The sequence below is a fragment of the Melozone crissalis genome, unplaced genomic scaffold (assembly GCF_028551555.1).
Source record: "Melozone crissalis strain CALT ecotype California unplaced genomic scaffold, PUWL_Pcris_2 ptg000027l_1, whole genome shotgun sequence".
Lineage (NCBI taxonomy): Eukaryota > Metazoa > Chordata > Aves > Passeriformes > Passerellidae > Melozone > Melozone crissalis.
In genome coordinates this window covers 34,471,360-34,715,245 of record NW_026535805.1, presented here as the reverse complement: position 1 = coordinate 34,715,245, position 243,886 = coordinate 34,471,360, and the positions used below count along the sequence as shown (strand labels likewise).

Genomic DNA, 243,886 nt, shown 5'->3' with positions numbered 1-243,886 from the left:
GCCAGGGCTGCCCTTCTGTGTCCGTACCCTTCTTGTGTCCGTACCCTTCGTGTGTCCGTACCCTTCGTGTGTCCCCACAGCGGCCCCGCCGCGCAATGCATTTGTTTGGCCCTCGTTCCTGAGGAACCTTCAGGTTTCTGCTCATCCACAGACTTTTGCTAGGAGTGGGCTCTCCAGTGCCTACAAGCCTGGGAGATGGGAGCCTCCTGGTCCCTGGGTTGAAATGAAGTACCAGCATTGTAAGGCATGATGCCCTGGGACATCATACCAATGTTGAGCATGTCTTACAAGGAAAGGCTCGGGGAGCTGGGCCTGTTCAGCCTCGAGAAGTGATGTCTGAGAGGGAACCTCATCAATGTCTGGGAGTATCTTAAGGGAGTGTGTCAAGGGGATGTATTCAGGCTCTGCTCAGTGGTGCCCAGCAGTAAGAAAAGAGGCAACAGACAGAAACTGACGCACAGGAAGTTCCACCTGAATATGAGGAAGGATTTCTTTACTGTGTGAGTGACTGTGCACTGGAACACATTGCCCAGAGATGCTGTGGAGTCTCCCTGACTGGAGATGTTTGAGAACCATCTGAACACAATGCTTTGTGCCGTGTGCTCTAGGATGATCCTGCTTGAGCAGGGTGATCCACTGTGGTCCCTTCTAACCTGACGCATTCTGTGATTCTGTCCTGTCAGCAGAGGTTTGATCACCACAGGGATCCTTGATACTAGGAGAAATCAAGGGGGGGGCTCATGTTTTGGACTCCTACACCTTAATAAAGAAAGCTCTTAAGATGCTTGATTGCAGAGTAAGTATTAAATTGCTTCACTATCTGGAAAAGTTATTTTAAAGGGGAAAAAACCCATGAGCAGTGATGTCTGGGCTTGGATAGACAAATCACTTCTATAAAGTACCATCTCCATACATCTGTCTTATGAAATAAATATTTGAACAATAAGGTGCTTTATCATAGTTAAGCTGCGGGCAGGTAAAAAGAATCAGTGATTGTGCAATGCATTCCCTGTTTCTATTCCACTAAGTCAAAGCCCTTTCATCTGATACCAACTGTGCTCAAGTTCTGCAAAAATGAAGGGTTTTTAGGAGAACACATGCTAGCAGCTATCCTCAATGAATTTAGCACTGTTCAAGGTCTCTGCTTATGCAGAGGAGTTGTATGTCATATGTATGAATGTATAAAGAATCCTCTAGGAGCACAAAGCATGAACGTAGCACCAGATGCTTTAGATAATCTTATCCATCAGTTCACAGACCCAGCAAGCACATTGGGCAATCATACCCTTGTTTGTGGCATGTGTTTTAGTCTTGCAGGCTGAAAGTCTTGCAGTCTCCCTGAAGCCTCAAGGTGCAGTGTAAGAGTCACCTGAGTGTAATGTAGTGGTCTGGAGTATACAACAGGAGACCAGACTAGTGACAATTTCAGTGTGACCCAACAGAAGGGAGTCTGTGAAGCAGCATAGTTGCTGGTGGGGACCTGATGTCTGTTCTGTATGCATGCAGGAGGTTTCACTTCTCTGGACCTGTGAATATTCATTAGTGGCTCAGGTGCAGTAAGTGAAATCCTGGAGCACGCCTTCTGTTTTGGTTTTATTCAAAAGCAGTCCAGCTTGCTTTCTGAAACTGTGTCAAGTTGCAAAAGCTCTCAAAGGAAAGTTACTCTGTGCAGAACTCTACAGTGTTGTGATCAGCCTCTTGACAGCAAGAGTTTGGGGCTGTATGAGCCTTAGGCAGCCTATCCCCTAGTGTTCTTCTCCACCACCTCCTACAATGTACAGGAACTCACTCCTTTGGTCATCTCTGTCAATAATAAGGCACTAACACTCACTGAACATTACATGATTTAGTTGTGTTTGGGTTAAACAGTCTCCAAGATTACAGCACCCTCAAAACTTTTTTAAAACTGAAAAACCACCCAGGCATTTTGGAGCCCCGTTTGAACATTCTTCAGTTTTACTCCCCACTCTTCAATAGACATTTCAGCAAGACTCACCGAAAATCTTAGCCTCATTAGAAAAACTTTCACTAAACCTTGTAAGTCAAGGTGAAAGTCTAAATGAAGCAGAATGTTGTACATTATAACACTCTTGTTCCCCATTTTTTTTTTTCTTTAAGTGAAGAAAATCTCAAGGCAGGCTAACTATCATGCCAGGCTCAGCCAAAAACTCTTCTTATTAGTCTTTAGTCAAAAACTCTTCTTTATTATGCATTTTTAGTTTCTACCTTTGAAAGGAAGCATAAGTGGGTGGGTTCTTTGAGCCTGTGTCCTTTCTAGAGGAGTATCTGTTGACTCTCTGTACAGTATTCTTATAAGGACTAGATTAGACTGGAGGCTGCCATTAGTCTGTATGTGCTGCTGTGGATTTCATACTCTTTTTATTGAGAGACAAGCAGAAAAGTCTTTTGTGACTGTTGTTGAAGTTAGTCTGCAAAGGATTTTATTTTCCTTTGGATTTGGTCTTAAATATTTCCCAGCAAAGTAAAATTTAGAAGTTTACTGCTTTGAACTTTACATTGCTGTATGAACGAAACTTTTTTGTACTTTGGTAAAATGTTTACATTTCAGGTTTTGGATTAAATGCTTAATCATTGTTAGGTAGATTTTAACCATATAAAGTCAGATATCCAGGGCTACCCTGTCATTTTTCAGATTCCAATGATTAAATACTTGTTTGTATGTAAATTGTGAAAAGACTCAATTTTCATAACCCACATACTGTAAATTTACTTGAAAGTGGGATTTTGACACAGGTCATAGTTGTCATTCAGTTGAGATGAGAGATGGCATTAGAAAGGAGAAAGAGTTCAAAGCTCTGGTGTGTCTGGGATGGGAGATGTTAGTAAGGGCTGTCTACTACAGGGGAGGAAGCAAGATGCCTAAAAATCTGTCAGAGAACTGAGTGGGAAAAAAAAGGCTGGGGGCAGGGGATTCCCATCCAGTTATATAAAATGAGTAGCATGGTGTTCTTTCTACTTGGCACCTTGACAGAATAAAGCATAACATCTTGGAGTCCAAGTTTTGATCTTTTCTGGGCAGGCTAGCAAATAAGAATGTTGAAGGAATATTTGGTGGATTTTTATTTTCTTTTTTTTTTTTTTTGGAGGGAGGGGTTTGTTTTGTTCTGATTTTTGTTTTACTTGAATTTTTTTTTTGTCTTTGGGTTTTGTTTGTTTTCCATTTTTTTAAACAAATGACATTTGAATTTCTGAACAGCATTTTTTTTTATTTTGTGAATATCAAAAAATATTGGTGAATTATCTGTGTGAGAGATTTTGAGACCCACAATAGGCCTTTCTTTAATTGCTTTAAATCCAGATTAGTCATCTACACGGAATTATGCCACAAGCACTTCCCTCCACAGCAATAATAATAATAATAATAATAATAATAATAATAATAATAGGAAGTTGGTAATACTGCCTGAACACAATGTGGTCATGATGATGCCCCTGATACTGCAATTTCTAATATCTGAGGCATAGAGTACAAACTGTGCCAAGGGAAGTAGGTAAGTACTTGGATGTGTGGCAGTGTGACTCTCACATAAGGAGACATGCAAAAAATTAAATTTCTTGTGAGGAACATAAGTGAAATTACTGGAACAATGCAAGTTAAAAATCAACAGGAAGTTGTTGAAAAACCTTCTCAGTGTCTAAGAGAAGAGTTTTTAGAAATGTTCTCACTTAATGTGTATGTGTTTAATATGTAGCTCTTCAGTTGAATAAAGTACCACTTGGAAATGGCCTCTAGTATCAGGGGAGTATTCAACTCAAAATGTTTGGTAAAGACAGATGCTGTAACTAGGCCTGTTATTAAAAATACTAGTAAAGTTTAGGCAATTTGTTATTTCTTCATTTACTTTGAATAAGTATGTATTTCCTATATAATAAGATTGAAGGATGGAGGAAAAAAGGTAATAAAATTATAAAACTGCATTCATACCTGGTATAAAGAGCAAAATGTCTAGATTTATGGAACTACTTCATTTTCCAATGACTGCTTATTGCCAATTTACCTTCACATTTAGGTTTAAGAATTACAGTGAAGTTACTAATTTGGCATATTTTGTACTGCATATTGTACTGTATATCTATCTATATGTATTTAAAAATGAGGAAAAAAGCTGGAGCAGAGATGACCAGGAGATTAGTGGAACAAAGTTTGGGGAAGATGGAAATTGAGTTATCCTCTCTGTAAGTTAAACTTGGCTTTATCCTAAAAAAGCATGAACTTTCTTGCATAAAGATGAAATGAGTGAAAAAACGCACTATGTTCATCTTCCCTCTTAAATTATAATGCCCCAAAGGGATGATGTTTATAAAGAAAAAGCCTTATTGTACAGATCGGGAGTTTTGAATGTGTAAGTGATGCAGAGACTCTGTAAGCAGATTAGCTTCTCTTCACATTTGGATCAGATAGTTTGTGTGTAACAAAGCTGTTTCTTGGTCAGGATTTAATATCTCAGTTTCATATACTTTCTGTTGAGTACATCAGACAGTGTTAGGGCAGAAAGGGAAGGCAGGTACCAGGCCCTGAGGCACAGAAGTGTGCTGCTGACTGGGAGTATTCCACCTGCCCACAGATCATATGGCCCTCTGTAAACCAGAGCAAATATTCCTCTGCTTGAGCTGCAGTCTCACAGAAGGATGTGGCTTTTGGGAAACGGCTTAGGAACATGCACAGTGCACAGTTATAAATTATCTGCTGTCATGGTTTAAGAGCTTATCCCTTACACTGCATCTAGCTATTGTCAAGTTCTTGGAATGAGCTGGATATTAGCACCATGCTCTAACCAGCTGAGCTGATCTTGGAGTCAAAAGATTCACAGAATATTCTGAGTTGGAGGGGACCCACAAGGATCATCAAGTCCAGCTCTTAAGTAAATGGCCCATACAGGGGTTGAACCCACAACCTTGGTGTTAATTAACTTTGGTGGATATGCATTGTTGTTTAGGAATATCAGTGAACAGTAAAAAAGCAGAACTGTTTGCCATGGGGAAATATGAGTCAGCTTCTTATTCATTAAAAATGTACAAATGAAGACACACCAATTTTCCACAAATAATTGTAAAGCCAGAAAAATTAACCCTGTGTGGAACTGCACACTAAGGACCTGCCTTCTCTTCTTATGGTAGAAGACAATCCTGGCAAAAGAATTTTTACTGTTGAAACACATGAAATCCCATCTGAATGTAAGAAAATGCTCTTTACTCTCAGATTGGTTGCACATGGGAACAGGTTGTGTGGGAAGACTGTGGACTCTCTACATCTGTGGCAGTATTCAAAACCCATCCAGGTATAGTCCTGGGTAAACTGCTGTACTTGACCCCACCTGAGCAGGGGGATTCAACAATATGTTCCCTTCCAACCTCAACAGGTTGATGTGATGTGTTGGTGTATATGCAGATACATTTGCATTTATACTTAGTGACTAATGCATGGCTCACCGAGTCTGCCTGAACTTTCTAGATTAAAAGTTGTTAATTTGTAATTTTAACAACTAATCTAAATTGCTAACTTTAATTATTAATTTAAATTCTTAGATTTAACAATTAACAATAGATTAAATTGTTGATTGTTAAAATAATTTCTCTGATGGCTTAAATCCCCTAAGTTCATCGCCATACTACCTCCTCTGAGCACCTCCTCAAAGGAGTTAGTAGGATAAGAAGGAATGGGAGTGGTGCTCCACACCGCTTTTATAGCAGTGCTTGCATAAAAAAAGTTATATAATTGAGTTGTGCTGGAGACTTCACAAGTGTATTTTATTAATTGAATTCCAACAAATATCTACCCTGAAATTGCCCATCAGAAGTTGTAGACTTATTTGTTTACACTGTGTCTGTACCCCAAATTCTTGTTCATAATTCTGGACTAGTAAAACTTTATGTCTTTGTTTTGACTGAAAGTTCATTTCGGCAAGAGCTATTTCTTAATTTATTTTGAAATTATAAATATGGAACTGTATTTCACTCAGTTACATCCTGGACCTATGAGGAAACATTAAATACTAAAAAATACAGAATTTTCTTAAACAAACAGTGTTATTTTTTCTGTGATAACCAACTCATAGGCAGTACTGGGAAATAGAGTAAATATAAAATATCTTGTATTATGAATGACAAAATTGTCTGGTTCAGCTGCAGTAAGATTTAGCTGATCAAGGGAGAGCAGTAATACACATCTAACACAACAGCCAGGACAGAGAGAGCATGTTTCATTCAGTAGCAGAGAGACAGCAGTGTCTAGCAAGGACAGGAGTGACTGAATACCCATCTCAAAGATTTGGCATGGCCAGTTTTTTCAACTAGTTCTGCTTTGATGCTTTTGCAGAAGCTTGTATTGTGTTTGGGCTGCCAAGCAAACCTGTAGGTGCCTCCCATCATCTGCTAGCCCCCGTGCAGGGAATGCTGATCCTTGCCAATTCCTCCTCTCTTGGTAGGAATGACTCTCAGCAGAATGCCACACTTCTGGCTTTTTGCTGTCTGCCAGACAATACAGCAGCAACCAAGCTCTTTCTGTCACCAGCTGGAAGCTCTTTTTCTATCTAATTTTTTATTCTAGTGCTCATCCTCAAAATGTCTTTCACACAACTTGTGGAAACTCTGTCATTTTTCAGTGTGTGTCCTTCCCATTGATACAATCTGCTGCTGAAGGCTCACATTTCTCTGGGCTAACAATGGCAGGGGGTCTCCATCTCACTGAGATGATATTGCACCACAGATGGTTCCGTAGGATGGTTTTCCTGGATACTGATGCTTTTTTTGTTTTGTTTTGTTTTATTTTTCTTGTCTGTGTATCAAAAATTATTCAGATTCTGGAAAAGAAGAACATGATCAAGAACTCTTTGAGTAAGGTATCTTCATGCCTCTGGAGCATCCTTTTTTTCCCTGCCTTTTTAGTTCAGTCCATGGCAATGCTGATGGATTAAACTCCTTCCCCATTCACCGATTTACACTCTTCCAGCCTTCTTTCAAATCTTGCTCTTAGATGCACGAAGCCAGTGTGGAAATGGTAGACAGAAAACTATTCCTGTAATTTCCTCACTTATTAATCTGCCATGTGTCTGCACCTCCATAACTAAAAGCCTCTCTTAAAATGAGCTTAAAAAAAAATCCACAATAGAAACCTCAAAATGGAAGGAAAAAGGGAAGGAAACACACATATTGATGTGACACAAAAAGTAAATTGCAAACTGGCTTAAGGGAACAACCATGAATAACTTTCTCCACTGTTTGTTCAGCTTTGTATGTTTTTATAGTCTGATGGTCATTTGAGATTAATTGCAGAGGATGGAAAGATAATGTGTGTTAAAGGAGAAAATAAAGGGAGAAGCAGGAGGTTGAGACCAACCTGCATAAAGAAGCCAGTAATTGCATATTTGAGCTCTTAGGTAAATCACCACAAATGCAAATGGGAATAAATGAACACACTGAAATTACTTCAGACTTTCTTACAAATACCTTTTTTCATGTTATGATTATTGCTACTCACTTGCTAAAACGAAAATAAAAATTAGAACAGTTTAAAACTATTCCAGCAAAATCATGGGAATTTCTCTATAAGTGAATGAGATAATCATAATCCTTGTTTTCCTGGATGACAACAGTGTTGCACAATATTCATAACCACTGCAGAGGACACACTGGAAAAATGGGTGTTTGCAAAGAAAACCTAGTACTTAATATCCATGGGGAATGTTTGGCTGCCAGAGCTCCCACCCATGAATCTCATACTTACTAACTGAACGGACTAGCCACAAGTCACTTTGCCTTTTTTTTCTGTTCACAGAAGGAACACAATTGTGTCCATTTCACATATGCATCATGAAGAGACAGCAGTTCAAGCAGATGTGGAGCAGCATTACTATAGGTCTTAGCAGAATAGTTACTAGCTAATAAAATGCAATTGAATGAACCAGGAGAGGTTGTATTAGGATGTCTTTGCTGGAAGTAACCCTGGAGACTGTAAATATGATAATTAAGGTACCTTTGAAAGCCTTTAGGTGCCTTTTTGGAGTATATTAACTGGTAAATCTGACTAGTTATGCTAGTAATATACAACTGCCAGAGATAATTGAAAATGCACAGGACCGCAAATTTTTCACCAAAATATTCGTGAGCATGAGGGTGGAAGAAATCCTGTTTATGAACATTTTGCAAAAAATATTATCTATTCTCAAGCATCTTCAAGCCTTGCATGAACTTATGCAGCCACTGACCTAGCAGCTTTATAATTTATGAGCAGCCCAGATGGCACACTATGATTCAGAACACAATCTAAATCTTTGTAAGACTCCATTTAATTTTGGCTGATTTAGATTAATCACAAAACTGTCCTCTATGTTTTCTTAACCTAGGCAATTCAAGGTTTGAGAGAGTTTTTTATTTTGGTTTTGTTTGTTTGTTTGTTGGCATGTTAGTATAACATATATCCTTCTTATCAGAGCAAATTATATCATGGATAGTTCCAGAAATGATTTGAGATAGAGATTTTAAAATTTTCAGACATTCCCAATGGCAGCTGAGGAAATTTTATGTTTTTCACTTTGTCATGGAAAACATATCCATTTTCCTCGTAATGGATTCACTGCAGGACAACAGTTTGGTGCTTATGAAAAAACTGACCAGCTATGATGGATTCACATGGAAGAAGTACACAGGTTTCTTTCAGGGCCAGCATACCTAGATAAAAACCTGATCAACTGCAAGATATAATGATTTGTCTCTTGGGAATTCCTGGTCTGTGGTGAGGATGGAGTGTAATGTGGATGAATGCAAATAACTAACATTTAGCATTAGTATAAATTTTAAATGGTTACCTATGTCTCTAGGAACAAAATTCTCTTAATGTAGAAGTCATCTTTTTAAGATATTTAATATAGTGGAAACACTTAGGGGCTTCTTTTTCACTTATTTGATATCATTCTTCTATCCCTCATTAACAAATTAGCATGCCTAAAAAACCTTGTGCTACTTTTATTAGAATTAATCTCTAAAGGTTCCTGATTCAACCAAGCATCTAAAATTTTTGTTCAATTTTAACACCCTCAGTGGGTCTCAGGTGAAAATTTGATGCTTCTTCTTCTGAATGTAATAATGCAGCTTGCACTGATAATGATACATGATCAAGCCTGAGCTCATGTAACTGACTTACTCAAGGCTGGTGTTCTGGTATCATTAAAACATTAAAAATAATGCAGAGAGTGTGGTTTCCATGCCACAACTGGAACACGGTACATGGTGAGTAACAGAATTCTTTTCTCAGTGTGAGATATTCTTAGTTTTCACTAATGAACCACTAAGTTTAAAGGGAAAATAAATGAGTATAATATTAAAGCAAAACAAAAAGCATCTCAGAATGAAAAGTATGCATGAAATGAAAGTATGTGATAGTGGCAGGAAGTGATTGCATCCTAAGTCCTCTACCTTTTTTCCAGATTTTGCATTATTCTTCAAACTCAAAAATTATAGTAATGGATCAAATAATTTTCATAAAACCAAAACAAAACCCACTGTTATTAGTTTGAGCAGATATACCATGTGGAGTTTGTTACCATTTGCTAATTTTCAATTCACTTATTAAGATCATCTCTCATTTTTTAATTTTCAGTAATCAGTGTCATTCTAGTTATGAAAGCACCTCTGCAGTCTAGACAGTACATACTCATTTATGTGATAAATAATGGATAAATACTGAGTGTGCCATTAGCCCTTAATGCAGTAGATTGATTCCCTGCAGCATACACTCTCCATCCTTGTTTTAGCACTTATGCCACCTGTCTCTTGCACTTACTGTATGATGCTTCAATAATGTGAATGGGGTTCCCTGATCGTTCTTAATTTAGCTCATTTTATCATCTCATAAGTAGGCTGGCATTGCTCTGACAGATGTGCAAATCACAAGGTGCCTCACTGCTGCCTTTGTGATCGTTGTCATTACCCTGCCCAGTGTTTTTAGCACAATGCAGATTGCATGAGGGTGACTGGATAGAATCACTAGACCTGTTTTCTTTCCACAGATTTCCATTTTAACATATCACTACTGCTTTGGCAGTGTGGCTGAGACAAAGACAGTTTGCTTCAAATCCCTGCTCCCATCTCCTTCAGCTATAGAAGCATGGATCCAAATGGAGTTAAATTAAATAGACAGATATCCATAAGTCACCAGGGCAGGTTGGCATTCAACCAAGATTTTGAAGGAACTCAAATGTGAAATTGCAGAACTGCTGGCCAAGTTGTCTCACAAATCTATAGAAACAGCTACTATACCAGACTGCCAGTGAAACTTCCACTTACAGGTAGAAATTTGTGATTGTAATTCATCAGTACGTAAGGAAGATTATGTACTGATCAACAGGTTACATATAGATTTGTTTTCAAATATGTGTCTATAGTTTACATTTAGATTTGTTACAAATATATGTGTATAGTTCAATGAAATAAAATTCTTCCGTTGTAGGTTCTATCAATCTAATTAATAATTTATTTGTCCTTACATAATGCCTTTGTTTTTACTTTGATGCTCCTAAGAGCCTTCTTACTTTTGATAGGCCATTGCATTTAATCTTTATATGGGTAATACAATATTCAAGTGCTGCTATCCTGTTTTGCATGGTTCCCTCAGTTCCTGGTGTTCAAAGTGAGAGGTCTGTGGCTGCAAGTGGGTAGCAAATTGCCATCAAGCTGTTAGTCTGTAAGGGCATATGCAAATAACTTAAATGTGGAAAACCTTTTTTATGTGACCTGAAATGAAAGATGGGTGAGAGAGAGCAGAGAAGGAACAGATACAAGAAACTGAAAGGGTAACATTTTCCCCCAAATAATCCAGGAGTTAAAGAAATCATGAAGTATGTGAGAAAGTTTGTTTTAGTTCTGCCACGTAGCAGAACAAACTATAATCTGCAACTTCCACTTCTTGTTCTGTCGTACTTTTTAGAGGATATGCTTGGGTGGGGAAGGATTCTAATTATTTTTGATGACTATATATTTTGCATAGACAATAAAATACTTTATTTTGAAGTTTAATGTTCAGGTTTCATCTCTGAAGCAGGACTGAGGATTTATTGTGACCTTTGCTGCTGACAGCTTGTTTTATGCAAAGGAAAAAGTGTCATCTGTAGAAAATTTGACTGTTCTATAGCTTAGCCTTTAAGGTGCACATGTGATGATAGTGAGGGAGCAAGTCTGACTCTACTCTCTGCCACATGTCATGTTAGTCATGCTCATCACTTGTATTAAGCCAGGGAGCAAAGATTTGGGTTCTCATTAATAATAATTTTCTTCCTTTGTTAAGAGGAATCCCCAGACATGGCCAGGGAAATTGATAGGTGACCACTATCTCCTCCCTCAGTAACAAAAACCTCCTTGTCCAGAGAAAGTTTCTCTTCTCATGAAAATATAGACTGGATAAACAGGAAAATATAAGCAAAATTTCTGTCTATTCAGATGGGCCAGAAAGTCCCTGGTCTGATTGCAGCAAAGTTCTGCAAAAGATGTTTCCTCACCATCAGGTCATGCCTGTGTCCAGCTGTCCAGAATGAGATTTGCTCCCTCCCTGTGTCTGCCCCAGCCTGGAGTGCTTCTCCCTCCGCTGTGGTCCTGCATGCCTGGCTGAAAGCCTGGCTTCCCCAGAGCAGCTCCTCTTCCATGGGAGTCTGGGCTTGAAGTGAACCTCAGAGTAAGTCACAGGGGCCAAGATCCTGCCTGCAGTAAATCAGGGGAAAGCCAGTGGTCCCACTGTCCCCTGAGCTTTCTCCCTTTCAGGAGGGAGGAGGTGCAGGACCACACTGTGAGCCACAGCTTACAGGATTCCTGCTTGGCCTCACAGAAACCTCACTGAAGGAAACCAGCGAGCATAGTGAGCTTTGCTGCATAGATCATAAAGCATATTTAAATAATGTAATTCAGTTGCTCACTGAATATGCTTTTGCTTTAAAAGAAGACTAAAAGAGGAACAGTAAATGAAGTAGGCATGTCTCTGTATTTATAGATGCATAAATTGCTTTGACTGTAGTGAAAACAGCCAAAAAAGATCAGAGTGCAAGCCCGTTCAGTTTTACCAACAAAAAATTTCTTCGAAGGACTGTCAGAAAAGGTTTCATTTCTGTGTAATCTATTAATTTTGTGGGAGAAAGCTACATCTCTTACTCTCAAATTAAATTTATTTACCCATGCATAAGGGAGAAACAGTGAGCCTGAGAGATGGCCTGTGATTTAAAATTCAGTAGATTTTGTTTCTGATTCCATTAGGTTATTTCCTTCTTGAGTTTCAAAGGCTTTTAAGCAACTGAATTATGCTACACTGGAAAATCCCACAAAACAATCTGACTTTTAGAAGAATGATTATTATGGCTGAACCTTGGAAAAAGGAGTAAGAGGCCAGTTTAAAATACTAGGCGTATCTTATTGTCAGCTTTATGACACTGAGCTACGTTCACTCTACTTTTCTTGGCAGGTTTTTGCATTCAGGAGAGCAAAGTTGTTTCAGGCTGAAAAATAACAACAACTATTCATGTCCTTCAAATAACACATCCCATGTATCTTTACTGTCAACTAATCTGATTCGTGTACATAAGTTATTGCCCTGTCAGTTTGTCAGAAGAGACCCAGTCATATATTTTCTTACTTCAGAGGAAAATCACAACAGCCTCAAGAAAAATCTTGTGCTGAGTACCAAGATGTGTCAGATCACAGAAAAATGGAAGCAACAGGAAAACAAAGGCAACACAGCCCCCTTCTTTCCGTGCCAGCCCATCAGTGCTGCAACTTATTTTACCCCAGTTGGCTCCTGATATCCTGTGAACTTGGGTATTTGTTCTGGTTCCTTGCCCACAATCCCACCAATGGAATAAGTTACTGGACTGAGACTGGGGACCAGTTAAACTTGATGCTGATCCTACCACATTCATTACCAATGGCATTAAAAAAGTTCAAAGCAGTGATAAAAATCTCCCGTCAGAGGGATTCAAACAGCTTATCCCACATTTGTCCCTGTGAAAGCATAGCTCTACTGCATGAGGGAGAGCACTGGGAAATAATTTTTTTTAATCTGTATATCTCAAAATATATATGGGATGCAATCGCTGACAATGACAGCAATTGCTTAACATCTGACTTCTGATAAATAGAATCAAGTTCATGATTCTACTTGCTGTCCTATATACCAACCCCATCAAACTGTTTGGTGGAAACGCCCCAAAAGGAATGACATTGTATCCACTTTATAAAAAAGGTCACAGAAAGCACCAGGGAGGTCTGCTCTTGCTGATTTTCTTGCCTACCAGTGCAGAGTGAAGTAATCTTTTACTTTCAGCTTCCCATCTATAAAAGAGATCTATTTTCTTCCTTATACAGGAGACTGGGAAGAATAAAAGTTTTAGAAGCAGTCGCATGCTACAGCAGGAGTAACTGCAATAAAGAGTCAGCCTCCATTGGCAAAGCCTTTGGGGAAGCCTAGAGTTCCTTTTAAATGACCCCTACATTTTACTATGCATTACATATACGTATACACAATATTTAGCATTTACAAGAAGTAGCAGGTCTTTAAAATATTTGGACAAATAATTTAAAATTAATAGAAAAAAACCCCCATACCCATGTCCTTAGCAAAAACTTACATGTTTCTATTAAATAGTTTAAAAATAGTTAAAACTCTCTACCTCTCTTCTTAAAATTCTTCTTAGTAAATCTGTGACTTTATTCTGTCACTTCTAAATAGCTAAAGTATTTTTTGAGGGGCAGTCTCAATCCCAGTCTGTCCCAACAAACTATCACATCCAGTGTGCTGTGCTCAGCCAGTGCTAGCAGGGCTCCAGCTCCGTGGGAACAATGAGAACACGTTAGTCTTGTCATCTGGAATATCCATTTAGCATCCTGGGTTTTTTTCAAGTATTTTAAGTTTTGTCTTCATTGCTGTTTCCTTTAACATAAGTCCTGTAAAATCTGAAGGAAAAAATACATAGACAGGTTTCATATTGATCAGGGATTATCTAACTGATGGAACTGTGATATGGTAGAAAATGCCTTTTACCCTCTAAAGAGAGAAAAAAATATTGATCACAGAGCCTATGAAACCATTCTAACTATTTTAAAATGTTCAGCAGTTCTACATGTTATGAAAGTCAGTTTATCAGAGTTATAAATAACAGAACAGCCCACTAAAAGTCAGATTAATGCATAGCAATCCCAAAAGCATTCCATCAAGTAGTACAGTCATTTGGGGAGATAGCTTTAGTCAGTTTATTACTAACCTGATTGGACACTCAAGATACTTATAATGGATTTAATTTGGTAATAATAAATTATTGCTTATGCTAATGGTGCTATCCAGATTAATAGGTTTTAAATGGTTAGAATTGTTTTATTGTCTCATCCTGACTAATGAGCTAGTCTATATCTGCACTGTACATTGAATGATGGAGACCAATAACTTGAACAGTATCATACAGTGGTATCAGTATGGGACATCAGAATATTTTTTTCCTTATACATTGAAAGGTAAAGTTGAATTTTTTGAAAGATTATGAATGATGAATGTGTGCAACAGAAACTGTAAATAGCTGACAGAACATTGGGAAATTGGTTTAAGTGCCTCGCCACTCCTCACTCAAACCATCTGTCAGGCACTTCTCCAGTAAAAAAAAAAGAAAAACAAACACAATTTTTAGAAATGTTTGTTCTGCAAATGCAAATTAATACTTTTAAATTTCTTTCAAATCATGTAGAAGTTTATGTATCTTAAAACATGTCTGCATGGAGATATGATGGCTATTTAACCACTTCAGAAGAAGGTTGTGAAGGCCCAGACAGGCCATCCAAGATGAGTTTGAATTCTCTGTTAGCTTTGCTAAAAGAGGAATAGAGAGGCTGAGGACACACAGGGTATGGTTTGACAAGTGTCTTCAGCTTGTGTGCAGTTCACCTGCATGTGCAGAAGAAGCCAGCCTTGCCCTCTCCCTACCTGCTCTTTTCCTCCACCCCCATTGCAATTGCATTGTGATGCTGCTGGCAGTGCAGCTCCCACAAGTTCTAGTGCCAGGAGAGGAGAGGTGGTGGAACAACAGGGCTGGGGACATCAGGAAGGGGAGGTTCACATCTCTCAGTGACACCACAGACTTATGTCACTTTAAGCAGCTCATGAAACTTCACTGCAGAGCCCCAGCTCAGCAAGATGCTCAAATATGTGCCTAACTTGAGGCACACAGGCTATTGATAAGAAGATACTGAAGCATATGCTTTATTTTTAAACATATTATTAAGAGCTTCCTGAATTGAGATAATTTCCTTCTCAGTATTTCTCTTCCCATCCAGCATAACTTTATTTTTTCACTTCCTGCCAATATGTACTTCATTTCCCTCTGCACATTGCCAGCCAGCCCTCAACTTGCTGGTTGGCATCATTTCATTCTCTTAGGTGGAGTGTGTGTGTGGTGCCACACTATTTTGGGAAAGCATTAAAGATACAGGGCAATAAAGATACAAATCCTCAGGGATGGGCCCTGGCTCATTGACTACTATAACAATAGCTTTGTTGTCTTCTGTGTTGTATGAGTCCTGTAGAAAATTAAAGAGAACCTAATTAAAAAGCCTAAATATCTTTAAATAAATTTGGATTCAGATTTCCATACCAACCTCTTCTGTTAGCAGAACTAGGGTATGGAGGAAAAATCTAATTCTGCACCATTTCTCATTGCTGTCCTGTCTCCTGTGGCCTTGGAGAGGTAGATAAGGGATGTAAAAAAGCTTGTGACTACTGCACTGTAAGTCAGCTAGTGGGTCTGAGACAGTGTAAGTGAAGATCCCAAACTGTAGACAAATTGAGTTCACCAGATACCTGATTTGTTGGCTCCAAATATTTCTTTAACCAGAAGATTTTATTCATAATTTCACTAACAGCATTTCACTGAAGCAAAACTTGAAACTCTTTGTTTTCTCAGTACTTACAAGTTTGTCAGGCATTCCACAAACCTTCTTCAGTTGTGGGCTCTTGAACGGTACAGAATATGTAGGCAATAACTTGTTATATTAATGTAAATGGCTAATACCTACCAATCTCTGAAGTTCTGCTGGGATGATAATAGATGATTGGTACTGAAGAGGAGTGGCCAATCTGTTCTGTTGGTTTCAGAGATTTTTTTCCCCCCGCCATGAGATATCCTACTTGTTGTATCTGGCTGCTAGAATATTTTTTACATTGTATCTTTTGACCAAAATCAGAGTTAAATTACGCTTTAAATCTGTTGCCTACAGTCATCAACTATCTTTAGTCATATTTTGGTTTGTGCACAGAAGCTGAAGATGCAATTTTGATCTTTTGAAAGAAAAGAATTTCACCTAAAATATTTAACAGACCTTTACACCTACCTGCAGCAGAGAGGTTTGTTTTTAATTTATTATATGGCTGTGAGTGCCTATTGCTCATAGCACACAGGGTTATCTACTGCCAATTTTTCTGCAGTTTCAAAAGTTCCTGGATTGTTGAAATATAATTACAGTTTAAGTGACGGTTAGAACAGAACTTTGAATTTGCTGTTTTAGTAATTTCTACAGTCCACAGACCTTGAGCCAGGAGCACTGCTGTTGGTATCCATGAACATACTTTTCCCAGGCTTCATGCTAGTTCCTTGCCAAAACACTGTAATTGTGCTGGCAATTTCCATTCTTAGTTTTTGGGCAAATATGCTTCTTAAACAGTCTGACAATGTCCTTATTGACCAAGAACACAATTCGACTCTTTGCCTCCCCTCTCTCCCCTGCCCCCAGCAGTGATGCAGTGGCGACACATACTGAGATTACAACTGAAATTGTTAACAGAAAACCTCCAATGAATGTAGCCTCTTTGAATTAATAGTGTCCACCTGCTTGAAAAATCCAAAAATGTTCAAAAAGTAGGAAAATCATGTACTTGCATACTCATAGTCAACTAGAGATGGGGCCAAACTGTCTAGGGTCTTCTCCTAGAGGTGTGCAAGAAATGTCAATGTCTGTGAGTAAGGATGGAGGGCATAGAACTGTGAAATCTAGGACACTTAAACATTTGTTTAACTTTAAGCCCAGGAAAACATCACTGAAATCACTAAGGTTATTCCTGCACTTCACAGTAATTATGCCTTTACACACCAGCTTGACTTCAGACTTGTCTGTACTGTACTGACTGTGCAATTTTACCCAGCTCCCATTGATCAGAATTATTGTGCAGCCCTTGGTGGGTCTTAAGTGATCTTAGACATTCCATTAGAGAAACATTGTTTCCATTACCATTTACAATTTGAACATTTTAAAACTAACATTAAAATATGTAGCTTTAGAACATACTTTTTTTCATATATGTAGCAGATGGTTACTTACTGGCAACTGGTCATGTATTAATTTTTAGAAACCTGTTTCCTGAATATGATCAATGACTCACATCCCCTTCATATTTCTTTACTCCAGATGAATGGTGTATGGATTCTGAAATGCAAGACATATGCTGAACACCTAATTGGGCTGCCAATGGCTCAAAAATATTATAAATTTAAAAACTCAGGTAATACAAAGTTTGCTGCCTGGGTATTTCCCATTTACAAATCTGTGGTATTCAGGAAATAGAGTTAATACTGATATTTTAGCTATTAGAATTGGTTACATTATGACAAATCAGTAATTTGTTGGAGATCTTTAATGCATTTTGGATTTTAAACCAGAAAATACAACATGCTCTGCAATGTCTCTTCCATTATGAAGAAGAAAACTAATTCAAAGATGAACTGAAATTTTCATTGAATGCTTCTCCATACAGTCTTTGAAACTTAAAATAATTTTAAAAGCCCAAAAGTTGTCAGACATTTGCAGAAAGAAAGGCCAGTTGTGACTGGAAAAAGTCCCCTGAAACAACCCACCATAAATTAGTAGGAAGATAAGAGCTGCCATTATTTCAGCCAGATGAGAACTCCATGTAATTTGTTGTCCTCAAAGTGTGGCCAGTTACACTACTTAGGGAAAGAATTTCCTCTTTTAATCTCCTATAGTTTTTCCATGATACACCCACTTCTGCCAGTCAGTGAGTGGTTTGGGGACTGACCCCTAAGCATCTGCACATATATGAGCTTTTTTTATAGCCAGTAAGGGATTGTCTCACAGCTAATGAGGCCAATCTTGTTTTCAGGCATTCATAGTCAGGCACCCCACAGCATTCTTCTGCCTCAGGTCTACACTTCTGCCATGTGTTGTGTTAAGTAAGTGGGGGTTTTTTGCCTGTTAAATCTGCTGAACCTCGTCATTTTCTTGATGGAAAAGAAGAAAGATGGGAAAGATGGCACCATGTTATTTTTCAGATTGTGCCTGAGCAGAAGAGTATTTGGCGTGTGCCACCTGCATCTATACAGGTGTAACACTTTTTTATCCCTTTTGTTTCTGAATTAGTCTGATAACGGTGCTTGCATTGGTTACTGGGCTGATAGTTTTGCTGGACTGTCTGCAGTGACTTGCAGAACTTTTTTAACTGATAGGAGGTATAGACATGATGGTGAGTCTAGAGTTAAATTTCTCCCTGTTTTGTTCTTGCTGACAATGAATTTTATTTTTCTTCTATGTCTTACACATGTGAAACCTTGAATGGTCAGTTTCAAGTATTACAGAGATTTTGATGTACCGTATGACAAGTTGGTTAAGACTAACAAAACTGGTAGAAACACTTCAAATTTTATTTTACACATCCTCAAACTGTTAATCCTTTAAGATATTTACTCTAAACTGCATTATTTTATTTCTTACATTCCAGCAGAAGTTTTGATGACATTCTTACTGAGAATTATTGAGAACAATACTTCTGAGGAATAAGTCAGTTCAATACAGAAGTGTGAGAAACTTAAAAAGCATATATTATCTGTTAATTTCAGTGAATCACAGTTTTAGAAGTTTTGATCATCTATTGTAGTGCATATAACAGAATTTATATTGCTGACTCAAAAATGAAAGGCTCTGATGAACCTCGACACTGAAAATTTTTCAGTTGAGTGGTTTCATAGATATTAATAAAATCAATTGGTCTTAAATTATTTTTTTTATGATGATCCACTATTACAACACTTGAAACAACACTGACATCTGTTCCAACATTTTTGGTAGCCAAAATAATGCATTGCTGTGCATGAATAACTCAGTGGTGTTAGGCTCAGGTAACCAAAGGACACTCTCTAGGTGTGTCAAACAGCAAGTTATGACAGCAGCTGTGTAAAGTTTGCTTTGAGCTTGTTCAACCAAATGATTACTTGAACAAAGTGCACCCACCATCAGAGGCAGCTACTGCCTGGTGGTGAAGCTCTTCACTCATTTGTTAAAAATGCCTAACTAACACCTAAACTGCGAATACAATGTATGTCAGTACTGCCACCTCATCTGTGTGTTTTACTAATTATCTACAAATCGAGTATTTTCTTACATTTGTAGAGATAATTCTTGATATTTATCTCATTTCTGGCAAAAAGTGGCAGTGTAGGAGTAACTGCTTTCAGATGATTTATCAAATTATGCTGCTTACACACGAATTAGATGGAATCAGCCTGGATTACATTTGCTCATGTCCATATTCATGACCTTCCAGTTGCTGAGTTTACAAACTTTCATAAACTAAAGACTAATTTCTAATTCAAATCAGTAGTGTGAAGGCCTGGAAAGTTCAGAAATGGGAAAGAACTTAAGAAAGTCCAAGACACACAGAAAGTGGCTGAGGTCCTTCAGTAGGTGGCACACTTCCCTCTCAATCAGTTGAGAAGGAAAGTATTTGCAGGATGCTTGGGGCACTTGCCTGTGGGAAGATTCCAGGGATGCAAAACCAGGAAGGTAACCAATGTGGTTAGGAAGGTTCCCATGACATGTGCCAGAGGAGTTAGGGAGATAGGATAATGTGGTGAAATTCTAGATAGCTGCAACTTAGTAAATGCAATTTTTCTTATCCAAAGTGCCCCCGCCATTTTGAGATCTCTTCTTTACTCTGTTTTCAAGTTGTCACTACTCACTGTTAAGAGTGGCCTGCCCCTCTGCTCTCTCAGCCCATACATTAAATTCTCTATGCATGAAGCACTGGAGGTTTCTTTGAATTGGAAGATGATGCAAAAGAGTTGCCTGTTTGAGAAGAATGCTAAATGAAAGGCTATCAGGGCTAATGGGAATAAAAATAGGTAAGCTTTTAGAAAATTAAGTCACTTAATAGTTCAGGTTATATATAACTCAGAAGTTGCTAAATCATGTCATGCTTTTGGCAGGCTCTTACTTCAGTTGTTCCTATAAAAAATGGGGCAGGGTGAGGGGGAGAACTGAGTCCAATATAGAAAATTGCAGGAGTTAATACTTTATATTTAAAGATAAATAACCAGTGCTTGGTAACATGTTCCACTTGTCAGCAAGGCAAAATATTTTTTTCAAATGCCTAAAAGTCTTTCAAAAACTTAATTGGATTGTGATGTTAAAAAGGACAAGCAAATAAACCTGGCTATAGAACTTACAAGCTTTATTTATCTCACATGAGAAGTGCACATAATCCCTTGCCTGAGTTTTGAGTCAGCAGTGTAGATTTTCCTATTCAGCTAGTCAATTAGCTATGAAAAAAAAAATTAAAATTACTAAAAGTAATCAAATTTTATTTAAAAAACAGTTTCCCAGGATTCACGGGCTTTAAAAAGTGTTCCCATGAAAGGGCATAATTTCAGAAAATTCTGCCTTTTTCATTTTTTCACCCTCTTCCAAGGTCAAGTGATGACATGTTATTATCAAGTTGTTGATGCACACAGCATGTTAGTTCTGCATCTGGAAATACTTTATGTGGAGAAAATCACTTTTTTTTTTTTTTTAAGGGAATCTCAAGATAGCAGAAAAATATTTTTCCTTCAGGAAATACAGCCATTTGTTCATTAGCAGGCAAACAGGACTCCTCTTCCTTTGGGGCCTCTGCCAGAATTATTTACACACAGGCTTGTTCAAGCTCACCACCTTGGCTTCGTGCTCCTTCACACCATTTGATACTTATGAGATTGGAGCTGTTGTGCATAAAGGAGTGCTTCACTGTGACTCCTTTGTGTTCTGTGGAGGAGTCATGGGCACACTCCCCTATGAGGAAAGATTACCCTTGTTTACGTAGGAGAGTAGACAAACAAGATACAGCAGCCTGGATTCAAGGAACACATAGGAAGAGGTGTTGAGAGGGTGAAATGGCAGTGTCTTTTCCTCTTTTCTAATATGATAAGATGGCACTTGAGCAAAAGGAAAACAATATGTACAAATGAGAAGGTGGAATGCTGTGGCAGGAAATGCATTTTTATCGTATTAAATGATATGTGAAACTTATAGCTTCTAGTTATCTCTGAGAAGAGCCTGAGATGGTCAGTAGAAGGCAGGTGTCCCTTAAAGTAAAAAATCAGTTACCTGAATTAGTACTGCTCTTAAAATGGATTTTGTGATGTATTTGACACCCTAAGTAAAGTCAGAGGCAAATGCAGCCCTTTCAGTACTCTTGCCAACTCTTCTGATCCATCTGGGTCTCCCTTGTCGCCCTCCTTGCTGACCCCAGAGCCGCTGGGTGTGCCCTCTTGGGATCTCCATGTGTCCCTGGGAGGGACTGGTGGCTGGGACCCTCACTCTTGCAGGCTGTTCATCGCCCAGCACCCAGCTCAGGGCCCTTCTCTCTCTGATGAGCAGAGAAACAGCAGGTCAGAAAAATGGGAGAAGGAATACTGGAGGAAACTCCTGTGTAAACAAGGACAATGTGTTTTAAACATTACTGGTAGAAAACTCCTCGCATTTATTGATGAGGAAAGCCATTCACATAGATTCCCATAGATTTCCTATACATTTTCTAATTTAATAAAACTTTAAGAAAGAGGATCTAAACAGCAAAATAACACCACTAATTTTGTTTTGCACTCCGACCCTAAGGGACTTTCAGAAAATTGCATACATTTGTTCAATTTTGCTTTGCACTGCTCACAGTGGAATCAGTTAAGAGGTATCAATGCCTTATATAAAGGAATTGTCCCTTTTCTGCAGTTCTATCTGTAGCAACTTTGTGAAGAATAGTAATGAGCTTGTGGATACAGGTTTGGGGACAAAGTAATTTTTTCTTAAGAAAGGATTAATTCTTTTTAAATCATTAGGTATTTTAGGAATGAATGGTTGTTTAACATTTCAATTCAACTGCACTATTATAGAAAAAATTATGTAATGCTTTCTATTATCTACTTTGAGAGCAGCACAGTTTACAAAACTGATGGATTCTGTGTGCTCTGAGATCAAACCAAATTTTCAGAATAATTTATAGCATTTAATAATCTGTGAACATCATTGCTGAATATTATCATTGCATGTTGTGTTTGCTGTGAGCTGAAGCTGTGATGGCCAAGGTGCTTTCCAGGCATCCAGATTGACTTATTTTTTGATGAATCTGCAAAATCTATATTTAAATATCAGCTGTAAATCTTACATCTGAGACCTCCCTTAGTTATCCTCTTTGTTAGAGTGATAGTTTTATTAAATGCTGGGTGTAAACATAGAAAAAAAATCTAGAGGGAAATGACAGGATGGTATGAAGCAAGGACATCATCATTAAGTTATGCTGTTGCCACGAGTAGGCGAGAGAAAGTGATTCAGATGTCTGATGCCTCTCTGCGGAGTCAGTAGCAGGAGTCTGGGAGGAAAACTATCCCAGCATCCCAGCTGCAGGCCCCTGAGGGACAGTGCTCCTGCCTCCTGCTCCCCGGGGATGGGAAAGGGGCAGCGGTTGGGATGAAGGTCAGTCTGTGCTCACTTACACCCACTCCCCTATAACCGTGCACAAAGAGGGACAGGGCTGAAGGAACCCTGTGAGGATTCCGTGCCTCTCTGCCTGGGGAGGTCTCCTCCAAGCCAAGGACCCTTGCAGCTGCAAGTTGTGCAGCTTGTCAAAACCTGCTCTGGGGCTGGAGCCAAACAAATTTTGTGGAACAGTGAGGGTCTCTCTCTGAGCACAGGTATAGCTTCACTCTCTCTGCTGGAAGCACCAAAGTGCCAAAGAGTTGTAGCTCCAGCACATATCTTGTAGAGCCACAGTGAAGGAAATGGCTTTGGCTCAGATGACACATGTGGGAAATGTGGGAATGCACACACAGTATAGCTTCTTGAGGTAACCAATGTAATTGGAAAAAGACCCTTATTTTGAAAGGCATTACGGAGAAGCATTTTTTTACTTTGCTTTGAGACTGATTGTAAATAAACTCCTATTCTGAACACTGAACATTCTGTGGCCTGGTCTCTGTGACAATAAAAATGAACTTCTGAAGTCTTGCAAGAGGAGGAGAGGGGATGACAACGCTGGGCATACGCAAAGAAGTCAAAGGTGCTTGTCAGGAGTCTGCAGCCTCCCAGAGGGGAAGATACTGGCAACCATCATTTGGGGTCAGAGATAAATTATAAATGCTGCTGTTGTAGAAAACAGCAGGATGGGAAAACCTCAATTTGAAACAAATCCTAAGCACTCCCATTTCCCATTGACTTATTTTAACACGACATCAAATAAAGATCACAAGCCCAAAGTCAATATGTTTGCTCAGACAGAATAATTCCAGTCAAACAATACTCAGTGTCAGAAATGACAGTATCACTTACACCAAAATCAGGAAACAAAGACAGACATGCTCACGGACATAACAAGGAGCCAAACCCTCTTTGTTCAGCCCTCTCAGTATTGAACATGTTTGTAGGAGCAAGCCTTATTTGTAAAAGAAGTCATAATTTATCATGAAATTATGGTCACATGATCCTGTGCCTATATAACTTGAGGGAAACCCCAAGAAATCCCAAGAGTTTCCTGCACCTCCTGGATTGAGCAAAATGAAGCACTATGAACATGACTCAGAGGTCACCAAAATTAACAGGGGCCAAAGACCACAGTAGCATGAGATTTTTATTAATGGATTCTATGCCCTTTTATGACCCTGTATTGCCAGCTCTGAGCACTGAGTTGTTATTAGTCCCTAAAAGATGCATGAACAACTTAAAATTCTTAGCTACTAAAATTATGAAATAATGGTTTTATTTATGCTGGCATCTACCACAAGAACCATTGTTTTCAGGATTTATGCATAAACTTTTTCCTTTTCATCCACGAGACAGATTTTTTTTCTTGCTTTCAGTCAAAAGTATAATCTCAGATGCCAAGTATGACTTTCGATGTCACTGTGATGGTGCTGCGAGTTGGCTACACTTCAAATCGACTTCCAGTAATCTGTAAACGCGGCTGAATGGATTCCCCAAAAGAAAATTTACTCTGAACAATAAGTGAAGACCTGCTGTCAAAACTCCAGCGGGCGCCGGTGCCACGGCAAAGCCAAAGCAGACGAGGCCAGGCAAGGGACCCCCGCACTGCCGGAGCGGCCGGGAGAGGGAACCAGCCGGTTAGGCTTCGCTCTCCGAGCAGCCGTGGCAAATCTCAGGAATACAAACGCTGTTCCCCGGATCCCGCTCAGGTTTAACTAACTAGAGATAGTGTGAGCGGCAGGACCCGGGGCGTGTGTCGGTGCGGGACCAGGGCCGGGTCCTGCTTCGGCGAAGGCTCCGAAAACCCATGCTGGGTTCCCGACCACCGCGGAAGGGCGGTGGGATGTCTCAAGGAAGCACGGGCACCGCCTCGCCCGGCCGGGAGGGAATTTCCCCTGCAGCGCCTCTCCGCCCCGGGGCCGGGGGCTGCTGCGGGAGAGCGACCCCACCGCCGGCCCCGGCCCGGCTGAGCCCCTCCCGCCGCCCCGGGCGCTGCGGGCCCCCGTGAGCGGCGGCGGGGGCTGCGAGCCCCGTTACCCGCGGCCGCCCGCGTCCCGCGTCCCCCCTCCCTCCCGGCGGCGCGGGTCGCTCCCGGGGCCGGCGCTCCGCTCCGCTCGGCCGCGGCGCTGGCGGCGAGCGGGTGTTGCAATAAATGCCTATGGCTGCGGCACAGCCCGGGGCGGCGCGGCGGGCTGCCTGCCCTCCGGGGCGGCGGCGAGCCCCGCCGGGCCGGCCCGATGCGCGCCTCTCCTGCGGGCCCACGTGGTGAGGGTGAGCGAGGGTCGCGGTGGTCCCTGCCCGGGGGAGACCCAGGCTCGGCTGCGCAGCCGGGCCGGCGGCCGGCACGGGGAGCCCCGGCGGTGCATTGTTCTCCTTGACAGATAACGCGATCTCGGCCGGGCGAGAGCGAGGGGGTGGAGGGGCCGGGGGAGGGAGAGAAAGGAAGCGGAGGGAGGGGAGGGGGCAGGAGGATCCCGCGTCCTCGGAGGAAATTCTCAGGCCGGGAGGACGCGCGGCTTGCGCACGGCAAGTCGGGACTGGCTCTCCTGGGAGTTCCCCCGGCGGGGAGGGGGAGGGGAGCGGCGATCTCCGCCGGCGGGGAGAGGCCGCGGCTTCGCCCTGCGAGGCCCTGCCTCCTCGGTGCGCGCCCTCCCCGGCGCGGAGCTCCCGCGGCTCCCGCCCCGCGCAGCTCCCAGGGCGGGCAGCGCCCAGCACCGCGCCCGGGAGCGCTCCCGCCGCCGCGCGGGGGGACCCGGTGACGTCACGGGCGGCGCGCTCCCCGCGCTCGCTCCGCGCTCGCCGCCCCGTAACTTCTGTTCTGGGAAGTGGTGCCAGGAATAGCCCGGCGGAGCCGCCTGCAGCGCGGAGCGCTCCCTCCCGCCGCGGCCAGGGCGGGCTGCGGCTCCCGGGCCTCCGCCTCTCCCCCGTGCAACACCAGCCCCTCCGCCACTGTCAGGGAGATGGTGATGAGCCTTTCCAAAAAGAGGGAGAGGAATGACCTGCCTTAAGATAAACGCGTGAAGCGGGCGCCCCTTGGCCGCTGGAATATCTCTGTCTGTCTTTATATATAAAGAAGCACCGCGAGCCGCCTCACTCCGGGCGAGCCCTTAGCAAAGGAGCAACACGAGCGCCCGGCGGGATCAGCAGCAGCAGCAACAACAACAACAAGGGCACCGGGAGGGCTTCCCTCCTTCCTCCTCGGTGATTTCCCAGGTGAGCAGCACCGGCTGCTGCGGGCAGCCCCCTCCTCCCTGCCCGCCGCTCATTCCCTGTCACCGGCACCAGCTGACAGCCGCGCCGGGCGGCGGGGCTCGGCTGCGGGGCGCCGCGGGGCCGGGGTCGGGCCGCGGCAGGCAGGAGCGGGGGATCGTGGCCGGCGCTCCGAGTGCCGCCCGGGGCTGCGGGGGTAAATGGAGGGCAAGGCGGCGGGAGGGCGCCTGCGGGGGAAGCCGGCGGGGCTGTAAAACCGCCGGACCGGTAAGTCACCTCTGTGGCGGCCGCTCCGGGCGCTGGCAGGCACCGCCACCGTCCCCGGGGCACCACGGCCGGCGGCCCTTCCCGCTGAGGCGGCGCAGGAGGGGGACACGGCGGGGACAGGCCTTTGTCGGTGACACGCCGTTAGGAAATGTGGGGAATACCCGGCTTGTAAGTGTATGCAGATGAGGAGAAGGCTGCCTTGCGTAATCCCCTCCTGCGGCGGGGAATGGGCATGGTCACCGCCGGGGAGAGGCGCCCGCGGGGGGGCCGACCCGACGGGGCACTCAGCGCGGCCTCCGGCGCCCCGGGAGCGGATGGGGGGGCACCGAGGCAGGGGGGCCGCCCGGGGCCGCCCGGCGCGGCGGAGGGCAGGGCGCCGGAGGGAGCGGAGCGAGGGGACGTGCCCCGGCCGCCAGCGCGTCCCCGAGGGGGTGCCGGACACGGGGGAAGTGCGTGTGTGTGCGGGGACACCCGGCACCGCGCCGGGGTGCGTGTGCGAGAGTGCGTGTGCGCGCTCCGCCGCGGTGACTATTCCCTGAAGTGGGTGGGACGTTGGCCCGTTCCGGGAATGTTCCATGACGTGTAAACGCCACAGGAAGGGGGTTAACGAGGGGCTCGGCCGGGGCCGCCGCCGGGTCCCTCCCTTTCTCCCTCCCTCTGTCCCCCCGCCCGCCGGCGGGGCTGCCGCGGGGGCCGGCGGGGGCACGATCCCTTATGTAATGCGGGGTACGTGTGCGGCCGGCGGGGATTATGTAAGCGGCACATCCGCGCCTGTCGCATAGGATATCGCATAGGAGACACCACCGCACGCCGGCTCCGCACCGGGAGGCGGGCAGGGGCGGCGAGCTGCCCCGCCGCGTCCCCGCCGTGTCCCCGCCGTCGGGGTCAAGCGGCGGGGGGGGGAGGCGGGGGAAAGCCCCGGGTTATCCCGGGTCATGCCCCGCAGCCCGCCCCGACCTTCCTGCCGGGGGCTGGCGCGGCGCACGGCCTTCCCCTCGTGAGAGGGAGCCCGAGGCCGAGGGCACGGACGGACGGACGGACGGACGGACGGAGGGAGGCTGGGTGGTGGTGTCCGGGCTCCCGGTGCTGGGTGTCCCCAAGAGCCCCGGCCCGCGGGTGGGGAAGCCGGGGGAGGCCCCGCCACCCCAGCGCGCCTGGCCCGGGGTCCCGGCCGCCGGCCAGCACATCTTGTCTCCGTGGGCAGGCGGCCGGGGCTCGCCCCGGGACAACGATAAACCTCCTCAGAGCTTAATTTCCCGGAAAAGGGTTCTGTTTTTCTTATTAGTTGGCACTAATGGTCAAACTTTTTTTTTTTTTTTAATTTTTTTTTTAATATCATAGTTGCAGAAATGAAACTTCTGCAACTATCATATTAAAATAGAGATACTGAGATACTAAAGAGTTGGGGTTTTTTAGGCAATCGTTCTTAAATACCTTTTTAAACTAAAGTAATCGAAATACTAATGAGTTTCAGCAGAAACATTTAGCTAAATAGTTTCTCTTGTCTCAATTAAAAGTGAAGCCTACTTTAGTATTAAATCTGTCTGGGTTTGTACATTATTAAATAATAGAGGGGGCACTAAACGTTTTATGCTGACTTAGTCAAGGGTGACACTTTTTCTTTATTTTTTTTCTTCTAATGAATTTGTACTGAGAGCTCTTACGAAAGAAGTAAACAAAGTGGTCAGGGTGGCAGAGGAGAAGCATTGCTGGCTAGGTCTGTATTCCTCTGCTTCCCGGAGCTGCGTGTGCGGCCGAGTGTTCCTGCAGCTCCCAGCGCAAGGGGGCTCCGGTCATCATCGTCAGCAGTTCTGGGGACACCGGGTAATTGGAGTCATTAATAGATTAAAGGAACTTCTGGTCTAACGAGGTACAAATTCATTGGGCCCAGTTTTAAGTTCTGTTGTTGTTGTGGATTACCACTGACTACCAGAGGAATTTGATCCCCAGATTATTGAGGACACGGTGTGGAATCCTCAATATTTTTGATAGTGAAGATGATATACAGACATGCTGAAAAAGTGCATCTGTTTTTCAAAGATAGGAGAGTCTCTGCCTGTTGGATTTGCAGCACGTGAATGTATTTAGATAGATGCAGTATATCCTGGGGTTTATATTTATTTACACTTAGATGTTAAATCTTTCCTGATCCTTCCACTCAGGAGATTTTTCTGAAACTTCAGGTATGGATTATCTGAAACTTTCTTCAATATTTGTTTTGCTTTGTCTCATTTCTCAGAAAGTCAAGTGTTGTAGAATAGGCTGAGAGGGTTTTTTCTTGTGAGTTTTAAGAAGTATTACTGTCTTCTGCAAACGCATTGAAGATTGCTGTGGTTTTCAGCTATGCAAAGGCAGCAGTAATACAGTACAAAATCAGTGTGTCATTACTTTTGTTGATCGAACAATCCGCATTTTTAATGTTTTGTATCTGTTGTGTTGATGTTATTTTCCAGTGGCTGTTGGGCATGGCAGTTCTGTACGTCCTGGCTGAGGTGACTTCTTAAAACCTCACTGCTGTGGATTAGGATAGAATCGAGCAGCACTTGTCCCAAAGCACAGATGTAGAGGACTTTTAATTGTGTATCTGAGTCCCCTTGTGTGGCAACAGTGCAGAATGCTTCTTTATAAAGGCAGATTATTAGATTCTCAAGTGACTAGATTGCCTCATATGCGAGATCTGTTTACAAACCTTCTTGTTACTATGAGGACAAAACAGAGAGCCATATGCATTCATGTGGTCCTTGCTGAATAATGGTACATGTGTCTACTTGAGTGTTTGGCAGTATATCATGTTTAGTTTATGTGGTGGCACCCTACAAGGCTATTCTTTTTTGACTTTTAACTATTTCTAATACCATTGGCTGTACTTAGTTGTGTGAACAAATTTATGACCCTGGTCTGCATGTTTGTAACTAAGCTGAACATTTTTAAAGCAGGACATTTATTGTTGAGCATTTTGCCAAACTTCTTTGCTTATTCATTTACTTAGGTGCTTTTAAAAAAAGAATAAAGGTGAATTGGATTTAAACAGAAGTGAAAGAAATGAGTACCATTTTGTATATCCCTCTGCTCATCATTTTTGGTCAACAGCAGGGGTAGTTACTGTTACTGCTTTTGTAGTTTAACCATATTGGGTAAGGTAGTGGGAATATAGGAGCTGTGTGCCTGGCAGAAGTGGTTTTCGTAGTGAAACACTGCAATACTTGCCCATCAAAGAGAAAAATGCTTGCTATTTAACAGTATTCCTGTATGCAAGTCATAGTAATGTATAAGTCACAGTAATATGACTTGGGTTATGAAATATGGCTTGCCATCCTTCAAATTTGAGTGTGGTGGGGTTTATAATAAGCTGTGGTTGGTTATATTGATAGTTATCTGTACAACTCAGCAAGTACTACCTGCTTATAGTTCATTCTGCCTAAGGATTGCAGGTAAATTGCCAGAGCTAAGTATTGGCTTCCTGTGTCCCATCATGAATCAGGCCCATGAAAAGTTGGTTCTTCATGTCAGTGGTCTTCACACAGGGTAAAGAGAAAATGTTTTATCCGTTTTACCTCAGACTGTTAGTATGTGGCTTTAAATTATTGGTCCTCCAAGCAGGAGGAATGCATAATTATTATTATTCTTGCGGGTTAAAGGCTTCAGGAAGAGTTAATTGTTAATACTTTTGGGAGTTGAACAGCAGTGTTGAGTGCAGAGGCTGCATACCTTTGTTATTTGAAAAAGGTCCGATAAGTTACAAGGAAACTGCTTTAAAAATTCTTTTTTTTTTTAAGAGGCAGGTTAATTTTCTCAAGATTTCTTAAACAGCATCTCTGAAGTAGCAAGCTACAGATTAAATATTTTTTAAGTTATTTGGCTTTCTTCTGTAGTTTAACCATTTGTTTGTTGGAGATTTTTTTGTTTGGTTGGGTGTTTTGGTTTTTTGTTTTTTCTTTTCTTTTTTTCTCCTTCAATAGAATATCTAGCAGTTGCTGCAAAAGTGAAGAAACAGCAAGAGGAGGTGTAAGCTAGATGGAAAATATAGAATGATATTTTTCACACATTCAGTCAGTAATTTGGGATGCTACATTTAAATAAAGCAGCACAGGATTATGATAGAACAATGAAAGTTTCAAGCTGGTTGTGCCATTCTGATGTGAAATAGCAGCTTTGCACAGCCTTGTTTCTCTTCTGGGTGCTTAAAATTTTTTGTAAGACTTTGCAACGATTCCCCTATTTCAGCAGGAAATATTAAAAAGCAGTTCATTGCAGCCATAATTTTAATTCTCAAGTGAAATTAGGACTTGTGAAAATGCTGGGCTGACAGCCTGAAAGAAAAAATCCACTGTGACTAGAAATATTAGAAGTTTTTCCATGACAACCAAGTAGCAAGCCCCTGTTTAGCCTTCAAGAAATCATTAGTGAAATTAAAGACTATATGAATGTCTGGAAACATCTAGGGTTTTAAAAATTTTTTTCTTTTTACTAAAATAGCAAGTGGGAGGTACCATGGACATCTTATTTCACCATTCTGCTTTGTTCATAGATTAAACAATTGGCTTTGCCCTCCTTACTCACTCCTAGTGAGTAAGGAGGGTAAAGCCAATTTAATGTCTTATTCTACATTGGGTTGTCCCCAGTAAGCTTTGTCCCTGAGAACTCTCTTTCCCAAAGCTATGAGCCTGGTAAAGGTGCAGGAGGATATAGGTAGGGGGACAATGTTTCATACAGTGTTTCAAAAGCCCCAGCGTAGAGTAAGACATTAAAGTGCCATATGCAATTTTGTCTGTCAGGAATCACTTGCCTTTTTCTATTGTCTTGTGATTAAATTCTTGCCATCATTGATACGGTCTAAACATAAAAGCTTCTTCTTGCTCTGAGGAGGTATTGGGAATTTTGGGTGCTTGTTTTCATTTGTCTTTCAGGCACATTCTTTACATCTGCAAAATGGTCACTGTGTTCCCTGTACGCCAGGGTAACAGCCGTGGGGTGTGGACCACTCTGGTTTTGGTTACAGTATTGCTTATGTTTCTGTATTTCCTTGTTCTGCCCTGGATGTGTCTCTTTTACTGTTTTTTGAACCTGGATATTGCCTTTTACTTGAATAAGAAAAAACCTGTGCCTGCTTTTTCCCCCCTTCACTTTCTCTGGATGGGAGCCTCAGGGCAAGCCTACCCAACAGTGTACCACTTGAGTGCTTTTCTGAAAGTGATACAGTGCATAAATATGGATTTAATTATCTGATGTGAATTCCCCTGGTACATGGTGATACTGATATGACCAGTTTGTATAGTGATAATATCCCCTTTTTCTGAGTTTGTTTATGCACATTCTATCGCTGTCAGTGTAAACTTGGTCTCAGCAAAAAAGTTCCTTCTAAGTATGACATGGTAACCACAAGTCATGTAATAATGTAGTAGGTAATGAGTTTATGGCCACTTGATGTACACATGAGTTTGTTTTGTTGCACCTCAATTTGTGTTTTACATAAAATTATTTTCTTGTTTTTCTGGTTTTTTGTTTTGTTTTTTTTTCCTGTTAGTTGATAGTTCTGCCCTAAAACACTTACCGAGCCTGAAAAATGCAATTAATGTACAAGAAATTTGATCCCGCACACCCCAAAAAAGAATAGTAAAGAATACATCTGTTCTTAAATGTGGAAGTTCACTTAATTGCAACTAAAGTAACTCGTAATGAACTGCTGCAACTCTGACTAAAATCTTAGATTTATGTAAGTTGCAAAAAAGGTGGGGAAAAGAATGTACAGTATTTTTTGAAAGGCTTAGCTTAATTGCTGTTGTGTCGTACAGGAGAAGCTCAAGGTTTGACTGCTACAGAAAGTTTCTCTTTCAGGTAGTAGTTTATTGGAAATTTCATACAAAGAAAAGCAGTTAGGTAATTTGCATGTATAGTTCAGTTTAATAGAACAGTAAAAACTAGAGGAGGGAACGGGAATTGAAATTACAGTGTCAGGTGACATTTTAAAAGTAATTCAATAAAGTAGAGTTTGGCCCTCTTCATAAGAAAATACTCAAAAAAAAAAAAAAGCAGAAAAGTTCCAAGTTGTTTTCTGTAATTTATGGTGAAGTTTAGACTTTTGTGGGTACAGAGAGTAGTATTGCTAAAGAAATGTAAAAAGCTGAAAGAAAGTTCTAACTGCGCAGTGTAAGATATAAAACATCAGAGAATGTTGTTGAAATAATCTTATTTATTGAGCAGGTTTTCCATAGACCAACATCTGTGCTTAGGCAGAAAGGAGCTCTAAGTTTAAAAAATCTAATGACACAGGATCAGGGTTATCAAAATTAGTCTTATTAGACAGTGGGGTTTTGTTACATGTTGGTGGTTTTTTTTTGTTGTTTTTGTTTATTTTAGTAAGATAAAAGTCCCAGTTCTCTGTATTTATGTATTTGTGTTTGTGGCCTGCATTAAAACAAAACGTGTAGTGCGTCAAGAAAGAACAGTATGAAATTATAACCGAGGTTACCCTTCCTTGACAACACGACATGACCCTATTTAGTTAGAGCAAAAACTATTCAGTTTAGACCAAAGTCAGTATTTAACAGAGACCTAAGCTGCTGGCATCTATTACCAGTCTCACACAGGTCAGTGTAGTTCGTTTTGTGTGTAGTGTGCTTACAAAAGTCCTAGAAGTATGTGGAGTTTTATGTTGTTTTTCTCTCAAAGACAGCTAAAATAAATAGTTCAGTTAGCTGAAAAATAATATCCTTATTTGCTCTTAACTGTTGTCAATTTTTCTGAGGACTGGATGTGATTTTCTTCTTTCTGCACAAGCCTTAGCAATGAAAGAGACGCCCTAGAGCATCGTGCAGGCCCGTGGTTCACTGACACCTCTGCACACTGACAGTGTTCAGCTGGGTCCTGTGTGACACCTGTGAAACTCTGATTCATCTTGAGAGTTGAATTTCTAAAACTGTTTTGGTAATGTTTTAGAAAAGAAAATCAAGTACACTTCATGGTCTTCTGAAACAATAGAAATGGGCAATTTTTGACTTATTTCCATTTAAAATCAGTTATGTTTATGAATGAAATTTCTGAAACTGTTTATGAAAAGCCTTTTAAGTGCATTTGTCTGAAGTAAAATAGTTCTTTAGTGAAAAAGGCTTTTATCTTTGGCAGGACATTCATAGACTCCTACAGCCAAATTCCCCATCCTGTATAAGTCAAAAAAGTTTCTACAGTTTGGTAGAAACTGTAGGATTAAATATCAACTATAAGACTATAAAGTTGGACATCTTCCTGCTGTCTTGATATGATAATCTGTTTCGATCACCAGGTGAGGCTGTAATACTAGGCTCTTTGAGTAAAGAGATTTTGCTTTAAAATCTCTTCAAAGCTATGTGAATTTAATTTCTTCCAACATTCTTAGTAAATTCGTGTCAAACAAAACTTACAGTCTGTTCCATTATTTTATGCTTGGTCCTGCAATAGAAGCAAAATCCCTTTAAAAGTTAGTGAATATTTTCACAGAGCTGCTTGGCTAGAATATTTGATTTCTTAAGGTTTAAATAATGGATAAGCTACATGTATTTAATTTGTGAGGTACAGTTGAATTTTGATACAGGCTTAGCAAGATGTTACTGATACATCTGAAGAAATTTGCGGTAAGTGTAAGGGTAGGAGTAGTTTATATAATACGCTTAGGAGGAAATGATGTTAGTGAAATACAAACTGACAGGAAGGTATTTGTTTTAGAGTGATACCAAACGCAGTGTTGCTACCTCTGCAGTTGGTTTTTATGGTGGAAAATGTTCAGATCAAGAGGACAGTGAAGTTGGTCCTGTCATGTTTGATATGTAATATATTTTTAGTCTCTGATTTACCTGATTACGAATTAAATGCACAAATTGTACTCATCTTTGACCTAATTTATTGTAGTGAGTAATGTTAATTATTGGTGAAGAACTTTATAGTCAGCCACGCATTAGTAAAACGACTGCATGATTTGGAGTAATTAGTAGGGCAATTTTGAGTCAGCTATTTTTTTTCTAAACAAGTAAGGTTGTAAATTGGAGCTGATATGCAGTAGCATGACAGCACCTTTATTTGGTCTGACAGGACTTTGGTCTGTGAAATGTGGGGAGGCGAAAGGATGACATACATTATGTTCATTTGCTCTGCTTTGTTTTTTAGCTCAGCTCATATAGTTGTTCAGTGATTCTATTAAATTAGTGATCTCTTCATGGAAAAAATTCAACCACTCTGTTTATTACCTATGACAGGCTTGAAGGAGAGGTGAGAAAGTAATACAGAAGAGAGTAGAAACATATCAGGTCTTCCAAATTTTTCTTTTGGAGCAAGGCCAGGATGTGTTTACATGTCACCTTGGAAATGCTTGTTTTGCTTCTGGGTTGTACAGATTTCCTCATGCAAGGCTGGTAGACCCAAACGCTCCATGATGGGAGGCTGGACTGGACACATTCACTTGTGAAAGATGAGTGTACAGGAAGTACCTTTGCTTTAGTTTTGGTGTATGTCCTCTGTGTGATGCTTTATAGTGGTGTGTCGGGGGTCTTGGCTCATTCTCCTGTAGGAGCAGTGAAGTAGCTTGCAGTAGATGTACCCTGACTTCCCTTCCCCTGCTCCCCAGATCACCTTGTGCATGGCAGGAAAGAGAAAGACACATGGGATGATGGAGTTCCTTTGTGCACACATCTTCAAAACTTCAGTGTAGCCTATTTTCCACAAATTGAGTGAATATGAGAGAAACCTTTTAATTTTCTTTCTCACTCACAACCTTATTAATTGTAGAAGAAAACAGGGATGTTAAACACACAATTTTGGATGTATGCTGGTTGAGGATGAGGCTTTGAGGGGAAGATCAGTACGATGGGGATGGGAGGTTTGAATGTGATTGACAGTGGATTATAATTGCCTACTGGAAGTTATTTTTATCAGATCAAGTGTCCCTCTAACCTACAGAATTTTAGTAATACAGTCTTTAGAATCCCTGTCCCTTCTCAAGTCATATAAGCATCATGCATCACTGAGTAACTAAGATCCTATGGAAGGCCCATTCAGGGTTACAGTGGTAACATCCTCTAACTTCCAACTTTGACATCTCCACAGGTAGCTTGCACACAGAATATGATGCTTCTTACCTTGCTCAGTGCTTGAAGGTATTTATTTTTACATTTGCTTATGCATGGTTTTGATTTAATTTCTTTGCAGTATCATTTAATCTCCATAGTTCAACCCACTTAACTAGCAAGCAGGGGAGTAAATGAAACTAATTTTGATTTTCTCAGTCAAGTGGGTTGTCTGGTGAGCCAAAAGTGTAATAAATACATTTGATGGCTGTTTAGAGATTCACATGCTAGAAAACAGCCGTGTTTCTGTTTCCTTGCCTAATTTGGTGTCACATGCAGGTGATGGGATTATGCTTGTCTTTTTATCTCAACCAAAAATGCATTTTTTTGATTCCTGCTTTGATGCTTTCCCATAAAAATGAACGTATTACAGCAGAAAATGGAGAGAGTTTGCCACATTGTGTAAAGAAATATTTAAGAATGCATGTCTAATTGTATACATCTAGACTCATGTACGTATATGTGATCATAGCTTTTACCTCTAGTCATGTCCTGTCTCCTTCATAGAACAATATACCTGGAATAATTTCCTGAGAGCTCATGGTTGGAGGTCTGGCTTGTTTGTCACTGGGAGGAAGATTTGTCCTGGATTCCATGTAGGTTCAACTTCTGCTGTTGGTTAACTATCAAAGGAAATATTTTAAATAAATAAATTTATTTGAATTATTTATGTATGACTGTTAGCGTTTATTTCACAAGTGTCTATGCAGATGCATTTCTAAAATGTGATCCACTGCTCCTGGTGCTCTGCTGCAAGGAGGGTGCAGCAGGATCAGTAAGTGAGCATGGCCCCATTTAGCTGCCTTTGACTGACTCAGCCAAGGTCATGTCTTGCTGGACCCCATAAGGATGTTTGCCTTTAAGCTGAAGCACTCTGAATTCCTTTTACATCCTCATATTTCTGAAGGACGCAGTCACATCACTCTGTCTGCTCAGAAGGGCCATTCCCCAGGCTCTGTCATGGGTGGTGCCTGGCACTTTCAATGTCACCTTGAGCAGGGTGGTATCTGAGCCTTGCTGCTCTGGTGGGACACCCACCTCCACACTGCGGCTGAGCTGGTGCTGCCAGCTCTCTTGGTTGTAGGAAAGTGACCAGAAAGTCAATCCCTGAGCAGACTAACCATGCAATAGGCAGTGGAAATCCTAAAAAGCATCGTGCCAACACGGATCTTGTTGCTGGAGCTTCGCTTTCTCTGGAGCCAATACAAAACTGTCTTGCCCTCATCTCATAGTTTTCTAATCAGTGCCCCATATCTGAGAAGATGACACCAAACTGTGCCTGGCACAGCTTGTGACACCATGGGAACTGCCTTGTCTCTTGTGAATGTAATGAAAATTCTGTCATTTGGGATTGTGTCCTGACTAATAAAAGTGCAGAATGGGAGAAGTTATTGATTTTGACTTCTTTTTTTCATGAGGCCAGGATTTTGCCATCAGCTGTAGGTAGGACTTGTACTGCTGAAATAGTGCTCCTCGTGACTGTCCCAGCCTATAAATGGAAACCTTCAGCATGCAAGGTTTGCTTTTCATTGAATATAGTAACACTAGGTGAGACTGTTGGAAAAACTGTCTACATGGAATCAGCCTCTGGATACTTCAGGCAGAGAAGACCTACAAGGAAAGGCACTCTCCACAGAAATGATCTTTACATTGCCAGATGGTATAAGGTATTTTAGAAAAAAAATCATGCATTATGTACCCCAAGGTGCTTTCATTGTGATTTGAATATAAAGTAGATGGAGTTGGAGGTGAAAATGTTGCAACTGACTGGCTTAGAGCTATGGTTTTAGCTTTTTTTGGTTATTATTTGTAGTTATAACCCAGCTGAAAAAGAAACTTGCTCGGAGCCAGGACTGTATCTTGTCCTGTGTGCTTCTCTCCCCAGTGAAATGCCATTATTTGGTTTTGGAATGATTAAGGTGTGAGAAACTTGCATTTAATTTCAGTTTGTGTATGATGACCATTTTTATTTTTAATTTTATTTTTTAAATTTATTTTAATTTTTATTTTTATTTTACTTTTATTTTTAATGAGGTCTGATGCCTGCTTATTTCAAGTGGCATAATTTGAAAGGTTTTTTGGTTTTTTTTTTTTTTGTCTCTGTTATGGTTCAGCATAAAAAGAAAGATAAAGCAGTCTATACAAAAGGTTTGCATGGTTCTAGCGTCCTGTTTCCTTTTGGTGTATTTCACCTGCCCTATGTATCTGCTTCTCCATCTGTAGCCCAGCAGCACCAAACTGAATTAGGTTATCCTTGATAATGGAGTTTTTCTTTGCAGTTCCCCATTTTTGAATATAGTTTAAAATAAAATTTTGCACCTCGTCTGATGGGTGGATTAGAGGGGAGATGAGCTTTTTTTTTTAACAGTACAAACAAAAGAAAAAAGGAAGAGGAAAAAGCCTGTTTCAACGAAAGCTTATGACATGGTTCTAGAATACATAACCCTGGGCAAAAAGGGCCAGTTATTGGAGTAGTTCTTGAGTAACCTAATTGTTTGATAAGGATCCTTGCCTGTTTAAGTTGTTGTTGATTGTTGGAAATATTCCATTTCTAAATTCGTACCTTATTGCATACCCTAAGGTATGTGTACAACCCACTGTAATTGCACCGTTTATTATTTTATTAATGAGAGCTGTGATAATGTGTTGGCTCACAAATCCCCTCCAGTCTGGGTACAGTCTCCTAATTGCCCAAGGTTCTGTGATTCTGTCATTTGTTCTGGGGTTGGTGACAGGGAACACAAGCAGATTCTCTATAAGCATGGTTTACAAAACTCAGACCTTGCCCTAAAGCCTGTGTTTGGTGTGATAATGCAACCAAAGTCTGGAAAGGCCGGATGCGTTTTTTAACACACACATCATGAATAACAATAGAAGCGGCAGAAGGAAATTCTTACTACATAATCCTGAGTACCTGAGACTTTGCCAGCTGGAAGGAGAGGCCTGCACACCCTACTTGGCCTTCTAAACCATAACAGAGCACCCCTTAGCACTTCTTTGATCTGGGTCTCTCCTGCCTGCCTCTGTGCCCAAGTGGCTGGAAGGCGCTCTCTTTATTTGCTGTAAGGCACACAACAGTGAGCAAGCACCTGGCATGCAGCAGCAGCTCCTGCTTTTCACGTGCCTCGAGGGCAGCAGGCGTACCAGGGAGCCTGTTCCCATGTTCTGGAAGCTATTTCTGTTTGCTGATCCTAGATCCACGGTACAAGAGAAGGGAGCAGCAGCAGTGGAGGTGTGGTCTGTGGAGTAGACGGGGAAATCCAGTTTACTGTGTCTGTAACTCTGGAGACAAAACTTTCCCGTAAAACCCCATAGCAAAACACCACATCCTCAAACAGCTAGCGCTTGCTCCGCAGCACGGCCCGGCCCAGCTTTCCTGGTACGCTGTGAACCTCTGACCCTGGCTTTGCAACACTTGGGGAGCTCTCTGAGGGCCTTGTGGCAGCTCGGGTAACCCCAGCCCCCAGCACGGGGGGATGGCGATTCCCACGGAGCGTATCGCAGGCTGCCTCCTCACTGTGGTGGCTGCTGCAGTTTTCCACAGCTTCTGAAACTGCTCATTACAGAACTTGGCTCTTCTACAAGGGCTTTTCTTAGCTGTAGCCCCTGTGGCTTGATGCAGCATGCTTTTCTGGAGGAACAGATGGTATATTGCGTAGAAAGTTAGTGTATTTTTGTATCACTGGATTGTATTTATTTATATTGCTCTTCATCTTCCTCTCTTTTTTTGAGGTGTGCATATAGGCCAAGTGCAGAACTTGGAATCAGTACTAGGTTTGCTTGGGCACATTCAGCTTTATATTTGTGTAGGAGTGTAGTGTTTTACACGGAGTAGGGTGTGCTCTCTGAAGTTTTAGGGGACAGATTTTAATCATTTGGATGGAAATTAGTTCAAAACACTGCAAGGGGAAAAAAGCATTTTCCCCTTAGAAGTAAGAAGACTTTTAAAAGAAAAGTCAATATCTTCTTAAACAAGCTTTGTGCTGACTAAAGTACAGTTTAGTTTTTAAGTAAGTCAGTAGATGTATTTTCTGTATCTAATATTTTTTTTTAATTGATATCATCTGGTCAATTTGAGTCAAAATGCTATTCCCATAAGAAAAATATTTATTCTAAATATTATTGTTGCCTAGGATCTTGTTGAATTAATGGGATACAGAAGCAGTCAAGTTGATTTGATATTTTTAAGATTTTTAAAGTGTTTTCTCTTTGTTTCCATGAAGGCAGTTTAAATAAGTATTTTAGCAATTGCTTTTGGTTTCTGGAAATTAGGTTACTTATTGTTGAAAACTTCAGGTTCCTAAATATGCGTTTCAGATCTGCTTTGTCTTGATTAGACATATGAAATCAAATATAAATACTCAGTGCAACAAAATAAGGGCTTGGCTTTTCCCCCATTTAGCTTCCAGGACTTAATGTGTTTTGCCCAAAGAATCTCCATAAGCTGTTGCTTATAAAAGATAGTTACAATCACAGGGTTTTGGTACCAGTTAGCCAAATCACTTTATATATAAACTTCTAATGTGAATATAGACATAATTATATATTTAGATGTCTACACGTTGTTTTGTATCTATACCCTCCCATGTGCACAAGTGTGTATGTAAGTGTGTATAGATACACCACAGACACAAATATACTCCCACTCCCACATTTTGTCTCTACGGACACTCACACACATCTGCACTATATGGGATCATCCCATTTCAAGTTTAATGTTTTCATCCTAAACCAAATCCTTACCATAGAACTAAAATGTTCCTCTTGGCAATGTAGCATTTTCCCAGTAGCTTCTGAATGGGAGGGAGGCTGCTCGTCCCTGTGCCTGAAGGTCCCCTCAGGTACCTGGCCTGAGAGACCAGTGCTGGTAGCAGTGTCCTGCTGGGGCAGGAGAGCTTGGCATGGGGCAGCTCAGTGCAGTAAACGAGGAGACAAAATGCTGGGGAATACTTTGGGAATTTCATTGGTGGTTGGATCGCGCCCTTCAGCAATGGGCAGACTCTCCTGCATTCTGTACTGCTTACTTAGGCTGAACACCAGGTTCACAGTGAAAAAAAAGCCCTCCCTGCTCCCACTTCTGGTTTTTGCCACACATATTTTGAAGATAAATAATGACCTGCTATCAGGTGTTTTGACAGCTTGGACTTTGTCATCTTTGTTTGCCTCATTTTTGTTAAAAAATTGGTGCAGGATATTTGAATTATCTGCTTGTAGGATCGTTTGAGAGAATTCACTTAGTGATGTGACAATTCAGCTACAAAGAATTTCAAGATAATGGCTTTTCCACTTGCACTTCAAATGGTAGTGAAAGAAATATAAAAACCTTGTACATAATTCAAATTCCCAAGTGATACACTATAGTGGCTTTGTTAAAAGTCATTGTGCACATGGGTTGTAAGGGTAAAAGTGTAACTGAGTTTGTGGGGATCACTAAAGGTGTTAGATACTTTGTAAGTAGCCAACTTTAAGAGTTGTTTTCCACATGTATTTGTACCTACCACAACCTGTACCTGTTCTGGAGTGAAAAGGCAAGTGTTTTCATCAGTGTAGCCAGGGCACTGCTAGTGAGTTGAGGTCACAGTTTGCATCTGTCTCTTTGCTGTAAGTTTCAACCATTTCATGAATAAAACCCAATGCAATACATACAACTCTTTAAAAAATATTAGGGTCGTATTTGAATATTGCAGAGAGCATATTCCACTTTCTGACCTCAAACCATGGCAGAGATGGCTTAATACTCTTTGTCAACTAATGGGACAGTAAGATGTAATTACATGAAAATTAACTCTCAGGACATGGATGGGTGTGTGTATCCACTGCTATTCCTTGTTATATTCTGTGTTCTTTAGCAGACACTCTATTGCAACAGGCAGCCATAGGTGTGTGGCAAAAGCCTGTTGTGATACGGCGTGGCGGTGCCTGGTGGTTACACAGCCTGGCCCTGTGCTGCTGCTCTGCCATGTGCCAGCTGTCTCAGTATGGTCAGAAGTACAAACTGTTGGTGCATTTCCTTCATTCTTGGACATGGGTCTAAAAATAGTTGGCCAAGTTTGTTCTGAGTGAGCGCAGTACCAGGTGGTTGGATTTCAGAAAGTCGAATGGCTTTTGTATGTGTTGTTTAGGATGCTGCACCCAGTGGGAACTTTCTTACAGTGCTTTTGAAGATTCACCCCCTTTTTCCTTCTCTCGGGAGATTATTCACTATTTACAGCCACTGCTGTGTATAATATGGACAGGTTCCAGTACCACAGTTTTAAGGGTGAGATTTTGATCACTTTGACGGGGCTAATCCAAACTGTCTTCGCTGCAGTTGATGCCTGTGTACTACAAATCATTGTCAATACCAAAGACTAATTTCTCTGCTTTTTTTTTTTAATATTGAAAAGAGTCCTGATTTTTAGTGCCAGATTGACAACCTTCAGGATTAGGTTTTCAAGCTAATGCCAGAAAAAGAAGCAATGGAGGTTTTTTCATGCCGCAATGAATTCTAGAGATAAGTTACCTTTGAAAAATTTACCTTTAAAGGATAGGGTAGAAAGCAACCAAGCCAGCTCATATCCTTGTAGAATAATGTGTTTGAAAATATATCCCAAATGTTTCATTTATAAATAATTAAAATACTATATCTGACCTTATTTTAGATGATCAGTTTTGGTTAGCTAGTGACACTGCTTATGTCCCATGAAAGATACAGTATATCTAAGGTATACTGATGATTCTCTAGTTTCAGCTGAATTACTAGGGTTGAAAATTGGCTTCAGTTCCCAGTGTGACCACAGGGTGATTATTGCAGAAATAAGGCAAAAATACTCTCTTCAGCTAGTGATGATGGTATGAGAATTTAGAAGAGCATTTTCCAAACTCCTTGTAAGCTTTTTCACTGAGGTTTGTTAAGTACCTCATTTGAAAAACAACTTCTATCAAGTGGAGCACTGCTGCCCAATCTGTCACATTCAATGTATGTTTATTGTGAAATGACTGCATTTATCACTGTGTTTTAAGTCATTGTTCAGAGACTATCAAAAATGGATCTATAATGTATCTCATGAGTGAGAGTGTACTGTAAGCCTGTGCATCCCTCAGCCCCAAGAGAGGATCAGCATAACCAAAGCATTTCCTGCAGGTAGTTGTTCAGACTGCACTTTAAAGCTTCCAGTGATTGGTGGAGACTCTGAAACCTCCTGAAATTCTGACAGGAATCTCGTTTGGATTCTTGTCAATGCCTTCCATTTAAAAAGTCTTTTTAATATTTAGCTTAAGAAGGTAGTAATGCTGGGTAGGACTGCAATCCAGATTTCCCCTGTGCTTGCAGGGGGTTGCTTCCCCTGATTCTCTTACATTTAGATGGACAGCCTGGCTGACAATCAGTTACCAAATGTTGGACATCCACATGCCACTATCCAACTCCTGCATCTTCACTGTTTGCCTTAAGGTGGGACCTTACCTGCTTCAGAAAGGCAGAGGCATATTTGAAAAGAAGCCTCTGTAGTCACTCTGCCAGGATGTTGGCCATATCTGACAAGGGAATCCTGGAATTTTACCCACTAGTTGTGCCTCTGATGCATTTACAAAACATGTTTTACTTAATGGGATTCAAAGCAACGTAAAGCTTGATTTCCAGATGCCTGTAAAAGTATGGGCTGCAGAAAAAAGCTTAGTACATTTTGATATTGTAGTAATATTTCATTCTACTTTTATATTGCAGTAATATTCAATCTAACAAGCTGTACAAGAAAAACAAGAGCAGCACGGCTCCTGAGCAAATATTGTTTCTAGTCACATACGATACTTTGCAGCTGACTGCTTAGCTGTTTTGCTATGCAAGTGCAGAGAACACTGTTAGCAATAAAGCCACTGCTGGTTTCTCCTCCCAAACCTCCCTCCTTGCGGTGCATTGGAAATGACTGAACTTTGGCCCTCAATCTGCTGACACCCTGAGGGAGCGTAAGTGTAATGACGTCTTTGCTTGTTTCAGCTGCACAACAGGAAACGCTCGTGGCCTCCCCTTCTTCCTGCTCTGAGAAAGTGCTGCTGCCTTTTTTTTTTTTTTTTTTTTTTTGATTCTTCTTTTTTTTTCCCCCCCCCTCCCTTCCCCTGCAGTCGAATGGGCTGAGACCTAGTTTCAGGTCTGGGCTTGGCAGCCAGCTGGTGCTCGCACAGGCCCCCACTGCTGCTGCCTCCTCCCCAGGGCAGCCACTCACTTCCCTGTTGCTCTGCTGGGGTGGTGATGCCAGAAATATGAGCTTTGTAATTTTCTTTTTAGTTTTCCTTTTTTTTACCTCCTGGAGAAGTGACTGAGAAGAGAATACAGTTATGTGGCAATGGCTTGCTCCACGGAGCGTGTCACTGGACACAGCTGAGCTGCAAAACCAGGATGGTCAGGTGATGATTTGCCTTGGGGAGACCATAGCACTGCCTGAATGCAGAGGACACTGTCAGGTGGGCATCGAGGGATCCTGGAATATGGTCCCAATAGTGCTGAATAATGCTGAATATACTGGGCCTGAGCAGATTTCTTTGCCTTGCTGCAGTACAGAGCCTGGCTTCTTGCAGAGCATTGACAGGAAGCCTGTTTAACCCTCTCTGGCTGCTGCTTTTACACATCATAACCAAAAGCGGGATATGAGGGAAAACGGTTATTTGCAAAACACAAGCATTTTGCTGCTAACTCAGGGAGGAAGATTTTATCTCAGCATAGTCATCCAGAACATTAAATTAAAGCAATACAGTGTTTTTGTGAGTGAAATTGACTGAGTCAGTATTCAGCTGTTATTCTCTAATGAGTGGGGAGGGGAGTGGGTCACTTTTGAAAACTAAAACACACATGCACTAGGGAGTTTGCATATCATGGTGTGAGAAGTGGCGCTGAGTAGTCTAGTGTACAGGATGCTGAATTGGAAAGATTTAATTAACTTTGAATGTAAACAGTGCTGGTGCAGTGGCTTATTCATTTGTTTGAAGTTGCATAGGCATATTATTTATGGAGCAGCTTTTGTCTGGGTTCTGTAATAAGCGACTTCTGGATTTACCTCATTAACCTTCCGTACTACCTAGCTGCATAACTGTTGTTTTTAACAAGCTGGAGTTATGTAACATGAATCATGCCTGATGCTAGCAGGAAAAACCAAGATAGGCAAAGAAATAATGGCACTCAGCCTTTTGCAGAATAGGATATGACTGGGTTTTGAGATGACATGCTGTATGTTGGTACTCCCAGCTGCAAAGACAAGGTCCAGCTATTCATTAGGAGGATGTGTCTTGAAACAAAGTCTTGGGATGGGAATGTTTAACAGACAGAAGAGTGAATTTGCTCAAGCATGCGCAGTTCTTGAAAGATTTTGTATATGTGCACACCAAATTCTCCCCACCTGCCACCTTCTTTTTCCTCTGGGATAAAAAAATGGGACAATTCCTTTAAGTGGGAATAAGTGGGCCTGATTTCACACGTAAAAGAAAATATCTTGATGAGCTGTGATTGCCCCTGTAAAGTGTTATATGAATCTTTCTCCTTACTTTTTTTAATATGCCCTTATAGTATCATTAGGCATGTGTGCAACACAACAGTCCTCTGTCTCAAGAGATATTACAACCAGTTTATAGAAGGGAGAGGCAAGTGATTATATGAATGCATTAGAATAAAAGCAATTGATTTTAAGCTAATTTTTCCTTTAATAATATTTCCTTGACAATTTTCTCTGCTGTAACTTAGGCTTGATCTTCAAAGTCATGCTGAGTTGTTAAGCCTGGGATGATTTCTTGCTTTAGTGGCATGTATGCAGATGTTAAATAATAATGTCAGGAGATAAAGGTGCAAGAATATCAGGTATTTAGGTAAGGATTAGGAATAGTGATATTTTGGAAAGGAATGTTTTAGTGCTCCTGAATCCCCTTTCAACCTGTCCTTCTCCCTCTCATTTTGACCAAATAATGATGTATTTTTCCTTTGTCTTATCTATAAATGAAAGAGCTCTAAAGTGTAGCATAGGGGTATAAACTCCTGTACTTTTAAACTTTATTGTTATTAACAGCAGATGGCCAAAATTGAGTGCTGATGTGGATGTTCTCCTGCACTGCCATGTGTGCATGAGCACAGTGGCTGGTGGCGCCTTGGCACAGGTGGCAGCTGAGATGTTGCAGTGACAAGCAGCCTCTGTAAGCCGCTGCTGTAGCCAGCACCAGTGCTGATAACCTCAGCCCAGAGACAGGGGATGAACAAGCACAGACGGAAATGAGTATTTTCTCACACTGGAGGCCATCCAGGTCATGGCCGAGGGATTTCAAAAAGGCGCTATAAGGAAGTGAACCATGTTGCTCTTGGTATGTCCTCTTTTCCCAAACAAATGAAGGATTTCTCTTGGACTGCCAGTACATCCTTCAGGAGAATCTTGCTTAAAAAAAAATTCAGTCTTCTGGAGAATTTTTGTTTATTGTACTGAATTGACTTAGTTTCGAATAGTCATGTTACTGTTAGAGCAGCAGAAGCTTAGAGCTGGGAATCTAAACAGTAGCACATGAGGGCACCGTGGCTTTGTAGGTGGAGAAAGACATTTTCCTGAACCTGCATGGTGAAAACCAAAATTAGAGTTTATTAAATGCTTTCTGTTTCTATCAACTCCAATATTTATTACTTTTGACTCCGTAGTGAGTTTTGTCTGACTAATGGTCATGTCCTTTCTGCAACTCCATCATTTACTTGATACAGTTGAACATTGTGTGGGGACATCACATAAAATTGTTGAAATTTTTGTTGGCACGCTTTGCTGTTATGGACACTTAGGAGGGTTTGAGTGTCCTTTACTTGGGTGTACTTTGCTTGAGTTTCCCTTACTCTTTTGGATGAGAAGTCCTTGTGGCTTTGTTAAGAGCCATGACTTGTAAAGACAGGAGAGTCAGAGGGAGCATCACGGGACCCATGGGAGTTTCCACCCTGTGTTTTGGTAGGATCCATGAGATGAGCACGGCTGCAGAGGGGGTTGCTGTGGCTCTCTGCTGCCTTATCTTATCAGGTGATACCTTGCCTGTGCCTGCTGGATTTTGCTGGGGGGCAGCCAGGGTGGGCTGAGGGCTGATGGGGAGGTGAGCTGGGGGGTGAGCTGGGGGGTGAGCTGGGCTCAGGACGGTGCCGTGGCACTGTGCTGCATAGCTGGGATCGGTGCCTGTGAGGTGTGAGAGTTGTTCACCATGTGCTGTGGGAGGTGTGGGCTGACCTTGATTCTGGTGCAATTTCTGCTGAAATCTGTGAGTGAGCAGAGTAGGGTAAGCATGGGGCTGCTGATGGAAGAAAGTAAATTGCCACGAGTGGCACTGATGCACGGACAAGGAGGGGGTGTATCTCTGTGCATGGGCAGGCAGTGAACTCTCACATCCTGGAGTCTTTGAATAGATCCTCAGATCTATTCAAAGACCCTCCAGGTCTTAAGGCTCTGCACAGAGGGATTTCTTGCCCTTCAAGTTGCTGTACACAGTTTCACTTCCCTTGCTTTTGTGTATCTTGTTCTTTCAAACGCTTAAGTGTTGTCAGGTTATCAAGTTGTTTCCATGTTGTGGCAAAACTTGAAACAATTACCAACCCAGTTTCGCCATTTTTGCCTGTTAAAAAAGGTGAAATTTAATTTACACTAATTATTTAACCAAATGAGATGCTCAGCATGAAAATGACCAGGTGCAAATTAAGATGAAATAAGTAAAGGAAAAAAATATGCTGTGCATTACATTTTTCATATTAAGCATTCTATTTGTATTTCATTACCAGTCCATCTGCAGGAAGACTTTTCTTAGCAGATTGAAGCATTTAAAAAAAAACTCGAACAAATTTACAGTAAGTCTGATACAAATAAAGAATAGATTAAGATGGGAGAGTTTTAAACAAATCTTCTCATTATTGCAGATTTATTTTAACTCTGGCTGTACTGTGTACCTTGTACTGTGTCTGGAGCCATGCAAAGGCCACCCTTTTTCCACATTGTGTTGCTGCAAAACAACCTCTGCAGAGCTGCTGTGTGTGTAAATTTGGAGCCTAGTAACACTGTATAAAATTTGTATAATATGTAGCCTAAGTGGGTGTGTGGTCTTAGCTCCTTGTCACAGGAATGGATTTGAGGGCGGTAGCCTGGTTCTTGTGCTTGTTGCAGTCCTGCTGCCCTTCAGCCAGTCCCTCATGAACCTGCCACTGCTTTGGGAGAGGCAGATCACAAGTCAGGATGGTTTCCCTGTTTGTGGGGATGAGAAGCAAAAGCTCTTGTTCAGTTGTAGCCAAGGCTGGCTGTGGGATTGTGTTGATTACACCATCAGTCTCACCAAGGCGAGTTCAACACCCTAGTGGTGTTGCCATGGTGCATGTTTCTTTGGAAGCACCAATACAACACCCTTCTCTATTGTAGAGAACAGGTTTCACCCTGCATAAGTATGTGCTGTCCTTCTTTACCTTGGCAGGCCCTGGTTTTGAACCTTCCCAGACTTTGGAGATGTCTGTCGCAAGGTTTACTTCAAGAGTGGAATTGTTTTTTTGAGTGCATCATGCAAGATTTGGTTTATCTGCATGGACCATGCTTCCTTGTGCAGTTGCTTTCCACAGTGCAGTGCTTGTAGATTAAAATCCTTTCTGTTGTGCTTGTGCCAGTTCAATTCCTCCTGCAGCAAGTCTGTTTTCCTGGCATACTGCATGCAGTAAGGTGCCTGACTGCAATAGTGAGAAAGAAATCTTTTTGTTTCTGCTGACATGTCATTCTTGCAGATTCAAAATGGTAATGACAGTTTTTTTATAACCATTTTGCAAAGAAACTCGGAAAACTAGAATAACACTCACAGCTTCAATGTATACTTTATCCCATCTGAAAAACTGCTTTAAATGCATGTGTTTGCACTTGGAATTTGAATGCTTTGCATCAAAACTAGAAATGACATCATCATACGCATGGAGTAGACCTTTGAGTTTATGGTGGTGGCCTGTGTTACTGTCTGTGACGTGTGACCACAGGAGCTCAGCAGTACACAGCTGACTTGTCAAGGAAGCGTACCTCTGCCCAAGGAAGTATGGTCTAGTGACTAGCACTGGGTGGGGACTCGGCACCCACAGCTGGTTCTGCTGCACAGCTCATGAGTTTGGGGCAAGATTCACACCACCTTGCACTGATTTTCATGTGAGTTATATTCATCAGTATGAGTGAGGCACAGCAGTGCCACTGTTGTGCAGTGTTCTCTTCATGTGAGTTCCATTCCTTATCTTACAGAGATGTCCTGTAGACAGATGCCATTGATCCATAGGGAGCCAGTAAGGGGTTTTGTGCTAAAACTGACTGTGGGGTTTTTCCTTAATTTTTATTTTTGTTTGTGTCTGTGTTTAAGTGACCATTCTCAGAGTGACCAATACTTGTGCCATTTACTATGGGCACGTCTGCTCATACTATTTATGATATTAAACATAGAACTCATTGCAAAAGTCAGGCTACATGTGGCTTTGGAGTCCAGTTCCATCTCCTTTACTTAAGAGGAAAAATAGCCTAACCAAGGTGCAGTCAGCAGCCAAAGCATGAGAGAAATGCAGCACAAATATCTGCCAGATGAATCTGGTGTTTCATTAGCAAAGCCCCTAAGAGAAACTTCAATTTCAGACAGATTCCTAAGCTGTAGTGAAATCACTGGGTCCTACACATTCTCCTGAAGTTAAGTATATGGTTATATACTTTGTGAATAGGAATGGCTTATTGAGCTGGAGCCAGCATGGGGAATTTTGGGACTCCTGCTGTTCTGCTTACAGTATTTTGCGGGAGAATTTAAGGGTGCAGAATGACACCAACTGGATTCACAGAACAATCTGCTCCTGTTCCCGTGAACTCCAAATTATTTTCCTTCTCACATGCAAAGTTGTATCAAGAGCTGCATTTAAAAACCCATCTGTTGTCCATATTATATCAATATGAAGAAAAATTTTAGACTTCTAAAATATTCTGTTATGTGTTCCATCCTGCTGTCATTTGTCTTTCAACTACAAGCCATTTCTTGTAGTTGCATTTAAATCTTTTCCCTTACACCAGCACATGAAACTCTGAGTTACTAAACTGCAGAGATGGAAGCAGGATGCTACAAACTGGTAGTGGAAGGAAATGACTGCTTTCAGAATAGGATGCTTTTGATAGCCTAAAATAAATAAATAAATAAATAAATAAATAAAATATTTGCTTTCTTATCAAGTGTGGGAATGAGTAATAAATTACTTCAAAAGTTGTTTCATGATATTTTTCATTACACAGTATATTTGAAGTATCATCAACATCTAGATGTGTTTTGATATAATTAATGACACAAATATGTATAACAGAATATAGCCTTTTAAATTATTTTTTTTTAGTTTTTACAGCAAAATAAGATTATCATTTCAGTGCTGCTGGTTATAATTTTATAATTTACCTGCTGCTGATCCTTCTTTCCTGTGTTGCAATGGCAGTATCATGAATGTAACTATTGGCAGGCACTGCTTTTTGAGAGGACAGCATGAAGTTCATCAGTGGTGTTTATTTTGATTTTGTTGTTACATTTTGCTGAAACAGCCAATTGTGATAGAACAAGAGAGACAATATTGTATTATTGCTGGTTTGGAATTTTGTCTTTGCAACTGTAATGAGTACTCAGGGGTGTGTGTATGCATATTTTCTTCTGTAACAACTACCAGGCTTTTCTCTCACCATTTTAAAGCAGTATCTTCTCACTGAGGGCTTCAGGATTTTTCAAATGCTGGCACTGTGTCCTCCCTAGAAAACTCCATGGGAGATACTTGGGCGGTGGGAGCTTTGTAGGCTTTTCCTAGTGGGGTACAGAGCACAGATACAAACTGTCCATCTCACCATGCTTGGGTAGCTGGGCCAGTGTACTCCAGTGTGTGAATTTGCTTCCTTTCCCACTTTGACTTTAGCCATATGGGTGCACCTGTAGTTGTGAGCTTCACCTTTTGACACTGTTTAGTGTCTCAGTACATCTGTTTTATCTACAAGTTCTGCACTCTGACTCAGCATGGAAGATTTTTCCCTTTACATGAATGCTGCCCATCTCTCTCCTGTCTAAGCTTAAGTTATAATTGGAAGGACCTCCTGGCAACTGAGTAATTTTGAGACTGCTACCTCTTTGTTGAATGCCTTTAGAGAAATTATTAAGAGGAAGCAGATAGACACAGGCGTGACATCACACACAGTTTGTGATTGCGGGGTTTTTTTACATAGGAAACAAGGTTACAAAAGAGATGTTGGGAGGAAGGTTGAATTAATTCCTTTGAGAATACTTTCTGGATAGGAAGCTGTGTGAAAATGGTAAAATGTTGGAATTGTGTCATGTAAGTGATTTTTTTATTATCATGACTCTTATTGTCTGTGTGGTAATATCTAAAGTCTTCCATGAAGATGTAGCCTTCCTTGTCTTTACATCTTCAAACTCACTGAATTTACAGTATAAGTACCTGACAGATGAGGAGAGGAAAAAAATGTTATCACAGGGATCAAAGATGGAGACAGATTGTGAGATGCCCTCCATGGTCAGATAAGAAATCTCTGGTGGCTAAGAGCTCAGTCTGTTTCTCAAGTCCTATGATTTGGTGGCACTCCTGGCACCATACATCACTTAGCATCACAGAGGTAAATCTGTGTCCCTTTGTGCACTGTGTTAAACCATGTTAAACCTTCAGCAACCCTTTTTCCCCTGAAGCTTTTGACATATCTAGTTTATTACATGTATCTTTGCATTGCAATTCAGTCCTAAACTTGTTTTATTCTTAAGTTTAAAGGTCCCGTCTGACATAGAGTACATTGATTTTGTGGATGAGTTATGGAATAATGTCAGATGCCACTATTTAAAAAAATGTTACTGCCTTGCAAAAGTGAATGTCGTGTTTTCTTTGTTTAGTAACATATTCAAAACACTTGAAAGGAAGTTTTGGAATAAGGAGATTTCTACCCTGGGGGATTAGTATCCTGTGCTTTCGTTAGGTCATGTCAGGCCATTGTTTTGCTTTTCTTATCATAAAGATCTTGTGTCTTTATTTGTGCTCAGCTGTGGACTTGAGTTTCCTGGAAGAGAGTGAAATAATTAAGAAATATTACTACAAAATCATATGTTCTCTGTAGCTATGTTTGTTTAGTTGAAGGGAGTTCTGATGTGTAGCTATGTAGAGCAATAGGTCGTGTAGATACTTCCCAGTAATAAGTGGTATCTTGTATCTGTGGTTCTCATTGTAGCTGAAAAGAAATAGGATTCTTCCATGTGAAAAAACCAGAGAAATTCAGGGCCACCTGTCAAATAGGTAGTGAAACTGGGTTTTCACCCGTGTCTGCTAGCTGAGAGCCTCAGTGACTTTTTCTCTACTGCGGGATGACACAGTGGCAGGGTATGGGAAAGGGCGTGTTTAGTTTATTGCTGTGGATGCAGGCACTGGGGAGGATGGCTGGGCACACAGGGTGGTTTATCAGCTGCAGTCATTAAAGTAGGGTGATTAATGTGGTGCCAGAAGGGCATGCAGTGTGTTGTGCTTGCACTCAAAATCTGTGAGCTGCCACACAAGGTCACACAGCCTAAATACACTCCTGGTGAGAGGAGTCACGGGAGGAAGAAGGGCACTGCCAGCCTAAATTAAGATCTCATATTGCTGTGCACTTTTGTCAGAGGATGGCAGAACACCTCCTTAATGACTTGCTAATGGGATGGATGAAGCTTGCTTGGTAAGTCTGGCTTGGTTCTGGTGTGACAGAGCTGAGATATTAGTACAAGTGATGTGAGCAATAGCTTTCCTGGTCACACCCTGGGATGCATGTGCCTGCTTTGACAATAAGCAGAATTTCTAGCACTGACAGTGAGATGCCTATCTCCAGAACTAAATTTATCAATACAACGAGGCATGAGAAGGCAAGGCTTGTTACGTCCTGTATTCATGGAACTTTTCCTTTGAAATGTGTTGTTCTATTTCCTCCAAGTGTTCCTTGGGGAAACAATTTGGATTTAGTATGCATTTTACCATTGATTCTTAATTTGTCACTACGTGCAGCTACATTTTTGCCGTAGTTTGTGTTTGCTTTTATTTGCTGTCAAACACCACTGCCCTGTTTGCAGGCTGCACTGTGATGTGCAGGTTCCAGTATATGTGGAGAAGTCCTGGAAGAGCAGAGCAGGGGTGCTGTGGGTGAAAAACACATAAAACACACACCAGCAGCTGACAGATGTGTCAGCCTGCCTGGTGAGCAGAGACACTGCCCCCTGCCCAGACCTCGTTCTTCCAAGCAGGGACCAACCTGCTCTCTTATAAACAAAAATAAATAAATTGCACCTAGAGTATCGTAGTCTTTCCAGGGAGCAGCTCTGACTGAGAGAAACTGGAGAAAAAGCTCCTAGCAGAGGTTATACACCCAGGTTCTCTTCTTTATGTAAGTGGCAACAGCAGAAGGAGGATGAAGCTGCACAGCCATATGAATAAACGTGCAGAATCTGAAACTTGCACTTCTGGCTCGTCTATCACATACCATCCTTTTATAGTGTGAGATGAAATGTCCAGCACCAAGTTTCAGCTGCCCTCAGCAGACATGCCATTACCTTCCATCTCAGTGCACGGCCGTAATCTCATCCTGAAAAATAAGATTTTACCTTCCACTTACCCTTCTGGAGACAGCTTGTCAGAGCAACATGGTACTGCAAACTTATCCTGCTTAATGTCAGCTAATTAAATTCGGTTTTGAATATAGTACTAAGCCAATTTAATTCTGTCTTTCAGAGCCTGCAGAGACAGTTGTGACTTTCAGACGGGTTTCTGCTCTGAATAGTGATCAAATCTCTTTGTGCCTTTCTAGACTGACTCTGTCTGTCTTTTTCTGCGTGTCTCTCACCAATGCTTGGGATGTTATATCTCAGTGGGATATGGGGTGGAATGGGGTGTTTTCATATCCCCAGCATCTTCTGTCTCATTTGTCAGCATTCTCTGTTTAATGACTTTTGATCTCTGAAATGAGTTTCATTACTGTGGCTGGAATAGAAATAGGAATTACTGTGAAATTCTCCTGGTGTTAGATCTTGATTTTAGAGGTTGTTTTTCAAAAGTGTTGATCTTTGGAGGGATGGGCATTGGAGTGACCTTCTAACTCTGAGCTCATATACCCGCCTCTGGATGATCATTCACATCACAGTCCAAGTCACAGTCCAAGTGCAACAGCCTCCAGTAATGTTTACTGTCTGTCACTCTCAATATATTTTGTGATCACAAACATTCATGAAAATAAGGGGCAGAATTTAAAAAAATAAAAAAAAGATTAGTCTAAAAGAGAGAAAGGTCAAAGCAAGTCATAGAGTGACAAAGTGACAAAGAATAATGTACTTGATTAATTAAGTAGTGCTGTGGAATATATCATGTCAGTCTAACAAGTATTTTTTAATTTTAGAGGCTTTCTCTGCAGGTTATCAAAAAAAGGCAAAGAAAAAGTAATTTATCTGGAGATTTTCATGCTTTATTTTCTGTACAGCTCTGGCATGCCCCTCACTCCTTTTGTGCAGCTTCGTGCCAGGGACTGCTTCCAATTTCCGCTTTCTGAATTCCCCAGTGCTGTTGGGCAGCAGATTGCTGTGCATCACTGTGGAACCCCCTTGTGCAGTTTACCCCCTGTCTGCAGCTGCATCTCCTTTCTCTCACTCTCTTCCTGCTTGCCCTCCCACTTGTTGACGTGACCTGTTTGTGTTCAGACAGACGTTACACAGGCAGAGCTGAGTATCAGCAGTGGAATTCCCGGCTGTGGAGAAACCACTGCTCCTGTTTTCCTCCCTGAGTGCAGCTGCTATGTGTGTGGAGACGTGGACTGGGGGAAAGCCTGTGTCATTGTCAAGCACTCTTCTGTATGGAGAGGAAGGCTTCAGTCTGCATGGATGTCAGTCTGATGTATTTCACTTTCACTCCACCCATCCATCCATCCATCCATCCATCCATCCATCCATCCATCCATCCATTTTTTTGCGTTTCATACTAAAGCACACAAGTGCTGTTGTGTCTGTAATGTGGCTTCTGATGGCAGAGAGAACAAAATACCAGCTTTCTCACCTTTACTGAAATCATGCTGAAGTTGTAAAACAGAAAACAGGTGCCAGGAAAGTAATACTTGAGTCTTAGAGTTACTGAGAGGAAAGGACAGAAATTTTGTTTTCAGATCATTAATTGCATATTTTCATTTAACTTCAAACCTTATTTTTCTGGAAGGCTATTAAGAGGTTTTTTTTTTTTAATTAGAAGCTTTAGTTTTTAATTAAATTAATAATAAAATATATTTTATTATATGTATCTGGAAAGTTTTTGAGGCTTGATACCTCCTGACCTGGGTTTAGTAAAGAGTTTGATGCTTGTATATATTCAATCTAAGCATTTGGTTTAGCTGCTTTGTCTATTTCTTAAGTCCTCATTCATTCTTCAAATTAGCATGGGGAGAAAGAATTGCTAAAAACCTGGTAAGTCCTAGAGCACAACAGTGGTTTTATAGGGCCTTTCAAATACCTGTGGTGGTTAGGCCTCTGTAGCTCTGTTAGTGTGACTTTGCTGTGTGTATTGATATAAATATTTATAATACAAAAGATTGCATATTTGCTTCTTTGGTGATGTACTTTTTTGTAACAAAGGAGTAACTTTGGGGTGATGGAGTAACTTATCTGTAGTTTAGCATGTATAAATGCAATTTTAGGATAGTCCTAAGACATGTAGACTCAACTTTAAGAAGTGATGGCACACGTCTGGAATTAAGTTGGAAGCAAAAATTTAATTACAGCTTCCATTAGTTTTTCAAACTGTACCTTATATTGCATTTCCTTAAAACATTGCTTGTGAAAATGAAGGTTTTAATTGATAGCACTAGAGATTATCACTGTCTAGATACAGAAAATAAACAGTTTGGACAAGAACTGTATTCATTTTCTTACCAGTTTCTCTTTCTGTAGAGACTATATTGATTTGTATGTTTAGTTCCCAGTCTTTCTCCCACTGAGATTTTAAGCACTGGGTCCCCAGTGGATTTCTGTCAACACTATTTCCATAATTGCTAGAACCACGTACTTAAATACCTCCCATATAATTTCCATTTCATTTCACAATGGATTGCATGCTTCTGCTTCACCTAGAAAGACTTTGCTTTTGCCTTAAAGAAGCTCTTCTAGGACTTGCAATTTTTAGGTGAATTTTTGGGACTTTGGTGTTTGTTTCTCACCACAGGTAAGGAATTAGGAGGCCTCTGACAGAAAGACCTTTGTAAAAAATCTTGAAAGTTGTCAGGATCATGAGTAATTACATCAGTTCTTAGCTGTTGCTCATTGGTGCCTCTGGCTCCACTAAAAGTGGTTTGTTTTGAGCAGTTTTGGCTTTCTTCTACAGGATCTCTGAGATTCCTCCTCTCTCAACTATGAGCAGAGAGACAGCAGGCTCTGAAAGGAGGCATAACTGGTGGCCTTGAAAATCTAGACCTGGCCAAGGAAGAGAATAAAGACTCAGTGAAGAAATCTGAGCAAAAGGGAATCAAATGGAGAATTACAAACTGATTTCCTACAAGACACTGAAGAGCAGGAAACCAAGGGTAGCTGGTGACAGCTACCAACTTGAGTTAGGTTTGAACTGATTCACTGGAGATGGCAGACTGCATTTCACTTGGTTCCATGTGTGCTGAATATTTCTGTTCATGATGTAGCTATCTGGTGATAATTCTTTTCAATTCTTGTGGTGATTTAGAACTTTAAAATGAAAGCATTCGTGAGAGTTTTCATTTTCTAACACTGCTGTTAACAGACATAAAGAAAAAGGAAGAAAAATGTTTAAATTATTTGCCTGAAAAATCCTGGTAGTTTGCAAGGTAAATGATTAGATGCAGTCATTAGGCGCAGATTATTAAATTACTCCAAATAAATCTGCAAGCAGAAGAAGAATGTGTTGCATGTCTTACTGTGTTTTTCTGTTGAAGGCAGTTGGCTGTGTTTATCCTTCTGTGGGGGGTATGTCACGAATAATTCCTCTGGGAAGGAAGATTGTTTTTAAGGCTTCAACAGGTTGAGAAATTTTGCTTTTGTCAGTGAAGGAGAGTTATTGGGAAAGCAAATTTCAGCAGTTCCATAGAACAGATCTATCTGAGACGCAGCTAGATCTCTGCACCGTCTGCCAGCCAGCGCTGCCTCAGGGCAGTCTCTGCTGCCCCGTTTTCCTCACTGCTCTGGGTCCAGGCTGTGGCTCTGCAGCTCACCTCAGTGTCTGGCATTTAAGTGTGCCTGTGCCCACAAATAGGTGCACCACTCTGTTTTTGTTAATACTGTTTCAGAACAGGTGAACTTTAGATATTGCATTGTAGCATCATACCCATGGGCAGTATACTGCCCATCACCTGTAATTTTTTGTTGATGTTTTGGACCCATGGATTATGTTCTTTGCAGCTTAGTCTTTACATGGTTTTACACGTGTTATTGAAAACCAAATGCAGAATATAGGAGACACTGACTTGCTTAAGTGGCAGCAAATGAAGGTGTATATGATTCTAGTGAACTGTGAGGTGTTGAGGCTGCTCACTGACGTGTAATAAAGGCAAGAGCCAAGCCACTTTGGGGGCATGAAAACTCAAAGAAGCATTAGAGTAATTTGTAAACTATAAACTATTCCTAAAATCTAAATTCTTGAAAATTCTTTGTTATTTACCAGGCTTTCTTCTTGAAAACCACTTACTCTAGGATGAGATGCAGCTTGTAGAGTAGAAGAAAGATCAACTTCTGTTTGGGGAGGCTTGATTAAAAAATTGGGTTGTTTGTTTGTTTGTGTCTTGTCATTGCAGATAGCACTGCTAATGCAAGCTCATTTTCCATCTCTGCATTGGTTGCCTTCCAAAATATTTAAAAACAGACTCATCCATCGGGTGGTTTTTAGTTATCAAATGATTATAAATAAGGTGGTTGTAGTGACCAATGGGAAGTACATGCTTTCTTAAGATCCCTTGATCTCAAGAAAACAGTTTACAAGAGAGCTCCAGGGTTGTGTCTACTTCCAAACCATCAGTTTACAATGTTAGGGGAAAAAAAAAAGAGAAGATAAAGCCAAACTGGCAATGCACTGGTGTACTGGTGAAAGGAGTTACATGCTTTTCAAGGACCTGACAAATGGGAAATTTGAAGTTCTGTATCTGTCCACCAGACAGTAACAGCTTCTGCTTTAATGTTGAAAACTAGTTTTCTATGCTTTGATAGTATGCCTAAAATATGGTCTGGAGCAGTGGGCCAAAACAGTTTGGCTACAGCAGGGCACTTTTGCTTGCCCCTGTGAATGGTAAAATGTTTTCTGTGAGCCTGGAAAAAGCACAGAGCCTGTTAATGCACAGGATGAATGTGTGAAATGCACAAATGCATTGGCAGAGCTTGCTGTAAACCCGTGAATATGATGAACTTAGTATCTGGATTTGTTATACTTTCAGGTGGGACCTCTTCTGACATGTGATCTACCCTGAGCTACTTTGACTCCTACGATGATGACAATGTTATCACTGCCACATCTCTGGGAACCAGTTATTCACAAGTACACGGTATGTGAACGTCTGCATCTTACATTAACCATTGCTTGTTGGAACAGCACAGAAACAAAAACAAGAAGGTGCTAAAAGTCATTGAAGTGAATGTTAAGCCACATGTACAACCAGTTACATGGAGCTGTTCCAGCAGATGTTTATCTGCTTGGCCTGGCCTGTATGCAGAATAATGAAGAGTTTCAGCTTGAACATGTATTTATTCACAGATATTGGTAGAAGCATTCTACCAATGTTTGCTTTGGACGAGATTATACTGGTACAGTGAGGATATGTAGATATACAGATGATTATTCTCCCTCTCAAGACGGAGGCAGTGGTAGCAGTAGCATGAAGGGTTCAGTACCTTACCTGTATTGTTCTGTACTTTAACTGTATTGCTGCACTTACAGCAGTACTTTTTGTTTGCATTTAGGAAAGGTCTTTAATTGCTTTCTTTCTTCGTTCCACTTTCAATTTCTGGTCAGTCTAAATTAGATTAATTTCACACACCAGTGAGTCCCTAAAGAAGTGTAAATTAACTCCATTTTACCAAACTCAACCAGATGATGGCAGTTATTCCCTTGATGTTCGTCTTTACATCACCCACTATCTTTGACCAAGATTTCAATAGGAAGTAAATTCATATTTGAGCCTGTTTTTCTCAGCATGTATAAGGAAATGGAGGCTGAGATCCACATCTGGTGAAGGGAGGCTATTCAATTTATGGCCTACAAGGCAAGAATTCTGAGGTCACTGATAGCCGGCATGTTTTTCTATTCTGAGTTGATATTTTTAACACACACCCAGATCCTGTAAGACTATGGCAAAATGGTTTTACGAGAGTGATTACATTGTTGTTTTAGGTTCTAAAGCAGTTCAGAGCACACCACATAGCTAGCATGGAGCATCTGACTTATGGCCCCAATGCAACTTCCATCGAAGCTGGATGAAAAAATTTCTTCATGCTGATGGGAGTGGAATAGCACTGCATTTAACACTTTCTGTTAAAGTAATGTTCCCTGCTTGGATTTTTTTTTTTACTTCTTAGCCATTTCTTAGAGATTAAATATTAAAGATACAAATGTAAAACAGAATTACAAGGAAATGGATAGACAAAATAATGATAACTCAATTAGCGAAATGCTTGTTACATGTGATAAGGAGAGATGACTGTTTGCTCTAAAAGTATATATCTGGGTTTTAATGCACTGTATTCTTATGTGCAATTTTGAAGACACTGTCAAAATATGGATGATCCACTGCTACAGCAGTGATGCGAGAGCAGGAAAGCAAGACAGAAGTTTTACAGGGAGCAGGAAGAGAAAGATCATTCTTCATTGATCAATGCAGTGTGTTTTGGGAAAGCAGTTCACACCTTTGGCAGCCTGTGTGTTGGTTGGTGAAGGTTTCCACATCTGGCTGGACAGTTCAAAGAGAAGCTCTCAGAGGTGACATCTACCATGGAAGTGGGAGAGCATTGCACCTCTTCTGCTGGCAGGGCTTCTAGCATGGCTCTTGAGCCACGCTCAGTAGTCTCTGCTGGCCAAACACCATTAACATGACCCTTTGCAGACACTGTATTTGTTCAGATGTCTCTTCTGTTGTCCATACCTAAGCACCTTTTCAGGAGGGACACAGGAGTAAGAATTTCTATTGCTTATGTTTCTTGTGAGTTGATTCATTTTCAAACATTCAGAAGAATTTATTGGTATGTGTTTTTGTAAAGAAGTTGTTTTGGTGTGTGTTTAAGAATTAGTAAAGGAAAGTTGGTTTGAAGAAAATGATTTTCATGTCCTGCAGGGGCAGAGGTCTGGAAAGGACCCAGCAGGCCAGCTGGTTGCTTTCCTGCCATCACAGGTATCTCATCATGAAAAGCATGAATGCGTCTCGGTTGACATTTTCACTTTTCTGGTGGAATGTGGCTTTTTTGGGCCCCTCTCGGAGCACCAAGGGCAGGCGGTGGGGAGAGGCGGCTGTCGGAGCGGTGGCTGCTCGCGGATCTCCGTGTTCCCCAGCACAAGGGGCGAGCAGCCATCTCACAGCTGTGCTTTTAATGAGCTGTAGGGCAAGGGAGACTGTGTCTCACACCTCGTGAAGCTGCTGGTACACGGCAATAACCTTCACAGATTTGCCATCTACACACATCAAAATGAAATTTCCTTTGACCGGTGAACACAGGAGTCAGAAGGAAGTGAAGGTTTTCATGTTTATTTTTCCTTTTGGCTGTTATTTTGGTTCTCCTCTTTTGCCAGTTCTCATATAGCATTGCAAACATTTCAGGAAGCTAATCTGCAGGAGCACAGCTCATAAAAGATTGACCTGCCAGAGGAGGAGGCTCTGCTTGTTACAGAAAAGCTTCTGAGACAGTGACAGCTGAAAAGATTACACACTTCCACAGGAAATTAAATTTGATGTAATATAGTGAAAGAATGACAAAATGGAAAGGGTATATATAACATATTTGTGATTATTAAGCAGTAGAAAAATGAAAACTTGAGATCCAATAAAGTGTATGTAATTTAGATACGGATAGAAAATTCCCAATAGTTTTTTTAAACTTTGGCCCTCCACTTTGATTTGCCTTCTCTCAGCTTTGTTATTCAATGTGGAAAATCATTAACTTCTTAGAATCACAGAACAACTTCAGTTGGAAAGGACTTTTAAAGACCATCTAGTTCCAGCACCCCTGCCATGGGCAGGGACATTTCCACTAGACCAGGTTGCTCAGAGCACCATCCAGTCTGGCCTGGAACACTTCCAGGGTTGGGACACTCACAGCTGCTTTGGGCAACTAGCTCCAGTGTCTTGTAAAATTATGTTAACTTTTAGGCACATTAGATTATAAAACATTTAAATCAAGTTTCAGAGCAATCCCATGGCATCCAGGTAGATTGCATTCTTCAGCAGAAGGTGCATATGTGACACCAGACTGGGAGAGGCAAGAGCTTCCTTCTTTGCTTTGTCCTTTTCTCTTGTGAATGTGAAGTGCCAGCAGAGGGGGAAGCTTTTCTTCCCTGTCTGCCCATGCTTATTGCTGAATAGTGCCATGGTGCTCCATGGTCTGTGGAAGTCCTAGCTCTGTGCCAGCTACCACCTGTGGAGTGGCAGGTGCCACTGGGGCTGTTCAGGTGACATTTGTGATGGGTACTGAGGTCCTTGCTGCTAACCCAAGGCACAGGGCAGATGATGTATCTCCTTTTCCTATCTTCCTTGGGGTCAGTGGAGGTGCCACAGTGAGCCTGACTCTGTCCTGGCCAGGTGCTTCACAGCAACACATAGGTTTTCTTTCAGAGGGAATGGTAATACCCTTAATAATTTTACACCTTAATATTTTTTCCTTTAAGATCTGATTACCTTCAGTTGGAAAGAATCAGCAGAACTCTGCCAGGTTTAACTTTATTAACCATCATAAATCCTTTCCTTTTTGACTCTAATCAGTCTCTGGAGCCCTTTTAATTCTCTTGACATTGCGCTGGCCTTTCATCACAGCTCAATATACATTTTCCTGTAGCTAGGAAAGCGATGGCGAGAGCCTTACGTAGGCTCGCGGTAATGGGCGCAGCGATGGGGACGTGTGACTGTCAGACTGTGCTGAGGATGGAAGGAGGAGAGGGAGCTCATGCTGCCAGCACAGCTCTGCCTCTCAGGGGGGCAGAAGGGGGTACCCAAAAACACAGGCACTCACAGGGTCTCGTGTGCACCACTAGCACCTGGGCTTGGGGAATCAGCTGCCTTGACAGACAGACACACAGACACAGCAGTGCTTTTGTGCCTTATTTTGGCAAGTGGGCGCCAGGAGCCAAGCCTGCCTCAGAAAGCCCCTCTGTGAGCAGCCCCCAGCCCGTGTCCCTGGGGCAGTGAGTGGCCAGCAGCCCGGCACGCTGGCCCAGCCACCGGGAATGGGGGAGCAGGGAGCGGCGCAGGGACCGGTCAAACCTGCGCGGGTGGAGGTGGTGCGTGAATGGGGCTTTTCTGAGCTGGGGACAATGCTAAAAGGAAGGAGTGTTACCAGGTGGTCGAGGGGCAGGCACCAAAGCAACAAATGGTGCCTTCATAAAGTCCCTACCTGGGTTATTGCCTCTCTGTCCAGCCTGGGCACAAAATCCTTCGGAAACCAAGAGGGGAATTCCCCGGTCGGTAGTCTGTCTGTCTCTCTGCTGTCCAGGAATTCATGGGAAGAAGAAGGCATCCCAAGAATCTGCCCCAGTGTGCAGGGACAGTAAATTCGCTCTTGTTTTTCCATATACACAAGTCAGCAAGTTTCTTCAGCAAATGCCTTAATTTTAAGCTTAATACTATGCAAATATTTAACTTGGGACAAAAAAAGCCTCAAGCTGGCTTTAGACCATGGACTGGCTTCCAGTTGTTTCTGCAGGTACAGATCCAATGTTTACATACATGAATGGCTATTTGTTTGTTTGTTTATTTATTTACTATGGTAATCTTTTTTATAATGAACTTGGATATTTTTGTACTCTGCTTTTGCTTTCAGCATAAAAATCTATGTATTTGCAATTCGTGTACAGGCATTTTCAGAAGCGTTGGCAAAAGACTCAGATCTGCTGAAGATAATCAATGTAGGCTAAATCTTTAGGATGACACAGAATTTTACTGACTTTGTTTTTTTTCTAACTGAAGTGCCCAAAGCTTTGTTCGCCACTGATATCCCACCAGCCTAGGTTGTTAAAGAAAGGTATTGAAAAAATTCATCCCTACTGCAGGATCTAATTTGTTTATTCAGACAAAAGAATATTCGAGAGCATCAAGAGCATTAGCAACACATAGGTTTATTAGGTTTAAAAAGTCTACTTAAATGCCACCTTGAAAGGTAATACTTTTCTGTATCCACGTATATTTCATATATTTATGCTTTCTGCAGCCCCTGACTCGGCTGCTGCAGACCTGACAGCAGCCTCCTATTAAAGAGGGAAAGACCCCAGTCTTGTGGCCCTTCTCTAATGTGCTCAGCGTGTGAGCTGTTGAGTTCATGAAGACGAGAATAGCTGTGTCAAATGTGTTTCATTTGCATGTGGCAAGATAGAAAAAGCAAACTCTGTGTGAAGACGAGCAGGCAAGAGAGACATTGAATGCCTTAAATACGAAGGGAGTTAATGCTATGCAGTGATTTTGCTTCTGTTATAGGAAGTGTAAGAACAGTATGCTTCCAAAGCATAAATACAGCATAAGTACATCTCCATCCAAACTGCAAAGGTTTCAGTTCCATGGCAACACGGAGGGCCCGACTGTGCTGAAGGTGGATGCATTAATGCATTCTGAGTGAGGGGCTGGGATTGAGCTGGGCAAAAATAAAATGCACCTGAATTTTTCCCCTTAACTTATTTTTATATAAAGTAGAGCCTTTGTTCTTAGAAAATCAAAGTTACATGAATACACCTGCTCCCCCCACTCCCCCCAGTTCTCTCTGATTCTTCTTTGCATATATTTTTCTCGGGCAAAAAGCAAATGAAGAAGCTGGGTTTTCTGAGGGTTTTTTATAAGACTGTAAGTGCAGCAGCACTTGAATGTTGAAAGAAAGTGATATAAATCCCAGAGATGGTTGTATATCCCTAGAGAAAAAGACTTGGAATGGGGGTGGAGGGACATATTGTTTCCAAGACGTACTGCTTTACAGAGCAGAGTGAAGCAGTGGGTGGTTTTTGTTTGTTTGGTGGATTTTTTTTTATTACTATTATTTTCCTTGATCCTTTTGATCTGCCCTCTTTCTGCCTTTCTCTGCATCTACTTCCAGTTTCCCCTACCTCCCCTGGCTGAGGAGCAGGAAACAAGACTTAGCTCTGTTTCCTGACATCCAAAGAAATATAAAAGTACAAAGAAATGGTGCATTTTGTTTTCCCAGCTGACTTGGATTCACAGACCTGCACTAGAAAGGCACCTGATTCCAGAGAGGGTCAGGAGTCACCCTCCAGAACAACTGGGCAATTGTCCAGGGAATAACTGAGAGCTGATCATTACGTGAATTTTGTTTGATCTGCTTGGTTGACTGCAGGAATGTGGGATGGGAGATTGTGATAAATTGATTTTTCTCAGAGTGAAGAACTACCTCAGGCTGATCCTGCCAGCTGTGCTGAAGGGTGGATGAATTGCAGATTTGCAAGGTTTAAAGTCAGACTGGGCAGTAGGAGAACGTCCAGATGTTGATATTTGTGAGGCTAACAGCAGTGCTAATCTGGCATGGTAAAGCTGACAGAAGTGGCAAGTTAAACTGGATTTACAGCTGCTCTGTATTGCTAAAACAGGCAAAGCAGCCTGAACATACCAGTGCTTGTAGCCTAGAGATTTCAGCAAGGTTTCTGTGTCTGACTGGGGGATGAATATAGCTCTGCAGCTGGAAGTTGCTGTGCAAGAAGGAAGCAGTTGACCAACTTCCAACTGTGCTTATACTGTTCAAGAGGAGAGGAGGGATAAAATTAATCTCTCTTTTAATCTGTATTCTTTTCTTCCTTTTTTAAAATTTGGTTTGGGGTTTTTGTTTGTTGCTAAATAGCAGCAGGAATATATTTTTTCTTAAAAACAAGTCTTGCTTCCATTGCAGTGGGAACCTTGAGTTTGAGATTCTGCTTGGAGGAAATTTCACCCTCTTCAGGAGACCAGTGCAATGTGGGTAAATCTTTTCTAAGGGAATAAATAGCACTGAAGTGATCCTGTCTCAGCATTCCACAAAGGGGTGGATTTCACCCTCCAGGCAGTAGAGCTGCAAAGTAAGAAGGTGTCATTTAAAAATGTTCTCTTTCTTAGGGAGAGCAGTGCTGGTAAGACCAGGTCCCTTGCTAGTGCTGCACTTGACATCCTCACAATTTTGCTGTTGTTGTTGTGGCTTCTGATTTCTGCACAGCCCCCCAAAACAAGGAAGCAGATGTAGCTCATTAAATACTGGCATATGCCTCCCAAATTGTGTTGCACCTTCATTTTCCTGAGTTTTGACAAAGGAACTGTGTAAGCAATGAAGAGGAGGAATCACTCCAGTCAACAATGTAGCAAGAGAGCCCAAGGATTCCTTTGTGGGTGTCCCTACCTGATCCAACCCTGCAAACAGCCCAGCTGCTGTTGGTCAGCACCTTCCCAGGGGCGTGCCTCAGTCGGCTTGGCAGGAAGGATGAGGAGAAAGCACCAAGAGGAGCATCAAAGGAAGAAGAAAAGGAGGAGAGAAATCAAGGATGGGAAGAGAAAGGAAACAGAGCAAAGGCAGAAGGGTGATCAGAGAAGAAACAGGGCTGGGAAGAGAGCAGCAAAGGAAAGAGATGCTCCTCTGGTGCCTATGAGGGAAAAGCTGTTTTTCAGGTGATTTGTAGACAAAACCAAACCAAACAAAAAACAGAGCAAGAAAATTAAAATACTCAAAGTGGAAGGAGGTACCAGAGGGAGGAGAATTCAGATTGACATGAAGAGGAAAAAATACATAAAATAGATAGATGAATTTCATAGCATGGTCCAGCCTATTTTAAATAGTAGTTGCTAAATTTGTAGCACCAAGAGCTTGTGACCTTCTTCTTGTGGAGGTTTTGGGGGCTGGTGAGGAGCAGTAGGGCCATACTGGGAGGCTGCTGCAGGCAACAGAATGGGTGGTTGGAGACAGATCTTTTCTGTGCACCATGTCTGGAAGCCTAAAGCCAGTATGAATATCCCCAAGGAAAATTTCTCATCCTGCATCTGAAGACTCACAGTCATAAAAATGTGCCTGCTTCTCTCTGAAGGTATCTGAGGATGGGCTGTTGCCATGCAGGCAAGGGTAAGGGCTCCCTCTAGATCCCTCTTCCAGTTGTTCAGGCTATCTAGGCTACCAGAAATAAAGAGCTGAATGGAAATTTTCGTTCTGGCTGTTCCAAAGAAGCTTCTGAATGAATTCTGCATCAAATAATGAATGTCTTCTTTCCTCCTCCTCTCCACCTACCTTGTTCCTAAACATTAACATTTCATGTCAGTTGAGCTAAGTTCGGTGTCAGACTCAGAGGATCCTGCTGAAAAATACACCCCTGTTTTGTGGCAAGCCAGGGAAGATGAGAGGCTTGTGGTGTTTTTCCTTCTCAAGCTCTGCTCTGCTGGGAAAAACAGCTAAGGCTGTGTGAAGCTGTCTTCTTCCCACTCTCCTAAACTTCGCTCCTAAAATTGCTGCTCTCTCAACAGCTTTGCTGCTTCTCTGAGTGGCTTGGCCCACTTAGTGCCATTGCTTGCCAGGGGATGTTTTCTGGGATTGTGGTGACTTCCATCTTGATAGGAGGCTGAAGAAGATTGCTCTGGAAAAACTCATTGGCATCGCTAGCTGTGTCATTTGAAAATGATTACTTAAGCACAAAAGGGAAGAAAGAGATCAGAAATTAGGAGGTTTAAACCCTATCCAAAGCTCCAAACCATTTCTGCCATTTAGGCTTCTTCTTTTCTAAAGACTTAGGTGATATTTGCTTTATATTTTTACACTTTTCTTGAGAACCACCAAGGTGAGAAACATCCTCTCTCTGAAATAGGTTGTTTTGTGGGCAGTGGTAGCAGTGTGTGCCAGGCTGAGGCTCAAACCCTGGCTGAGCACCACAGTGGCCATGCAGCACCTGAGGACTGAGCTTGGGGCATCAGTCTGGAATTCCTCCTCAGAGCCAGCTACCAGTTTTCTCCAGACTTTTTGGAATGTCACTGCTGAAATGCAAGAAGATAACAGATGTCTGCAGAGGTGGGGAAATGTTCATTCAAAACAGTGGGTTTGTTGTACAGGAAGTGGAATAGTTCTCTGGGCACTCATTTCTGAGATACTCTGCAGTATGTGGTAGTATTTAATGTTAAAAGCATGGGGAGACCTGGAGACCCTAATTATTTTTCCTATTATAGAGAAATCAAGTGGTGAAAGGCACAAGAAGGAGATGTTGGTGAAAACAGACCTTTTGACAGTGAGTGCTGTCTTGCTGCTTCTGGTGGAGCGAGTGGGGATGTTCCTGTATCTCACTGTAGTGATGCAGAGATGTGCTGATACTTGCTTATTTGGATCAGGGCTGAAAAGCAGAGACAAAAGAATTGCATGTGGCTTTGGAGTGCTGTAATACACCTGAAATCAAAGCCGGTGTGATGTGGAAATTATGATGGCTGATGTTTGTGTAACCCCAAATCTCTCAACCTGTACCTGAATTAACTTCTCAGTTGTTAAAAGAACACCATCCATCCCACAGATGCCATGTGAACAGGACAACCATTTACACACAACAGGAGGGGTTTTTTCCCCTTCTCCCACCTTGTTGTCCAGTCTAGCAAATTAGGAATCAAATTTAACCCCCAGTGTTTGTTTCAGGCCCTCTGAGTCTGTAATTCTTTGCCAGCAGCAAAACAATTATTTTTGATAGGCACGCTAGTTGTTTTTTAATTTGTTTATAATCAGTTTTCTAGGAGGTTGCTTTGATGTGGGAGGAACTGAATTCTTTGGGTGCAAATATTTGCTCTTGGCTCTCTTAGTCATTAAAAGATGCTTTCCACATTAAGGTGCCTTTACTTTTAAGGGCAAATGTCAAGCGTCTTCTGATACCAGAAACATGAAATGTGTGGCTGCCTAAAGAGGAACAATTTGTTGAGCTGCATTATATGAGGGAAGGAGGGACCAAGACCAGCCCAAGACTTCTCCATCTTCCTGGGGAGAGGCCAAACAACCCCTGGGCCCCTCTGGCTGCCCACACCAGCCCCACAACCTGAGACCCCACAGGGGCTGGTTTCAGCTACTGACCTACATCCCTGCTGAAATGGCTTCATGCTAAAAGATGTCACTGTTCTTTTCCAAAAAGAACGTGTCTCTTTTTTCTTGGGCTTTTTTCTTTTAAATAAATTCCCTTGCCACCTTTTTGTATTTTCCAACTGCAGCTCTTTTAAGGCTCCCTGCCTCTGCAGTTTTTGCTTTTGTATAGGTTATTTTTGGAAACTGGGGAACCAGGAGGAGGGAGGAAATTTAGGGGAGTTAACTGCGGTAGAAGAAGAAAGCTCCTTCCCTTGGTGTGCTCTTTCTTCCCTGTCCTTTCTTCTCATAACCTCTGTGTCCGACTCCCGTTGGATTGCTCATTCCAGGGCAAGCCGAAGCTGACCCTCTTTGTGCCCAGCCAGCAGCTCCTTCCCACGCGGTGCTGCTCTGCAAGCTGTGCTCGCTGCTTCCTCCCTGCACTGGCTGCTGCTTCTCTGCTGCTTTTCTGGGTCAGCCAGCTGGCCAAAAAGTGGGTAGGTGGTCGAGCAGAGTTTTGGGAGCTGTGAAACACTGGAGGCACTTGGGAAGGTATGTGCCTTGGGGTAAAGTGTATGCAGAGAGGAATGTGCTCCCTTCGTTGTTTCCTCAGGGGAGCAGCCCCATCAAGGTGGTTGGCTTTTCCTTGAAATGCCAGTGGGTTTTTTTATGAGTGTCACATGCTGGCTGCCAAAATTTGCAAGAAAAAACCCAAATTCTCTGAAAGACTGGGGAAATAGCAACTGAAACCTGAACCAACAGAGAGACCAGGAGCTCACCTTTTGGATCTGGTGCGTGGGGCAGGCAGTGGTGAGCGCAGACTCCCCCCCAGAACGCCTGAACTCTTCTGAACAGGAACAATAAATTCACCACAAAAATGTATGGGGAAATTTTCTCTGAAGGAGCAACCAAGGACTCTTTTTCCTGTCTAGGTTTTCTAAAATTACTAATGCATAGAAAGTCATTGACCATGCAGTAAGTCAGGCTGCCCTTTTGCTGAGACAGTATTTGGATAATTGAGATGCCTGCGATTACCCAGGAAAACTTGCTGATGTTTACACTGCTGTCAGGTATTGAAGTCACACCATAATATTTGTTGTGGTATCTTGAAATAGGTTTTAAAATAGATTGACATCACAGCACAAAGTGAGAATTTTCCTAATTTTTTCTATGGTTATAGCAGTGTAGCACAGTAAATGTTAAACATTAAAAGCAGGGTTTATGAGTTTATGATTAGAGGACATTGGTAGAGAAGGCAGTAACTTGAGTTTGATAGGAGTATGGTAGAAATCAAAGTAGGGGATGGTGATAGACTCAGAGCATTAGCATGTTGACTTAAAGGGATGGATTTGGGTCAGCATCATACTAAAAGTTGGTATTGAGGAAGACTTTCACCCTAAATAAATAAATTTAAAAAAATATGATTCTGTACCAGAAGCTGCACAACTGATGCAAAAAGCCAGCAAATGTGAATAGAATGAAATAAAAGAAAATGAAATATTGTCTTAAAATACATGGAAATGGAGGAAGTTTTACTATCATGCTATTGCAGAGATCAATTAAGCTGTGCAGAATAGTTATGCAAAATGTTAGCTGTAGGGAAGTAGCCATTTTCCATAGATTCTAGGAACGAGTACTGGCATGCTGCCGACAGTGATTTATTTTCACCCAGCCCTGGTGCTTGTGTCTGGCACTCAATGAAATCTTCCAGGGTAAATTATTTATTTAATTGGGAATGGCCACAGTTGCACTGAGAAACTGGCAGCACAGCAGCAGGAAGTCTGTTAGAGATTGCATCAAACTTCTTACAGATAGGCTGCTTATATATGCTTTCATTAATTAATATAATAAATAATTGCATGTTGGCATTTTTGTTAATTAGCAACAGTTCCTAGTCTGACTGTGGTGAGTGACTTCTATGTGTTGTAGAAATCTAATTTCTTGATTAAATAACCCAGAGGCTTGTGTAGCAAGCTAAGACATCAGATTGTTGCTTAGCTGAACTTTTGAACTTTTCACAGGAAAAGGAGATGTCAGTGAGAGAAGAGTCATATTAATCAGTGCGTGAGCTGGAGTAACCCAAAAACTCTCATTTCAGTAGGCATTCCCATAAGAGCAAGGAGAGATGCCTCCCCTCTTCTTATGCCAAGTTGGCAAGATAATGTTTTTTTTATAGTTTAACATATTCCAGAGATGAGAGATAAGCGCTGGTGGCTTGAGGGAGTCCAGGAGGAGAGGAATTTGGGTATAACTAACAAGCGAAACTGTCTTTTGAGGAGAAATCCCTGAAGAGTCTCTATGAGATGTCATACTTTTTTTCTGTGTTGTTTAAGAAATATAAAAGATGAAGCAATGTAATTTGGTAATTGTACTTTTTTTAATAAATCAGATTTTTAAGAATGCTTTATGAGTTTGATCCTTGCGTTCTTTCCTTGATGAGCAATATGAAAAAACCTCGCAAGAAGAAAAGAAACCATCTCTTTTAGAGGAAACTACTCACGGATTTAATCTGTACAATTTACCACAAAGGGAAAAAAATGGACAAAGGTTTTGAAAAATATCACAAATGGGCATTTCTGAAACATCAGGCATACTTGGGTTTCAACAGGCCCAGTAAGCAAATCAATGCAGAGCTCAGTGCACCTCTGGGGTGAGCTCCCCTTTTGGCAGGCACTGGTGGCAGGGACCAGCCAGGGGGCTGCAGCCAAGCTGAGTCTCCCTCCTTTGCATAGAGTGGTTTGAACATTCCCCTTTCTTCCCCCTACAGTTCCTTCAGGGCCCTGCTGGCTCTCTGGTGGTCCCTGCTGGATTGTCTGCATCAGTGTCTGAAGTGCCTCTTAACTCTGAGAGGTCAGCTTTTCCTTTCCTTGGCCTGGATTCTCCAGTGCTGCCAAAGCTGGAAGTGAGTGGGCAGGTGGCTGGAGATCAAGGAAAGGTTTCCCACTGTCCTGGCTGTGGTTTCATGTCCCAGAGGGGCTGCTCCTGCTACCTGCCCTCTGCAGCCCACACTGGGCTGGTTTGGGCAGCTGGGCAGGCAGTGAGCTGTTGGATAGCCAGGGATTTCTGATGGGTGAGCCTTGGATTGGCTCCCCATGGGCACAGGCAAGCTCTAGAGCTGGCAGGAGCACACAGCTGGCATTGAGAGGAAGAAGCCAAGTGGCATCTTCCCCTCTTGGATGGCAGCTTACCACTGCACTGACCTCACTGAAGCATGAAACTTCATCCTCAAGGGCAGGTCAGCTCCTGTGCATGCGAGGTCGTTAACACTTAAATACGATCTTAGGTTATCACAGTGCTCAGGGATGGAGAAAGTGAAGACAGTGGAGTCTGTATGCTACCCTTTCCCACTCCCCAGTTTTGGTGATATCCCTAGTCACTCTCTCTGTGTTTCCCTTTCCAGATGGGGTTAGAAATGGATATACAGTCTGAATTAATTTTTTACTGGCAGTACCTGTGGATGAAGATTGTTTTACTGATTAGCAATCAAACATCAAACTGAAATAAATGTAATTTCAGAATAGTCTCTTTGCAGTCACTGTCTTTATTTTTGCATTACAGTATCTCCGAGGTACTCCTAATTCTGTGCACTGGAATTACAGAATCACAGAATGGTTTGGGGTGAAAGGGACCTTTAAAGATTGCCTAGTCCCAACCCCCCTGCCATGGGCTTTAACCCTTCCAGGGATGGAGCATCCACATCTCCTCTGGGAAACCTATTCCTGTGCTTCACCATCCTCACAATAAAGATTTCTTCTTTATATCTAATCTAAACCTACCCTCTTTCAGTTCAAAAGTGTTGCCCCTTGTCTTATCATCTCAGGCCCTGGTAAGAAGTCCTCTCTTTTAGGTCCCCTGTAGGTACTGGAAGGCTGCTGTAAGGTCTCCCCAGAGCTTGTTCATCAGGCTGAATAACCCCAAGTCTCACAGCCTGGCTTCACAGGAGAGGTGCTCCAGCTCTTTAATCATCTTTGGGGCCCTTTCTGGATCCACTCCTACAGGTCTGTGTTTGACTTGTTGTCACCAGAGCTGCATATGCTATCCAGGTGGGGTCTCACAGGAGCCCAGTAAAGGGACAGAATTATGTCCTTTGACCTGCTGGCCACACTGCTTTTGATGCAGCTCAGGGTGCAGTTGCCTTTCTGTGCTGCAAGTGCACATTGCTGAGTCCTATCTAATTTTTCATCTAACCACGTATTGGGTTTGTGTAGCAAGGTTTTAGTAGCAGGGAACTACAGCTGTGGCTTCTGTGAGAAGCTGCCAGAAGCTTCCCCTGGGTTTAATGGAGCCAATGCCAGCAGGCTCCTAGATGGATGTGCCTCTGGCCAAGGCTGGGCCCATCAGCAACAGAGGTGACACCTCTGGAATAATAGATATAAGAAGGAAAAAAAAAAAGTTGCTGCACAACAACAATTGCATCCAGAGAAGAGCAGGGTAAGAACATGTGAGAGCAACAGCCCTGCAGACACCAAGGCCTGTGAGGAAGGAGGGGCAGGAGGTGCTCCAGGTGCCTGAGCTCAGATTCTTAGGGTGCAGACCATGGTGAGGCAGCTGTGTCCCTCCATCCCATGAGGTTCCACTGTGGATCAGATACCCGCCTACAGGCCATGGAGGACCCCACACTGGAGCGTGGGGATACCTGAAAGAGGCTGTGACCCCATGGGAAGCTTGTGCTCCCTCTCATTAGAGGGACCCCACATTGGAGCAGGGAAATGAGTGTGAAGAGTCCTCCCCCTGAGGAGGAAGGAGAGGCAGTGAACACAGCCTCATTCCCCATTTCCCTGCACTACTGGCAGAGAGGAGGTAGAGGAAGTCTGGAGTGAATTTAAGCTTGGCAAGAAGGGAAGGGTGAGGGGAAATTTTTTTTAAGGTTTGTTTTATTTCTCATTATTCTACTCTGGGGTTTTTTTGACAAGAAATTAGACTTCTTTGCCCACATCGAGTCTATTTTGTCTGTAATGGTAAGTGGTGAGTGATCTCCTCCATCCTTATCTCTTTTGTTGTGGTTTTTCTCCTCTGTCCATTTGAGGAAGGGACTGACAGAGCAGCTGTGGTGGGCTCCTAGTGTCCTGTCAAGTCAACCCACCACACAGTGCCTCCAAGTCCTCCACAGGGCTGCTCTCAAACCATTCATTCCCTGTCTGTCCCGATACTGGGGGTTGCCCCAACCCATGTGCAGGTTCCGGCCGTGTTGAGTTTAATGAGGTTCACACTGGCCCACTTCTCAAGCCTATCAAGGTCCCTGGAGATGGCATCCCTTCCACCAAGCGTACCAATTGCACCGCTGAGCTTGGTGTCCCCTGCCAGCTTGCGAAGGGTGTACTCAATTCCACTATGTCATTAATTAAGACATTGCACAGAATTAGTCCCAGTAAGGTTCCACGAGGAGCAGATCCATTTGGACATTGAAAGGTTGACTGCAACTCTCTGGGTATGGCCATCCAGCCAGTTCCCTTCCTATTGAATGGTCCAGCCATCAAATCCTTATCTCCCCAATGCAGAGACACAGAGATGTTGAGTGAGACTGTATCAGAGACCTTAAAGAAGGCAAGACAATGACATCAGTTTCTCTTTCCTTATCCACCAGTGCAGTCAGTGTAGGATAATATATAGAATAAATCTGTTACGTTTTGATGATTGACGTTATTTGGTCCCTTCAACTCAACTGGCTTACATACCATGTGAACAAACCAGAGACTAGTGTTGTTTTTCATCACCATATTCTAGAAATACTTTAAAGGAATTTTGGTAAAGACCAGATCTTAAAATATTTTTAGTTATTATCTTGGAATAGGGTTGTACACAGACAAGGCTATTGCTATCAAATGCTAGTTTCTTATTTCAAGAAAACCCGGTTTCAGGTGCTCAGGCAATAGCTTTCTTTAGTTTTGTGGTTTGATTTACTTTAGAACTTTGGTATAAACTCTGTAATTTGCTGTTAAATATGCTACCAATGTTTCTAGCTTAGATTATATCAAAGGTAGTGTTAATTTGAAATTTAACTTCAAGTGTACTTATTTCCCCAATAAAAATATTGGGGTTTTTAAATTCATCTTAGATTTCTTCAGGGGTGCTTGAATGCAAGGAGAGCTTCCAAATAAATAAAAATCAATATGTAGTCTCAGAAACCTGTGCTTCTATAATATTTTAATTTTTTTTCCAATTATAATATTACAATATTACCTGTTTTACCAATGCTAGCAGTGAGAGAAAGGCCCTAAGACATTGATGGGCAGACAGACTGAGAATAGCATGAACTATATTTATGTTTCTGACATCAGTGTCCTGGTTTATCTAATGTTGTATGATATAGTGATGAAATGTACCATACTATACCATCCTCAGTGAGCCAATATTTTCTAATACTGCCCCTTGTTTCAAAAATCATAGAAATTTCAAATAAAAAATTGCTAATGTGAGATGTTCTCTTACTGTCTTTGGAAAAATCATAATCTCTTTACTTTTCATAAACAATATTCCTACACTACATTAATGTATATTCAGAACTGGATGCTCCTGGGCCAGTAAGGTATAATTCATCAGCTTCCCACTTCAAACACAGCATTTTTAAAGCTATCATGAAGTTTTGTGGTAATAGGACATCTCTAAACTCTTTAAGACTTAATTAAATGGGAATACTTAGTTACCACTGTAACCATGATTCCTGTTCTGTCCTTCACCTGTTTTCATTATATACATTTTCTCTGTATTGAAAAGTGACACATTTTTACTACTGAAAAAGCAAAAGCTGCTCCTGCCAGATCTTAATTTTTCCACCATAACTCCTTCTATCCCAGAGATACCACCTTCGCTTCAAGGGTTTGCTGTGTTCTTTTATGTTTCAAGACATCAGGCTTTTGAAAAGTCTGTTGCCTTCCAGAAAAGAAATAGCACAAACCAGCCTCGTTCTAGGTCTGTCATGTCACAGCTGGTTGAAAAAAAAGAGCAACCCAAAAAAACCCAAAAAACCCCCAAACAACACACCAACTAAAAAACCCCAAGCAAGCAGAAAAATTAACTTTGCCAAAATTTTCACTTTCCAAATGGCATAAAATGCCTCTTTTATGTGAACAAAGAGTTTGTTAAATGTTCAAATAAGCCCTTCATCTTTTAATTGATGTAGAGATTTGGATTAAAACTGCCTAATGAGTATTGACTGAGTCTGTAGCATCCTTTTCCTAGAGGGGTATGTGAAAGGAACATTAGCTGGAATGTTGTAGTAAGGTGCTAGAGAAATGGAGCCCTAGGACCCTTCCAAAATGCCTGGCTACTGTGATTAACCCATTCTGTCATCCAAAGGCAGATGGCACATGGGAAGTTAAGTTTCCAAAGATAGCTGGAAGTTGCAGGATTAGCCTGATGCTTCCCACACATTTGAGCAGTTTCTGCTTTAAAACTGCTGTTCAAACACAGAAGTGAACATTATATGCTGCAGCTTCCTTTTTCCCAATCAAGGTTTAAAGAGACCTTCTGAGGATTATGAATGCAACCCTAAAAGTTAGTCTGTCTCACAGCATTTATTTTGAGCTTCAGATCCTGATCTCCCTTCTATGTTTAATTTGATTAATGGTTAATAGGGCCATCCAGAGTTCTCCACAGAGGTTTATGGCTTTAATTAAACACACAGAGACAGCCAGCTCTGGCCAACCTCTGCCTCTTTTAGCTGGACAAGGAGGAAGAGAACAGAGCTTTAACCCTGCTTTCCACACAGACTCCTGTTCTCTTGCACCCTTTGGGCAGCTGCTGGTGTGGCTTAGAGCAGATGCACTCCCTCAGAGGCGCCAAAGAGCTGTTCCAGCAGCTGCCAGGCAGCTGCCTGCCACCACAGGCTCAGCGTTTCCTGAGACAGCTCTTCCTCAGCAGGGGTTTTCCTCCAGCCAGGAGAGATCTCCTCTTTGGGATTTGGACACTGTTTTGTTGACGTCACCTGTCACACTGGAGATGGTGTTCAAAGCATGTGTAAGCATCCCTGCCTCGTGGCTTTCCCAGCTCTGGAGCTGTGCTCCAGCCGGGTCCCTGCTGGACAGGGACATGCAGCTATGAGGTGATGAGGCCCTGCACCTCAGTGGTACCTGGTGCAGCCTCCAGGAGAGGGGCTGGAGGCAGAGGGAACTGGAGGGATGGGAACAGGGAGGGTGGAACAGGGAGTGCGTCCCTTTGACTGACGTCAGTGAGAGGAGAGGAAAGCTCTCCCTGCTTGCCACGGCTTGTGTGATGGCAAAAGGGAGGCCCTGGGCTCTGAGCTGTGAAATTGTCTGATCCATCAGCAACTAACCTCAGAATGTGTGGCAGAACACAGTGAAAGGCTTACAAGCTTTTTGAAGGCTCCTGATAGAGGGGAATTGCAGAATAACTTCTGAATGGGTGAGGGGCTTCCTGTGTTCCGTGCAAAATTGCAGGTTGTATTTCCCCATGGAGTGTACAGACTTGCTACAAAGTATATTTAGGTGCTTCACCTGTTCTTGGTAAGGTGGTATTGAACACAGTTATACGTCCTCTGTTTTTCACAGCATTTATGCTATTTAAAGAGCTCCTGCAGTTGAGAGCACTAAGAGATTTGAGTGTTTTGATTCCTGTTCCTTCTGTAGGAAGTGCCTGATTTTATTCTGGGGCACTGCACTTTGGAGGCACCAGTGAAAGACCCAGGAATGTCAGGAGAAAAGAGAGACTGCTGCTCAGTGTCTGCAGGAAATTGGAGAGGAAAATCAGCTAGAGGGCACCAATATTTCTTCTTAGGGCCGTTAAATTAGGCCATGTGGACTGGCAGCATATGGATGCATGAGAGAAACATGAGGGCTTTACGAAACAGTTGTGCTAAAAATAATTTTTGGTGTTATTTTTAATAATGTTATCACAGATGAAGAAAGTGAGGTAGAAGTTCATAGCCTGAGACAATTCCTTCTCCTGCTTTACAGCATAAACACTATAAATCCTTGAGTGTTTGTTTGGCTAGGTAATGCTTTCCAAAAGTATGTCAATAAAATAGGCATCAGAGCCATTAAATATTTTCCTATATTTAGAGTCTAAATGTGCAATAAAAAGTCAGCAAACTTTAGACTCCTAAACACCAAAATTGCTTTCAAAAAGGGGGGGGTTGGATGTTAAAATCAAATATTTTAAAAAAATAAATATTTTAATATTGCCAAAAATGCACAGTCAGTGTTTCATGCTCAGCAGTGTTAGTAGGCTCAGCTGCAGCCTCGTAAGTTTTGTTGCTGTCTGGGCATGAGAAGGATCCTGAAACTGTTGAAGGGGGCAGGAGTATTGTAGGATTATCAGTTGATTGGTTAATTTAGAGGATTATGTTTTTAATGCCAAAAAATCCAGCTGCACAGAATTGCAGAATAATTTAGGCTCAAAGGGATTTCTGGGGATCCTCTTTCTAGCCCCTGCTCAAAGCGGGTGCACGGTATGTGGTTTTGCATGTTGCAATCACTTACCTTTGCATGGTTTTGATTTGTGCAAGAAAATTAACTATTTGGGTATTTTTCTGTGTGTGTAGTATAGAGCCAAATACCAAAGAAGGATAAAAATTGAGGCAAAAGTTGATCAAGATAGCATTTAAGCAGCACCGAAATATCCCGTACCATTTTGCATATATTGTTTTGGTTTTTTATGATAAAGAAACATTGCTCTAGGCTAGCACGAGGGGCTTAGTTTAAACATTTGTGAATGAATTTTAAATTGTTCTTTTCATTGCTGGCTAATATGCAGGAGGGATTGGTAAATATTGAGAGCAAAGGCTATACAGCATTTTTTAGCCAGTTCTGTTTAGACTTAATCGCTATAATGCAGTGTTAAAATTTACAAAACAGCTTGTAATTGCAGTAGCTTATTTAAACCAACTATTTGTGGTTATGTCTGCTGAGGAAACTTAAACTTCAATGTTCCCCAGCCATCTAATAGCAGCAAATTGACTGCGGGTCTCTTGAAGGAATATCTAAATGTAGGCTGTTGAATAATCCCTTTGGGGGCCCTGTAACTATTTTTGTGCCTGGATATGCGTCATCAGTGGGTATTTTCTCTGGTGACTAGCTTACATCAGTAGGTCTCCTACCATACGCTCTATCAGTGAGTGACTTATGATTGATGGGAGTCACGGCTGCTGTTTAGCTTTTATCTGTGACCTCAAATAATGGACAACGGGAATTTCCAGGCTGTTAAATTCCTTGAATGACTGAAGACACGGCACGGCTCTGCTGATAACCGCAGGTAGTGCCCAGATCCTGGGTGTTCACCGGGGGCTGGGGCGGGAGGAAGGAGAGGGGGGTTCCTCGGCGCTGAACCCGGCGCCGCCGCCAGCGGCACGTCCCCGCACGCCGGGAAGCGGGATCGCCGCGTCCCGCCCGTGATGCTCCGGCTCTCCCGGCTCCCCGGCCATCCCCGCCCGCCGGTGGCACCGGCCTTGCCATGTGTTCGCCTGGCCGATCTTAGGGGCGGCTTTCCCGTGCGTTTGAAACCAGGGAGACGCGCAGTTCGCAGCGCTGTGGAGGGAAACGCTGTGGAATTTTCAGCTGCAGTCTGGTTGGTTTTTAACCCTTTTTATTAACCATCAGCGGCGAGTGGATTTATTGGCATGCTTCACCCAGGTGCTGCCTGCTAGGCTAAATCTGGAGGTGCAGTAGGCTACGTGGTCTTAAGGTTAAGTTGCACCTGCCACAGTGACCCGCTGAGCACACAGCCGTAGTTCATTTCCTGGTGTTCAGTACTTCATTTTAACGAAATCGGGACTGCAGATACTGAGTTATCTCCTCTTTCTGTGTCCACTCTGCCTTTCTGTCTGACATGCGAAATGGGGCTGCAAGACAGCTACAAGATTTTCTGTGTTACCTGTGATGAATTTAGCAGCTTGAGTCAGCCCTACGGCGAGGCACTTTGTCATTTCTTCTTCTTTCCCTCCTGTTCCTCTTGTCTCAATCCCTTTCATAAAGCTATGATAGGAAACAAGAGATTGGCTGTCTGCAAACTTGTGCACAGAAATCTCTCAAGCCCTTCTCCTGGTAACCAGGGAGTAAAAATGACAGATATAGATGCTCCCAGTGTGATTGAGGATTAAAAAAAAATCCTTAATGCTGTTTATCGTGTGGCATTGTTTGGCTGAGGGAGGAGAGCAGCTGGATCCAAATTCCTTCTCACCACTTCTTCCTGTTGGCAGGTGGCCTTCCGCACAGGCAGGGCTTGCAAACTCTCACGCGGGTCTCGCTTGTTTGAGTGCCTGCTGTTGTTTTCCATTCAGGTGACAGCAGCGCAGGTTTTGTGCAAGATTCTGAGACTTGAAAAGTTTCGGAGGGAAAACAGCAGCTTTGTTTGAACTCGCCTGTGTGCTCCCTCCTCCGCATGTACTAGCCCAGAGGTCGCAGTTAATGAATGGAACCAGGCTTCCTGCAGGAGGCAGTTAACCCCTGTCTGTGCCTTTGCTGGCACAGTGCGTACAGGTGTGCCCTCGCCCTGGGCCATAGGGGCTGTGCGCACCTCTCTGCCCCTTTCAGACAGGTGCCTGGTCCAACCACGCACTGGGGCTGAAGTAAATTTCCTCATCTGCTCTGGCTAGTTGAGTGCTGGTCAAGAATTGCATTCGGCAGAAACAGTAGGAAGAGAAGCAGCAATTAAAAAGAAGCTTGGAAAATCAAGACGGGGAGAGGAGGGAATGGAAAGGTCTTCACTGAACTGTGATTTACAAGTATACTCTTATTTTTGGGTTTGTTTTTTCAGTTGCTTCAGTAACATTTTGGGATTCATGACAAACTGGTTATATAATGCAAAATCTGTAGAAGGTTGAGCACAAAATGTTTTGATGAATCTTGAGTCATTTGCATTAAAAATCAGTGGATTTTCCTAGGGTGTGCTTTGCAAATGTAAAGCTTGCTAACTGGTTGATGCTACTATATGTGTCATTTACCTCAGCTCTCTAGGAATCAAAATGCCTGGCTCCACAGTAATATCTTTTGGCTAATATTGACCTCATTTGCCCCCATTTTTAGGGGTATCATGTTTTAGGATAGTGATAGTATTTTGGGGTAGCTTTCATTTACAGTATTTGTGCAAAAGCTCAGCAGTACCACCTTTCCAGAAAGACTCTCCAAACCTTCAGAACATTTCCAGAAAGGGTTGCCGTTTTCTAAGAAAAAGTGTTGGCAAGTTGCCTGCCGTTTCCTGATGCTTGGCACTGAGGCCAAGGCAGAGGGATGAATTCCAAACTGGCATGTGGCAGGGTGTGTAGGTACCTCCCTGTGTGCTGTGACAGAGATGTCGCGCTGGGGACAAACTTAATTTAGGTGCTGAGCCTGCAGTGAAGTCACGCCCCATGGATGCCTGGGTCTGTGTGCCTACACCCTGTTGCCTTCAGCGACTAAGAGCAGGCACCAAGTTCTGCTGGCACAGCTTGAATTGAGGAATGATGATTGCTGTAACTAAAACCTTGTTTTTCCAGAAGGACGTTCATTTATTCAGTGTCTGCCTTTAAAATCTTGAAACTTTCCCTGCACAGTGGCTAACCAGGTATTCATCTGCTTAGTTAAAATAATTGGGTGTTGTGAACAAGGGATACTGCACATTGACCGAAAGTCAGAGTATTCACTGCTGCATCTTGTAATATCTCCATCGGCAAAACTCTCCCTCCCCCAGCAAAGTGTGTTGGTGTTTCAATGTGCAGCTAGTTCCCAGTGGGCACAGCGCTGTAATTACCATACCTGGGAGGCAAAAACGGAGACTGAATCTGACACAGGAATACTGGGGCTTCATTCTGAAATCTGTTTTAAGATTAAATGCTATTCTTTTCTCTTCCACCTCTCCCACCTGTTAAATCTATGACTGTTTGCTCTGTACAGCTGATGCATGTTGGGTATTTGTTGAGGGTCATGAGTTGGTATTTAATAGTCATTTTTACACAAAGTACTCTCAGAGCTTAAATACTCTTGAGTGTAAAGAGGTGCTCTGGGATAGAAAGAAGAGAAAAAAAATTAGAAAGCTCACCTTGCCATGGCCCACTGTTTTGATGGCACTATTTTGTTTGAAGAGTGACTGTGCAGAGCAGGCAGTGCTGCTCATTCATTAGTGAAATCTCAAACACAAGTATATATACATTATTAGTGTGAGCTGGCTGTAGGTTGTAAAAATGCTCTGAAATATGAGGCAAAGTGTGATTTGACATTTTCAGGGGACATGGTATATTTTGTTTGTTTTCATTCAAAATCACCTATTATAGTCATAAATACTTTATCTCTCAAGGTGATCTTTGTGTTTCCTTAAAGTCCAGTTGAAATGAGTGAAGCAATTCCCAGATGCTTGGAAACTGCAGTTTTGGTCAGTTTGTGTGATCAATAGCTTATATAGTTTCATTAGTTTGTTTTGGGTTTTGCTCCTTTGGGTACCGTGGAAGAAAGAAAGGTTAGCCATCACTTCATTTAGGCATTAGTTTTCTGTAAGGAAAAATAAGGAGTTACTCATGAACATTGCTCATATTTGTAGTGACAGACTAACAAAAGTGAAGAGGAAGAAAAAATACAAGAAAAATACAGTGTAAAGAAAAGTTGGAACAGTGGAAAAAGTTACTTCATTTTTGTGAATATAATTTTTTAAATCCACTTGGTCCAGTGAATGAAGAGTCTTCCATCTTTTTGCTGTTAGTGTATACAGTAATGTGAGTGAATGGAGTGAGATACACTTCAGATCTTCCTGTGTGTTCTGTGCCTGATAACCTTGGTCCTGAGACCTCTAGTCATCAGCTCAGTCCTCCCTGCAAGTGGCTAGTGTCTTAAGTAAGATTGTTGGAGATCCAGGACTTGGTTGTCAGAAATTTCATAGATTTATAAATGTTACCCTGGCATCAAACAGTTAATTTAAATTAAATCCATGAAATCCACCTGTTTGTTGGCATGTGGGCAGAAGAGAGAAGGAATATACTGCAGGTGAAGGCTGTGTACTGTGGCAGACAGGAAGGTGCCTCCTTTATGTCAGTAGTTTGGCACCAACTCCTGTAAACTGTGTCAAAGTCTTTTCTTGGTCTCGTTTCCTATATCTACACGGAGCAGTAGCTCTTCTAGCAATTTTTGCTCTTGGAAGTATTTCTCTTTAGTGTCACAAAGTGAGCATTTTTCCTGCAGGACCTCAAACAGCTCAACAAGTGGTGAGCTTCCCGTGGCTCAGCCCAGTGTCCCTGTCCATCTGCTTGCAGCCACCAGCACTCCCTACCAGCCACTGTTCTCAGATGAAAAGCCAGGTGTGCATCCTGAGACAGGAGTGGCTAATGGACAGGGTTATCCTGGATAAAGGGGTCCCGGACTCCAAGGAGACAGTGAGGGAAGAAGCTTTTTTCTAAGCCAAGTTACATTTTTCCTGAGTCACATGCTGGCCTTTTGCACATCCTGGCTTGGAAACTTGCTGTAAAGGAGGCAAGAAAGTGATACGTCACACTGACATCCCCAGGAGCCTTGACAATGTCAGGACACCTGACGGTACAGCGGCACTTCAAAAATGGCACTGTCATGAAGGATTTACATGATACTGCAATAGCTAATAACACAAGGGCAGTACAAGGTACTTATTCAAAATTGCTGAGGAGTTTGCCAAATGTCTGTAGTTTCATGACATGACTTTGTCCCTCTGCTGACAGGCCTTTAGCATTGAGGAGTTTTCCAAAAACTCAACCAGTCTTTCTCAAGTATAATTGCCAGTTGCTACCCTGCTAGTTAAAAACAGTAACAACTAAGTTAAAAAATTAAGTTCCTTACCAGTTATTCATTTTGTTTTCACAAACTTATTCCAGCATCCTCAAGGATGGACTCTCTTTTCTTCTTGCACACTTATTTATCCTTTTGGGTTGTGAAGTGAATGAATGTTTGGGGATTGCTCTGTGTGCTGCTTGGGACCATCTTTGTTCAGGGACAGAGGAGATACAACGTCAGTCCATGAGGTCTGAGGACAGTCCCTTGCTTGGGAGATAGGATAACAATCTACAGTGTGAAACTCCTTTCTCTCCTTCTAGGAATTCTATTTCTTTAGACATAGGCCAGCCAGACATCCTAATCTGCAATTTAGGAATAAAAAGGGGTTATTACAACTAAGAAACAGAAAACTTATTAAACCCCCTTTCACTAACATGCAGGGAAAAGGGATAGTAACCAAATTTTCTTAGTCTAACCAAATCATGGAGCATCACATCGACTAAAGAAAATAGGAGCCTTTTGAGGCTACTTTGCTGTTAGCTCTCCATTCTCCATAAAGCTCAGAGCATGCACTGATGAAATACAGCCTGTCTTTAGAAGCAAGGTAGTGATTTTCCACCCTCTTGACTCTTGACCAGGAGCACAGTCTCGTGCAAGCAGGAGCTTGCTGCTGGTTACAGAGGGAGCAAGGCTGCAAATCAGAAGGTCAGTTGCTCTTTTTAGTTTAGCATTTTATACCTTGATTTCTATGAAATTGGATATCATAGTGGTATCAGAGACAAGATCACCTGGAAGGGAATATCTCAAAGAGGTATGAAGTAGTAAAATGATGCAAATGAGCAAAAGGAGCATTATTTTAACTACTAGGAAAAAAACCATTATGGTGGAAGTCTGTTCTCTTGATGGAAACTAATTAGGACCTGATTAGTTGGAGCAACTAAGAAGTGAACTGGAAAAAATGCTGAAAAATATACTACATAGATTTTTCTTACTTAGATGCAATATGATCTAATAGACTTAACATAATTTCTTTTTTGATCTAATTTCTGGGATTCTAAGATCACCTTATAAAAATGGTCATTTTCTTGCCTGTCTCACTGCAAACCATCTTTGTGAAATTTTTCATCAGTTTTACCACAGAGGGAGGCATTTGCAGTAATCCAGCATGATGGTATTTTGAAGACTCCAAACATTTCTCATGGCCGTATCTTGCCATTGCTCCATTGTAAAATTCTCAGAATATTTGATGGGAGTTTTGCATTAAATTGTAAGGTATTTTTATCCAGCTGCTCTTTAGAGGCCCAAGTCATATCCATGTTCTATTCCCAGGGTAGCCTTCTTCCAGTTCCTTAAAGATACAATTTGGCTTTACAGGAAATAATAGTCATGCCCACCACACTGTAACTAAAATATTCAGACACATGAATCTTTTTCTTGACTTTCTATAAAAATGTCATTTGTAGCTGTATTCTGTTTGTTCTGGTTTGACTATAGTATAAACAAGAGTTTATTAAAACATTAGCTCTAAGTTACAGTTCTTTTTTGAGACTGCCAGGTCTTACAAAAAATATTACTGAAACTGCAGGGCAAAACCACATATTAACAGAAAAAATGAATAATGAGTCTGTTTTCATATGGATTTTTTAAAAAGTACAGCTTGTAGTTGAACTAAATGTACTATTTCCTCCACTTCAGTCAGGAAGCTCTCATAGGCTTTTAACAGTGCCGCCAAAAAATTAATGCTTCAGCTGTTTAACAGATATCAAAAGCCAGTTTGACAATTGTAATCTCTTCCAGGAATTCCCTTTCCCATTTTCCCTCCCTACAAAAACAGATAACAAGATGCTTATATAGTAGAAATGGAAAGTCAGAGCTATTTTATGAGGCGCTGTGCATTTCTTCCAGCCTTAGGAGATGAGGCATGACATCTCCACGCCAGGGTAGGAAATGCAGGCACTCTGTTGTGTAAGTAGCATTTGCTTCAAGGATTAGCTGCTTGCCAAGATAGCACAGATTTAAATGTTTCCTAAGCCATTTCTGAGTTTTTACATAACATGGCAGTGACAGGAGAGCTGTGGAGATGGCTGGGTGGGGACTCAAAGCAGCGACCAAGGAAAGACAAAACCAAAGGAAGCAGAGAAATATGCTGCATGTGCCAGCATCAGCTGACACGGCAGAACTGAAGGCAAGGGAAAGCAGCACCAGCCAGGCTTCTCTTGGATTTCTGTCCTCACTTTTAACATGCAACAAGATGAGACAAACTGAAAGGAGATGCCACTTGAACTTTTGTTCTGAAGCATCTCAAAAAGGCACTGAAACATAGACTCAAAGGTCAGAAGTGTTCCGTTTTCTGGAACAAATTCCCAGGACAGCTGTTAATACTACTCTGTCTTTTAAGGCTAATCTTTAATAGTATTCAGCGATACATATTAAGAAATATATAGTATTACTGTGGCTGTGGTGAGGAACATTTTGCTCTTCTCTAATGACAGAAAGGAGATTCTGTGTTAGAAGAGTGAAATAATTAAAGAGGCTGCCAATAAAAAAAGCCACTGTGTTTGCAGAGGGTGCCCTTGTGTTCAGCAAATGCCAATTAGAGAACTGTCACTTTATGTGTACCATGGGTTATTACTGCACAAACAGTTGTACAATTACGCACTGGGTCAGAAGGGCAAGTTACCTTCACCTCACAGCCATTATTTTAAAGCAAACACAAATACCAGGCACACAAACATCAGGCGCTGTGGCAGTAAAGTAATGACTCTTTGAAAATGCAGGTTAAAGAAAAAAGAGTCCATGTAACAATCCTTGGCATTGTGGAAGGTAATTTTTACCGTGTCTGCATTATGTAGATTAGAAACACCATCTTTATATAATGGAGAAGCACACACTTCTTCCACCACTTGAAATACAGTTTATATGCTGTTATGTTGTTCTGATGTTTGGAAATATAAAGAGACTATACAGAATACACATTTTTTCAGTTACCTTCTTTGATACTGAAATGTTTGTAGTCCACATGCCCTTGTAAATGAGTTTGAGCACTTCTTTCTGTTGTGCTACCAATGGTCTGATGTCACCATCATCTGATGCACTCTGCTCTCAGCTCTTGTGTGTCTGTAACTGACTTTTGTAAATGGAATAAAGGACAATTCTGCAAGTGACCTTGTGCAAGACATGTCCTTGGGTATTTATTACTTGCACTTCTTTGTAGGTGTTCTACTTGGGATTTTATTTTGCATATTTTCCCTGAAGCTTCATTGGATTCAAATCTAAATAGGCAGAATGAGCTGGGGATGCTGTGGCCATCCTGGGCACACACAGCATAGCTGTGCTGTATGTGGATTCATAAGTGTGGATCTAAGGCTATCAAGTTTGCCTTCTTTTCTAATGTGGTTGCCATCTGTGCTTGTTCTGGCTTCTCTCTGGGTCGTAAGAAAGAACACAGTTCAGCAGGGATTGTGTTACCATCGGTGGCCTGAACCTTTGTGCTCGCTTGACCTCATAGCTCTAGGAAGCTCAGCTGGCAAACATAGCACAGACCTTTGTGGCAACACCCTCTGGGAGCGTGGGCAGCCACTAAGGTTACCCTGCTTCCATATATGCCGAGGTATTTTCATTGACATGCTCTTTTCACGGGTTTGAAATCGCTGTGGCTTTAAAGCACCAGCTTTCCCTGAAGCAACAGCACCGTGCTCACCCGAGGACCTGCTCGAACCCAGCATCTGCTGGGGCAGGACGGGGTGGCAGAAGTTAAATGGAGAGCGTTAGTTTGAAAAATGTTATGAGGTCACCATCCTTTTAAATTGGTTTACACAGATGGCTGTCTGGTTTGTTGCTTTGTCCTTGCTTAATAGTAACTGTTTATGGAAAAACGAATTGCTTTGCAGAAGGAGGTCCAAAAGCTCATGCTGTTGTTTCCCTCACTGGAGATCTTCGTGTTTTTATGGGCATACAAAGATTTGGCCTGAAATGAAGATTAATTAGGAAGCATAGTGAATAATTAACTGTTTGACTTATTGCTAAGCTCTGCAGTCACTGTGTTAGAAATGATTTCCCCAACTGCAGGAGATAAGAGAAGGTTATTCCCGGTTTCACAATGTCCATATTGTTAGGGCTTTGTGCTGTGTGTATTCTGACATCAGCTGATACCTACGCAAGCCGGGTCCAGCTTCTCATCCAAACCACTTCCTGGGGTTTTCTCGGGTAATGGCAGTGATTCAGAAGACACCACAGTGCCTCAGAAAGCCATTTTTTACACATTGCACCCAGACTGTGTGACCATGAAGAAATGAAGTTCTCAGGAAAGAGTTTTGTTCTTAAAAATACCTCATTTTTTTGTTTGTTCTGCATTCAGATTTAGATGTACATTGCTTGGCTTATCCTACTGACCTGTTCACAGACTTAATTTCTGTTTTGTGGAAGATGTAGGAATATGATATACACATATGCATGAGGCAGAAGCCTGAGGCTAGTCTCCAGGCAGGGATGCTGATTTTGCATCCAAAATTGTTCCTACCTGAAAAATACTTCTTAAAAAACCCAACAAAGTAATAGACAGGATTATTTAAAAAAAAAAAACAACAACAAATCAAATCTAAATAATGGTGCTCTGCACTTTTGCAGGACTGTCTACTTAAGAAGCTGAGAGTGAGTTAGGAACATTGATGAAGCCTCTATTCTGTGAGGTGGGTATGTGTTTTTTATTACGATTTTGAAAAAGCATAAAAAATTCAAACCATTTGCTGGAGTCCAGCCACAGAACTATTTAAGAGCTGGTAATAGAGTCCAGAAATTTTCTGCCATGGCACATGTTCCAATCAACAATTACAAATAAGGTCTTTTGCCCTTCTCTGAAGGAAGTGATGAATTTTTTCATTCTGTTAGTGTTTCAAGTGGCTCTTTTGATTTTTGATTTCTGACTAATGGAATAAGTGACTCTCACAGATACTTTCTCTCCTCTGCTCTTGCGGTGGCCTTAGATCAAAGTTTGGGGAGATAACACTCTGTAATAGGGGAGCCAGTGGATATCAAACGTGTCCACTGGATCCAGGCCAAACATAATCAGGGGCTCAGAAATGTTCTGTGTGTTTCATTACTTTTTCATTTTTTAGCATTCTGTCATGGTCAGATGAACCAGCAGTCTTTTAATAAATCCCCTTCTGTATTCAGACTTGCAGCTCAGGTTTGCATGCCCGTGGGGGCTGGATTATTTGAATAAGTCTGAGAAGTGAAACTGAACATTTGTACGGGCAGCAAGCAATTACAGGCAGCCAATCTAGTGAATCTTGTAATTTTGATAACCTTTGTTATTACAAGATGCTGCATGCAAAACCATCAGCTCTCCTTGCCCTCTGTGTGAGCAGCTCGGATGTGGACCCTCAATGCTCCCTTGTGCCAAAGCTGGCTGCTCGAGCATCCCCATTCCCAGGGAGCAGTGACCTAGAGAATCTCTCTCTTGGGTTCTTGGTTATTTGCACCACTTTCCCTTTTGGCATCATGAGGTAAACCCCGTTGAGTGGGATTCTACCTCCTGCTTCATGCCATTGGGATCCTGGATTTGTGGCAAGAAGTCGGGATTGGAATTTTCTTTAAACTGCTGTACGTTTTAAAAAACTGATTTTGGAATAAATTGCTCTGACAATAAGTACCAAAATATGTATTGATAAAATATGAATTTATGCATGCCAGCATTTATCTCTTTTGTATCTATTCACAAATACATACCAAAAATTGACTGTAGCTCCATATGGCTCCCAATCTCTTCCCTCCCCCAGCTGTCAGATTCTCCTCACCTGGATGACTAAATGGGAGCAGAGTGCTGGGCCATGAACTGAAGGTGGGTGTAGCAGAAAAGCTGTATTGAATGTGTTTTCTCTGGGACATCACTGTGGTTCCTCAAGTGCCTCTCAGTTTGGATGGAAAATGCATTAAAAAGGTGATGCAGTTTGGTGCCAATCTTAGTTTCACACTCTGAAAAAGGAAGGAAAATACTCAGAGGGTGAGTTACTTCTGTGCTGATTTCCTTTTTGGGCAGCAGTGGTTGTGTAAAAGCTATTATTGTTTTAGAAACTTTTCAGTATGGCTATCAATTAAAATCATTCATTTTTTAATCTGAAGTTTTCACTTGACTGAAGTAGAGATGCCAGGCCTGCTTGTAATCAGTTCAGCAGGGCTACAGGGAAGTTAAGATACCTCCACTCCAAGACCTTCCATTTTCTGAGCATAACCATTTACTTTGCTCAGTTCTGAAGTGTTCAAATTCAAAACCTTTGGTAAGATTTTTAATACATCGTTTGATTGAAATTATGCAAATCCATTGCAGTAGTGTAAAATTATGTAAGATCTTTGGGAGGGAAAGCACCCATTTCTTCTGCCCTGACGCGTCTGGAGGTGAAAGGCTCAGGTTTCCTGTGCCGCTGCAGGATGGGTGGTGGGATGGCACAACTCACTGCCCACGTGCCACTGCTCACATCGGTGTTTTGGTGTCAACCAACTCCTCAAAGCCTCCAAAATGGGAAAGTTATGATCCAGGACTAAGTGTTGTTGCTATTAAACAATGATCCCAAAGTTACCTCGGCTTCTGGTGCTGGGTGGGCAGGAACACAAGTGGGCTTCTTCTGTTGTTGATGTTTTTTGTAAGGGAGCTGAAATGATCACAGCTGATTTGGAGTTTTTTTTCCAAGATTGCGTTCTGCCACTTCCTTTAGAAACCAAACACGAGCCCACAGCTTTCTGTCCTGTTGGAACATTGAGTTTTATTGTCAAATTCAGAGCAGTTAGACGAAATTTTAAAGCTATCTAGAGGAATAAAAATACAAAGAAACAGCTAAGGAGGAGCAGAAGGCAAAAGTGGTTGAAAGAAAATTTAGATGGCAGAAGGTTCTGAAATACTTTACCTCTCCTCTAACTGGGACAAAACCTTGACAACTCCTAAGCAGTAAGACATCTTACTTCAGAACATTTAAAATATTGCTTCAGTTTTATTTTGCATATTTTTTATGTCATGAAGGTATTCCAACTCATCGACTAGCAAAATACTGTCAAACTTTAGTATTGAAGTATCTTGTTATATCACAAGGCCTATTATTTTCATTTATCTTCATTTAATCCACGGACAAAATTTTTATATTTTATTGAACTTTTCTATCAAGTCAGTATGTTTTTCTTACAGGAAACCCCAGTAGGAAAAGTTTGGATGAGTTACAGTTTTAAAATGTTTTCAATGCTTACTGTTCAGTTTCTCTTTTAAAAATAAGTAAAACGTGCCCTCTTTTATTGTCTATAAGCCCCACAATCCCTAGAAATACGTATTTTTGAAAGCATAGGATTTCAACACAGGACTGACTTTCCATTTCTGTGAGAATGTTTACAGTTGAATGGTCTCAGGAATAAAACTGAAGCTTTTTTACGTGTATGTTTTGTGAATGTAAAACTCGCACACACTCTGAGCTGTGAACCAAAAAGCTTCAGATTGAGCCAGCAGAGAGGAAGGAATTTGTCTGCTACACAGCAAAAGGAAGTATTTGCTGTGTTATTGAAGCACATGGCCTTTTGCCATCTTTGATAAAGTATTTCAGGGCTGTGCACCCAAAGTCTGCTGCCCTCTTGACCCATCATTCATCACTGGCTGCAGATGAGGTAGATGAGATGCAGCTCCGTAGGAGAGCCATTGTTTCAGCCCTGCACAGTTCCTCAGAGAGCGGAAGCTGCAGACAAAGCGGCTCCCTGTGATTCACCACGCTGCTCAGCCTCCTGGTGTTTTTTCTTTTACCTGTACCTTTTCTGATACTTCTCCTGCTCTGTGCTGGCCAAGGTGGACAGGCAGCCACGATGAAGCTGTGGGATTGATCCGCTTTCCACTCAGCTTCTACTGGGCGCAAATGAGATGAGCGTCTGGGATTTTTTTTTCTGTATTGAAAAGGAGAAGCAGATACAATTATCACAGCATTTGCCTTGGCAATGCATTCAAATTTATTCCCCTTTTAACTATTCAACACTGTTGATAGATGATGCTTAAAACGTGGAATTGCCCATAATTTTTCTAGCACACTGTGAATTGCCCAGTCTTTTTTTTTTCCCCTCTCTGAAAGCATTTCTGGTTACAGACATGCCAGCATTCCCAGTAAGTATGCTAAGAATGTAGAGTTATACTTTGTACTGCTAAATTAACAGACAGGAATAGTCACACCAAACCAGATTCAGCTCCCAGATGGGAAAGCATCTCCTCTAGACCAAATTTTAATGGCTTTTTTACATGAGAAATTTTCACCAATGTAGCACACTACATGATTTAAAACAAATGCTATAATCTCTCTCTGTTGATGATAGGTAACTTGTAGAAAATATAGTTTTCTTTGTAACAACCAACCAGGGCTTGGGAATGTCTGGACATTTAGGTAGGCTAACTAGGTAGGTTAACTGATTTTTTTATAATCTTAAACTATTTGAATTTTAAAACATAATTTTTAGTTTAGCAATTTTTTTTTAAGCACTAGTTTGAAGGATGTGATTCTTACATGATTTGTTATATATGCAATCCTCTTGGCTTTTAATTCCTGTAAGTGACAGGAGAATGAGCCCTAGATGGCATAACAACAATATCAGAAGAGTGAACTTGGATTGTTGTAGGATGTGGTGTGAAATATTCTCAGACATTTCTGCCTCCTGACTAGGAAGGGTCTGTTCATGAGAGGATGGAATCCATGCTCTTTGGCAGTTTGCCTGTGTCAGCTGGAATATTGTAAGAGATTTTGGCCCCCTGCAAATTTTAACAATGACTGTGTTATGATGAAGTGATGCAGAAGTTTTATGATTTGTTTAAAAGAAGAGAAAGGGTCTTCCACTTCTTGTGAATGCTTGACCTAAGAGTCACTGCAGTACACAGCCTGACTTGTCCTTGGAGCTCCTTTATGTTTCTGCCATGAAGTCAAGTGGGATGTGCAAATGCTGGAAGGAGAAGTTAGAAGCTGTGTACGTGGGCATTTGGACAGAAATATACAGTTTTCTGTGCTAGTACCAGACACTTTAAATACCCTACCTCCCAGTCACTGCAGCTGCTCAGCCACTGAGGAGATACTTTAGATGTCATTACTTTGTGCTCTTCTCCAGTTCATGGTATTTCTAATTTTGAGTGCACTGTATTACCCTATTTCTGTTTATAAATCTTTTAAGTGTGCACATTAAAAAAGTAATTAAATTGTCATTATAATTTATAGTATGCCTGAAGTCAATCACCTAATTAAATGGAAAAAGCAGAGAGGTAGTAGGTTCATAAGCATTTATTAAGTACTACAGTATTAATTATGCAGGACTTTTGAACCAAGCAAAAGAGGAAGGAATGGAAACACCAATCTAAAAAGGCTTTCCATTGCTGGCCTTCTCAATTTAATAATGTGAGATACCCCCCAACCCCCAGCATGCAGGACAACACTAATGCTTTCTTTTTGTTAATTTTTAATGAAATTATGATGGGTTTTTTTTATGACAACCACTTGCAGCATTTTCCTGTAATATTTTTGAAAGCATAATTTGTCCCCATGCAAGGGCCTATAAATACATGATAGAATTGAAGATACATTTAGAGTTATGGTTTGGGGTGGATTGTGCAGGAGCAGACTCTTGGTCGTCACTCCTCAGGCAGGGAGTGGAGCCTGTGCTGGTCCCAGTGGCTTGGGCGGCACTGGAAGAAGGGGCTGAGTCCAAAAGGGCAGGCAGGCTGTGAGTGCCACTAGGAGAGGGCAGGGATATGTAGGGACAGCGTGGACGTGACAAGGTTTTCACTTTCTTTGCAGCTGCTCTCTCACCTCCAGCTGCAAATCTGTGTCACTTGTCTGACAGTGGAGGGGATGGAATGCTGGCTCACCCTGCAGGGCTGGGGTCAGGAGGAGGCTCTGTAAGGTGGCAGACTGTGGGCTGAGCCCTAGAAATGGAAGTGCATTTTATCAGTGAGCTTGTGAAACAGGGCTGTCTCACTATGGCTGGCTTGTACTTTGCTGCATTAGGTGAACTGCCTGGAGTAGGCAGATGAGCTAGATGGAGCAGAAGCCCTAAAGTCAGGATTTCTTCTCTTTTGCTAGTTTGTTAAAAAATTTAAAACTCTGGTAACACACATACACCGAAATAAACTTACCCGCATTCCATGTTGCTCCCAAGATTTTAATTTCATCCTCAGTGACCTTTACACCTGAACATCAGTCATTGAAACCTCTCTTTTAGATAGCAGGGGGGTCTAATCCATCAGCCCTGAGCCCTGGCTGCACTGAGGCAGACTGCAGGCTTTAGAGCAGAGAGAGACTGAGCAGGCAGAGGCAGCTGCTGTGAGCACTGCAGCGGTCCATGATCTCCTGCTGATCCATCAGCCTGCACTGAACACGGCCCAGCTGGTTCTTGGGAATACCAGTGCAGGCAAACATCAGGAACAAACCAGGGCAAGCCCCAGTAAGGGGTCTGATAGAATCCAGAGTATGCTTTGCAACTCAATTGGATATTGATAGTGAGGGATACAGTGGAGTCCTTGGAAAGGAACACCTATGCTTTTTTACTGCAAGAACTTGTAGCAACAAAAGGTGGTTCACTACAGATGGGGCCTTTAAAAGACCTTTAAATCACAGGTCTTTAAAAGAAAAGATGACCAAAACACCCACTACTGTACAAATGGACAGGTAGAGACTTACCGACTTGGTCTGTCATTATCAAATTGATTTAAGACATTTGGAACCTAAGTGCACAGTATCAGTTTATCTAGCAGTATATTAAATAGGAAGTCGTTGGCCAAACCTAATCACAACATAAAGGCAGCATCTGAAAGATGGACCTCACTTACCTGAAAACTGAAGAACCAGGTCAATAGCTCTTTTTCTGAAAGATATTGAGATTATGTGATTGGAATATAAATCCCAACTGAAGACCATTTCTTTTCACAGTTTTTAATAGGCTGAACTGAATTGACAGCAAAAATGACCAAAAAAGGGGCCAGACTGAATTATCAGAAGATTTACTTTGTATAGGTATTATATATTTTATACAAAAAACATTGAGTCTGTTTGGCCCTAAGCGCTGCAGGATTGTGAACCATCTTCTTCAGTGCAAGGATGAAGAGGATTGTACACTGAGGCCAGGTCCAGCAGCTGAGGTTGCAGCATCCCTTCCTTCCTGCACACCCCCTGAGTTACAGGCATGCATATCTTGCCAGAGGGGTACCTGTGGTTACTGCTCTTGACCTGTTTATTACTGGAATTAATGTTTCAAACAGATATAATTGGGATTCCCTTTTCAACAGGCAGTGTTTTACCTTATATGGAGAAAATTAAATTATTGACACCTCTTCATCTCAGAACTCATAATAACCCTATAATGAGCACAGTCATTATGCTTCAGGTTAGCACTGCAGCAGTGTTATATAAGGAATGTAACTTGACAGTTTTCTGGGGGAAATAATTATATATATGATATATATCACACACACACATATATATATATCAAAGATAGTGGCCTAACCAAGGTTTCAGATGACATAATACAAGTTGGGTTATATAATTCATTTTATGGTCAATAAGCCTGTCTTCTGAGCTGCATGTTAGAAAACATAATGCTTGTCTGTTTGTATCAGAGTTTATATTTCTCTCTTTAATATAGAAATTGCTCGTGCCATGCTATTGTAACCTGTTTTCAGCTTCTCATGCTGGCACTAGGCAAAGGCAGTCCCAGCACTGGTGTCCTCTCTTTGTTGAAACAGTGAAAAACTAGGAAACCCAAGCCTTCCACGTGTTGATTCTAAAAACAAGCTGGATGAGTCTTATATTGCAGCCCTTTGAAGTAACAGCGGAGCAGAGTCATTCAGATGCACTCTGCCAATTTTTGTGTCTTAACAGAAGAAATTAAGTCCCCTCTTCGTGTATCTTCAGCACTTTAGGCATGTATTTTCATTGGGAAAATTGACTTGTTTTACGCTACAGGCAGATAATTGATTTAAAGTCCCATATATATGATACAATGGTATGCAAAATGAATGCTGATTTTTAAATCAACAGTTGTGGAAATTGCATTTTCTCAGGTATCAAAAGCAGCACAGGTGTTCTGTCACAGATGGAGAGCTTGACCACCCCAGTCTGTGTTTTTGGGATGCTCAGACATCACTCAGAGGGATCTGTGCTGGGCACTGGCAGAGGTGGGACCGTGGATGTCTGGTGGCACGTGCCTTGCACACACAGCGTGTGACTCCAGGCAGCTCAGCCAAAGACTCTCTGTGAGCATGAGGAGGTCACCAGCTTCTCCTGTGCTCCTGGACCTCCTCTCTGTTGGGAGCACAGGTGTGTCACATGTAAGAGGTGAGGGGTGTTACTTAAAAATCAAAGTATATGGACCATGATTGCAGACCAGGAATAGCAGAAGTAGCTTTTAAGTTCCTGCTGCTGGAATTTAGTATGGCCTCAGCAGCCTCCAGATGTTCTGTGCAAATGTTCAGGTAATCTTGGTGCTGATGTGGCTTCATTCTGAGCAATCCCTAATGGGGGTGGCATAAGTTTATGCAGGGAGGTAACACTCTTGGTTGGTGTTTGGGTGGAAGTTCTCTGGAATTACAGGGCACATGCTGAAGAAGAGCAGTATTAAATTCCAGCTATTTAATTAATATGAGTATTGATCTTGTATGTGGGATTTTCTTGAGGTATCTCTTGGGAGAACAATATTAAATTTGAAAGAACAAATGCCACTAGAAAGCAGGGAGTTGTGCAATGAAATATTTTTAACTTCAAGTCTCATAAATTAAATTCCTAGGTAGACTTGGTGCAAATATTTAAAATCCTCTTCAGTCCACAAAATCAAAGAGCCAAAGGGCAACTTGAGTTCACAGGACTCTTCAGGAAGATGGAAAACCCAAAGTCAAGCTGAAAGTGTGCTTGAGAGAAGAAATCTAGGTACATTGGGCCTGGAGAGAGCCTAAGTGAGAGCTCTGGGTGCACATATGTATCTTCAAGGGCTGGAATGAAAGGGCAAGATCTTTTCATATGTTGCTGAAGAGAAATTGGGGTGAAATACTGTGGTTAAACTACAGCAGGGAGTACTTTGCTCTAGACTGTTCAATACTGGAAAGGAGTTACTACTGTACAACATTTAGGTCAGTGGAGCAAACTGCCATGGAGGGTGTGGGGTCAGTGACAGCCAGACTAGGTAAGTGACTATTATAGGTGGCCTAGGATGACCCTAGGTGGCTTTAGAGGCGGCTTCCATCCTAAATGTTTCTGTGATTTTTGTTCTCTTCTGATTCAACTCTTGTCAGACTGACTTGTTCTTCCGGTTGGTTTGTGAATTGTTACAGCCCTATTGGCAAAAAGGCCCTCTGCATGTAAGATAAAAATATGACCAATATTACTTTGCATTTATTGCAGATATAAAATGCCAAATAATTATTGCATAAATTATGTATTACAATACCTAATACAGTGTGTTTATGTTTGTGGATAATCTCTGGAAATTGGTATTAAAAATAAAATCTTATAAATATTTAGGCTATACTTAAAACATTTGGGTTTTTTCCTTAGAATTACACTTTTATTTTCACAGGAATTTCTCCATATTTTAAAGATAGGAAATGTCTAGCATTTTAGAGAATAATCTCACGCAGGAGGTGAGATGCAATCTGTGTCCCCATGACCACATGAGCTACATCTGTCCTGCTACAAATGTCTGTCGTGGTGCAAGTTTCCAGGGAAGGGTTTAGACGACTTACAGATCAGTAAGCTGTGTGTATTCTTATGTATGTGCACACCCTTAAGTAATGGTGTGATAGTCTTACCCAGCAGTTACTGTAGTCAGTGGAATTTTTAATTGAAGACACAGTTCCTCTATGCCAGGTTATGTTTTCTTTCATGACACTTCATTGTTCAAAAGCAGGCTCTGGTGTTAATTAAAATTGGTGCATGGGTAAAGATTGACTTTCACCCACAGGAGCAACATGATGTATAGTTAATCACACCTGGCACAGAAGAGCATTTCTCTTTGGTCTCAATCCAGGTTCCACTGACTTTTACGATATTTGGATCAAGTTTTCCAATCATGTTGCTGTGATGATCTGCAAACCCACTGAGGACTTCATTGCTCATTGCCAGGACTAGCTGTTATGAAATGGTATGAAAAGCATTGGAACATAGGTGCCAAAACCTACATCTGCCGTTCAAGTTAAGAATTTCTTTGACTTGTCAGAATGAAAGAAATGAAGTAGCCCCAGCACAGTTAATTCTGACTCCATTTACTTATCCTCTTTTAATCACATTTGAAACTGCTGTAGGATTGGTGTATTAGTAAGCAATCCTTAGAGAAGAGGTGAGCAGTGTCCTAAGATCAGGCAAGGTTCATCAGGCTCTGCCTGGAGCCTCTTCCTGGGATCTTGTTATTCTGCTTGTCTCCCATGAAGTAGTCCTGACAGAAAAAAATAGCTTCTTTTCTTTGAGTGCTTGCTCTTCTATCAAGAAGCAGTAAGGTGTGTAAGGAATTTATGGTGGTCACAAATGTTCTAGAATAGTGCAATAATGGTTTGAGACATAATTTACTAAATTTTAATATATCTGTTATAACTGCCTGAATCAAAAATGATGATATTAATTTTTAGAAATGCTCGAGTGGGAATTTGAATAATTCTTTGGAGATGTAAAATTTAGTAGGGATCTGTTTTGTCCTCTTTTTCCCTACCTTATCACTTCTCTTAACCATTCATTGTATCTGAATTTCTGAGTGATCACTATGGTTTGTTGTGTCTTTTATTCTTTGTGAGAAGCCTTTAGCTTGATTTCTTATGTTTCTTAGTAGTAGCATTATATTTTCCTGGTAGAAACAATTTTTTGGGCCTTATGTGTTGATTCTGTCATCCAAAAGCATTTTTTGAGTCCTGTGTATTTTTCTTGTCTCCTTTCCTGGGGCAGTTTTTCCTTGGTTGGAGCTTCTACAGTCAGAGTGGCCTCTCACCATTTTTCTGGTTTTACTAATTTTTGAACTGGAGCCCTTACATAAAATCAAACCTTGAGGGTTTAAGGGTATGGGTCTTGGTGAAATTGCCACCTTATACTCCTTAGTCTTTGCTTGCAGCTGCCCCAAAGCTCAGATGAATGCAGCAGAGAAAGCAAAGGTAGCCTAAAAACCTGTTTTTCCATTTCTCTGTTTCCTGGGGCAACCAGGCCTTGAAGATACCATATGTTAATATGAAACATCCTCAGAAACCAGGTTTAGCTAATCCCTGCCAGTCTCTTTAAGTCAGCCAGTCTCTTTCTGCCATTTAGTGTTATGGTATCTGTTTGAGCTGGCACCTAGCTTTGGGAACACATGCATCAAATTTAGTGGAGGCTCTGCTGACCTGCATTATCATTTGTGTTCCAAAGGTCGGTAATTTTTTCTTAAAATATATTGCTTTATAATGAGTTTTCTGGGCATAGTAAAATAGGCAATTTAGAGAGGGATGAGTTTAGTACACTATTTGGAGTCTGCATTTTATTCTTTCTTGTCTTGACTATCACAAAATGATATTCAAGAGGGGTACTTTGTCTACAACAACATTTATGAGCTTTGAAAGTTCAGGCTAAAACCTGTGTATCTGCCCTGAAGAAATGGGTCTTCTGTCAAGTACCACATCATAGATAATTTTTATTTGGGGCTTTAAGTTCAGTAGCGTGTCTGGTAAGCTTATTTCTTCAGCTGTTACTTTAGTGATGCAGCAAGTTAAACTTTCCATCTTGCCTTTTCCATAACTCTTCATCTATGCTTCAGATATCAGACAGTGGACAGGAATTGCAAGGGACTGCACAGCTTAAAGATGACCCTCTGCCCATGGATCACCATTGCTTACAGGCTGGAGATTACTTGTCAGAAGAGCTGTGGAAGTGCTCTGCTTCTTACTCCAGGCAAAGCCATCTGGGTTGGCTTTGGTTGAAGGTCAGTGAGGGCTCACAGTGAGTGAGGTAGAAATGTGAGCCTTCAGCCAGCATGGAACAAGTAGGGACAGAAGGACCTTCAGCTTCCATAGCTAGAGCAAGATGTGCTGTCATAGCTCTTAGCCAGCAACATTTTCCTTTAAATGAGACATGCCGGGATAGCTTGGATAGCTACGAGCTTTTGTATCACGTTTTCCTACATGACGCTGAGGAAAAAGTCTTGAAACCCTTATGGAAAAGGATACCAGAACCTGCCTTGTAACTGTCCTTGCAGGAGCTTTCCACTGGCCTCCAAAACCTAGCCTTTTATCTGAGATTATTCTCCAGGCTGTTGATTACATTTTTCAGAGCTGCAGTGTTCTCAGTGATGATTGCGTCAGGACTATCAGTTGTTATTTCCAGGTCCTCAATTTTCTTTTCAACCTCCTGCTGTTTTAATCCCAGACCTTCAAGCTTCCTGTCTATGGAAACCATAGTAGCCTGGAGTAAGTCCAGCCTTCCAGAAATAGGAAGTTTTGTATGTTTTAGAAAAAAATTAGATCACACTGGGTGGCCAATGGCTGCAGCTGTAGACATCGTCAAACCAAAGGCAGGTAAACTCTTTTAACAGGGTGAAAACCGTGTATGAGTATGCTGCCAGATTCTTTGCTGGTCCTCATTTCTGCTTTCTGTTAAAGTCACTTATGAAAATCACAGACAACAGTCTTAAAATCTTAAATCACTTAAATGATTGTGACCAGTAGGTCATACTATATAGCACACCTGGAAAACAACTTTTCACGCGGCTCCTGAAAGCTTTCTAATAAGATTGTTTTTAAAATACATCTTAAATCATTTGTTTTCTTAAGCTGCCCATATAGTACCAGGCACTTAGTTTGGTATAATTTTCCCCCATGTCTCTGCACATCATGGTCCTCTCTTCTCCATCCTGGGAGAAGGCTGTGCCTGCAGCAGGCAGCAGCACCAGGCCCACTGTCTGCTTCCCCCTTCCTGTGTCTCTGGGGAAGAGTACTTAGCCCAGGTTCAGCCTCACTGATGGGGACAGGGCCAGGTGGGTGAGCCTTCTGCAGAATGGGGGTGGAGCAGGAGCTGGAGTCAGTCATGGGAGTGCTGGAAACTTCTTTTGCTTGTGGAAATACCATAACCTTTCTGATAAGGGCACCTGTGGTGAGACATTTTATCTCTGCATTTCTGCAGAAGTGCATGAGAAGGTAAGATTTCCAATGGGGGCAGAAGCCAGTATTGAAGCCTTTACAAAGGACTTCTTACTCCAGTCAAATGAAGAACATGCCTGTTTTACAGATTTTTGCTGTCTCTGCTGTCTTGGCCAAAGGTATAAAGAGGCATGATCCTTGACTTGATCTCTAACACACACAAAAGCTCTTCTCACTATGGATACACATAGAACAAACCTTTACTTTTACTGAAACACTTTTAGTGTGTTGGATGAGGGAAGATGGACCTCAGGAAAAAGCTGTGCCAGCAAATAACATAACTTTGCTGGTACGAAGGAAGGCTGTGCTGGGAACACTGTCAGTACAGTGTGCTCAGACAGCTGCACCAGCAGAGCTATCCTATTCTGGCTACAGCCTTGTCTTCTGTTCCAGTTTGTCATGCATGATTTATCTTTCTGTCACCTCTTCAGAACCCTAGGCACCTCTCAGCATAAAAAGAAATTAAAACACAATACAGATGAGTCTCCTCTGTATTGGAGTCTTGACCTTTAATATATCAGGTTTTCATATTGCAGCTTCTCCAGCAAATACGCTGTTCTACAAGAACAGAGGTGCTTTAGTGATCTGCAGAGGTCCTACCTTAGCCATGCTTCAGTTTTATTTGCTCCCACCTACCAGCTCTCAAGCTGCCTGAAATGCCTTTGAGAGGAGATAAGGTTTTCAGATTACCTACTAGATCATGACCGTGAACTCCAGCGAGGCAAAAAAATTATCATTAAAAATCAGAGAGAACAGCCTGGGAACCCAAGTGTTAGAAGGATTGCTTAATGTTTCATCCTGTTTTGCCAGTTTAATTTTTATCAGCCTTTGGGGTTTATGTTTTTCCCCTTGGTGTTCTCATTACATTTTCCTTCCCTTATTAAAGAAAGTGTTTGCACCTTACTCTGTGTCTGCACTCCTCATGAACAGACTGGTACATTGCTCCAACAGCAGCTCTGCAGTCAGACCCCTTAGATCAATAAACCATCTTTGTTGTTCAGTATACCAGACTTGAATTTTAAAGATTCGCAGTCACACTTGAAATACCTGATGTAAATTTTAAGAGGCATCTGAAGAATTGCTGTACATTGCAGTCATAAAGCTTTGCCAGTGTTACCTTTTGACCAGATCACTGTTTGATTGGGTTTCAGTCTCATATTTTTCTCTGCAACTATTCATGGTGTTGGTGTTCGTTTTTTTCTCCAAGAGACAGACAACTATGTCTTCAGAAGAACAAAACAACTGTGTCAACAGATGGGAGAGAAAATACTGTGTCTGAAATAGTGCTAGGAATAAACCATGTTAAAAATAGGTAGTCTTGCCACAAGTGTTTCTTTGGCCAATGTGGAAATCCTTCTTTCCCATACTTGCATGTTATCAAAACTGTACTAAAATCCTGTTAGAAAAGCTGCCAAATAAACCTACAAAAACATTGCTACAACAATAACTACCCTTTTCCTGCCTAATTGTAAGAGTCATGCTAGTAAAGGAGAAAGACTAAGGAAGTAGTGCTACCATGGGAGAGCTCTGAACAGTGCCAGGGACTGACCCCTGGCCAGCAGCAACTAAAACACAGCTCTTTCACTTGTGGCTGTAGATTTTATTGATGTGACCTTCCTCTCCCCTCCCAACAGTCCTAGCACAACACCAGAGGGTTGTCAGAATTTTGCCCTTTCTTAGAAGTGTTTCTGCATTCCTAGGCTTGGAGAAAAATAATTTTCCTGTCCCACAAAATACCTGGGGAAAACCCACAGCAGTTCAGCTGACAAGCTGGGGTTTTTTATAAGAAAACTTTTCCTCTCCAAAACTGGAAAGCAAACTAAACTACTCTTAAATGTGACTGTTACCATCAGAATTACAGCTGCAGTTTTAACTTTGCATTTCTGCTTTCCATCTCTTGTCTCACTTATTTTTGCTGTTTGTCCCCTTGCTTTCAATTGTCTCTTCTGTGTCTCAATTTATCCAGTTTTTGTGGCCAACCAGCCAGTTCAGCATTACTGTCCCAATGGCTGTAAAGAGGGCAGAGAAGCCCTTCACTAAATGAGCTTTTTTCCACAATGCCTCTGTGCTTTCTTTGGTCCATTTTTGTTTGTGCTTGGTGCTCCATGTTGTGTCATCTGGGAAGAGAGATGATGTTTGCATAATGTGTATTTTTCTGGAGTTAATTTCTGAAAACATTTGTACAGTTGGCAGCACCTTTGGGGCAGGGACAGATTGCAATCTCAAACACAGAACAAGTCAGTGCGTTGACAGCAGCTGGAGGAGTGGAAGAACAGGTAGAGCCTGGCCCTCGGTGCTCCCTTCCCCACATTCCCCACAGCCTTTTTCTATGGGGACTTGCTTGGGAGCTTGGCAGAAAGCAGCCTCAGGCAGCAGAGCATAGTTTAGGGCAGCCCCGTGGTATTTGTAATTGATTTTGGTATCTGCAAAGGCAGATAAGGCTCCTTCATCTGGGGAGAAGGGCAGAGGCAGGCAAATGGTGCAGCCTGCTGCTGGGCATAAATTCCCCATGACTGGTCCCAGCCCTGCTCTTTGCAACAGGCTTTTCCTTTCCCACTTGTCTGCAGTCAAGGAATGCTCCTGGGGATCTGTGCTTGACTGGAAGTCATCTCTGTTAGATTAATGATGCTTGCGAAGACTGAAAGAAATATGAAGGAAAATAATAGATTTCAGATGGTGTTAGAGGCTGCCCTGTTACTTCAGTCTATCAAGGGAAGACCCACATTCCTTATCAAATGACCCACATTCCTCACACTACTATCAAAGTAGTGTGCTTATTATCCCCGCTCTTTCCTTGTTGCCACGTGAGGAAAATGTAAATGAAGAGTCGAACTGCCCATTATTTTTCACTCTTTTTCCAGCAGATAATTTCCCAATTCTCTGTGTGAAAAGGCTCAGTGAGGCTCATCAGCAATGTATGTACACAATTTCCTATGGTAGCTTCTTACCTCACTTTTTTTGTGTTGACTCCTGCCTCTGTGGTCCCTGTAATCCATATGTATATGTATATATATCTATGTCCACTCCAAGGATATGTCCCATGGCCTTTTTAAAATTTGTTTTTGCTTAACTGATTTATGGATGAGTTAAAAAGACTAGTATTTACATGCATGAGTGACAGTTTGATTAACAGCTGAATTCTATGTTCTTCCAGCCTAATGAGCTCCAAAGGTAAATCAAGGGAAGTTTTGTGGAAAATCCTCACTCTGTGAAAAACCAACATTCAAAAAGATGCACCACTACCTATTCGCTTTTGACTTGAGCACATGCTATGCTTTGCTTTGCTGAATTGACTTTACTGATTAGAGATGGAATTAAGTGACTTGCTTAAATGACTTGCTTAGCTGTGAATGAGGTTGCATAATTTCTCTGCTGGAGCTCTTCTCCCAAATCAGTGAGAGTAGGCTCAGGCCACAGGGACAGAGAGGGATGCAGTTGTAACGGGCAGGATAAGTCAATTAAGAATTATGCCCTTTGTATTGTAAAATGATATTTTGTTTTTTCATTACTGCCAGTTTCAAATTGTGGTTGTGAATTGTAATCAAGTGAATATGGTTTCATGGGGCAAGTATAGCAAAATATTTTTGAGCAGCTATAGGAATTCAGCTAAAAGCTCTTGTGTAGCTGTGTCCAAGCTAACTGCTGTTGCACTGCCTTGTTTTTCAGACTCTTTCATTCTTTTGTTGACACAAAAATCATTAGAAAACATTCACTGGCAGCCTTTAATAGCATATATTTAGAACATGAAATAAAGAAGCCAGACATTAGTGATGCACCATAATCTATTAGTAATCTGTTTAACTCTACTCCTCCACACATGTAAGAGAATAAAATAGTAGTTACTCAAATAAAATGGATATTTTTAAAAAATCTTCACCTTTATGATTATGCAGGTTTTTTTTCTTTAAAGCACCACCTATTTTTCTTTTTCTGAGAGTCAATGGTGATCGCAAAATGTGAAAAATTGCAAACAAAACTGAGGAGAAGTTCAAGTTAGCTGTGGAGCCAGAAGTGTGATTCAGTAGCTGAAAATATCTCTGCGCTTCATGCATCAAACTCAAACACTGTGCTTTGGCAACGCCCCCTGGATTAGAAGCCGAGTTTGAGGTCATTCCTCCTCCAGCCTGCCATGTATGGAGAGAGCCCACGCTCATGACAAATTACTGAGCAGAGTGACATCAGTGCAGAGGGATCTTGCCTCACTGAGGAGCACCAAAGTCTTCACTACTGCCTTTCTCTTGGTAGTCTTAAGACCTGGAGGACCAGAGTGGAGGGACTGGGAGAGAGGACACTTGAAACAGTCCCTCTCTAGATGTGGCAATTACAAGGGATAGTGAAGTCGTTTCCTTGTAGAGAGGTCACATGATGTCCAGCAGAAGTGCTTTGAAAGTGTGTGCTCAGAGATGGTTTGGTGGCCCATTCAGACTTTCAAGACAAATAGTCAGCTGCCAGTGATGGTGTTACACTGGGGCTGCCAACCTGAAACAACAATTGTGTAATCCTGTGCTTTACAAGCCGTCTCTGCAACTGTCCGAGACTGATCTCAGCCTATCTGGGCTAAATTCAGAGTGCCTTGAGTAAAGTCTATACTTTTAACTAACACTGGACTCATTGAGCTCTTAGTTTTATTTTATAGGGAGCCTTAGCTTAGATTTTGCAGGTAACAACCAAAAGTCTGTAAACAGACCCTAAGTCCTTAGATTATTTTCCTTCCTGGCAAAACTCTCTTGCTTACAGAAATCCCACTTCCCTCCTGTTATCCTGCAGGTCTGACCCTGTTGCCAGCTTCTTGGGAACGAGTTAGCTTTCACCTGCTGCTGAGATTGTTCAGCCCTATGCTGTTACTCTGCCATGGGCTCGATGCTGCCATGGCCTTTCCATGGAGATGGAGATAGTTTTGACAGCTAGGTGATTGGCATGGTGTAATGGGATTCTTGCCATATTGTAGCCTACCTGCTTAGTGGCCTTAATGTCTGCTTAGTGCCTCTGCCTCAGTTGTGAGGCACTCCACTGTGCACTGTGCACTGTGCACCTTGCTGCATTGGTTTTCCCCAGTGCATGGGTGTCGTAGCAGGGTAGTCATTCAAAGAGAGAATGGAAGCCAAGGCCACTCAGTGTGGGAGGTTCCTCGTGATGATTTTGCCAAAGTCTGTTGTGCCAAAGAGCATGTTTAGATCCCATAGAGCATGAGCTTTACCTAGAATCCTATCTTGGGCTTGGCTGAGATCTGATGTTTTCGTTTTCCCTGCCTACTCTCGGAGGATCGCCAGATGTACTCCCATCTTCCTGCCAGCTGCCTGCACAAACAGCCCTCTTGGCAGCAGCAGGCTAGGCAAATGGGTTGAGCAATGTGTGTTTGAGGACACTGTGTCAATTGTCAGCTTGACCATTGTCTAAAAGCATCAGACCTGGTTAGTGAGGGCGCAGGTCTCAGCTGGCAGCATCCAAACCGTTATTTGCAGTGAGGTTATGGACCTGTACTTGGGGGATGTGCTCTTGCTAATTTAGCTCCTGGCTGAAGTGATAAAAAGTAACCCAAAATCATAGTTTCAGTGGCAGCAGCTAAATAAGCTCCTGTGCAGATTGGGGTCTGAAGATAAAGGAGATAACATAGGGAGGCTCCCAAGAAGTAATTAGTTTCTTGGTTTTAATAAAGTGAATTACCTATGTGTAAAGTAAACAAAGTTCATAGATGTTCCTTTTAGTTAAATTTTGTTTGGATTGCAGAACCTGAGAGACAATAGAACCAGCTCCACTGACACACATGCATTAGTAAATATGTCTATTTTTATTTATATAATATGTACATATATGTACATATGGATATATACATATATTTATGTAGATAAACGCTTATATATGCACATAAATTTATGCATGTACAAATCTGAACAAACTGAAATATTTCAAAGATTTCTTTGTGCTCTTTGCATTGAGATCTGCAACATGGTATTAGCAGGATACCAAAATGAAGAAAAGCTGTCTATAAAAAAAATTTAAATGGGCTATCACACTCCTATTGAGAAAATTGTGGAAAACAAAAGAAGCATATATACTGAAAGATAAAGCAGATTTCAGATCTCTTGCCGTTTTAATAATGAAGATAAAAATGTTTACAGCATAGCAACATTTGATTCAAAAAATGAATTCTATACCTTTTAGTTTGGAAGTAGTTCAAGATTTGATCCATTAATTTTATCTAACTGGTTGTAGGCAAACATATTTGTGCAGTATCGGGAGCTGCCAGAATGACCTGGAATTTAGAGGGCAAAGGTAGGGTTGCTTTAAGTATTTTAATTCATCTATTCAAAGATGATTTGTGTGAACATATTAAGAACACCAGTAAACTAATGGGAATAATTTTCTTCCACTTTTTCCAAATTCAATTGCATATGGTATGATTGCATTTGACCAAGGCATGAACATAATTTCACAGATGATTGTCTTCTGGCACTGATCATATGAAGTCAATTTAGAGTATGACATTGCTTTTACCTTCCTTCTCTTCCTCAGAAGACTTTTTTGCTTCTAGCTGCCATAGCTATCAAATTGTATGTATAATAAATTGTGTTTTGTTTAGAGAGCGATAACTGTAAAATATTGCCCATTTGGAGAAAAAGTGCTGCGATTGAGATTGATGCCTGGAACTTAATGTATCATAGCTGCAATCAAACAAATTTTAGACTTCTTATTTCTCCTATTCACAGAGTTCTGTGGACCTTCTGTGTCCTTTTCCTTTGAAAAGGAAAAAAGGAGCAAAAAGAGAAAAATGAGAAAATTAAAAAATTAAAATATTAGAAAATCCACTCTGACTGGCTTCACACTCTCTACATATTACAGAAGTTTTTGTGGTCAGTTCATTGCATTAAGTAAGAAAACATCTGTAAAGAGAGAGCTCATGCAAGATGGCTCCGAGTGAGAGATTTGCATATAGCCCCACTGTTTTGTGTTACCCGCCATGAATTCAAGTTGATGGTCAATGCACTGCAGAAGTGTGCACATTTTTCTACCCATATTGCTTAACTCTTCTTTAGTACAAATTATTCTGTATAATCCTAGAACCTGGCTGCAGCTTAATGGTACCTTACAGACCTGGTCAAAATGAGGCTTTAGGTAAATTCCCAAACCATGGTTAGTTACAGACTATCCTGGAATGCTATCTGCGGCAAGCCAGTTGAGGAGTAACATGGGCATGGCTTTATTAGCCCTTTGGACTCTTGAAGCAATTTCACCTGTTTACTGTAGTATTTCAGAATCCTTGAATAATTAGCAGTAAAATATTATCCAGTTGCTTTCCAAAAATTTTAGTTTCTCATTAAAATACACAGGAGATTTCTGACTTTTTTTTGCTTTGGAAGGTGCATAAGAATTTCCCAGTCAAGCCCCTACCCTCAACTGACCCTACAGTGGCAGTTTAACAAATATTTTAAAAGTGATATAAAGCAAAGATGTTGCTGTTGATCCATGACATTACTTAATTATTATGATCAGATGACGCTGATGTCTCTGTTACATTTTAGTGTCACCACTGAAGGTGTAGTTTTATGACTAGAAAATAGTTACAGGGGTTGTCAAGGCTGCTAGGAGTCTTTCAAAAGCAGATGGTGTAAGTCATTATCAGAGCACCTCTGCCTATGTTTCCAGGTCCTGTGTAAAAGGCTATTCCCAGAGCGTTTGAGAGGCAAAGTTCAAACTGAAAAAGCTCTTCCAAACAGTGAGACATGCTGTGATTTTCATACTCTCATTTCCCTTTTGATGAGCTTGTCTATTCATAGTCCCAATAGCTGTCAAAAACCTGCAGAAGAGATTATGAGAGTCATGACCAGGTGTGACCAAATAGAATCACAGAATCATTTAGGTTGGAAGTCCAGCTGTTAACCCAGCACTGCCAAGTCCATGACTAAGTCTCGTTCCCAAATGCCACATCTGCATGTCTTTTAAATACCTCCAGGGATGGTGACTCAACCACTGTCCTGGGCAGCCTGTTCCAAGGCTTGACAACTCTTTCTGCAAAGAAGTTTTTTCCTAATATCCAATCTAAACCTCCTCTGATGCAACTTGAAGTAATTTCCTTTTGCCCAACAATTTGTTAGTTGTAAGAAGAGACCTAGCAACTTATAAACACTAGAAAATGCTCAGCAGTGGTGGCTGCATTGCTGTCTGTCTTTGGTGGGCAGGCATTGGAGGCATGCTTGTTTTCTTCTGCAGCAAAGGAACAAAGGATCACTCAAATTTTTACTAATGCAGTGATAAAAAGAAAAGTTCCTAGTTTTACTATCCAAACAATAACTCTTGAGCTTTAATTAGGCAGCAAAATCCTATTTGAGGACACATGAGTTATCTGGGCTTGTTAGAGACTCTGCAGATTGGCTGTTCCCTCAGACTACCTCCCCTTTGCTAGAACCAGTGCTGCTATGAGGTGCTAAGGTAGTAAGGAGATGCACTAGTACTGCCAGGATGAAAACCTGCTGTCCTTAACTAGGTCTTGGTTTGAAGAATATTTTGCCTCCTTGTAAGCAATGATTAAGTTTCTTAAATACTCAGAAACTGATCCAGCCTGAATTTAATGGATCAGATGCTAGAATATTCTTTGAGGAGCCATGTTGAAGACAGTGAGGTTACCACAGCAAGAGGGAAGACATTGGATATATTCCATTTTGCCCTAACTTATTTTAGCTCAGTTTTGAGCTAAAATAAGTTAGGGCAAAATGGAATATAGTGTTCCTCATGGATTTCAATTTAAACCCTCTCCATGAAGCTGGAGCAGCAGAAGTGTGAATTTGTTCTATAAATGACATCTTTCACTTATGGCTTTATTCTCTTTTCTTGAAATTCTCCTCTGCTTCTGCCAGGATGCCATAGAGAGGATTGAGTATAAATGAGTATAAAAGCCCTTGTCTTTAGGTTGCAGATAGGACAAACAAGTTCATGATGCATATTAATTAGAAATAACTGTGCAAGTGTAGCCAGCAGCACTAAAACCACTTCAGCCTGTGAAAGTACAAGGAGATCTGCTTTAGGGCTGGAAGGTATCCATGCCACACCAGGGGGAAGAGGCTACAATCCAGACCACTCCTTGATCCTACTGAAGGATGGGAGAATAAGGACTCATGACTTCTTTATTGCTTTACTTTGCTTTTTTGCCTGGGACATTTTTCAGGTCAATTGTAAAAGTAGTGATTTAAATGCTAAGTACAGAGTTTTGCCCTTAAGTAGAGACGTGCCAAGGTTTCACCAACCGATTAAAACCATATTAGGCCCTGTCTGTTCAAAGGTTCAAAAGTGGCTCCTGGCTTCACACCCAGATAGATCATTTCCTAGAAAGCTGTAGATTGGTGTGATAAAGTGCCAGGGCCTGCAGCCAGAGCATGTGTTATTTTATATACTCAGATGCCTGTATAGACTGCTGTTGATATTGCTGGTCAATAACACATTATCATTTACTATTTGTTTTTGTTGCTGGTAGCAAACATTGCAGGGAAAAACAGCATAAGCATGTCCATTTATTGCCGGCCAGTTCCAGCCCTGTTTTACCTTTCAGCTTTTGGCACCCTGTTTGCACTGGCTCACATCTGTGCTCTGCTAGCAGTGGAAGCACCATTTGTTGCCCACCCCCCAGAGCACAGGTTCCCTGCTGGAAGCAGAGGGAAGTTTGCTTTGGCTTCAGGGTATGTTGTGGTCAGGCCACAGGCACAAATCTGTGGGTTAGGTGGGCTAAGTTTGAGATTTTCCTGTCCAAGTCCTCTGACTCATGCTCCTCTACCATGATGTGTAAGGGCTTGAGGAGCATGTACCTTCTGCTGTGGTGGCCTGATCACCTGAGATGGTAACCAGCCAGAGCCCAGTGCCACAGCCAGGGCAAAAGAGCAGGAGAAGGGGTGACATGAGCTGCACTTCTTGCTGGGACCCTGGAGTGCTGCCCTGTGCAGGAGCACATTCCCCTGGGATGCTCACACTTGTTGCCTACCTGTCACATTGCTTGGGATCTCACATGTGGGTATTCAGGGATGCAGGGAAGCCTGAAAGAAAGTGCCCTGAGCAAAATGCATGCTGTAGTTGTCTGTTCACACCAGTCTTTGCAAAGTCAGAACAGCCAGGCCTGTTGGAGTACGTAGTTCACTGAATACAAGATCACTGAAGGTTTGTTGCCTAAGTATTAACAAGGTGGGCATATCAGTCAGCTCTGCTGTGTACAAATGAGATCTGAGTCTCCAGTTCCTGGTGCCTTCTGTATGCCCAGTTAGGGGTATTCAATAACCCACTCCCTGCAAGGTGTAAGCAAAGCAGCCTGTGGCTGTCTAACGTGTCTGACACATTAATGAACATATCTCCTGGTGCTCTGTGCCTTGGATGCACATACACTCCTGCACACATGCCTACAGCAGGTCTTTTGTGTGCAGAAAGTGCTTTCTTTGTGGTCGTTCCCAGAGTGCCATCACATGTAAGGAGAAATGTAAGGATTATGACTGTTTTTCACACTGTATGCTAATAACTTACTTTCTAAAACATACTAGCATCATATGGAAAAGGGAATTCCTATAGGTGGTCTCACTTTTAAAGTGCTAAATAGGAAAGAAGCAGGATGAAAGATAATCACATTGCTCTGGTTCAATAACAGGAATGTATTTGCATTTAATTAAAAATTATGTGCTCTTAAGTTAGGATTCGGGCATGATGTTTTCAAAATTGGACAGAAATTAGGCAGAACACTTGGAATGACAAGGCCTAAAAGACAATTCGTGGTTTGTGTTTACCCTGCTTTTTGCATATATCAAGTTTGAAAATACATCATTGTATGCACCTACTGGCCTTGTATGTCTATTGTTTTCACTTGGACATGCATTAGCTGATGTGTATTATAGCCCACAGCAAGTTGGAAACCACAGGAGAGCTACTGATTGCTGGTGCCACATTGCTCTGAAGGCAGCAAGAAGGACTGTGACAATCTCAAGTTCTTACATGTATTGATGTAGCCAACACCATAAAGTCAGGTTATAAAATCAAACAGCAAGCTGAATTGATCACAATCTTTAAAAATCTTTAATATTTGTTTTCCAAACAGGTGGAAGAGAGAGTCAACAGCCATATTTGCTGGAGTAGTGAACCAAATTGCTTTGACTGGAACCATTACTCATGTGCACCTTTGATGGCAGCAGCCAGGTAGGAGAGCAAAGGAAGGGTGGTTTTGCATGAGCTGAGGGAGTGGGTCTGAGAGCACAGTTTTTAATTCTGAAAAGGCTCCATGTGGAAGTCACCTACATTTAACTTCTCATTATGTGTCCTTTTCTTACAACTGAAGCCAGCTTTTGCCAAAAATAGAGACATTTCTGTTTTGGGGCAGGTTTTTGTTAATTTGGAAGTGATGTCTTTGTTTTGTCCACATATTTGGTTTTCCACTTTCCCTCTCCTATGCAATTCTTATATCAAATATCCAGGGACTCCACTTCCTGAACTAAACAGAAAAGTGTGCTTGTAAAAATACAAGAAGATATGGTGGGTGAGGTTTGTATATCTGAAATGTCTGAAATGTTTATTTACTTTGTCCTAAAATATAAGTTGGTGATTTATGCTTGACAATCTTGCAATTTCAAGTGCACCATGGACAGTACTGTCCAAGGTTTCATTTTTCCTCTGGGTCTTGAACACTTGGGCATGTAGAAACTGCAGTTATAAAAGTGCTAATGTTGTTGTATGCAATAACACCCAAGCTTAAAGTTAGTGGATCCACAACAGAGGTCTTACTGTGGCATCAGATAGTTCAGAAGACAATTCATCTTGTCAAGAAAAAGTCAGTTTTCAGCTACTGATTGCAGCACCATGTTTATTAGGGTTGGTAGTCCCAAGATGGTCAGTTTTCATATTCACAGTCTCAAAAACTGTGCCTGTGTGCAGTACACAAAGTTACTTTTCTTGCTATAGGAAAATTGAAGCACTGAGAAGCTCCTCTTCTCTCATCTTCTCTGTACAGGCACATCCTTGATGGTCAAAGAATTGTTAGCCCTTAGAATTTATTAAGACAAGCCTGAAAGAGTGAAAGGTTAAGGAAAGTTTGATCTGTCTCATTGAGTTTCTTTTTTTTTTTAATTATCCAATATTTATCTTCAGCCATAGAAGCTAGGTGTATAAGGAAGACCTTGAAGATTCTCATGTAATATCACAAGCACATGAGGTGTTCAAAGAAAATACAGAACATAGAGATAACCGCAGATTTTTCTCAAATACAGATTTGAGATAACCGCACCAGATTTTTCAGGATTATGTAAATAGTGTTATAGTGTTGGATCTATGTTTCATTCTATATATGAATTCAGTGAAAGAAGGGGTAAATTGAGAAGGGCAATCCCTTGAACCTTTGCTCAACCCTGGAACTGATCCCAAATATTCTGCAGTCCAGAATGGTGCTATATGGGATATCTCTTCTTATGGATCTTCTCAGGGTCCCTGCAATGGGGGTCGTGGGTATCTGCGTTGTTCTCTCTCCCCCCTGCAGCCTCTGAGAGCAGCTGAGATGTTTGTGTGCAGCCTGGGATCAGGGTTGGGTGGGCGAGAGGGTGTGAACTGATGGCTGTCAGCAGGGCTGTTACCCCCGCCAGAGGTCCTGTGGAATTTCTGTTTAAAGTTCAGCAGGAAAAGAAACTGTCCTCATGCACCCCTGAGCTGTGTTGCCAGTTTGGAAAGCATTAACAGCGTGTGAAATTTATAAGGAGGAGTAATGGAACACTGCTGGAGTATGGAAACCTGGCCATGTCCTGACTCACCAGGCAGGATTTAAGTGGAAAACGGAGAACTTTGGCACACAAGAGTATGGCGGCCATGCTCTGAAACGGGGTTTTAGCATACAGCTTTCAGGTTTTGTTAGAATGTAACTTAAAGGCACTTGTGTGCATTGGGCCCTTTTTGCTGTGGCTCTTGTACAGGAGAACTCTCCCCAGTAATGTGTCAGCCGAATAATAGCACACTTCACTTTTTGTTTGGAACAATTAAATTTTAGAATAGATGCTCTCAATTCATGTAGTTCAAACCAGCGTTATTGTAACTATGATGATATGTACCACTACCTCGTGTGCTAAGGATATTAAGGCAAGCACTTAATACTGGTAGGGTAGTAAATACGCTGTGTGAGCTAATAAAAGGCTCCCATGAAGAAATGGAACCCTATTACTGCCTGCTGTACAGGTGAAAGCTTGCAGTCTGATTCCACCTCTAGGCACGGGGTGGTAGGAAAGGCACATTTTCTCCAGGGACCAGAGCATGCAAGGCTCCCAAATCAGGAGTCTCAGGCATCCTTCAGGGAATGTTTCCTGCAGCTGAGCAAGATTGCAAGCTGTGGTGAGGAGGACTAGCTGCTTTATTTTGGCTAGGAATCCTTTGAAGATACTGGTCCTGATTCTCTACTGCCTGAAACCTTTTGCTATTTATACCTGAGTAAAGTGAATGCCGAGCGAGCATAAAATACCACTACGCTGGTGCTAAAGGAGCTGTTATCCACTTTGCCCAAATATAAATGACTATGCAAAGGGTGAAGCAAGTTCAAGGTCTCTCTCTTTGTTGTGACATTGCCCCTAGATCCTGCTGCTCATTGCTGACAGCATGAATAGAGCGAGGCTGAATCTTCCTGTAGGTTTGAGCTCGAGATGTGCAAACTCGGGTAAGTGGGAGCACCTGCTTCTGGTCCCGCTAGTATCCGCAGAGGGGCAAAACACGTTTCTCCTTTCCCGTCCTGGAGGCGGCCGAGCAGCGCGGCTGGACAGCAAATCCATGCGGCAGTTCCCTGACAGCCTGTGCCGGGCTGGGGGGATGAGACCCGGGCAGGCCCAGAGGAGGCAGGAACGGGCACGGCGCTCTGCAGGCTCGCAGCTGCGGGGCACGGAAGGCCGCGCTGCCGAGGCAGCGGCCCGGCGGGCGGGGGCGGCCGGGCTGAGGGAGGAGAGGCCGCGCCCGGCGCAGCTGCCGCTGCCAGCCCCGGGCCTCGGGCAGCTGCGGCACCCCGCTCATCACCCTGCTGCCGCCGGCGGGGCCGCGTTCGGCTTCCCTTCATTGCACAGCGTCCCCACCCCCAAAAAACCGGAACCAACCCCCAGAGCCATAAAAATCAGCGCTTGCTTAATGAAATCGAACAGCTTCATCCCCCCCCGCCTAACAACATGTGGCCGGTGCGGCCGCAGCCGGCAGTGCGCTGACATCCCGCCCATTGGAAGGAAGAACACGGTCCTTGAAATGCTCTGGCACCGAGAGGTGCTGCTTTCCTGCTAGAGCAGAGACAGATAAGGATATTGTGAAGGAGAAATTTGGCGTTGCATATTATGAAACGGAATCCTTAAAGAACCTGCGTACTTTTGGCAGTATTTCGTATCTCGTAAATAGAACCCATATATATTCATGCGTATTTTAAGCAGAATATAGTGTACTGCAATTTCTGCCATCTAAGCAGATATCTTGGTAGAGTAATTTAAAAACATAGCTGGGGTTTTTTTGGTTTTTTTTTGGGTTTGTTTTTTTTTTTTTTTTCCGTAGCCAGCACTGCACCAATTAAATAGCAAGGCCAGCATTCTGTGTTAGGCAGGCATCCTGGCCGAGGGGCGCCCAGGTGTCCATATACCTGCTGAAGGCAATGCAGGAGCTCAGGAGTTGACCCAGCTGAGCAGAGCTGTGTGGGGATGGTGTGCTGCAATGCACACTGATGTGGGAGAGATACTTTTAAAAAGCAAGACATGCAAATGGATTCTTTATAAGACCTAGATAAACCTCGATAGATTTAATTTCTTTATAATCCTGCAAGTAACCTACTTTTTGCTAGGGGATAGGGGGTCATAACAGCATGAACACTTGAATCACTGAACCCCCCCACTTGATGACATTAATTTTATTTCGCTTCCAAGATGTGTATATACCTTTTTGCATCTATATTTCCCTCTGTCTAAAAATGTCTTAAGGTTATATATTCGAGGCTTGCAGCTTTAATTAAGACATGGAGTGAATAACTGCAATTTTAAATCTGCCAGTGACATATACGCAGAATTATTGTTACATACCATGCTATAGTAACTCTAAATAATTTCAAAATACAAGCAGGATTCTATACTACAATGTCAGTCTTTAAAAGTAATCCTATGAACCTGGCTGTGTTCTAAACAAAATTTGAAGAATTTTAGATTTTTGAAAAGTCCAATGCCCCGTGCAAATCCATGTGAGTGGAGTCTCTTGCTCACTGACACTTTGCTAAAAAGTTCTGAGACTGCAAAGTTTCAGACAGTTGGGAAGCTCAGATCCACACTAGCAGTTACCTCCAGATGGCTGCACTTTCATTTGGTACTAAGCCTTCTAGCATCTCAGAGTTTGCATGTTTGGGATGGTGATGTGTACTGTTCCACTTGTTTTTGCCAGAAAATGTACAGGACATTGTATGATAAGTTTTGACACATGATATAGCTCAAAGAAGAGGTGAGAAAGAGAGTGTGGGGAAAGAGAAGGGGCAAGGAAAAGGGGAGGACAGGAAAAGAAAGGAATAAGAAAATGCAGGAAGAGAAGTTTATGTCAGTGTAATGAATTCAGCCTGACTGGCAAATACAATCTGACTGCAAGTTGTGAATTTCATTGAATTTGATCCAAGAAAGACACAGCTGAGCAATCTGCAGGAAGCAACCTTTTCCTAGAAGTATGCCGCTCCAAACTGTACAAATTCTTCCACTGGTCGTAAAATGTCTGTCTGCCACTGAACCTGTGCAATCAGATACTTTTGAAGAGAAAGTGTTGTACTGAAACAGTCAACTGAAGAATAGCAAAAAATACCACTAAAAGTAGAATTTGAAAGAAGAAAACCTATATAATTTGAAATTGGCCAATGAAGCCTTAGTGATAAGGACAGTTAATCATTCTGGTGCAGCTGTTTCCTGACATTTCTGCAAAATGTTGTGGAAAAATTAATGAAGGTTTGTTCAGTAATGGTTTTGAGCTTGGCTAGTGGAAAATATGACAGTATTTCCATCGTCAATTAAGAACAAGCAAGGCCCTTTTTTTTCCGTAGGGGAAGTGGTATGCAGTTTGTACTGCACAGGAAACTGTAGACTTGAGAGCAGCTGTGTGATAGTAACAGGTATGCAGAGAATATGGAGAAGGGTCTGGGCCCTCTTCTCTTATCACATGTGCTTCAGTGTAGTAGAAGTAGCTCTGTTACATACTGGAAATACAGGATACTTACACTATCTACCATGTGGGGTATTCCTTCGAGTGTCTGGCTCTGAAAATAAATGCCCTTCTTGTCGCTTCAGTAACAAAGCTTGCATTAATAAGGCTTTCACTACAATTTTATTACTGTGACATCAGAAAAGACTAATTCCTTCAGGTGGAGAGACAGGATGTTTTTACCCATCTTTGAAATTCACGTTACTTGCCATTCAACCTCAGGGTGTCTGGTTGTCATGGCCATGCAGCAGGCCTTGCATGCTCACCGTGCCTGCAGCTCACCAGCAGGCCTTGGTGGGCGCATCTGGCTGCTGAGCTGCGTGGGTGAGGAGCAGCAGTGCAGCTGGAGGGGAGCTCGCTGACCTGCGTGCAATATGGACATGGGCTGTGCGTGCCAGCTTGGTGTCAGGCATGTGTATGTGGTGCTGCAGATAGCCAAGAAAGCATGTGGAAGCACGAGCATGCCCAGAGGGTGCATTCCTGTTGCAGATCAGCATAGCTGAAGGTCACTATAGCAGCTGAGCAGTGGCCTTTGTCCACTCCTTCACCTTTTAGCCCGCAGCCCCTGGCAGGCAGCCAGCTGCCAAAATCCTCCTCCAATGGCACCTTGGGGTTCCTGCTCCTGCCAAAGCTCAACTGTGCTTGAGCTCCTCCAGCCCAACCCAGTCTGGGGTATGCTGGATCCTCTCTGTGCTTGAATAGGCTGTATGGGGCAGAAGGTGATTGGGAAAGAGACAGTTTCACTCTTGAGAATAAATTACGAAGACCGGTCCCGTACAGCCAGTAGAGTTAACTTTTTTACTCAAGGGGTTCTAAATTTTATTTTGTGTGAAAAATGCATTAGTGTGAAATGTCCAGGTCTGGTACAGAAACATGTAAATCACTGCAAATGTTCAGGTGAATGATTGAGGTGCTCAGTACCTTTCTAGTACCTTTCTGGACTGTGAGGTTTTGTACATGCTTGCCTCCTGTAATTGCTTTTTTCTTCCTCTGACTTTCTGAGATACTTTGAGTCCTACCATAAATATGATTTCTAGCTTGTTTACACGGTATGATGATTCATGCTAAAGTGGTGGATAGAAGATGTGTTATAATGAATGGTTTATGCTTTCCTAATATCATTCTGTAAAGGTGACACTTACTCAATGCTCCACTGCAAATTTAGAAGACCCTTAGCAAGCTTGCTAAAAATGTTTGTCTTGCTCTCTGTAATGTTAGCTGTAGTGTGTATAGTTCTTATTGACAGGTTTAAGCCAGTGTAAGACAGTTAATAACGACAGACTTGTATCCATGATTTGTGACCATTCACATAAGCACATAAAAGTCAGCAGCAAGTTCTCTCTCCTTGATGCAGTCCACTGTGAGAAGCTTCATTTTAGATTCTCCCAAGCCTGCAATCCCTAGTGCGGGTAAACCTGTTGCTGGAGTCAGTGACAGCTTTACCAGTATCAGAGTTATCAGAACATAAAGACAGCTCCTGTAAGAGCCTCTAGTTAGTCTTGATTTGGGACATTAAAAGGGTAGTCCTTCAAGCGCCCCATCAGTAACCACGTGCCTGCTGCCACCGCAGTCAGTATATTCTCATGCCCGCAGTGAGACTGCTTGTGTGCTGCAGGGTGTGCTCAGGAGTAAGGGAAAAATGAGGGCTTTGCTTTTGCAGTTTATCTGATGTGGGAAATCTGAGGGTGCTGGGTCAAAAATGAGCTGCTTTTAAACTTCTCAGCATGAGGGCTGTGCCTACAGCTGCTTAGGAATTTCCCATAAAAACAATTTGTCAATTGAAAGCGGAATTTCCACAAGAACAAGTTTTCCACTGGAAAATTTCCATATTGCTATTTTTATTTTTTTGTTTTCCCATGGAAATCTCTGAATTAAATACTTCCCTTTAAGTCACTTTACTCCATGAAGAAGACCTTTGTTTAGCTGATCTGAGCTAAAATGGTTTCAGTTGCTGTTAAGTTGCCTGTTACGTTTCTCATCTCATTATGAATGGCAGTACAAAAATTTTATGCTTAAGAAGTTTCTGTGGGCAGATCACCTTGACAGTCTTTGTGTCCCACACTGGGTTGTCGTCACTTGGGTGAAAGAGTCTACTTACTACTGAAAAAACAATGTCAAAGTGAAACAAATTCTAAAATAGAGGCCCCAAACCCTGGGAAACCAGAGGAGCCTTGTTCATTTGTGAGCCTATGTCTTTGCTGTTTAAACTCAGTTTCACAAAATTTTCTGTATATTATACTGGTTATTTAACATGTCTGTGAGGGTTGTTAAACTCTTGGACTCCATTTGAGATTAATGGGGAATAAAAAGTATGTTTAAGTGATTGTAAAATTGACTAAGGTCACACAATCAACATTAAGTCTTCCACTTGTCTTGTTTTAATTCCTTCCCTGGTAGCCCCTACTGTGGTCAGCTGGGTAATGGCTGAGACATTACTGGAGGTGACTGGACACCTGGTGCTGAGCATATGGGAAGGGAGAAGAATGCTGCTGACACCAAGGTGTTCATTGTATCACACAGTGACCTCTTATGGATGAATGCTAAAAAAGAATGAATACCACTTTTACTTTTTAAACTAACGGTTTGAATAGTACCAATATTTGTGGTAGGTGCTGGGTTCTCTTACGGTACAGTGTCCCCAGATATCTGTGAATCTTTGTCTTGCTGTCTCTCATCCATTCTTCATTCTGTTCTCATTGGCACATAGAGTAGTTCTAGTCACAGCACTAGAACTTTGGTTATATTGCATGGCAGCTGGCTGGCAGTTTTGTGATTGCGACTGGTGGCACGCACAGAGCACTAGCCCCTGTTGTCCCCGAGGGAAATGTCCCCCAGGAGGAAATGGGCTGTACCAGAAAGTGCTCTGTGTGACAGCCACTGCACCGAGGAAGCTCGCTATCTACATGAGCCTGAAGGCAGGTGCAGATTTTTTCACCTGGTGCACACAGGAAGCAGCATGGCTGATGTCTGACTTGCCTTTAGGCAGCCTTCCCTGGGCTTCTCAGAAAGGCAAGGGAGTTGTGGTTCAATATTACAGTCTAGCCTTTTACTTGCTCACAGACTGAACAGGAGCTAAGTAACTTTAAACCATTAGCTCCATTTTAGGTATCTTTCCCACTGGATGAAGGGCAGTTGACTCTCAATCATATCTTCCAAATGAGTGACTTGGAGTGAAACCCTGGACTACTTTTGCCTGCAGGAAAGCATGGTGCCAGCACACATCCAAAGCATCCTCCTCTGTCCCTTTTTCTGTCCCTCTCATAGGAGTCTCTTGGGTTCCTATTCCCCCTTACTCTGTCACTAGTTTGTTTTGACCCTCATAATTTTTGCTGGGCAGCCTGAATTGGATTTCTGAATGCTGACTGTTGGATCTGAACCTTCTTCCTTCTGGGAGGATAGGACCGACATCTTATGGAGATCTTGTTTGACTGTGAAATCAGGAAGGGTTTTTGGGTGCTGCCTTAGTCATTTATCCTGCTAGCATCCCCATTCTTACCAGGTGATGGTGGGAACCCTCCCAGCCCCAAACCCTTCTGCTTCCCCACTGCTTAGCTTCCCCAGTGGTGCTGAAGACCGATCTGAATAGAAAGAAGAAGGGACACATAAGGACTGGTTATTAATTCTTTATTTAAATATGTCAACAGTTGTCTTTAAGTGATACCAACATAAGTTGCTGGCGTTCAAGGAAACAGCAAATAGGCCTTCTGTGCTAACAGCAAAGACTTAATTGTACTGAAAGCTGAACACAGTTTCAAAGAACACAAAATATTGCCATAATTTCCACCTGTGTGTTGTTCTTTGGGAAAAACAATAAACCCCACCTCACTTGTAGTCCCCTATACTAAAAAGGAAGGTTTTCTTCAAGTATAATTGAAACTGGAGTTTTCATTCACCTGTTAGAATTGGAAGACTAACTGAAGGAATGATCACAGCAATTACTTCACAGTTTGGCAGGAAAAAAACAATTGGCAAAACCAACATTTGTGACAATCAGTTGTATTTCATGGTTGCATTGCAAAGGCCTTGGTTCTAAATATAAGATAGGCAGAAATTGTTCTGTTTAGTGTGTCCTAAAATTATCCAGCACAGAAATACTTTAAGGAAGTGTAAAAATGAATTCTCAATTTCTCAAAAGGCTGCTTAAAGGGGAAGGCATGCTGATGTGGAAGTATTGAATAAATGCCATCTCAGTAACAATTTTACCAAATGTAGGGAAGAGTCTTACACGTCATGTCCTTGTTATAAGATTCATGGAGAAAATACTCCCACTCAGATAGAAATTCGCTGTAAACAGCTCTCTTGCTGTTAGAGTAGATGTACTTTTGAAGATGCAGTGGCTCTTAGAAGGAAAAGAGCATGTTGTGCAATAATCTGACCTTACGTTGCATAGACACTTCCAGTTTTGGAATGTGAAATGTCTGAAACTGGGAGTGGGCGGACAAGAGGTGGAGCCAGTCAGGAGCCTGGGTGGCTGCGTTTCTGAGAAACTCTTTTCTGCTGGTGAGTACTGCTAATTCGCCAAGCGCACGCCTAAAGCCCTGAATAGTGCTCTCTTGAACCACTAAGCAATATCAAGTTTCAAATGGACATGGAGCTATAGGGTGATATTTTGGAAGTTAATTGTATGAAACCTCATTGAAAACAAGGCTGAATTCTTTCAGACCTGAAACCACAGCCTCCCAAAATGCGTCAGAGACTCTTGATGCTGCAGCGAGGTCAGCTTCCCTCCCCCCCTACCTGTGAGTCAGGACAATTCTATTATAGGAAGTTTTTATTGGAGGCTCTCGATGGAGAGGTAGACAACATGCAGATGGTGAGGACACACTGGGGACAGAGTTTGGATTCTGTGCCTGCACAAGTGGTGACCAACAGGCGACCAACAGGTCAGAAGAGCATTTTTTTTGGAGAGCACTGGGATACTAAGGAAAGAATAATATTTGAGCAAGAGGTAGGTTTCGCTGATTTCACCTTCTGTCTAATTAAAACCTGGATTCAGAGTCCACTCAAGCTGGCATTGTATCCATTTCTCAAGGGAGACAAAGGCTAAGTCTTGTAGGCTTAATGCCCTCAGTGCTTGTCCGCAGTTCCTTCCATATCTACTTTAGCTGAAAATCACAGAAAGAAAATTTTAGAGTAGTTCAGTTCACTGTAGAAAGAAAAAGAAAACCAAGGAGGAAACAGAATGCATTTGACAGGTGGGAATTTCAGAGGTGTTATCTTGATTTTCAGTCAAGGCAGACACTTTTTTAAATAGAAACTTCCTTCATCCGCTTACTCTTTCCTTTTCTATAAATCCAGACCTGCTTATGGGTGGATCAACACCACTGGGACTTAAAAATATCTGTGAGCAATGCTGCCCCATTTATATTAGCAGGCCTATAACTTTTTTCTTTGGTTGTTATTGCTGTTATTACCTGGACTGCTCTAGCGGAGTGTTAGCATAGATGAAATTCCTGCAACAAGCAGTATTTTGACAACTTGGAGCTATGGTTTTAGATGTGCTCTTCTTTAAATGCTGGCAGATGCTCTGTGCTTCCTGGACTCGCTGCTGCTGGAGAAGTAGTATCTTACAGCAGTCTGTGATTAAAAAGATACCTCTAGAAATAATTTACTGTATGAGGACTCTTTTTTATTATTTCTATGTGAAATTGCTAGCAGCAGGTAAGAAATCCTGGAAACCAGCTGTATCTATTTAATTCATAACCTGTCAGAAAAGAAGGTTTTAGTTTCCACTCCTGATGAGCAACTTGAGTGAAAAGCAGAGCATGCAAAGAGCTGACCTACCTAAGCCCTCAGCACAATGGGTAGTTCTGCATTTGAGCGATTTTCCTGAGAGCACCCCATGTGGAGTCTTCTGCTTTATTGAAGGTTTGTGTTGTCCTGGTTTGATCCACTTCTCAATTCATTGGTGGAATATTTCTAATAACTTTCCCACAAGCTGATTCAGACTGCATAAAAGGGGGGAAAAAATGCACACCCAAAGATTTGAATCCAGGGGTGGTGCATTTTATAAGCAAGTTCATTGATGCTTTGTTCCTAGAGATGTAAACCACCTTTTCTTTAAAAAATGAAAACAACTGGATGCACTTCTGGTGTCCTTCTGACTGCCAAGCATTCATTAGTAGACACTGAGTGTTTACTAATGAATAGTGGACCTATTCACATGTGGAGTTTGAATTGGAGAAAATAAGGTGCTCTTAAAAGACTTGCTGAGGCAGTTATCTGCCTGAGATTACGTTTGTGTTTTTCATCCAGCAGGTTTTAAGTCTAAAGATGGTTGTGATGGAAAAAGCACAAAGCAAGGCCGTGGTTTATCTGAGCTTTATGATGAGCGGGTAGACAGGCAAATTTAAGCAGAGCAGTGTGGTCTCCCAAAAGGGGTGTAGAACGGCCCCAGGCAGAGAATGCTCCGAACATTTTGATGGCACTAGCTGTCACTAACTGCTTCCCCTTTAGTGTGATTTAGCAAATTATTTCCCTGTTGGATAAGATGGAAGTAAGCTTCCTTTGCCGTCTGCCCGATTGCCTGCTGTCCAAATCTGCTTTGACCAGTAAGCAGAAAATGTGAGTGCCTTTGACCTCCACTGGCCTTTTTCCTGGCCTTCCTATGCCCTTTGTTCTTTCTGGCAAGGTCCTGCTGCAGTTAGACCTCAGGATAGCAGCCTAAGTGCCAGCATCTTCCAGCTGTCATGTGAAACTGCAATTTGGTTCACATCAGTTCTGTTCTTTTTCTAAGCAGCATATACAGAATATAAAAGTTCATATCCTATCTTATGATTAGATTTGACATCCTTGAATAGATCAAGGAGAAAAATAAATTGTCACCCTGAAGAAAGTTGTGAAGAAAAATATCAGAGTGATGGCTTTTTGCTGTTAAGTTTTCCTGATCAGAACTCAGAGGCTGAGTTTTGGATCAAACAGCTGTAGCGATTTTGCAATCAAATACTCCCAGCTTGTGAAGATGCAAAGAGCAGCTCCTCCAGCTTGCTCTAATGAACCCGCAGCCCTTTGTTGATGCTAGCCAAGCAATTAAGCTCCCTGTTACGCAGTTGCATCTGAGCAATTTGGTTTATTTTACTCAAGGAGACCTCACCAATCCACAATTCAAGTCGCATTTTCATCTCTCACTTAGGGGTTGAGAAAACACTTTTGAAGGTCTTTGTTCCTCTGATGAGCTTGGGAGAGCAACAAAATCAAACAAGGTTTTTTTGTGGCAGGAGTTGAGACAGTTGGCTACTTCATTATAGCAAACACGTAGGTGGCCTTTCTCATGCTTTGATATGCAAGAGAGGAGCTCTGACTTGACTGACATCTTTGAGGGGAGTGGAGTCAATCCTTTGCAGAAGGAGGGTCAGGTCAGCTGTGCCATATGCAGCACACACTGACAGTGAGCCCTTTCCTCTCAGCTGCTTTGAAGTTACAGTCTCTGTCTTTTTGGCAGGATCAGATCCAAGTGGTGAGATGGCCCTGAGTTCGGGCAACTTAAAATGTCTGTAATTCTCTGCACCTGTTTGATTGTGGTATTTACAGCTCATTTTTACCCGTGCTTTCTTGTCAGTGTAACAGTTACCAGCAGACTTCCTTGCTGGTACTAGATCCACTCAGAAGGAAAGACTGGATGTAATTTGGAGGATCATTAGGGTGAGATCAGCTCTTGAAACCTGAGTCGAGTTAATGATGAAACCTGAGTTTTGTTAATAATACATTGTAATTATTACTCCCAGCAAGGCAGATACCTCATATTTCTCATCCTTTTAGCTTGAGGATCCTAGTTAGTGTGATATTGCTTGGGTCTACAAGAGGAAGATAGCTGGTCTCCACCACCAGATTTCCACTTGAGCTTTCCTAGGTGGAGCAGTGTGTCTGCAGATGTTGGTGCGTTACACAAGCTGGGGTGCAGAGGGGCCAAGAGGAGGATACATGATCAAGAGATGAAACAGCAGAACGTTAATAATAAAAGACACCTAATTGGATGTGCCCTTTTGCCCAGCAACAAGGACATATGTCAGTGCACTGAAGGCACCAGGCTCGTGGCAACCTGCTCCCACCTCCTGCAGGTCTCCTGAGGACAAAATTGCATTATGAGCCGAGCCACTTGCCTGCTGCAATTGGCAATAAAGCAAATTAATCCTAAGCCTTTGTAGACTGCATCTATGCTTGCACCTCCGAGATGCTGGGCCAGATTTGAGAGGTGACATAAATCATGGTGTGCCTTATGTGTTGGTGAGTGGGAGGGGAGTGCACACTGGGGAAAATGACACCGTGCAGGGGCGGGAGGGAGAAGGCTGTGGCAGGAAAAGCAACCTGCAGCAGGATGTAGGATGATGTGAGACAGTGCAGACTATACTTAATGCTGTATTTCCTTACTGCCTCCTGTAGCTCCTGTTGCAGCCTCCCCTGCTGTCCTGTGCTGGTGCCCACTGCCTCCATTTGCCCATGGTGTGCTTTAACCTCCTGTAGGCTTTCATTTTGTGGGAAATGTCATTGTGGCACTACTGTCCCATCTGAAGTGCAGGACACCACTATATCCAGTCTCCCACCCCACCTGTGCCATCTGTTTCTGAAGGTGTGAGTTGGGGACTTACTTTAGGGCAAGGTAAAATGGCCTTAAGTTGCACCAGGGGAGGTTTGGTTTGGTTTGGTTTGGTTTGGGTATTAGGAAAACTTTCTTCATAGCACTGGATCAGGCTGCTTTAATAGGGCAGTGGTGGAGTCACCATTCCTGGAAGTATTTAAAGTCTTGTGGATGTGGCACTTAGAGACATGGTTTAATGGTGGACTTAATAGTGTTAAGTTAATGGTTGGGCTTAATGATATTAACAGTCTTTTCTAATCTGAATGATTCCATGATTCTGCATTTGGGACAAGAAGGTTCCAGCAGCCATAGTTTAAACACTGGCCAAAGGAGAAAGCCTATGGCAGGAACTTACCAAAAAAGAAGATTTCTTTCCGTGATTTTGGAATTTCAGTCTATTCTATAGAATTTTAGAAAATGCAATATAATAGTAAATGTTATGTTTTCTTAATACACTTTTCTGTGGTTTTCCTAGTTTAGTCTTTACCTTTGTATGTTTCTTTAAATAGGTGCAATCTTAAAAACACAGGTACTATATTACTGTTGCTTAGACAGAATTTCTGCTCCAAATCTGAGTGGGGAGCTACACTGAAGGTTGTGTACTTTATAACTTAAGATCTCCAAAATGATTGAGAATATGTGGTCCTGTTTCCTATTAATTTATGGAAATATACATCCAGAATATGGTCTTCAGTATTTAAGCCTACTAATAATTATTTTTACATCTGTATTTCCTCTAATATAATAACATCTATTCTTAATTTCAGATGAAAATTAAATTGTCTGAAGAATAGTATCATGAACTGATTTGCCTTACATCATCATGTTTATCTATTCTAGTGAAAAAATCAGTGATTATTAAATTTAATGCTAAGGCAAAGAATGAAAAGACAAAACTATGATGCTGCACAAAGAGTGCTCTTGCATCAGTGGGAATTAATCACAGCATATCAAGAAAAGAACACAGTCTCAATTTCCCACTGTAGTTAATGTTAAAAAATTAATCTTATTAACTTCAATTACACTTTATTTAATGTTTAAATCAGAGGAAAATAAAAATTCTAATTTCAGAACAATCATTTGGATTGGATCTTGCATGCGAAGTTGGCAATATGTTACAGTGGGCTTTTTTTTTCCTGTTGTAAATGAGAGAAAAAGTCTGGTAAAAACGTGTTATTGTTTAGCCTAGTAGAAGTGATGGGCGGTATTTGGAGGCACACAGGAAGGCTGCATAATAATGAAACAAACCCCTCTTGTGTGCGTCAGCCAAACGAGTCATGATATCAAGTAGAAAAAGCAAAATTGTGGGAGAGACCATTTCTTTGCACAGCTCATGCAGAGCACTGGTCAGCACTAGGAATTTGGCATGAGTGTTGCTCCAGTAGTGGTATTCCAGTCACAGGCTTTAAATAGTTGCAGATGTTCTGAGGGGGACTGGGGGGATCGTCCCTGCCTTCCTTTAGGGAAGCGGGGAGCGAAGCGCATGGCCTGCAGGAGCACGGAGTTTCCCTGGCAGGAGACTTGGCTGAACACCTCTGAACATCTCAGCTGAGTGTAGCTGTGCTCGTCCTGTTGCAGTCAAACCCACGGGAGGCTCGGGGCTGCTGTCAGGAGGAGCAGTGGATGGTTCCTGTGGCAGCCCAAGCAAGGCTGGCCGGCACTGGCAGTAGGCCAAGCCCTCCTGTTCTCGGCCAAGGGGCAACCCTTTGGCTGCACCTGAAATGGCAGCACCTGATGTCTCCCTTCCTGGCAGGTCCTTGGTGCCAGGGAGGGGCTGTGCACCAGCCCAGGGCAGGTGTGGCATGCAGGACCAGGCTGTGAGAGAGCCACCGTGTCCCACTGCTGCTGGCCAGGCACAGCCACGCTCCAGGGCGTGGGACCTGCCCCTGCCTTCACCTCCTGCTGCTCCCCAGTTTGCTGGTGCAGCTCTGGTTTTGCCTCTGAATCTGTTCCCATAGTTCGATGGGTTGTCTATTGGGATGTCTTAATGGAAAGCTTCCGATTATTTGTTATGGCATGTCAGGATGCAAAAGCCACATGGAAGATTTGCCTGGTCTTCTCACCTTTACTCTTGTTATGATGTCAATGAAAAGGGGATGATTTTAAAATCTGACTTTTACCCCCCTTGTGTTCTCAAGTTAGAAACAGGAAGCTGTTTTGCATAAAGGTAAAATTGTGTTTTTAACAAGGAAAGTTGGTGTTAGACAGACTAAATATACCCACACAGTCATACTCAGTGGGTAGTCCTGGCTATTTTTAGGCTTTATTTGTGCCTGTCTTTATTTGTTGGGTTTTTTTTTTTTAGTGACATCTCCACTGTACCTTCGGCTCGTAGAGAGGCACCACTTCCTGCACTGGTATGAAACTGGCAATTACAGCCAGCCTTGTCAGATGTCATTTATCAGGCGTTGCAGAGGGCTGGTTTCAGCAAAGGAAGAACAAAGCTTAATAAAAAGAGAGAGAGGCAGAAGCATTCTCTTAATAATTTGCCCTTTGCAACAGCAGACCCTTATCAGATCACCCACGCTCATCTGGCTGCTGACGCTGTACTTGCTTCATTAGTACGAGCTATTTTTACACCTTTTGTGACTTTTGAGGAACCGAGTGGGCCTGCTGCCTTGTAGTGATTCACCATCTCCAGGCGAACAGGCTGTCCTCAAACCCTGACGGTGGGGGAGGAAGGGAAAAGGAGGGGGAAGAGTTCAATTGAATGAGCAAGTCTATTAATTGGATTATTTATCTTAGGTGGTCTGAGTGATAAAACATCGCAATGTGGTCTAAAGAAAAATAGCCCTATATGTTTTTGGCTGGCAGTGCAACATTTCAGATTGTCCTATCCTAAGGAGCATTCAGTAATAATTAGTTCAAGTCTAGCTTTGCAATTGTGCATGCCTGTACATATACTCTATGTGATAATTTCCCTGTCTATAAAGGGAATGTTGAGGGCTAGACATGGGGATGTTTGGGAGTTGAACTTGATCTTTAAAGGTCTCTTCCAACTCAAAATATTGGGTTGCGTGTTGGTGATGCTTTCTTTTGTTTGTTGTGTGCAAGTATCATTGGTGTATTGCAAGCACCTAAGGTACTTTTGGGCCAGACTGTTAGGTGATTTCTCTTCCACTTCTGACAATGGAAATAAAAGCTAAACTTGATGGAATGAGCCAGGCAGGATGCAGGAGAAGGAGAACCCTGTATGAAGTTGTCTGGAGTTTTTTAAATCTGAACTACAGTTGCTTTCCCTTTTGATGGATCTTCAAGAGAGACTGTCCTCTTAGAGCCTGTTGAGCTCTTGCCTGGTGGCTGAAATTAGGATTCTTTGCTGCCCTTACTTCAGCTTCTCATGGACAGGAGTAATTTGGTGTTCAATGGTTTCATATTGCAGGTTTCCTTGGAGTAGTTACAAAAGTTAGTGGTATGTGGGACACGTAGACAAAACTTTAAGGTGCTGTGGTGATGCCCTCCGATCTCTCCTTGTCTGGTAAAAAGTCATAATGAAATCTGACCACTGTCTTTCCTGGAAAATGTTTTGGGTTTTATTATGTTGTTCTTGTTGAAATCTGTAACTTAGCTGTCAGCTTGGTCTGCGCCTTAAAGAGCAACAGCTCTATTATAACAGAGGTTTTAAATGCAGTTTCAGGCATTTTGGTAGACATTCATCTCTTTAAAAGTGTTTGCTTGTGAGAGTGTTGGTAATGTTAATAAACCCAGTTGATTTGGGTTTTGCAAAAAGAAACCTAAGTGCAAAGAGTGAAATTTCATGTGTACCTACAAAATGCAGCAAAAAGCATATGCATATTTTGCTGAATTTTAAGAGTTGTTCTGATGCAATTGAATGTTATACATACTGACTTTCAATGCTTCATACAGTAAAAAGGAACAAAGTACTGTAAAATATGATTCAAATAATTTTAAAGAATCTTTTCCTCTGCTGGCCGTCCTGAGAGTTATAAAGAAAGCAGAATTCTTAAATATGCAGTCTAATTAATGTATCCTACATTGCCTCTCTAGTGATCAGAATCTTTAGGCAATGCTCAGTGGCTGGATTTGCTGCACCAAAATGCCTGTATTGAGTCATTTGTCAAAATAAAACATTTTGGCTGCTGAGTTGTGGCTGTTGTGACATCTATGCAATATTTAGGATTTGAGGCTTAATAGTTGATCTCAGGTGAACTCTTAAAAAGTATTCAGGATGGATTGAAATAAAACTGCTGTGAAGACCCATTCTACTTTGGGGGCAAAAAGTGAAAAAAAAATGGTAAGAACATACTGTTGATGTTTGGCATGTGCCTCTTTTTGTTTTGACATGTGATGACCACAGAGCTTAGTAAACAAAGACAGGTTTTAAAATAAACTTGTATAATAATTGGTGTGAGTGAAAAACAAATGCAAGCTCACATACTATAAATGTCTTCATATGTAATTCTTGCCAGGGCGAGAGTTTCAGTCTGAGGCAGTGCATTTGTTCATTCAAAAAGGTGTTTGAAAGACACTGATATTTTCATGTGAAATGAAAGTGGTTTCTTTTGACATGGTGTGAAAGGAGGCATGACTGTTCACAAAATCTGCCGCGGTTGCATAATTAGGATTGTGTAACTTTTTAACTTAAAAAACCTCACTTCCCAGAAAATTCAGTTATATTTTCCTTCTGAGGTGAAAATGCTAGGCTAAGGCCTGATATTTGCCTAGTATTTCCTTTTGGCATGAGAAGAGTAATTACTTTGTACCAAAAAATGTTGCAATATTTACTCAAACTTTGAGGTTTTTTTCCCCCCTGGGAAAACCTTGGGGAAAGCTGTATGATATCTTAACTGAGTTTTGCCAGTACAGCTGTGTTTTCCCCAGTGGCTGCCCTTTTGCAGTCCTTGTGTGAAAATGATGAGGCATTTCAGCCTTTGCCTGTCTTTCAGTTGGGAAAATTCTTATATCTGACAACTTTAACGGTTTGAACTCTTACCCTTCCTACTGTAGATGATGTTTAATAAGTCTATAAATTACTACAAACCACATCTGCATGGGAATCCGGCTTTTTGCATACACTTTATCCTTATGAGGTGCTGCTAAATTCATAGTCAGGACCTAATCTGTCCTTCATTGGGTGTGAAATTTCCCTTTCCGATTAACACGTTCCTTTGTGTTGAATTGAGAAAAAAATTCTTTAATCTCAGTAATTTTCACCAGCTCTTCCAAATGCAAGACTTCATTGCAATCTCAGTGGCATCACATAGCACCATTGGTTAGTGTCCGAGCTTTTGCTTTGCAGAGGTTTTTAGCCCTTTTTGGGCAGGGCCAAAGCTCCATTTCTTTTCTACATGGTGAAAAGTAATTCTTAGATTAGAAACTATTTGACACTTCTATTGTTTGGCACAGTGTCCTTATGTTTGACTGCTGTGGCTCAGAAGAAAGCGAGATAAAGTTGAGTTTCTGCTGACAGAGAGTAGTCCAAGAATTAAGAGCTCATTTGTATCTCAGCACTGTATTGGATACTCCTGTACGTTGTTAATGTGTATTTAGTAAATACTGTTGCTTACTACTTAATTCACTCTTGAGAGACACTTATTGTTCTGCAGATAGCACCAATGGGATTAGGCATCATATAAACCTTGTTTCAGCCATCAAAATGGTGTTTAAAGAGGACCTTGGTGGGCATTGGTTTCTAACTGTTCTCTGCATGGGAGCTGTTCTCACTCTTATAAATCACTGTGTACTATAGCTCAAAAGAAAATGGGAAGTGGGGGTGGGGTGATGGGCAGGGCAAAACAATGGTGGTATTTTCGTTGCCTTCTGAAATTTTAATAATCCTGGAAGTACTGCCTGTCAGATCTGCTGTTGCTCTGCCATTACATTTTAAGGTCCACATGGGAAATTATTGGTATTTTATTAAACTGTTTTCATTTTTTAACTTGCTCCTCCAAGGAAATAAGTAGCAGTGTGAAATGATTAGCAATTTATATAGTTCTCTTGTTTAGTTTCATATCTGAATAATCCCAATCCTTTGCTTTTGTATAGAGACAGATTCAGGATGTCCATGTCAGAAGGCAGTCAGACAGAACAGGTAGATTTTGTGTTATCCGACATGCTCTGTCAGACTCTTGAGGTTCACAGCAAGATGAGGCAACCAGAAACAAAATATTTACCTGATCCATGAAAAGCAGTGGGATCAGAGGGATCAATTAACTGCTAATTGGTTGACAAGATTGTTTGACTTGTTGGCTGTTTTGGCACCTCTTTGATAGCAGGGTTTTGTTCAGTTCAAGGAGAAGAATTGAGATTTGTTTTCAAATTCCTACCTATAAAGGAAGCATTTAAGATTAATTTGGCTCCTGCATAGTTTTTTCTCTCTTTTTTTTCCCCTTTAATACTCATCCTGTGGAAATAACTGTTCAACTCGTCTTTGGCAACATTAAAGCTTTTTTTATACATTCTTTCCATCTGATAGTAATGTGTACATTGTGTATGATGCTGAAAAAGGAAATAGTGATATACTTTTAAGTGAGAAATCCTGGTCATTATAGTTAAAAGGTCAGTGTTAAAGCATTTCTACTCTAGACTTCCTATATGGCTTCTTAAAATACACTCAATGTGAAGTTAAGGTTTTTGGTTGGTGCTGTTTTTCTACAGAGAGCAGCAGTTTAAAATTATATTTGAGATACTTAACATAGCAAAAACTGAGTATTTTGCTGCAGCTGTACTCAAAGCATTTATAATACAAACCAACATCTCTTAGTGAAAATCACCCATGTTTTCTTACTACTGTGTAATTGAGCATTTCTTGCAATATAGGTTACAATTCTCTCTCTAGACATCTTAGAGGTGTTGGATTAGTTTATTTTCACCTTCTGGCAAATAACTTCAGGTATTTTGTATGTCGGATGTAAAAGCCTAAACCTAAGTGGTCTGATTCTGTTTGTTTTTATGAGGAATAAATCTGGAATGATGTCCTTGGATTTGCAGCTCGCTGTTTCAGATTCGTACCAGGTTAATGTAGAGCAGAATTTGGCTCTCCTTCATGTTGGAATAATTTGTGTCCTTTCAGTCTCTCTGAGTCAAATCTTGTAATGAGTGGCTCTTGTTTCAAAACTGATTTTTATCTTAGTGTGTGCCTGACCTCTGACTCAGTAGGGTCACATTCAGAGTTTAGGTCTTCATCACAGCAAGTACATACAGACATTTATATGAAATGTCGAACAGGTCTAAGATCCTACAGTTCAGGTTATCAGGTGTTAGGGTACAACAGATTTGATTACTTGATTGTTTTCTTAGTAGGTGTTGATTGTCATCTTGGTTGTGCTTTTAAAGTATGTTCTTCAGCATACTCTCATAATGGTCTCAGGTAATATTTTGAATGATATGAAATAATTAGGATCGAGGTGAATTTGATAAAGGCATAAAATTAATTAAATACTCAATACTACTTCAGTTGTCTAAAATGTGTTAGATGCCAATTCTCAATGGCTGAGATTCTAGTACAGTTCTCAAAGTATAAGCCAAATACAGCTCAAGCACTAAAATAATAATTGCACAAATCAAAATGCCAGGTTTTACACCACTTTTAGTTTTACATGCACAGAATCTGTCCCTTGAAACCAGCAACTACCAGGGACACAAATGTGCCCAAAAGCCTGAAGTTGTTTGTCACAGTGAGGCTGCAGTCTGCCCTTGATGTATCTGTAACTGGATCCTCTCAGTGAGTGCCCTCAGTTCCTGGCTTCTTGGGGAATCCGTGTGAGCACAGTATAGCAATGGAGAACAGATCCTGCCCTGGAACTTGACCTCAGGTAAACTCAGTACAGTTTGTTAGATCATTGTGTACTAGGTCCATTTGCTGAGCAGTGTTTGGGTTTGTAGTGGATGGTACTTTTAAATGACATTTTAAAAAGTATATTGTAATAATTAGTTCAGCTGCTCAAATTAAAAAAAAAAAAAGCCACCAAAAAACCACTAAAAAAAAAACCCCACCCAAAAACCCCTGAAAATCCAACCAAACCCATAAGTATTAATCTAAATATTTCAGTTTTTCCCAAAACTGTGGTTCTCTGGCTGATTTTGGAGAGTGACAATACATTCAATAAAGCACTGAAATTCAGAGGGCAGGCAGAACATCTGGGGTGGAATTAAATTAGCAAATTAGAGTAGTATCTTCAAATCTGAAGAGCTAACAACAGCAGTTATAACATAGAAAGTGGTAGACTAAAATAAATACATCTAACCTCTCTTAAAAGAGCTGCCTTTTTTGATCCGCATATGCAAAATGATGTCTTACAATTCCTGCCAAACTGGAACAAAAGCACAAGCATGCTCCCATTCCCAGTAATGCAGACTTTGCCAAGTGTCAGTTGGTCATCTTTTTTTTCATTTGTGTAAAATGCCAAAACTGTACCCCCCAAGGACTGCATTCTTTTTGTTATGTTGCTACATAACGTCCTCAGCCCATGAATGAATATATAACCTTGGAAAGAAGGAGGGACAAATGCTTATCTACCTTCATACCAGTTAAATCCTTCAGTTCAGAGGTGCACACTGGGTGCTGGTTGAGAGGTCTTCTTCAGACTTAGCCCATCTATGACTTTGCCTATGCAGGAGAAACTTTAAACCCATGTCCCATGTTTTACTAGTGATCTCAGTCTTTTTACATTTTTCACTGGGATATCAACACCAAGGAGTTCTTTGGGGAATCTCATTAGTAAGACAGAGGGAAACATGTAGGACAGCAAGCTGAAATTATGCTGCCTTTCTTCCTGAAAGCCAAGGCAATTTTCTTCTCAGTTGCAGGTGGGGAAGAGTTCAGAGGTGGCCTCTCTAGTAAGGCTGCTGTGCTTATCCCAGACATAAACTAGACTTGCCTAATAAGGGTCTTGGCAGAAGTCTGTGCATGAGTGTGAGGATTTCGTAGGAGCCACTGCAGCTTGTCTGAGCTAACACTTGCCCTATAGAATACAAATTCTTCAGGGGCCAGTTACTGTGGTTTTAGGCCAGCTTTGTGGTGGCAGAGCTGGACAGAAAAGATTTAAAACAAGGCTAGATCTGACCCTTAGTCCTTATGCTAGAGTCAATATTTATTCTGTATGGTGTACTCAGGATTTAGCCTGGAAGACATAAGCTTCCAATTTGTTCACTTGCAAGAACTGTAATATGATCTACAAATTGAGAAGCAGTAAAAGTAATATATTGCCAAATTTTATTTTAAAGCTGTTGAGTGTAACCATTTTAATGGTCTGAAAAAAAAGATAAAAAAAAAGAAAAGAAGGAATAATCTTGGAGCTCTGCAGTCAATCAGATATACATCCCCTGCATACAGCTCGCAAAGGCACTCTCGTTAAAAAAGGAGCAAAAGGATAATGTTCCTTTCTAGAAAGTTTTCAAAGTCTTGATTTAGTAGGTGCATCTGACATAAATACAGCTCCTGGTTTCCAAGTAATCTTCTCATGTTCAAAGTTTTCATAGCAGTGAAATGTCCTGTTTTGAAGCAGGCAGATAGCACAGCTAATGTGACTAGGGGAGCTGGCTCTCGGGCCCCATTCCTGCCAGGAAACCTGGCTTGGCCACCAGCCAGGAAGGACTTTGCAGCTCCTGTCAAACAATGTGCTCCGTGCAACTCCCATACAGCTTCTGATCCGGGTGGGTGGGCTGCTCTCACTCACTCCAGCAGAGCTGAGCCGTGCCAAAGGTATTAAAAAAATTGTGCCCTTTTATCATCCTTAGTTCCTTGAATAGGCAGTACTTGAAATATAATGGGTTTCTGCCTATCGAGTAGTATGTATTTGATGAAAAGCAATATTTAAAAGTGTATTTACAATTTTTTCTAAAGGGGAAACATTGATCACTTGGAAAAATTGAAGTATTTTGTTGGTTTAAGCTAGGCTTTGGATGCAGCCAGATGAGATAGAGTTTTGACTGGATAAAACAGACACAATGCCAACTAGCTTTGCAGTGTCTTACATTTCTCCAGTTAGGCCAGTCTCCCATTAGGGAGGAGAAAAGGAACAAGGGAAGTAATATATAAGCCATCTTTGACACAGGAGGGATGGCAGCTCAAACCAAGCCAGAAATTACTATGTTCATTCTGGAAAGGGATTTATTTTTCCCAGGAGAGTGGCTCTTGCCATACTTAAGCCATCAATAATCCCTGTAATTGGTCTCTACCTGTTTCATAGTGGAGGCTGAAAAATTGTATAGAATGTTCTGAAGTTGCAGGACTGAAGAAGGGCTTTCACTCTGTAACAGAGTTCTCAGTGCAGAACAGAAAATTTTGGATGTATATTAGCATCATCTTTTGCTGAAATAAAGCCATTGCTGTGACTGGCAGATTTCTTCTTTAAAGGTGCTCTCAGTAAAAGGAATATGGAAAGAAAGGATACTGCCATCTTCTAGAAATTTCTCCTTCATCATTTGCAAAATTGCCTAATAAGGAATATTTTTCTTTGAAGATGGCAAATACCCTTTTGCTCTCTCAGCGAGGACCATTCACTCCTGTCCCTGTTTCTGCTTTCTCAAGCCACATAATCAAGCCTTTACATCTGTGCTCACATATTGGCATCATTGGCCACCTGGGATTCAGTGTAGCTCAGCTGCTGGAAGTGCTGGGCCACTTCCCTGCCATTTCCTCATGAGCCCCTGCCGAGCTGCTCTGCAGGAACCACTTCTGGTACAATGTAACTCGTGCACAAGGATTTCTTTTTCCATTTGGACTGACACTTTTTCTTTGAGGAAGTGGATAGGGAAATAAAAAAAAAATATACACTTTCATTGTATTTTTCTTTTTTAATTTAGAGAATAAGACAACAGACTTATTTAAAGAAGCCATTAGCACATCAAAGCTAAATGACATTATGATCTAAAACATTCTGGTTTGCATTTGATAACTTGCTGTTATTTTGTACTACAGGGGATTTCTCTGTAGTTAAAAAAATAGTTGACTACACCAACATTCCATCAGTTATTGCTGGCCTAACTACTGATATATTATTTGTACTACTAATGATTAATTCATAACAGGTGGCATGGTACTGATTCTATTTGTGTCAAGCTATTAGGCTTTGCTGCTGTCCATTTGTTCTTGGAAAGTGATATTAATTACAAAGAACTAAAAAATATTTTTCAATTTTTTATTGATTTTTTTTCTTTATAGTTGTTAGTTTTTGATAATTTTTTGGTGTCATTCAATGGAAAATAAACATGAGTACTCTAGCTTCTTTGTGATAGTTGCTAATTGAAGATCATTACAATAGTCTGTATCCCCTACTCTGAAGCTAATGTTCCAGCTGTTTCTAAAGATCTGTTTTTTAGTGATGCTCTGACTTTTGGCATAAATGAAACCAGTAAACACTGTCATTGTTGCTTTTGTTGTCACAATTGAACATACATCCTTTTTATTGAAACAAAAGCAGAATTCTTTTTGAAGAAAGATTTGTTGAAAACTGAAAGGGAGAGTCATCGTTTTGTGGGAGAAATGGTCTTAAGGCAATGAGATGATGCTCATGCTCCCTCTTCTCTGAGCTGTCTTTTCAACAATACAGAGTAGCCTGCAGTGTGGTGGCAGTCAGATGGGTGGCAAATAATGGCAGTCACAGAGGCCTTTTAACCATGTATTCTGTAATTTTCTTCTGTGAATTTCTTCTCTGAGAAAGCAGGCATACATTCTGTAGTACCATCACACAGGTGTTAATTTGGACACCTACTCCTGTTTCACTACATTTTCTTGTCCCTCAGTGGTGACACCCTGACCAGGAGTTTGTGCTGGTCCCTGAAACATTTAATGAGAGGCCTGGAGTCTAAAAGTATTAGCTGGAGAGAGGCATTGAAAGGGGATTTGCCAAGGGGATTCAGGGATAATCCAGGCTTAACAAAGGCATAGGAATGAAGAGGTACATTGGCAGCTCTCTTTTCACTGATTCAGGAAGGTGAGACTTTATTAGTTTAGACTTGCTGTTATTCATCTACACATTAGAAACCTAAGTCCTTTAAAACTATTCATGCTTAGAGTCTTCAAATGTAATTACGCAGATCTCTAAGACACAACATAAAATTTTCTAGTGGATGGGTAAATGAAATTTTCAGACCTCTACTGTAAAGAATAGAAGATTTTCATCATCATCTATACCTAATATAAAAAATTTCTTATAATTGTATTTTTTCCCCCACAGGGAATTTGAAGATAATCATGCCTATTAGATGTTTAGAAGATGCAGGTAATTACTTTATACTGAAATAAAAATCTGAAGTGCCTATTACCTGTGTGTTTTCCTGCACTTTGCTATTGTTTCTTTAAGGCAAATTCATTTTGTCCACTGTAGGGATGAAAAGTATTCCAGTATCTGTAATACTGGCTTTTTAACTCTTTTCCTTGCTGTAGTTAAATCATGGCTGTCTGTATAATTCTCACTATTTTATCCAGAAAATGTTTTGTGTTTTGATAAAATGAAAACAGAGAGGAAGATTTTACTTCAAATGCCATACTTTTCTATGAAAATCATACCTCTGAGCTTTTGGTCTTTTTAATGAAACTGTGGAAACCTTTTTGTGTTTAAGCATTAAAAATACATGTATACCTGCATGGAATTGTTTCAACAGTGAAATCTAAAATGCTAAAGTCACATAAACAAAAATCTCTAATGCATCCTTTACATCTGGCAAGACATTCTCACTAGAATTTAACTTAGTGATTTGAAGATGGAGTTGGGGAAAGGTACCAGTAGTGCTGGGTTTGAAATGCTTCTTTGATGTCTCTTTTTTGACTGTTTAAAAGTAGTTTAGAATGGCAAACAACACCTTCTTATAAAACCAGTTAGGTGATCTAAGGTAAGAAGTGCCTCGCTTCAGCAGTTTTTTAGCAATATTCAGTATATACCCCAAGCTGACTAGTTAGACACAAGCATCTCCATAGTGGAGCGCCTTGTGCATGGACAGCCTCTGTGTCAGAAGCATCTGTCATGATATGGGAATATTTCTTCTCTGATCAACCTACTTTGACTTGAGAGGAAGGCCAGGTGACTAAAGTGCATGTCTGAACCCTAAGTGAGTAATACTGGATAAGGTAATTCCCACTCACAGTGTTAGGCTTCTATTTTCAGCAGTGATTTGCTGAAAGAGCTTTGAAAGTATATGGTGGACTTTTTGAGATCAAGCCTTTAAACTGTCCCCTGAAAGCCTTCCAAAACTACTGTTTAATTTGGAAAGTGTAGGTCTTTATTTTCCAATCCTAGAGCTGCTGTTGAGTAGTGATTATGCTTGTGTGCAGTCTCTGGAGCCAGTCTTTACTGTGTCTGCTCACAAAAGGGAGTTTAGTGAAATGTAGTTACTTTTGCTGAAATCCCTCAGTAATTTCCATGTAAGGCTAAATAGACTGCACTGATGTTGTTTAGTATGGCTGTACTAACTGGTGTGTGCGGGTTTGTTTTCTTTTTTGTTTTATATTTCTGTACAGATGGCTGTGTCACCATGGAAGAGATGAAGACGACTTTGCTCTAGGAGATCACAATCTCTGGATCATTCTTCATCTCAGTATTTCATAATAATGAAACATGTCCAAATGCTATAACAAGTCTTTGCAAATGTACAATAAACTGTTTAGGAAAGTTCATGCCATGAACAGAACTGTGTAATACTCTCATTAGTGTACAGACACAAATCTAATGCCTATAGACTACTGCGTGGAAAGTTCCAAAGAGAAAGAAAAGTCTGTGAACTTGCAACAGCCCTGGAAAAATGGGAGCAACAAGACTTTGAAAAGCACAGCTTTGGGCACACTCCATGTGTCTGCACAGCTTTCAAGTGAACTAGCACTTAAGACCTTGTGTAACAAAATGGACTCTGGGGACACAGCTATAGGACAAAAAGCTACCTCAAGGTCTGGAGAACCTGCTAAAGTACCAAGTAGATGGAGGCAAGAACATTCAGCTGTTATTAAGATGAGCACTTTCGGCAGTCAAGAAGTACAGCGGCAACCACAAATAGATCACGAGCAAGTAGGAAACACGGCCTCAGCACAACTTTTTAGTTCTGGGAAACTGGTATCATCAAATGAAGCTGCACAGCAAGTCACAGAGAAGCAATATCCACAGCATCGTCCAAGCCCTTATTCATGTCAACATTCACTTTCCTTTCCACAGCATTCGTTGCCACAAGGCTTCTTGCACAACATAAAGCCACATCAGAGCTTGGAAGGCCCTCCATGGCAGTTTCCTAGCCACTTGCAATCAGTTGCCTCAGAGGACTTGTTTCCTTTTCATATGCATAGCCATAGTGGAGGTTTCTCCAGGAAGAAGATTTCAAGTTTGAACCCTGCATACAGCCAATATTCACAGAAATCTTTAGAACAATCAGAAGATGCTCACAAAAAAGAGCACAAACCCAAAAAGCCTGGCAAGTACATTTGTCCTTACTGTAATCGGGCCTGTGCCAAACCTAGTGTACTTAAAAAGCATATTAGGTCTCATACTGGTGAGCGACCGTACCCTTGTGTCCCTTGTGGTTTCTCCTTCAAGACGAAAAGCAACCTTTACAAACACAGGAAGTCACATGCCCATGCAATTAAGGCAGGGTTGGTACCTTTCACAGAGTCAGCAGTCTCTAAATTGGACCTTGATGCCAGTTACATTGATGTGGAAGCTGAAATTCATTCAGATGGAGAGCAGAGCACAGACACGGATGAGGAGACCTCACTCCTGGTGGAAGGGTCTGACAAACTGAGCCCCGTCTCACAGCTCCCCCTGGACATTGCCAGCAGGAGTGGCTTTCACTCCTCCATGGAGGAGTCCTTGGTGGGGCCGATGAAAGTCCCCATTTTGATTATCCCTAAAAGTGGGATTCAGTTACCCAGTGAGAGTTCACCATATATTAGCTCTGATATGTTGCAAACCTCATCCTTAAGTACCAAGTCTGATGACTCTCATACAGTTAAACAGCGACTTGCACTAAGACTGTCAGAGAAAAAAGGACAAGATTCTGAGCAGTCATTAAACCTCCTGAGCCCACACAGTAAGGGAAGCACTGACTCTGGCTATTTTTCCCGCTCAGAAAGCGCTGAGCAGCAAATTAGCCCACCAAATACTAATGCAAAGTCTTATGAAGAAATAATTTTTGGGAAGTTCTATAGGATTAATCAAAGAACAGCACTAACTGTAGCTACAACAAATCAGGAACACAGTTTAATGGGTAGAAAGGGCAAAACAGACCCATCACCTCTTTTAAATAACAGATTAGATATCAAGATGCTTGAGGAACATATTTCTCACCTGACTCCAAATAAAGAGGAACTCATTGACTCCAATAATTTGAGCCCTATTAAATCTACACAAGTTTATCCAGGCAGCAATACAGAGTGTAGACAATCCCAGACCACATCATCCATCAAAAGTGAATCCAACTTGTACCAAGTGAGTCAGCAGGGTGATGTGCCTGTCCTTCTAGAGCCCCCAGTAGATTCATCTCCTCTTATTAGAAGTAACTCCATGCCAACCTCTTCTGCAAACAGCCTAAGTGTTCCCCCATCTCTGAGAGGAAGCCATTCATTTGATGAGAAGATGACTGGCTCTGATGATGTATTTTATCCTGGGACAGTGGGAATATCCCACCAAAGAATGTTGAGAAGGCAGGCTGCCTTTGAACTGCCATCTGTACAGGAGGGACACTCGGATTCAGATTATCATGGAAGACAAGGGAAAAATATTATTATTGCTTCGAGCAGACAGACAGCAGGTGACAAAGGACCATCCTTAAAGGAGAAGAAAGGAGACAAGACCTTTTATGACTATGATGCCAGTGGAAAGCACTACAGAAAGTGGGAAGAATTTGAAGCTCAGAAGCAGAACTACAGGGACTCACCATCCTTAAGTGGGATGAACAAAGGGGGAGAGTTTTTTGTTGATGCACTTGGACAATCCCAGTCGGTGCCATCCATGCTTGGAACAACTTTTGAAAACAGAAAGCGCAGGAAAGAGGAGAGTGTTGGAGATGAGGAAGACAGTCCTATGATTTGCAGCAGTACAGCTGGCACCCCTGGGGGAATTCAACCTTTGGACTTCGATCCCAAATCCCAAATTCAGGAAGTGCCAAGAAGTGGATTTGCCCTTCAAGGCCTGGAAAACGCTCCCCATTGCCATGCGGAACGTTTTGAAATGTGCAGGCCTTACTTGCAGTCTGGAAGTCCAGCAGCTTCTTTGGAAGACTCATCCCTTACTGCAGAGCAAGAGAAGGCTGCGGAATCACTGGTTAGAAAGCCCCCCGGAAATGTCATCTCTGTCATTCAGCACACAAATTCATTGAGTCGGCCAAACTCATTCGAAAGGTCTGAATCTACAGAACATATTGCATGCCAGCAGGAAAAGATGTATTCACCATCTGAAACATGTGAGAGTGAGATTTGTGAGTCCCCAATGAGCCCAGACCGAGCTCCACAAATGGAAAATGCTGACAGCAGTAAGCCATCCCCGTCCCAGCAGCCTCAGCCCTGTCATATCCAGCCCAGGCTGGTTCGCCAGCACAACATACAGGTACCTGAAATTCGTGTCACAGAGGAGCCAGATAAGCCTGAAAAAGATAAAGAAGTGCAGAGTAAAGAGCCAGAGAGACCCACTGAAGAATTCCAGTGGCCCCAGAGAAGTGAAACCCTTTCTCAGCTTCCAGCTGAAAAGCTACCACCCAAAAAGAAGCGTTTAAGACTGGCTGACATGGAGCACTCCTCTGGGGAATCCAGCTTTGAGTCGACAGGTACAAGTCTCTCTCGCAGCCCTAGCCAAGAAAGTAATTTGTCCCACAGTTCAAGTTTTTCAATGTCCTTTGAAAGAGAAGAGAGTATGAAGTTCATCACACCTTCCAAACAAGATGAATTTGGAAAACAGTCTGAGTTTTTAACAGTTCCAGCAGGTGCTTACTCACTTTCTGTCCCTGGGCATCATCATCAGAGGGAAATGAGACGCTGTTCATCTGAACAGATGCCGTGTCCTCATGCTGCTGAAATCCCAGAGATCCGAAGTAAATCCTTTGATTATGGGAACCTGTCTCATGCCTCTTCAGCTGGAACACCTACTGTGGCATTGTCTCCATCCCGAGAAAGGAAGAAATGCTTCTTGGTTCGCCAGGCTTCCTTCAGTGGTTTTCCAGAGATTTCTCAGACTGATCAGAGCGCAGAACAAAGTATAAAGCAGGAGCAGATGGAACACTCACAGGTTGGTCTTCGCTCTTCCCAGCTTGTCTGGCATCACTCCCCTTCCTCTGTACTCCAGCCCATTCAGGTGGATGACTCTGGAAAACAGGCTATTGGCTCTTGTGCTCAGCTTAGTAATAGCTCATCCCACCTTGCCCAGCAACAGGCTCTTGTTGCAGACAGCCCAGAAATGTTAAGGACTCCCTTAATCCAACAAGCACCTTATATTCCTAACAAACATCCATCAGGGCAGCAGCAGCTATTTGCACATCAGGAAAAAGTCCCGTTTCCCCCTATTCATAGCACCTTGTTTCAGTTCCCCTATCCAGCTGTCTGCATGGTTCACTTACCACCATCTCAGCAGCCTATCTTGTGGCAGTCCTGCACAGAACCTCTGCACTTCCAGCATCCATTTGTACAACAGCTGCAGAAATCTTATGTCAAACAGGCTTTCCAAATAGATGTACCTCCAAGTTATCACCTGGAACATGCACCTGAGCTTATTGGAAAGAAAGCAGCTGATTATGTGCACGCTAAAGAGCAAGCATACCAGCATTACTCAGGAACATCTGGGTCGTATTCAAAAAATACTCTTGCAAAGTACCAGTCAGACCACAGCATTAAACCAACAGATACCTCCTCTGAGCAGCATCTTCAGACAGATTTTGACTCCCCAAGTGATGGATCTGTACAGTCTTTGCCAGGAACAGTTGTTCCCGTCAGGATACAAACCCACGTGCCATCTTATGGTAGTGTCATGTACACAAGCATTTCCCAGATCCTTGGGCAGAGCAACAGTCCTGCGATTGTAATATGTAAAGTTGATGAGACAGTTTCTCAAAGAACATTGGCAACTAATGCAACCATGCAAGGAATTGGATTTAACATAGCTCAGATGTTGGGTCATCATGGAGGACTAGAAAAATATCCCTTGTGGAAAGTGCCGCAGACACTTCCACTTGGACTGGAGGCACCAATTCCCTTGTGTCTGCCTTCCACTTCTGACATGGCTTCTACTTTGGGAGGAAGCAAACGAATGCTTTCCCCTGCCAGCAGCTTGGACCTCTTCATGGAGACCAAGCAGCAGAAACGAGTCAAAGAAGAAAAAATGTATGGACAGATAGTTGAGGAACTAAGTGCAGTTGAGTTGACTAACTCAGATATAAAGAAAGATTATCCAAGAATGCAGAAGCCTCAACTAGTAAGGCAGAGCTGTGCTACTGAGCCAAAAGAAAGTCTGCCATCCATGTCATCCTCTTCATCGCTGTCATCCTCAACATCTCAAGATTTCCCACCTGTCAGCATGGCGGGAGCTGATGCATTCCCACTGAGCAGAGAGAAACTTTCCAGTTTTGATTCCGCATCCCCGGGACAGAAGTCCAGTGGCCCATCTGAAGGAAGAGACTCACCAGAAGAGTTGGATGTGGATGAAACAGCCTCAGATATGAGCATGAGTCCACAGAGGTCTTCATTGCCACCAGGAGAAATTCAGGCAGAAGACCAACTGAAACATCAAAAATTACCTCTTGGGATGTTAGTCCAGATGTCATCTAATGCTGTTGGGAAAGTCACAGCCTCAACCATTCTCCTGACAGACGTAGCAGATTTTCAACAGATCCTTCAGTTCCCAAGTCTGCGTACTACGACTACTGTGAGCTGGTGTTTCTTAAACTATACAAAACCCAATTACACTCAGCAACCAACCCTCAAAGCTTCTGTTTATGCCTCATGGTGTATAAGTTCATGTAATCCAAACCCGTCTGGGCTAAGTACAAAGACCACTTTAGCACTTTTAAGGTCCAAGCAAAAAAACACCACGGAAATCTACACCCTGGCTGCTATGCACAGACCTGGAGCTGGTAAACTGACATCATCAAGTGCATGGAAGCAGTTTGCTCAGGTAAATAAGAAATTTTAATAAAATTAAATGCATATATGTTTATGTGAGAAATTTCTAGTAAACTATAAAACGTGAGTTAATTTTTTTTTAATTTCCCTATTGGGAAATCAGCCAGTGACATCTTCCCAAGACAACTTTGGAGCCTCAGTTTATCCTTCTGCAAGCTCTGCTACTGCTACTGTCTCTGTCTCTGTTTCTATTTTCAAAATCAGATGTAAAAAGTGAGGCTTTTAAAGCCTTCCATTTATGTGTGCCAGAGTCTGACACATTATCGCCTTTTATTTTGCCCTTTGTTTTTCCTGATAAACCATGTGTCAGACACAAACATCCACATGCTTTTGTAAGAAAAGATTAAGATAAAATTGAGTAAGGATCTTCAGATCCATTTAATGTCTTTTACATATTGACTCTTCCTCATGGATTAAGGGTTTGCTAATAGTGCCAGGGAAAATTCTGTAATGGCAATAAATTACCTTCTGAGGCTTTTTCATATCTATTTTCCATTCTTTTTTTTTCCTGAGTAAAGATACAGTATTGTATTTTCTGTCAAGACTTGTAAAAATTTGTCTGTGTCGCCTCCTCTTTTATTCTCTGTCAAATTAAATGGGACAGATTAATTCATCGTATAGAGTTGGACCAGAATGAGAGTTTGGCTTTGACCTGGTATGTTAAAAGTTTTTGAAATGAAGTGTGCGTTTATTGTATGCTCCAGAAGTAACACCCTTGCTTGACTTTGTTCTACAGATGAAACATGAGCCATTCTTCTTGTTTGGCAGCAAGCTTGAAAAGAAAGTAGTGGGGAATATTATAAAAGAAAGAGTAAAAGGAGACATTCATGGAGATAAAGACATTACATCCAAACAAACTGAGCCGATACGAATTAAAATCTTTGAAGGAGGGTAAGAAAATATAACTGGAAATTTAAAGCTCAGCCTGTAATTTTACAGACATTTGAAAATGAATATGAATGAATTAGAATGTGAACAGTCTTCTGTATTCTTGTCATGTCCTGTAGCTCCCAAGTCTCTTCTTTTTTGTGTATTTGTCAGTCTTAAAATGCACCACAGGGTACTTGTATGCTCCCTTTGCTACTTTGCTATTAAGACAATTGTTTTCCATCTGTGTGAGAGCACTTGCTTGAAATTGTTATTTTAATTTCTTAAGTCATAAGGAAGTGGATGAACTGTTAACATTTTGATATTTTCTGTGCCATTTCTTTGTATTTAATGACTTCCATGAGGATGTGTTTCCATTTTTAGGCACTTGTGTACTTCCACTCAGTTGAACGGGTTGACAAGGTGTTCTTATTCTTGCAATATTGTATTATTTACTGAGGTTGGCTTTTGGAGATTAAATGTAAAATGCCAATGAAATCTATGGTATCTAAGGCTAATCCATAGATCTGTCATGTATGGTTGATAAAATACTGTTTCATTTTACTATGACAATCTATCACTCAAGTGATAACAGAAGCAAATAACAAGGAGGGGAAAGCCAATTACCATTGTTTTGAGGCTTATGAAACTTGTTAAGAAAGGAAAATTAAATAGACACTTGTTTGTCTCTGCAGTATTCTCTGAAATGGAAGATATTGTTGAGTGTCTTTTACAGAATTCTGACACAATGCAGTTAGTTTGCTAGTTTTTAGTTGTGCATAGTCAGGTGGCTAAACAAGATGTGATTTGTAGTCTTACCAAGCTCAGATGGTCCCAAAGCACTGTTTTATTGGGGTGACTAAATAGGTCAGGAGAGAGATGTGAGAAATTCATAAATCCGTTTCCTTTTCCTGTCAGTTTGTACCCTTTAAAATCTCAATTGTCCTTCATTGATGTTGTGTTTTTTTCTATGATTGAATAATCTCCATGAAATTACCATTGCCATTTCTCTGTAGTCTGCAACACTGAAGGAGTATAGCCTACATCTTGCTTGAAAGACTGAAAAAGTTCTTTTGGAGGTTTTTATAGGTGTGCTGGCCCAGACACCCTTGTCCTGTTCTCTGTAGTTGTACCTTGTCCTAGTACCTAAGCCAGTAGACTGGCTTTACAAGAGTGAGCCAAATTCAGTTGTAAGCCTAAGTTTACAAGAAATGTGAAGAGCTGGTGCTTCAACTCACTCCCACTTTGAAGAATAAAGTTGCTTCCCACTTTGTACCATTTCTGAATTTGGATGACCCAGGTGAAGATAGTCTGCCTTGATGTAAGCTACATGATGAGAGGTCAGAAGAGTGAAAGTGTGTTAAGAAAAGCAACTTAAAGGAGAATTCAGATGAGTGTGAGCTGCAGCAGATCAGTCTATAAAAAACTTCTACTGTCTAATACTTACGTCAATAAATTTTGTGTGTTAATTGCACTGTCTTAAGTTTTCCTGTACATCAGTAAGGTTTATGAAACTATTTGAGTAAAATCATATAATTCACACTTCACTTAGAAATGTCTCCTAGTAATACTTAGCTATGTTTAGATACCCTTTGGGTAAAACAAAACATATGAAACCTTGATGTGCACATCAGTTTCTGGAGTGGGGAGAACAAATAGTCTGTGCAATAGACTGGGACTTCCTCAACAGAAACATAAAAACTGCAAAACTGCAGCAAGCGAGGTGATGCAGTGATGCACTCTTTCCTCGTGCATCATAACTTCATGGTACATTTTACAAGAATTATTTGTGGAAGAACAGATTAATTCTTTCCATTCTTGACATTCATTTGGCTATTTTTTAAATTGGTGTAATATACCTTAGATATTATAGTCATGTCTAGCACTGCTTTCTGTCAGGGTTATTGAATTTTTCCTTCTCTTCAAGTTGTTGTCTATCACTTCTTAAAGCTAGCTTTTGATGTGGATGGGTTTCTATGCTTGCTTCTTCTTGGCTGTTTGTTGAGCTATTCTGTTCTTCTCTCTTCAAGCACACCTCCATCTCCTCTCAGCACATAGTGCAATGAAGTATATAGCAAATGTCTGTTGTCTTCATATCACATTTTCTCCCCTGGATAGACAAGCATGGATGGTTGTACCTTGTTTCAGCAGGATATTTTCATTTTGGTTTTCGGTTTTCATGGGGAATGGGTTTCCTTAGACTTTGTGATTGCTTTTGTTTCATAGGTGTGAAGAAGGTAATTAGCTGAGAAAGATCTGTGGTTGTCTGCTTTTGGTCTGTGTGAAATTAGCAGGCAAGTGAAGCTCTGTAGCTGCCTTGTGCCAGTGGGGTGGAGCATTCATATGGCAGCTGGGCCATATGAATGCTCCACCCCACTGGAGCAAGATAGCTGGGGATGGGAATGAGTGAGAAGCTGAAGGAGCAGAATCAGAATTGAGGCAAAAAGTAGATCATTGAATCACAGAGTTGTTGCAGTTGGAAGAGACCTCTGAGATCGAGTCCAAATGTCAGCCAGTGCCACCAGTTGTCACAGCACATCACCACCTCACCACAGAAAGCCCATCAAGAGCATTTTGTATGCATCATAGCAGAGGGAGTTTGGAAGGAAGAAACGAAACCCTGCATTGTTACCACTGGCAGGTGGCTTGATTCAAGTGAAATTATCTGGATCACAAAATCTGCCTTCCATCATCTTACTGCAGATGTGACTGATGGGATATGAAGCAGTATTTCTCAAAGAAAAGTGGTAATTTCAGGTTCAATCCTTGCTGCAGTACAGTTAGTTACTAGTGGTGTGCAAAGAAAGAAGGGACAGGACAAGCATGCCTGCTCATCTGACACCTAGTTTAATGACATTAGCTGACAGCAAGAATTCACCATTTGCTTATGTTTGTACTTTCATATCTACCAGTAATAGACTCTAATTGAAGAACCCAAATAAAATAACTCAATTATAACTCAAATAATAATTCAATTTTGAATAGAAATTGCAGGACTCTGAGAGTTATTAATGCTTTTTAACTCAAGAGTCCCATCCTAGTCAAACTCTGAGCAGCAGTGGCCAAAGTCCTTACATGGACATTACATAGTAGGAAGGGGGAAATTACTCAAAGCTTTAAGAGAGGCACAAACTAGCAGAAAGATCGAATATTCCTGAGGTCTAAAAGGTAATCACCATGACTCTGACTTCTGGTCTTTTAGTTTTTGCACAAGCCCTTCTTTAAATGTCAAGTTTGTGTGTGTCATTTCTCTTACAGTCATTGTTATGATGAAGCATATTTAAAGAGTCAAGGTCAGTTGTGGCCAAAAACCATCTATATGAATGATGAAGAGACACATGTTTTATCATTCTCTTTGTGTCCAATGGGATCTGACAGGTGACAGAAGCCAGTGGAATGAGGTCAAGCAGAAGAAGAGCAGAGATGGAGCAACAGAAAAGCACATGTAATAGCACAGCATTTATCTTACCAGTGTCAATCAAGGGTGGTACGGTAGACTCCATCCCAGAAAAATCAGACTGTAAGGAGAGATGAAGAGAAGATAAAATAGCAGTATTTCAAATAATAATGGACTTTTTATTTTTTTTGTCTGTGGGAGAAAGCTTGGAGGAGGTTGATGAAGCATTGGATAGAGAGATGACTAGCAGTCCTTGGCATGTGCATATGAAGGAGAACCTGGGAAATGGGGCAGCCAAGATCCCAAAAATATTGTACAGAAAACCTGCTAGAGAGATGACTAAATACTACATTATTTTAGACTATTCCAGTTTTGTCCATGCTGCCAGGGACAATGAAGGATATGGGAGAAGTACAACTTTGTTGGAAATGGGATGAAATAAACCTGAATTTAGGCATCTGCATTTGAAAGAGGAGCTAATGAGTTTAAAACATAAGAAGATTGACTTCAGAACAGGACACTGTTTTTCTAGAATATTAACTTCAGAATTTATATTGCCTATGATATAGCTAAACATATGGGAAAGTGTTCATCTAAGAACAGCACACTTGAAAAATGTTCCAGCTCTGTAACCCAAAAAATTGCCACTTTTTTCTTGTAGAGTTATCATCACATTAACAGAATCTTTCACATAGTCCCTTTTTTATTTGAAGTACTGAATGTCAGTATCAACGATATTTTGTGGGTTGTGCATCCACAGAATGACTGAAAGCACTTTGTGCTGCTTAGGATGAGGGCAATGGAGGATGGAGAGCAGAAGAAATATTATTTCCCAGTTCTTGCACTTCCTGGATTTTACCTTGAGTGAATGAGGATGGAATTCTTCCCCAAAGGAATGCAGTCTTCAAACCTCAGAACAGCCTGAGTAGATTCCCTAGACTCCTTTAGATTTCAGTATTAACAATTTACATGATAATAAAGGCAATGTACAGCTTTACATAGATTTTCATATCTTATTTATTTTCTAACTACACACTATGTGATCAGCAAAAAAAAAAATCGAAACCTTATGTCTGTGTGTCGTTTGTATGCCATAAGAAAAATTTCAGTAATAGCTTTCTTCAAAGTATCTGTGTTTAACCATTTTATTTCTAAAGGATCACATACCTAAGTGAAATCAACTCCATGTCTCTTTGGGGAGCAGTTTATCTTTGGGGATGTCAGGCATGTGTAATGGGAATGAATATATCCTTGCTCGTCATCCATGTTCCCTTTATGCTTAATGGGAAGAAACAGGAATTTCCAGGATGTGATTTATCTGATCCCAAGGGATAAATACACTAAAATAGTTAAATGAACGGTGCTGCAAAATAATGCTGTTTTCAGTGGTGGTAAATGTCTGTGCTGTACAAGAATACACTGAGCTGAAATTCAACCTATAGGCTTATATTTGGAGTTGTGTCTATAGGAATGGTTCTTCGTTGGTTTCCTGACAAGGTGTTTTTACTGTTCTCATACTGCAACTTGTTGGTTTCATATTGCTTAAATATATTGGGGCCAGTACATTCTCTGAAAGCCAAATACTTTATGAGTTCCATACTGAAAATTCAGTAGTTCCTTTGGACTTCTGTGAGTTTGCATTGATTATGAGGATCAGATGCATAAAAGTGCTGTTTCAACATGCATCAGACCTAAAATCTGAATGACTTAAATACTTGCTCTCTTCCCACAGGTATAAATCAAATGAGGATTATGTCTATGTCAGAGGTCGTGGCCGAGGAAAGTACATTTGTGAAGAATGTGGCATTCGCTGTAAAAAGCCAAGCATGCTCAAAAAACATATCCGCACTCACACTGATGTCCGGCCTTATGTATGCAAGCTGTGCAATTTTGCCTTCAAAACTAAAGGTACTTGACCTTTTTAGTTGAGCTCTTGCCACTTCTGGAGCTATTTTGCCCTCTGGGATTCAATCACCCATTGCAATCAAGAAGAATATTTTCTTCGGAATAAAATTGTTATGTTTATATATACAGGACTGTATAAGAAAGTTTGTTCTCTTCTGTACAATTAATCCAGGGATTTTGTAAGACTCTGAGACTCCTTGGATAGCTTCATTAAGAACCTAGAGACTCTTGGATGGTCCTTCTGTCTGCAGGGAAAATGTAGTAGCATAAGAACCACCCTGAAAAATAATACTTTGCCAATATTGTTGCATGGTGCAAATTTTAATTGCAGCAGCACTTAAATGCTACCAGGAGACCATATTTCTTATGACATAATGTAGAAGCAGAGCATCAGCTGCTGAGGAAGACATGCCTTCACAGGCTTTACAGTGGGTCAGTTTCAAGTTTATAAATAATATATGTCTCCTAGATGGGCCAGTCCATCCACTGTGGCATTAATTATGAATAGAGATCTGATAGCTTCTGTTCACATGTATTTATCAGCACAGAAAAAAAAGCTTCCATTTGTCACCCTGTGGCCACAGATAATGGTATTCTTTGGAATTCAGATTCGTGATGCAACCATCTCCTTGGAAAAAAAATCCTTTCCTTGGTATCATTTCTTTGTAGCACAGCCTAAATCAGCCTTACATTCTCAGTTTCTTAGCTTCCCTTTGGCAGACAAAAGAATGGATTCTAGTCCCTGTGCAGTGAAACTTAACTCAAAGGAGGAGAAAAGATGCTGAAGGAAATTTCTCCCAAGACCCCCGTGCAGTTTCATGGCTGTTTTGAGGATTGAGAATTGTAATAGTTTCCATGACTCCAGCAGTTCTTTCTGTGCCAAAGATGGGAACAGCTGATGGATGGTAGTAGACCCATCAGCCTAATTTAAGATGGGAACATTCACGGGCATGTAGAGACAAAGACAAGGAGCTGCTTGTTTGTAGTCCCAGTAGACCATCTGGTGAGCTGCTCTCATATCATTGCTTACATTTGCTGGAGGAATTGGTCTTGAGTAGGGACATGAAGTACATTACAGGATTGTGGTTTTATACCTGTGTTCAGAGAGGACATTCCAGGAAGAAGAGGTGGCATGGGAAAAAAAAAAAAAAAAGAGAAATTGCTTGCTGTGGCTGGCATTTCTGACAAAGAAGGAGAAACATGGATGAGGTGGTTTGCTATTGCACAGAAGGGGCACGAGTAGCAAGAGACTAGGTTAGCCTTTGAAGTACAAGAAGTGTTTAACTGGTGCATTACTGATTATAAGCAGTTGTCAGCCTCATAACTACTGTTGCTACTTTGCTGAGAGCCGTAGAGGACAAACTTTCAGAAGTACTTATGTTTTTAGTTTTTCCGAACATTTAGCCACCCAGAAGCATCAATGGCCAAGTTAAATTTTTCATGCAGTGCACAGACTCAAGAAACTCCTAGTGAGAAGGGAATTATTCAAACTAGCTGGAGCTGAAAGGCAGAGAAGAAGAGCATTGTGAGTTTCTAAGCACACCTGTGCTATTCAGCAGAGGAGTGCAGTGTTCCTGACCCGATGGCATGTACCACAACACCATCTGGAGATGCTGGTTGGAGTCCTAGAAGCAGCATAAATGCATTTCCAGAGGGCTTTCCTTGAGCTAAGAAACACCATGACTTGGTAGTGGGTTGGGTTTGCTTGTGCCATGCTTTCCTGTTTGGGTGTTGCAAATGAGGCTGAAGTGGCAAATGGATTAGAGCGATATTCTCCAGCTTGTGCTTTGTGCTCAAGATTCTTTGTCATGAAATGTCTCTTGGGGCCAATCTCAACCCAGTTTTTTAATCTATGAAAAAACAGACCAGGACAGGCGCTCCAGAAAGTCAATAGTCTAGTGTTAGATTGCTCCCTCAGGGGAATGGGAGATTTGCTTTCAAATCTCTGCTGTGTCTGGTTTAGATCCGTACTCTGAATCTGGGAGCTGAACCTGAATTTCCCCCATCCCAGGTGGGTGCTGTAAACACATCTCCTCTCAGTTCAGAGACTGCAGCTAGATGGTGAATTTGCATATAAAAGTCTCCTATAAGTGTCTTGTTTTGTTTTGTTTTGTTTTTTTTGGTGGAGTACTTTTGCCTCCAAATGCTTCAAATACATGGAGCATTTGGAAACCATGTGTGAAGTAAATGGGAGAGCCCTTACCTGGAAAGTGCCACTGTGTAAATGGGAGCATGAGCCCTGAATGGCTGCTGTGCTGTGGACTTACTTCAATGTCTAGGCAATCTGTACATATTATGAACAGTGAGTCCAGGAACAGATAACATCCACAAGTGGGTTTTGTAGGGGTGCCTAAATATCATGTGGAAAATTGGAGAGATGCCTATGTACATCTCAGGCCCTGAGTGTATTTATTTTTTTTATTCTCTATATAAAACCCGACTCTCATTAAAACAGGGTCTGAGGCCAGTGGTCTTGATGAGTCAGCCCTGTCTGTTGTGGTGTTTTCTAAAGCTAAATGCCATTACCTGCAGCATAATGGAGCTAAGATACACCAAAACCTTATTTGAAGAGTGATCTTTGTTGTTGTCCATTAATTACATTAATCTCTGATCCACAGGAAATCTGACAAAACATATGAAGTCTAAAGCACACATGAAAAAATGCTTGGAGCTTGGAGTATCAATGACATCTGTAGATGATGCTGAAACTGAAGAAGCAGGTATGTCAAAATGATTTAATTTAGTTGGAATGGCCTAATTCCAACAAAAGTATGGAAAGTATGGAGTCTGTAATTGACTCACTGCACTTTAGCACAGTGATGGGCATGGGAAAATATATTATGCATATTTGGGGCATATTTTAATTGAGAGTTAACATTTTAATAAACAGGAAGTAAAAAAAAAATCCTATCTAGTTATCTGGATTATACCTTTTTACATGAAGAAGCACCAGAAATAAAAGTATGACCTGTTGTCATCTGTCTCATATGAGGTTCCCAAGAGTGAAGTTACAAGGTAGTATAGGATGAATTTGCTTCCATACTTCAAGTTTAGAATTTTAGGCATTATTTTGAAAAAAAATTTGGTTTTAATCGATGAGGAATGGCTTTATGCAGCCATCCCCGATGAAGAGCATCCAGCAATGGCATTGAGTGTGCTGGGCGGGGAATGGTTGTGGTGTGAGAGCTGGGATATGTGCTAATCATTTGGACTTGCTGTGGTTGTTTCAGAAAATATGGAGGACATGCAGCAGGAAGCAGAGAAGAGCAGCAGCCTGGCAGGGCTGTCAGCAGAGCACCAGTTTTCTGACGCAGAGGAATCGGATGGCGAGGACGGCGACGACAATGATGATGATGATGAAGATGAGGATGATTTTGATGATACTCAGGGAGACTCGACACCAAAAACCAGATCAAGAAGCACCAGCCCGCAGCCCCCTCGGTTCTCCTCCCTGTCAGTGAACTCGGCTGGGGCATCGCAGGGGGCTTCCCCAGAGGGCTCCCTTTCCGTGGGACACTCTTCCCTCATCAGTTACTTGGTCACCTTACCTAGCATTCAGGTTACTCAGCTTATAACACCAAGCGACTCCTGTGACGACACACAAATGACAGAATATCAGAGGTTTTTCCAGAGCAAGAGTACGGATTCAGAGCCCGATAAAGACAGATTGGACATACCCAGCAGCATGGACGAGGATTGCACGCTTTCGTTGGATCCCAGTTCTTCTCCGAGGGACCTCTCACCTTCCAGTCGACAGTCGTCACCTGGCTACGATTCTTCACCCTACAGAGATAACTCACCAAAGAGGTATTTGATGCCAAAAGGGGATTTGTCACCCAGAAGACATCTGTCACCCCGACGAGATATTTCACCCATGAGGCACCTTTCCCCGCGGAAGGAGGCTGTGCTGAGGAGAGAGTTATCACCAAGACGGGACGTGTCCCCGAGACGTCACCTGTCGCCAAGGAGACCAATGTCACCAGGGAAAGATGTGTCTGTTCGAAGAGATTTGTCTCCCAGGCGAGAGAGGCGATACATGGCCTCCGTTAGAGCGGCGTCTCCCCGGAGGGGCTTGTACCACAACCCAGCATTGTCCATGGGTCAATATTTACAGTCTGAATCTATTCCAGTGGGACATTCAGTAAGTATGAAAGAATATTTTCATTCCTCCTGTGGAAAACTGTGCTCTTACTGAATTTGAGCATTTCAAAAATCTTTGCAGCTTTATAGAAGAAGACATAAACTTTGAGTCTTGGTGGGAAGTCTTGGAACAAATGCAAGAAATTTGTAATAGACAAAGACCAAGTCAGGATGCTAATACATTTAGATACACTAGAGTCAGCCTAAGGGGCAAGTGTTCACTTGGTAGAACTCTGAGTAGCTCCATGAACTTCGATGAAATTAGGCTGGTTTGCATTTTCTGCCTCCATATTCATTACATATGTATGTGTATGTATAATTTTTAAATGGTCCAGAAAGCTTACGTGGTTTGTGAGGCTTTCTTCTGCACTGTAAGAAATCTTGTGCTTCCTGGACTGTCAGGTGAGATCCAGCCAAAATCAAGGCTTAAAGCCCTGTTCTTGTGGTATGGTGCCCATCACTGAGTATTGCTTAATGGAATAAAAATGCTAAGATAATGGAACCTCTTAGAAAAGCAGAGTGCGCGCTGAAATCATGATCTGTGGCTGGAATTTAAAGAATATTATTGTGTGAGAGGAGCAGGCAGCTGTATGCCCCGCAGGAAGTGCCACAACCGTTTGGGTGGAAATATGCAAAATTTGTGCAGCTGCAGTTTGTGCTCTTCCCTTTTGGTAAATCAGCTCCCAGAAACTGCCTGATTGGCACTTTTGGCCAGCTCTAGCATTCACAAAACACTCCCTCCACAAATAGATTGCGGATTCCTTCAGAGGTAAGGAATGGCCTTCCTAGGTGGGAATTTACTTAATTATTAGCTATGCTTTCCTCACCATGTTGCTGTTGTGGCTGCCCTCTCACTGCCTGCCTATATGTGGGTTCAACCTGGGCAAGCTACCTCAGAACTCATTGCTCTTCTCCTGGCTGGCCTCTTCAACATGCTTCACCATTCCCAATCTTCTTGGCTCTCCATGTAGTCTTTGCAGTGTTCCTCTGTGGAGGAGAAGAATTGAACCCTCAGTTCATACAGTCAGCATTTCTCAGCTCTGGTGTATTTTTCTCTGTAGAGTCAGGCTGATGTGTTATCTGCTCCCAGGATAAGGGATGAAGGATGCACCTGGGCAAGGATGTTTGGAGCTGGGGTGGACCAAAAAGAGCTGAGATGCTGCCAGCCTGGCAGATCCAAAAGTGATTTCCCAGTATTTCAGGGATATAGGGAAAGCTGCAACTTGAGTGGCCATATTTATAGGAGAGAGCAACACAGATGCTTCTCTCACATCTTAGACATTGCCCCATGACCTAGTAAATTGTTCAGGAGAGCACTGGAGAGGGTGACTGATTGACTAAATGGTCCTTGAGAAAGGGCATGCTGAAACCCTGCTGCACTCTGACAGGAGTGATCGCTGCACAGCTGAGAGAGGGTACAAATCCCATCAGCAGTTCTGCATTCCTGACTGTGTGAGGAAGCACAAGTGGGTGAAGAGTCACCAGTTTAACTAGTCATGATGTCTTAGTATCAAATGAATGGGATCATATGGGATTCTACAGCTGACACTGTGCAGGGTGCCCCAGTCCCTCATGTCCCACATGATACACACTGGCATCCTGTAGTAAAGATTTTAGATGTTAATGATGCTAGCAAAAATGGTAATCCTTGATCATCTGACAGTTCTTGCTGTAATATTTTTCTTATGCATTATGCACACCTTCCAACAAGGCATTTAGCACATTGTAAGGACTCTCTTAGCACTTCTCATTCCTTCTTTTAAAAAGTGCACCATGCCAGATGGACTTCTAATGCTTACCTTGTTTTTGAGAGTCAGGCATGTGGTAGTGAAAAACACAATGAAAAATCAGTTCAGTTGTCTTACAGAAAGGATCAGTAACTTGATGGCATATTGGGTGTTTGGGAGAGAAGGCCAGACCTCAGTAGAGTCACTACAACCTGAATAGAGGAGGCATCACTGGAAGCGGAGCCCAGGCAAACGTAAATGAAAAAAAGGACAAGTGAGGATGATTGCCTATTGCAACAAATGACTGCAAGGAAGGAAAGATGCATTCCTTGTCTCTTGATGCCTTTCTGGAAAATGTACTTTAGCCAAACATTAGACAAGCTTAAATGAAACACAAGTTATTATAGCATGTGGGAAGACAAATAGCACCTGAGCTAGTAATAAGTGAAAGCTGTCAGAGAATAAACAGGAATAAAGGTTGTTTTTCACTTTTTAGAGTAATGAAATCCAGCAAACCAGAACATCATTAGCAGCTGCATTGGTGCTGCTCATGCTGGCTTACAATCCTTAAAGTACTTTCAGAGCTGCATTGGGTTCCCAGTCCTTGCAGGAGTAAGGGCAGTTTTGTGCTCCCAGTGCCTGCAGTTCTCAGAAGAGGCCAGTTTTCTTTCTTCTCAGCTGAAATTGATGTATTTGCTCAGTCTCTTTGGCCGGTGCTGGTCTAGTTGCTCTTCATCTTGCTTCCTGTTGAATGTCCTTTGGTGGTCTCTTGCAAAAGGCTTGTAAAGTGCTCAGGCATGAAAAGCACTACATAGAAAGCAATTAAAATTATTTGTTTAGGAAGTGGAAAAGAGCATGCTGAAAGTAAATATTTTTTTATATTGTATAAAAATGCAGGAAAATACACACTTATTTTCTCCTTTGGCAAGCAATAGCAGGATAGACTCTTGCAATTGAATACTCTCTCTAAAGTAGCCTAAGTCTCTTGTGTATGCAAGGTCACACTTGGCTTTGACTAGTTAACTTGGTGTCTTTAAAATTAATGCCAGATTTCTTCTGTTCTCTAAATACATTCAGGATCTTCTGTCAATTGCAGAGGTTTCTTTCCTTGCTGAGGAGGCTGATGCCATTATCAAAGGGCTCAGATTCTTCTTCCAAGTCATCTTCTGCCAGTCCTGAGAGAACAAGAAGTAATAGGAAGGCTTCATTTGTTCGCCCTGAGTGAATCTCTTTTTTCATTTTCATTTGGATGAAGCATATGTCTCTGTTGTCACATTTTTTGTGTTTTGACTCACATTTTCAGTCTGGGAGTAAGTGACCTGGATTGTTGTCAGATGGAATTAAACTGAAAATGTGCACCAGGAGGGCAGCAGGTGCCCTTGAACTGTGAGTGGCCATCCAAGTGACTGCAAAGAGGCCACACAGGGCTAGTCTGAAGCAACCTTTCCTTCCAAACCCACAACACTTGTATTGTGAATATGGGATCCAGCACAGTTTTCACTCCATTCCAGCTTGTCCCAAACCTTAGTACACCCTGCTGCTTCCTAGTGCAGACCAGAACTTTTGCCTCTTCTTCCAGTCGCAGGATAGACACAAAGAGATCGAAGAGGTGACTTGCTGGGAGTGGCACAGACTGGTCTCTCACAACTATTTTAGATTCTAGGCAGTAGTGGATTTTGCTTCTGCTGCCATCTTGTTGCTCATGTCATTCATTTTGAAGTCTGAAGCCTGTCTTAATATATTCAGAAGGGCTGAAGGGAATTAGGCACCTCTATGACCACTTGAAAGTTTATAGGACTTGTGGTCCTTTGATCATCCCGAACATGGATATTAAATCACTTCCCAAACACTCACTACTTTATCATCTTGAGTGAAGTGCATTCTTGTACAGAGAGCCAGAAATTCTGAATTCCAGGTAAACTGTAAATAGGTTCACGGGTGCATCTGGGCTACTGTGGTGCATTCTGTGTTGGGCTGCAAATTGAGCTGATCCTGAAAGTGAGAGCCACACAGAGTTACAGTCACTTTACTGGGCATCATGTCTTTCAGGAGGCACATTGGTAATGTGCTCTGTTACAGATTTTCACTGTAGAGTTCAGTGTTTTCTGGTTTTTAACTTTAAAAAACCTCAAGTACATTATGACATGCTAATCAAAGAGACTGTTTTCCACCCAACATGTTTTTGCAAGCTGTGGTCTGAGGCTGCCCAGAGGATGCTTGGCTTTGAAATGTGATTTTCCTCCTAATCTCGCACAGCCTGATTTGGGTGATGTACCAGATACAGGGTAAACCCTATCTCATCCCTGAGGCATTCTGAGGGACTTGTGAAGCTGGGTTTGGCTTTGCTAGGGGTGTGATGTGGCAGTCTAGATTTGTGACCAGGTCAGAGCATTTAGTGAGGAGCTGCTACAGAATACTGTTGCTTGGGAAATTATATGTTACCTGGAGTTGAAGGGAAATATGCTAAACTGTAACAAATGAGAATTAATAGAAAACTAACTGGATTCCGATTACCTGACAAAGAGAAGAGCTCAGCTCGCAGCACTGGCAGCAGCCCATTCTGACTGCAAAAAGATGCCATGACTTCCTGCTCTGTGCTCTGTGATCTAATACTTGCCCTGTCAGCTGCAGAGTCTTTACATTTTCAGGATGCTTGTTGAAAAGAGGCAGATTTTCTCTGTGAATATGTGTGTCTGCTTGTAGGAATGAAAATGCTAGATATTGGTAAAGGAAATAAAAGCGGGGAAAGAGGTAGGAACAGTTACTAGTGATTGTAACCATTTATGTTGTTTCCAAACTTACCTGCCTGGGCTGGAGAAAAATAATCCAGTATGTGCCCAGCCAGGCTTGGAAGGTATCCAGTGACATGCACACACTGTCACTGTCTGTGTAAAAGTTGGGCATACAAGACATATATTGGATGATGCAGTGGATTTTGAAGCACACAGCAGTTTCTGTCATGTTAGCCGCCTCTATCCAGCAAGGACAGACTCTTGCTCTATTCCCTTATGAAACTCTGGCAGGGTAAAACATGAAGCCAATGTCTTTCTCAATTAGAGATTTGTGTGTGACTAGGTTTATTCTTTGATGAGTTTTACTCTTTTTTTTGCTCAATTTCCCTTAGCCCAAGTTCACATCAGATGTAATAGTAATAAATGTCATGGTGTTGGAAATGTCCAAAAGGACAATATGACTGAGAAGCTGGTTGACAGACTAAAGATGAAAAAAAAAAAAGGGGGCAAGCAGCTGTGCAGAGGTGAAGTTAGTGATAGGAAGGACTGACAGGGTAGGTGAACTGTCTTGTGGCTTGGCAGTTGCAGTTTATTTTGTATAGTTTTCCCCATTCAGCAATATAATGTGCTGTCACTGTGCTTTCTTGTGACAATTTCTCTTTTATGAGACTCAAGTGTCTCACTTTCTGAATAGGAAAATTCCCAACATAGATTAGTCTCTGAATAATATCTCTGAAGTTTGACTCTGATGATTATGGGTCACCCTTTCCTGTCTCGACATTGATTTATATTAAACAGGACAAAGCATCTGAGCACAGTGAGATTGAGCCCTTGGGTAGCACAGAAACGGAATCTTTAATTGCCCCCTAAACCAGCTCCCTAGGATGGGATCAAGAGGTTGCTTAATGCCTTGAGAGCTAAGATTTCCCAGCAGTGAAGTGCTGCCACTTCAGTGCATTGGCATTTAGCAGCACAGTCCTCGGGCTGCCACACCAAGGCTGTGGTAGCATTACAGCTCTGGGGCAATTGATCCATGTTTGGTCAATTTACAGAGCAGAGATGAGCGTTTTCATTCATTTAATTTCACATGAGAGTCCCTGAGAGATGTGTGGCCAAATCCCACATATAATTATGAAAATGTCATCCTGCACTTCTGTCATCATTACTCCTCTGGTCAGCAAGAAATGATACTAAATCATCAGATAGCAAACAAATTTTAAAACTTAGGAATGAAAATAAAAAGGAACCCAAAAGCCCAGGGCATATTTAATACTGAGTGGAGATGGAGCTATTTATTCTTTCAAGGCAGGAACTAATGGGAAGGCAGTGAAAATGTCAATATTGCGAGATTGGCTTTTATTAGCCGTCACAAAATCCCCCATTCTTCTCAATCCCATTATGATTGGGTGAGTCTCCCTGGGACACAATCATCACTTCTGCTCACAGCTGATGCCTCTGCTTTTGTTATTATTTATTGTTTACACTGCAGATAAGCCAGAGGGGTACTCCATTGTCTCAATGACTAAAAAAATTTGTGTCTTCATCACACAAAGACACTTGAACTTGCATGGAAATACCCATCTGCTTTCACCAAGGATCGGATAAAGCTCCCAGGGAGCAAGTGCCTTCTGTGGGGCTCAAGAGCAGGTTTTTCAGAAGGCAGTAAATACATACATGCTGTCAGATATTCCCTATTACGCCTAGCAGTGGTGCTGAGCAGGGGATGTTCAGACGTGTACTTCTCTGCAATAAAGTTTAAATACCAGCATATTTTTCCAAAAGAGAGGGTAAGATGGATCTCCTGGCCAAATTTCTCCTAGGGAATGAAAATCTATCTACCCCAAATTCTGTTCAAAGTTTCAATTGAATATAATACCCTCCACTTCCTGACCTAAATTGCTGCATTGTGTTGCTGAACTTTCTTAACTAGCCACTGCCATTCACCTCAGACTCATGAGCCCTGTAGGGCTGAGCTAAGCAAAACCTCCTCTGTTGTTTGGATATGCAATTAGCGGAGTTTTCCAAATGCTTTGGGATCCATCTGGATGAAAGGTGCTTCGTGAATGGGAGGTTGTGTTAGACAGGAAAGCAGATAGGTGGTTTGGCAGCCAGACAAGAATTCTGATAGTTACAGTGCTGACATCTCTTTTTTTTTCTTCTGGTTACAGAGGAGGGGGTTGTCTCAGGCACCTTATTTCAACATTTATGGAGAAAAAGGAGGCATGGAGCATCGCAGGTCTAGCCTGTTCCCTGAAGGTCCGAGCGACTACGTCTTCAGTCATCTTCCACTACACTCCCAGCAGCAGATCCGAGCACCTATCCCCATGATGCCCATCGGGGGGATCCAGATGGTCCATTCAGTCCCCGTGGCCCTTTCAGGTTTACATTCTCCGTCCACTCTGGCCCTGCAGAGGCAGGTCTCTGAGGAGAAGCAGAGAGGAGCTGCGGAAGCCCTGGCGAAAGAGCCGTTCAGCATTTCGAAGCCCCACGAGAAGCGTACCTCTCCGCACAGCTTGCACGCCGCTGCTCCCCCCAGCGCCCCCTCCTCGCCGCTGCTGTTGCTGGCCCAGAGCACATCCGAGGACAGTGTGGTGGCTACCGAGAGGGAGCAGGAGGAGAACATACAGACTTGCACAAAAGCCATAGCCTCTCTGCGAATCGCCACAGAAGAAGCCGTTCTGCACGGGGCGGAGCAGCTGCAGAGGCCTTCTGAGCCTCACCAGAAACCCTTAGAAAGTGCACATTTTAGCATTAAACACTTTAGTGGATCTGAGCCGGGCCAGCCCTGTGCCTCAGCCACCCATCCTGACTCGCATGGTGGTGAACAGGACAGTTTTGGTACATCACAGACTGCGTCAGCCCATCCCACCTTTTACAGCAAGAGCTTTGTGGATGTCCAGCAGCTGGGCTTTCACAGCAGGAGCGAGCCCCCGTCAAGCACACAGGAAAGGAAAGATCCGTCATCTGAGAAGAGCAAGCCGCATTGATCTGAGATGCATGGAGACTTTCACCCCATACATTTACCCCATCTTTTTTTTTTTCTAGAGATAGAAAAAGTATTCAAATTTACAGCATGCCTGTTCTAAGTTACAGTAGTTTGCTATTATATATACTTTTGTTATATCAAAAGAATTAGATAAAGTAACAAGTCATCATGAGCCTGACCAAAACTAAATTTGAAATTCTTATTGGGTCTGGTACTTTTAAATTGTACAGATGTTTGTGCCTTTTCTTTACTTTGCTTATATTCTTATAAGCATTTTTTTAGCAGTAATTTGTACATATTTTAGAATTTGTGTATCTGCTTTGTAATAAATGTAATTTCTTTCCTTTTTTGGACACTTGGATCTAAATGATGTAAAACAGAACAGCATCAATATATGTGAGGTTGCACTAAAACATATTTTTATATGATTAAAACTGAACAGCTTTTATGTACAGCTCTGATTCTGTAATACTAATATTTATTTACTTTGTTTCATAAATTGTAAATTTTTTTCTTAATGTTGTGGATTGCTTTTCTATGTGAAGCATGGGATTTACTGTTGCGTAATTAGAACAAAATGTATATTGTAAAACAAGATATTTAAACTAGAGTATCTTATATTATTCTGCACTTATGCATTAGTTAAAAAAAAAAAGATAAAAGATGTATCAGTCAGTTCTTAACTCTTGTAATTTTTTTTGTCTCTTGTTTGCCGGATTGACTATAACTTAAGTGCTGATTGTGATTTTAAACTGATAGTACCGTAAAGCATTAAAGTAAAACAATGTGCTATTGTGAGTTTTTTCAAAGCTTTATAAAACAGTTATAAATATATTAAAAGTATTTGGTCTTATGTGAACATGTTGATCTATATACTCCTTAAAAAGCTATGGGAAAACATTCCACCCCATGTAAATATGTGCATCACTGGTGCCATCTGTGTAGCTCACCGGGACCGGCAGGGTTTGCTGTGCTGGTGCTTCCAAGAGCGGGCTGGGGCACTGCTGCCTGCCCGAGGGCAGAGCCCAGCAGCGCCCTGACCCACTGCCTGGCCTCCAGCAGCAGGGTGGCAAGGCCCCTACGGCCGCTTGGGGCTGGGCCAGGAGCCGGCCTGCTGGCTGGACACACGGCGCCCTGCCGAGCCTGGCAGTCCCCTGCTCCTGAGGGCTCACCGAGGGCCGTAGGTGTCATGGAGAAGTGCCCTGGAGTGTCAGAGAGGGGTTTGGAGAGGAGAAAAAGGTGTTTCCTTGCTCCTGAACTCCACAGCTGGCCACTCCCTACTGCAATACCTGTGCCAGCTTCGGGGGAGGCTCCCGTTCTGTCCGGTTCCGTCCTGTCCTGTGATGGAGGTGTGTGGCCCTGCCGGCAAGGCAGAGAGCACCGCCACCCTGGCCTCTTCTGAAATGGGTTTCATGGGCAAGAAAGTCACAGTCTTCCAGTGTAGGGTCTTCACCTGGGCAAGGTTTGCTCCAGAGGGAAGGGAGGAGGAGCCTGGGCTTGTGTTTGAACACGTGTGGTGGGTTACCACTACCACCAGCAGCATGCGTGCCTGCACGCACGCACACACACACACACTCAAACACACGCATGCACACGCACAGATGAAAGAAACCAACGACCTGGATTATATTTTGTGCTATTTAGTGGATTATAAATCTGTGAAAACAAGTTTGTATATTGAAAATACATCTAAGGAGTGTTCTTTAAAAAGAAATAAATATACAGTTACATGCACGAGGTGTCTAGTTTTCATGTGTTCTTTCAATTTTCCAAGTTTATTGGTGTTCCAGCATTCTGCACAAGAAGCACCCTTAAAAATGTGAGTGGCAGTGAAAAATGTGGACCATATATTGGCTTTCTCACCTATTACCAAACTAAACCAGTTTATTTCTCTGCTAATACTGTGTGGGGGCAGAGCCACAGGTGGCATGTTGTCATAATTCTAGCATGATGGCATATGATTAGTGTAATACCATAATGGACAGTGACCATTTCTAAACCTTAAAGCTTAGCTTCTCATACCCATTGCAATGTTCTGCCTTTATTCCAGATCATTGTGGTAACCTTGCCAAGAAAAGCATGTGCCAGAAAACTGGCTCATCTCAGATTGGAGAGAGGAGAAACAGTATATGTAGTTGGAGATGAGCAGCCTGTTGGATCATGCTTCCATAAAAAAAAGGAGAACTCAATTATACATTTTAAATAAACAAGCTCCATCTGATAAAAGCCTCTCTCCTCCTGGGCTTCATGGATGTATTGAGAACAAAATGCTCTGCACAATGATCAGCTAATCAGGTAATCACAGATATTTTATTAAAAGGGAACCAAGCAACTCCTGATGGTAAATGCTCTATTAACGTTGCCATTGTAAGCAACCCTCTTACTGTGGGAGTTACCTCTGACTTGTTTGATTATTTTAATTAATTTGCAGCTGCAATTTGCCATCTACCTTCTCAGCCTTGGGGCATTTTTTTTTTTTTATAATCGGTGAGCAAGTATCACTGAAATTACATGTGATATTTTTGGGTTACAATGGAGCAACACTGAAGAGGTTTCAGGTACTTACAATCTTAATTGTATTTTCTTAATGAGATAATGTGTATACAGTGCTTTGAAAAAAAGCATATCCTCATGCAGGGCATAGGCATCAATGATGACTTTTCATGCTTTGTAAAGGGTGTGGAGGAGAAATGGCAAACATATCTGACAAAATTTTCCCAGACATGAGCAATTTTCAGAATCAACTGTGCAAGCGCAGCAGCAGGGACTGGGGGGACAAATAATTCTGTGAGCTCTGCCTGCACCTCCCAGTGCAGCCCCCTCACACTGCCTGCAGAGATGATGATGGTGTGGGGCTGTTTGTGCCCCCTGTGATGAGCCTACAGATGATGGTGTGGGGCTGTTTGTGCCCCCTGTGATGAGCCTATGGATTCAGCCTCCACGCTGGGAGAATGCAGCTGCATGGCTCCGTGCCAGGTCTCCGGGCAGGACTGGAGTTCCTATGTGAGGCAGCCCCTCTGAGGGTGATGGGGAGGGGGCTGCTTCACAACACTCGATGCAGTGGATGCAGGGAGAGCTCTTTGGACCAAAAAAAGTGTAACCTTGAGCTCTCTGATGTAAACACTCTGTGTTTTTAAAAGGGGTGAAAAGAAGAGATTTAACAGGGCACTCTAGAAGAAACTGCAGAGCCCAACAAGGATCCTTACGTGCAACGCGCTAAAAAAATTCCACGTCAGGAATATAATTACCTATTATATTGTTCAAGGAGGTTATAATTTTCTATGAAGATCCATATGTCTTTTCTGTAAAGCACAAGAGAAATACAGATGCTCTGGCAAGCTCTCTTTATTTTCTTCTCTCAGAACACTGTCACTAGAGCCACTTCAGGACTTACTCGCGTCAGCAAGACAGAGGGTGTATCAGTCTCATATAACTGCCTGCACAATCCTCTCACAAAGCTTTAGATTCTGACTCAGAGCAGTAGCTCTATCACATGTTAAATACTTTGTGTGGACTTTCCCACTGCAGGACACACTGCCAGCAGTGGATAATAATTAGCACCAATAAAGGGCATCATTAACTATAGCAGACCCCAATGGAGTCAAGGGACTTAGGTACAAAAATTTCAGTTCAAGAATGCTGCAGTCAACTCCCATTTACCCCTAGAGGCACCTCAGTTTACAAGGTGCCCCGCCTTGTTTAAAGCTGTTTCCTGCTTTTGGGCATGAGGTGAACTTCTCTTCTTGGAACTGCCTCATGCCTCTTCCCCTCCCACTTTGACCTGGGCACCAAAAGGTATGTATTTCTTGCCCAGAGCCTCCAAGGGACCTTCCCTACTGAGCAGGTCTTTGAAAATATGATGAAATATGCTTCCCTCTTGAATTATACTTTTGGCAAGTGCTGTCATTACCTCCCATAGATTAGTTTAATGATTTGGTCCCCATTTATGGATATCTAAAAAATGCCCAAACCATCCCAAATCTGTGCTAAAACCAGCTAGATCAACACCTCCAGTCTCCTAGGAGAGTGCCCTAAAATGCCCCACAAGAAGTTTTTTGTTTTCTGCCGAAGTTCTCCTACTGTGAAACAAAATATTCAGGATTCACTGGGTCATCATGACTGTAGGCTACTGTCCCCAAGAGGAAGAGCTGTTGGATGTGCCCTGCTCAGTAGAAAGAGAGCTGCCTGGAAAGCTGGTGACTAGAGTGGTGTGACAGAGACTTAGAAGGACAAGGGCTGAGTTCAAGCAGCTCCCTGCTTGAAGTCTTCTAGACAGCTTGGAGACCACAGTTTCAAACGTGCTTTCTACTTAGCATCCAGCCCCTGTCTGAGGTGACTGACTCTCCTATGTCCAGTGGAGGTGGGCCAAAACTTAAAATTCTGGGCTTCAGAGTGAGGACCAAATCCCAAAAGTTAGGTGTTACAATGCCTGAATCCTTTATTGGGTTTTGCCCTAAATAGCTGAGGGAGAACAAGCCTTATTGATTTATTTCATTGTCCAGTGGGACAAGGGAAGTTATCCTTTTAAGTCATTCAGCCACCCCTGAAAATCTCAATCAATATTCTCTAAAGAATGTCCTTAAAGTAAATCCAGGATATTCAATGCAAAACCTGCACAGCACATCATATATTTTTAGTCTAATCACTATTTTGGTGGGGCTTTTTTCAGTTAAGATGCCTGCATGAAAAAATCAGGAGTCTGTGTACTAATTGAGTTTATTACAGTGACAATGTTCCTGTGTCCTTTTCTCAAACACAGACTACACACACTAAACACAGACCCTGAACATTTGCTTACTGTAAGGTCAATTTAAGATGAAAATGCTGGATAGCTTGACTTGTTCTGCAATTATTCTTGGGGTCTTTACATATGCTTCATCTGTCACGTGTGTTTGCAACTATCTTTAACATGCCTGCTTTTAACTGGCTTTGGAACCACTGATGGCACTAGGAACGTCGGTAGACAGCTTTCATTGCGAAATGTTTGGCTTTTGCCCCTGTGATGATACCTACATGAGATGTAATAAGCTGATTTGTTGTGTGTACATAAGTCTTTTCCAAGTGATTGTGCTTGGTGACAAAAACTCTTTCTGAGAGTTTCTTTGATTTGTGGGTATAGAGGTGGCCTGTACATATGTGTAGGGCTTTAGTAGGCATATGATAGAAGTTAAGGAAATATCTCTATCTTTTCATACAAGATAATCTTAAGTGGAGGCAGAACTGAATGAAACCCATCCTTGGGAGCAAAGACCATGAACCACAAGAATCCCCATAAAGAACGAACTGGCATTCAGGACTGTTGTCTGTCCATGTTGGCGAGTGTCTGCACAAGCTGCCTTGCTGTCATTTTCCCTGAGCTTTAAGAAATATGGATGGTGTTCTATTGCACTGTGCATTGCTGTATGTGTTGCAAAATCATGTCCTACAGGCAAGGCTCTCACCCATGGCACATCAGGCACCAGTGCACCTCTGCTGCAGGGCAGCCAAGGGATTCTGGGAGCCCAACACCTCCAAGGTCTGTTCCAGAATGCAAATAGCCTACAAGATCTGCTTGCAGGCTGGACTGCAGGCTGGTGGGAACAGCGGTAGGAGAAAACAGCAGCTTTCTGAAAACCTGAAAAATTTTCTGCTCTAGTGACTTTTCTTGCTTTTCTGCATTGTATGAATATTCATTCTGAAGCTGACATGTCGAGGGGAGCTTGGTCAGCAGGAGGCTTAGTAAAAAAAAAAGCCAAACAATATTACTTTATAAACTGCCTTTTCAGATACCTTCCTGATGAGTGACATCTCTGAACTGACAGGCGCGCTGCAAAGCGAAACAGCCGGGATGAATATGCATGGCAGCACACAGCCTCATGAGCACCCAGTGAGCTGCAGAAAGCCAGCGGAGGCAGATCCAGCTCTGTACCGAAGAACTGCATTTCTTTTTCCCCCATCTCCTGCCAGAATATAAGAAGAGGCTGACACCCTGCTATAGAAACTAATGGAGTTTCCACATTCATTTTAACAGCAGGAGGTGTAGTCTCTGAAGGCTTGTTTCCATGAGGTGATGAGAAATCTTGCTGCTAAAGTTGCAGAGGAATGTCAGAGTACTTGGCATTTTGCCGTTCCAACCCCTTTCATTCCCATCTGTTCCTAGAGAAGCAAAGGTCTTTGCCTAGCTCAGCTGTGCTCTGCCAGGGCTTTGGGGGGCAGCTCTGGGCCATGGCAGGAGGTGATCCCTGAGTGTCTTTGTTTCTGGTATAAGCACCCTGAATCCTCTGAGCACGTTAGCCCATTAGCAGTAGTCTGCAAGGAAAAGGAAGGCTTGGGAAGAACCTGTGTGCTTATTCTTCCTAAACAGATATACACTTACAATCTCTAAGGGGTTACTTCGAAAGAGCAACTCTTAGAAAAGCCAGCTTTTCTGAAGAGCTGGACTGTGACTGAGGCACTTAGATGAAGTGGTCAGAGTTTTCAGAAGTGCTGAGCCTTTGTTATCAGCAGAAACTGCTGGTTTCTGGCCACACGTGAAAATCTGGCCCTTAAAAACTTAATGACTAACTTAATGATGCCTGGCACTTCACCTCCATTTTTTATTTTCCACAATCTTTCTTTCCACCACAACATCTTAATTTAGCCGGAAAACAAAGGAGGAAAAAAACAAATTAATGAAACAATGAGCCAATATTCATGGCTGAAATACCCCGTTCCTTTTTACTGCCAAGAAAAATGTAAATGATAAAGCAGACCAGTTTTGTGACAAAGTTTTTCCCCTCCATTTCATATTTCTTGATGACATTTTAACACATGAGTCTGGCGCAACGCAACATCTTGGAATAATTTTTAGTCTTTCAGAAATTTTCCTTGGACATACAGAAGAGAGAGGGTCTTTTAACTCTGAGGAAAAAAGGTAAAAATCAGAAAGTCAGAGGGATGGAGTACTGCAGGGAGCAGTCCTTCTCTGGCAGAAGATGAGCTAAATAGTCTAATAGTTTTTTCCATCTGCATTTCCTCTGGCCCTACTGTGAGCAAAAGGAATTCAGATCCAGCTGATCTGTCAGGGTAGGGGGGCTGAGGGGAACTGGGTGATATTATAATCCAAGTCCTGCTGCCTAGTCCATCAATTAACACAGGCAGCAGGAAGAAGCTGAGGGGGATAACGCCCCTGTGGTGTTGCCCCTGCTCTGCAGGATCCTGTGAAACGCTTTTGCTGGCTCTCTGCAGAGCTGGATTCCTGCCAGACCGCGGGAGCAAAGGACCAGCCACTGTCTAGAGCACTGCCTTGCACTAACCTGCTGCATTTCCACGCAGAAATCCAAGTGAGAGTTAATGCTGTGCTGGGCAACCTAAACTTTGGCTGGGTTTGCTCTCTAGCTGCTCAGCTGTGGGCTGCCTTGGCCCCCGCTAAGAAAGCCACTGGTGGGGCAGTGCTGGCTGGGGAGCTCAGAGATGCTGGCCTTTGAGGCCAGTGCTCTGCTTGAGGCTGCTCTGGCTGGTCAGTGTCCCAGGAGCTCCCAAAAAGCGCACAGAAATTCTGTATCCTGGAGCTGGAGCTTGCAAAGTTTCCTGGCTCCTGTTGTCTTTATTTTCCAGGAAAGGGGACAAGCTAAACCCTCTGATGGTTTGGTTTCTGTTTTTTTCAAATTTAAGGTATTCAAAATAATGCTGATGGTGTCAAGCATTGGTCCTCCCTGGGGGAATATGAGACAGGAACCAAAAATACGTTGTCACAGTGCACACTACCTGAGAATTTCATCAAATGAAAAAGAGCAGTGAATAAGAAATTCCCTGAATGTTTTAAATAGTCAGGATAGAGTCTCTTTCCTTCTCTAACTTTAGTCTGTTTGCTCCAGAAACTTCGGCTGTGACGACAATTTAGTCATCTGTATTCTGCATGTTTAATGGGATGCCAGCTCCTGATTTTACACAGAAGTTTTGTGATATACTGTCTATTTCAGCAGAAATTACTGTTTTCAGCTTGGTGCTCAGGGTGCTAAAATTATCAGTGTCTGAGGTGGGTTGACCATGGCTGGACACCAGGTGCCCACCAATGCCACTCTGTCACTCCCCTCCTTAGCTGGGCAGGGGAAGGAGTTATGATGGAAGGTTGTGGGTTGAGATGAGGTCAGGGAGAGATCACTCACCAGTTATGGGCAAAACAGACTCAACTTGGGGAAAAAGTTTTTATTACCAATAAAATCAGAGTGAGATATTGAGAAATAAAATTGGATCCTAAAAACACTTCTCCCCACCCCTCCCTTTCCACCAGGCTTAATTTACTCCCCATCTACTCCTCATTTACTCTCCCCCAGTGGTGCAGGGAGATAGGAAATGGGGGCTGTGATCAGTTCATCACACACTATCTCTGCTGCTCCTTGCTCCTTGAGGGGACTATCCTCATACTCTCCCCCATCTCCAGTGTGGGTCCACAGGGTGCAGTCCCTCAGGAATAGGCAGCTCCAGTGCTCATGCTCTGTGGGGTCACAGGTCCGGCCAGCGAATCTGCTCCAGGATGGGCTCCTCTCTGCATGGGTCCTTCCAGGACCCTGCTCCACAGTGTGCCTCCCAGAGGGTCACAGCCACCTTCAGGCATCCCCCTGCTCTGGCATGGGCTGCAGGTGGATCTCTGCTCCATCATGGACCCCGTGGGCTGCAGGTGGATCTCTGCTCCATCATGGACCCCATGGGCTGCAGGTGGATCTCTGCTCCATCATGGACCCCATGGGCTGCAGGTGGGTCTCTGCCCCACCATGGATCTCCATGGGCTGCAGGTGGATCTCTGCTCCATCATGGATCTCCATGGGCTGCAGGTGGGTCTCTGCCCCACCATGGACCCCATGGGCTGCAGGTGGATCTCTGCTCCATCATGGACCCCATGGGCTGCAGGTGGGTCTCTGCTCCATCATGGACCCCGTGGGCTGCAGGTGGATCTCTGCTCCATCATGGACCCCATGGGCTGCAGGTGGGTCTCTGCTCCATCATGGATCTCCATGGGCTGCAGGTGGATCTCTGCTCCATCATGGACCCCATGGGCTGCAGGTGGGTCTCTGCCCCACCATGGATCTCCATGGGCTGCAGGGGCACAGCTGCTTCCCCATGCTCTGCACCAGGGGCTGCAGGGGAATCTGAGCTCAGGCACCTGGAGCACCTCCTGCCCCTCCTTCCTCGCTGGCCCTGGTGCCTGCAGAGCTCTTTCTCTCACATATTCTAACTCTGCCCTTCTCCAGCTTCAGCTGGGCAGTTTTCTTCCCTCTTCTGAAATCTGTTATGCCAGAGGCACTACCACTGTTGCTGATGGGCTCAGCCTTGACCAGCAGCACTTCTGTCTTGGAGCCTGCTGGCATTGGCTCCATTGGACACAGGGGAAGCTTCTCGCAGCTTCTTACAGCAGGCAGCCCTGCTGCCCCTCCTGCTACCAAAATCTTGCCTTGCAGATCCAATACCTGTCCCAGTGTTCTAAATAGATGATGCACAATGCGACATCTGAAGGGAAGAGCTCAGAGGGTGCCACATTTTCCAAAAAATTGCCATCATTCAAATGCTATAGCATCTGCAGTTGGAATGAAGACTGAGGCAGGGGAAGAGGAAATCTTTTTGCATTATAACAAATAAAATGCTACCATGGAGTTTGAAGGTGCAAATCAGGCTATAACAAAACATGAGTGTGCATGCTTTCAACACCAAAATGACTTACTGGCTGCTAATTAAATCTCACTGCAAATAGAATTTCATTTTTATTTTTTTGATGGAAAAAGTGGTTTTGTTACATTTACTTGGCTGGCAGCCAGGAATACAGCTCAATACGAATCAAGCAAATTTAAAGGCCTTCTGCAGCAACATATGGCTTATTTGGGAAGTATGACTCATAAATGGAACCAGATGCAAAAAAAAAAAAATAGTTATAAGAAGGTAGGAACTGTCCTCAGACAGATGCTACTATTGTTATTTCTGATGTTTCCACCTCATTGTGAAAAATGTTCACATGCATATTGGTGAGCAAGTTTTTTTTTTCCACTATGGATTGCTGCCTGTTTCAAAGCTCTTCAGTGGCACAGGTCCTCTCAGTCTGCTCATGCAGCTACTTCATACCTTACACAAGCTGTTTTCTTCTTGCGAGTTATTAAAACACAGTTCCCAGTACTGTTTGTTTCTTCTCCTGGTTTCAGGGTGTTTCTTAACATATGCAGGGCTGGCCTTTAGTTTGTTCTCCAAGTCCTGTGTAAATACAGGCTAATAGAAGTATGTCCTTGCCTAGGAAGAAACCCTACGGATGCTTTGCAACCACACCCTGTGCATATCTGCGGGGAGGGCGTGTGTGCATATGCCTGTACACACACAGCCAAGCCAAGTGCCAAGAAAATGACAACCAGCCGGGAAGGGGAGCCATCAGGGGCTGCCTTCTGCCAAGAGCTTTGGCTGCCAGCAGCGAGGCAGCAGGTAAACATGGGGACAACCAGAGCAGAGATGGGGCTGAGCAGCCTGGGTGCATTTTGGCACCATTAGTCGGCCTCCCACCTTTGCCTGGCTGCTGCTGTAGCACTGCTGTCAAGGACTTTCTGAAACCACAAAAAGAACTACCTGCCTGTACACCCATTGCTGTGTTGAGTACCCAGAGTGAAGGTGTGCCTCTAGCACAGGGGTCCATAAGTTTCTAAGAGTTTGACTCTTGATCCCTAAATACCATTTTCTTTTTGCCAGTCATATTGCATGTATTCGTGTTGTTTTTCTCCTAATTTCTCCAGCCCTTCACTCTCCATTTCTCTTGAAGTATGTGAAGAACTTAGTCCAAATTTAACTCATCAAGATCCCCTTCCTTCCCACATAAAATCCTCTCATACTAGAGGTGAAACAGATTCTCTGTGTTTCGCTGCTGGGCAAAGCCTAACCAGCCCTGGTCTAAAAGCAAGTAATGTCTTACACGCTCAAGCCCTGTAGAAGATGATGGTCACGCACCCTTGAACAGTGACACAATTTACACGGTGCAGGCAGTGCAGGTACAAACACCAGGGGTAAGGTAGGCTGTAAATCAATCTCCTTCACTCAGTGGTGGACACCAGATGATGACTAAACAGTGAACACTCCCCTGGAACATGTTGCCCTGGCATGTTCTCCCAGCCCTGGCTCTTCCTGCATCCCACTGCCAATGCTCCTCCAATGTGGGCCTGTTTGCACAGCTCCTGCAACAACAGGGCAGCACAGGGATGTCCTGTGGCTCAGCCCTGAGGTATCTCTTCAGAGGTGTAGTCCTGTGCAAGAGTGGACAAGGCCCTTGAAGAGCTTGCTAGGCACCTGCTTTGTGCTGTGGACTCTTCCAGAAGGATTTACAAGAGCTGCCCAGAGCCTTTTTCATGTCCCTCACCTGGAAAGTCAGTGCTTAAACCACAGCTTGAACCACTGCCCTTTTCTTGGCAGGCATTCCTTGTCCTTAGAAAAAAGACTGTTGTATTGACTCAGTGGCTATCTGATACCACAGCATCTCACCTTATTTGATCTGCAAGGTTGGTGAGTCACCTGCTTCTCTGAGTGGGAATGTGTTTGGTGTCAGTGGCTACAGCCTGCACAAAATGTCCAGTCACAGTCATGCCAGCTCCAGCCTCTCTCACTGCAGCTCAAGCTACTGCCCAGCTACAGCACAATCTCAAATATGAGCAAGCTGGCTGAGCTAAAGAGGGGGAACTGGCTCAACTCATAACCAGGTGTGTGCTTGCTCCTTCTTATCTTAGTAAAAAGTCAAACTACAGGCAAACATTACCTCCCAGAGTTTGCATTACAGCATATGTGCAACCCTTTGCACTTTAGGAATTCAGATTGCATATTTGAGTTGGAAATATTATTTTCTTCTTTTGTACCTTGTTTCTGCTGATGTCTGGGATCATGACAGAGAAGAATTGGGTATCAATAATTTTTAAAGTGATATCAGGGAGTGGAATTGAGGAGAAAATTACTTGCAAGGCTGTTGTTTTGTATTCAAAGAAATCCTCTGGGAAGGTAAAGGGAATTTTAGAAGACTGCATTGGCTTCTGGGAAGAACAAGAACCTGTCACCTTGACTGGGGACCTAATGAAACAGGCTGTGTAAGATGAATGGACAAAAATTTAAACCCGTGCTAAAACCAACCTCATGACACACAATACTACTTAAAAGCAGATAGATTTTGCAACTCTTTCTCATGCTGATGACATCAATGGGATTACTTAAGTGAATGGGTGTTTATTAAACATGAACAAGAGCTCTGCTATGTAGCATTAAATGCACCTCAGTTTGTTGGAGGTTTGGGAGTTCATGTTCATGACTAATTCTTGGTGCTTGCTAAGAAGAGCTGGGAGTGCCAGCAAAGGAGCTTCCAGCTCCTGGGGGAAAGGCTTTACTTTCTGTGCATTAATTGTATTAGTCCTGCTTGTTGTGAAGGAAAAACTGAGCTCTCCATCATACCCTCCAAAGGCTTCCTACCTCAGGAAGAACTGTGGGAGGTTTTGTGTGCAGATGCTCCATTAGAAGAAAAGACCAAGGGAATGGAAAAAAGTCTGTGTCTATAGCAAACTCCCACAGAGAGATATTTCAAGGGGTTTGGTCCTACCAAGATTCAAGTATGTGCTTAACACACCCAGAGAGGCCCCATTGATTAAATATATTTAAAATCATCATATGGTCTCTGCCTTAACTTGTAAGCTCTTTTAGTCACAGATTTTGTCTGCCTCTTTGGCCAAGATTTTGTTTCAGACAGAGCATCCTTCCAAGCACAACACTTGTGGCAGTGTAATGGGTAACCCTATTTCTTAAGCACAGGAAACCCAGCAGTTTTTCCATGCTTGAGGGTTAGATAACCCTTTAGCATGCACTGGAGTCCAAATTTCCTCATGGAGCATGTGTCCTGCCCCTGGGGAGACTGAGCCTGTCCCTAGTACACAGGCAGCTCCCTAGAGTGCCTCGTCTCTGCTGGTGTAGATCCAATAACAGAGATACCCTGATTTAATTCTACAGAGGATTTGGCTTTTAATTTTGCATGATTTTCATGAGCAGCTGGATGGAAAAAGAAATGCCTGGAGCTGAGTTTTGCTTTGACTTTCTGAGGTTTCCAGGTGAGTACAAAATGTATTAACAGCAATCAAAACCAGACTGCACTTCTGCAGACCAAATATATACGTCCTTAGACTATATGTGGCTGCAATAAACCATAGACAGTTGTATTTAGAAATCTATTTGTTCCACCTCACTGAATATACACTCGTGACGACGAGTTGTTCTCATAACCCTCAGTGCTGCACACTCACAGTGCTACAGCAAGCTTAAGCTTTTTAAAGAGTTTCCTGTCATCTTAGTGGTACAATTTTTCATGGTTGCCCCTCATCACCAGTCTAGTGACAGCTTACTGACAGCTGGCAACAACATGGAAGGAAAATCCACCAGCTTTGGCCTGCTTGTTTCCATCAGCACTGAAATCTGGAAGCTGTTCCAGGTGGCCTGGGGGGACAAAGCCCCAGGCAACAAAACTCCCAGGCCAGAGGAAGGCTTGAAAAAAGGATGAAGTTCACATTTTCCCAAGACTCAGGGGTAGGTCCCTTGTTTTTTTAAATTGGAAATTAATAACCAAAAGAGGGAGAGACAATAGTAAAGGAAACAGCAAACAGCCCTAAAAAGGCCAGAAGTATCTTTTCTTATAGCAGGTTACACTTCCTATTACACGATCAATTTGTGATGTTTGCATTCAGATATCTGTCCCTCCCAGAAACAATGAAATTACAGCAGGTCTATGTGGACACCAAGTTCAAATATCCAAACTTTCAATGAGGTATTTTAATAAAAAGCTGTATGTGAGCACCTGGATGCTGCTGAGAATGAGGCCAGGTAGAACATTTGAAAGCAACTTCTAACTTGTAATGAATTGCTTTTTGGAATCTTTGGGTATACTGAATGTTCCTGAAGGAACTCAACTGCTCAAAAGCAGGAAAACATCCAAGCCTTTGTTTAGAATGTTTAATTTAAGACTCTTACTCCCTAGTGGAAGAATTAAAATTTCAAGGATAAAATGAGATATGTGCAACAGGAGCAAACTAGAAAATTCAGCCTTCAGTTTTATGTATTCTGGGTGAGAAGATTAATTAATTTAAAAGAATATCTTAAAGTATCCATGTCATGGGTAACAGGTGTAAGTCTTTGCTCTCCCATGTAATTCTTAATATTGTGGGAGGATAGGTTGCTTCCACAGAATAGTTATTTTGTTGGATTCTTCTCTGCATTGTGCTTGTGGCACATTAATGTGCACTACACTCTAATGAACCAAGTAAGATATATTAGTCAGGACATACAAGAAATTAAGTACTGTAATATTTTGTTATGCTGGAGGCAGCTGGTGTCTCATGGCAGATGTGATGGCTTGGGGGATTTGTTTAAGAAAAGTTTACAGGTTATGGATTTTGAAAATTTGTGTGGTATGGAAAACTCTGTTGCTTCAGGAGGCATCAGATCCTTGTGTCGCTTCTCCCTCTCACCCTCTGACTCAGACTAGCCAGCGTTCCTAGGAGGACCTGGCACAGGGCTGGCACTGATAATTTGTGATGCCTTGCAATGCACACATGCTGAGCAATGGCAAGTCAGACTGGTTCATGGCTGCATAACTCAGTTTGGCAATGCTGTCACCTGGCAAGGGACTGTTGTCATCAAACGAGCTGAATCAGAAACCAATCTGACAAAGGAGGGAGAATTTGCCCTCTTGGATCATGTAAAGGCTCGATCAGCTCATACAGCTGAGGAACAGCCTGCAGCAGGAAATCCTTAAGACAGGGAAATCTCAGCACTGTTAAATGCACGTGAATTACCAAGGACACCCAAGAGAGTGAATGAGACAAGAGGCTAGACACAAAAGCTGTTTAGTGAAGATGTCTGTCCTTGGAATTTAATTGAAGCTTAAAATAAAAGGTAAACAAAAGCCCAGGTAAATTATGTGTATGTATCTGCTAGTTTTTGCATGTTTGGTTACACACCATATCTGTGTTCATGAAGAGTTAATACATAAACCAGAATGTTTGTTTCTCCCCTAAAACTCTGTGAAAGTGAAACTCTGTGAGGTCTCTCTGGACCCCAGGAAGACGTAGTTTTCCTGTGGGACTCACTTCTCATGAAACAGTGCTGGGTGGAATATTACCCATTTTAGTGTGGATTTGCAGGACAAACAGACTCTGGACAGCTATTAGGTTTGGAGCTAGATTTTGCCTTTTGGAGCAAAGGCAGAGAGAATGGGATGAGTGGAGTTGCCATGCATTTGTGCAATGCACCAGTGGATCCCTGCAGTGGCCCAGTGGAAGGGGAAGGAGCCCCTCCTCAGACAGCAGCTCATCACTGCAAACTTGGCAAGGGCAACTTTCAATCAAATAAACACGGGGCAAAGAAGGATCAAAAATTAGGATGTCATACTGTGAAGACTTTATTTTTGTATCTATATTTGCTCAGTAAACCCATGGAAATTGGCAATACTTCAGAAACTTGAAGCAAGTGGATCAATTGGGTGCAATGAGGAAAAAAAGATAGTAAAAGGACTTCCATTAGGTTTAGGATGTTCGCAACAGAACATCCCAAAAGTTTAGTGAAGACTACTTGAGGGAATTGTACCCCAGTGCAATGGGCAAAGAAGGAAGATGTGAGATACTCTGAGAATGAGAATTTGAGGACTGAAATGCTACAGTGACAAGTGTCATGCAGAGCAATACTGGAAGATAAGAGACCCAGAATAGGCCTCATATTAGTCTTAGGTGCAGAATATCACATGGAGTTGTGCAGCTGGTCATATCTGGGGAAATTTAGAAAGTGAAGTTTTGAAGTTAGAAAAATAATGCCTAAATAACTTGGACAGCACATTCCTTTGCTGTTGATTCATGCCCTAAATGCCAGAAAAGAGGACTTCTATGTGAAAACATCAAGCAAATAGTTTATAGGCAAATGGTCTGCTGTGGTAAAATGGGTTGCCTCAGAAAGCAGAAGATATGATTAATTGTTTATTGAAATAGGATTCTAGCAAAGAGTGGAACAAGAAAAAAAGCAGTTGTCAACTGAATCTGATTTTGAAGTCTAGGTTAGGATGAATTTTAAATTTTAACTATCAGAGGGTTTCACTGGTTATAGATTCCTACTTTTTTTCTGCAATATCTGGGACCCACACAAATATTTTATGTGCTTTATAAAAGAAAACTATGACAAACCCAAAAGAAAAAGTGAGCCAATAGATTTGATAGATCACTATTTATAAGACAGCCACAAAGTTCAAAGAGATAAAAATGTCTCCCTTCGAAATAGGAAGTGGCCTAACTTCACCCTGTCCCTCAGCTTCCCTCCCAGCATTCTGGTTAAAAAGTCCCCAGTGACCACGACCTCGATGCAGTCCCTTAATGATTTGCCTTCACATAAAGAACTGTGTAAAATGCAGGCAGGGTAAAGAGCATTGGCACAGCAGAGGTGATGTTTGTGTTACAGAAAAGGATACATGCAAGACAAGAGTGGCCCTCGTGCAGCTGTATCTCATGGGATCATCAATGGATCATGGTTTTGCTTTGTTTTGTTTTGGTTTTGATGTGTGTAAACCTTTGCTTGAGGCAGAAGTAGGCAATCAATATTTGCTGTCAGCAGCCAACTACTTACGAAGTGGTTGGAAGTTTTTCCACGAAGGAGACAAGAGACTCTGAGAGTAATACAATTTTTGACCAGATCTGATAAAGGCATTTGCAGAGGTGGTTTTGAACCTACAGCTATTCCATGAGCTTACAAGGAATTGGCAGCCTACCCACTGCAGCCTCTCACCAGATGGGGGAAGAGTTCATTGAGGCTTATCTCTCTTCAGGGTGAACCACTGTGGTTTTGGGACTGGGCACATCCCACTTCTTCTCATAAGCTACAAGGTTTTTTGGATTGTTCCCCATCCATTCAGTGAAACAGATCTTTGCACCTTCTTTGTGAAGGAAACAGTCAAGGCTCAGGAAACACCTGGTTTTGCCAGCTAGTCATCCTAGCTGGAGCTCCCAGCGTGGCTCCAGGCACTAAAAGCTCAGGGCAAAGCAGAGACCCTACAGGGTGGTAGTGGGTAGCTTGGCTTGCTAAAGCCTGCTTAATTAGTGTGCTGCTCCAAGGAATGCATTTCCCTGAATGCACTCCCAAGGTCCCTTCCCTGGGAGGAAAAGATTTTCCCCAGCCACATAAATACCCCTGAAACACAATTACCTGGTGTTCCCAGACCAACAGTGCGGCCTACTGGCCATTTCACTCTAATTAGCTCATTGAGTTTCCAGCAAAATTCAGTCTCCAGCGGGTACCTCATCAGACCCATGCAGACATGCTTGGTTTCAATACAACATGTTTTTACCAGCAGAGCCATAATACTCACTGAGGGTGGCTTGAATGCCTTTGACTTGTGGCAGATCCCATATATCTTCATAGAGAATTTGCAGTTACTATAGCAAAATAAGTCACTTAAGCTGCCTTAAGTTATTTCTTGGAATTTCCTTTGATTTATTCATGGCTGGAGGATTTGCAATTCAGAGTTTTGGCTGCTTGTCAGTTTCTCTAAGGGAGAGATGCATTCCACAACCTTTAAATAGGCTGGGACCGTCTTGTCAGATGTGTTTCCTACATCTGACCACATTCCTTATGCCTACAGTTAACAAAAATTTCTTGCAATTATTTCCACTTTCTAGGCAATTTAATTTTTTTCCTTGGAGCTTGGGTTAAAAAAAAAAGTTATTTACCTTGTAGTTGATGTAAGTACAGGGGTATATGGGACAGGTTTTAGAAAAAATGATAATTCTTAATTTACAACCAAGGAAAGTAATTATTCTCTGACATAATAATTCATTGTCTCTTTTGTGGCTTAGGGTCAACACTTCTTCTCTAGGTAAAAAAATTTATTTCTGGTAGTCCTTTGACAGTGTGTTTATCAAAAAATAGCATAACCATAAAAAAAAAGTAATGTGAAACACTATGTTATTTTCAATGGAAATTATTGCATTCTTGAAACTTGGCTTGAGTTAAATATAACTGTTCATACTGATCAGAAAACATACATAAAAATGTTTCAGCAGTGCTTACATTCATAACGGTGTCCTCCTCCATTAACCTAGCATTTCATTATGTTTCTTCTCATTAACTGTTGTGTAAATAAGAATATCTCAGTTCCTGTGCTTGCTTCTTGAAATATAATTTCACCTCGATTTGTTTTTAGAAATAGTAATTAAAAAAAGAATGTAATTTCATTTTCAGAGATTCTAGCTCTGTGCTCAGGAATTGTGAAGGAACTTGGTGAGGACATAATCCTAAATCTCTTAAAACACCTCCTGCAAAAGCATGTTTATCTAAACGAAGAGGTTCCTGACCCAAGCCAAGCACTTAGCTGCTTATGCAGCTTTAAGCCTCTGCCTAAGTGGCTCACTGAGCTATCTTCCCCCTCCTCTGAAGGGTGCTGGATGGAGCTGGGGGAGTAGCAGGCATAATTTTTTGAGTCAAGAAATTTTAACACACTGTGGAGGAGGAGAAATGTGGGAGGAATATGAACTGATTTCAACTTATCAGCCCCAAAGAAATGAGGAATGAAGTCTGAAATTGTGCTGCTCCTTTCCCCTCCTAAGGAAAGAGAGAGCATCGCGCTGCTCAAGAGATTTCCTTGCCTGTCAAGAGCACTCTCTGGGCCCATCTCAGCCCCCATTTCTTCCTCTGCATTGAGTACACATACAGGCGATCCAGTTTATTTATTATTCAATTTTTTTTTCCATTAATTTGTCTGTTTATTAATTTTTTTTCTCCTGTGCAGACATACAGGAATTGAAATAGTGAAGTAACCTTTGGACTTGAAAAGGTATGGAGGCAAAATAGGCAGTTGGTATCATTGGAAATCACCCTGTAATTACAACCTGAAACACTTGTTGTGATTGGGCTTTGGCTTGCAGGAGCTAGCATAACCCCCTAGGCTGAAAGATAAAGGTCTGCTGACGTTAAATGAGGGTTGCAAATTAATGTAATGAATGACTTTTAATAATAACCTTTTGGAGGTGGTTCAGTGTTGTTAGCAATAACTCACAGAATCACAGAGTCATTAAGGTTGGAAAAAACCTTCAAGATCATCAAGTCCAACCTTTGACCAAACACCACCATGTCAACTAAACCGTAGCACTCGGTGCCATGTCCAATTGCCTCTTGAAACCCCCAGGGATGGTGACTCCACAACCTTCCTGGGCAGCCCATTCCAATACCTCACCACCCTTTCAGTGAAGGATCTTCCTGATGTCCGACCTGACCCTCCTCTAGAGCATCTTGAGGCCATTACATCTTGTCCTATCTCTGGCTGCCTGGGAGAAGTGACCAATCCCCACCTGATAAGGTCCCCCCAAGCTTCCTTTTGCCCAGGCTAAACAACGCCAGCTCCCTCAGCCACTTCTCATAGGACTGACTCTCTGGATCTTTCACTGGTCCTGACAAGGGTTTGCTGTGCCAGCCTGGAGGATGGGGACAGGTACCATCAGGGAAAGTAAGTGGGAGTGGGCTTGTCCTCAGTTTTTCAGAAAATCTCCATATTCTGTGCATGTTGCTGCCAGTCCTTTCATGACTCATAATTTCAAGGTCAGATCTTCCTAACTTTATCTCTGGAAATATGAACAGAGTGACTTTAGCCAGTGTCGTATTGTTAGGTCAGACCTTATTAAGGCATACCCTGAATCCTGAGGGTGATCCTATCTCATCCCTTTAACAGCCAGGGGAAAAGATGTTATGGTCAGCAGCTGTAACTAGGTTTCAGGGCCAAACGTATCTCTTTTGAGGTTCTTCTTCAGGAGAGGTGTCTTGCTCTGCTTGGACCCCAAAAGGCTGCAAAGGAAAACGAAGACAGAAAACAGAGAAAACAATAACTGAGAGCAGTAAAGAGGGAAGAGTATGGAAAAGCAGCAAATAGTCTCTTCTGGGTGTGCTCAGGGCCTCTTTTAATTATTTGGCACTTGGCTTAAATTTAAATGTACCCGAGGCATCGTATGCAAGAAGAGACTGGATGCCTCACTCGGCAAGGCGAGCGCAGTGTTTGTGGCTACAGCAAAGAGGGAAGGAAAAATATAGCCCAGACTGAAGCAGGAGATAGAAAAACCCTCAGACATCCTCGTTGCACTGATTAGTATCTTGAGCCATTGCCTTTGAGGGAGGTGAGAGTTTCCTCAGTATGGTGGAATTAGATGAGCTCCTTTAATGAGGTTAGATACCAGAGGCATTGCGCAGTACTGTGAAGTTCCCTGAGGGGAAAAAAATAGAAGGATACCTTTTCCCTGCTGAGAGCTGAGCTCTAACTGGGGGTAATCGGTGTTAAAACACTGGGCTTTGGGAGCTGCTAAAGCTACCCTACCTATGGCTACTGGAAGTGGCAGCTAGAGATGGGAAGAGCTGCGATGCTGCTCTGCTGCCCAGCAGATCTGCCTCTAGAGCCTGTGGCAGCCCTCAGGCTCAGGGTCTGTCCTGGGAGGGTCTGTCCCTGTCGTGCCCGTGGGGGCCGGCCCTGCAGCACTGCCGAGGCACGGGAGGGAACGCTAATGCAATCTGAAACCTCCCCCAGACAGCGGGGCGGGCAGGCGGAGGGGAATGAGGACACAGGCAAACAAAAAAAAAAAAAAAGAAAAAAAAAAAAAAAAAGGGAAAGAAATCAGGCTGTCTCTTTATCTCCTTTCAACAGACATCTGTTACACAATGTGTGTCTTTCTGCTGCTTTATATAGCCTGCGTTAAGTTTTCCTGCTTCCTGCGGGCGCTGGCCGGGACGAGGCGATGCGATGAAGCAAGCGTCGGCTGTGCTTCAGGAGCTAAACTCACCGAAGGAAAGGTGAAGGTGTAACCTACACAAACCCCATGACTGCTGATCCCTGTCCTGTGACTAATGGAAAAACCCCCAATCTGGCTGTTCCGGCTTGGAAGCCACTTGTGCCCAGGCTGGGTCCCAGGGGACTTGGTGAGTTTCAATACCAGAGGCAGGGCTGGCTGCTCTGAGTAACGCTGTTGGAGCTAAGAGAGCAGCGCTGTCCACTGGGCAGCCACACCTGCTGAGCACCCTCAACTACCAGCTGGGCAAACAGGTTGTGGCCAACTTCAGGTGCCCACTGTGGAGGGCTGACCCCCAAACCAAAGCATCGTTTGTCAGGCTGCTTCACTGAAAATCTTTTTAAAGTATTCAACAACAGCAATAGAGGGGGGTAAGACTGGAGATTTCACTTTGCCTAGAGTGACCCGGCAGCACTGAGGTTGAGTTTTGGTTTTTTACTTTTTTGAATTTAATTCTGTCTCAAGACTTTGCAGCTCTTAGTGTAATTTTTGTAATAGTTTGGAGTGTGTTTAGAAGCTTAAGAGTCTCTTCATTACCACCTTTCCCTTTTTGAAAGTGCCAGACTCTTTTCTGCACAAAATACGTATTAATAGATTCGGGGCTGCTATAGTGATAATAAAACAAAAATGCAGTGCAGCTAGCACCCTGCTGCAGAGGAGCAGTGAATCCAATCACCAAACCTGTCCAACCAAACCAAAGGGGCTCTCAGGAGCCCTCTCCTGCTCCCTGCTCCTGCCTGCAACAGAGCTCAAATCCACAGCAGATGCCCCAAGGGTAACCAGTCCAGCTGAAACTGCAAAGAAATTTAGCCACAACACCGTAGCCAAAGAGCTGAGATCCAAATTCAGGTCTGGACCTTTTGAAAGCACAGAGTGAAATGTTTATGTTCGGAGCTCTTGGTAGCTGCAAATCTGAAGTTCAGAGCTCAATGAAGTTCTTGGCAATGGGAGGGAAACTTGGTCCTGGGATAGCAAATGTGGAGGCACCACAACTTCCAATGCAAACACCCGTAAGCTATTTCAGCTTTTCTTTGGTGAAGTGAGGATTTCTCCCGTCCCTTTAATGCATTCATCCCCCCAGTACCTTTCAAGATAATAGCTGTGAATGCCTCCTTTGTTACAAGGCGCATGCTGCCCTGCCTGTGTGGGAGGTGGGTGTTACGATAGGCATCATCCAGCAGTATTCTGCTATTCTAATAAATGAGCTTCTGCTGGAAGTGACATTACTTGAGTGTAAAACCAGGCATATCTGTCTCCTTAGTAAGATACAGGGTATTTTGTGGGGGTGTGAAGTAATTTTCTTTGAATAATTGAATTAATTAATTACAAGTTACATAAATGTATAAAGCTCCAATTGCCCATAGTATCTGTGTACCATTCACAGAACTCTATGCAATATTTTCTTCTGATTACATTAGCACGCTATTCTGAATATGCCAAACAACCTTCCTTTCTCCTTTTTTATAGCTCCCTGAGAGCTACTTCTGTAACACCCATGAGATGTGAAGAACAACCAGAGACCTCCTACAGGGAACAATCTGCCACCAGAAGAGCTGTGCATTTCACTGATTTTTTTGGCTCAGATGCCAACTCACACCCTCATTCTAAGAAAAAAAAAAACTTTTAAAAAATGGTAAAAACCTCATTTCTGGGTGAAGCAAAATCTCAGAACATCTAAAGTGTTCAAAAGATTTTGATTGAGGTCCTTGCAGACCAAAAAAAAAAGAAATGCTAGCTTCTCAAAAGCTGCTATGGGAGGATATATTGCCCAGTAGCCTCCAGCATGCATCAAGCCTAGGAGAACTAGCTCAGTTTCCATCTCTGAAGCAATCTGAGAGCAATAGGCCAGTGTTTTCACTAGCAGCCTGCAAGCTGATTGTGCATGTGCAAGGCTTGAAGCATTGCTCCTTGGTCTCTCCTGATGAGACAGCCGCTCTGTATGTGTGCAGCATTTTACATTCACTGCCACATGCTCTAGAAGCCAGACAGCCACTTCCCAGAAGCATGAATCATTTTCACATTTGTTTTCTGCTTCAGCTCCTGTTAAAAGTACTTTATTCCAAGCAGAATGGCTTTAAATGGAATACCTAAGGAGATTCAGCAACTGGATAGGGATTTGTATGACAGTCATCTGCAAGGCTGATCTGCCTCTAAAGGACGCACCAGAGCTTTGAGTGCTCCCCAGCACAGTGTCCAAGCCGTTGGGAAATGCTGTGCCCCAGGCAGCACCTTGGGACCACCTCCAGGTGCTGAGACAAGAGTGAGAATCATGCCCAGGGGACTGGAACACTCACCTGGGAAGTGCAGCCCCACTGCAGAGCATGCCGGGCTGAAGCTTGACATCTTGCACTGCCCAAGGTTTGCATCTGAGCAGAACAGTCCACGCTTGTGGGGAGATGTGGCTGAGGTGGAGCTGGGCTGCAACTGCACCTATTCCACTCCCAAGGGTCTTTCTTCCCAGGGCTTATAGAACAGGATCATAGCACCACTAAGCAAAGATGGCTACTTTTGTTTGAGGGGTCTTCAGATGAACTCTAGGAACCCAAACAAGAATCTTGTTCAGGTTTATTGAGGAAAGTGAGAAATTGTCAGGAACACTGATGATAGGAAGCCCCACACTCTTCCTTTATTCTGCTCTTTAGCTGTGTAGAATAATTGCAGTATGGGTGAAATACAAGGTTGCAATACCAAGCTGTGTATCAATCATTTTTTGCTGCTCTCTGGGCTGTAGAAATAGTAATGATTTAGCTTTAACTATTCCATTTTTTCTCAAGTTCCTTTTTTGACATTCTTTTCATTTTGTTGCTCTTTGTTTAACAGCACAGAATTTTTCCAAGATCCTCTGGAAATTTCCAAGATGTAGTGTTTTGCTTTGGGCTTCAGTGGTGCCACTTGTGACAATGTTTAGATTTTTATTTCAATTGCACCTCTGAGTCACAGAGCTGCATTTCTTCCTTCTTTTCTTTCCCTTTAGTAAAATGTTTCAAATCCCTCCCTGTAAAAGTGCTTTGGCAATAATAATAACTGGAATCTTAACAATTAATGGAGCTGTTTCAGTGTCTCTACTAGGAAACTTATATTCACTGGTTTTGATTATGATTTGGAAATAAGCAGGTCTGAACGTGCGATGCTGTTTGGTTGTGACTTTGTCTTCTGGCATATTTTAAAATCATAATGTCCCTGGTGCTGACTGTCCAAAACCAGTGCAATTTCATCCCTTCAGGTGGTTCTGATGATACCAAAGGTCACTCAGCTGCCTAATAAAGTCAGTGAAATGTGGAATAAACCAGTCAGTAGCCTGGGGAAGTACCCCTTTCTGTGTGGCTTCGTGTTCCTTGGCAATTTTATATGCCTGCATACATTATCCTTGTAAGTGTGATCTGATGTGTAGGTGGTCCCTATTTCTGACACATTACATTTATCTGCATCTCTGGAGAAGCTTAAAAAGTCAAGCCTTTTTTACAGTCAGAATATTGCCATGAATACGATGTATTCTGGGGACTGCATTCTGCATCCCAAGCATTCAGCTAATCAGAGCTGCAGCTCCAGCTGGCCTTATTTTGCCAGTGAAATAAAGTGGAGCTATATAGGGAGAACACGTGAAGGCGTGCTGTAAATTTTTATGAGCCTGAGAATGGAATGACCACATTGCTCAAGACTCACCAGCAGAGAGCTATGAAAGGCTTAACCAAATAAGTGGCAATTAAAACTTTATAGTATTTCACATTGTCATGTGTCTGTGCCCTGTGTATAATTTTTATCTCTTGTTTACACCTGCACTGGTGAAACTGAGGATAGTACATGTTGCTGTACAGTCACCCAACAGGCATGGTTTCATTTAGTTTGTTCATGGGTCTTCCTTGAAGCTACTTGGAGATTTTATGTATTATTTTGAAACACAGGGAGGTATGCAGCTGGGAAGGAACTGTGTGGTGGTATTGCCTTCTTCCTTCTGTGCTGCACAGTGAGCTGCTCTGTGCCAAGTACTGACAGTGCTGCAGTCTATAGCTCCTCATAGGAACTCTTATCCTCCAGGAAATATACTCTGTAGATGCCATGGAAACTGAAATATATTGGTGGTACTTAACACTGTATAACAAGAGATAAAATACAGATGTTAGTAATGGCGGAGGGTGCATTTGTTGGACATCTCCTTGAATCAAAACTAGGTTTAAACATACTTTTGAGCTTTGTGCCTGACCCTAACCTTCCTTGGTTTCAACTTGCTTCCAAGGTTGGTTTGTGTTGTTTTTTTTGGGGTTTTTGGGGGGGTGGTTTTTTTTGTTTGTTTGTTTTGGGGTTTTTGTTTGTTTAGTTTGGTTGGGTGTTTTGGTGTTTTTTGGGGGTTTTTTTTGCCTTTTTTTTTTTTTTTTTTGGTATTTTCTTTTTCTGCTCCTGATACGGATGGCCTCTCTGGTTCTCCTGGCAATACCTCTCTGGTGTCCTGGCAAGGGTCATGGAAGGTCAGGACAGGCAGAGAAGAAGGAGGAGGGTGGCAGCTCAGTACATCAGGGAGGAAGAGGGTAGAAAAATCGCCTCAGTATGGACAGGAAAGCAAAAAGCAGGGCAAGACAGAGTTAAATAGCTGGGACTGCAGAATCAGATTAAAAAAATACAGCAAATAGTCTTGAGACCTAAATTCTGAATCCCAAGCTGAAAAAAACCCCTGAGTTACTCAGCCTCATTCACATAATGGGAAAATCTTCCACTTTGAAAAGCCAAGCCTCTGCCATTAACACCAGGCATCTCCCTCCCCGTTTCTGGCCTTAACATGTTCACCGGTGTTACCCTGGAATCCTGCAAGATGTTACTTTAGAGATAAGCCTGTCCCCAGGGAATCATAGAAAACACAGATGGAAAACACCTCAAGAGATAATCTACCCCCTGTTGTTGCCCCAGGCAATGGAAGGCAAATTACATGCATGGGCTGGGGCGTGGGGAGATGGGTGCATGGGCAGGGCTTATTTGCTGGAAAGCTGTGAAGAAACATGCTGGGAGAACGGTGAGGTAATGGGAATGGCGTGGCGTCCAGGTGGTACTGGAAACTGCCAGGGAGAAATGAGGCACTTTGTAGTGACAGCGGAGAGGCAACAATACAGGTTAGCGACTGTGCCCTAAGTGCTCTCACCCACGTGATTTAGGGCCGTGTAGGCATCCTGAACTGACTGGAACATTCTTCACTGCACATCTGCATCCGTGGTGGGATAGGAGTAAGGATTAGGAGGGCTGCAGCAGGACTGAAGCTGCACATGCTGTGCTGTTAGCGCAATCACAGTGTTGAGCAATGCTGCCCTTCCCAGTGACAGCACTGATGGATCCAGCTTGGTTGCTTTATAGGGTCAGTAATTTGCAGTAATCAGCTCAGTAGTTGAGCAAGGTAAGAATCAAACTGACCTCTTCAAGAATCTTGATTATTTCAGACATCAAAAGTGGTCTGATTCTGCAGCGCTAAAAATGTGTTCAGACTTAGGGTGCCAAGTTCCTGCCCTGTGAATTACAAAATTTCAAAGTGCTGTTTTTTCTCCATCTAGAGTAATGGGGAAATGAGAAGAACTAATGGGAAACCCCGAGACTTAACTGAGTAAGGTACAGAGTTAGGGTCTACAAAAATGCTGAAAGTCAATAAGGGAAAGTTTAGGGGGAAAGGTCACCAAGGGCATTAAAGAGCTCCCCTTCTGTTGGAATGGAAAAGCCAAAAGCGAACCCATCCAGGAACAACTTCAGCATTTATCCGGATAAAATTTTGCCAGGAGATTAAATAAATAAATAAATAGATATTTCTGCAGAGCCCAAGGAAAAGAACTTGCCAGACACATTACAGCGCCATTCGCCATCGGGCAGTGCGGGGGGTGGCGAAACTTGGTCCTTCCATGCCACCTAGTGTAGGGAGCTGAGCAGCTCCCTGCTCCTGGCAGCAGCTCCAGGCAGGACCTGTCTGGAGCATCCAGCCACGCTGGGCTCCGCAAGCCGCGGCGATTAGCAGGAAATTAAGCGAGGATCAGAAGTCTGCCTCTGTATAAACCATGCCAACAATGGGGGTAAAAACCTGCTTCCAGTGTACCATGGCACTGAGCGACGCTGGTTACTTGGCTGTGTTTGTGTTGTGGTACACCCAAAGGTTTTAGAAAGAATGGCTTTGCTTGTGTTTTCACATTTTTTCAGTGAAAAAGAGTAAGGTTACCCAACTTGCAGCTCTTGACACACTAAGAAGAAAAAGATAGCATGGGATGTTTTCATTCTGACTCTTGGTAAGCTGATTTGAGTCTTCATCTCTGTTACTAAAACTGTACATTGGGTAAGTTGATATTAGGTAAAGTTGTATGTTTGTTTTTGTTTCTTGATTTGTTCTGTTATGTTTGTTTGTTTTCAACAGGATAGAGAAATTTCTGGGTTTTGGCTGATTTGTGTAAGGAGAAAAGCCATTTTGTTTACATTAAGAGTTGCTCCAAAACATGCCAATGGATAAAAAAGGATCCAAAGTTGGGGTGAGCTGTCTAATTTCTAAACATAGATATGCTTCAGCTGAGTGGTTAGGAATAATTTTTCTAGTGCCAGTTACTGGTGTAACTAAAAGACTAAGGGCTAAACCAAGGACTCTTGACCTTCCTTTGAAACATTCAGTGCTGGCTTGTCTTTGACACAGAAGAGCAGATTAGGTGGGAGAAAATTTTGATAGCCTTTGATGCTCCCAGAAAATCTATACCATCTCATTAGACTTGTTCAAAACTGCTCCTTAACAGATTGCAGTGTCAGTCCAGGATGGTACCAATCCCAGAATAACCAGATAGCTATATATAAATATATATATTTCACCCAACACCCATGGACAAGGGCACCTGCCTGCTGGCAGATTGTCCTACACGTAAGATGTGAAGTGTGTTTATAAGCAAGTTTTGAGAGTCATAGTTGCTAGCCTTGATATATAAAGAATGAATGATCTCAGCAGGATTTAAAAAAAGACAGTTACCTTGAATAACTGTGCTGGAGCCTGCATCAAACATAGGAACGGGTAGTTCATGTTTAGTTTTGGACCTAATAAATATATATATTTTTTCTCAGATTTCTAGTTTTTATTTTCTCACTTTGTTTATTCCTTCTAGAAAAATAGCTGTTTGACTCATCCAGTCAGTACCTTGCTGGAGTTGATAAACACTACTGCCTCCAAACAGAAATGGTCCAGGTGTAGGAGGAGATCTGTGCCCTTCTTCCACCCTGACTCCCGCTAGATGCCCTCACCTCTGTACAGGCTTCTGTGCTCCCACGTGCCTTTGCTGTGGTGCAAGTAAGGTTTTATGTGGTGTGTAAACAAGGAAATCCCTAGAAGCAATAGAGCACTTCAGAAGTTGGGCTTGCATGATGGCAAAATGATGACATGTAGCCACAGCACTGATAAGGGCTGCATGTCTGTTGTGAGTTGAGAAATGGGTGAAACACAGCACAGGAGAGGAAGAGATGGAATGTCATCATGTGCTTTCCATTTGCACCAACATAAAAAAAGGGATAGCGTTTCTACTGTTTCCAAGATAATGTGATGTATGTGTCTGGTTCTATTATTAAAAAAATATTAAAATGATTTGAAATATGTTTCAGGATTAAAAAAAAGAGGTGGATGTTGGCCATTTTGAGTTATCAGCCAAACTCTTGGCCTTCCTGTTTTTTCCTTTGCTTGGAACTCCCACACATCTCTAGTTAACAGAACCCCCAAACATGAGTGATGTTTAAATATTTAAAATCCTTCTTTTCCAACATTTTTCTAGTCTAATTATTGATCCCACAATGTTTAGTATCCAGGAAGCAATCCTAAGTTCCTGAAATGAAAACCACCTTCCAAAAGCCAGGCTTTTAAAAGATGAGTCATTGGCTGGCACTTGAGCATTTTTTGGCACTTAGCTTAAAAGTAAGAGGTTTTGACGACAGTTTCTGCGTGTGAGAAAGTGAAACAAAGATAAAATCAAATCAAAAAGTGCTTGGCATGCAGCCTGCCAACTTTCAGAGAAGAGTGTAATAAAATCACAGTGTCAAGGGGCACTCGTGTATTTGGTGCTTAACTCTTTCCTGAATGGCCTGGAATTACCAACCTGTATTTGTCTGAGGCCAGGGCTGCATTTCTCTCTTTCTCAGAGTGTGTCTTTTTGCTGCTGAAGCTCTGGGGTCTTCAAGGGCTTTGCTTGGGGAGGTGGGGAAGGGGGAGAGGGCTTGGAGACCAAGTTCTCAGCATCCTCATTAGCTCCCTGCAGAAGCTGCTAATCCCTGCCAGGTCTGCTGTCCTTGAGGCAAATGCTGCATTGGTGGAACATATTTCATACCTGATACACCTGAGGCTTGCCCTGCTCTTTGTTCCCTTAGGCAAAACCTGGAGAAAGGAAAGAAAGGGTAGGCAAACTGGTCTGATTGTCAGCTAAAGTGCTGTAAACGTATACCTGTAAATAAAAAATCCTTTCCCTATTGTTTTCAACACCTTCCTCCTGAGAACTGTAGTCCACTTTGAGGGAGGACTGCAGGTTCAGGTCAGCGAGGATTAATATTAAATAGAGGATATAATTAATATTAAAAATATTAAATAGAGAATATTTAGAGGGATATATACCCTCCTGTACTGAACAAAATACGAATAGAAATGAGTGTATTGTCAGCTGGTGAGTGGTATCTATTAACCCTTGGAGGTGGAAGGTGTATTGGCCTTATGCATAGAGGATCTGTAGCACAGAGGGCAGTGCTGGAAATTCCTGGGTCTCTTGTCAGGTCAATAGCACAGTTGTGTGCTCCCATTCCTGCCATGAGTAAATGGGGACTAATTTCAGTGAAGCAAGAGAACTGAGGGTTGATAATTCTAAGGAGTTTTTTAGATTTCTTACACTTTTTCTCATGCTCCCCTAATTTTGCAACTTCCCATTTTCAGCTTGCCCCTCCACAGTGTTCTGCAATGGCTTAGCCCTATTTGGTTTGTTCCAGGCTTTATAATTGAATCTACAAAGCCTCTGTTGCAGTGTTTGTGGAATCTCTTTGACAAACTGCAGAATGATGAGGACTGGGGCTGTGTACCTATGTGAACACTTGGACACATGAAACCATGTAGCAGAACACAGGTTGACAGAGTTCCCTTAGACTCAGGAAATATTTCCCAAGCAGGAAGTATAACCAGCCAGCCTGGAATAGCCGTGGGTTAGCAGCAGCATCACCTGCATGATGACATGACTCATGTTTGTGGTGGGTAACCCATCACCATGTGCTCCTTCCTGATGCCAAGTTAAACCCCCGTGGAAACCAATGGAGATGCAGGTTTGGGGTTAGAAATGTTCTGTACACCTGATCATTACAGACCTCCACAATCCCAGCGAGCGCTTTGAAAACCGCAGCTGCAGGAAGCAGGTGGGAGCCTCTCCGTGCCTGTGGCTGCTCACATCCTGGCTGCAGCAGGGAAAGGCCTTGCCTGCAGCTGAGCAGAGAAACTGGGCTTTCCTCTGGAAGGCAGCTTCCCACGGCTCCCTGCCAAGGAGGCTGCACAGAGCAACCCTGAGCATTGGCCCCTTGCCCCTGTATTCCCCTGCTGCGGTCAGCCCGGGCAGCAGGATAGGAGGGAGCCGTGTGATTTAAGTTGAGAGGAAGGGAGCAGATAAGGACACCGTGTAATGAAATGAGTAGCTGGAGTCAGGGGAAGTGGGAAGCTGACCTAAGGACTGAGGAATGTCATTGGGGACGGAGGGGTGGGGACATGTGGACTTGGCAAAGAAACTGGGAGGGGAAGCCAGGAAGAGAGGGTGTGGAGAGGCTGAGATTAGATGGGGACCAGAGAGAAAGTCTTATTCTGGGGCTGGGCTTGTCTCAGGTTTGGGAAAAGGACAAGGATCCAGAAATCTGGCAAATGGATCACGGCACTGGTCAGGAAGGGGGTCAGGAAACACAGTAGGAGGAAAAAGCTGAAGGGCGTTGTACTGGGACAGAACAGAGACACCCACCCAAGTGTGCTCCAGCCTCCAGAGCTGGAATTGACCCAAGAGCACTGTGTGCAGACCCTCCGCTGCCTGCAAATACCTTTTAGACCTATTATTTGAGACAAGATTCAAGAGCATGCTGTCAGCTTCTTTTGTGAACTTTTTGAGAATTTGGCTGAAATGGTGTAAAATAACTTTGCTATCTAGGGTGAAAAGTGAAGTCAGGAAGGTGAGCCATGATATATGCAAACAAATTTGTGAGTTTTTTTCCCTGCTTTGTCATAATGCATTTTTAAGTAAAAATCCCATTTTATGGCCAAAATATTTGTCATCAATTCCTTCATTTGCCATGTAATTAATCCATTAGTCTATACATTTCAGCAAATATTTGAGTAGATTAACTTTAGAAAGATATAATATAGAAATAAACTTAAATGTGTTGTCTTGCTTTATCTTATCAATTTTTACTATTCTTAAATAATTTAAAAATTGTAGCAGAATTTTTTCCTTATTGAAATTTCTAGGAGATAACACAGATAAAAACAGTTGATTGAGACATGCTTCAATATTTCCATGCATTCCACAATGATAAAATGTGGTAGTCACTGTGATTTTTAAATTCTTTTGTCAGGTAATGAAAAGAAGCATGATCTAAAGTTGTCTTATCACAAGTGTGATAAGTAATGTGGTCCTGTGGAAGCAAATATACCTCCTCAGTGTCTAGTTAATTGTAGACAGAAAGAGTTCAGGCAGAGGAATACCCTGCCACAATTAACATTGCTAGTGAAAAGTTTGCATCTAATTTCAAAATGAAAACCATTTTACTACAGAACAGTTTTTACATTTTTCAAATTCCCGATGAAGCTTCAGTGCAGTCAAAAATAATAATGAGCCAAGTAATTATTTTTCTTCAGTTTTATTTAAGGAGTGTAATTAAGTGCAGTCTTTGGGCGAGATAAGGACAAAACTTCATTTTGATTTATTGTTAGGTTTTTCCCTCAGCTTGGTCTTAGTGTGGATTCTGCACTGGAAGCAAGTATGATCAGCCTGCTGAGGATGGATTCAGCCTCCCTTACATTTATATGATAAATGAAAAAAGGAATCTCTGTACAATGAGACTCTGCTTCCATCAGTTGCAGCAACACCTTGCTCTGTCATCCCCTGCACTTCACTGTTTGCACTGGGAGCAAAGGAAGGTTGTTGGTCCCATGCAATGCCGCACTAATCTGGGATCCTTCAGCTGCCTTCCAAACTGGAAGCCACACAGATGTGCCTGCACTGCACTAACACAACTGTGTGCTGGCAGGACTCCAGCAAGATTTTTGGTATTGTACTTTGCTGGGTACTTCTACTGTAAGTTACCTGGAAGCTGCTTCAGTATTTCTAACATTGTCTAGTGCAGAGAAATGGAAAATCTGATGGCTTCTGTTAATTAATTCCACATTGAAATGCAAGCATATGAGAGGACTTAACATTCTCATCCTCTGGTGAGAGAGCACAAGGTACTGATACACTTGCTCCTTTCTGATTGACCATTACAGATGGCCTTTGTAATTTTTTTCCTTTTTTTTTTTTTTTTTTTAATAAAATGTGATGCTGTTAAAAGCTATTTAATGAAAATAAAACCTTTTCCAGAACAGGTACCATATGAGCAGCCCCCCTTTCCTTTCTGTTCTTCATATTTTTACCACATGTATTAACTGTGCAGTTTTTAAGGTTCTCATCCAGAAAAGTACTTGAGCAGGTGCTTAATTTTAAGCATATGCTTAAATGCTTTTCTCTCTTAAACCCTTATTCTTGGCTTCCACTAGGACTGCTGAAAAGGGTGATAAATGCATGGAAGTTTCTGTGATGTAGAAAGCTGTCTATTAGTAACTCCAGAGAAACCACCAAGTGATTCCACATGGACCACCAAACTGTCTTCAGAGTCTAATGATTTTCATTTGCTCTGTCAGTCCAGGGTAGACTCAAGATGAAAAGTTATGTATTATTTTTCCAGTTCCCCGAGCTATTCAATCCTTCTTCCATCATTTGTTTAATACATTCCTCATATGCTACTCTGGTCTCCTGACACCCAGGCTGTTCCTGGGAACAGCTGAATTCCCACATGAGGGGAAACATATTTTCATATGTTTTTGGGTATTTCAAAAGTGTTATTTTATTTAATAGATTTAAAATATTTAAGTCCCCACCCTCCCACCACCCCTTTGGCATGTTTTTAGAGGGTGTCCCAAGAGACTGTAAAACAGAAATGAGAAAAAACTACAATGGCACAGAAAAGCATGCTTTTCATAGGAGTTCAAGGTGACATACAGTCAAGAAATACATTGCAAATAAACTGAACTTAGTTTCCTCTCAGAAGGAGATTGACTCTTCACCTCTCTGTCTGTTTTCAAAACTACTTTTACTGTTTTACTTTTAAGAGCTAATAAAAAATACAGAACCTGACTCTGCTCTTGCATCAATTTTAGATTGGCAATGTCAGGGTTATTGTACTCCATTACCTACAGAGCTCCATTAAAATGTCGGCACTACATCAAGAAGGAGAACCATGTCCATGTTTCCTGAAGAATTCTGTCCTACTGGTATTTTGGGAACCCCTTCAATGTGCAGGTTAGATGTATCTCTTTAACATAGAAGTGTTAGTCCTGCAGAAATAGAAGTGGGAACGGAAGATGATGGGCTGAGTTTTGAAACTACATGGAGAATATATGAGAAGAAAAGAAGGTAAACTCATGAGGTCAGTTCGTGTTCCTAGTCACACCCCTTTATCTTGCTGAAGGCTCTGAAATTGCAGGGGACAGATGCCTCTATAAAGCTGTAAAGAAATAACATTTTTAGAGTGAAACACTGGCACAGATGAATGCAGTGGGAGTTATCTCTTGCTTCTTGTGTGAGAGGATTTAAGTGAAGTGTAGATGTTTCATTTCAAGACCAATGTTCTTGTTCTTGCCTATCCCCATCAGGTGAAGCCATCACAGTCTGGTTACCGATAGATCCCTGGAAGGGCAGTGTTACTTAGCAGCCATAGTGTTCCATAGTGTTCACATGGCTGTGAAGCTTCAGGAGAGAGTGAAGTAATCCAACATGCATCGTGGAGAAGAAAAGTAACACAGAGCATTGAAATAAATGATCTTTTTAATAGGAACAGCATGGAAGCCTGTGGTGCTCACTAAGTTATGCTCCTTGGGATTTCAGCATTCTGCATATCCAGGGAATGCAGTGTGGTGACCCCCAGCATCTAGTTTCCAAAAAGAGTGGAAAACTCTGCAAATTAGAGAAAACATGACAGAGCCAGAACTCTGCTTTGCATATTTCCTCCCCTTCTCCTCCTATCTATGTCACCAAGCGTTTCCTTTTAACACTTCTCCTTTATCCTACGCAGTGCCAGAACTTGAATGAGTCACTGCTGGAGAAGGGCTTGTTTGATGGCAAAGGCAAAGCAGCAGCATTACTAACAGTTTCAAAACAATAGGGAATACTCGAATGTACAAAAAAGGAAGCACTAAACTTTTGCTGTGTGAGACTGTCACTGGCTTACTGTCAACTCATTAGGCAGCATCCTGAGCAATGACGAAGGAATATATTTGAAAATACATTTGGGACTGTTTTGCAAGCATCAGATTGTTTACACTCCATGTGAGCTTTCCCCTTCTTTCCTACTAGGTTATTGTGCTAAGAGTATTTGTAGTTAAGACTGTTGATTACCGCAGCAAGAAAACAGCATTTTCTTTTGGAGACTACTTCTGAGGTTTTGAAATTTGATTTTGGTCCACAAGTGGTGGAATAAAAATTGTAATTTCAGAGGTTTTTTGGGAATAACAAATTGTTAAGAGTAGAATCAGGAGAGAGAAAACAGCAAAAAGATGAATCTGGCATTAATCTGACATATGGGAAAACAACAGCTGGTCCATCTCCTGCTAAGGTGAAGACCTTATAAATTACACTTTCAGCTATTCTGCATTCTTCTCTGATAGCCTCTAGGAAATCTTTCTGATTCACAAAACATTCTGTGTTTGGCAGAATGTCAATTCTGGAAATAAAAATATCACTGCAAGTACTTGGATTAGCTGTATTGAGAGCCCAAGAGCCAACTTTAAGAAATCAGACCTGGAGGAATGGAAAGTTAAAAGATCTTAAAATCCTAATCTTACATTCCCTTTGGAGGAATCTGCCTCTAAATAACATTGACTGGACAATAAATACTTTCATGAGAAGGTGTTAGCAGTGTTACACTTTACTCTAGGAAGCAGGAATGTATCCCAAGACTGCCTGCAATGAAAAATGTGAGCCTGGTCTCCACATAGCATCTCTCATTACCAAATTGGTGTTTTTCTGTCTAACCAGTCATGTGGCTTCAGGAAAGGCCATTGGCCCATCATACACAATAGCTACTGCAAAAAGTTTCATATCTTGGATGACAAAAGGGAGGCAGGTAAAATTGGAAATAATAATTTGGATTTCTGTCAAATCCTGCTTTCCCTTTTCAGGTGAGACTTCCACTACTGTGGCAACACCAAAATCTTACATATTGTCCCAAAAATCCAAGAAACTTCAAAAATTTCAACTGACATTTGGAATTGCCAAGAAAGGAAATTGAAGCAAGAAGCATAAGTAATCTTAGGAGTGACCTTAGCTTATTTATGAACAAAATATGAGGTGAGGGATATGATAAAAAGCAAGAAAGAATAAGAGAAATTCAGTAAAAGAAGGATAGACCTACCAAGATAGCTGGACTTTTTCCTGTTCTTTGACAGTTCTGTGCTTTAATCACAACCTAGAAACAGCATAGGCCTCACCCAAGATCATGAACACCTTCCCTGCATGGCCTAATTCTATAAAAACTGTAGTTTTGCACAATATCGTCTAATCGCTAACAGATGCAGTATCAATCCCAGGTGTAGCAAGATATTGTATCAACCTGTTCAGAAATGTTTAGGAACATTTCAGGTATAAGTGATCCAAAAGTGGCCTGAACAGTGGGTTTGATCCTGTGTTCTTTGCACCTTCTGCATCTTTGCATCCTGATGCTGGCCCAAAGTGGTGAGCTGCTGCCAGGTTGGGTCTAGGAGCTGCAGGGCCAGTGCAGCACTGCACTGCCAGAGGGGAGCTGGGCTGGTCTCCACAGGAACCCTGCTTGCTTCTGTCGTGGACTCAGCTGGCATCAATGCAGGCCTTTATACACTGTGTATTATTGTGCTGTGTAGACTTGAACAGTCCTATAGGACCATGTCTGCTGGTTTAATTTAAAGCAAAATTTGAATTGTGAATGTATCCCAGAAGTGCAACTTTTAGTGTCTCCTGGCATCCACTTCTGGCCCTGGAAGACAGAAGTGTTTCTGGCCTCAGTTAAAGAGAACAGTATAAAAAATTGGCTTTTCTGCATACAAAGATACTTAGACATTGAGACAGGCTTTTGAAAAAGCCTCTTTGTGCTTGTGTACAAGTGTGGAATTTCCAGGGCAGGAAAATGCCAGAAGGGTAATCCTGTGGATCTCATCTTCAGGCTTCTCATGTCCAAGGCACACAAGAAGGAAGTGGTGGCTGTCACCATGGCTCTGCAGTGTTTGGGACAGAAAGGCTGGTACAGGTGGGCTGCTGCTTCACTGACAGAGGTTATAAAGTCCCCTTTCTTTCCCAACCAGACATCTTATCTGGAGAGGTCTAACGAGAGCATGAAGCCATTTTCTCCTTTGTTCTCCTTGATTCTGCATGACACACAGACGTGTACACATCATCTCTTTTACCTTAGCTAATTTAATAGGCTTATATAATTTATCTATAGAATTTGTTTCTCAGAGCTTTGAAGGTCATAATACCTGTCAGAGGGTTTCTTGCTGTTATAACCTGTGCATTGATATCATTGCAAATCCCTTCTGCACACAAGGCCCTTAATGCAAGCGAAGTGGCATTTTAAACTCAAATTAGTGGGCTCACAGGGGAACATTAGCTACAGTTTATTAGCTCAGCCCCCCAGTTGCTAATCCAATCTCCATGCTTGGCAGGGCAGCCACTGGGTAGTACAGGTGGTTCTGCACAGCGTGCTCTCCCTCCAACCTGGCAGAAGAAAGGCAGATGTCTGGGTCTGCAAAGGAGCTATGGTTGTGGCAACAGAGTCAACCAGCACACCAGCAGGAGTTCAGATGTTAGTTCTGTGCGAAGGATTCAACCAAAATTGAATCCATAAAATCTCCTGTTGTGTACAGGAGATGCTCAACGGATGGCCTTTTCCGATGTTTTGAGATAATTTGAAACAGCTATGATTCTTCCATTTTTGATTTATACATTTGCATTTAAAAGTCTCTTTAACACCTCCTCAACCTATCTGCATTTTTTTAGCCTCTGAAAAGCGTGTGTAATGCACCAGCAGTAGCCCCACTTGGGACAGACCCACCATCAGTTCCAGAGCAGATGTGGCAGACAGGAGTTGAGAGTGACTGTGTGGGTAACAGAGCTTTCACTAATCCCAGCTCTCGAAGACTGAGGGCCTGTTTCTGTCACAAAATTCAAATCAACAAGCCAATCTGTGAGTCAGAGTCTAGTGTCTCTTGTTTACTCCCTTTGAAAGTCAAGTAGGCAACTTCTGGCTTAGACCTCATTCAGATATTCTAAATTCCACCAGCCTGGCGCTTCCTCCTGACTGAACCTAGGTAAGTCCCTTTGTGGTCTCTGTGCAGTTTCTTTGACACATCTTTCTGGGGTTCTTGGCTTTTTCAACAGACTGGAGATTTGTGATTAGGTGGCATCTAATTCTTCCTAGGCCAGGTTTGAGAGTCGTGACATTGGGAAGTGAAGTCTTTATTGTGGTGTAAATTCTCCTTAGTTCACTCTTTCTCCTTAGTTCACTCTATATAATTTTCTGCCCTGAAATTTAAAGGCACAGTACTGAAAATCAGGCTAAAAACCTCCAATACAGAGCAAAAAGAAGGACTTGTTTGTTGTAGTGCGTTTTTAAGTTTCTTTTGTGTTCCCCCATTTTATGTATCATTCTCCTTTTGTCCTTGTAAAATGGTCCTTCCCTCCCCAGCTTTCCCGCCACAGTTCTCCTGACAGTTATGTTGCTATGGTTACCCCTGCCCCCTTCAGTTGTCAATCGTTCAAGTTATGTAACTTCCCCTCCCTTATTTTACCATATAGGTGGGCTTTTCCTCCTCCCTGGGCTCAGTCAATCACCCCCCACTCCTCCCAGCTTTCGAGAACCTTCTTCTCTTTGGGGGATGTAATTGGCTGGGGTCCCGGGGCTCCTCTCTAACCTTGTGTTTAATTGGATATGTTTGCATGTCAGTTATGTTGTACATCTCCCTATATGTTTTCCTATTTGCTAGCAGGGTTTCCCTCCTTTCTCCACCCCTTGCCTTTAAAACCTCGCCTCTCCCCCTTGTTCGAGGCCATTTTGCTGGGCGGTGCCCTCCCTCCGTTGGTACCTGCCATCCTTCAATAAACCGACGTTAGCCCCCAGCAAGTGGTCACTCCCTTTCCTCGTCTCGTCCAGCGCGTATAATCCAGTCCGCGATTCAGCCTAGCCCGAGGCCACGACGCCAAGGGGGGCTGATCTCAGATGCAGCGGAGGTGTCGGCCGTTTCCCCTCTAGCTAGCCGGACTTGGGGCCGCATACGCCCCCGCGCACTTGTTGACTGGTGTCTTTATGGAAGCTGAGATAATAGGTAATTTTCTGGCTACCTGGACAGGGAAGGTCCTGCTTAGGTTGCAGGACCACAATTTCACCTGTTTTCTCCAAGTTGCTTGTTCAAGGGCTTTCAACTCAAATTCTGGTCTGGAGAAATGAACAACAGAGTGTTTTATACCTGGAAAACTGAATGGGTTGATGGTCATAACCTAATGAATTTCCCATGTTTTTCATACAGAATGTTTTTACCCAGTTATGTGTTTTAACTAAGCACCACAAAAATACTTGGAATGGAGTAGGGTTTCAATACTGATAGCTTTGCAAGACTGAGTAAAACTAGTTTTTCATCATAATGTGGAAAGGGGTGCAAAGAAGGGCATTGCTGGGCCAGAGGGCTATCAGCTGAACAGCAAGATGTGAGATGCTAAACTGAACAAGTTGTGTGTCCATCTACTGGGGAACTTGTGTTTTCTCCCTTGAGGAAAAGAAACCACAAGTTTGTGCTTAAAAATTTGATGAACAATGCATTGAATAGAGTCCCACCACCACCATAAGTGGATCTACAAGGGGTCTGCAAAGATGCATCACCAGCCAATACCTTATATACTCTTGCACCAGCACCAGTCCTGCCAGCAGGAACTTTTCCCTCCACCTGTTTTTCATGAGACCATTTGAATCCCAGCACAAGAAACCTGACAGAGATAATTTACATATAATTGTTAGAGAAATTTTCCAAGTCAGTCAGCAGGTGATTCATATCGTGGAGCACTAGAGAATGTCAGCTGACACTTTTGCATGCAAGTTGTATGTGAAAAAGAATCAAAAGGGAAGTACATGAACGCTACAGAGTTCCAATGTATTTTATTTTCCCCCCTGGAAATTACTGAGAAATGCAGGTTAAGTTATTTTCCTTTGGCCCGCATCTTGCCAGCAGGTTCCTGAATATCTGAGCATACCTAATTAAGATTAGCTATATTCAGAGCACTGCCCACATTGGGTTAAATGAGCCTCAAGACAAGTCCCTAGAAACTGATTCAAGGAATGCAATCTCAGCCAGCTTTTCAGAAATGCCAATATGTTTAACAGATGTATATTCTTTCAGAGTTAAGCTCTTCTGAGCTACAGTCTAATGCTGATGTATAAGAGGCTGATATCTGGTGTTTGCCACTGCAAATCTCTGGCTCAGATGGATTTCATTGGAAAAAGTCAGTCACGTGCACTAGAAAATCAAGATCTTGGACACTGCTTACTCCGCCTCCTGCAAAAGCATCACCTCCATGCTCACAGAAATGTAGATTCCAAAATTCAGTTTCAGAGGCATTTGAATGCCAAATGATGTTTTCCAAAAGATCTTTTGATCTGTAAATACCTAAAAGTAGTTTAAAAGTCTCATCCCTTGTGACTGTGTAATTATATTAGAGAATATAAATTTGGCAATGATCTAAGTTAAATATTTTAAAGATATACTTCTCCTCTAGATGAGTTTTCCATATTGAACTTTATTTCAGTTAATTGTAGGTGTAGACAGAAATATTGGAGTTGTTCCTATGAAGAAGGAAAATATGCCGAATATGGGAATGTATTTCAGACTGAAAGGGCCTGACTATAGGATTTCAAGTCCTGGATCAGGGTTTTCAGTTATCTGAGTTGATACTAAATGACATGTGAATCTTCCTGCAAGAGGATTGCGTAACAAGCCATTTTAAATAGAGAAGATTTTTGTTGAATTAAGAGTTACTTTTGACTTAATTTACCAGATACAGCAGCCATGCTACATAACTGGAAGCAGTTACTAGAAAGGTACAGTAGATAAATCTGGCAAGTTTTCTCTACATATGTCAGATCTGTTCTTATGTTAATTGTTTGACTAGAGAGTGGGAGTTCTGTGTCTTTTAGAAGCATTGATTTTTTTTACTCCAAGTGGAAAACAAGGTCAGAAAGAAGAAACTGCCTCTTTTCCTTGTCTTGTACTCTTTTCCTGCACTGATTTGGGAATTTGGATGCTGTTGCCTGGCTACATTTATAAATCTGTCCTAAACTAAGGCATTTATGTTTGGGTTTTTGTCCAATGAATCATTTCACTAGCTCTCCCCAAAATCTTGAATTAGCTCTGTGTGGGAAAAGATTTGAAAGTATTTGCACTGGTGGGGGCAGGGAGAATAAGAAGAGGTGAAAATGTGCTTTATGTGACTGCTCAAAAATGTTAAAGCTGCTCATTGGGTCAGTAAGTTCAGTTAAGCTCCTTCCTAAATTCTGCTGAATATCAGATAGCAGGATTTAGCCCTTATTCTAGTAAAGCTTCACAGTGGTGGTCTTCCACTGTTTGAATGTAACATAAATACAATTTTTTGCTTCAAGCTTTATCTCTGTGTCCCTGTGAAGCTGATTTATGGGAGTGAGAACCAAAGAAATATGGGAACTGTTGATGTGGGTTTATCAAGGTATGCTGGAACCCTTGTATCTAAAATTAACTATCCTGAGTGATTCACTTATTTTCCATCTAGTGTTTCATGGTGTCACAATATAAATCAAATGCCCATCGTAAGGAGTAACTGGTAGCCAGATGAAAAATCTTAGGTTTTGTTTCTCCATGAAACATTTTGAAACCTTAAATGACCTTGTTACTAGCAAGGGTAACAAAATTCTTGGGAAAGAAAAATTATTATTATGATTTGCAAGTGTTGGTCTCATTAAGATTTTTCTGCAGACAAGCTTTGACCTTGGAAAGAGGCAGAATACCTTCCTCTTTGCTGGCTGCTCACAACCCCAGAGACTGTGAAACTGCTCTTTGTTCCAGGCTCCTCTGCAGCGCTGCAGGGAGGTTGCTTGGAGCCGCTGCCTGAGCTCTGGTGCTTGCATGGGCTCTGGGGGCAGAACAGTCCCACAGCACCCTGCAGGGTGACAATGGTCCCCCCCCCCGGCAGACCCTGCACTTTCAAGGTCTCCTGCATGCTTCAGTGTCCTTTCTGCCTTCAGTGAAGTGATGGGGAGGACATTTCCATGGAGGGACCTAGGCTCCCGACAGGCCAGAGCTGGCATATCCCTGCTCTGCTGTATCACCCTGAGCAGAACTGCTCTAGTTTCACTGCCAGTGGTGCCCCCTTGGTCTTCAAATTTGCTAGTAAAACTCGTACTTCAGCACTGGCACAGTTCTGATTTCATGAGTAAAAAGTCTTTTTTTTAAGCATTTCTCCCATGGATGAAGACAGATTTCTTCATAGTGTCTTTGTTTCTGCTCCCTACACATATCTCCTCTAGGTATAACATATGCTCATAAAACCAGCTGGAAGTGGGACATATAAACAGCAGTCACTCAGCAGTGGCTGCTCATGCCAGCTTCAGTGGAACACAGTGTAAGGATTACATTTATATTGTCCTGCTTCCCCACACAAAACCATTCTTTGCTTCTGCCATCAGCCTCTTTATGTAAAGTCAGAGAAGCTGCACCAGTTTGCACTTAGCTGAAGGTCCTTATCTATCTCTGAATCTTCAAAAATCTCTCCTTCCTGGGGGGAAGGAGATGAGGGGAAAGAAAGAGCACTTGGCTATACCCAGTGAAAGCCTGTTCTGGTCTGTTGAGAATGCCAACAGGCAGTGTTAGTGGTTATGTTACTTTTCCTACCGCAGGTGTTAATCTTGGCATTGGAGAGAGCTAGCAGAGCAGAGTGAGTCCTGGGCTCCCGCGATGCAATGACATTTCTTTCAAGGAACTGTTTACTTAGGTTGAAAAATTACAAACTGACAAAACTGGAAACAGGTTTTCTATTGATCCACAAAGCAGTTATAGCAAGGAAGAAGGAAGAACAGAGGTCCCAGCTAATCCCCTTTCCCCAGTTCCCTCCAGCCAGCAACTCACCTCTAAAAGGAGTTTCTCTTGTGGGTTATTAAACTGGCTTTTGATCTGACACTGCCTCATGCTACAATTGCATAGGCTGTGTCCACAATAGCAAATTGAACTTATTTTAAATCCACCAATAACTTGTCACTTGGTCCATCACCACTTACCTGGCTTGGATTGGACTCTTTTGATTTTTAATGAAAAATCATCCATCTTCCTTTTTATTCAGTGAAAGGAACAGCATGGACATGTCTTATCATAGGAGAGGCACATCATCTTGTATCTCAGATCTACTTACTCCGAGCAAAAGAAATCTTTCCCTCACCATCCTGAACATACCCACAAACTAGCAGAGAGGTCCAAAAGTAACTTCTTTTGGAATGTGGCTACTTTAGGAATTGCACCACATGTAATTTGGATCACTTCATGTCCTAGCTGGCCTTGTGGAGGAGAACATCAACTTTGAATCATCTTCACAGTGATTTTCTGCGAAAAGAAACAAAATTAACTCATTTACATGTATTCCAACTTTAGGCACTTTTCTGGCAGTTTTCAGAAGTACTGAGGTGAATAGCACAGTTTTAATGTAGTCATGTCTCCCATTCAGGACATGGTTAATTTTTGCACTAGCCAGGAGGGTCATGGCTAGCACTTGGAGGTTATTCTATACCCCCTCACAACCTTTTTGGGGGATAGAGGAAAGGAAGTCGCTTCCTGGGAGAAGGGGTCCCTTCCTGGGCACATAGGATGGTGAAGGGAGTCGTCAGGTGTTGTCAGGTATGAGAACTCATGTGTAAATAATTTGTTTCTTTTACACCCTTTTATTAGTATTTTTGCTGTTACTGTCTGTTTGGTGTTTTCTTAATCTCATTGCTCTTTCCGGTAATTGCTCTTGTTTCAACCTGTGATCCTCCACATCCTTTTGTGACTCCAATTCCCCTTTCTCTCCTGCTTCAGGGGGACAGGGAGGGCAGAGGGGGCTGCGAGTGAGTGGCCCATGGTTTGGAGTATCTCTGTGGGAACACTAAACTGGGGACTACCATTCCTAAACCACAAGAATATGCTAGGAAAATATTCAGCATCAATGACCAGGGATTCATTACCTTTGTGTACTGCATGCAGCATTTTGGTGTACTGAAGACAAAAGAGACATTTGAATTCTAGTATTTATATTTCTTTTTTCAGTATGGCAACACAAGTCTGCATGTAAGACTGTAGATGCAGTTATGTCCATTGAACTTTAGCCTTTAGTTTAGAGCAGAGCTCTTGTCTCCTCATCTATCCTTTTATATGGCCCCATGTGAACATTGCTGAAGTCTGTGGCTTTGAGTTATGCTCACACATATCAGCTGTGACACCTGGACTCCTCTAGTGAATACTCTTACATTCCAGCAATTCTTTTTAAGACATGACAAGCATTTGAAGGTAATTAAATTTTTACCAGAAACAAGAAATCCCCTTGGATATTCTAACTGTAAAGAAAGAGAGAAAATACCTTACACACTTTTAAAACAAGCAGTTGGCAATTAACAACAGCAATAATAATAGATTTTAGGTCTCTTTGAGGTAGTACTGGTTTTAGCTAGCCAGAAAAGATATATCAATTTAGGCCAGAAACACCACAATTACTTAAAGTCATCCAAAAATTACTTCAGATCTATACAGTATAATTACCTTAGACCAAGAGATTTTCCTTCCTTCATTTTCAATAAACCAAACTATTTTCTTATTCTTCAGGTAGTTCAATTTGTATATGGAATATTGTGCTGATTTTGGCTGGGATAGAGTTAATTTTCTTCCCAGTGGCAGGTATGGGGCTGTGTTTTGGATTTGTGCTGAATGCACGGTTGACAACATAGAGTTGTTTTTGTTACTGCTGAGCAGAGCTTAAACAGTGCCAAGGCCTTTTCTTTTTTTAGTACTGCCACACTGGTGAGGAGGCTGGAAGTGCAGGGAAGTTGAAAGCAGGCACAGCTGGGACATCTGACCCCAACTGACCAATATTCCATACCATATGACATCATGTTCAGTATATAAAGTATGGGGAAGAAGGAAGAAGGGAAGGAAATTTTGACTGATGGCATTTCTCTTCCCAAATTCTAAATTTTATTTCTTTTTCAAGTCTTCCTAGAGACTTGTTATGTCTTCCATAAAGTTTTCACTTTTGGTGACAGAGGAGAGAAAAGACATTATCCTGATGTTGGGTTATCTTTTCTTTAGAAGTTTTGGTAGGAAAGGAAAATGTGATGGTTTATATTTGTGCTGAACAAATTCTTCACCTTCTGTCATAAAGAGTTCCCTGACACCAGGATTAAGATGAGGGCTTTACAGTTGAAAGCATCATTGGTAAGTGAATATAATTTTAAATTCTGCAGCAATCACCACATATCCATAAACTGCACAGCATTTCTGGATTCAGTATAGCTGAGATTTTCTTAATTTGCTTCTTCTTTCCTGTGTTTGCCATTTCCATTCACTCTGAAAGCTATTCATGGTTTCAGAAGCAAAAATTAAATTCCCCCTCATCTGCACTGAAATGTACTAATGTTTTTGTTTAATGAATCTTTTTAGAGATGTTTCTGTGGGCCCTTACTAGGACCTTGGATGTTATCCAGTATATCTGTGAATCTTTCAGATAAACAGCACATTAAAGGGATCTGATTTGTCCAATGAAGTTTTCTTCTCTAATCAATGCAAAGAAGATTTCTTCATCTCTTTGATCCACTTCCTATGAACAGAATGGATTTTTTAAAATTTGAAAATATGAAATCCAGTCTCAGGAAAAAGCTACTTGGGCTACTCTGCCTATTAGAACAAGAATGGAATAATCTGAGAGAAGACTCAACACTTATTTGACTGTCCTGTATTTGATGATGGGGATGGATTACAGAAGAGTAGGTGTCATGATCATTTGATTTTCATGTGCTCTTACAGTTCAATGGCATCTGCATCTGCTTATCTGGGAGAAAAACTGGAACTGAAGACTTTTAAATAAATAACTGCTCCAACATGTTATAAAACAGATACAACATGGATTATTCAAAAATAAATCATCCTGCAGAATTAAAACACTGACAGCAAAGTCTGGAACTTCACTCCATTGTAGAATACAGAAAATACTGAAAATATTTTTTATATGGAGCAATGACAATTTACACAAAGGCAAAATTATATCATCAAGTTTTTAACATATAGTTTGATGGGAATCAATGAATTTTGCTCCTCAAAAAATGGGTGACAAACTGTGTCATGGGCAAATGTTCCAGGGACTGGTCTGGCAGAGAAACAAGGCATCTCCCCAGACTTGATAGTGAAATTAGTATGGCACTTTCTGCTCCTTGCCCCCGCTTCCACCCACCCTGCACCTGTAGTCTTTGCCAAAGGATGTATCTTGCTCTTCTCTAGCTGTTTCACTTGCCATTATGATCTGAGAACACGCTCCCAGCCTGGAGCAGGTGTGAAAACTTAGAACAGCAGCTGTGGGATTTTATGCTTCAAAAGGAATTGGCATTGGTGCAATGATCATGTTTTGTACTCACTTGTCCTTTTAAAATCACCTAGCCTTTTTATCTAAATGAAACCATGTGATTCTTGAGAACTGTAAACGCCTCAAAGACAATTTTCTGTTAAGCCTCCTCACCTAGGTCCATTTACTCCTCTGCTTATCATCATGTTTTTTCTTCAAGCCTTTTCTTCATTGTCTTACATAGATATTAATTATTGTCTTCCACTTTGTTTTCAAGCAGCCTTTTTGAATGAATGTTGCAACTTTCCCTTGGTGTCCAGAGTATTTATGAAGTGTTTTAGAAGTCCAGCAGAGAAAAGCAGTGAGACACTCCAAATTAAATGACAAAAGAATTATGCCAAACTTGTTTTGAATACAGCCCAAGGCACAAAATGCAAAAGGATTAGTTCAGGTACCAACAGCTCAGATTGTGGTGTTTTGTGTGGGTTGGCTTTTGGACTGTGTGCTACTGTTAGACAAGAATTGTAACAAATTAGGAAACCATTTTCTGCCAGAACAGTGTGAAGTCTAAAGACGTGCATTGACTTCTTCTGACATAAGATTTCTTTTTATTATGTTCTTGTGTGTGAGTGAAAGAGAGGGTAGATGAGAAAGTGCTCTGTGGCTTTAATGTTAGGGATTGGGAAGAATATATTGTGTTGCATAAAATGGGGCTGGAAAGCATAAATAAAGGAGATGAGAGAAAGAAGGTAAGAAGTGTAGTGCATTCAAAGCACAAGGCTGGCAACTCAAAATGATACAAATGAGGGTGAGTAAAATGGAATCAGTAAGTAACAGAACAATATATATTATTGTGTTTGTTGTTCCTACACGGAGTATGTCTATGTGAAACATATCTGCACTAAAACACGCAGAAAGGGCACTTGAAGCTCCTTGCACCATTCAAGGGGAAAGATGTACCAAAAGACAGACACAGGCAGTGCCCCAGCTGTGGTTCCCATATCACTCCAGGGTGCACACACTGTCCTTGCAGGGGAAGCAGCTGGGGGTAAGGGATGGTGTGCAGGGCCTCATACCTGATGTTCTTGTGTTGTCTAAATATGACTAGTGAGGCACAGAGCAAAATGCAAAATGCTTTTCATGCATGAAGTATAAACTGCTGTAAGTGCCTCTTTCCCAGCTTTCTTTCCAGTGGCACCCAGAGGAACTCAGGACTGGAGCATGTGGCTGTGGAGCTGCATTGTGGGGCAGTGCTCAAGACACCTCCTGGGAAGAGGAAGGCAGCCTGATGGCCATCAGATGCTCTTTGAAGGACCTGGTGCTTTAAATGAATTTATTCATACTTAAACATTTCACATGAATTACTCAAGAGAACTTGTTTGTTAGAGGCAGGTGGTGACTAATCATCTATCTCTTAGCCCACCTTTACCACATTCAAGAGTTGTCAGAAAGCTGACAAGCAGAAAAACGTCTTAGTAACTCATCATCATAACAAACTGACATGAGAGGCACCGACCCCCGCTGCAGCTGGATTTAAATGGGAAAAATAGGGCTTCCAAGTTTCTTTTCCTTGTCCTTGGAGCTTCATAACTTAGGTAATGGCAAAAATATGTTCCTCACATGGTGAAATTAATACATATCTAATTCTCCTTCCCCATTAAGAATTAATCATAACTTCTAAATTCAGAACTTTTTTTTAACTTCTGTTTTGCTCTTGCAGCTGAGTTTAGAGATTTAGAGAGTCTTCCTTCAAGGTTCCATAAAGTGCCGTATGTATTGCCTGCCAGCGGAACAAATAAGCCAGACTCCAGTGTTACATGTCAAAATTGCAAGCAGAAAGAAATGGCTGTGTTATTCTCCAGCCTGGAGCGATGCTGGGGTGCCCTATATTCCATTGCTTCCAGGCAGTCAGTAGTGAAGCTGTGAGCTGGTTGGGATATAACCTGAGGAGTGACACTGCCATTTTTTCATCCTCAAGATGAAGAGAGGCCAAAAGGCAGAATAAACTTTTATGCCCATTCTGCTGAGACAGGGATGGCAGTAGCTTGGGTGAGCAGAGAAAACTAGCTTAAAATGTAGCAGATGCTGCTTTTAAGCCTTAAAAAAAAAAAAAAAAAAAGAAATCAGTTGTGCAATGAGGAAAATATACAGCAGCTGGAACAGAGAACACTGCAAGGATTAAAGGAAGCTAGGTATCCTTTGAGATGGCAGATGTACTACCAAATATTTATTTCTTTTAAATATTTTCTTAAGTCTTTAAAGTAAGGTAGTAACTTCTATTGTTTCCTTTGGCAGCTTATTCTAGCCATGAGCTTCTCTGTGTAATGAAATTCCACCTACAGTAAATCTTCTGAGTGCCTAGCTGTTCCTGAGGTTTAACTCTTCCAGGTCTAGTTCCCTGCTTATCTGCCTGCCCTGTACTGTGCTAATTCCAATGTACAGTGAGATTGACATCAACAGTCTTGTCCCAGATGTCCTGGGCTGTCAACAGGATGAGCTAAGGGACCCACTTTCTCTGATTCTCTTATTTATTCACTTGATTTGATCACTGAAAATCTCAGTCTTTATTTCTGCCTAAGAACCCACTATTTTGACCTGGAGAACCTCTCCTTGTAAATTCAGCGTATTTGTCACAGCTTAAATCTGTGCAGTTTGAGCCCTGGATGAGGTGGTCTGGGATCCCACCAACCGGCCTATTGTCCAGGTCAGTGGTCTTCAGGCTGGGCTGGACTGGCTGTGGGTCCCTGTGAAAGGACTAGAAAACATGTGTGAGGGAGGTGGGTTTGTTTGATCTCTAGAAGAGAAGGCTCCCAGAAAGCCGTATCGGGGTTGGTGTCTCCTGCTGTGCCTACAGTGAGAGGACTGGAGGAAATGGCCTTAAACTGAGGCAGGGGAGATTCAGATTAGATATTAGACAATTTTTTTCCACTGGAATAGGTTGCCCAGGGAGGTCGTGGAGTCACCATCCTTTGAAGTGTTTAAGAGGTGTTTGCATCTGGCACAGGGTGATATGGTTTAGGGGCTACAGTGGCAATGCTGGGTGGATGTTTGGACTTGATCTCAAAGTTCTCTTCCAACCCTGATGATTCTGTGATTCATTCAGTGAGATGCTAAGAAATCTAGCATCTGTGGTGGTGCCTGGATATATGGAAAATATCTAATATAACTAGGAAAAGGGAGACAGGGGCTGTTGTCCTTTCCAGGGTGACTTCTTTGATTTCCTAGCTATCAGAGGCCAGCTGAACCTTGGTGACTTATTCTTGGCAGGTCAGCCACCATTTCTGAGCAATTCTACTCCATTTCATGTTGACCATATGCTTGCAGCCATAGCTGCAATAACAGCAAACTGAGCTCTAGCTCTTCCTCCTGACAGCAGTCAGTGATCCAATGTCCATGCTGAAGTGAGAAATGGGAACCAAACTGAAACTTAAGGAGAACAGTTGGTCATATATGGAAAGCATTTTTTTGGGGACATAATGTTTCAATCTATTCATTCTTAACTTGCTTTTCTCCAGCAGGAACTGCTGAGCTTATTTTAACCAACATCCCTCTTTGATTCATCCAAACTGTTCTTCCGAATTCCTCTACTCTCTGTGACTAAAACATTAAAAAGCAAGCTATTGTGGGGGAACAAAAAGGTATGTGTGGATTCTGGCACCAAAACTTTGGTCTGTATCTTTAGATAGACAGATAGACAGTTTAAGGAAGACAGTTCACTGGGACTTAGATGCTTAAATGCCCTTCAGAATCAGAGCTTTATTGGGAAATTATGTAAGCTTACTTCTTTTTTTTTCCTTATCCTTTCCTTTTACAATCCATTTAATTCAGATGGTAAATATGTTGTGAAAAGAAGCAACATTGCCATTTAAACCTTCTGACTGCTTAATATATGAACAATTGCCATAAATAAATAATTAGTCCAGGTCACTGAGTATGGTACTGTTTTGCAGACGTGCTGAAAAGAGGGGGCTAGAGAAGAGGCTGTGTGCATACACAACAGAATAAGAAACAGACATCAACTCATTTATATTGACAGAATCTGACTATTGGCTTATTTTATGTGTAGAAGAACTTTTCCTTCTGTGTGATATTCTAGTTTTTCCCTTAGGAGCTGTGAGCATTACATAACCATCAAACAGCATTCTACGCAGAGTGTTAAATTTCCTAAACCTGCAAGGAGGAATGTGTCACCAGCCAGAGACGTCACTTTGGCTGACTGCTGAGTCCTTTGGAATAGATGCTACTCCCCTTTGTGCATATTCACGGTGAAATGGTTTAACAGGACAAAATGATTTATTTCAGTAGATGTAGCTTCTTGGGTAAATGAAAAAACATTTGTTGTCTCCGCTAGATTAAGCTACAAACAAATTATGGCTATTCAAGTGAGCTCTGAGCTATAAGTACCTGGGAGCAGTTAGCACTGTGTATCCAGCAGCAAACCTGTCATAGCTGCATTGGGATGATATGGGTCTGCCTTACTGCAGAGTTGCCCAACATGTTTGGTTTGCATCCAGTATCTTGGTTTGCCTGATTATACATATCTCTGTGCCAGAACAATGCACCCTCCGTAAATAGAATTATTCTACTGCTTTTCTCCTTTTACTCTCTGAATTGAAATTACTGCTTCTACTGTGGTACTGAACAACTAATGCTCTGTAGTGGATCTCACCTAACAGATCATTATCAATTGTAAATTTCTTTCTCTATTTTACAGGCAGAAAAATGAAACACTGAAGAGGGTAACTGAGTTTCAGACTCTGAATCTGTGTTTGCATGTCACCATCCTGTTCTTGGTTTAGTTTCATCACGGAGTTGGAGCCGTGGGTGACATACTTCTTTGCACGGAAACTGAAAAAGAAGTTTTTGGGACTTTATTCACAGAAAACGGCTCTGAGTTTGGGAGATGGATGAGTTTCCCTTGGGTACCACTGTCACAATAAACTGTTAGTGACATACAAATATCATCATCCAAAAAGATGTTTGGTCTTGAAATAAGATGTGTGTCCCATCGGTGGAGATGATTAAGCCATTGGATGCTTTGGCATGACAGTTGTTAAATTCGTCTTTTATTATAATAGTATTTAAAATAGGTTTTAAAGTTTTTTAAATAATTATTTTCAGAAAGATATCTCTGTCCAACAGTTGGACAACCTCTTAAAACCTGGATATGCAACAGTCAGATGATCACTTTAATATGGGCTGTCATTTCTAGTATGAGAAAAATCCCAGGAAATTAACCTTGTGCAATTCAATTGCATTATTGATTGTCCCTGAAGTCCATAACCCATTAAGTATATATTGGCAAGCCTTTCTCTGGACTTACAGATTGTTAGTAACTAAAATTGAGCAAGGTTAGCATTTATATGTGTATGTTTATATTCATACTTTTCTATAGCACATTATAAACAGGAGCTAATCTCATTTGCTCATCTTTTATGAAGATGTACTGAAATATCAGACACACAGTCATGGCGTAAGCCCAGCTGTCAAATAAAAGCCACACAGCCTCAGTGGTCCCCTCTCCCCCCTCCCCCCCAGTGGAATGGGGTGTAGAATCAAAAGTAAAACTTGTAGGTTTTACTTTTAGGAAAAGTTTAATAATTAAATAGGAAATAACAATTAACAATAGGGAAAGTTTAATAATTAATAATATGAAAAGTTTAATAATTGAAAACAAAATAAAAAATCAAAAAGTATCAGAAAGGACAAAACCATACAATTGCTCACCATCCACTGACCGATGCCATGTCACAATTCAAAACCCAGATCAGATCCTCTTCAGGGTTTTATATTTACAAATTACATCAGTTTGTGTACTGGGCACGACATTTTGTGATGTGCAATATCCCTTTGGCCAGTTTTGGTCACTTGTCCTGGCTATGGCCTCTCTCAGTTTTTTGATTTTTTGTACCTCCTCACTGTCATGAGCAGAAGACATAAAAAAAATATTCCTTGACTTAGGAAAAAACAAAACTTAGACAAAACCAAAACTTCAGTGTGTTATCAACATCATTCTCATTCTAAATCCAAAACACAGCACTGTACTATCTACTATAAGAAGGAATTAAATCTAACCCAGCTGAAACCAGGACATGCAGAAACCTTCATAATCAGTATTTGTCTGGAAAATTTTAAAAGCAGATGTGTGAAAGTGCAAAATGCATAAATCATCTCTGACAAATCCAAAGAAGGGCTGGTAATTTTTTTTAAAAAAATATTTTATAAGCTCAAAGGTCACATAAAGGTTAAGTTTAGCCAATTAATGTCAGTGCTTTATTTTTAAATTGAATGGGAGCTTTGTTCATAAAATAATGTGACACAGAAAAAATCTGTAATCAGATAAATATGGTAGCTAGAAGAAATACATACATGATCTTTAATGTGATACAAACTGAAGAAGAAAAATTTTAGCTAACAATATCTTTTCTGACCTGAATCAGTAAATCAATAAGCACCATAAAGCATGGGAAGGGTTAACCACTTTTTTAAACTATATGGATCAGGTTATGTTTCGATAAACAGTTTCCTTAGTTTTCCCTCTTGCACTCCTGTTGGTTTTATTTTCAAGATGCATTCCCTCAGTAATTCTTTTGGTCTGTATTTACTGCATTTTGCTCAGTGAGATAGTCCCTGGCTGTATTCCCTGTATTCCTACCAGATAATGTGGTAAGTTCTATTACATAGCAGAGGTTTTGAATTTGCAGTGTATGTAATTATATATATATATATATATATACATGTTTTTTTCACCCTCTCCTGAACAGGAAAGATGAAGTAATCATTGACTCAATCAATATTGGTTATTATCATATTGACTTTGCCGTTGTTACACATTATATAGACAGTTTTTTACCAAACTGTGTTCTGTTAATCTTTTGTGAATCTTCTGTGTATCAGAACCACCAGAAAATTTTTCATTTGGGTGGAACTGGAAGCCCCTTGAGCCATCTGTCTTTGAAGCTGACATTTGATTGTACTTAATATTTCTTATGTCCTGTAGAATTGAAGGATTTGTAGCTTAAAAAATTATTTCAAAAATCAGCAAGAAATTTCTGCATTATTTGCTGTCCAGAATTTGCAATTAGGCCATAGCCTGCTAAGTCCCAGTTAGGTCCTTTTGAAAGAAGAGTAAAATATCAAAAGCACAATAGCTGAAGTATCGAATATCTCTTTGGGCTACAGCATCCATTTTCCTGAATCACACACAGATGGTTCAATGAAAAAGAAAGTCCATGTTTGTTCTGGCAGGAATCCTGGTCACTGTCAAGGAAACACTATCTTCAAAAGAAAAAAGATGTTTTAGGTGAAAATTCTCTGAAGACTGACTCTTAGTTTTCACATCACCATAGATTCAGAAATGAAATAATTAAAAAACTAGTATCTTACAGACTCATACTGTAATGCCAGATATTTTTAGTTACTCCATAAGGATTCTTGCCTCGTGCTGAGTTGTACTGCATCTCTGTGTTCAGAGACAGGAGCAGTGCATCCTGCACAAGGAAAGGGCACATGATTTCATAAGAAGATGCAGAGTACAGAGTGGCAGAGGGTGAGGGGCAGACTCTTTGTTCACCCCATTCTTTGTTTCCATGGGCTTTGAAGGAACTCACTGAAGGGATACATGGTTAATACCCTGTGGGGCATTACAGGGCAGCTCAGGAGAAATGTTTCTAATAGATAAACAGCCAAAGATTTTTTTTCATCCCAGTCACAGACATAAAAAAGATCACACAAAGATTTTTTTATAAAAACAAATGGCTGTTCTAGATAGGTTATAGAGAGGCTGGACAGAAAGAAAGAGCAGCAGGATACCTGGATGTCAGCATTATGACGTCCAAAGGCCCATCTGGTATCTATGCAGTGGAGTAAAAGGAGATGTCTGGTAATCAGGGTTTTGAGGTATATTCAGAAAGCAGAAAGGAGATTCTGAGTTGAGATAGGGAACACAGAAGAATCACTTATGGAGGGAGAAGGAGGGGAAGGGCTGGCCAGAGATTTCCCTATCAGGAAATGGTTTAGCAGAGCTGTCTTTGTGAAGCAGAGCTTCTTTGCTGTCAGTGGGGGACAAACAGCAAAAAGCCCAGCCTCATTCTTACAGTTATTTTTTCTATTTCATCTGCTCATGTCTTCAATACTGAAAATGAGTTCACTCACTTGAATTAATTACAGAAAAAATAAAGAAACAAACTTTTATATATTTCTGATGTGTTTGACATGAATGTTTCTTCCTCCAGTTTTTCATTTGAGAGTAGAATCAGAAATAGTAGAAATCTCAGCAAAGGGTTGTCTTTGTAAGATTTCTAATGTCTTTTTCTCTTTTTCAAGAAATTAAATATGCAGGAAATTTGGATAATCTTTCAGCTGTTTGGATGGTTGCTTGAAGCAAATCCAGTCCCCAAACCTTTCAAGACTTCTTTGCTGCAAATGCATATTGACAAACGGACAGCCAGATGCCACAGAAATAGGCTCTGGTAATGCATGTAATTGAATTATAATACCAGAAGAGTGCTGAAAAAGAGGGCCAAATAAATAATATAATCAGTCTGAAATATGTAACCTGTTTTTTAATCAAAATTACTCTACAAGAAAAGCCTATTCCTTCATCCTCATGGGAACCCCTACTAGTATGTTAGTCCTACTCTTCTGTATTTGTGGACACAAACTTTGTAAGTCAGAGTCAGATTTGTGGACTCAGATTCTTATTTGATCTACTTAGACTTGTCTGGCTAATGGAGTAATGCTCTTGAGATGGACAAACATCAAATAGAGAAAGGAGGGAAGTTTAATACAGGAGATAACATTAACTTTCTATTAACAAAACCTACAGTACTCATAACACACCCACAGGACATGACAAAATGCCATTTTGTTCCTTCTTTTCACCCTGTCCAATCAAAACATATTTTAAGAGAGACCAGGAAAGAAAATGTAGAATTTCAAATCCCAGCACATGAAAGCACATTCACCTTGGTAGTGGAGGGGTTCCTTAGTGCTTTGTCCTTGCCAAACCATCCTCTGCCGTGTCAGGTGATTAAGTATTGCTTCCTGAATTCCAAAGCCAATTATTTTTTGCTTTGAGACAAAAAGGTGGGATTTTATCTGACAATGAGTATTGTCAAAAGAAGGGGTTATTTTGCTCTTCTGTGGCCAGACCTGAGTATTTAGATGACTCTCTGCAAGTGAACATCCTGGTCAATGTGTTTAATAAAACTGGTTTCAGGCCACTGCTTTCACTTTGTGTGATCAGAATCTGCCTACTGAAAAATGGCAGAAAATGGAAGAGACTGAGATATCATATTTTCTCTACATCGTTAGAATAAACTTGTTTCTTTGGTTTACTGCAGACATTTTTTAATAAGTGTATCCTTCTTATGAGTATTTCTGGGGAAGTGTAAAATCAGTGAGGTGAGATGAATTCCTCAAAATTAGAAAAGTCCACAAAATAAGATTACAGATTACCAACCCTTTGTACTGAATATCAGTTCATTAAAGGGTTCATAATCTCTAGATACATTCTTACAACATATAGGCCCTTTTTTTTTTTTTTCTTTTCTGCTCCAATCTCTTTCAGGAGGGGGATGGATGAGGATGTTTTGATAACTGGCAATTATCAGTGCAATGAAATAGGCTTCCAAAATATAATGAGGCTTCTGTGCTGAGGATAAGGCAAGATTTTTTATGTGAAATGAAAGAACTCTAAAATTACACACTGAAAAATCAATATATTGTTTTGCTTTGCTTGAAAAAACATCTTGCAAAAGGGTCTGCATTTTTCAAGTCCCATGACCACAGCTGAAACACATAAACTGAAAAGAAGAGCTATAAAGATATAAATCTTCATAGAAATCATAACTTTTTCATGCCATTATTGCTGCTTCTTAGCAAAACCATGCAGTCATTTTCTATTCATTTAGAATTCAGTCAAGTAGGATCAATTCAGGCTTTGCTTGTCTGTATCCTGTGATGTAATTCCAGCTAATGAAGCTGCAGAGTATAAAATCTGGCTTTAGCCAGCAAAGCCATTACAATGCTCTTCCTTCTGTTCTGACCTTTCAGTGTCTAAGGTAGAGAGGATTGCCTCTTACTAGCACTTGCGGCAACATGTTGAGTGCTAGTACGAGTGATGGCTCTGCTGTTATGAATCATCTAGATAACATTATCTAAGCAAATAATTTATTTCAAATGAGAAAACTTCATTAGGAACAGTAAGACTGCCATGCCAAGCATGCAAAATTTAGGAAATGAGGAAATGGTAGAACTAAGATGAACCATGCAGCTTCAATTCATATCTGACCTGCCATGGCTGCCTTAGAAGGTTGTCAGAAGCTCATACAGAATTTTCCCATTGATGTGCTCTGCAATGGAATCCTAGTACCTAAGATTATTCTCCCTCTGCTAAAGTGTGTGCAAAGCTCATGAAGACACAATCTTAATGTCTGACTGTACATTTCCTGGTAGATTTCTGCTACATGTGCTTAAGAAAATCAGTGTCTCAGAAAGACTGATGGACGTCTGTCTTGCCATTCACACACCTAGTCAGACATGCAGCCAGGTAAGAGCGTTTGTAAGATTTGTAAGATGTGTGCTGTGATCATCACGTCTTCGTAAGGCTTGTGCAAGGCAGAGGCACCAATCTCCTTGTGCAGTTCCCATGGCATTCTCCTAGCCACAGAAATTGGGACACCCTGGTGGAAGTGGTCCTTTCCCTTTGTCCTGCTTTGCAGTGCAACACGGTCAGTCCTCTTCAGGCTGCCTCCTGCATAGTGCAGTTGTTTCTTGAGAGCTGATGTTAGGACCAAATTTGGGCCAGATTCTGGGGTCTACTTGATGTTTTCTCTATGTATTTTGTATTACAGCAAAAAGGTGCTCAAAAATTCTAAACTGCACAGTGTGGCTGAGGACAAGATTTATTATAAAAAGGATGAAGAAAACAAATATGCCTCCCAAGTGTGATACAAACATCAAGCATTCTTTGGGACAAGCAGGGGAATAGAATAGGTGAAAATTGTTTCCTCTGCATTGCAAATAGAAAAAAGTCAAGGCCTGGAATGAAGAAATCTGCCAAAAATTGTACAGAAATCCAAGGCCAAATGGGAATTAGGAGTTTTCATCTCTTATTTCTGTTTATTCTTCTTAACCAAGCTTGCTGTTATTCACATATTGTCCTTTATTTTTCAGCATCAGCTCTCAGCCTTGACAGAGAGCGTTGCAGAGACACTTTGCAGTCAGCTGGAATCCATTGGGCACAAATAATTGCCTTGTGAATGTGTGGCATTTTCTGGCCCCTTTCAGTTCAACACTGTAAATCAGAGCATCTGCACAGTGACCTGCTGTGTGTATTACCGTGGGTCAGGTCAAAATGCTGCATTAGTAGCTTGGTTTTTTGGAGTTCTGTTTGCTAGTGCACTTTTTCAACTGGCTATGCAAAGATGGTAAAAAATTACTTTAACAAGCAATAATGTAGGATGCACTTTCAATAATAATGAAAGAATTTTTAAATGCAAATATTTTCCTTGGGCATAAAAAAAGAAGGAGCAACCAACTCAGATCAACCCAAAAAAGCGCAAACTCAGCAGTAATCCAAACATCACTTTCAGGAAAAAAATCACAATTACTTTGAAGTGAAGGTTATAACTTTGGTTGGATTTGATAGACAGAATTCTACCACTAGTATCTACATTTATGCAATTAATTTATTGGGAAGCTTGCCTGGAGTAAAGAGAACAGAAAAGTGTGGCAGGTGAACACAAGAAATTGCTTGAGAACAGTTTGTTTTGTTCCAGCTCAAAACATGTTACTTGGTGCAGTGACTGTTCAAGACCCACATGAACTGCCCATTGCAGAAATTCTCATCATGTTGAGTAATTTCATGATTTAGGCTGCCAGTCTAACTTATTACAGATGAGGCAGCAGAAAATGTATTTCTATTTTCTTTTCTCTGACTTAACGCTCCACATTTACATCTGCTGGAAGACCAAAGAATCACCTGTTACTTAGATTTCACTTGCTTTTGACAGATATTAAAACCCAGCTGTATTTTCTAATCATCTCTTGGTCTGCATTGTTATCTCAGGGCAATTTCCACTTCCTTCTGGTATTGTTTTTTCTTTGGTGTTTTTTTTTCGTTTTACAGTGCTCAGTGAGACACAGCAATCAATAATCTCATGGAAATTGCTCAGGAGATTAAAATGCTAAACAATTTTTCATACACAATCCCCTTCTGGAACAAACATCTTAAACCACAAAATTATCTTTCTGAAGCACCATGCCAGTAGGCTCAGATGGCTTCTCCTAGCATTTACATTTTTTAAAATCTGCAGTAACTCCAGGGAAATCAGAAGAGGCACTTTGCAGTGAGTAGGATTTTACACAGTGAAGTTAGACAGGAAGCTCTGGTATTCGGAGGTACTCTTTGGTAGAGTACACCCAGAGAGGTTCAGCCAGGGGAAGTTCCCACCATCCAGGTTTTCCATTGGCAGTGGCAAGTGTTTTTCTGGAAACCTGTGCTCAGTTTTTTTACATTCTCTTCCACTGAGCCAGCTCACTCAGAAAGTTGCTTGGAGGGAAATTGAAGGGGTACATGGTTGTTAAATATTATTTTATCACATTTATGTGTCCCACATGGCTTCTATGACTGTGTAATCATTTGATAGTGCTATTGCTGGCTAATAAATAATTTTCATATCACTCCTTACCAGTCTTTTAATTTCTGAGAAGAAAACAGAGATATGTGGATCCATCATCTTGGAAGTCTTAGATTTACTAAAGAATTTTCAAAACATCTCCTCCAAATAGACACTGATGTCTTGATAGCAATCACTTCAAAATACCTCAAACAAACCAAGATCACCCCAAAACCACTGAATCACACACTTAGTTTTTTTATCAAATCAATTTACCTCAAACCACAGATCAGGAATCACATGGCAGATTGTGATGTAGAGGACTAAGTACATGGACAGGTAAAGATGTAATGTCATATTTTCTAAGTTTGAGGGGACAGATCAAATTTGGTTTTGTGGGTCTTTAGGCCTGGTCCTTTTCACTCATTCTGCTAAAACTTTATTCCTCTAGGAAGAAATTTCCTCTGGAAAACTTTCTTTTGTGGCTCATCATTATTTTAAGTAGTTGGCCAAAAGAGGAGGGTTGTTTTTTTTCCAAATGTGGATATTTTTTTTCAGCTAGAGAAACTCTGTGGACTTGCAAGTACCTATCTCCATGGCAGAGTGCCTGAGGGCCCTGGCAATGCTGGTGATCCTAGTGACACAAGCCCTGGAAATTCTCTTTGCTTTCCCATCAGGTCCAGCTGTGGGACAGCATAATATGATGACTTTCATTAGTGTCTTCCTAGAAGGAGATCTTTGAAAGTGAGGTCAAATAAATATTCTGTGCACAAACACACAAGTGGCTTTTGGTACTGGTAAATTGATCTGTGTAGTAAAGTGACCATTCAAACTGATAACTAAAATTATTCCAAACAGATAAAAATCAATTTACATTACGTGTGAGCTTGCAAGCCAGAAAAGGTCCAAGATTTTATTATTTGGCAACTTTAAATCCAATTTTTCAATCTGTCTACAGTCTTTTTAGCAGAGTGGACATTTTCCTTTCTTTTAACATACATATGCAACCATAACCCCGAATCGGTCCAAAATTGTAATGTCAATGTTCAAAATGTGATAGACATCTGCTCTTGAAGTAGAAAATTACTTACAACTCTTTCTCTCAATTTTTGCAATCAGATATTTGACTCCAGTTCAGACAGTCAGATTCTGTATTGTTTATTCTTTTAATATTGATTAATATATTTCTAGTAGTTTGAAATTTTCAAGTGAAAAGAATTATAGGAAGCTAATATGATGTGAAAATATGATGCAAAAGCAAATATTTATTAATAGCATTTTCCTATTTTAATATTTTAAAAATCCCAGCAGAACCAAATTATTGTACCCTTTTAAATCCTCAGTCTGTTATTTTTCAGTTGAATGAAGTCTTAGCTCTGAGGACCTCTATGACACACTTAAAGCTGAACCAATCTCCTATGCAGTCAGTGGAAGAACAACAACTCTGGATCAGTTTCCAAAAACATTTACTTGGAAAAATACTGAACGCTAAATTCCACTCTTGTATCTTGGACCCTTTATGTCAGTAGGACATTTCAGAATAAAACTTTATTATTTTTCCAACAGGGTTGGAAATCTATCATGGCCTATACTATAAAGCAGCACCTATGGTTATATTGAACTAAGCAGAAGCTCAAATCATTGACCAGAAAGTTACTCATCTTCCTTGACTTTAGTTTAAGAATTATGTAATTTTAAGGATTTTATCTTTAAATTATCCTTGTTTGAAGGTTACTTTTAAGGATTACTTTGGTGTAGATTTATGAGATTTTTTACTGCATATTAGACCCATTGAATCAGCCATATTCCATGGCAAACATAATTTCTAGAAACATCCCCACCCCTTGCTTTTATTATCCAGTTAATGTTAATTAATCAGTAGATTATGAAGGACAATGCATACAAAACCACACTGTTTGCTAGATATAATTTAATACAAAAGTCACTGGAAGATTTCTCTGTTTAGTGGTGGTACATATGACAACTAATAATTTAAAAAGACAATATTCTAAAATAGAACATTTCCTTATAGAAACTGGCATGGATTCCTGTGTCTATTGATTCTTAGGACATTTACATAGAAAAGAGTATGTTGAGATAAACCAAGTCTAATTATGATATGACGTTTTGTGACACTGTGACACTTCACAGTCAACTAAGATTGTGACTCAGAAATGAATGTTTCTGTGTAACTCAAAGTCTGGCATTCAGGAATTCCAGAGTTGTGCAATCATAAATGGAAATTTAGTTTATGACTGGAGGTACAAATTCCTTTGGTTTAGAATTAGTTTTCAATGTGCAATACCTGGAACTGACAAGCCCACCCTAGATCACAGATGTCTTCAACCCATCCTCATTTTAGAAAAGAAGTTCCAGGACTATTTATTGAATAAGTAGGTCTTGTACTTTTTTTATCTGAGATACTTCTAATTATTTAAATCATGAAAACCTGCCATTTTATAAAAGCATCATCAAATAAAACAAACTTCAAGTTGTTATTTTCATAAATAATTCTGGTTTCTTATTATGCACTACTTATCATATAACTTACGGCTGTCTAAAGTGGTCCAGATTCTTCAGGCCTAAATAGCATCCAAACAGTTTAAACTTTGGCACATCAGGACTATCTGATTTTAAAGCTTATCCTATCTAAGACATTGCATAGGCTGTGAATGTCTGCACCTTCTCTCTGGAAACTTAACAAAAGTTCTGTTTCTGCTTCACTGGAGAAGGCAAGCTGCAGGCTGTGAGTACTCCAGGTCAAGAAATATCCATGCTCTTCATACTTCCGTATTTCCAACCTCTAACAGCACTGTGCAGGGTCAGTGTCATCTATCCATTTTGTGCTATGGTGCAGTGAAGGATTGTTTCTCTCTTTAGCTAAAATCATAGCATTTATTTCATACTTTTGTTTTTGCAATATTTTTGTTTTGTAATTCCTTTAAGAAGGAAAGAAATTACTCTTCATTACATGTGTGCTAAGCCTAGCAATAAAAACGATAACCCAAAATTTCTAACAAGTACCTATCATTATAATGATTATTAGAGTTGCATAGTTATGCATTGCTAGCAATAAGTATTTTTGTGGCTTTCCAGGAACTTGCTCCTCATGCAAGCTTTTTGCCATATGTTAGTGCACCATGCTTAATGATGTCTGGAACAATGAAGCATAGTGCAGTACAATAATAATGCTAAGTTCTCTTACAGATCAACCTCACATTAATTTTAAAAGAAACTTTAGCCATTTAGGGACTGCAGAATTAAGCTAACTATTTAATGAGCTTTGTTCCAAAGTCTGTCCTGATATCATCAGCAATTCTGGTTTATGGTTGAGGATGCAAATAAATACAAAGAAAATATTTTTCCAGAGCCATTAAAAATAGTAGGTAAGAATAAAAAAAAATACAGCTGCGGGGAAATAAGGTGATTTTTTAACAGAGTATATTTTATCAGGTTTTCTCAGCTTTCATGCTACTGCAATGATCATGAAGTTATATGAATTACTTAAAAATGTCATTTTGAAAGCTAACTTAACTTCAGTAGTACATTGCTTACCAATTTTTTTCCTCATTATAAGGCATTACATTTGCTGCTGTCCATTGCAATGGTGATCATCACTGCTTGTGATTAAACATATATTGTAAGTAATTCATTGAAACATAAGCCTTAGGTAAGACATTCTGGAATACTGTGAATACTGTATTAAGTGTATGAATTTACTCTCCAATGCCTGGATGGACAATTTAAGAAGTGAGGCGGGGAATTTAATTTCATTTATAAAAGTACAAACAGTGTGCAAGAAGTTGTCATTGTGTTCTCATGACGCAAGTAGTGCTTACATTTTTGTGGGGAATGCAGAAGGAATTAATCAAATTTAAAACCCAGTTAGGATATGAGTGCTGAATAAATATAGACCATGGAAGTGGTGGTTTGACATCATTGCTAGTGACGTCTTGCATCACGAAAACTGCAGTCTAAATAGGAACAGCAATTTCTCATCTTGTTTTCAGATGACATCAAAGGTCCATGGGAAATTTGTTTTCATTAACATGTTCTTCACTGATGGCAGTAGTAAAAACATTTCTTTGTCTAGAAAAGGCAGATAAGCATTTTTTTAAAGTACTGAATATCCTTGAGTTTTTTTAATTTAAAACTTCTTCAACATATGCTTTGCATTTTGATGCACTGTAGACTTCAAAATCATTACATCACATCTTTTCATGCTTTCCTTACAGTGCTGTCACACAGCCTTCCCTCCCTGCCCCTTTGCTTGCATCCAACTGCAGCTGAGACCTCAGCTCCAGCATCAAGCATGAGGTAAAGCCTTCACCGGGACTCTATGGCCATCACAGAGTGTGAAAGATGTTCACAGGACACTCAGTTTGTAAGTGAAAGCCTGAATATTATCTCAGCTTCCTGGCAGTCATTCATTGGAGTGGATTTTCAGGACAAGGCCTAGAGGAATAGAAGTGACAACGGTCAGGCAGAGTGAGAAGAAAGCATGGACCAGACTTCTGACAGCAGCAGCAGCAGAGAGCATCTCTGTCCCTCCTCATTCCCTGTCAATCCTCAACTCTCTGTGCTGAAAATAAACCGGTGGTCATGAGTGGAGCTGCAACTCATGACAGCAGCCAGAGACCAAGAGAAGGCAAATGGAGCAAGGGAACAGATTTGAGAAAAAGAAAAAAGGACAGAGGCAGTGACACATGAACCATTTTGATAGGTTGGATGGAGCAGCTGTGGATCAGATACAGAACACTCAAACTTCCCAGCCCTGACCAACAGGAAAATAGCTCACATGGAAGCTGAATTCAGATGAAGAAAAATGGTGTTCACTTTGTCCAAGCCAAGAGAAGCTTGAACCACAGCCCCATGTTTCCCATGTGCTTTAACTGCCAAACTGAATTTGCCTGCAGGATACCCATGGCCAGAATTAGCTTTTTGTGGGCCCCAGGAGACCTGGGAATGGGTTGGGTGCTGGCAAGCTCAATAGACCAAGTCTTTGGGAGCATTGCATTGCCCAGAGGCAGATATTTAGAGGCTGTGGTGGTAACTGGCAAAAGCTAAGGAAATGCAACATGACAGACTGAGCCTCTGCTTTTTCTCTATGTGTCTCACCTGTGCTCACTCCTACCTGCAAGTACTTCTTTTCCCAGAGGCAACTGAAAAAGATTTTTAATGGACTGTTTAGCATTTTCCTGCACAAAATGGAGGTATACCTGATTTTCTCTTATCTAAATTTTTTACTTTATATTTTTTTATTAACTCTAAAAACACACCATAGAAGAATACAGTAACGTTTAGGATTCTAAGTCACTAAGCAGGGTTTGGTCCTTCAAATCAGCTAAATGCTGTTATGCAGTCTATCCTAACCCTTCCTTTCCCTTCTCCAATGGAGTTTACTTCTCTTTTATGTGCAATGGGTAACAGAAATGGCACAAATATATCTCCCTCCGGTCTATTTTTCTCATTTTCTTCAAGTTGGGTCCCTCAGTGTTTGAAAATTTTTTTCAGCAGTAGAATTTTTCATGATGTATGTTGAACACGTAGCAAACATATCTATAGCCCTAGATTGAACTGCGGGGCATCAAAAAGAAGGATTTACTATTAAAGGGCCTGAAGTTATTATTATTATTGCCATTTTGGTGAAAGAGAAGCTCTGCTTATGCAAGTGTTTAAATTGACCAAGCAATTACTTGTAATGCCTTTATTCCTATTCCTCTCTCAAAAATATTTGCTGGAGACTCGTAGTTTCATTTCACTCAAATAAGCACCAATTCCTTCAGGGAAAAGACTGGCTCTAGGCAGATGCTCTGCTTAGCCAACTTCCTTTATTTGGAGGGAAAAGAAAAAGATGTCAACACAAACACAAGTCTGTGATTGATGAGATGTTTTAGGGCATGGGGGAATATTTCCAAATTTAATATGTTTTTCCCTTTAATGATGAAGAAAATAGGTGGATCCTGAAAGCTTATTTAACTTACATAAACTTACTTATTTGCTGGCCTGCTAAAGGCTAGACCTTGGCCAAGGATAAAGCAAAATAAAAAAAAAAATTTCTTCTGTTGAGTTAGGGATATTTCACTTCTAACTTAGTTTTCAAAAGGCATTATTTGCATTAGTGTAGAGATGGCCTTATAAATATGAAAAAGTGTTTGGGCAACGAGTCCTTGAACATAGCGCTTTTGGGGTTTTTTTGACCAGTTAGTCTAGCACAAAACTGACAGTTCCTGTGGGCAATGACAGCTCGGAGACTGGTGGTCGCCAGTCTCGGTTGCCAAACTCGGTGACGCCAGTGACCAACATCTTGTGTATTTTCTTAGAAAATCAGGTATAATTTTCTAAGAACAATTGAGCACTTTAACCAGTCATGAGCGATGGTTTTAGGGGATAGGTCTCTCCTGCTAGACTTGTTTCCTTGTGATTAGTAAGGTTCATTAGAAAATGGATTTGAACCTTGACAGCTGTCACTCATGTCAATTCAGATTTGTATAGATGAATTTATAACCTTGTCATAGAAAAAACACATTTTCCCTTAGAATTTACATTTGGACAGAAGGGAAAAGGAAAGGATTTTATGTCATCCTAATACTGGTCTTTCTCGTGTAGAGAATCGTCTGAAGTCTTTCTCAGAGGACTTTCCCAATTCTTAATAAACTACCTCCTTTTCCATGTATTTGACTTATTTATTTGATCATCCCTTAGGAAAATATTATTTTTACGATTTTTTTCCATTTGATTTGCTAAAAAATTACAGCTGAAAAATTATTGGGGTTTTGCCTACTCTTTTGTGTTTAAACCTCATTCAAAGGGAAATATTTTGGAAGGATCAAAAATTATTCCTCTACTATATTTCCTGTTGGGGTGTTGATTATATCTATGTTCTCTTTTTAATGTTGAAATAATTCATATAGTACAGTAGATTTCATTGGGAAGAAGAAAAAGAATAGAAAAATGTTTTCTTTGCTTTGCATGTCTAGTGAATGATCTTGATTTTCATCTTTCTCATTTTTATCTCACTTATAGACCTGTAAGGTTTCTTCTGTTTCATGACAGGAAAGTGTCCTAAGAGGGCACATAAGGGATGCTGCCTTGGCTCGTGGCAGTTACAGGAAGGAGAAGGAGTGAGGAGGGACCATGCTACCAGGAGCACCTGCAACAAGCAGAACTCCTAGTTTGTGCTATAACTCTTAGAACACTCTGGGCAAGTGGTCTTTCAGCTGCTGAGTCTGTGCTCCGAACAGTTTCTTTGAGAACAGCCAAGGTTCAGCTAAAGCCTAAAGATCCCAAAGTGGATGGATTGTCTAAGTCTGAGAGTGCATGATGTTTGAGAGATGACAGGTCACATGCGACTTCCAGTCAAGCCCTGGATCATTGTGCTTGACTTCCAGCTTATTACCTGGAGTCTCTTTGACCAACAGGAGAATAATTTCCTCATAACCACATGTGCTATCATTGGGAATTGGATTTCCTGTTCTGCCAGTAACACCTTGCAGTCCCACCTTAGAAAAGATTGGTTTTATACTTTAGTGTCTCTTGCAATCCAGAGCTGCCCCTTTCTTCTAAAAAATGGTATTCAGCAAAGGTGTCAGAAAATTGCAAAAGTCCTGTCTGTGGGCGTGGTTTCAGTAAACCCCCTTGTAAAATCTAGAGCTCTCCCTAGACACTTCTCTGCAGCCAAAGACTTAAATATTCAAATAAATATATTTAATGACTCGATGGTTCTCTTCTTCACTGGTGTGAATTTTCCTTTACATGCCAGAGAGCTAACAGGAGAGCCAAGTGGCTTGAATCATGATAACCATGTTGCCAGTAAAAGGCAAGCTCTATGTTTTGATTGGCAACAGCACTAAGGAACATACCAGCTGTGAATTATTTCTCCTGCCCAAGTAAAGGGGTTTTCAGGGCAGTAAAAAATAAAGCCAAATTATCGTGGACTGAGGATGATAAGGAAGTTGAGGAAAATACTGGAAAGAGCTGAGCAAAGTCCAGAATGAGCTCCCCTGTGTTGTTCAAAATTATGCATTTTTGTCATTTATAGTAAAGTTACAGGCTGCTCTACACACACCACTGAGGAAGAGGGAGCAGATGAATCTGAATGAGGACAAAGACTCAGGAAAACCTGCATCCATTCTCCCAACATAGCCAATATTAGATTTTCTAAAGAAGAGTGTGCATGTGGGGGAAAGTTGTGAATTTGCACTCTTAGTTAACTATCGAAAGTCTTAGTTAAAGCATGGGAGCTGGAGCTAGAAAGATCCTTTTAATCCATCTAATTCAGACTTTTTACTCCAGGAGGGCTCTCTGATGATATTTCTAGTGACTCATCTAGCCTCACTTAAATTCATATCTATGAGGCTATTACTTCCTCTTGCTTTTCAGGAATCTTAATCATGGAAAGTGGGAATCTAGGCTTAATTTTTAAAAAATGGAAATTTATTGCATCAGAGTGCATAGTTCAGCTCCAACAAAATACTCCCTTTTCCTTTGTAATTTAAAAATGAAATGTTTTTTTCCTCCTGCTCCTCAAATGTCTTCATTTTTCAATATCTCTTACCTTAAATACTCCATAAAACATGCCTAGATCATGTTTTTTCGGATAGGCTTTTGCATGACTCCTTCAGTACCCAGTCAGCTGTGGAACACCTATGGGGCAGCACCAGTAGCAGACCTCGATGGGCACAGACTTCACTGACATTACAGATAATGCTGAGGCTGGAATGGCAGCATGCATAGATTATATAAAGATTTTTAGGAGTGTAATGCTAAATAGCTGGCTCTGCCTGGGGTGCCTTGTAGCCACAAACAAAAAGTAATTAGATTAGAACAGAGAAGGTCATTAAACCATTTTTCTCCTGATGCCATGAGGTAACAGCCATGGAGAGAAGGCTGGCCAGACGTGGTGAAGGGCCCAGGGATGGATTGCTGCTGTGCATCCATTGCAGCCAACTGCGTGCTGGGTGATGCTGTCCGTGCATTGAGGCACAGACAGGATCCCAGAAAAAGACGTGATGCCTTTTCCTTTCATTGGCTGGAGAATGCCTTAGACATAAACAATAAGAAAGACTGTAAAAGCAGAAAACCCCACATATTTTTCAGGTCAGGCTACTACGCAAATCATAACAGAATTTCTTGGAGTTACTTCTGTTTCAGCTTTTGAGTGAAGAAGGACAGACTTTACAGATCACCAGGACTAGATACTGATGATGCCATGAATTCTGAAGGATGTCAAACATAACATTACTAAACTATTGCACATGGGAGTATTGTGTAGTTTAAATCTTCCACAATACCAAAGAAAGGAAAGCTGACAAAGATAACTTCAGTCACTGAAGAGTGGTCTTGGAATGTGTAGACAAGTGGGTCTAATTTTTCATTCTGGAAAATCAGTAAATCAGCTTCAAACAGATATTTGATAATAAATACATGATTTTGATAAAACATTACAAAAAGGAACAGGCAGGATGCATATTATCAAGGCAGTTATGCCTCACAGAGCAGTTAGAGTCCTTAATAAGCAATATATGTGGATCCATGTAGTATATGTGGACTTTCTACAAGCTTTCAGCGAGATCATTAGCCAAGTTAAAAACCCTAAAAACTCTTAAAACTCCCTCCAACTAGGAAAGAAGCCCCTTTGGGGGAGATAACTGCTAAAAGATAGATAGATAGATTTTAGCAATGGAATGAGGTTACTAATGCAGCCCCATGACAGAGACATTACTGCAGGCTCTACTGTTAAATATACCCATACAAGATTTGTGAGCACAACAGAGATGGTGAAGCCTGAAGGTGATTTGGGATGCTCAGGGGAAAGATGACAGTAAGAAACTGGAGTGTGATATCACAGTATGGGACAACAGAGGAATAAAATTATAGATTAAATATAATGTAGAGTACTGCACAGAGAGTATGGGGAGGTGAGGGATACCAGCACTCACTTCTGATATGTCTTATTTTATATTCTTTTTCCCAAAGTACCTGTACATATCTTCTGTTGGCCAGACAACAGATGGATGAATAGTCAGTCTGGCATTTTGTTGTGATTAGAAATTTTAATGGAAAAATTGGGAAGAGATGCAGAATTCATGAAGCCACTTTAAATGTTTTCTGCTTTCTTAATCCCTCTGCATTGGTGAATTTAATCTCAAAATGTTTGAATCCTGGCTACTGTAATAATGGCAATACATATAAATACAGGCCAATACATATAAATTGTATCTTTCTCACCATGCAATCAAAAAAGCAGAGGAAAGTCAGATATGTTGCAAAGGTAATAAGATTTGGAATAGAAGCATATATAAATACTTTATTGCTTCTGTTTTACGTAAGACAAAAAAAATCATGGTTTAAGTTTCTTGAGAATTCACTTCTGAACTTGTGAAACACAGGCAAAATATTATATTTTGGACAAGAAATAAATTTTAATACTGCATGGCTAAATCTAGCATAAATTATTATATTTTATTTATGCAAACATAAAGTTTTAACCTTTTCTCTTAGTCTTTTTTTTTTCCTCACAGTACTCTTTTGTGTTTTTCTACAGATGCTGTATTGCAGTTATTTTTATTATATTCCCTTGCTGCTTTAAGAAGTTCCTTTCTGTGCTATTTGAGAAAGATAGAGGTTCTCTGGAGGGAAAGAATGGAAAACATAATCATCAGTGCCTTGTTCAGGGCCTTTCAGTGTCGTGCTGTCAATTTGTCACAAACCAAACTCTATCTGGTTGTGGCCTTTATGCACCAGCACTGATGGTGAAAGGAGAAGGAGTGTGGGAGGGACTGGCCACTCCAGGACCTCAGTACTCCCTCAGGGCTGTGTTCTAGAAAAGTCCTAGCTTTCCCCTCCCCTCTGCTGTAGCCCCTGCACAGTGCTGTATGGAAAGGTGACATCAAAGAGTTGTATCTACTCTCAGAGACAGAGAATTTCTAGCTTCTCCCTAGACAACGCCCCGCACATGAAAAGCCACAGTAGAAGAGATATTGTTTACTCTGGCTGGCAGTATCATGAAGTGACAGTCACCTTCTCTCCCATTTCTTTTATTTTTAGAGGAGATTTTTATTTCTCCTCCATGCTCTTCCCCTAAATAGCATCAGTTCTATACTGGAATGTGCTGCACATGTTTGAAAAGCATTATCAGGGGCTGAAGTGCTGCCAGCATTTTGCGATCCTTGGGTGGCAGTGAGGGGAACCTGGTCTATTGCTGAAACAGAACCTCTGGAAAGGGACGAAGAGTAAACCAGAAAATTGCTTCTGTCTGGTGAATTAGAAGAAAAAAATCTATGGAAAGAATTCCCCTTCATAAACTGTAAATTTTACTTGTACTCTATTGAGCCCAGATATGCATGTTCTTTCTATTACAGCTCATGAACTCACAACTGGAATTTGGTTTTTATAAAAGAATAAAAGAAGAAGAAAAGATGTGGTGAGCCAGCACATAAAGCAGTTTTGGACTCTAAAATTATATTAAAATTGGAATTTTTAAACTTATGTAGGAGCATTACTGTGTTAAAATATCTGAAATGAGGTATTTTCAACATAGAAGTTAAACAAAAAGAAACACCAGTAGTTTAGGGCAGGAAATTACAAATTGAAGCACTCAGTTTAAAAGGTATTATGGCTAATGCAAAATAGGCCTTTCACTTAGCACTTCTTTGCTATTCTGGCAACCAGGCAGCAAGAGACAGTTACATTATTTGTGGCTATAAAATGCTATGAGCAATAAAGTCATGTTATAGGACCATCAAGCTGAGAAATCAAACCTTGTGAGGAGTTTGCTTATACCACTTAGATTTACTCCTGCCCCAACAAATGTGATAAAGAAATAAAAACAAAAACAAACTCCCTAAAATGGGGGAAAAGCAGTGCCAAGACCACAAATTATCTTCAGTTCTTTCAATCTTGGGTCTAAGCTGGTTTGTTTGATGAGAGAAGAAGGAACAGGTCTGGACTCCAGCAAGAAAAGAGCAGAGTCCTCAAAATCTGTTGAGAATCGTTGGGTCCAAACAGGGAAACATGAAAGGAGCCACAGCTTTCCCAGGCTGGGATCCAGCATTGTCCCCCCCAACCTTGGCCTCCCAAGTGACCCATAAAAGTAGCAAGTAGAGTGAGACAACCAAAATCAAAGTAGAATTAGTAGAGAGATAGAAATGGGTGTGTTTGGACTCCTACAACTGTGTTGGCTGCCCCGTGTAGGTGCCTATCAGGTCACTGGAGCCTGTGGGCTTAACCTGAGATCTTATGGCACTGCTGTTACACTGCAATCAGTTTGGTGTGTTGCAAGACCACAGTGAGACCCTAAGTTAACTGCTTAAGGGCTTAAGATTTTGAGAATATTTGCTACAAGTAGCTATAGACACTGGGAAAGACCACTTGCAGGGACAAATATTTTAGCCTGCAGCTGCAACAGTTATTGTTCAAGGCAAAGGGTTCAGGCTGAGGAAAAATGTATCTGTTGTTCTTTGCAACAATTCATACCTTAGTTCTTTGGAATTTATTACAGGACTGGGAAGTAGCATGTGAGATAAATGAAGTGGGAAAGAGATGTATGGGAAGAACCTGTGATTATTAACGGAAACAGTTCAGCATAGACTAATTCTCCCAGTATGACTATACTGATTTATGCCAACTGAAGCTGAGATTGTTTGTTTGCTTGTCTTAATTGCATTTAAAAAGCAAAGCATTCATTTCTAATCCTCATGTTTGCAGAGAAGTGCTTGAAAATGTAAGTGCATCTAATTGTTCAAAGAAGCATAATGCAATTAGAAGACAACCTAGTGGTATTATTATTTAATCTTGTGGTACTTAGAGAAAATTATTCCTATTTTTGATCAGACTATTTTGAGAATTTGATTGGAGTTTTTATAATGGCAATTTCCCCTCATTTTTTTTGTGAGTCTCTCAAACAGTGTCAAAAAGTGGTAAACATTACTTAAGATAAGCAATCTTTAGCTTAAAAATTAGGCAAGTTTGACAGAATCAGATCTAGTGAATGTAGTAAGCAAATTATACCCTGCTTATCTGGAGGAATTGATTGGTTGCACCCTGTACAAGTTCATAGGAATTTTTGACCTAGAATTTGCAAATATATTTCTCAGAATTTCACACCAAAATATTTGAAACCTCTTTTGACCTAATGACCGGAAAGCGAAGAACTGAAATGCATGACCACGTTGAAATTTATTGCAAACTTTTAATTCTTTTCAGGAGGAAGTTTATCCAAGCAGTTTAAAGTTGTAGAATGTGCTGGTTTGGCCATACCAGAGACTGAATTCTCCATTCACCAGCCATATACAGGGCAAAAAGAAGCCTGTACAGTCAACCAAACTTTTTCTTACTTTTATGGCTTGTCTTAAGTGGTATTGTGCCAATGCTCAGTGAGTTACTGCTCTTGCTGCTGAGTCAGACTATTGCAAATGTCTGTTTCCTATGGATGTTTTTTCTGGGCTTCTGTCCTGGTTTCAGCTAGGGTAGAATTAATTTCTTCTCAGTAGCTGTTACAAAAGCTGTGTTTTGAGTTTGGAATGAGAATGGTGTTGATAACCACTATTAAGGAAGAGAAACAATTATTTTCTCATCCTGCTCAAAGAATGTGAACGTAAAGAGGGGGAACTCAATGAAGAGCTTGGATGTGAGGTGGGGGGCACAGCAGCTTTGCTCTGCACCTCTGTGCATCACGCTGTCATGGGAAGCCTATCTTCTGCACAGAGCGGTCTACCTGGTATGCTAAAACCCCCAGACACTATGCAAATACAGAACAACAGTCAGTGAAGTGGCAAAAATTGTTACAGATGATCAATAACACCACAAAGACATCTAAAACTTATATGTCTAATATTCTTCAGAATTAAAGAAAAAAAAAAAAAGAAAAAGAAAAAGGCTAAAACTGACTCTGAGGTAGTTAGCAACCTCCAAATCACAGCCAGGTGCTCAAGAACTGGGGGACCTTGCAGTTGCAACTAATCATTTCTGCTGCAGCTATTTATTATTCAGTTCCTCCATATGGATTTCTTTTTCCCCTGCTTTCTCTTGAGGATGTTCCAATTTTTCTGAGTCCAACAGTTATCCAACAGAAGGTAGCAGCTAGAGGGTTGACTCCCATCCTTCCCCCCAACACCAAATAGTAGTGCCCCAAGGAATGGCCTACAAGTCAAAATATGTTTTGAGGTCACAAGTTTGATGCGTGACTTGCAGGTCATACTGCTACAGGAGATAGGTGGCATCCCTGCAGTCCTAGTGCTACATGGAAATCAGATACAGGCAGTGGTTTTACAAATGTGTTGGGAATTGAGTTTTGCATGTACAACACATAAAGTCAGTAACTCTGCAGATACTAGGTGAGAAAAAATTAATACAAGCACAAAGCCATATGAAACCCTAATCAATAGATAAGACTGCTCAAAAAGCTGCCTGAGGGGATGACAGGAGGCAGAGGTAGCTCCGAGACTGACTACTGCAGCCTTACTTGTCCACTCAAAGGACAGTAAAATTATTATTTTGTATTCAGCCATAGACTCCAGTCTGCAATGCCCTCAGTTGTTGGATCTCTGCACTGAGTTCAGAAAAAACTTCTGCTAGTGCCTTAAGTTATTAGATCCTTTGGTGGAAATTCTCATTTAAATAGATTTTCCCTCTATTAAGCAGGAAAAATTTCCAGAACAGGAAAAATGTGTTATCCTCAGCGCTGTTTGCTGTCCAGTGGCACTGCTCAGGCACAGAAGGGCTTCTCTGAACTCAGGAGAGCACAGGCTTGAAATCAATGTGGAATAAATAGTGATTTCTGACAAAAAAAGGAAAAGTTGTTTTGATCACTATTTCCCATAGTTTTCTTTTCAGAAGCATAAATATGTAAAAGGAAAACATCTGTCAGTGTCTGTGGGTTTTTGTATATACAGTTTTTGTTTGAAATTGAAAAGAGATGCTGAAAATTAAAATATATAATTTGTTAACATATTCCAGTAAAAAAATTTGAGACCTTTTCAGCATTTTCTTTGACTTCTTTTTAGTGTCTTTTTTGCCCTATAGCTTATGCACCAATTTTACCTGGATTTGAAGCCAATTATAGCAGAGGTGTTTCTCATTTGTTGTGTGACAGATTTCCTAGGAAAAGCTTTGGTCATGAGTTGGGATCTCTTTAGGGTCATGGATGAATCTTAGTGACTTTTGCCTCGCTTTCCCTCTAATGTGTGTATTCATGAACTGCTGCATGCAGAAGTTGAACTGGATTTATTGAGCCAAGCATGTGGCAGGCCTTTTCACAGAGATAAAGCAAAGCAAAGTGAGATAAAATTTCCACTTTTTCATTTCTGACACTTCTGTGGCTACAGAAGGAAAGCAAGTACAGCCAGAGTTACAGCTACAACCAGCAGCATGGCTTCTGGTGGCAAAGGCCTCCCACATGGCTTATCACTACTTACTCTGTGGCTGCTTATCACTGACTATTCCTCTACGCTTCTAGACAGGATTTTTTTCCTAACTGTTTCAGTCCCCCAGGCCCGAGGTAACATATTTTTAATCATCTGCCCATGCCTGAGCATACCCAGCTCCCCTCAGGCCCTGGCCTGCTCGGTGGAACACGATGGCCACGCTTGGCCTCCTTCCCATGGGCGGCCTTGTGCCCACGGCCGCAGCTGCCGCCGGGGCCGGCTAAGAATAGAGCCCTGCTTCCGAGTCAGCCCTGGGGAGCATGGGGAGAGAGGGATGTGCCGAGGGTCACGGATGGAGCCTGAGGCCGGGATAAAGAGCAGGAGGATCTGAGGGTGCCAGCGAGGCCCTCGGAGAGCAGCGCGTCCTTTCTGCTTTCTGTCTGCCCCCAGGCGCCGGTGCGCTCACCAGGAGATCCACGGGAAGTTTGAGGACAAGATGAGAGTTGGAATAATGATCTTGCAGAAACCGAGCTCTGCTTAGCGCTGCCGTGAGGAGGAACATTTTGTTTCAGTAGCATAGCAGCCACAAGATGAAAAGAGCCAGGAATGAGAGGGAAAGGGGAGATGGTGTCCCGCTCTTTAATGCAGTTTCCTGGCAGGGGAAATCCTGTACTCCTCTAGGAACGCTCCCACTGAGCAGGTTGAGCTGGGCTCATGCGACTTGGGATTTGTTAGTGCTCTATTGCCCTGGTAATGCCATGACACCTGTTCTTTGTCAGGCCCCATTTGGTCCCAGTGCAGAGTGCAGCAGCTCTCCCAAATTTCCAGTAAGGACTTACACAGTATCCTCAAATCAAGCTACACATGAAATAACTCTCTTCTCCCTCACTTCCCATTTTTCAGGAGAAAGGTGGCTCAGAGCAGTGCAGTGGCAGGTCCCTTCCTCAGAGGCCAGGCCATGTGCTAAGCCCCTCACCAATACAAATTGTCCCAGCAAGATCATGCTCCAGCCTGGACATCTCACTGTAAGTCTGATTAGTGACCCAGTCTGCCTGGTGATGTGTCACAGGAGCCACCTGCCACCCTCCTGGGACAGCCTTTGGGATCAGAACTGAGATGGCTTTGACATCAGAGTTTCATGTTTTCAAGAGATAAATGACGTAACTTAAGGCTGCTCTTTGCCTTGATTTTTCAGTTTTGGCTCATACCTGAGTCTTTACTATAAATTTGCTATTGGTTTAAGGTATCTGACAGTTTCTTGCAATTGATGCATTAATCAGGGCAAGTGGAGATGGTTGATTTCAGTAAGCGTACTTGCAGATGTTTTCATATCTCTCAGACAGAGAAGTGCAAGATGTGCTGCTCACTCTCTCTCATGCTGTAACTGATCAGATGCAATTCCCTTTTCTTTACTCAGGATTTTCATCTTAAACTCCACTGGCATAAACTTGGAAGCAGCATTCCATCTGTAGATAAAAGTATGATAAATCCCATATGATAAAGGAGTTCTTTATTTTTTCTCCCACAAAATGTTCAGATATTTTTAAACACTACATATATATTATCCAATGGTCTTGTAAGTTGATGTTCTGCCTTTTAAAAATGATAATTTCATTTAAATTCAGAGGTAGTTTAGCTATAAAGGGTACAAATAGCAAAACTCTTTCCTCATTCATCTACCCTGAAATAATTTATTCTTACGACCAAAATCCTCACAAAGACAAGAAATCCTTTATTGTTTTTTATACCACAAGTACACCCAGATTCACAGGCACAAGAAGAAGCCATCAGTAGCGTGTCACAATTGATAAATCAGTGCATTAAGGTCCTGAGTACAATGCTTTGCTACAGCAATTCAGAGTGCATCAGCTGAGTGAGGGCTGGCAGCAGGGAGCTCAATTCTTAACTTGTCACAACTGAAAGGGGAAACATTTTGGAGAAAAAGAAGTGGATGAAGAACCTTCACCTTGGCAGCCCTAATGACTCAGGAGGATAGGACAAACTTCTTAAAAGATCATAACTTCATCCTAAGTCTGAGACTCAAGATTTGTGGAAAGGTCAGTCTGATTGCTTGAGAAAAGGTCGAAAAAGTCCAATTTTGTGGATATGAGAGGCCAGCCAAGGAGAATACATGTGGTGAAGCATCCACCCATGGCTTTAAGCTTCTGCTACCTCTGCAGTGAAAATATATGCCGTGTACGGCGTGTATGGCTCCAACTTAAAAGCTATCACTGTGCAGCTGAAGGGATTCTGATAAAATGGTAAAGTGGATAACCCATAGTATTTGTTTGTGCATTTTTGTTGCAATAGATGGGCAAGCTCTGAGGAACCACAGCACTAATGCCCCACCCATGGTAGAAACCCCAAAACTATATAGTGAGGCTGTGCACAATACTAGCTCTGGCTGTACCAACATCTGGGGAAGGTAAGAGGGCTCTGATCAACCTGAGTGAAGCTGATGTTCCTCATCCTCTTACATAGTGTGGCTTAAGAAATAAACCGCAAGTGTAGGGCAAAAGAGTTAAAGTATACTGGTCCTGATTTAGCTGATATGAAGAAAACTACTTCTGTGAGTTTCCTACCTCACATGTGGGTGTTGGTTTAGTGGATCCTATCCATCCCAAACTGGACAAATGAAACCGTACAAGACAAACAACCTTTGTTCCCTGAACTCAGGCACTTAGTCATCAATAATTAATTACTGCAGGTAAATGAGCCAAAACACTTCATAAAGCAATGTTTTTTTTTGTTTCTCAGTTATTGCATCTGCTGCTTTTCCACATCCACCTTAATATTAAAATGCTTCTCTTGGCATTGTGCCAGCCATGGGAGAAACAAGCTGGTTGAAATAACCACATGCCAATCACAGTTGAGGGGTTGCTCTACACACATTGAAATGTCTGGTTTATGAGAATAAGCTACTGCAGCTCCTATCATCAGGCAGCCAAATCTGTCGTGATTTGTGTGCGCCAAGACAATTCAAGGTTTGTGTGCATAAAAATCCTGTTAGGCAGAGATTGAGATCTAAGGAGGAAGGACTCTCTGCCAAAGGGAGATTTTTTTTCCTGTGGTATGAAAAAAAAAAATAAATCAAGTAATTTAATTAAATGCCTCAGTGTGTGGGGCTGGGTTGATACATTTATTTGCAAATATTCTGGAAAATTATCTGTTAGTTTCTGTGGCCTGACTTTGGGACAATTCAAGCTAGTGTTTTGCTCTTGTGATGGATTGTGTATGTAGTGGTTCAGAAAAAAAAAGCAGAGAACAAACACACGGCCCATTTTTCAGACCTGTCTGGGATGTGTTTATGTGCTGTATGTGCAGTTTGTGTTGTTCCTTATATCCTTCCCATCCCATTGCCTGCTGACTACCTGCTGAAATGGCTGCTTAAACAGGCTGCTTAAAACTGCTGCTTAAACTGCAGCAGACTCTGTGACTGCATGCTCAAGTGTTGGAGAAGTTAATTTTTGCCATCCCTGGCAAAGTCAACCTTTGAGTCAACTCAATAGTTTAAGTCAAACTTCTTTGTGTGAACATTATCCCTGAAGCTTCTTTCTCACTTTCTTTTCTTAACCTAACCAAAGGAAAACACTGAAATGCCTTTTGCAGCATCTTCAGTTATGGATTTATTTCTTTTGACTGGGAAAAAAAGGCCTGTTGATTTTCCTGGCAGAGTCAAAGGAGGTAACAGCTGCCATGCTCACAGAGGCAACTGCATGAATTCATTGCAAAGGTTAAAAAGTAAAACAAATACCTAAAGCCCTGGCACAGATTTAACCTGGTCCATAAAGGTGGCAGAGAGAAGCCCTGGTTTCTAGTGAAAACAGCCCACAGAAGTCTGTACTGGACATTAATCTAAAGGAAAATGGAACCAGAAAGGTTCTCAGGAGGGTGTCTATTATTCCTCCCTGTTTAAAATCACTGTCAAAATTAAGCCTGAGATACATATGCCCAAAAACCTAACCCAGAGGTTTGCCAACCCACCTCTAAAAGGGACCAGGGCTCAGGGGTGATGTGGCAATGGTGCCTGCACCTGCTCCTCCAGCACATGTGCAGGTCACAGCTGCACCACAGCACCATGCCAGTGCCAGGCTGCTTGAGATCTGGGAGATGTTGCTGTGTGGCCATCTCTGCTTTACCCTACAGAGTAGGGTAAAGACCCCTACAGAGTAGGGTAAAGACCCCTAGAGAAGGTGTTTCTCTAAGTAAAGGGAGAAGGGCTGTTGCTGCAGTGGGGATAGGCTGGTGACTGGAGAGGTTATTGGCAGTGTGGGAGTGTGATGGGGTCCTGTGGGATCCTTGTTCAGAAGGGTGAAGCTACTTGGTGGATGTTGTTATGGGCAAAAGGGTTTGCGGCTGAAAAATTGAGCGAAGTGAATAAGACAGGAGAGAAGGTAGTGATGAATTTATTGTGGGAGCACCTTCCTCCTCAAATGGTGTGCTGTGTTAGCAAAAATAGCTCCATGTAATTAAAGAGGATCATCACAGGGCAGGAGGTTGTCTCTGTGTCACCTGATACTGCTGTCAGTGTTGATGATGGCATCCACATGCGTGGGTTGAGGAAGCCCAGGTTCAGCCTGTTCTTAGACATCTCCAGTGACAGAGGGTCTTCTCCTGAAAGTCTTCCAGTGCTTCACTAGGACATATCCCTCACCTGTGCCTTGCTCAGGAGGCAATTCTTAGACTGTCCTTGGATTAGTCCCCAAGTGATGTCCAGTCTGATTGCAGTGAGAGGATCTCCTTTTGTGAATATAGGAAACTTCATATACTACATGTGGTAGGATAAAATATGATTGGGGAATTGCTTATTTGCTTTGAACTATAGCATGCTTCAGTTTGGGGAAAGCAAGAGACAAAGTGAAAAAGACCCATCTTTGAAAGACATTGAAAAATCAATGAAAAATCAATGAAAATAGAAGAGCAGGATGTGTTAAAATCAGCTGGCTGTAACCCAGCAGCAGTATCCAACAGTCACACTCTCAGGGACAGGCTGCTTCTGCCTGTGCTGCTGATCTTTTTCTGGTTGATCTTTTCTGCTATGAAATGTGCATTTTGCTTTTCTGTCAGTTCTGCCCAGCCACATCAGGAGTACCATGACAGACTCACATCACCATACCTCCCTCTGAAACTGGTGCAAAAATCTGGAGGATCTAATCTAGCTAAAATAAACATAAGTTTCTAACCTCTGGTAAAAACTACCACCCAGCTATAGCAAGGGGTAGGGGCTGCTTTGAATGGCAATTTTAAGCCCCAGTCTGCCTGAAGCAATTTTAAGCCTCAATCCTGCTAACATGTGAGAAGTATTAGCTGCACTGCTTCAAATCTTGCTCCACAGTTACCACCATCTCTAGGCTACACCAAGAAAGGGTGAAAATGATACTCATGTGTTGAAGTCCAGCAAAGCTGCTGAAACTCCAGCCCCTTGATCTGTTCTTCCCACAGAGCTCAGCCTGGGCCTGTGCAAACACAGAACTTCTCTGAGAGCTCTTTTAGTTGCACTCTGCATTGAAAACCACAGTATCTTAGCCTCTGCGTTTGTAAGAGTTTGTTCTCCCTTTTGGAGCATCCTCACTGTCCTATACAGTTGATTGTGGTTCTGTGACCCAGGCAGATCTTGGTCATAATTCCCAGATTACCCTGCACCTTGGTTAATTCTAGAAAATTATTGTATCTGAGCAATGAGATGTTTGCAGCTAGACTGAGAGGAATAGCGACATGTCTGCATTCCTGGGAAGTGAACATTAGTTGTAGGGAGGACAGAGAAATTTTGGGGAGCTCATGCTGGCTCCTGCCTTGTTTAGAGCTATGCTCTTTTAAGGACACCAAAAGACGATGCACCAGGAACGCAGCTGTGCTGTAACTCTGAACTTGTGCTGCACCACAAGTCTTTGGAGAGATGATGGTGTAATGACATCTGTCACACTAATCTGCTCTGCTGTGTACACCAAGTCCTGACCCTTTGTGGGACTCCCTTCCCACTGCTCCTTCTTCCCACAGCCACAGCAGCCATGCTCCAAAAAAAGGAAGTGAGGCTAGAGCAGGCCATGTCCTTCCTTGCCTTCCCTGCTCCATCTCCCCCAGGCAAATTCTCTCCCCTTAGCTGGTGCTGGTACAGTGTTCATTCAGAGGGACATGCCAGTGAGAGTTCAGGGACAAGCCAGAATTGCAGATGAGACATTTTAATTTTGACAGGGTGCCATTTTCCAATGGAGCAGCTTTCTGGTCAGCCCTGCCCTATGACAGAATGGCCATGGGGCAGCTGGAGAGCTGGGTCTGTAGCCCGGTAGTTCTGCACCTTTCTTGAGCTGACTGGGTAATATGTGCCATGGGGAAGGAGTATCTGAACAGAGGATCCAGCTGACAGCAAACCTGTTCCTATGTCCTTGATGGAAAAAGTGGTAGGGAGGTATGAATCTATGTGCCACTGTCAACAGAGAGCTGCTGGAGTTTTTTCCTCCCTGGACAATTATGCATACAGTGAATTTCTGAGTCACAGGCTGACATTCCAGAAGATCAAATTGTTTGCCCAATAGTGGAATAAGTACAAGTGTACAAGCCTAAAATGGTGGGCTGATTCTGTTTGCTCAGCTGACAGAAGTGTTGCAATTGCTCGTTCCATTGCCTCTCCTCAAAGCAAAAAAGGAGATGTAACAACCAGCGAGAGAGAATTACAGAGAGACTCTGTATTGCTCTTTCCAATAAATATGCCCAAATGCAGGCAGACAGCTCTCTCCCCTCACTTCCCTGAGTGCAGGGTGTTTGCTTTATCTGGTGATGTAACTGATTGCTAAATAATAGACAAACCTGGTATGAACTCTCCTACTTATTTCTGCGCGAGTGCACATATGGAGGAATCTTTCTGCATTTTTCACTGGATTTTAACAGATTTATAACTAGAAATATGCCACTGCCCTCTGCTGGAAAAGCAGGAGCCAGACAAGAAGAAAAGAAAACCAGAGCAGAATCTTGTAAATGCAAAATATTATTGCATTTACTGCGCTTGGTGCTGGAGACACATGAAATGCAGCAGGACAGGGACAGTGGGAATCTTCTGACCACTAGACAGAGCAGGATCCACTCCCCTACCATGGCTGTCTTTTCCTCTCACTTTGGAGGGCTCCCAGACTGGGAAAAACCTGGCAGTGGAAGAAAGCATCAGACCAGAAGGTAGCAGCATTTGCTCTTTCTCCTACACTTAATGTATGGAATACAGTTCGAATTTTTGAGACCCCCTTTCTATCTAAAGGTATGGTTTTTAAGAACTCCTACTAGAATAGTTGGGATAAAAAGTGCCCAGTTCAGACTATCTGTTACAAGCTAAAGAATCAAACTGCATTTATTTTGTAAGGTAGATCACTTAACACACCTTGAGAGAACTTTGTCACTCAAAGGGCTGTGGTTAAGCACAGATGGTTGTGGTTAAGCAATCCATAAGGACAGTGCCACAATGTGCACTTATCATGAATACTAAAACTGTTCCCTAGTGAGAACAACAGCAGAATTGGCTTTGAGTAAGCAGATGCCTCTGGGGAAGGGTTATCCTTCCAGAAAACATTTCCATGGGATTTATTTAGCCATTTCTGGTGTGGTGCTTATCAGTCTGATTTCTCATCCTGAGAAGAATTAGCTTCTTTGTGAACAACAGAAATATTATTCTAGATAAGTCTTCAAGCATGGAAATGCTGGAATTGTTCCCTTGAAGAACCATGAAAGATTTTCAACTTAAAGCTGGAGAATCAAAACCAGTAGTTTACAGTGACAAATGCACCAATAGCCATGGTGTGTCCTACCTACTCCAATGGCCTTGTTCCCATTGTTGGCCAGGGCGACACAACCTGGGCAAGGGGCAAAAAATCATGTGAAAAGTGTAAGATGCAAAGAAGGCCTTGGCAACTACCTTTTCCCTTCTTTCAGTTTCAGTTTCCCTTTCTCTTCTTTTTGTCCCTCTCTTCCTTTCTCTAGCACTACAGTAAATGGTTGTTCCGAGGATGGAAGTGTCACCATGGTTCCAGGAGTTCTGACAAATAAATGGACCGAGTAACCAAAGCCCAGCTAAGTGGAAGGTGAAGGGGAAAGCCTCCTTAGCACATCAGTAGCTGCAGTACTGGGCATGAAAGCATGAAAAGTCTGCTCCACAGACTGGTTTGCATGATTGACTTCCCTGGCATTAACTTCCAAAACCCTTTGCCTAAGTTGTTGACCCCTATGTGGGTTTGCATCTTTATATACAGCAAATGCATAAAAACTTTTTATAATGACTCCATGAATGACACATTGCTGCCCTGTAACTCGGTAGCTGTCCCTAAAGTTACATAGATGTGTCTGATTATAGCTCAGCCTTTCAAAAGTAATAAAATGAAGTGGCATTTTATATAACTCAATGGGTTACAGTAGGAAGCTGTTAACAGTAGAGGATTAAAATAAAATTGTTCTTGGTATTTAAAAAGTGATGAAATGAGGAGAAAAATAAATCCACCCCCAAATGCTGCAAATCACTCCTTACAAGTTTGGCATCTGCCAAGATTCTACTTGGGATAAAAAAACCCGGGCTCCTTCCCTCAGAGGGTCCTCCCACACTCTTTGAGGCGTAAAGCCCAAGGGCAGTGTTCACTGTCCACTGACACACACAGACAGACTGTACACAGGTGCACCCAGCAGCTTCATTATGAAATGCCCCTTTTCCCACAGGGTTTTTTTTAATGCTTTCTAAAAGATACCGCTTATATCAATCCTTGTACTCTGTGCATTTTCTGTGATGAGACTTAAAAGCAGGGGAGCAGATCTGACATATTTCAGCATATTCCCATCTTCTTTAGTGGTAAGCAAGTAAAGATAGGCCATTAGTGTGTGACATTGTTGTTTATACAGTAGTGTGTATTTATCAAGTGATTGGCTGAATCAAATTTTTCAGCGGTGATCAAAGTATTATAGGTTGAATGAAAATATTGATAATGAGGGACTACATCCAGCTGCAGAGAAACAAATAGAAAGGAATAACTCCTGAGTTTTAAATTATTCATTTGTATTACTTTAAAATATCATCCCAGCATATTGTCAGTTGCCATGATTTTCTTTTAATTTCTATGCCATGACTGCCACCGTAAATAAATGAGATTGCATAACTTCCAGGTCATTCACTGAATGTGGCATTGAATAAATTACAAAAGGGAAAGGCATATTCTGCAAAATGTGTTCCCCTGATGAGATGGAGTTAGTCTTGCACATTTATTTCCAACATTTTGGCTAGGCGTGTACCTGTCTCAAGTACTTAAAAAAACCACAAGATTATTTTCCAGAGTTCCACTGTGTA

The 243,886-nt window shown here is 41.7% G+C and overlaps 1 protein-coding gene across 9 annotated transcripts; it reads left to right on the top strand.

The window, feature by feature from the left end:
* The first annotated feature begins 25,619 nt into the window (after positions 1–25,619).
* On the top strand, positions 25,620–162,652 carry HIVEP2 (HIVEP zinc finger 2). Of its 9 annotated transcripts, none has more exons than XM_054279096.1 (12): positions 25,620–25,983; positions 57,776–57,883; positions 86,852–86,913; positions 88,003–88,064; positions 110,422–110,519; positions 136,257–136,301; positions 137,537–143,156; positions 143,901–144,055; positions 149,161–149,336; positions 151,952–152,053; positions 152,564–153,474; positions 160,101–162,652. In XM_054279096.1, the coding sequence occupies exons 7-12, from the start codon at positions 137,745–137,747 to the stop codon at positions 160,917–160,919; spliced, it is 7,575 nt and encodes a 2,524-aa protein (XP_054135071.1). In that variant the 5' UTR covers positions 25,620–25,983; positions 57,776–57,883; positions 86,852–86,913; positions 88,003–88,064; positions 110,422–110,519; positions 136,257–136,301; positions 137,537–137,744; the 3' UTR covers positions 160,920–162,652. The 9 variants fall into 9 exon arrangements, with proteins under 9 accessions (XP_054135071.1, XP_054135069.1, XP_054135070.1 ...); XM_054279098.1 differs by lacking the exons at positions 25,620–25,983; positions 88,003–88,064 and adding exons at positions 34,986–35,369; positions 35,847–35,935; XM_054279094.1 differs by lacking the exon at positions 88,003–88,064.
* Positions 162,653–243,886: the final 81,234 nt, after the last annotated feature.

Coding starts and splice junctions, on each gene's coding strand:
- HIVEP2 (XM_054279104.1), top strand. CDS start 137,745: ATGCCTATAGACTACTGCGTGGAAAGTTCCAAAGAGAAAGAAAAGTCT. Junction 149,337..151,951: donor TTTTGCCTTCAAAACTAAAG/GTACTTGACCTT, acceptor TCTGATCCACAG/GAAATCTGACAAAACATATG. Junction 152,054..152,563: donor TGCTGAAACTGAAGAAGCAG/GTATGTCAAAAT, acceptor TGGTTGTTTCAG/AAAATATGGAGGACATGCAG.